Raw genomic sequence first — 244,297 nt, 5'->3', positions numbered from 1 at the left:
TTTTGGTTTTGTTCTTCCAAACCATGGAAAGCAGTGTGCAGAAACAGTGAGTTAGCCAGTGTGACACCTAGGCACAAGGACTGCAAGGAGGATCCAGGGAGCTTACAGGCCTATTGGTCTGACCTTGGTGCCCAGGATGGTTATGGAGCAGCTGTCTTGAGTGCCATCACACATACAGGACAACTGAGGGATCAGGCCCTGCCAGTGTGGGTTTAGGAAAGGCAAGTCCTGCCTGACTAACCTGATCTCATCCCATGACCCAGTGACCCACTGAGTGGGAGAGGGCAAGGCTGTTTATCTTGTCTACCTGGACTGCAGCAAGGCCATTTATAGATACTGTCTCCCATGGCATTCTCCTGGAAAAGCTGGTAGTCCCATGGTTTGGACTGGTGCACTCTTCACTGAATAAAAAGCCAGTCTGGATATCTGGCCCCAGAGGGTGGAGGGGAATAGTGCCACATCCAGCTGTTGGCCAGTCTCAGGAGGTGAATGAGGGGATTGATTGAGTGCACCCTCAGCAAGCTCACAGATTATGGCAAGATGGGTGGGAGCACTGATCTGCAGGAGGGTAGGAAGGTTCTGCAGGGGGATCTGGACAGGCTGATGTTCAATGAGGTAAAGTGCCAAGTCCTGCACTTGGGTCACAGCAGCCCCAGACAGTGCTGCAGGCTGGGGGCAGAGTGGCTGGAAAGCTGCCGGGCAGAAAAGGATCTGGACATGCTGGTCCACAAGCTGGTTGAGAGTGAGCCAGGAGTGAGCCCAGGTGGCCAAGAGGGCCAGCAGCAGCCTGGCTTGGATCAAGGACAGTGTGGCCAGTAAGATTTACCAGTGATTGTTCTGCTCTACTCAGCCATGGCGAGCCACACCTCGAATCTTGTGTCCAGTTTTGGGCTTGTGAGTTCAAGAAAGACATTGAGGTGCTGGAGTGTGTTCAGAGAAGGGCAATGGAGCTGGGGACAGGTCTGGAGAACAAATCTTGTGTGGAGTGTCAGAGGGAGCTGAGGGGGTTTAGCCTGGACAAAAGGAGGCTCGGGGGTGACTGCATCACTCTACAAGTGCCTGAATGCGGCTGTAGAGAGCTGGGGGTTGGTCTGTTCTAGGCTGTAAGTGATACATCAAGAGGACCATGGCCCCAAACTGTGCCTCTGGAGATTCAGGTCAGGCATTCTGATCTCTTGACAGAAAGGGTTAAACGTTGGAATGGATTCCCTGCCAGGGAGGTGGTGGAGTCACCATCCCTGATTGGTCAAAGGTTGCACTTGATCTCAGAGGTCTTTTCCAGCCTGGATCATTCTGTGTGGATTATGGAAAGCAGTGTGCAGAAGCAGTGAGGCAGCCAGATGCAAAAGCATGGGGAGTGGCTGCAGTGTGGGTTGAGGGAAGCATTCGGGCTCAGGGAATCAGGATAACAGGAAGTGAGAGGTGGCTACTTTCTGCAGTGTATGGCATTTGTGGCCTGTAGTTGTCCAGGCTTGGGAAGTGTTGCCAGCTAGGGAGCAGCTCAGCACATATGCTGCCTGGAAGCTGAAGGAGGGTTGCAATACTGAGCTTGGAGATTGTTGCTTCCAACAGATAGATCTGTCAACTTAACATCCTACTTAGCACAAGTCCATATAAAGTTATCTGTGGGAGCAGCATTGTATTACAAGGTTCATTTTGTGCTTCATGTTCAGTGATGTAAGGCAGTCCACTTGAAGAACAGGTGAAAGTGGTAATTCCTGCTGTCCTGGACATACTTGTAGATGCCTGAAATGTATGAATAATTGCTGGACTTAATTGGCCATCTCTAAAACTGGCAGTCCTGAAAAGGAAAGGGTCATTTGCAGCTGTTTCCTCATTTGTGGGTGGGGCTTTTTTGGTTGGTTGGTTTGTTGGTTGGTTGGGGTTTTTTAACTGAGATCACTTGGGCAGAGATCTCTGGGTTAGCAGGGTTTCTTTTAACTTTCATGGCTTGCACTCTCCCCAGGAATGGTAGTCTCATCTCTGCTTTGTTATGAATGGATTTAAGAACACTGTTTCTTTAAACTCCATGTTCTGTGTATGAAATTAATTAGTCAAAGTAATTTTAACTGTTTCTGCAAACACAGCTACTGAAACATACACTGTTTTCTCTAGACATTTTTGTACTTCTAGTCCTAGGTGAATTGTTAGTGTAGTCGGAACTCTGAACAAATACTACGCTTTACAACAGAGTGACAAGTCAACCTAAGTAAAAAAAAACTTGATGTTGCTCTGTGCTAGGACATAAGAAGCTGAAGTTCAGAATGAGCTGCAGGGAATATTTAAATACTTACTTTAGACAAACCTGACGTTTATCTAGGTTTATGTATAGCCTCAATTCTAGGCGTAGCCTAGAGATTGCAAGATAACACTTGCTCTTAAATATGTCCTGTTCCCAAATGCTTCCAAGAAGTGGCCACAAGAAGTTCACAACAGCTGCTCCCCAGGCTAGTCCGAGGCTGTGCATGTAATGGAAAATTTGCACCCGATGGCAACAGTTAGGAGACATGCTGGTTTACATGTGGAGACAGAATACCTTCCAAGAGGGGGTGTGTGTACAGAGACAATGCACACGAGAGGAAGTTTATTAAGACAGTTGTTTAGCCATTTGTCCTGTGTAACTATACTTCAAATCTGCAATGACATTAAGACTTGATATTGCAGTACTCAGCAAAGCATTTGACTGTGGTGCTGCATGATGTGGAAATGGTGAGGCCCAGGCAGCTCAAGCATGCTTTTTGGGAAAGCACCTTCTGCTGCATGGCTTCACAAAGTAACAACTGGTCAGGCAGACTGTGCACCACTGCCACCCTTTACTATCAGTCCACTTAGCTGCTGCAGTCCTCTGGAGCTAATGTGAAAAACCAGAGAAGAAAAACAATCTGGGATAAACATTTTCTATTGCTTTATACCAAAAGCAATTTGGTTTTTTGGCTGGGCAAATGATGCAAATGAATTTCCCTCATTCTCACAGTCGCTGCCCTTGCCTTTAAACAGCAGCATAAAGGAGAACACAAATTCACCTAAGCCACCTCACCTTCAGTGTCTGTAGACAATTTCTTATTTGCTGATGTTTTGCTTCTGCATCAAATCTTTCAGGTAGCACTGCATCTGTACATAGACAGGTAGGGACTGTTAAGTTCAGCAGAGGAATGTTTTTGTGTCTTTCATACACTTGTATTTGTAAAGACAACACTTTGATCAAGTAAGGGTCAGTATGTCCAGAGAGCATAAAAAATGCCACCATCACACTTTCTCAGTTTGAAGTATTAAACTGGAACAAATAAACCCTAATACTTTCCCTTCTCTTGCTTTAGATACAGAAGTTAAAACATTCATTAAAACTGGCAGATAGACTAATGGCCTTGGAAAGGCTACAAGCCACTTCAGTGATTCTGTTGTTGAATTTCCTGGGGAAGTGAGAGACCACCTTATACAGAATGATTTCTTAACCTTTCTGGTAGCAACTGAGGCTACATTTTTGATATCTAATGGTAGATCTCTTTCACATTCAAATAGCAACTAAATTGTTTTGGCAAAACATGAAAGAAGATCTTTGTCAACAAAGGTCTGCAAACCTTTCTTTAAGTCTATGTGCAAATACTATGATGCAAATTGTCCCACTGTGCAAAAGGCCAATGGCGCTTCCTGTGTAAGATTATTTTTTAAGCTTAAAATGTAGTTGTTTCTCTGTACCCCCCTTTTTCTCTTTTTTTCCTTTGTTTTTGGTGGAGCATTCCAACTGTGAAGGTATCTGATATGTTAGGGATCAAGAATGGAGAGCTGTGGTTACCACGAGCCAATATTGGTGTAATAGTTCCACCAGTTCTGATCTGTGATTCCAGCCTTGTTCTTCTTCCAGTACTGCATTAGGACAAGGATGCACTCTCTGCACAGCATCTCAAGTTCAGTAATTTAGAATCTGCCAAAACTTCCAGGCTCAATTTTCTCATGCTGGACCAGTCCCATAATACTTGGATTACAGCAGCAGTGGTAAGCAGCACAGGCACAAGGTAATCTTCTACCATGCTTCTTTGTCTTTCAGGATTTACCCCAAAGGAAAGTACAGAGAACTCCTCAAGTAGCTTTCAGGTGTATCACAGGGGCTTGTATAGACCTTTATATTTGCTTTAAAATAAATAAATAAAATCTATAAACTAACTGGGGTAGAACAGTGGATCAGTTCTGTGTGGAGTGAAGTGTTGCAGCTCTCTAGATAGAGGAACCAGGGGCTGCCTAGACCCCTTTTTCTCACTGTTCCATTTTTGCTCCTGTTCTCAGCATGTTAAGTAGCCAGCCTTTTGCCAGTTTGGTTTGTGGATCCAAGGGTGTGAGGGAGATGTGTATTTGCAGTAATACCTCAACAATTTTAAGATGGCCCTCTTTGTCTCATGGTAGAAATCTCGTAAAAGTCATGGAGATAAAGAGAACCTGATGGATGGCTAAAGGTAGCTGATGGGTAGGGTACCAATATGACATTGGGATTTAATAATTTGCAGTGGCTCTCCTGTTTTTAACAGGTTCTGTGGAAGCAGATGCCTAACTCCCACAGCAGTCCAGGAGAGAGGAACCATGGAGCATTGATTACTAAATCACTGTTGATGACACATGATTCCACTACACTAACAGCACACATCATTACAAATACTGTCTAGCATCTATTCTCTCAATAAACACACGGACTGCCTTCACCAGGGGACATTCGACTGGTTGATGACTCTCACATGCACTGCTGGGATATTTTGGTGTGATCTGAACTGTGGTAGAATGGCAACAGAATGGAGGACTTTGCCAGCCAGCAGCTGTCTCCTGCTTCTCACCTTTCACAGTCTAACATGCTTTCCTAGTGCTCTTATTTCCTGTCTCCTCCTTGATCTAGATGTCAGCTTTCCCCTTTCCCCAGACCACTGGATTCAGTGCAGGATTGGGCAGAGAGGAGTATCATCTAGGGAACAAAAAGGTGATCTCTTTCACACTGAAAAATCCCAGATGTCAAATCCCACAGTTATTTTACAGCTGAATTCTCTCTGGTTGATGATCCTCACTTCCAGGCAGAGCTGCTAATTTGGATTTCTGTGTTGTATCTTTGCCAGTTTTGTGTGGTAAATGCTTAGGAGCTGGTTTCTTTAAAAAACCCAAGCAAACAAACAAACAAACAAACAAACAAAAAAAAAAACAACCAAAAAAACCCCAAACACAGAAAACCCTCACAAACACAAACAAACAACAAAACTCCAAACTCAAAAATCCCCCAAAACAATTATCCTCACCCCTACAACAAAAAACCACCTCAAGCCCCAAAGATTTTAACAGTGCATCAAATACAACTTCAGTCTGACAATTTATAGTTCTAGGAGACATGAATATTTTTCTGCCTTCAGAGCAATGAATTAACTTTAGAGGAGGGTTAATTACAAGGAGTCAAGTTTCCCATTAGCTAAGCCCTGACTTCCCCACTGCTGCCCCCCGCCAGGTGTGGGGCCGCTGCTCAGCACCTCTTGCTTCGCTGGCTCTCCTCTCCCCCCACTGCAAGGTGTGGAGCATAGGAAAGTGTGCTGAATGCTCTGTTTTCCTTGGCAGAGAGGGGAAAAAAGCAGAGATAACAGGTCCTAACCTGCATTTCACATTCCAATGCCTTTCTTCTTTGTGTATCAGCGGACACCTGAACAGGGAAGATGCCAGGCTCATCCCACTGGGCCATGTCCAAAGGAACATCTCGCAGACCTGCTGCCTCTTTAGAGCAGGTATAGCAGGGTTATTTGTCAAGCTGAAGACCAGATTCTTGCTTGTGTCCAAGTGTCTTTTATGTGTTTACAACAAATATAAGTCATATTTAAAGTGGTTGATGACAAATCTTCTGCTTGAGCAGTGACAGTAGCACAAACAATCACGGCTGTTGCTGTGCAGCCTGGGTATCCCTCCAGTGCAGCTGGCTCTGCCAAGGTGTGTGTGATACCACCACATCCACTGCTGGCACTCAAGAGAAAAGGTAGCAAGGGCAAAACTTCACAAAAACCCCAAAAATCCCCAGTGCTGGGCTCACACCCAGAGTAAACATGAAGAGCAGGGTTTTTAATGTTTTAAAGATAAACATTCTATTGAAGTCTAGATTTCCAGACTGTTTTATATACAGTGTGTTTAATTTCTATCTACTGGAGGCTAGAAGGGAGCCCATGCAGCAACTCACTCTGTTGAATTTCATAGAAAGGAGTTAGGAACAACAAATCTTCAAAATATAAAAAGACAAAACCTTATGGAAGTTAACAGCTGGACTAAATATTGACGTAGCTGAAAATATTCCCTGGAAAGGAAAATTCATACTGGGATTGAGTCATGTGATGTGGTGGGAATGTAGGAGAACTGGATGGGTACACGGGTAACCTTGGAGAGAAGATTTGCTCTCAGTTCTCCATATATGAAGTTAATAAATGCTCTTCTTCCAATGTTTTTTTGTCTGTTCCAGCTTTGGAAGATGGTGGGCGTTTTGCAAGAGGATCTGTGAAAGATGATTAAACAACATGATATAATTGAAAAATAAGTTTATAAAGTCTAAGCTGACAGATGCAGAACATGTAAGAGTGGCCTCAGGCACAGGGACAGCCTTAATGAGTAGCCTCATGCACAGGACTGGGCTGTCTGATCCCAAGTAGATGTCACAGGAGATGAGTTTTCAGAGGATCCAGTTCTGGAACTAAAAAATACAAGAGGTTTCTTTCTCATGTGGATTTAGATGCTGAAGAAACAGAGAGCTTTCTTCAGTTTGAGGAAGGGGTTGAGCCCCTTGTCTCAGTCCATGCTTATCCCACCCACCCCTGGTGTCCCCAGCCCAGTGCTGGTGGGGAGGCCCCTCCTTGCTGAGCACCCATGCAGTGCCTGCAAGCTGCACATTGCAGACCAGTTGGAAACACAGCCTCAAACACCAAGACATTTAAAAAATATTACAGAATCCACATTTTAATATTCCCCTAAACTTCTGCAGTTTAGCAGATCTTTAGTTGCACCACTGAGCTAATTTAGGTCATCAAAGCCAGAGAAGCCTGAGATTTACCCACAGAAATCAGAGTCACTCAGGACAGTGGTTATCCCTGGTTTAACCAAAAAGCATGTGTACAGCCCAGTCCAGAGGCTGACCATTCAGCCTAAACCTCCCACCAGCAGCACCCAAGTGGATTTTGGCTCACTCTCCCCTACCAACAACCCCCCACTGTCAAACAGGGGTCCTGGGGCTGCAGCTGTTCCCCACCCTGAAATCAGGGAGACTGCTGTGGGCAAAACCTGGGGCTCCTCTACCCACTCCTAGCCCTAGGAAAGACAAAACATTCTCTCAGTTCTCTCCTCCAAAATATTCTCCCATTTCTCTGCTACCAAACCTGGGGGTTGAGAATTTCTAACCTTGAAGACCTCCTGCAACTGAGCACTGACTGATGCCAGCCAGGAGCACCTTGGGGAGTCCCTATCCTTTGCTCTGCCAGTCCCAGGTGAAGAGGGAGAGAAATGTGCTTGGTCAGAGACTCAGCAGCTCCATCACCTGCTCTGGGGCACCTTCCAAATCCATCAGCCACACTGTGCTGCAAGCCAGCTGCTCCAGTGGCTGTCTGAGCAGGTAGGATTGGAAATAACTGGTATCGTATTTGGGCTGTGGAAGCAGAAGTATTTAGAAAGTTTGAATTGTGGCCCTCCTGTTGTTTGAATCCTTTGGGAAGAAGGTGCTACTTGTGCTCCAGATTTTAATTTCTTTTTAAATGGCCAGAGGAGTCCAGAAATGAATGAATAAAAAAGTTCATCTTTTCCTCATGAGGGTCCCTGGTGCCCATCTCTGACAGGGGAGTACAGAGAAAGAGAATCTATGTCTGCTTCTGCCCTCTTCCATCTGTGCTTAACCCCTGCCTTGCCTTTTCAGTTTGAGAAAGATATTTCTGTGTTGCACCAGTGAGGAAGACTCAGTGGAGCCTTCATCCAAGTCCCAGCCATGCACAGCAGTGGCTCCAGGCAAGCCTGCACAGTGCTCAGCCAGAATGGGGGCTTGGACCTCCCAGCTGGGCACCTCCCCTCTGGGCTGTGTCCAGGTGAAACACCGGGTGAGAGTTTGGCACCCAGGTGTAGCTCAAGGTGAGCAAGGTGCTGCTGGCTCTGTGTGCCTGTGTGCCCAAAAGCACAAAAGCAGAGGTGTCCACTCCAACCCTGTGTGCCAACCCAGCCAGGTTAAACACTGCTCAAACCCTGTGTGCCAACCCAGCCGGGTTAAACACTGCTCAAACCCTGTGTGCCAACCCAGCCGGGTTAAACACTGCTCAAACCCTGTGTGCCAACCCAGCTGGGTTAAACACTGCTCAGACAGCACTCATGAATTCCTGAGGGGAGAGGCAAGAAGAGCCAATAGTCTGATACCTGGCTGGAATCTATGCTAGAATCTAGCAAAGCCTTAAACTGGAAAAACTTTGTATGAAATTGTTTTACCCAAGTTCCCAAACTGCAAAAAGAAACAATTCTGTGGGGAATAGTGGAATTCCAGCTACTCACTGAGAGGAAATCTTCATTGTCTGTTGGAAGTGCACAACCAGTGATGCAAAAGCAGCGTCTGCTTGCTTCTATGTCTCTTTTTTTGTGACTGTTGCAATTCTTATTTGACTAAAAATACCATTCATCAGTTTAATTAACTAATAGGAGCAGATAGCTGGGAAATTGCTAGACCTGTAAAGGGTATGCCTGTTTTTTAAATTAACTCCCCACAGTGGGCAGATCACTTGCTTATTTCTTCCTTTTGCATCTTCAAAATATTTTTTCACAAGTGAACATTTTACAGTTCTCAGTTTTTCCCATTCTTGTTGTAGCCACTAGTGTCTGACTTTCTGGGGTATTGCAAGCTGCATTGGAAAGGAGAAAGTGGGCAAGAGATCTCTAATGCATAAGAGGGGCAAGTAAGCAAATATAATGAGAATTAAGTAGATAATAGGGCTGGAGTATCCACAGTGGGGGCAGTGTGGAGGAGCCAGTCAAATGAAAACTTTGTTAAAATTTGAAGCAAAATGAGCAAGCCAAAACTTATCGAAAAGCAAGACCTTTGTTTTCTAAGCATGGACCTATCCCTCTGCAAGGGCTCTTGAGCTCAAACTCCGTGGAGAAAAAAGTAGAAGAGCTGATGGTTTTGCACTAACCTGACTCAGAACATTGGGGTTCCCATGCAGAAATGTATCTCTGAGGAGGTGGAGAGATTTAACATCTAAGCTTTGGAGCTTGGCAGGGGAAGAAAGCCACTGTCAGAGGAAGGTGTTGTTTAATGAGAGAGGCACCACAGAGACCTGAAGGAGGCAGATCTACAGGCAATGCCATGAAAACTCCTGCAGTAAGGCTGGAGATGAGGGCTGGGTTATTGACAGAAATACCTGAACTCTCATGTCCTACCTTTGGGGATATAAGTCACTCAAAAATTTTTCTTATTGCTCCACTTTGGCACAAGGAGAAAAGCAGTTACTCCTTTCCCCTCTCCTGTGGTCAGAAACCCACTCACAATCTGTAGCAATCAGGGCTCCTCCTTCCTGGCAGGAGACAGCAAAAGAGAGTGGGGAGCAACTCCTTGTGTCACCAGGGGCAAGACCTCGGTTTTTGCTTCTCTGAATAGGACCAAAATCTGCTCCAGCCCGGATCCAACCTCTCTGATCTTTTAAAACACATCCTCATGTCTTTTTCTTGACCAGAACTTCTGGTAATAGCTGGTTTTTAAGGACATTTTAATGGCAAGTCCCTTTGTCCTGGAATAGGTACAGATTCTTCAATTCCTGTGGCAACTGTTAGTCTGCTGAAACAGAGGAGATATAACGAGAAAGCAGGAGGAAGAGCAGGATGGGGAAGAGGAGAATGGGAGCAGGAATGTATCCACTCCACCACTTGTTTCCTGGAGAGAACTGCAGCTTCTTCTGACTCGCTAGAGAAATATACTGGGAACAACGGCAAAACAGAGTGTAATGTTTATTTATGTTCTTATTTTTAAACAGAAATAGTGAAGTTTAGTCATCCTCAACAGACAGTTTTTATTTATATAGAGTATAGTAACCTTCCAAATGACAGTACTTGGTTCCATGTCCACACTACCCAGACTAATCGCTGTAGAGACTCATCTGCTTTTCCCTCCTCTGCCCTGAAAAAGCACTGAATAACATTCTTAAACTGCAAGCTTGCAAGGTGTCACAGGTGTCACCCTCTAAAGTAAGCAACCCAAATGACCAAATATCCCATTTGAGACAGTGTCACTCTGTCTCTCCATGCAGATGGTCTGTGCTGCCCTGAGGATGAGCTGGGCTGCATTAGCAGAGAAAAAGCAGAGCAGGTCTGGTGGCTTCCCACCTCTGCACTGTCTCCTGAGTTGGGACAGTTTTGCCTCAGCTTCTGCACCTGGTTCAGCCGCTGGATATGTGAAGTTAAGCAAAACCTCCAACACTCCAAGCATTTAAGGTAACTTTTTTGGGTAGCCATGTATTTTTCATTAGTAAAACCATTCCCTGTGTTAATCTTTAGGCAGAAGGCTGAAGAAGTAGAAAAGTGCCTCAGGAGTGCTCTAGATGTTGAGTGCTCTGAGGGTACCCTTGCAACCTTCACAAGTTTGGAAACACTTGTTGCTTGAAGGTGATTTGAGTACAGGATGCACCTTTTAGCCCATGCACTCTGACAGGAACAGTGGTTCCAGAGGTGTAACTGGGGTGTCTCACAAGCATCAGGTTATTAATGTGTTTGATGGGCAGCAAAGCTGTGTTTATCACAGGGACACTATAAAAACCTCTTGAGCTTCTATAAGAGCTTGCTCTCTTTTGGGGATTGCTTTTCTGCATCACCTGATTTCTTACCCCTTCCCTACTTGTCCTGTGAAGCACACGGAGGAGAGAGCATAGGGAAAACCTCCCTGGAAGCTCAGCAGAAAGCTCATGGTTCCTGATGGGCTTCCTGTCAGCCTGGGACAGACCTGCAGCCACAACACCCCAGCACCTGTGGTGTGTGTCACAGTGATCCCTGTCTCACCCAGGAGGAGCATTGGGCTTCCCCCCTGCCCTCCCAGCTTGCCCAGCCTCACAGTGCCAAGGGAGGAGCTGTGTCCCCCACCAGCACGAGCCTGTGAGCCAGCCCAGTGCATGGTCCTGAGGCTGCAGGTGATAAATTATGGCTGTCTCTGGCAAAGTCCGTGTCCCAAAGATGAAATTCATTCCTTCTACAACTTCTCAAGGAAAAAGTAAATTGCAGCTGCTGCCTCTGTTGCAGCACACCCATAGGGAAGCTTAGCAAATCCAAGGAAGGGAGTTGCTATGGTCTCTGGTTGAACCACGAGCAGCTGTCGATGTATCCAGTTCTGGGCTTCAGCACCCATTTGCCCCATTGGGACTGGTGAAATGGATATGGGGAGGTAACCAGGCTCTAAGAGCAGCATCTCTGCTCATCTCTTGCTGAGCCTGGCTAGCAGCAGAGAGGATTTCCACTTGAATACCTACCCAGATAGCTAAAACCATCCTTGGCGGCATGTGGAAATATAAACCTTCCTTTTCCCGCCTGCCAAAGCCACCTGCTCTTGTCCCCTCCTGCTTTCTACTTTTAGCTCATTAGTTCCACTGTGACTACACTCTGCTGTCTCACTGCCTTTTACTGAAGGCACGTCACAGGCAACTGAATGTATCTGAGCAGCTGCTTGACCCTCTTGCTGCTGAAAATCAGCACAGACCAGTGGTGAGTCCCTAATTAATAACAACCCCAGGAAAGAAGCAGCCCCAAAAACTCTGACAGCTCCAAACACTGACAAGGTCTTTTTGTCACACTCTCCTTTCTAAAAGTTGGATTTGTTGATCCTTGTGGGTCCCTTCCAACTCAGGATATTTAATGATTCTCTGATTCTATGATTTCTAACTTGTTTGGAGTAAGAAAGATGAGCCTCCATGGCAATAGTGATAATTTTATGAGTTAGCTTCTTAAATATCAGCATGACAACGGCTCATTGAAACGTGCTGCCAGCTTACTTCCTTGATGGTGATATCCATGCAAAAACTTCCCATAATCTTCTACTAATCAGGAGGAATGTGAGTAGAACTCTGAGGAGGTACCCAAGAATTTTCAAATTCCACCAGGTGCATTGAATCAGGCTTAATCAGGAAAGGCTCAGCTTTGATTCTCTTCCTGTGTTGGGAAGGTGGTCTTCCCCTCTAACAAGACAAAGTGTTACCTAAATCAGCATCACCTTTATAATCAAAGTACAGTTCCTCCTTGGCAAAGATGGAAGAAGAAAACTGTCATGTGTAAGAGAGAGATAGGAAGGATTTGCCACTCATTTGGGTGTGTGGCAAAAGCTAAATGGCATTTGTGATCTTCAGCAACAGGAATAATGAATGCACCAGAAGTGAAGAGAGAAAGGAGGCATAAGGAAGGAATTTCCTGTTGCTTTGCTAAACCACACTGGAATGTGGGCAAGGAGAGGGAGACACAAGGTACAAGGCAGAGGACAGGAGTGCAAACTGGAAAATTCAGAAATTGCTCAGGAAGTTACAGAGGGAAGGGAAGGGAAGGGAAGGGAAGGGAAGGGAAGGGAAGGGAAGGGAAGGGAAGGGAAGGGAAGGGAAGGGAAGGGAAGGGAAGGGAAGGGAAGGGAAGGGAAGGGAAGGGAAGGGAAGGGAATCAAGAATTTGGAGAGAAACAATTTGTGGAAAGAGGACATTCTGGGACACACCATGGGACAAACACACTTTGGAGCAGATGGCTGTGGAAATTTTGTGATTTCTGCCTGTGGAGAAGAGTGGGACTGAGCAAGATGAAGATGAAAATGAAGAAGAAATTATGCTTGTCCAAGAAGTCACTTCTGGCAGTAGATGACACTACCTGGAGCTTAGTGTTTTATCCACTTTCTGCAACCAGTGCTAAGGGTTTCCCTCCTGCCTATCCCTCTCTGTTACCTCATCTCTCTGCAACACTGTCGCCTCCTCACTTCCAGCTGCAGTGAAGGTTCTTGTTACAGAAAGTTGATTTGTGATGAATCCATTTGTATGGTATATTGCTGAGTACAAACTATTAACATTTAAATCAATAACCATGGAACTTGTAAAATTACATAAATAGCAGAGAGATTTGCAGGAAGGAGAAGGTGATGTTTACAGTCTTAAAAGTCATTAATAAAGAAGAAAAACAGTTTCAGAGTGAGCTACAAAAAGAGTTTTATTTCTCTTCTTGCAGATAATACACTGTTTTTCTTCTAGAGTCAGACAAGTCTTTAGTCACTGAGTGAACAATATGGATTTTTGACTACCACTCTGCTCCCTTTTTTGCTTTCCTTTATGCTGGCATGAGTTTGCTCTTCCTGTCAGACATCGGTTACTGCAAACCCACAAAGATCTCATCTGCTTTTAACTTCCTCCTCTCAGCTCAGGGTCTCCACTGCTTCTTCTCCAGCACAGTGCCAATTTCTTGGCAGAAACTGCCTCTGCTGTAGCCAGTGTCTGCCTGAGCTGCAGAGCATGCTGACCCCAGCATTTCCACCAGCAGCAGCTTCCCGAGCCCACAGCTGCCCCACCCGTACGTCTGGTGAGATGTTTCCACCACCAAAGTCCTACTCGTGGGAGATCACTCACCAAAATAGTTGTCAGATATCTGAGTACTGTTTTTCAAGAACAGTCCCCTGAAGGAACTGCTCAAGCATATTATATATTAGTCTTTCACTGCCCCTTGGGGCTGCTTCTTCTCTGCCCCCTCCAAAACCCAGTTGGAACTCACCGGGGTTCCCTAAAGCAGCAGTAAAGCTCCAGCAAAGCCTGACACTCACCAAATCTGTTCTCAGAGGCAATGGGAACTCTGCAAATGGGGAAACCTACACGAGGAGTACATCATCCCATAGCTCCTTGCCTAAACGGGCTTCCAGAGGGATAGAGGCACCAAATACTGCTCAATAAGGAGAAGAGGGGAGGATGGCAGGTACAGAGACAGGGAGACAGAGAATAACAGCTGGGGAAAGAAAACTGGGTGGAATATTAAGGTCAAGAGTTGTAAAGAAAAGGAAGGGGTAGAAAAGAAACAGACAAATCAGAAAGGCATGGCTACAAGTCCGGCAAAGAAGAGTAGAGACTGAGTAGGAAAATAAGCAGCACCAGAGGTTTGTCACGCTTTTCCTGTGTAAATACACATCCAACTTCACAACTAGCTGCCTCTGTTGAACAGCAAGGATCCTGTTGCCCTGAAAATGAGAATGTGAAGGCACTGGAAAGGATAGAACTGTATTTCATGAAAATAAGAGGTTCTGAACAGGTCTGCAAGGAGAGTGCCTGTACCGTGGTAGGGCTGAATCCTGTCTGTTTGTGGGATACAGCTCTCACAGGGTGACCTGCTCTCTGGCTTAGAGCCTGCTACCCTTTTCCCTTTGGCTTTTGCTGGCAGAAAAGGAAACATTCTCAAAATCACTGCCTAGGATATCAGTCTTTCTGAGATCAGAATGATGTGTTTTATCTATGCAGGGACGTGAAATCCACTTTCTTGGGAACCATGCATGTACACACTCTTCTTCCTCTGTCTCCACTATCTTCAACACCACAAAGAAAATGTGAGGAGCCAGCATCCCTGCTAGGGGCATATGTCTGAATAGGCACAAGCTTAATAATGTCCCAATTTAAATATGTATAGAGCCAAGTGTGAATTGTTAATGTAAAAGCCCGCACATGCTCAAACATTTTGGGGTGGTTTGGCTTTTCCTTGGCAGTGAGGTTGGGGCTCTTTCTCGAGGTCAGCGCAAAGGAAAATATCGATGTCTTCCCTTTTCCCACTGCTTGGAAACCGGGATCTCTGTTGTCTTTATCCCTGGTCTTTTGTGGCTACTGCAAAGGAGCATCTTCCAGAAGGCACCGCGTGCTTGTCCTGCAGCGGCTGCTGCCCTCCCGGCCCTTTTCCAGCCGGGGCCCCCGCCGCAATCCGCCGGCACTCCGCGACCCCGGCAGGGGCTGGGGGCGGGGGCGGCGGGGCTGGGCAGGGATTGCTGCGGGTGCGAAGGAGCGCGGACCGGGCGCGGGGGGCTGGGAGAGCGGCGGCGGCCGCGGGCACGGGGAGGCGGCGGGGGCCGCGCCGGCGCCTCCCGGGGCGCTCCCGGCGCCGCCCGCTGCCCTCGGGGGAGGCAGCCCCGGCCCCCGCGGCCCGCGTTCGGAGCGGGGCTCCCGGCTCGGTGGCCGGGCGGGGCCGGGCTGCGGGCGGCGGGGGCGGCCGGGGCTGCCCCAGCGCATCCATCCCGCGGGCCGAGCCCCCCGCGTCCCCGCCGTGCGCGAACCCCGCCCAGAGCGAGCATCCGACGGAAGCGGCTGTCGAGGGAAGGGAGCCGGGAGGTGAGCCCGACGGCCCGGAGCCATCGCCCGCTCTCCGCCGGTGCCCACCCACCGCTCCCGCATTCCCGAGGAGCGCAGAGCGGCTGCTTGAGCCCTGCCTCCGGCGCGCCCCAGCCCCTGCCCGGGCAGATGTCCTCCCTCCCTCGCTCCCTGCCCCGCTCCCAGATAGCCTGTCCTCCGCGCCTTGACAGGCTCCGCACTTCATCGTTAGGCAGCAACTCTTGCAAAGACAAAATACAGAGGCGAGGGCATCTTCTTTAATTTTTTGAGCCTCCCCGTTCGTGTTTTGGGTACATCACGGTGTCCTTGCTGTCTGTGCTCCACTGGACGTAGGTGAACACGATGCACCCCGGAGTTTTCTATTGAGGCGCTCAGCTGTGAGGGGACAGTGTCCATGTAACCCCAACTTCTGCCGCTGTCCTCACATTATCTCTTTGTTTGGCCATGTGTTTGCAGAACCTATTTTCTGATCCTGTAAATGGCAATAAATCTGTTGGGTTTCAGCAAGTAGTGCATGTTTCTACCTAGCATCCAATCAGGGAATTCCTAAGTAAACCAGGAACAGAAAAAAATTTACATTTGAAATGAAAATGGCGTATCTGGAGGCACCTAGTACCCACAGCACAAGCGTGGATTTGACTGCTTTGTGAGACATGGGTGTCCTGTTTGAAGAAATACTAGATGATGAGTGGAAAAATGGTAATTTCCCCCATTCCCAAAGGACAGCTCTCTGTGCCCACATGCAAGTGTGTTAGGATGTGTCAAAGAAAAGGCAGCATTTCTGTGATGCTAATGAGCTCCACTGGCCACTATCGCTCTGCTTTTCCTTTAGGACTTGATGGCTGCAGTCAAGGCAGCCCCACCACTTCCCTCCAGGATATTTCTCACCACACCACCCTGTTGAGTTTTTTTCCTTGAGAATTGTTGAACTTCTTCAGAGAATTTTGCTAAAAAGGAACCCATTCTTATTTTAGGACAACTGCTTACTGTTAGGAGACAACATTGGCCAGAGCTGAAATGAGTTTTAAAAATTGTGTTAAAATATTCTCTCTCAGTGTTATTTTCTGTTTAGTTCAGTTTCACCTAGATAAGAGTTTAAAATGGCAACTAACCATAGTGCAGGTCCTCATTCCAAGACAAGGAAAGGTTTTCATCTGTTACTTGGTTAGTCATTGATAGGCATTCCTAATGCAGTCAGGGGTATAGTGTTTTCACATATCTAAAGCTTATTCCAAATTTATTTCAGGGATCATGCACAAAAAGAGTTATGGAAAAGAACAGATACCCTGGAAAGACTAAGTAATGTGTTCAGTATTTAACTGCTAGGAAGACTTCACCTCTCACACCCAAACAACAAAACACCGTTTTTATTTTAGTATGTTGTTGGTATTTCTTGATTTTTTAAAAGGTTATTTGCTAATCTAGGATATACTTCTTCAGGACTTTAAATTGTTTGTATCCCTAAAGTGTATAAAGAGCAAATAATTAAAAATAATAAAGATATAATCAATTAAGTTGGTTTGGGCATTACAAAATCTTAAAAACCCCCAACTAATTAGAAAATGCATTTGTTAAAAAAATTAGAAAATTAACATTTTAGCAAGAACATTAGTACAGAAGAAAAATTATACACTTCTGAAGCATAATGCAATGCAAAACAAAATTATAGGATTATTAGCTTAGAAATTCAGCAGCTTTGAAAAAAAGTTTCTCGATTGTGTGTATGTTTTTAAAATTTGAATATGAGTTTTTCAAGCATGATGTTTACAACCAGAAATAGTCATTTGATAACCAGAACTCAGAGGTGTTCAGAGCTTTCTGCTGCTTGACCTACAACTTCAGAACTGCAAAGCATGTCCTGGCTTGTTTTCGCCAGGCTCCACAGAAGCTTTAGGATGAGACTATGCCTGCACAGATGTGTCTCGTGCTATAGGTTTGCAACAAGATGTCCAACGTGAAAGAAAAAAACCCAAACCAACAAAAAAACACCCAACATTTTGTACAAGACTAAAACTAAATCAATTGCAACTTTATCTGCAGCAGATGGAACCAGTGGCTGTCTGTACAATGGGATTCTTGCAGGGGTTTCAGGTATAAAAATCTCATATCTTTTTCACTCATTTTTTTCAGCCATAATTTATAGATAAAACAAAATATTCCCTCAGGCTACAGTTTGTCAAGGTTTGGGGGAATTTTTTTCTTCTTTTTGCTCAAATGAGTTTCTAGGCTGCCTGGAAATATGTATGGGGTAAACTTTAGTTTTCTATGGGAAAAGAAAGTGTTGCTCCCTCTTTTCTAATTATTAAGACAACTGAACTTTGAAACTTGACATTTTGCTGCTTCTCATTGGAATACACCCATGAACTACTTTGAAGTTTGTTTTGAACCTCTGAAAGTTATTTACAGGACACGGGGAAAACCATAAATTAGGTTGACAGCTTTTGCATCCAGAAAGCTGATCTGGTTTGTTCTCTTTCTTCAAAAGGCAGCAACTGAAAACCCCCTCTGCAGCTCAGGAGTGTAACCTTCAGCCAGGCCAGGGGGGGGTTTCCCAAGGAGCTGAGGGGGCACCTGTTGGCCTCTGACTTGGTGGAGCCAGGAAACGCTCTGGTCTCGCTACTCCCACTGCTCAACTCCCCCTGCCCACACTTCTCCTCTGAGTAAATAACCACAACTTGCCAAAAACCTGAGCTTCCAAAACTAGCAGTTCCTGGGTGAGCTTTAGGCTCCTAAAGCTTAAGGCAGTATTAAAGGGGTGCAACTAAAATCAAAAAGTTATATTTAATCGAATAATTAGATTATATGACTGATATGAAACATCCCCATGTATTATTATCTTTTTACAAACAGTGATTTAATTATTTTGATTATTTTTATTCCAACTCCAGGAGAGAAAGCTCTATTTTTACGAATTTGTCAAAGTTGCAGGAAATTTAAATAAAACTGTGTAAATTTCAGGGTTTACTTAAGCAATTTGAACACTGAATTCAATTAATTTACTTTGTATCTGTGTTTCATTGATAATAAAACAGATATTTGGATTTTTTTGTTTTGAAAGAAATTAAGATCAGATTTTGACTAGAACCATATTTCAGCTCAAAATTAGCATTTCAGCATTGAATATTAACATTAGAAATCCACACATGACTAAAACAAAGGGGCACAAACACTTGAATTTTCCTGCAGCCATCATTCAATGTAAGAAAGTAGATTGAAGCATGCAATTGACATTTTTTTTTCCACCCAAAGAACAAAAAGAAACACATTTTGTCATTTCTTTGGTAATGCAGCTTTGACTATATTTTTTACATTATTAACTTAAGGCAAATAAGGCAGGTATTAGCCTTGCCTCTAGCTGTTGCCTGTGAGAATGTTTCAGTGTTTACATACAGGCTGGGGCTTTATCACAGGTCTGATGCAAGAAAGCTGAATTTTTTCTCTGGCCTCTGTGACCCCATTACGGTACTTTGTTAGTGTGCATTCTGTGAGCTCAGCCCCACTCCTACAGCATGACTATACGTTCAAACAATGGACTCAAAACAGGCTTGCAAAAAACAGCCTCAAACCCGCCTTGCAGGCTTGGGTTTACCTAAATAAATCACTTTTTTCATGTTTTCCTGCTTGATTTTTTAGCTTTGGTTTGAGTAGTATTTTAAGAGCATTTAATAGCTCAGATAAACTGTTTACTGGTGCAAAACTTTAAAGAAACCAAAAACATTTCTAGAAGAAAAACTTGAATCTGAAATTTGTAGAAACAACTACTTAGTCTAAGATATGTTTGTGTGCCTCCAGTTGTATCAAGGACTGCTCAATTGAGATGTAAATTGAGCTTTAAAACAGGAATTAATTAGCATGAAACCAATGCTATATGTATGCACTTTAATTTTATCAGACTAAGGCTTCTATTTATTTTCACAGCTTTTGCCTTATGGGGTTGCAGGGCATTTTTGTTTTACAGGTCCCTCTTCCACTACCTAAATACTTTTCTTGGTACAACTTTTAGTTACTTCACCTTACTCTGGGAAATAACTAGACTCTACACAAAGTGTTTTAGAAATAATACAGCCAAGCTTCATTGACCATTTAGCTGTAGAAAACCATAACTTGGGGGAAAAATATGGAGATTTCCTTACATAAAAAGATTGTGCCAGCCATTTTATTATAGTGACAATACCTACCCAAACAGATCTCTTACAATCCAAGTTCCCCAGCATTTAATACCAAAACCATGTACAATATATTAAGGTAATCCATTGCAAAGGAAATAATTCTATGGTGTAGTTTTCATGAGAAACACAAAAGGCTGAACCTAATTTATCTTAGACCAGATAAACAATTACTGAAATGACCTAACGAAATAATTCATATCTAAGCACCAATGTCTGCAGGAGGGGCCAACAATGCCACAAGCTCAGCCTTCAGTTTCACAGGTACTTTTAAATTGCCATATAATCCATAATTCACAGAACCAAGTATTCATATACTTAATAAGTATTCTTATTAAGAAACAGACCGGAAACAAAAACATGACTATAATTAACATTAGGATGGTTTCTGATCTTGAGAAAAATAATACATAGCAAACGACAGAGCAGATATTGTAGTGGGAAAACACACTTTAAATACAAACATTCACGACCACATTCTTCAAAGGATATACATATTAATGGCCAATTTAAACAGCTCTTTTCATGAATGTTACATTGAAATTGGAATGCTTATTCCTGACAAAATTTGTAAAAGACCAAACGATTGCCTGAACTGGATCCAGCAACAGAACAAAGGTATTTTAAGTTATTAAAACAAATTAAAACAAAACCAAAAAAAGTAAAGTATGAAACTTCAGCAGCTACCATATTAAATTTTTGCCTAAATACAACAAAATAACTAATTTGTATCAAAATTAAGATATTTTAAAATATTAAAAGCAAATTGTTGCAGAGTGTCTTCAAAGGCCAACACTACACTAGCGTTTTTTAGAGAAAGGGAGGGGATATATCCTTATTAAAAAATAATGGCTACTTGGAAGGAAATCTGGCCATCAAAATCTAACCAATACCAGGTATTAAAAAGCAAATTTAACATTCCTTCTCTATAATTTTGAGATATGGAAGGTCCTGGGGCTGAATTCACAACAGATCTACGAAATGTTAGCTGAAAACACCGTTATCATACCAGTAAGGCAAGACAGATTCTGGAGAGGAGGGTCTCATTGTTCTCGCCAAAGGGATTTCATGCTTGGGTTGCTGCCCCATTTTACTCCCTTACTTGATATTTTTTTCCTCTTGGCAAAAGATCTCCTCGATGAAAGGAGGAGCAAACAAGAAATATATTCTGATTTCTCTAAATTGTAAGAAAACAAAACCAGAACAAAACCCCATCTGAAACAAGTTAAAACACACTTCACTGGTGAGAAACACTTTTACTTCTTAAATAGCGTCTTCATTTTCAGTTCTTCACTCCTTGTAAAAGCCACACAAAATATTCTTTACCTAGAGGAAGCCATATTGGCAATTATTCCTGTCATTTGATCAAATAAAGTTCTGATTTTGTCTGGCTGCAATATATATGATATATTTATATTTTTTCTATGTGCTCCTTCTAACACAATTGCAAAGATCTCAGATTTCAGATACCGACCTGAAACATGGTTAAGCTCTCCTTTGAAAATCCCATTTTAAATCCAGCTGTGCCAAGTGAAGTGAACACTGATGAAAAGTTTATGTATTATATATAATATATATATAAAGACTGTTAATTATTTTCATGTAATCAAAATGTAGGTGATCAGATTTTTATTTTACAAGATCTGTTCGCAAAGATCTGTTTGAAAGATGAAAACAAGATACATCGAGCATTCAGTACTTTGAATAAAGAGATCCCTGGACGAAATGGGAAAAAAAATTACTTACTTTCAAATCAGCATGTAGAGATTCGTTCTAAGCCACAGTCACCACCTTTCACATACCGGACTACTTATTTAGAAATTGTTTGTATTATTTTACTGCAGTAACACTGTGATCACATTGCATTACAAAATCAAGAACTCCTGCAACTTTCCGGTCAGCAAAAGAGCACAGACAGCTAACCTCTTTGTAATTCTTTTTTATTGGAAAAAAACTCGAACAGAGCTGGCTACATTGTTTTATCTCAAGCTCTAAAACTTCCGATGCATCGTGCAGGTTTATTTGTTTCATTCCACGCCGGCACCGCCGCGCTCTCCGTCGCCGATTCATCGAGTTTTGTAGCATTTTACGATCACAGTTTCCAAGCCGGAGCGGAGCGGGACGGACCCCGGTGCTCCCGCAGGCGCTGCGCCGAGCCCCGGCCCGCCCCGCTGTCGGGGGAGCCGAGCCGAGCCGAGCCGAGCCGAGCCGCTCGCAGCCCCGGCAGCGGAACCGGCCGCCGGCACCGAGCCGTGGCCGCCTCCAGGAGCCGCCCGGGCGGGCTGGCGGCGCGAGCGTGGGGAAGCTCCCCGGGAGCGGAGCTGCACGCCCGGGAGCGCGGATCGCTGCGGGGACGAGGGGCCGCTCCCGCCCCGGGCCGGGCACTCCGCGTCGCTCCCGGAGCCAGCATCCCGCGGCTCCCGGAGCGAGCATCCCGCGGCGCCGGCAGCGCTGCCCGTGCCCGTGCGAAGCCGCGCGCCGCCGCTCCTTTGTTCGCCGGCCCTCCCGGCGCGGCGGCGGCGGGGCGGCCCTCGGAACCAGCACCTCTGCGGCGTGGCACCCACTTACCGCCTTACAAAGCCGCGGCCGCCGCCGGGAGGGAAGGAGGGCGGGAGCGGGCCGGCTCTCCCGTCCCCTCCCGGCCCTGCCCTGCCCCGGCCGGTGGCGCCGCGCCCCCCGCCCGTCTCGTCTGCTCCGCTCCGCGCTCCCCTCCCCGCCCCCGCCGCCGCTTTCGCGCCACGCGCCCCGGGGGCCGGCGCGGGAGCCAATGGGCGGCCGCGCCGCGGCGGCGGGCGGCGCTGGTAGGCGCAGGGAGCAGCCAATGGGAGGCGGCGCCGCCGCGCCGCTTTACTACGAGCGGCTATGGCCGCCCGCGGGGGCTGCGCGCCCCGGGGATGGCGGCGAGGCGAGGGCGGGCAGGGGGCTGGACGGGCGGGCGGGCGGACAGACGGACGGATGGAGGAGGCAGAGGGTGCGGCCGGGCCAGGCCGGGGGCCGGGCGGGTCAGCGCGGTTGTCCGGTCCCGTCCCGTCGGCGCGGGTGTCCTCCCCGCGAGGACCGGCGGCTCCGCGCCCGCGCCGCCGTGGCGGAGGCAGGGGCGCGGCGTCCCCGCCGTCGTGGCGGTGGCCGCCCGGAGCCCGCGGGGATCCCCGCCGCCGCCTCGCCCCGCGCCGCCCGCCCGGCCCCGCTGCCCATCGCGCCCCGGCCCACGCGGGAGCGTTCCGCGGGCGGCCGCAGTCCAAAAAATCCCCACGAAACCAAAACCCAGCCCAGCCCAAAAAAAGAAATTTGATGGGAAATATTTGGGCTGCGGGCGGTCCGACGTGCTACCCACCCACCGTGCGCCGAGCCCCGCGGAGAGGGGGGGCTCGGGCCTCGGGAGGGGCAGAGGGAGCGCCCTGCCCGCCCCCGGCCGTGCGAGAGGGGGGACGGACACGGCGGCGGCCCGCAGATTCTCACCCGGAGGTGGGGAGAAGCACATGATTGAGTTTTAATTCTAAACGGCAGAATGTCGTAAAAGCCCTTGCTAATTAAAGATTGGCTGTGCTTCCTTGTGTGCAATATTTATGTAAGTATTTCAACTTCTTGGCTTCTGTGGTCAATAAACACAAACAAATGAAATACAGAAAAAAATTTAATTTTTTTAATAATGCCTTTTCTTACAGAAGTAAATAATAAAATACATTAAGATGCGGGAATGCTCTGTTGTGTGCTCACGCATTTGATTTGTGACTGCCAAAATAAAATACATCTCAAATTTTAAAGCTATGTTCTCAATAACGTTAACATTTGGGGGTGCCCAACTGGTCTGAACTATATTCATCTGTGCAGGGAAGTGGAGATTTGTCAGGCAACGTGAACCAATTTTTGTTGTTGAATTGCCTTTTTTGGCATTCAAGATTTGGAATTACTCTTGAAACCACTAACCAGCCCACACTTCTTAACAAACAAAGCTATACATTATTTAGATTTGCAGAAAATATTTCAGCTTATTAGCAAGAGGTTTTCAGAATATAAAAAAAAAGAGGGGGGATTGCTAATAAGTAAGGGGATTTTTTACCCCCCACCATCTGATTACAAAGCGGTTTATGGTGTTGTTGGGCAACTGATGCATAGTGTTATCATGAACATTCAATCTTCATTTCTTAAAGAAATCTCATAACTAAACAGATTTTCAGATCAGAATATTAGAAGAAATATATGCACCCTGTTTAGCAATTTAAGAGGAAATACCAGATAATGCTATACACCAACCATGTAGAAATGAGCACATGCAGCCTACCTTCTAGATGCAGTAAAAATCAAATTTATAAAGAATGTAATTAATCTGCAGGAACAGTGACTAATTCCTTTCACAAGTTTAACTAAGAATTCAGCTGTTTGGAGGGGGCTGTTTTTAACTTAGATAAGCAATTATTTATTTTAAGCAGACTATAGAGAGTGGGGTTATGAAATACAAATTCATTTAGGAAAAAATTCTACATGCAACATCAAAAAGTCATAAACAGGTTAAATCCCTAGGAAAAAAAATTCTCTCTATCCCCAAGATAATTATTTGCTAATTTCCTACAAAATGGAAGTTGTGATTAAATTCTGATTAGTGAAACACAAAACACTCGATTTCCTCAATCACAACCTGACAATTAAAAGTTCATTAAAATAACCCTGAGATTAAACAATGGGTCGAAATTACAAATATTAGGGTTTTGGTCAACCAACCGCTTGGATGCGCACAACAAAAGGGCCGTGTTTCCAACTTACTGCAGCATTCCCCCAGCCCCTGACGGTTTCACAATGGTCTGGGGCTCCAGCCTCATGGTGAGCCATGGCTCCTTGCATCATCATACCACCACAAGAGAAACCTTCAGCGGCTGACTCACCCCCGAGCGCTGGGTACCACCGCCACCATCGCCGAGCTGCGGCGGCCGCAGCGTGCGTAACAAAAGCCTGACCCCTGCGCGGCTTCCAAGGAGATTTAAACCACCCCTCTTTAATTGTGTACTTATTAAAAGTTAGGCACAAAGCTAGGGAGCGTTCCCCTTTACCAGAGATTTCCAGACATGCTACAGGACATGTGGAAATCCAGTCACTGCTCACTAATAAAAGTATTTAACCATTTTCCATGGATATACCTATTAAAACGTACCACAAGAAGCCTACCACGGAATAAATGAAACCTTCGGCTAAAGTGCGTTGAATTATTAAACAAAACCTACTAGATCGCTATATTAAACACAGTGCTGGCTTTCATTTCCGTATCCTTTCTTCATCTTCAGGCAACGTTTTGTTTGCACTGGAAAGGCTCCACACCCCCAAACCCCTCCCCCACAAGCCCACCATTGTATCTGTACGAATGTGGAGAATTATGAATGGTTCCTTAGACCGGGCAGGGGGAGGAGGGGAGGAAAAGAGGGGGGGTCGCCAAATCCCTTTGTGTGCCGTTACCAGCCGAGGGCAACGGTGCCTTCGCGTTTCCCCCCACGCCGTCCACCATCGCCCAGATGGGAAGGGAGCGCGGCCCCCCCGCCCTTCCCCGGGCCGGGCAGCTCCCTCGCCCCAGGACTCTCTTCTTCATCATCCCTCAACTCTCCTCCACCCCTTTGTCTTTTTTTTTTTTTCTTTTCCCTCTCCCCCTCTTTCTCCTTTCCGTAAGGCTCAGCAGCGCAAGGGGCACCGCGAGTAATGCGGGATCATTACCATATGGGGCTCCTCCGGGGCTGGAGGGACCCCCGCCCCCGCCCGCAGCCCCCCAGCACGCAGCCGCGCTGCGCGGGAGCGGATCCCGCTCTCTCGCCGGCCGCCTCCCCCCCGCCACCGCACCCCCTCTTTTTCCTCTCCCTTTTCCTCCTCCTCCCCCCAGCCCATACTGCCGGGGAGCGGGATCGCCCAGGCACGACCCCGATGAATAATCCCCACCGCCTGGCACGGCGGGGGAGGAGCGGGCCGGGGGGGCGGGCATTGCGGTGCCTTTTCCCCTCCCTCGCCGGGATCACACCCCGCTCACACGGGGGGAGGTGCGGCCGCCCAGCCGTTTTTGGGCGGAGGGGGCGCACAGAGCGCACTCCCCCGCGGAAGGGCAGAGGCGGCGCAGACCGGAGCCCACCCAACTCCGGTTTCCATTTCCCCCGCCCTCCGGCCCTCTCTAAACTTGTCCTGTCCTGTCCAGCCTCCCCCCACCCCTCTCCCCGTCCTTCACCCCAGCCATCCTCCTCCTCCTCCTCCTCCGTGAGTGTGTGTGCGCCCCATCCACTCGCTAATTGAAGAGCTGGGATTCCTCACGTGAGAAGTTGATTTGTAGTTTGAACACGTGGCTCATTCAAAAAGCCGGAATATTCAAGTAATTTTTTTTCTCTCTCTCCGTCCTTCCCTCCCCCCTCCCCTTCTCTCTCTCTCTCTTTTTTTTTTTTTTTTTTTTTTTTTTTTTAATACGGAGAGGCGGCGCCTGCATGCACGTAGTGTGACATTTTCATAGTCCGCCTGCTGCTGCCAAAGGGGCTTGGGGGCAAGACAAAAAAAGTAGTTTTTTTTTTCCCCTTCCCTCCTCCTTTTCCTCTTCTCAGCCCGCCATCCGCGGTCCCGGCGCTGGGTGTTTCCCCCGTGCCCCCCATGCGGCCCGGGTAGCACGGCAGGCACTTAGGGCTCCCGTTTGGCCACGCTTTTTTTTTTTTTTTTCTTTTTTCCTTTTTTTTTTTTTTTTTTTTTTTTTTTTTTTTTTTACCCCTCGAGAGAGAGAGGGAGGGACACAAGCTGCAGATCTGATTTTTTTTTTTCCCTCTCCCTGTCTCTCTCTCTCGCTCTCTCCTTCCTCCATCGCATTTTGTTTTATTTCCCCCTTCCTCCCCACCTCCTCTCGCAAGACGAGGGTTGCAGCCCGCGGTGCGCGCCTCCCCGAGCCGCCAGGAAGATGAACAAGCTCTACATCGGCAACCTCGGCGAGAACGTCAGCCCTCTCGACCTGGAAAGTCTCTTTAAGGACTCCAAGATACCCTTCTCGGGCCAGTTCCTGGTGAAGACGGGGTACGCCTTCGTGGACTGCCCTGACGAGAGCTGGGCCATGAAGGCCATCGAGGCACTTTCAGGTGAGCGGCCCCTTCCACCGCCCCCGCCCTCTCCCCGCAGCCCCGACGGCTCCCGCCTCTCGAGCTCTTCCGCGGCCGCGGAGCGGCTGCAGCGGCGGCCTGGGCCGCGCCGCTGCTCCAGGGGGTGCTGAGGGGGGCCGGGGGGGTTCCCGTTCCCTCCGCCCTCAGGTGAGGTGGGAACTGTTTTTCCCGAGCGCGGCCGGAGCCGCCCGGCCTTCCCGTGGAGCCTTTGCGCGGGGCTTACGCGGCGGCGGCCCCCCGGGAGTGGCCGGGGAGGGGCGGGAGCCTGGGCCCAGGGACCCGCGGCGCGGCGGTTCCCATGTTTTTCCAAGCCCCACGGCCAGCCCTGCCCGCCCGGGGGCCCTCGCTGCATTGGGGGGGGCGGTGAGTGCAGTGAGGCGGAGGCGGGCTGCGGGCGCGGAGCCCTGAGCGGGGCAGCGCCGCACACACCCCCCGGGCACAGCTGGACTCCCCCGCAGCTCCGCGCAGGGGCCGCCTCCCCCCGGAGCGGGCTGAGGCTCCTTTCGGCTCGGCTTAGGCCGCGGGGCTGGGGGCGAGCCGCTGAATTGCTCCAAACTTGGGAGGGGGCAGCCCCGCCGCCCCCCCGCCCCGCGCTGCTCTGCTATTTATTTCGGTTTCTCTTCGCTGCTCTCACGCACCCATCACCGCCTCCAGCAGCGCCGGTTCCCGGCCCGACATCCTGTTTTTGTATGCTTAAAAAAAAAAAAAAATTATTTTCGCGTGAAGCGGCTTTGCGGAGGTCTGCCGAGAGAGGCTGCCTCGGAGGAGATGGGCTCAGGTCCGCTGGGAGAGGCTGCTTCGGCGGCGACGGGCTCGGGCTGCGCTCCGCGCCTCCCTCCCCGCCCGCTTCCGCGCACAAAATCGCCCGAAGTTGGCGGCGCGGGGGGTGGCGGAGCCCCCGCTCCCCTCCCCAGACGGGGCCGAGCCCGGCTCCCGCACACGACGCTTCGCTTCGCGGGCTGTTCGCAGCGCGGGGCGGGGAAGGGGCCCCGGCGAGGGCAGCGCGGCTCCCCCGCGGCAGCGGCCCCGGGCGCCGGCAGTGCCGCCTTGCCGCGCTCCGCTGCCCGGGCTGCCGATGAATGGGCTAACGTGTTGCGCTCCCGTTTCCTGCTTCGCACCCCTGCGAGCCCGCTCCTGGAGACGGGGACGCACGGCCGCGCTCGAATATTTTCCCCTTTCTGTTTATCTCGGCAGGTAAAGTGGAGCTGCATGGGAAACTCATAGAAGTTGAACATTCGGTCCCGAAAAGACAAAGGTAATTTATTTTTATCCACACCCCCCAGCCCCCCCCTCCCCTCCCCGCACCGCCCCTTGCCCTTAGTTATCCACTGAGAAGCAATTTGAAAAATGCTTAGGTTTGTGTTTCTCTTCCCTGTAGATAAATGGACCGCTTTCTTAAACCCACAGGCGTGCACTCAGTGCAGTCCGAGAGGTTTTCTAGAATCACCCCATGTATTTATATTGTAGTGTCTTGGCCAGGCAGCAGTGTTACTATATAATTTATTTTTTTAAAAAAACACCTTTCTATGGGAGAAGCAAATTATTGTGGTCTGATGGCAAATGATCGTGTAGATTTTTAAAATTTAAAGTTCCGCGAGAGGAGTTAAAATCTGTGTGCTAGCAGGAAATGAAATGTGGTGTTGTGCACTGTATAACGGGCAAGCACGTGAGCTCTGCTTCAGCAACAAAAAGCACCTTGTAAATATACTGGTGGTTATATTTTTTTGATCCTGCCATGTTGGAATCTGCAGCATTTTACAGGCACATAGTAGAAGTCTCATCTGTATTTGAGAGGATTTTATCATCGCTATTTTGAGCTAGTCTATAGAAGCAGGAGGAGAAGGACTCCTTCCCAGTAAGGACAGGATTTATGCATCCTTAATTTCTAAATATACGTTTAATTTTTGCAAAGCAGTAACTTTGTTGGGCCTCGTGTAAAGAAGCAATATTTGGAATAAAGCAGTAGTATTTTTATGCTGCCTATAGCAATTCAGCCTGCTTCTTTCACAAATATTTATATGATAGAAAACCTGGCATGCACTAGAGAGTAAAAAAAAAAAATAGATCAAACTTTCCACGTGCTTGTTCCTGCACTCCATTATTCAATCTGGGAAGTATGTCTATCTGTGAAACTTTATTACAAGGCACTTCTACTATTTCAGGATTATTTTTAAAATTGCAGTCTTTTTAAGGTAGTTGATTGGAGAAGATGGTTTATCTGTCTCGATAGGCACTTTATCATGGTATTTTGAGAATTAGAAGTTTGATCATCTGTTTAGTGTTAGAAGAAATCTTCACTTTGAGAAAGTATGGAGGTTTTTTGCTCTAGTTAAGGGAAGGGGGAACCCCTCTCTGGACAAATTCATTGCATGTGACTCTTTATGGTTGTATTTATTTGATACTTTTCACTGAAAATAATTATGGTATATGTGCTTTTTCTCCTTTAATGTGCAATGCATATAGTATTGAATTACAGTAGCCTGCATTTAATAGATTTTGGATAGAAAAATATTGCTGTAGATGGAATATACTTTTAGATTTAAGAAGAAAATTCCATGGGACATCTAAAAATTGATGATTTCCTATTAGTCTAATAAATTTACTGTTATGCTTGTTAATCTTAAGCTTGCACAAAGAGCATTCTATTTATGCTTTTGAAAATAAATTCATTACACTCATATAACGGTAAATATAAAATCACTGGTGCTTCCCCAACTTTTTTTTTTTTTGTTTTTAAATCATTGTTTAATGTGTTTAAAAGTATTTCTCAGTTCTTTCAGCTGCCAGCTGAAATGGTGTAAAAGTCCATTCTTTGTCTTGGGTACCATGTCCTATTTGTGAATTAGCAATTATCAGAAACATTTATCTGTCTGTAACTTGTTGAAAAGAATTCTGCACTGAGCTTCAAGCACTTTTCTAGGCATGTGTTGCCTGCATATAGGCATATTGAAAAAATTGCACAGGTAATTGTACCAGCATACCCACGTTGCTTCAGCCAAAGCCCTTATTTGTTAAAACACTGTTTCACCGTGCATTATCTTGTTGGAATGCATTAGATATAGTTCAGATTTATACTACTGTTTAACAGAAAATTAAATTGTATTTCTCATGACTGTACTTCCTTCCCCTTTGTTTCTGCTCCCCCTCTCCCCACATCTAATATAGAGAGCCACTTAAAATTCATTCAGTGGCCTCCATATGTAATAGTGACTCTCTTGTTCCTTTTATAAATGTCTAATAATTTTTTTTGGGGGGGGGGGGAAGGAGGGTGTCAAAAAGTTTGAGGTTTTTTTTTCCCTTGTTTTTCTAAACATTGCTTACTGGGCGCATATTTCGAGTTGTTAGTTACATGCAAAAGTGCAGTTTCCAAATGTTGAGTATTGTTGGTGAAAGTGGTTAAGGTGGTTTCAAAGTAGCTTATTTGAAGTCCTTGTATCTTTTTGCAGCAGGGAAAGGTGCGGGAGCAGCTGGGGTGTGGTGGGGGTGTCGCTGGCCAGGCCCACCCAGTGTGTTTGTGGGAAGGGAAGCGCTTTCCAAAGGGCCCTGTGCTCTCCAGCGGGCTGCAGAGACATGGCTGGAGAAGTGACGCCATTTAAAAAAAAAAACCAAACGTGCAGGCGTCAAGTCTGTCTTTCAGCATGAGAGTACAATTCATAGTTTGGTCAAATGACTGCTTCGTAAGAGCAAAAGTTGTTTTGTAGTGCAACAAAATTATTCAATACATTGTATTGACCTCTGCTGCTTTGAGGCAGCCTCATGGAGACTCCTAGCTCCCCTCCTCACAGCCTCCTTAAACACGATTTTTATGGAGGTTTCTGTTGTTTTATTTTAAATTTTTTTTTTTTTACCAGGGTATGTAGATTATCACTCACAAAAGTAGTTTGTGGGTATCTTTCTCCAGGGACAGCTGAGGTGCACAGGAGGAAAGGGTAAGGGTTTGGTAATCCATATCCTTGTCACATAAAGGAAGGTCAAGAGGTGGTGTCAGCTAGGGCTGCCATAAAGTTGAGCTGAATCTGGAAGACATGGAGTGTGCCTGGCTTGCTATTCAGGGCAAAATTCTTGGGCCCAGTAGTCACTGCATTCCAGCCTTTGCTGGATCTTCTGATTTGAAATGGGCACACCCAGGTTTGCAAAATTGCCTTCCTACCTGCTGTGGAAGGAAGCAAGGAGAGAGCCTGTGTGTGGCTTTCCTCCCCCCACCACTTCCCTGGAAGTATTTAAAAAACAGACCAGGAGATATGCTGTGGTTGAAAAAAAGAGCCCTGGTCAAGGTTTTCTTGGTGGAAGGGTGGGGAATTACTTTGGGGGAGGTGCAAAGCATTTAATAAGCTCAGGAGTAGATTCCTGACTTACTATTGAAATCTCGAGGGAATGCCAAAGGAATGCAGCATTTCTGCATTCAGACCCCTCGGTGTGGAAGAAGGCTATTGCAATATTTAAGGGTTTAGGTCACTTTATGCAGGAGTTAGAGGAGGCATTGTAATGGTTTTGACTGCGAGGGAAGGCAGGGCACCGTTAGTCACATCCACGCTCAGCTGAGCTTTCTCCCGAGGAAGCGGCGGGAGGGTGGTGGCTGCCCGTGGCCTACGTGGAACTTGTGGAGCGAGGCTTTGGGCACGGCCTCGGCGCGGCCCAGGAGCAGCTGGCATCTCACAAGGCGATGTAGGCTGCAATCTGATTATTCAAATGGCCCTGATGTCACTTGTGCGTAATGAGGGGGGAGGGCAGCCCTGGCTCTGGGCACCTGGGGTTGTGCTTGGCGCAGCCTCCCGGCCTGCCTTCCATGCCCAGGTGGGCTTCCCACCCAGACCTGACTGCTCTGCCTGCTCCTGGGGCCCTCAGGTACCTCAAATGCTCACAAACGCCTCACTTGTGCTAATCATGATGTGCTTTTCCAGTTGGAAGGCTGATTTTTTTTTTTTTTTTTTCCCCCCCACCTCGAGGTGGGCTCTTTGTTGAGAAAATAAATTCCCTGTGTCTCTTCTGGGGGATTTGTTTGGGAAGGGAGCAGGAGAAGTGGGTAACAGAGCTGCACCCTAGAGGTTATGCTGCTTCTTGGGGGGAGCAATGGCCTGCCAGCTGGGCTTCACCTCTGATGCTGAGGTGTCCAAAGGCTGATTTGAGGAAAACAGGCCCCAAGTCCCCCTTGCAGCCACCTGTGTTCCAAGAGTGACCATTAGATGGGAACTGGATTGTGTTGCTGATTTTCAGTATAATGAGGGCTTGTGTCCCATGTGCACAAGAAGGTGGGAAATGGTTTTGTGAAGCTAAAGTATTCATGGAGTCTGCAATGGTCATAGTTATTAAAAAAAATAAATTAGTGGCATTGATTTTTAGTTTTGCTTCTGTAAATATCAAGAAGGTAGAGATATGCTCAAAGAAGACATGTTAGAATATACACCTTTGCTGTATCTGCTCTCTTTTCTGTGTGCAAACTTACTAGTTTTGAGAGTGCAGGGCCAAAACTTTATGTAGTGACTTAAAGTTTTTATTCTGTTTCCACATTTGTTTTTGCAGATGTGAACAGATTTTTTTTTTTGTTTTAATCTTTGAAATTTTACAACTAGAGTGGAAACATCAGTTGTGACTATTCCTATACAGACAATGAGCTGTTATGAAAAAACTAGATAATCTTCACCAACCGTGTTAACTGTTACATTGTGGGAAATTTAATTTTTATAGTTCCTCGTGCTGTTTGATCATTAATTAAGAAAAAATCCCTTCTTGCTGCAGTTTTTAAAAATCAGCTGGAACACATGAAACACAGCTGTAAATGTGTGTCCTGAAAGGTTGGTTCTGTTCTCCTTTTGCTAACTTCCCTTTACAGAAGGTAGCCTGAGAAATATACGTGTAGTGGACTTTAAATTGTGCATAGATATGGTAAATTTTAAAGGAGTGGAATAAAAAATAATATTTTGGAAGTGTAATTCAAGGGTAGTAAAAATATGACCAGGAAATGTTTAAGATTTTTTTTATCATTTCTCCCTTTTTTTCCCTTCAAGCATGGGGTAATAACATTTTCCACATTTTTGAGACCTTGAAGGTGGCATTTTTATAAAATGGGGCTGTGTGCATTTCAGTCACTCTTTTAAGTGCAGAGCATAGGACTCTACAGTGCTGGAGTCCTTTCATGGCTTCTGGCTAGCTACTGGGTGGACTTCAAATGCTTAGTTTTGACCTGAAAATTTTTGAATGGTCTAAGATTTACCTACCTAACAGAAACTGTGATGCTTCCCATAATGCCTGTGAGAGAGGGGCCCAGGCAGAATTAAAATACACCTGATACTTAGCCATGGACAGGGCTAGTCCTTCAGGGAACCTCACACAAAAGATTCTTCACTCCTTAAACCTGTTCCTCTCCTTAGGGTCATTTTATCTTTTAGTGTTTTATTGTCCTGTGATTTTGGTGAAAAATACGTAGTGGCATGGACCACAGCTAAAGACAGTTTGTTCTGGTGAGTTCATCCTTAATGAGCTCAGTGAGACAGGGACAAGACAACATTGATGTAGGACCTTTTTTTTTGTCATTAAGTAAATGGATAGAGAACACCTGCAAAAATGGAATGCTCTAAAATCTAAGTATGGGTGAAAACTTCTTGCTTTGTATATAGAGGGGGATGGATTAGAAAATTTGAATAGGTTTGATCCGTTTAGCAATATCAAGGTGCTTTACATGGTTCTAGAGTGTTTCAAGACCAGTTTATTTTAATGCACTTTTATTTTCATATGCAAAATGTCTATCTCCACATGAGTCCATTCTTCATCTCTAATGATGGAGAATATAGAACTATGTAAAGTTATTTGCTAATTACTGTTGAAAGCTAAGATAAACCCATAATTTTCCCTTATTTTGTCTGGAATCATGATGGAATCAAATACTTGAGCATTATTTTATAGTTTTAGTCTCAGGCTTCCATACTTTTTCCTTTATTTTTTTTTTCCTGGGCATGTCAAATGTAGGCACTTGAATTCCTTTTCACCCTGTATCTTTGCTGGATGAGTGTTACCTCTGCTGTCCAAATGAGGAAAATATCTTGGATGTGCCATCCAAAAATCTCCCTGTGTGTCTGTGTTGGGGGTGTGCTGGGGAGACCAGATAGCCCAGTGCTTTCTGGTGCTACCCAGGCTCTCTGGGCATGTCTGTCCATCTGGATACTTCAGTGATGGTTGTTCCTTGTCATCAACGGGAATGTGTGATTTGGCTTTGAAAAATTTGTGTGCGGGAGCAAGAGCTCCCGTGTTTTTGTGGTAAGTATCAAAAAATTGTAATTTTGTACTATCTCCTGGTTTTGCTTCTTTCCAGATCTGCAATATTGGTTTGTGAGTGTGTCTTCAAAGACAGATATATTTAACACAGAAAGAAATCTTGATATATGTAGTGGAATACTTAGCAAATGAAGTCCACATTAATCAATATTAATTGACGCTAGTAAACCTTAAAATACTGTATATGTAAAGGCAGTAAAAGAGTGGTGCCAAAAAAGGTGGTTTTCCAATTTTTTTTTCTGCCAGTGCATTGAAATTTCAAAATGAAAAATTGCAATATTAATTGTTATTTTGCTGACTCGTATCACTGTGACAGCTGGCACAAGAGGAACCTATAGTATAAAATGTCTCCTGTTCAGCACAGCCCCAGCAGCCATGTGCTTCCCCCATAGCCTGCCTCTTCATGGTGCAGGGGAATCAGCATCTGCTCAAACTGTCCTTCTGCAGGCCTGAATGAATGGAAAACTGCCACTCACATGCAAAATGAGGTGCTCTGTGCTTTTAATTAAGTCAAAATTTGGATACGATCACAAATAATGAGTCAAAGGAGGGATCTGAGTCTTCTTGGGTATGGGACTAAGTACAGAAATGAAACTGCCTTGAAATAGAGAATCTTCAGCTGGGAAGGGCTTTACTCCATTTTAAATTTTTTGGTGTCTTGATTATCTTGTGGCTGTAGCCTCTGCATTATTTCTCACCAATCAGTGGTTTCTAAGAGAATGTGTATGTATATGTGTGTCTCTCATGTGTGTGTGTATATATATAGCCACATATGCATTTTAAAAGATTCTATTACCATAAAATAATTTGCAGTTTAAGAAGGGACCAGCTAAAAATATCTAGAGAATTTATAAAAATAGTAAGGTTGGGAGTTTTTTTGGTTTTCTTTTTTTTTTTTTCCTAGTACCAATACCCTTGAACGCAACTGGAGCTGAATGTTCACTTTTGAAAGATTAACTTTCATGCTCAGCTGAACTTTAGGAATGTTATTTTAAAATATGTAGTCTACACCATGTGTCTAATGCATTTTTCCTCTTTGAAAGTAAAAGTGTTTTATTGTTTTGGTAAATTGTTTTCTAATTTTTAAATGTTAAATATACACGTTCTGTGTGTTTTCCCTCAAAAATGGAGCTCACTTCACCTTAATGGAGCATTAAAAATTGTAGAGCAGAAATCAGAATTCCCAGTAAAGGGAATTCTAGTGTGTGTGTGAACAGAAATTTCTGTTGGAAAAAATAATAAGCTTAAGTTATTAGTTGGATTTGCAGTTACTTATTTTCCTGAAATTTCATATTAAAGCGCGGTCAGAGATGGAGTAAAAACCTTGTTGGGCTTGGATTTGGAATTATTCATGAAATATCTAGCATGGATTGATGGAGGTCGGGTGCTAATTTTCCAGGAACAATCAGGGCAGGAGGGCAGGGCTGGGGCAGTCCCTGCCCCGGGTGAGTTGTGCTGTGCAGGTGCTCCACACAACTTTCATCCCAGATCCTGCTCCTGCACTCTCTGCCCCCCTCCCCTGCCCTCAGAGGGAATCCTGAGCCCCCAGTGTGCAGCAGGGAGACTCCTGGAAAACAGAGGTGACAAAATGTCTCTGGCTTTGGTAGGGAAAATGCAAGTATCTAGCAAAGGCAAAAGACACAGTCATTTGTTTGTGTTTTCTTAAAAAAAAATAAAAAACAATCAAAACAGTAGTTTTAAAGCACTTACAGAACAGATAATCCAGAAATTTAATTTTGGTGATAGAGTGGATTATTTGGTTTATAAGCATTGGGGAAATTCTGTGCTGTGGTGGCTTCCTGGTTATCATGGAAGAATAGTTCAATTTTTCCTCCTACATCTAAAATAAAAATTTCAAAGAAGAGTCTCTTTAGGACAAAACATACTTTATGGGATGCTTGAGGAATTTAGGTAGTACTTTAATCTACGACAATAGATTATATTTATAATGTAAATATTATCCTTTTTTAATATTCTGATATACCTGCTTTAAATGATTTTCTGGTGAAAGTTTGGTGGCAAACTTATGCAGGTAATGGCTAGGGAAAAAAAATTGTCTATCTTGGACTATTGCAGCTAACTTAGAAGTAATTTTTCAAATGACATTGCTAACTGTGCACCAGCTTGCACAGGCTCCCCTCACCATTGAGCTGCTAGTTTGTTAGAGTTATGTACTTCTGTGCTGTGGAGAGCACAGGAGTCTTTCCTACCAGGGCAAGAGGATTCCTGAGTGAAGCACATCTTTCTTCATGGCAAACCATTGCTCTGGGGCACAGAGGGAGCTGTTCACCAGGGCCAGGCCAGAGGGGTTGGATGCTGAGAGTCTCTCGATCTCAGCGGGTGCTGGGGCTGATCAGCAGCAGGAGCTCTCACACGGTGAGGTTTGTGTTAACAGGAGCTTGATTACTGAAACGAGTTCTAGGTGGTGGTGGGCAGCAGCCTAACTTGGTGCGGTGCTAACCAAAAGTGTTAAAAACTGCCATTGCTGGTCAGGAGGCACTACTGCTGACCTGAGAGAAGTGCTGGGTATCTCAGTACTTGTTTGATACTTGACTGTATGAATTTTCTACATGCACAGAAGCTTTTAACATAGGACAAGAAATAATTGAGAAATGGACAGCTCTTACTGTTGTTTTTTTTTTTTTTTTTTTTTTTAAATACTGTGTAGTCATTACTAAATTTCTTTTCAGAGTTTAATTCTGGAACTCAGTAGGAGTGGTGTAAAATTTTTCTTGTCCTGCTAATACTAGTTCATTTGAAGATCCATCAGAATGCTTATTCCGCTAAAATACTTAAAAAAAAAAATCCACCCCCAAAAGCAACCAAACACACCACATTGTTGTAATTGTCAGAAAGTAGAGAATATTTTTTTATTAAATACTAAGATATTTTTTTCCTCAGTGATGATTTGAGTCTTAATAGCAAATGGTGAGTTTCTGTTCTATTTGATGCCTTGCTCAGGGCTGCTGCTTTTTGTATTTATTTAGAGTGTATTATACACCTCTATTCAGAAATGTTCTTTTTTTTTTCCTGTCATGCACTTGAGAGAGGATTTTTATAAATCATGTGATTTCTTCCCATTCTTTTGCACTGGCTAGTCTTAAACAAGAAGTGATTGTTGACATGTAAATATGTCCCAAATTCTGCATTTAACATAGTATGATAAGCTTTAGATAAAAGTGGTGGACACGCCCTTTGTGCAACTGGGTTTTGTGACAGTTGTTCAGTTGAACTCAAAGCACGAGCAGAATTGTGTTTAACCTGTTTATAGTTGAAGCTACCAATTTTTTCTTGGAAGTAGTCTTGGGAAAACAGTTTGAAGACTTGTCATTAACTGAAGTCTTGAAATTATAAGGATTGCTCTACCTTTGTGTTTGACTAGCTTTGTTAAAATCACAGCATTTCATTCAGTGGCCGCGGTTGGGTTTTGCCTGCCTCTGTGGCAAATAATGAGCTTATGCATATTGCTTTTCTTCCTGGCCCTTGGGCTCACGTCGCCTGATCCACAGAGTTCACCCAGAATGACTGTTGCTGGTTTTGCACACGCTAAGCTCAGCATCTTAACGTGAAACTGAGACTTCTGCTCGGATCCAGCGCCGCACGCGTGGTTATTTCAGCCTCCCGCTGCATGGCAGGGCTGTGTTCTGTGTTTTGTGCTGGAACACTTCAAAAAATGGTTTTTCAAATCAAAGTTGAAGTTGAGGTTAACTTTTTAAGCTAGATTTCCACCGCTGGTGGAAATCACATGTGATTTTTGTATTCCAGAAAGCCTCTCTTTGACATAGTTCTCCCTTGTGTCACCAGATGTGTCATTTTGGGTGGTACCTTTGGACAAAAAGGGCAGTAAAAGGAAAAAAAAGGGCAAAGCATGGAAAAGTCTGTCCAAAACTTAACCATGTTTTACCATGATGAAAGGCTACAAATTCCAAATGGCATTAGAGCAGTGATAGTTTTCTGGAGGTGGCTGCGGTGTGTCACTTATCTGTTGAGACTGGGGTGAGATAAGGAGAGGATGATCTGGTTTGAGGGGGGCTGAGGAGGTGCCCTGATCTCTTTTCCCTCTAACATCCATCCCTGTGAACTTCCCTTGCTCTCTGTGTGTAATGTGTATGTGGCTGTGAAGTATTAAAGCATGTCTTTGAGGTTTGGGGGAGGCAGTGATTGCTTTGTTTTGGGGTTTTTGGTATTCTGGTTCTGGTTGTTACTGCTAGTTTTGTCTCATTGCATAGTCCAGCTCTAGGCATGAAGCTGGTGCCAGCATCATTTGAAATAAGTTGAATTTTTTGGGGGATAATGGTGGGAAGTAAAGATGCACAAGCAGTAGTGTTAGCAAAAGGTGATCAGTAACCCCCAAAGAAGGGTGACTTACATCTGTGGTTAAATATCTTACAACACCACAATCTTCCTTAAGCTTCTTTTTTTTTTTTTTTTTTTGCTATTTTAACTTTCTCCAGGTCTTTAAAAAAATGTTCTTAAATCCTGAGTTGCTGGGTATATCTATATCCAGGTGGAAAGGCTGAATTTAGAAGCTCTGAGAGACATATTTAAACTATGCTAAACTGTGCTCTCAGGTAAAAGCAACTCAATCTGTTTGTGGGGGCAAGTACCACCTAATTTGGGTATCTCTGTTTATGAATCAGTGCCATGTGATTGTAAAAATAAGATAATTACTATCTTGTGTGATAATAAGCTTGAACATCTGTATACAAACTAAAGTCAAACTAATTATCTGCTAAATAATTTATTAAATGTGGTCAAAATTATCATCTTAGTTCGTATGAACTTTGCTCATAATCTTAATTTAAATACCCAGCAAAATGCCATGTCTTTGAAAACTGCAACTTACTAAATGCAAATAATCTTAACGCTAATAATGATTAACTTATAAATTATACTTATGATTTAACTGGTTAGCTGTAGCATGATATAAGCATTTTCTCTTCTTTAAGAGTAACTAATCAAAAATTACCATTTTGCTTAGTTTAATGTGAAGTGAGTTAAAACAATGTCAATGTTAAATGCTCTGTAAAGAGTGTACTTTCCAGTGCAGAAATGTAAACTCTATTTTTTGTTCTCTGGTCATGGCAGTGTATTCAAATCTACAATGACTGTGAAAAAGTCAGTGCTGTCTGTGAAATTCATCCTCAAAATCTGATGCTATATCCTGTTTTCTGTGAAAAAGAAATTAAAAAAAAAAGAAATTATTTACAAGGTGATAGTATTATCCTATAATTGCTCTATATACCACTAGCTAAAGTCAGGGTAAATTTTTTAATAGCATTACTAATGTGGAGGAAATGATTATATATTAATTGTAAATGTTGCTAAAGAAAATACACTCACACTTCTTATATACAAACAATTTTTCAGAATAACTTCCCTTTGAAAGAAACTGTAGAATTGAAATGTTGCATAATTTAAAGTCAGTGAACAATTGAATTTTAGTTGTTGACTTTTCCAGTTGAACAGAATGAAATGATACTCTAAGGCTTTAATCAAGCCCTGGTATGAAAGCTCAGGGATTGCTTTCATATATTATACTATGTAAGCCTGTGTGCACTAATCAAAGCTGCTATGACAAAAGCACAGAAGATTGTTTTGGTAATTCTTAAAAATGAAGTTCAATGCAAGATATAATTAACAGCATTTCTATTAAGTCAATATAAAAATATAAAATATTGCAAAGGACTGTTTACACACAATCTGTGGTGCTTTAACTATGGCAGTACAAATTATTTACTGTGCATGAGGATTTACTGGTATAGATATACTTACCCTGAGCAAACCTATTGCTCATAAAAAAAAAAAAATTACATGGTTATTACTGCATAGATTCACTTCTTAAAATATGTCAGCTAGAGAGCTAATTTTTTTTCAGTAACCAGTCTTTAGATCACACCTTAATATATAAAATATTGCTTATGTGTGCAAGGTGTGTCTCTTTAGTTCTATGTACCAGCTGAAGGATGGCACATTCTATTCTTCAAGGGTGTAAAAAGGGTATAAAATTTTTTGATGGGAGACTGTGCAGGTCTTCTAAATAACATGTTACATTTTTCTGAAAGTACAGCTATGAAATAATTTCATTTGGTGCTCTTCTCTGCACAAAATTTTTGTGCAAGTGAATAACATTGAATTTGTGGAGGACAATTCCTCAGAGAAAATTACTGAAAAAGTGAAAATAATGTTTGAAAACCATACACCAAATTTGTTTCTCTTTGCAAGTAACAAATAATAGAAGTAAGAAGTAACAGAAATATAGAGAAAACAATAGCATTTAGGAAAGAAATTAGGAAATGCATCTATTGATATTCAGCATAAAAATGTCAAGTTCAAACAGCAGAGTGGTCACTTCTGATGACTTTTGGGTTTTGCCAGGGCAGGTGCAAGGAAAGGAAGCTGTTTGGTGGTGAGAGTGCAAACCCTAAGGGTTCCAGCACTCCTCTGGTGAAGGTGTTATATCCCATCTGATTTAGGTCACTTAATCAGTTTAAGGCCACGTGGAATTGCCATTAGTAAGGGACAGCCCTTGAGAGCTCTTCTTGCTGGTGTTCTGTAAGTTCAACAAAGTGTGCTGGGGAAATGATGGCTAGAGCATCAAAGTGAGAGTTGGCATCAGTGCAGTCTTGGCTACAGCATGCATCAATTTATACTTGAAAAGTTTGTCTTAAACTTGTGTTAATAAGGCTTATTGTACTGAAGCTGTTTAGATAGAAGAACTTACTTATTTTAAAGATGATGGGAAAACAGTAAGCTAGACATTTCTGATGTAAAACTGGTGGAGTATTCTACTTTTTCTCCTGTTAGTGTCGTCTAGAAGATTTAAAAGAAACAGTTTGTCTTTCCAGCAATTTAAAATTTTTTCTTGATTTGCCTTGAGATTGAAAGGTAGAAATTATTTTTAATTTAACAAAAAAAAAAGTTTTGTCATGTGAGCAAATTACCTGCAGGTCATGTTCCGGATTTTGCTGGAACATCAGATGACGAGCATAGTATCTTTCAAATGCTCAATTATCATGTCAGTCTAAGCTGTCCTCTTGCAAGTAATAAAAATGGAAGTTTCAGTCAGTGTGGATGCAGAAGGAAAGCCATGCATGCATGTGCACACACACACACTCTAAATACTTTGAGTGGCTCTAAACACTGGAAAGAGCCTGATACCTGCAGCTCCATTTGTAAGTGTTGATTTGCTCTGTGCATTTGTTAATTTTACTTTTGGTGTATTTTGTTCTTTTAAGCACTAGGACTATTAATATTTTTAGATATTATCATATATACAGTTGCCTAAATGAAGTAGTTTGCCCTTGTTTCTATCCTTTTTTATCGTGGAAGAGAGTTGAAAATGTCAGGGAGCCAGTATGGTAGCTGAAGTTCACATCTACACTTAAAACCAGACTAAGAAAATATTTCACTTATTCTAGATATAGCTGGTAAGCTTTTTGAAATTAGATGGTGTTTTCAGCAGCATGAGTGTTTGTGTTTCCATTTTCTAGACCCCACAGGAATCTTTGTTTACGGAGATCCTTTTTTAGGAATTGGACATTAATTTGTGTCAGTTTTTGTGGAGTAGCCTGAGAGAGGCAGTGAGCAGGCTTTTCTTTAAAAACTGCATGAGTAGGGTGAAACAGCGAGGTGGTGGTGAAGTGGGGTGAGTCCCTCAACTACCCTAATGCCACACTCAGTTTAAGTTCTGAAATAGCTTGTTCTCATCCTGAATGTTTTAAATCTGATATTTGATAGTGCAAAAAGAAAAAGTAGCAAATGCTGAGACTGTGTAAAAGAGGTCTTGCAATTAAATGTTGTAAGTGCATAGGAGAGCAACTCTTGCTATTTTGTTTCCCCTCCACTCCCTCCCCTCCCACAACTGAATTTGTTTAATCTGGAGGGTACAGTGAACTCAAATTGAGTATGAACAACTGTAGTTTCCCTTAAGTGTGACCTGAAGGAGACCAAAATAGGTTGTGCTCCCTGTCTATCGCTGTGGTGTCAGGAATCTGGGAAGCATTTCCCATGTTCTCTGCACACACGGGCTCGTGGTTGAGCAGTTGGTCTCAGCAGCATGGTGGCTACTGAATTCGTCTACGAGTGCTGCTAATTTTATTTGGATATTTCAGTCTGAGAAGGGTGAATCACTGAGTTATTGTTAGATGAGATCTAATCTGGTGCCATACCTCCCGTACCAAAAAAAAGTTGCCAAAATTTTACATAGTATGTGCTACGTGTTCCTTATTTCCATTGGATTTCTACTGGTTTGCAAACTGTTGCCGAGTAAGAGATGGTAGTAGGGAAGAGGTGCAAAACAAAAACAGTGCAAGGCTTTATCCAGCAGCTACTTAGAACAAAGTATCTTGTTGGCTTTTTGATTATTGCAGTCTGGTACCTTTTTTTTGCTTCAGAAATGACTCTGAAGTATCCTTCATCTTTCCTTTTTGCTGCTTGGGTTCTTTAAAGGGAGCTGAATTCACTGGAAATTACAAAAAAAAAAAAAGATAAAAGAATTTTTTTTTTTTTTGTAACCTGCTGCTCCCTAGCCCCTTGTGTGGCCACGTACTGCAGGGGAACCTGATACAAATTTCGGTCTGGGGCTGCTTCTTACAGCTGATGTAGATTTTCTTAGCTGGTTCATAATGGAACTAGTGACTGCTCCAAGTGGCAGGGCCCTGTGGGCACTAGGAAAACAAGTGATGGGAGAGAAGAGGCCTTTGGCTATTTTGGTGGCTGAAGAAAATGAGGGGTGTGGAGAAGAAAGGAAAAAGCTGAGCACAGTGTTCCATTAAGAATATTAAGTAAACAAAATATTTGTGCATGCTTAGAAGTCCTTTTGCTTTTAAAGGTGATTATTTTCAATCCTTTGTGCACCTCATGTGTATTTTCACTTTTGTCTATATCCCAGTTAGTAGCGAGTTAGTTGTGTGGTGAGAGAATAGATGATAAGTGACCATAGCTTGAAAAAGTTTGGTCATCAAAATCAGCTTCATAGTAGAGTTGTTTAAGGAATAGAGACCCCTGCTCAGAGGAGGAGGGAAAGAGAGTATGTGACATTTGGAAAAAAAAAACTTACACCCCTACCTCACCCCAAAAAGAGGGGGTGGAACCAAAGAAAACCAACCCAACCATAAATGTCACAAGCCACAAAGATGAAAAAAGCCATTTTTCTGAAGGGCACTAAAACTTGCCATTAGATTTAAAGCAGTGTTTAATTCTTTACTAAAAAAAAATTAAAACTTGACAACCTTTTCTGTTAACAACACCTGAAAAATGGAAGTTTTTTTCCTTTTTAATGAAAAATTCAATGTTAATATGGCAATGGCAGAATCTTCAGAATTTTCTTTTTAAAGTGCCTTTATGGTCCACTCAAGGGAACTCACAAATAATAAATATAAGCTTTTAGTTTAATTAGTGATGTGAAGAATTGTTGGGCTAAAACCCAAAAGCAGATGATAACAGGTGAGAGCCTACTATCCAGGTAATCCACTCAAACACAAGAACCGCAGCTGGGCTTACGCTGCTCGGTGTGCCTGCTTTGCGCGATGGGGCTTGGACGTGCCCATACAAACCTTCTGGCTGCCCTTGTGGAGCTGGCAGTCCATTCACAAAGCTGCAGGTTCCATCAGAGTGCCCGAGTTACTCGTGCAAGGAGAGGGCGGCTGGGTGGGCTGGTGGCTTTGGGCGCGGAGCTGGCACTGCTGGCCCCGTACATGGCAGTGCTGGCCCCGTGCGCGGCTTTCCGATGGCTGGCCCCGGGCAGAGGTAGTAAACAAACCCCGTGTTTTGCAGGCAGTGGTAGGAAATTTGATCATCAGCACAGAGGGATCTGTGAGGTAATCCAAGAGTCATATTTTCATTCTGAATGCTGAGATAATGCACCTCTGCGAAGCGGCCGCTTTGCTGGGCTGTATGTGCGAGATGAAAGGGGAAAAGTGTAGTTAGGAGCCAACTATTGTGTCTTGCGTGGGCTTTGGGAAAAAGTTTTCTTTGTCTAAATTTTATGGAAAATCCTTATTCTGAGCCATAGTATAGATTGCTTTTAAATCTGGGTCTGGGATTAAATCAGTCAACACAAAGAGAAGTATTGCTGCAGTTTGCCTGTGGCTTAGCCAAGTTTTGTCTGCTTGAATTGCTGAATTGGGTCTGAAATTGGAGCAATAACATTTCCTCTTCAAGTATTGTGCTGACCAGATCAGTGTGTAGAAATAAAAAGTGGTGATGTTTCTTAACAATTCAGTATTTGAAACCCTTCTCCTTTATTCTAGGGTAGGTAAGTTGAAGATGAACTGGCTGTTTCATGAGCTAACAGCTTGATTAGACAAAATATAGTAATGGTGCCATCAGGGTGCCTTGTAATATAGACTAGAAATTAAATACCTTTTAATATAAGTGATATAAACACCTCTGTTTATCACTTAACTGAACCTGAGTTTGTTTTTGAAAGAAATTCAGAGTACCTTCATTTAAGGTAGGAAGTGTGATCATTTGGTTTTGTATTAGTCAGAGCTAATTTTTAGGAAAAAAACACGTTGAGATATCTAACTGCATGAGTATATGCATACAAAATTTCATAGATAAAGATGGCTTAGAATATCCATTCAATAAGCTTTATTTTAATGGACTTCTTGCTGTTTATGAGGTACTTTCAGGAGTGAAATGTGAAAAATTTAGAGTGAAAAGATTGCTTAAGTCCAAGAAATTTCAGTGTGAAGCGTGGGGCAGGCAGAGACTGCAGCACCTCTTGCAGGACAAACCACTCCAGTGGCTCAGTCTGTCATTACTTCCACTTACCATAAAGAAAATAATGACAATTCCCCCTCCCACACCCTGTAACTAGAAAACTACTGCTTTTTCCCCCAAGTGCACTGATCTGAATTGAGAGTTAAGGATTATTTATTTTGTCCTGTACACGTGGCTGCTTTTTTTTCCCCTTTCTTCCCACTAGAAGTGTGTTAAAAACACTGATTCACTCTGTTGTGCCCAAGCATCAGCTACTTGAAGCAACCTGAGGGGGAGAAACTAATGTACTCTGTGTGGGGGTAGCTTTTGTGTGGGATTTTCCCTGCCTGTTTTTATTTTGCTGGCTGCAGAGTAAATAATAAGACACCTCTTTCCCTTCCCCTATAAATTCAGTTGATTACCAGCAGTTTTCCATTTGGCTAGGAGAGTTGCTAACTTTGTTTCCATGGCTGTTCCTGTCAGGACTTTTCATACAGAACTCATTTCTTACCGTATGGCGTTACCCACACTCCATAGAAGGTTTTTTGCTGTGTGGTGTTTTTTTAACGTTTCATCTCCAGCTGTCTATGTTCAGTTTGGGTTGTCAGTGAAGGAAGGCTGAGAACTGACAATTTTTGTCTTCCTGCCATTCTTTGGAGCTCGGGGAGAAGAGGGGTTGTTTTGGTGAGTGGGTTTGCAGTGGCATCACATGTAGCTGTCAGAGCTGGGGCACCACAGGCTGGGAGGCAGCACTGGGGGTACCAGCCTTGGTTCTGTGGGTATTGGCACACTCTGCACCTGTGCCAAGACTGTTCCAGGTAACCAGCATGGTTACAGACCTAGAACACAGGAAATGAATAAGCTTTTGCTCTTTGCTTGCTCTTAAGAGTGGCAAAGGTAGACCATTTGCTTTCTACCCCATAGGTATTGAGTTCAAACAGTTCAATGGACTAAGATTGTGGATGTTCACTTGATCTGCTTTCAAACATGTTTAAGTCTTTTTCCATAGGCTCTTGTTGAAAAGGAGTATGTTTGTGCTCTGTGGGTTTAAGGCATTAATGTTGTGTGTAGTTCATATGGCTGCTGAAATAAGAGACTATTAATGGTGTTATTGTTGAGAAATGGGAATTAAGGAGTAGGAGACAGCATGTCTCTGGGGGGGAGGGAGGATGGCAAGAAGGGCTCTGGTGAGAGTGTAGGTACAACCGTGTGGAAGTGCAGTCACTTTGATACTTGCATTTGTTTCCCTCTGTAAAATGTTCACACATCTATGAGATAAAAAAAAAAAATAGCGGGGACTGTGAGCAAAAGCATGATACTTTATTCTTTGCTTTATAATTGTCTATCTTCTCTTCTTTAAGATTGTTTTCCCCTATGGGGAGGTGCAATCTGATGTGATTTGCCTTTGCTAAGTGTCATATAAAATACAGAGTGAGATTGTATTAGTGAAAGTGTACAGTGAGGCTTAATACAGGGAGGCAAAAATAGACAATTTTGACACCCTTTTAACTTACTGGGAACTTGATCTATTGAAGGAAGAGATCCTGGTGTATATATTGAAGGCAGAGAGAGAATGAAAGGGTATACATAAAAGTGACGAAGAAAAGCCACAATTTCAGCATTTTCTTTCTCCCACTACCCTCTTCGTAAGACATATTTAGTATTGTTTCATATGTGTAGAGGGTTCCTGTGGGCTGGAAGCCCTGGGTGTCCCTGCACATGTTTGTTCTGCGTATTGATGTATGAGAGGTGGCCCCTTCAGAGATCACTAAAATGGCTTTTAGTAAATTATCCATCTTTGTGGCACTTTGCCCTTTCCGTCTCTGTGCACACATGTAGCACAAATATGTTGATTTTGCCTGGTGAAGGGGCACAGTGGTGGCTGCTTGTTTTACTTGTTTTCAGTGTTGCAGATATATTTGTGTGCCCCAAATACGAAGCTCCAGAAGAAATATGTTGGCAAATGGTTGTCAGCAGTGGCTTAAAGCAACTGAATTCTCTTACCAGGATAGTACTTGAAAAGAAGAATCAGAATGTGTGCAATTCCTCTTAAGGAAAGTAAATTATTGCCAAACAATTGCTTATGGAGTACAGAAACCAGAGAAGTCTCTTTTCTTACCCAAAACACTTTTTATTAGGTATCTTTGAAAAAGAGAAATGAGTGGGAATACCTGTTCACATTCTGTGGACATAAGTAGCTTTCCAAAACCTTAGTATTATACAGAGCACAAACCTAATTTGCCCAGACTTTTTTTTTTTTTTTTTTCAGTTGACATCTATTTGCAATATCTATTTAAAATGGGAGAAATGAATTAAGAAATCTGCTTAAACTGGAAAAAGTGCATACACAAGTCTTATGTGAGTCACATTGATGAGAGGTGCTGGCACAGTTTTACTAAGAATTTCAGACTAGATGGGCTAAATATTAAATGAAACTGAAGTGTAATAAAATACCTTCATGGGATGAGAAAGGACTGGTTTTTGTTTTACCCACTTGGTGTGAGTGTAAGTAGTCATAAAGTAACAAAACTTGAGATTATTTCAAAGCAGAACATAACAAAACCTATGTAGGGTTCTGCTGCCTGGCATAAAAAAGCTTTAGGATCTTTGCATATTTCTACTTCGCTGAGGAAAACAGGGTGATGAGGAAGATGGAAAGCATCCTGAAAGCGCTAACTGCCTGAGATGGGAGTGTTTTTCCAGGAAGATACTCTATACTTTTTCCTTTCCCCCGCCTATTGAGTGGAGTTCTGACCCTGTGCAAGGAGTGCTTGCAGAAATCAGATCGCATCCTCACGGAAGCAGCTGCAGCTCCGTTAAACTCAGTCAGGATTTGTCAGCTTCACCCCTTTCCCTCTGCTACACTTTTGCACTGGGTTTGGGGTTTTCCCGAGGAGCTGCAGAGCCGGTTTCCCGCGGGCGAGCAGCGGAGCGGGTGCCGCTCGCATCCCTGTGTGCCGAGCGAGCGGGAGGAGCGATCGCGGGCGGGCGGGAGCCGCATCCGCGCCTCCGGCCCCACGTGCGGGACGGGAGAGCTCTGCTCGCTGCTCCTCAGCCCCTGCGAGCACCGAACAGCCGCGTCCTGTCCAGCCCTCCTTCCTGTGTGCACAGCTACAAGCTTTGTGGGCTTGTAGGCGTCCTTAAGGAATGTATTAGGACTTCTCTAATAGCAAACGAAATGGCAAAATCTCAATGTGTCCGTGATCTTATGCAGGTTCTGTGTGATTCCTCTCTCGGCCATGCAAAGCTTTATTCAATTATATTTTTCCCCCATGGCTAATTGCGATACAGAAATAGTGAAATAAAAAATTTCACATGCAGCGGTAAACAGCAGATTTCAAACTTGTGCACTAGGTGGCAAGTTAAAATTACTTGCAGCCAAGAAACTGATGAAGGTACAAATAGCTCCAAATTAAGTGGTGTGTCTATAGCTACTCTTGTACTTTTGAAGTGACCTTTCAGTTTTGTACAATAGGTGTCTCACTATTGCCATAAATTGAGGTGCACAACAGGACTGTACCTGTTTTGTACTTAGCTTGCCGTTTTCTTTTGCTGTTTGTGAATGTGGCAGGGGAACCAGTAATTTTAAGGTGACATTTCTTCCTTGCTTGTGTCCTTTCCTTCTCCTTTTCAGAATGTTCAAGTTATTTCTGGGCTACAAATGTTGGCTGGCTAAAGTTTTAAATTGTATCAAACTTTTTCAGTCCCTTGAAGCCACAAGGGGAAGGAAAAAGCCCAGTGCCAAACCTTGTGCTAGTCCTTAGCATTAGATGATTAAAAGCACAGATTGCATTTTTTGGTCCATCATTTGGGAGTCGAGCAGTAGAGAAGATTTTCAGAAGGATTTCCTTCTGAAATGAGATGTGACATGGTAGCTTTGTTAAACTTGTATAAGTGTTTCTGGAAAGGACTTCCTCCCCTCCAGCCCCTTCTCACCAGTGGATGTCCCCTGTTCAGTGGGAGCATTGGTGGCCAAACTTGGGTGTGGGGCTGGGGTGAGACCTGCTGTGGGTATGGGGGTGTTGGGCTTGGGTCCTTCTGTGAATGGTGCTCCCTGCTAGGAAACTCATGAATTTTAATTTGAATCTACAAGTCTGAGAGTAATGGCACAACATGCTTGAAGCACATTGAATAGTGTATTGGCTGCCAACTTTGTGGTTTGGGGTTTTACTGTATTAAAATTGCCCAGTATTTTTAATGTTGTATGCACATCCCCTTTTATGTTCTACCTCAGGATGCAAGTTCCAGGTTGCTGTGTGAGATTATTTTGATGTTTCAGAGCAGTATGTCACTGCTTTAGGGTGACTGTTCTGCAGCAGTATCACTAGCTGAGATGGTGGTCTGAGAGAAACTTTGCAGGTTTCAAGGAAATGTTCTGCTCTCTCTATTACAGTGAGGCAGCTCCTGACTTTCCCTGCTTTACTGAAAATGAAACCTTAACAGGGTTGTGTGTGGTTTGTGTTTTCGTTCTCCCTTCCTTGCCTATTTATATGACCAAATTCTGAAGTCTGCTCCTACTTGCTTGAGAGGGAGTGAAAACAGCTGAGAAATGCTACAAAACTAAGGCCTGATTCTGTTTTCTGGCCAAATCATGTTTGTTGCTTGATCCATGGTAGCTGTAGTGTTGGGGATGGCACCTCCACATGAGGAGCAGTTCGGGCAAGTGGCTTTGTGCTATAACCTCTGCTTGTGCCTTGAACAAAGCCTGTGGGGAAGAGCGTTTTAAGATGTAAAACACTCACTGCAGGCCTGGGTAGGTGGTGGTGTTAGGGAAAGGAGTGTATTTTAAAAGGATTTGGGGGCGAAAAGGAAAGCTTTTGATTTTATTGCTAGACAGGAACATCTCAAACTTGTTTTACTTGAAGACTTCACTGGCTTGTATAAATGTAACTGTTATTAAAAAATCCTTAAAGTGTTAAGCATTTTTTTCTGAGAGAGGCCATTATTGAATAATTAAAATGTGAGGTAGAACTAAGTGTTTGAACACAAGACACTTATTTTAGCTGCTTTGGTGTACCAAAATGCAGTTGAGACTTTTGAAGTCTCTGCTCTCTCTTGTCCCCTCTCCCTTCCCCAGAGCTCCCCAGGATGGTCAGGCTGACCCTACTGGCTCAACATACCTGAGCCTAGCCGAAACTGTGTTAATCTACACATTCTTGTAAATCCCAAGGGGTTTGTGGCATCTCTGGCATTTATTTGTTCTCTCACTTTGGGGGAAGGGAGAAGACAAAGGACTTGGCTGTGAAGGCAGCCAGCACACTGCCAGGCTTTGCAGCAGCACTTCAAAGTGAATGTTTTGTTTAGTAGATAAGTGAAAACTGATGTAAATTTGGGGTGAAGATACAATAAATTTACTGATTCTTACCCTTTCCTCCCAATAAGGAATGAAGAATGTTAATCATGTAAATATTAGAAAATAGTCCATCATTAGATTAATGAAAAGCTTAATATTAAACCAAATGTATTTAAATTTGTATTCCTTACCTTGAAGGATTGTGACGTTGTGATGTATTGTCTTGTTGAATTATAAAAAACAAAATAACAAAAACCTCTTCAAGTGTGTAAAGGAGAACCCAGTACTAATACATGGGATCATCACACCCATTTATAACAGAGAATTAGATACTGAAGGCCTTAAAGCTAAAATAGAAATACTCTTCAGGAAAAGTGGAGGCTTCATGAAATGTAACAGCTGTCAAATGTGTAACAAGTATTTCTGTAACAGTTCTTTGGACTTGAAATGGTTTTGACCTGACATTCCCCTCTCGGCGATCTGTTGGTTTTTTTGAATTCTGTATTTGGTTTTGCCCCTTTTAGTATGACAGATGCTAAAATGTATGACACTGCTATGTATAGTCTATCTTGCAATAATGTTTTCTCTGGGTTTTTTTTAAAACTATTTTCTTTAATTTATCTGCAGGAGTCGGAAGCTTCAGATCAGGAATATCCCGCCTCACTTGCAGTGGGAGGTAGGAAGTTACTTTAAAAAAAAAATTATTTTTGCTTAAAAACTATGCTTCTGTTTCTCTCTTTATCCACAGGACTTTTCCCCTTCCCCCACCTTCCACTTGCGTTGCACACACCACCCATTCTGTTCCGGGGAGAAATCCTTTGGAAGAGGGAACAATAGAGCCTTCTAAGCAATTCAGATAACTGCCTTCATTTCTGTTTTCCAAGTTAACCATAAAAAATGTTGAAATGGATTCCTTGGTGAATGCTGACTTCCTGATGCAGTCACTCTCTTAGACTGAAAGCTCATCCATTTTGGACCTTGCTGGTGTTTGGTGTATGAGTTCAGCAAACTTAATAAAAGTTCTTATTTAAATAATTGGTCAAAAACTTTTACAGAAGCAGAAATTTAGTTCTGGTCCCTCTTTGGGTGTTGGTGTTTTGGGGGACTTTTATTTTCCTTGCTCCTCTTTATTGGTGGCATTGTGGCAAATTGTTTGTTCACAGTATTCTGATTATTGGCTCTCACCAGTATAATATGTACTTGCTATTTACACTCCACTAATAGTGTTCTAATTTTTGCAGTAGATTGCCAGCTGTGAGAACAGATAAATAAGTTTTCTTTACTCTTTTTTTCTGCCTTGTATATGTCTAAAATGTTTTTTCAAGTTTTATTAGTGTCAAGCCATCCTCCTGCCTGAGGGGATTTGGAGGGTGGTGGTTTTGGGGATAAAGCTCCTGTAGCATTGTTCTCCACCTTGGTCTGTTGCCTTCATCTGACTTTCCATCTGCAGCTACTTCTTTGTTTGCACTGCCTGATTGCCTCCTAGCTTTGAAGGAAAATGGAGGCACTGGTCTGTTGAACCAAGGCTGTCACCACAGGGTCTCTGTCAGGTATCACAGCACCTCTCACTGCTCCAGCCTGCCTTTCTGCTGCCAGCTGTCCTTTGAGCTTTTCCTCTGCACCTCCCAAGCCTTGCACACTCCTCAGCTTACCAGTATCCACTTGGTATCTCTTATTTCAATTTCATAACTGCTTTTTTATGTCAAACTTCTGGGAAGCATAGTAATAGAGATGGTTGAGGCTGACTAATTTGAAAATGAAGTTATTTTTTGGTACAAAATTCCTCTGAGGATTTTGTGTAGGAATAGTAAGTATCAGAGCAGAGGCATACAACTCAGATGTGAATAAACAGATGTTTAACAGAAGTGCTGAGTAGTTAAAAGAAGAGCAGAGTACTTAAAAATGCTTCTACCTGCTCATGACTCCTTACACATGTAGCTGATACTGCTAGTATAATACAGGTATCTAACCTGTTTCCCATTTGATTTCTGACTGAAATGATCCCTCTTCTCTGTGGTTGCAGTTTCTGTAGTGACATCTGGTCTCAGAGAGATATTTTCTCTGCCCATCTTTTTAAAAACACTTTGTCTTCCTAAAGTTCCCAAGGAAGAGCCTAAATTGTCCCTGTTAAAATCATCTCAGCATTGCCTACATGCTCTAAAGTTACTTTTACAGACCTGACCCTTTGAGCACAGAATTTATAGACCCAAAAGTTTCTACAATACTTTTTTTGCATTCTCCTGCAACACCAGAGTTGCCTGGCAAGTCCAGTTTGTACACTAACTTCCTAAAACTTTTCTTTGTAAATGCTGGTGGTCTGGCACCTCTGCACTCAAGCAGGTAAGCTTTGTCTGTCCTTAAAATAGTAGTGCTGATAAAGTACAGTGACTGGTGATTGAATTCATCAGAGAATTGTCCTATGTCAGTTTACCTTGGGTTCTGGTATCTTGTTTTTGGTGTTAAAATCCTTGAAAAAACTTCCTTTGAACCCTGTAAGAAGGTTTTTGATGATTCCCCCTTAAAACAAGTCTTTCTTAATGGAGAGAGTAGAAATGTATGTGTTCAAAAAAGGTATTTATATTGAAGCAATGTTCTTGCAGAATATGTTCTGAGTGGATGGTATGTGAGTGTGCATGTGTAGCAGCTGGAGTGATTTTACTTAGATTGTGCTTTATAGTCCCTCTGTGCCAATTCACTTGCCTCATCACCCCTTTGTTAATTGCTTGAATCAAGACTGATTTCTAATAGGTGTGAAATCCTTAGAACCAGAGCAAAACAACTGATGAAAGAGGTCTTTAGGTTAGTTAGTCCAGCCCTCATGTATGTTCCAGATTGAAATACAAAACACACTTTGTCCTCTGCAGCACCTTTCCTTTTACTGTGACACAGGATATGTGAAAAGAACAGCAGATTAATGTTCCTGTGAACTGTTTTACCCCAGTAAAGCCACAATTCAAAAGGTTTTGGTGCCATCCTTTGCAAAAGCTGTAGTAACTATCTTGTTTTAATTTTTTTTTCTTTATAAGAACAAGCTCTTTATAAAAAGCCCATGGGAGTGCCCCTAGAAGTCAGCGTGCTTGCCTCTGGTTCTGTGAGTCACAGCTGTCCTTGTGGCCAGGGTGTCACACAGTGGTTCCCACATGCCTTGGGCCATGTGGGACTGGGACCAGTGAGGACCTCTGTGCACAGAGATGGCCCTTGGCCCATAACAAAACACCCACAGGGCCCTCTTTAAAGGGATGCATCTATAACATTTTTAAATACAGCTCATCTGGAACAGAGCTTGGTAGCAGCTCCCACTTCTGAGCACCACAGATGAGTTTTGCATCCTGGTTTCCAAAACCAGAAAAATTTTCAGGGAATACTGAAGGTTAATTTGAACTGAGAATGTTTTGAGTTCCATCACCTGAGGAAGGTGCCCCACTGTTGATATAGGTCCTTTGTTCTCCATGTAGGTAGAAGCTGGCTTTTGAGATTTGTGGAATGCTGGAGTAAATCTGTTTCTGGTGAAAACCTAGAAACCATTCCACTGGTGTACCCTCTTATCTTTCTAAGAGACGTGCATGTCTATTTAGTAAAATTTAGTGCCATTAGTAGAAAAGAAGAGAGAAATCATTTAGTGATAAGGAGATTTTGACTTCCCCCTAGATGTAACTGTGTGTCCTGAAAACTCATGGTAAGGCACTTGTCCCACAGTTATTCTATATAGATTGGGAAACAGTGGGTATAAATGGCCAGAGAGTAACAAGACTTGTCAGGAATGAAGTTATTGAAATTCAGAGTAGCTATTTGCTTTTCTGAGTGTCCCTTTTGACAAAAATATTCCAACTAGTGTTCTCCTTCATGTAGGTTGACATTACTGATTAAAATATGACTCTCAAAAGCAGTCATAGCAATTGGGCTTGTTTCCTCTGTGTTATGTAAGCCCTCACTATGCACTTATCAGACCATCATGGTATAGGCAAAAAAGGTAAGATAACCCTTTTAGACTGTATTCAGAGCTAAGTGGTGGAGAAAAGGGCAAATAATGAACTGCTGTAATCTGCTGAGTTACTACTTTGAAGCAAAACCGTAAGGTTGCTATCCTGAAGAGCTCACTTGAAAAGTGCAGCTGTAAAAGATAAAATTCTAATTTATTCCAAGTCATTCAAGGTTAAGTTTGTACAGAACTTGTCTGGTAATTAATTTGAACTTCACAAGATTTTTGGCAAGATTCTGTAGGTTTCTGTATGTGTGGGTTGGGTACTCTTGTGCTCCTTGCCCAGATAGGAGAAGCTGGAGGTGGAGGGAATACAGCATCTCTGTATGAGCTAAGAAAATATAGAAGTTGCCTTAGACTGTGGTTGGGGTCTGGACTGATAAAGGGTCAAGTTTCTACTCATCCATGAATTCACTTGCATCTTGCCCCTACCCTCACTGGGCTGTCTCTGAGGATTCTGGATCAGTGACTGGTTCCATAGAAGCATAATGACTTCTGCATGTATAATCTTCCTTTTAGGCTGCTTACACATAATTTGCCTATAGAGGTTATTGTATCCATAATTTGTAATTTGGAGCACTCGAGCATGATCAGATCTTATTGTTTAAATAAATCCTTTTATCTTGTTGCAAAGTCTCTTTTGTGAAGCAAATTGTCAAACAGTTAGTGCATCACTTTTAGTGCTAATATGTGGGTAGTAACAGTGTAATATGTAGTGGTAGTACTCTTCCCCTTTGCTGTCCTCATTTTTGAAATACAGAGCCCAGACTGATGCTAAGAATCATGACCAGTGAAGGATTTGGAAAACCCTTGTTTCCTATGCTCTAGATATACCAGACTTATCTCTTAATCATTGGAAACAAGTACCCTGGCTCTGTTGTTGCTGCAGAAAAGTAAATAGATGTCTTTTTACTCTTTCCTGAACTGCAGTCTGTAGCTGATTTGACTCCTAGTTTGTAATGGCAAGTACTCTCTCTCTTAGCTTGTATATATTCAGCACTGGAGGGGTATTTGCAAGACAAAATTATAGGCCCTCTGGAAGGAGATATAGGTATGGTGATTTAAAACTGAAGTACCTATGCTTCTGGTGTACCACAACGGGAATTCAAACAGAGTTCTGAGAAGGAGCTGTGCAATGCCATCCCCTTTTACCTCTCTTTCTTTTAAAACATTTTAAAACTGACATCTATGGGTGTAGAAGATGTTTCGAGAGATTTTCTCTCCAAATATTTTTTCCATGTTTAGTGAATAAAACACTAGAGAACAGACTTTCAGGACACAGATGGTGCCAGAAATGGCACTTGCTGGCTCAGCAGGAAAGTAGCTGTTGAAGAGTTCCCACTTATCTTCTGTGGGCTTATTTCCTTATTGGTTTGGATGGAGCAGATAAACAGATAGTGTTGATGAACTTGGTAACAAAAAAGGTAGACTAAAAGCCAAGCCTGTGAAGTGTGAACCTGTTGAGTGAGCAAAGAAAGCAGGAAAAATGCTGTGAATGTGTATTCCTAGCTTTGCTGTGAGACTTGCAGGTTGCTTTCGGGGACAGAAATGTGTGGGAAGGAAGGTCTGATTTAGCTCTTCTGAAAGCAAAAAAATATTACTAAAGAGGGTTTGCTTTTCCTCACTTTTTCATGCAAACGAAAAATGAAGTCTCATAGTTATGTTGAGACCTCCAATGTTTCAGATTCCCCAAGCAGAAGTAGTAATGGAGAAGGATTTCTAGAGCTGCAAAGTGAGTGCGGTTTCTGCATTGAGATTTCCGACCGTGTGAGGAAGGTGGAGAGGTCTCAAACCTATCTGCATATTTTGTAAGACAACTTTGAGTATCACTAAAAGAATAGATACTGATTCTCACTGGGCAAATGTTTGTAAGCCTTACAGTGCATGAGTAACTGTCTTGAGGATCTGTAGTAGCTTGTATTGCTGCTTTGAATAAAACAGCTAAGCTCTGTGGGATCACTGCATCTCTGAAGAGATGCAGTGTAAAAACTAATCTTTGTGAGCTTAAGATGCAGCGTATGAAGAGGACAGGTGGGGATCTTGTGGATTTTAATGAAACTGTAGCAATTAAGAATAAGTTATGATTATGTAAAGCAGATATTTCTCATAAAACCAAGATGTAAATGGGAGCTGCAGGAATGAGCTGTAAGTAAAATGAAAAGAACTCTACAAGCAGGGTGACTCAACAGTAAAGATGTATACAATATATCAAAATAGGGTCTCTCACCTCAAGCTTCCTCTAAGAATCCTAACTTGATGTAGTGCTATAAAAATAATGTTTAGCTATAAAAACGCTAGCAGAAAGCTAAGCATGCACAAATCTGCTGCTGCCTGCTAGGTCTGGGAATCTCTGGTAGGGATCTTTGAGAAAACAGTGTGCTACATCAGGCACTAAGCTGTATTTCTTGTCAATTGCTACTTGTCCTACTCAGCAGGTGAATGGAGAACATGTTATTCTGCTCCCTGCAACAGTCTTTTACATACTGGAAGACCTATGATGCTTTGGGAGGTTTAAGGAGGGAGTTTAAGTTCTTTCAACTTCTTCTCAAGACTCATTTCTAGACTATTGATTGTTGTGAAGTCTCTTACCTGGGAATGTCCCATGAGGCTTCTCCAGAGTAATTTCTATAGTTTAGGATTGCTTTGAGCTCTTGGCACCAGGTATATTGTCATTCCATTTCAGCTTTGTGCCATCTTCAAATTTAGTGAGCAGAAACCTGACATAATACTAGATGGTGTATTCCCTGCAAACCCTGTGAAACTGAACCTTTTGGTTTGACAGTGGGCTGGTGATGACTGTGACCTACAGGGATCCCAGGGTCAGCCTCTCACCTGCTGTTGTACTGTTGGCAGTGTCTGCCTTGTGAGCTTGTTGTACGGGAGAGTGTCAAAAGCCTTTGGAAGGGAGATCCCCTTCCTTTCCCTGATGAATTCTCTTAGGATGAGAAACTGGAGATATTTACCAAGAATTATGTACATCAAATAAAATTTGAATCTTGATCACATCCTTCATTTGATTCCTAACTACAGGATAGAGGGCAGGGTACCTTCTGGGGCAGTGCAGATCTTCAGAAAGGCACTGCTTCCTCCTGGGCTTGGCTCTATACCCAGAGGAGCATGGGGGGCTGCCTTTGCTTCTCCTCTGACAAGAAGAAAAGAGAGGGTGATCATCTTTCCTTTCTTATCTGACCTGGGACACCCACTCTGAATTAACTGCTTTTCCTCATCCATGTATATTTCCCATTATCTGGCTGGGCTTAGCTGCAGGTGAGGCAATCTGATACATGAAAGTGACCGTGGCAGACCACCCAGTTTTCACTTCAGATGACATACTGGCTTATGTTGGGATTTTAATTGCCTGGCTTAATTATAGAGGGTGATATTTACAGGTATATGTGAGGTAATCAACACCACTTGCAGGTGTTTAAAATACAGTGACGGAGTGGAGGTCCTGGGATAAATATGCAATTAGCATACTTCTCACTTAGGTTGATTTATTCTTACAGATGTGTTTGTTACAGCACTGCTGATAATTGTCATACAGTTGTTATTAACAAGGGGAAAAATCCAGTGAGGAAAGCTAATTTTGAGATTTGGGCTGCAGCATTTTTTTATTTAAATCAGAGTCCTACTAAAAACAGTTGATAGTGATACTTTCATCAAACGTATGCCCCTCTGTAAGACTTAATGTCCTAGAAGTCCCTAATGAAGGTATTTTGTTCTTCTTCTATTATAGTTGTAGGCTTAGAAAAGTCATATTGCATTAGTTAATACAAAGGTTTCTCTAGGAAACTTGTGTTGTAGTAGTTAAGTAGTGAGTAAGGAAGTTAGAGGTGAGGTGAGGGCTCTGTTGCACTAAGCACCCAGAAGATATAGAAGGTGATCTTCCAACCAGAGGAACTAGATTTAGGGTTAAAACCTTGCTTCAGAGAAATGAGGAGACTCGTGGTATCACAGCTGGTTGACTGACCTAATTCCTAGGTGTGCACGTTGCTCTTCTTACTCCAGGTGGCCCAGGAAATTAAGTCAAAAGAAGAGGAAGTAGAAGATTTTGGGCTGTGCTGCAGGAAATGTGGTGATGGGTGGATGTTCAGGAAGCCACAGGACTCATATGGCAGAGGCAAGAAATTTGTCTGAGCAAGTTTCAAACTGTGCCTTGAGGTGTCTCAGCTTTTTGACCATGACCTTGAGCCAGCTGAGTAGTAAGTTGCAGTGACTTTGGAGCAAGGTTTGTGAGATGCTGTGGAGGGGACAAGGAGTGGAGAAAAGCTTCCACTTGGACCTGAGACTTTTAAGCTGGGCCACACAACTTTGTGGTTCAGTGAGTTATCTACGTATCTGCTTTAGGAGTGTAAACTGCTTTTGGTTGTGATGGGCTCTAATTGTCAAAACACAGCAAACTGGTGACTTTTAAGTGTTAAATTCCAGCTAATATGTGCATAATATTTGTCTTTTGAGACTGCTTTTGTAGCCTGGTCTTACTAGTCTTACTTCCCTTTCAGAATTCAATGCTAGAAATAGCCAAGTGAAGGGTATAGAAAAAGGAAGAAATGTTTCAGTGCAACTGTTTGACCAAAAACTTTCTCCCATCCGAATTTGCTCCATTGTCCTGTGACTCAGATGAGAAAGTCTGTTCTCATTACTGGTTTTTAGTCTTCTGTGATAAAGGAAATTACAACTTGTAATCTCTTAACTTTTCAGAAATGTTCTAATACCTAAAACAGCTGTTAGTGTGCAAGAATTTTGGCATTGTCACCATAGGGTTGCTTGGCACTGTTAAAACAATGTGTTGCTTGCAAGCCTAGAATAATAGTTACTTGTTTACCCTGTCACTAACAGTGACCCCAAACTTGAGAAATCTTAACATAGAAAATTTTCTTGGTTCAAAACTTTTTGGGAAACCAGCCACCAATCCTTCCTTTTTGTTTGCAGTTCTAGAAACATGTTGGTGAAGATCTTTGTTCAAGGACTCAGTTGTAAAGGTGTTGCACTCCTTAGCTATAATTTCTACTTAAGGAGTCACTTTAATCAGGATGCAACCATTTATCCGGCATTGTGACATGTTTGTTCTGAGAATTACAAAACCATTCAGGTTGAAAGGGGTCTCAGGAGGTCTACAGACCAACTTTCTGCTCAAATCAGAACTCTGTATTGAATTCAAGCCACTTTACTTAAGGATTTGTCCCCTCTGGGAGATCTCTAGAACTGCAGTTCTGCAACCTCCCTGGGTGACCAGTTCAAAGGATTGATTATCCTGCTGGTGAGAATTATTTTCCGTGTGCCTGATGAGGACATCTGTTGTGCCAGCTTGAACCTGGTGTCTCCTGCTCTCCCACGCTCCCCCTCTGTGGAGAGCTTGGGTCTGTCTTCTCAGTGGCCTCTGCGGCAGGCTGCTGCTATGCTCTCCCCAAAGCCGTCAATTTTTGGGCTCAACACGCCCATTTTCCTCAGCTTTTCCTTGACTGGAGAGGTGTTCCAGTCTCCAGTCACCTTGGTGGCCCTTCACTGAGTTTATTCCAGGTTCTCAATGGCTGTCTTGTACTGGAGGTCCCAAAACTGGCTGAAGTTTTTTCCTGTGAGTGGTTATCCCCTTTTACTCAGTATTCATTAAGTTTACTCCATCCACTGCCTGTGTTCTTGTCAATGCAGGATGTTTTTGACCTCCTCTGCTGCCAGATCAGACATTTGTTTCTTCCCTCCAGGTAGGACGTGGCCAGGTAGGGTGCCATCCTCTGAGCCCTAATGTTACTCAGTAGAGCATCATTACTGGAATTTGGGCTGAATGTAGAACCTCTGCAAGTCTCTAACCTATATATATAGCAGGCAAACCTGTCTGGGAATGGTGTTGCAGCTCTGCAGATAGATCTTGGATGTTGTATGCCATTGCTGGATGAATTTCCTTAAACACAGTGATAAATTAAGCCATTGTTCAAATCACCCTTAAGTGAGGCAGCCTGGAAATCAAGTGAGTAGCACCACCACAGTGCTGGGAAGAGCTGCATTTCACAGGTTCATTGCCACTGGTACTCCAACAGCATGAACCCCAAACTGCCAAGGAACTGCTTGCTGAAAATGGTAGGTCCTGAAGCTTTACAACCTCATAGCAAGTCCCAAAGTGTGTTTTTGGCCCACAAAGTAATATACTTTTCTTATAAGAAATATATACTTATCCCTGTCAAAGCTATTGACATAGTTTTTCTTTGTCAGTCTCTTAGTTAATTATTCATGCTGCCTGATATCAAAATCTTACTCAGTTTTCTCTCTGTCAAATAAGGAGCCAGTAGTTCCTACTGGTGTTAAGTCTTCTGCTGAGGTGCTGATTTTAGATGCTGAGAGTGCAGCCCAAAAACTCCTGAAGAAATTAGACATCCATACCTTTTCTGTGAAGTTGCTGGTAAAGCTACATGCTTTTATAAGGAAAAAGACCCTTCAAATGTAAAATTGGTGTGATTAAGAAAATAGTTACTCCTGCCCCGCTCTTAGGTAAGTTCTGAACTAATTTCAGTTACCAGCCTTGAAAGAAGAGGCCACTAGCAGGGATTGTTGCTTCAGACTGACTTTTACCTATTGTATAATTTGAAAAAGAATTGGAGGAAATGTATAGAAGAGTTGTTCCTCAGGCAATAGAACAAGAAATTTTGAGTTCTTGTTCACAGTAGCCAAAGGAATAGAAAAATGTTGATTTCAAGTGGCCTCAATGATTCTTTATACATAAACTGAGAAGAATGGATTAAGAACAGGAAATCAGCAACACTGGGTCAGAAGGGAGGTTAATGTACAGTAACCCACCTTTGCTGTGCCTTGGGAGGGGTACAGCAATAAGGGCAAGGATATAGAGATAGTTCACCAGAGCAGTCTACTGGCTTTTGGCATTTTGCAGCCCTGAAACCTACTGACCTAAAACCAGTGAGTTTGTATTTGAGAAATTAATCTAGAGTTTCTGGCAAGCATGTTGTTGAACCATGCAAATTCCTGACATCCACAATACACTGCAGTGAATGGATTCTTAGGGCATGTTGAAGGAAGAACCATCCCATTTCACATGCTTTGAACATCCACCCATCTTCCAGCTCCTGTATTGGAAGGAAGAGCGAATAGAAATATCTTTAACTTTTTCTCCTTCTCTATTTTCCTTACTGTTTCAACGGCCTTTATTCCTCAGCCCTTTCTTTTTCATGCTGGAGAGGTAGAGCCTGTTTAGCTGTTTTTTGGAAACTGTTTTCCATTCTTTGATAATCTTTGTCCATTCTTGGAATTGGGAAATGAAATCTGCACATTCTTAATTTTAGGTTGTTTCACTTTATGAAGGCAGTTGCTGTCAGACTTCTCTGTGTATGTGTTAGGCTTTGCTCCTTTAAACAACAACAAACCCCTTCCCCCCCAAACCAACCAACCAACGAGTAAGAACTTGCAGTAAAACCTGTGGAAAGCTAATAAGTGGAATGGGGCTTGCTTCTTATGTCTCAAGAGATTAGCAGACTTTTATTTTTTATGATGGCCATGGCAAAAATCGACAGTATCAGTCAGTGGTGCAGATACTCCTCTGGGCACGCTGCTGGTTGCCAGGAAATGTTATATTTGAATCATATGTGTAACACATGTTGACCCAACTTTACGCAACTGACTCTTTAGTGGAGGGAGGGAAACAAAATGTGATTATTTCCAAGGGTCTGGCTAGTTCCAGTCCTATTGATGCTATAATGCAATGGCAGTCGGAACATTTCTGCTCATAGCTGTGCTTAGGCATGTGGGATTTTTGTCTCCTTTGCTAGCCAAGTAGAAACTGGTTTTTGGGCTATCTCTCAATGACCAGCTCTGTTGTGGGGCTGCTCCTGACACAAATATTTCATTGCTACTTGTACAAGTACACTGCTGGATTTTCTCTGTGCTCCCTTCCACAGTCAGTTTTGGTTGTAGCCTTGAACTTGACCATTCAAGACTGAGGCCCCATCTTTGTCCCTTCTTGCAGCTCCTATTTGCTTTCATCCAGTGCTACAGGAAAATCTTGAGTTATTTCTTGGATGAGGGGAATAGGGGAAGAAAGTGAGTTCAGCTGCATAATCTCCTGCAGAAAAATATGAGACCTACAACTGAGGCAAGCAGTGAAGCTGTTGTATCAAGCACAGGAAAATGTCACTTTTACAGGAGGGCCAGAGATACCAACCCAACCTGCAGCTGCATGATGCCATTCCATCCAGCAGCTAGTGCTCACTCCAGGAGCTGGGTGATTTGGGTACTGCCTGCTGGGCTCAGGCCTTCAAAACTTGCAGTTGAGGACATGAAGAATAGGTAGGAGGTCTCTAAGATGTAGGTGAACACCAACAGAGCCAAATCTGCTGAGCAGGGGGAAGAGAGGTAAAGGTCTGTTAATTTTGTGTTATTCTAAAGCCCAAAGCTCCCTCTGATCCCATGTCCCAAATTGGTAGCCAAGTACATGTGGGCAGGGAGGGATGGGAATGTAACTTGAAATAGCTCCCTTATTTTCAGACATTGAGTGTTGTGGCAATCAAAAAGGGGGGGATGTGACTAAAAGCCATCAAAACCACTTCCAAGCACATGCCTTTTAGTGAAGCAAATGAGCAGGGTTTTTAGAATATAATGCAAACAGGAAATCACTCTGAAAACTGTAGCCCACCATTAACTTGCTGGGGGAAGGGAAGACAGATTTAAACTATCCTTGCAAACAGCTGCTTTGTTATAAAACCTAATAGGGGATTGAATGCATGTGTAAGAAATGAATCCAAATCAACACCTTTTATTGGCTGCTGGGGTTTTTTTTGTTGCTCTTAGTAATAAAATCATGCTGCTGTTATGTGAGTAGTAGATAGCTGTTCATGCAACAATTTCACTTATTTGCTCACGTAGCTCCTTCACTGAACTTATAGTTACCAGTGTGAGCAGCAGCTAGGAGGCCAACCTCAGCGATGTACTTTGAAGTGGAGGGGTTATAATGATGTGCCAGTGGCTTCTAGGAAGGTGTTGCTCAGCCCTTTGCATTGGATTTATAATGAAACCTGTAGCCTTCACGATTGCATATAGCAGCTGTTGCCCTTTTGGATGTGGTAGTTGCCCATGAGTGTGTGCTAGTGTCATTGTGGAGATTCAGCAGAGTTTTAGCCTGGGCAAGACTTACATCCTACCTTCTCAGCACTTTGTTTCCTTTTCTTGGCTTGTTGTTTTCTGGTATCTCTGCTTTTCTGTCCAAATCTATAGAAATTTACAGGAACCACCATGGAAGTTTAAGGTGATGTGTATTACATCCCAACTACAGGAATAGTTTTCTTCTTTTGGGGTACAGGACTCATGTGGACCTGCAGCATTCTCACAGGCAGTGTGGGATCAGCTCATAATTCCTAACTTTATGATTTGTAGGTATTGGTTATTACAACCCTAATGGTCACAAGCAACCTAAACCAGGGATGGCTTAAGTACTTTAGTGACTGCAACCTTATAGACTTGCCTGTTGCCATTTAATTTTGGCCTCTTGCTAATGTTCAGTAATTAGCACGTGTGTAATCGATCAGCAGTTTGGGTTTCATACCCAGGAGGTAATCTGTTCCTGGTGGCATGCCTTTTTTTTCAAAGGTGTAGTAGAAGAATCAGCACAGTGGTGGGAATACTTGAAAACTTGGCTTTGTGTCTGGGACTGCAGTGGGAGTGTGCAGAGGGGATTCATGATACATCAGTCATTGGGACTGTCCCAGCTGTGCAATCTTCTGTGAATTGTGATGGACTCTGAACACCTTTAGCAGATGCAGGTGGCTGTACAAAAGGCACGAACATTTTAGATATGTAGTGTACATTCCAAAGCCAGCCTTCTGGTATCTGAGCTCACTGGCTGTAGAATTCATTCTGGGATCTAGGAGGAGGGTGGAAGGACTATGAAATATATGTAAAGAGATCATAAGCTTTTGCCAGCTCAGCAGCTGTGAGGAAAAAAAATAAATCAGGTGTTGCTTACTGATGCTAGAGACAAATGCCCATGACTTTCACCACTTTGCTACATGCCAGCTTCCAGTCTAAGCCAATGTCTCGTGGTGCCTCTGGACCCTATGGAAATGCACACCATGGTGACTCTTTTGGGTGGCCATATGTTCCAAAAGTAACTTCTGCCTTTGCAAAACAAATAGGAGAACAGGAGAACTCTCAAAGTGGTGTCCTCACCTAACTAATGAAATATCTTAACTTGCTTCAACATGGAAGTGTGGGTTTGTTTCCAAAATAGATATAAGCTATGCAATGCTTTGTTTCAGCTTGTCAAAGTGATCTTGCAGCTTCCCTAGGATGCATGAGGCATTGATGTGCTTGCAAGTGCCCTGTGTGCCTTCCTGTTTAAAGTCTGCAATCACCTCCTCCATCCTTTTGGAATGTTACTGTCTGCAGAGCAAAGACAGGAACAACGAATTTTGTTCTTGCAGTAGGAATACTTGATTTTCTGAGACTTTGCATGTCAACAGTTCCATCTAATTTGTCATAACCAACCTGTTTTGTGGCCACCCTTGTGTTCCATTGTTCATGTTTCCATGGAGTGGCTGTTAATTGTCCGTGGTTTAGACAGTGAAGAAATGCACCTCACAGAGGTGAGCAAGGCATGGGTCACTGAGACTGCAATGTGTAAGGGATGTTAGGGTTGCAGCCTCCAGCATCCTGGGATTACACTGACTACCCTGCATTGTTCCCAGTTCTGCTGGTATAATCTCCTGAGCTTTGTGGGATTAGAAGCATTGCCTCCTACATGTAACTTGTAAGATGTCTTTCTGCTTGGCAAGGAAGGTACAATGCTGTCTTTTGCTTGCATTTTTGATGCAATGAGACCAGCTGTTTTAGTAGCTGATGGGAGCTTCCCAAATGCAGGGGAGACCTGCTAATGTTGAGATTAAAGAGCAAACTCATCAGGTCTGTTTGTTATATGGCCTTTGCTGTGCTGGGGGTGATGGCAAACTTGAAAATCTGTTCCTGGCAATGCCAGGCTGCTGATGCAAAGGTGCTTGGAGCTGGCCCCAGGATTCTGCAGGGCAGGAGGTGTTTGTGCTGGGCTGGGGGGGCTGCAGGTTTGTGGTGGTGGAGCACAGGAGTGTCTGCTGGAGATCCCTGCTGCTGCTCCTGGAGCCCGTCCCTTGCAGTGCTTGGCACCAGGAAGGGTCTCCACAGGCACTGCCCTGCTCATGCAATCACAGACATGGAACTCTGCAGGGTTTAAGGCCTCTAAAAATATTTTTAATAAACATGCACACCACTGGATCTAATACACAAATGAAAAGACTACAGAGCTTCTGAGTTGCAGCAGTTTGCCCCTCTCAGAGAAGCAGGTGGTACAGGTGTGTGAAAAGGTGGAGTGGAAGTCAAGTAATATGCTGTTTTCTGTATTGACTCTAAAAAAAGGTCATATTTGAGAAGTAAGCAGGTTGTAAACTGCCCTGTAACTAGTGGAATGAAAAATCATCATGGTACAGTGGTGTTTGACAGTTTTTCTCTTTAAATTTCCAGTTTTAGTGGAAGTAAGTACAACTAGAAATGATCAACAGCTGTTCCAGCAGAACTTAGACAATTTTCTACTCTGTATGTGGTAGAAAATATGATCTCTCCTGCCTTCTTATATCTAACCAAGTTCATGTGATTGAGTTTGGGACAGAAGAAATTTCCATTTTGCAAGTAAGAGAAAAAGTTGCCTTCAGTCTGAATTTTCAATGAATAATGATAAAGCTAATGTCTAAAGTATAAGAGTGGGTACTGCTGACCTTTTCTGCTAGAGAGATCTCTGTGTGGGGCAAAGCCCCTAAAAACCCCACTGACTTCTGCAGCATGTTGACTTTGTTCACTGTCACTTCTTTGGGTCATGGCAAAAGCTTCTTAGCTGTAAAAGTTAAGAGTTGAAAGACTTCTTTGTTTTGAAAATGTGGAAAAAGAAATACTTCTAAAGAGTGTTTATCTTTTGTCATCTAATTAGGGTAGATAAAGGTATAAACTTCCTTTCACAAGAGTTTTCTCTCATTCAGGCAATGGTAAATTTATAATCAAGTGAGGGATCATTTGAATACTAGGTTTCAGGACATTGATATCATCACATTCAATTTGTGTCTAGGAAGTTAATTATAGATATTGAATATTAGTTCTGCTTTTCTTTTTGACATCTTAAACTTGGCAAAAGAAAAATGTAGATTATAAAAAGGTTGAAAATTAAAGTCTCTAGCTGAGTTCTAACATCTCATGCACAGTTACTTAAACTTTAAAAAATGCTTTTAAATAGATCTTCCCAGACTGTTAGGCTGATGCCAGATGAACAGTTATGGGGTATTTCTATAAATCAGCAAAGGAAAATTTTACCATGAGCTGAATCCCAATTTTTGTCTGCAAAGAGGACAAGTTAAAAAACAAAACCCAAATAATCCAACAACAACCCAAAACCCAACCCTTTCTTGGTTTGTACTTAAAACATGATAATAAGCATTTTCATAACTTTACCTGAAAAAAACCCCACTGTGATTGTCCATGAATTATTCTCTCATTTGAAGTCCCCCCATCTTCCTCCTTGCCAAGTATTTGCTTTTCACCTGTTTGGTTTCTTTCTCTGGATTGAGCAAAAAGTGAGCTAAAAAATAAGTTTCTGTTATCTTACCTGCTTGGTAACCTTTCTGAAGCTGGTGTTAGCAGGGAAGTGTAGGTGCTGTGAGCCATCCTGGTGCACACTGGGGTGTGTTTTTTCAGCAGGCTGTTTACCCAGTGGCTTTCTAGCCTTGCAAACTATTGGGTGAGGCTTTATACCTGGAGACTCCTAGCCTGTGAGCCAAGGGTCCTGTCCTGTTTGCCAAGTAAGAGAGCTCTGCAATTCCCTTTTTCTTTCATTTCAACAAACTCTTGGAGGAAGTTGTTTTTATTTTCTTGTCTCCCACCTCCTGGTCCTCCATGCTCTCTAAGCGCAGCAGCTGCATGGTAACATCCTTGTGCTGTATTCCATGGGTGCTAGAGGGCCTCCTGGATTTGTAGGGCACACAGCTTTCCTGGGCCTTTTGCTTCCCTCAAAGATCAGGACAGGGTGGGGACAGAGGGCATCTTATCATCCTTGCCAGGGACCAGTGCCAGGTTACATTGTTATGGAGAAGGTTTTTTATGAGCTTGAACTCTTGAGTGTGTGGATTTTTTCCCAGTTTTTGTGTTGTCCTGGTGCTGAAGATGTCATTCTTTCCAAATAATTTGATAGCCAAAAGTTGGAGGATACAGAGATGGTAAGCATTCCAGCAGTGCTTGAAGATGCTCAGAGTGAAGGGGTGGGAAAACTTAAACCTATTCTTTCTGGGGAGTGTGAGGAATAAGTAGTTGGAATTATAGAATTGTGAGTATTTCTTTCACCAAAATAAGTAGGTTTTCAGATTTCTTTGTTTTTTCTTGTTCTAGAGAGAAAATTAAAATTGTAGGAACATTATGATTGTTTGTAGGCATAAGAAATACCTGGTGGGTGATGTGGTAAACATTACTTTAGAACTAACAGATTGCTTCACCACTTGCAACTTCATGGATGCTTTCTATGAATTCTGTCTAAAATGTCTGCTTCTATTTAATTTTAAAGAAAACTGGCATTATTTTTCTAAATTAAAAAAAAATCTGACATAACAAGATATCAAAAAATCTGATATAACAAGAACTGCAAGGAAGTTTTATATTGTGCTAGCTCAAGGTGGTATTCTTAATAAAAAGCCTTCATATTTTGTGGTAGCCCTTAACAGGAGTCTTTGCACCTTTGATCATGTGTATCAGATGCACACAAGAGCCTAAAGTAGAGATTTTATGTTGTGCCTATCTTGTGTATAAAGCTATAACCCATAGAATACACAGCCTCCATCAGTTGTTCATGGTCTTTATGAATGCAAAAATCTGCTAAATGAGATATACAGGACAGAAATGACCATAAGTAAGCTTAGACCTCCTAATTCCCGATCCATTGCTGTCAAGTCATAGTCTGCTAGGGGTTTAGAAGAATATTCATTGTATTTGGGAAAGAAAAATATTACCAGCACAGCAAATGTTTTGTACAGAACTGATTGTGCATTATGCTGTTCTGCAAACCACTTCTAGAACCAAGCTCTAAAGGTATTAGTTAGCAGTTCTGCACACTCATTCTCTTGTCAAAAATGTCTGAATAACACTTGGCTTGTTCACACTTTTTGAGATCTCCCTTACCTTGTTGAGTTCATGAAACTGCTTTTTTCACCTCACTGCTTGTGTTGCTTAAATACCTATCATCTGATAGTATCTAATTTCTAGTGATCATTCTTAGGTGATATTTGTGTTTTTCCTTGCCAAGGTATGATGGTCACCTGAAACAGAGGTAACTATTGTGCCAGGGTGCATTAACTTCTCCTTTATTTTTGCTATCATTTCAATTCATATCATCATTGCCTCTTGCATGCTTTTGTAGCTTTGGCATATCTGGCAGAATATCTTGTAGAAGCGTTGCTTTTCATTTCCCTTGGAGAGCGATCCAGATGTAGCAATGCTGTCTAAGGAAATCCTGCTCCTTGACTCCAGCTGCAGTCGTGAGGGGGTCATTAACATGGTCTTTGCTCTTTCCTGCAGTCCCATGCTATTGTAGCTGTTGTCTCCTCTGTGTATCTATCAAATTTATCAATCAGCCTAGCCTTTCACAATCGATCAGTGAGAGGATCTTTACTCCAGGAAGCAAGAAAACGGAAGATTAGAGGGAAACGTGGGAAACTAAAAGACATAGATTCTTCCTTTCTGTTTTCTTGTGATGTAAGATATACAGAATAACTTTGGAATATATCTGAATGTAAAATTTTTTTTCCTATTTCTAAGAGCTGCTTCATCAAACTCTTCACTGAGTAATGTGAGAACACTGAACATGTGCTATCACCCAAAATACACAACCCACGGGGTGATACTGACTCTGGATGCAGGTACCACGATGCCTACCACTTGCATTGGAAGTGGTGTGCTCCACTTAAAGTCTGTTTTGGGATCATCAGAGGCATTTGAATGAGCAGGGCACTTGCTCTTCAATGTGTGTCCTGCGTATGTCACTGATTTAGTGAAATTGGGGCTTGTGTGGATGGAAGTCCACCATAAGTAAAGGTATTTGTCATTTTGATTTTCTAGTTTGGTTTAGGAGATGAACATAGTTTTTTTAAAATATTCCTGAAGTGTGTTGTGTGCTGTTCCCTCTTGTTCATGATGAGTCCACTTCACAGGTGCTTCTTACAGTACTTGGGGGACATCTGTGCTCCTCACTTGGTGACCTGTGACAGAGTTTGTCCCCACCAGCCCTCCTGCTTTCTCTGGGCCGTGCTGCAGCCGGTGGGGCTTGCCAGGGCGTGGAGCGGCAGTTTGCATGTCGCAGGAGTCCCTGGGTGGGCGCTGTGGAGCGCAGCCCCTCCCGGCACAGGCAGGCTCCTGGGCTGGGCCGGGCTGGGCCGTTCCTCGAGTGCGAGCGCCGGGCTCGGCGCGGTCTGGCTTGGGACAGCGCCCGCTTGGCTGCGCCCCTCCCTCAGCGACGGCCCAAAATAAACATTGCGCAAATTGCCGGGCCCTCAGACAAGCAACCAGAGAAAACTGCTGAGCTTCCACTGAGATTAAGACTAATCAAAGTGGGCAGTGATTGCAGGAGTCAGTCTTTGCTTGGAGTGTGTTCTAACGAAGCCTTCGCTGCCCCATGAAGGCACGGAAAGAATATGAAATGACACAACCTACAAAGACTTTACCACTAATTGCATTTTATGTTGTTCAGCTACACCGCAATCTTTCTTGGTCTCATTTTTGGTGGAAAACCCTTCTGGTAAAGAGGAAAATTTTGTGTAGGCTAAGTAAGTAGGAGACATTGAGCTTTTGCCTTGAGGTGAAACATAACTTCTGTGGTAAATACACTTCAAAATGTTAATGTAAAAAAAAAAATCAACACCCCCTCCTGCAAATCAGTGAATTCCTGTGTCTCTAATTAGTTTAATGGAGAAAAAAAGATGGTATATGAAATGTATACAGTTTCATTTTATGAATTCTAGTTTACTGTGTGAATAATTCTTTATAAACATAGCTAGTGATTTAAGTGATGACTCATTAATGGTTTAAAAGAAGTATAGTAAAAATGAAACGTGGTTGTTTGTGTGAGAGCTATTTTTTTGTGTGTGTGTGGTTTGTTTTTTTTTTTAAAGTTATTTTGGGAGTTACTTTCAGTGGAATCCTAAGAGTTCTCTACAGTGCAACCGTGACTGCCCACCTCACTGGTTTTGGTTTTTCCTTTAATACAGTGGCAACAAACTGGGAAATGTTGCTGCCAGGAAAGCTAACTAAAGGTACAGCTTTAAAGAAGGGCTATAATGAAGGTGATGTTAAAATGATGGTAAATTTTGATACTTGTTACAGTACCAGATCATATCCTCCTACTGAACTGAAATTGATTAAAACCCAGTGTAGTTCTAACTTTTTTTGAAGTGTGCCACCTCAGTGATTCTGGCTGGCCAATTCCATTATATGCAAGAAAATTCCTCTTCTTGAACACTGGTAGTAATCTTAAGAAAAAAAAATTCACAGTCATTAAGTTTTAGAAGACTTAAAGCTCTGTGTCTTTTCTTATATGCTAGTTCTTCAGAGCAAGGCTTATTTTTATGATTCATTATATAAATCATTCTGTTTTATTTAGCACTTTACTGAGAGTTTTGGACTTAAGAACAGTATGCATGCCTCCTAAAATGTGCATAAATATAAGAACTAAGATACACTGATAAAAAAGCCATGCATTTAAATTTCAAAGAAGTGTCATTTCCTGTCTGTTTTACTACAAAAACTTGCCTATGCATGGAGTTGCAGCAAAAACAACTCATCGAGGTGTGTTCTGCACTTGAGTAATTTGTCTCTTAGTAATATTGTTCCTTTTACATCTTCCAATTAGCAGAACTTAATTCTAAAGATAGTCTGGGCTTAAAGTAATGGGAACTCCAAATTCAGTGACTCGTGGGAGGTTCTAAACCAGTCTGCTTTTCTCAGCCTTGCCTCTTCATGTGTGTATAATCAGGTCTTGAAATCCATAGTTCTTTTCCATTATCTAAAAGATGTACATGATTTTGGTTGAACCTTCTGTCAGACCCTCTGCTCATCTGAAAGAAAAAAAAGGCAACCATGCTTTCAGAACACTTCCAATGAAGAGTTAGAATTATTAACTGAAGGTTTACGATAGAACAGTTGCCTTGAATAACACTGTAGTATGTTACTGCTGTTAGATTAGGAACACTGACCTATGATTTTTAAGCAAGCGATTGACTTGGTGGACACTTGGTGTGATAGTTTTAACAGATGTCAGTGAAAGGTTGTTGCATTTTGTAATAAGACAGTGTTTTTAAAACAGTATTTGCTTTCATTTAAGGCAGATTATTTCAGAATGGAGAATTTTACTTGATAGTTTGAGAAAAAATGGTAAAAAACAACCCTGAGCATAACCTTGATGCCTTCAGATTTATGTGGTTATATACCTATTTCCCCTTTCTTTCCTTTTTTTTTTTTTTTTTTACTTTCCTGATGCTTTTCCACTTTGCTGCTGCTTCTCTTTCCTGAGTCTCCCCTGTTCTCCCTGGTCCCTTTCCCAACAGAGTGCTGCACTGTCTGACCAGTTTGGATCCCAAACGCTGTCTGGATGAGGCAGTCCCAGAGGGTCAAAGCTCTGGAGGGCTGGTGGTGTAGGCAGACTTTGGCTGGAACTGAGGGTTAAAGGTGGCCTGGAGTGCCACAATTTGTGCTTTGCATGACAGGGAGAGTGGGGAAAGGACAAAGGTAGCCACATGCTGCACCTGAGATCAAGGTTTTGAGGTCAATATGCAGCAACCCAGTTAGTAATTGCTTGGGCTTGGAGGGCAGATTAGCTGCATCCTTCACCCCTGGGTTTAGCTGGGTAATTTTTCAGCAGTAGAACATCCACAAATCTTTGGAGCTGAGCTCTCTAAACTTCAGCAGTGTGGATGCTCACAAAGCAGTTGTGCTGGGCTAGTTTGTGAAAATGTCACCTGTGGTTTACACAGATCACCTGAGTAGTAGCACAGGAGTATGATCATATTTAGGAGAGAAGCTGCAATATGGGGATTAGGTCCAAGTCCTACTTTGCTTATCCCAACACAGTAACTTGGAACTGTCTTTTGTTTCATTCGGTTTTCTCTTGTTTTCTAGCAGTGTGTTTTGTGTGATGTATTCTCTATGAGCAAGTGTTGAAAGTGAGGTAGTGTTAAGCAAACATCTGTTCCTATGGAAGATTAGTGGGATCTCTGTTTCTCAACACCTTATTTCCTAATGCAGCCAAAAAGAGATGCAAATATCTCTCCACTTTGTTCCTCCCCCTCAACCCCCCAGTCCCAAGTTGTATTTGTTTTCTTGCTTTGCTGGCAACAGGAACTTTACAGTGGTCCCGTGCTGTCCTTATTTACTGTCCTAAGAACAGCACAGTTTGCACATCAGTCACAGCAGCCAAGGCCAAAGCAACACTGCCATTCTGTTAACCCTTCAGAGCAATGTCTGGCTACCTCTTGTGCCATCTGCTCCTGCCTTTGACCTGTTTGCTAGTTGACCTTGTCTTCTGTCCTGAACTCTGTATGGATAGCCCTGGGTGTAGCTGTCACGTGTACTTGCTGTTGGAGTACCTGCAGTCTGTGGACCATGCTGGTCAACACACAGCACTTGTGTTTCATTGTTGATGAGAGTTTGAAAAGAAGACACTTTTGAAAGTTCTGCTAACTTTGCTTAAACAGAACTTAAGGTAGTTTCTCAAGCTAGTGAAAATGGGTGTTGAAGTCAGCATAGCTGTGGAGATTTTTCTATGCAATTACAAAACTCAAGTAAACTGACCTAGGTTGTTTTTCTTCCAATTTCTGACTTCAGTCCTATAACAGCTGAATGGCTTTTGCCACTAGAACTCTGGAGAGCGTGTGGCAGCTAATTTTCATATTTTTGTTCAGAATGAGCAGAGCCTACCACAGGCTGTTAATTAGTACCTGCTCTAGTATTTCTGTTTTTTGCAAACCTGTTGAGGATGCTGCAGACCACATACCAAGTTGTAAGGATTTTTGGTGGGATGGGAATGCACATAGCTTTGAAGAATAAAACTCTTGGGTACAGAAACCCTTCTGTAACCTTAAGTAGAATGCTGCTTGTCTTGCACATACATTTGTCCTATTAATATCTTATTTTATTTGGTTATTGCCATGTTTTCAGGCAATGCAGTGCTTCACAGTTTTCTGTTCATTCACACATGGCTATGCTAGCATTCTGAGGCAGGTGGTGAAGGTTTGGAAATCTGACCTTGCTTTGACAAAAAAGATTTGTTTAATTGCTTTTAGATGGCCTAAGCACAGCTCTTGTGGTGCCCTCATGCCACTACAGAGGAGAAAGAAGGGAATTTATATTCCATTTTCTGAAATTGTGCAAATTTTAGTCCTTGCTGTCTTCCTCACTGCAAAGCTTATTAGCTAAATGTCAAGGTGCTCAGTGAGTCTGCCAGTGCTTCACAGTAAAGAATTTTCTTGAAATGACCCAGCTGAGATTTCAGATAAAGGACACTTGATAGTGGAAAATGCAGCAGACTTGTCTGTGACAGTGGCGGGAGACAGTAGTGGGTATATAAGTATTAATTGAAAGCAGAGGGTCAATACATGTTATATGTATTGGCAAAACCTTTGTTGTTTGATAATTTTTCCTATTTAAAAATGAGAGCTACCTGGTAAAACGTGACTTTATGGTGTTACACAGAGTGTTAGAGTTTTGGAAGTATTGAATAACAGTAGAAATGATGGTCAGGGTTAGGGCTTCTTGCTTCCTTTAGATGGCTGTACAGGCTTTCATCCAGTGGTGAAACATTTCTCTGGGGTTTTTTTGAACAGCTGATGCTAGAGGTACTGAGAAGTTTGAAAATTAGTCATATGTAGAACCTAAAATAGAAAACCAGTGGGGAATGTAAGGTCTTTGACAACAGTTCACTTTTTTTTTTTTTTGGCAGACCCTTTATCATTCTTGCCTATCTGAAAGACTTTCTTTTCACTTGAAAGACATTAATGTAGTCCATTAGCTTTCAGTTTACTGCCCAGCCCCTCAGCTGCTTCAGGATTTTTGAGTGCTATGCAGCCATTTCCTTCCGCTAGTGCTGAGCTCCGGGGCTGCGTCGGAGCCCTGATGCTGCCCTGGTGAGTCACCCTGTAAAACTGAAGCAGTCCCATGTGATTATTCACACACAAGATTTGGGCTCATCTGTCTGTAAATAAGCATGTGCTTGTCTACCTTGTTTTTCCTGTAAACTGCTGAAGCAGTGAAAGTGCTTTCTAGGCATGTGCCCTTGACACACAATGCTAAAAATAGGGCAGTTTGACATTGCTACAAACTCGCAGGCTTCCTAGCTGTCTGAAGAGTCACTCCCTTATTTAAGCAGTCGTTTGAATAGGCACATTTTCACTCAAGAGGTGTTCTGGAGTGGGTTTTTTGTGTCCTAATCTAATACATGGAACTTCCAATTTTATTTCTTCTGTGTATGAAGCAAGGTTGGGCAGCATATCTGTAATGCTTTCAGTAACTTTTTATAATGTCACTGAAAGAGAGAAGAGGTGGGTTTTGGCCTGTTTAAGGTATCTGTGCCCTTTATGATATTTGTGCTTTATTGAGTATTTTAAGCACTTGTTTAACTTCTGAAATCATATTGCTGTTTTTTGTCCTGGTTGTTGTCACCATTACTGAAACCATTTCAGATGTGGTTGAGACCTTGTTAAAAGAACAATCAGTTATGCTAGCCAAAGCTGGTCTATTTTTGACTGTGCTTTTGTTATACTTTTCTTCCAAAAAAGCTGAACTAGTTAAGCCCCTGAAAGTGTTTCATGCTGTTTTACTGGCGTGACACTGGCTGCACCATGCGAAGGTTGCTGTACTTCCCTCAGATGTGTTCCACAAAACTTGTGCTTTGGACCTGTGTGCTGTGACACCATGTGGTGTTTCCCTCTGGTCATTCAGGAAGCAATTCCTCAGAGCACAGCCTGGTTGAAGCACAAAGCCTGCATTTGGAGCCTGATCCTGAGAGACAGCTCTCTGTGCTGGGTGTAAGGGGGATGTTTAGAGCTGGCTATGTGAGGCCAGGGGGAAGGGGAGGGGAAGAGAGATTTATTTTAACTAACTGAAAGCTTAATGTAGCTTCCTTCCTTCCCTGCTTCCTTTGCCCCCTGCTTTACCTTTACAGTAAGAGCATACAATAGTCTGTGTGTCTTTATATGTGCTGCCCAAAAGAAATGGGTGGGTTTGCCCCAGACTGTCCTCCCAGCGTACCTGTGCTGTCTGTGGCAGTGGTGTGAGGATGGCTCAGGCAAAGCAGGCTCTGAGCAGGGGACAGGGCTGGTTGCTGTGTGAGCAAGGACTCTGTTCATCCCCCAGCCCTTCAGTGGAAATGTTGGTCTGGCAGCCCTGAAAATTCTGCAGCGGTGGAAATGTGGGGAGCGGGGCTGCCTGAGCAAGCGGCATCCGTGGGCCAGGGACAGGCTGTGAAAGTGTAAGAGACGTGAGCAAGCACTGATTTTGGTAGGGCAAGGCTTTGCTTTGCTAGGTTGGTGCTGATGAGACAGCAGAGGTCTGTCTCATGGCCTCCTCACATGGCCTTGCTAATCAGCCTCCTGTTCTCTTGGTGTGGTTGTAGCCAGCTTACAACTCAGCAGATCTGCTCTAGGCGCAGAAATTCCCTGTGCCCCCTCTCTCTCTCCACTTCCTCATATGCATCCACAGGCTCAAGACTTCCCTCAGGCCTTTCTCTTGTAGCTGGTACGACTGCAAGCCTTTCAGCTGCTCCTTGAGGTCATGTTTTTTGGGCTTTGGAGGGCTCTGTGCTGCAGATGCCTTCAGAGCAGTTTGCATGTTTTTTCAAGAGGTGGCACATGGAGGGTGACCAGTGCTGTGGGGAAAAACCTGATAGGACTAGCCAGGTAGAGGGAAGACTCAGAGGTTCAGTGTTGGAAGCAGCATTTGCAGGGAGCCGTGGCTCTGCAAACATAATTTGGCTTATGCCAAAATGATTGCCCTTTCAAACAGAATAGCTCTTAGGGCTTGCACCATATCCTGCCTTATAGCAACACTTAGTGTTGCATGGAATTCCTTGGCACTTATACCCATGAAACTCTTGAGTGACTTTCACTTTAAAATAATCTGAGATCCTTGAGAAAATGAATGTTTAGTCTCTGTACTTCATCATTCTCTATTGCTTTAGAAGCAGAACTGAGGAGTTTGCAAGCTGCGCTTAGTTTCTTTCCCAGCTTGAGCCACCATAAAGAACAAGTTACATGGCATTAAAAGACAGAGACCAGGCTGTAAAGCAGTACAAATTAAGCTGTGCATTTCTAAATCATGAATAATTCTGAAAACCCTGTTGTATGAGAGAAATGCATGTCCCTGCATTTTTGAATCAGTTGCAGAAACAGCGTATGGTTGGGACAAAGACAAGGGGTGGAACGTGACTCATGATGCATGAAAATATATAATTCACTGAAGTCTTTCACTGCTCATAAGCAACAATCTAAAACGAGAAGAAACGTGGCTTAAAAAAAATTTCTAAGCATGAAAGGACTTCCTCTGTTGGCACCCAACAGGTTGACACCCTTGGTGGAGTGGCTGCATGGCTTTGCAAGCAGTGCCCGGTCTCACTTTGTGAGATTTTGGCCAGCCACCCTCTCCAGCCTCTCACCCCACTATCACCATCTGCAATGGCTCTTGGTGGTGCAGGAGAACATGGGCTGCTGCTGGTGAAGCTGCAGGTGCACATCTGGCTCCCACCTAAGGCTTTGTCCCTCCTCTCTCGGTTACAAGGCAGGCTCTCCGTTCTTGCTGCTCAGGTGCTCAGAGGTGCAGTGCAAAGGGCAGCTCTGCCTGCTGCAGCCAGTCCCGGGTGTTCCTGCATGGAATCCCTGGGCTCTGGATGTGCTCACACGTGCTGGGAGCGCAGCCTCCTCGGCAGGGATGGGCACTGCAGGCCATGAGCTCATTTCCACGGCACCTCACGCAGCTGTGTGGGGCTGAACTGCATGGTCCTGTCTCCAGCTCTGCAGGCTTTGGAGCTTCTCTTGGGAAGTTATTGTTGTGAGCAGGCATGTGCTTGACATGCATGGTTTTGTGCTGGTGCCTGTGACGAGGGAGGAACAGGACACGCCTCGGCAGTGCCGTGCCTCGCAGCCCTTACACAGATGGCCCATCCTCGTGGGGTCTGCTTCCTACCAGATTTACAACTGCCTGCTCATTATTACATTTGGAGCTGTGTGTGAGTGCTGTTTGTGGAGTTCCCTGCATATTTAAAGTTTGCACAGATACAATTCTTCTTGGTGATGCCTGGTAGAGACCTGGGCTGCTTTCTTTACTTAGCAGCTGACACCAGAAACAAAATAAACCCCAATATACTTGCTGTGAGGGTTTGATTTTTCTAAAGCCGAATAAGTAAGATTGGACACACTTTTGAGGGTCTAGAATATTTGCTGTCTCTGCTGGGAAGGGCAAGGGTGCTGAGCTCTGCTGCTAGTTGTCTTGTTCTGGGTTATGGAATTTAAGTTTTGACATCCAAGTTAGAAAACTGAGTGGTTTTTTGGAGCTGATAGGTGGTTTGGAACCACTGCAACAGCACAACATATACTTGCATGGGGTAGTTTAGAGGTATATACAATGGAGCATTTATTCAGTTTTTATTATTATTGGCCAGTGCAAAGAGGTGATTGTATTTTACACAAAAACCCAGAATATTTCAGCCTCTCCATACATAATTTACCACTTGGAATTTTGTAATTGTGGTTCTATTTGAGCTTGGAGTTGGTAACTCCAGAACTTGAACTGTTTGCCTTCTCTCTAATGGTTAGAAAATGAGCTTTTATTGAAAGGTTTAGGATGACCCATGGCTGCTCTTTGTTCGTGGTGTAACAAATGAAGGACAGGCATACAGATGGTTTCCTGCCTGCTATGCTCACAGCCCTTCTTGGGGCTCATGTGCTGCTGATGTGTACTTACATATTGCACTTAAACAGTTTCAGAGCTTTGAAACTGGAATTGCAAGTGTTTCCTCAAACTTTTTAAAGGAAATTTATTAAGATTTTTATTTTCCAAAGCTGATGATGGCTAAGAATGAAGTGATTTTGTAGTTTGTGCATCTTGATGCTCCTCTGTTACAAACTCAGTTTGTTGCCTGTTATGTTCATGGCACTGCTGTGATTGGTAAGGAGTTTTTGTGTTGTCACTTGTTCTGCGCTACTCTGCTTTTCATGCTTGGCTTCCACTGCCATATTTAGAGAATTTTTTTAAGGCAGAAATCATATGTTAATTATATCAGCCTTCAAACCCCCAAATGAAAGCTTTGCTACTTTTTCTATTTTACAGCTGCAATTAGCTCCATGTACTCTTAGCATCCACCAGCTCTAGAGCTTTGTTTTCCCTTTTTCTTCAAATCACTGCACACCTATTTGATACTTCTACAATGCTTTTAATTTCCATTTAAGAACACAATAGAAAGTAGATTTGGAAAAACTAAAGGGAAGAAAAAACAAATCCTTGTAATACTGCTTTTTTCCTTACATATTTTGTATTTAAAGGGCAAATGTGTTTACACAGCTGTACTTATTTGCTCCCCCAGTATGTGAACTGTATGAAAGATGGATGATAATGTTTTTTGCCTATACACTCATGTACAGATTTATATTAGCAAATGATGTTTTGCTTTATGACCCCATTTCTGTCTTTTAATGCTGCATAACTTGCACTTCATAGTTGGCTCAAACTGAGAACAAAACTACGGAGCTTGCAAACACCTTGGTACTGTTTCTGAAGCAATAGAGAATGATGAAGTGCAGAATCTAAGCATTCATTTTCTGGAGTATCTTGGATGATTTAAAAATGAAATTTATTCAAGGATTTGATGAATACAGGCTTACTCTATGCCAGTTACTGATATATCAAATTATATTTGTAGAGACAAGAGTTTTAATATTTTCCCACTGTGAGTGAAATGACTGTGGATAATTCCCTTCACTTCACACTGCCACCTCCTTTGAGATGAACATCCTCCTCTCTGCTACTTCTGTATTGTTAGTGTCTTTACCCAAGTGTCTCACTGGAGTTTGCTCTTTGTGTGCCATTGTAAGATGTATGTGGACAACTGAGGGTATCTCCAGCAGGAGTAAAACCTGACCAAAAAAGACCTAAGGGCATTAAGTCTTTCTACTGCCTTTCATGAAGATAAAAGTGTTCAAGTGCATAAAATATTTCAGTACCTGTTGAGTAATGGTAGAAGTCTTAATAAATCTTGATATGGGAAGGATATACGGAGTGGTGAGTGTCTAAAATTCATCCATACTCTGACCATACAGATTCAAAGGTTCACTCGAAATCACTGAGGTGTAGATGATTGTGCCTTATGCTGGGTGAAATGACCTGGTGTTTAGATCTTGAATAGCTCTAGTGATGGTGTTTCATATAGCTGTTCACAGAATTGGGAAGCCCCACCAAAAGCCAAAACCAACTTCAGCCTAATGCATCAGGCTGGTCTTTGTTCTGATACCAGGTAGCTGCAGTTGTCGTGGGGCAAGGTCTAGATTTGATCCTCAGCTGCAGTCCTACTGTGACACGAGTGGCGGTGCTTGGGTTGACTGGACTTCAGCAGACACTGAAGGCCAGTGAAAGGATTTGAACTTCAAGCCAATGTTCTGTGCATGCAGCTTTGTGCGTGTCCATGTTGGCATTGTCCTCTTCTAAATGGTGTGTGTGGGGAAAAGACCACAGGTGCCTCAATACTGAGATACAGGATCACAAATAGAGGGTGTGTACATGTCCAGTGTACAGTATTCAGGTCTCAGAGTACAGGGTTTCTGTCTTACAAAAGGATGTGTACAAAGCCTACTGTGTACTGTGTGGTTGCTGTACGTATTTTCCTAAAGTAGTAATTTTTGGTGTTGTAAAACTGTCCCTGGTAGACCTGCTCTCAGCTGCTGATGTGAGTTCTAGTCATGTTTTTTTATGTTTGGCCCGAGGAATATTTAGCTATGAATACCTTTAGGAGGCCACTTGAACTGTGTTTATTATTATAAACACAAAGCTATGACAAGATGCTGAATTCAGTAAACAATATTCCATATGTCCTACCAGACTCTGAGATGTCACTTTTTTAAATGAACCAGTTGTGAGTTAAGTGACCAATATTCATGCTATCCTAATGCTAATGCTGTGCAGAGTTCTTTGAGGTGTGTGTGCTGTGAGCACATCCCACAACCTGTGTTTTTATGCCCAAAGTCAGCTTGCTCTTCCATGCTGAGTCCTGCTACCCTGCAAGTGGGAGGGGTATGAATGAATATGTGCAGTATGTTGTGTGTGTGGATATGCATTTGTACACAGTAGAAGGACGCTATTTTAACTTCTAGAAAATATATAGTCAGCTGCATGCATTGAAGCACAAGCAGCTGCCATCCACATCGGCAGCAGTGGCAGTGAAGACCTGAGCAGGAGTGTGGAGAGAAATGGGGGGCTGGACCACTTCTGTGAACAAATTTAACTTATCCCAAGGATGGATTTGCTTAGACTTACATCTGCCAACTGCCAAAACTAATTTGAATGTTTTTCTAAGAGGTTTCTAGGAAAATAATGTTCCATATTACAATATTACTTAGGAGAATGTACTAAGGTGGTTAATATGACAAGTATCTTCACTAGCTTCATGTTTTTCTTGTTAATGCTTGCTTTTAGCATTTCTCCTGCGATGAAAAGTCAGCTGAAGGTGTTACCTGTACCATAACAAGAAACAGATGAGAGGAAGTGGGTAATGGTTATTTGTTAGCTTTTTAAAAAATTATACCAAGTATTTATGTAACACGTAGTCACAGATGTAGTCAAGAGTGCAGATAAATCAGGCTTCCTTTTCCCAGAATTTGGACAGAGATCTCTTGAGTTATTTCCTCATTTCTTGTCTGCAGATATAAAAATATCACAAGCATTGAAGATTTTAACAGGAGTTTTAATGCAGCCAAAACAGTAAGAAACATCTTCTCATACAGGCATTGTTGTTCAGAGACTTAGGTTCTGTATCATTGTCACATCAGAATTTCATTGTTAGCTAGATATTGTGAAGAAAAATGACTAGAGGTAACTTTTCTACTTAAAAGAACCCAAAGTGGATAGGGCTGAGGTGGAAGACAGGAGGAAAAAGTGGAAAGCCCACTGCTTGGTAGTCTCGTGTTAGATACCTTCACATACAATGCCCTGTTCTTAAAAATGTACTGTTCTAAAAATGTACTGTAATTTTGTCCTCTGATTTTAGTCAAGACTCATGGAAGGGGAAAAAAAAACATTTAAAAAAAGCACTATTAGTTAGCATTGAGATAGATGACTTCAAGGGGAAGATTGAGAGTGGAGCAGTTGGTCCATCAGTCCAGAAGGCCTGGTCATTTTCTCATCTAGAAGTAGGTTGCTGACATTTTTGTGCATATCCATTCTGGTGAGGATTCTTCTGAAAGGGTCAAGGAAAAAAATACCAAGCAAACTGAAAGTGAAACTGTCTTGTTTGTCTCTGAGCATGCAGAAATGAACATTAAATGAATCAAAATTTAACCTCAGAAGACACCAGTTGACTGAAATTGGACATCTAAGACTGAGTATTGAAATGGCTGCCAGAAAAAGGAGGGTCCAAGATGATTTCTCAGAGTTAAGTCTGTCTGTGATAACACCTGGTGTGTACTTTAAGAGCTGCTCTGTGATGGCCACCGCTGATAAGAGGTTAAGGAGTGCCCTGCATTGTCCTGGTGGGAGACAATGCAAGGAATAAAGCTTGTATGGCTCCTTGTCACCATCTATTCATATTTCCAGAGTGTTAACCCTGAGGTGATTCCTTTATCATATTGGAAAGCATGAGAGCCTTCATTAACCACAAAGAGGGCACACCCTGTGCATGTTGTAGTGTGCAGAGGCAAAGGGTGTCTGCCTTAATTATGCTTTTTGTTCCTGAACACCCCAGAACTGGGCTGGAGGGTGACAAGGGAAAAGTCTGGGTTGGGTTTTCCCTTGCTTCTTCAAGGAAAAACTAATATGGTCATTCCACGTGTACTGAACTATCTGCCTTTTTCTTGTGAAAGTTCACTATTGCAGATCAGGTTTGAAGAAATTTTCCTGCATGCTACTTGGGAATAGCAGCAGATAAGTTGGAGCCTGCAGCAAAGATGAGCATGTTGGAGTGTCTGTTTACAAATCAAATATCTGCCTGGCATGGCCTGTCCTGGCAGCAGAGCTGTGTGTGCGCTAAAATTAAAGAGGAGGCTGGAAAGGGAGACATTCCTTGTGTTCTGGGCTGGTCTCATTGGTTCAGCAGCATGTACCACTTCTGTGCTGCTGGCATGGCAGCCAGCACAACTACAGTAGCACATTGTGCACTGGTGGGTAAGAGCTCAACAATAAGGGACTTGAAAAGACCACTTTCCATAGGGAGGTTTTTAGAAGGCTGAATATTACCAAAATAATTTCACAAAGCTATATAATCTGAAAAGCAACTGAAGTGACTGCTCTTGATCTGCTGCCAGACCTCATGGGGTATTGCTTTCCACAGGCTGCTGCAGCACATTCGGCCATGTTACCCCATCCCATAATTTTTTTCTGCCATAACTGAGCTTACTATTTGTGCTGATTTGCAAGTTAACCATGCTCTCAAGTAAGCAGAGGGAAAAGTGATTTTACTGTTGCTATGTGGCAGAATGGCCAAATGCTTGCATGTATTTTTGGGGTGGTACAGAGTGTTTAGACTTTAAATTCTAGCCAAGGGTGTTCAGGTTTCTAAGCTTGCCTCTGTGCCTGGCAGCAGCTCCTCTGGTGTTGTCAGCCCTGCTGCCAGGGATGTTGTGATGTCCTGGAGGGGACAATATGGCAGCCTGTTAGTCTGAAACTCCCACATTCATTTAAAGTCAAAGATACTACATGTTGGTAAAAGGCCCCAGTGCACGGAGCATTTTCTCTTTTTAAAGTAAAGAAACCCTGTGATGTCCTCAGCTTATCCTGCCTTGCAGTTTGGAGCAGTAAGTCAGCAGAAAGGCACTGTTTGTAGTGCTTCCAGGAGCTGTGCTGGTGCAGAAGCCTGTTCTCCACATTCAGTGTCCACGTTTTTTTTTAGAGTTTGACACATTCTCGTTGCTTATTGGGAAGTTTGCTTCTAGTTTCACAGGGGAAGAGGAGGGTTTGGGTTTTTGCATTTATTTTCTTGGCATTTAAGTATTTCTCATCTCCTCTGGGATGCTGTGCTCTGTGTCTTGTGGTCTCTGTTTGTAATTTAAGAACATTTCTTTATAGTAGAATATGTGCAACCAGGCCCACCTTTATTCAGTTGACTCTTGTATGAAGACTATCTCAGAGTACCTTGGTGCTGAGCACAGCTCTGCTGTGTTTATTAGAGGATTTTGTCTGTCATGCTTCTGATTCTCCATCCTGCTCCCCTGCTTTCAAGTATCTGGGTGATGAAAATCATGTTGTCAGTGTTGTCTTGTGTTTTATGGCTTCTGGTATATGACTGCTTAAGCATGCTGAGCTATTTCTATCTCCCTGAAACAAGCACCAGGGGATGTGTTATGTGTAAGGGTATGTGGTTGTAAGGGAGTGTGGATTAGGTGACTTCTACGGCTTCTGCTACGGTGTTTCTCCATCCTTCTCATTTTTGTTCATCCTATGTTCCCTTGCACTGGTGAGCTGCTCTTGTGTGGCCTCTGACCTGGGATCCTGATCTTCTTATTTGCTCCCTTCTCTGACTTGGTTATGATACAGCTTGTCCCTAAATGCTGTTGTTGAGGTTTTCTTGGATGGCTTTCATGATGCCTCATTTTGCAAGCACCTCTAGAACTTACTGCTTCCACAATAGCTCAGACTTCATCCATGTCCCTTCCTACACGGCTCAGATCATGTTCCCTCAGAAATCCCTCCTGACCGCTCCTGCCCCGCTGTTCACCTCCATCTCAGGAGACCTGGCAAAGGCTGGCCACTGCTCCTGGTGTCCATCCAGCCTCCCAGCTAGGCTACACCTCCTTCAGCTGCCTGTTGTGCATTTTGCTGTCCAGGCAGCCCTTGGCTACACCTGCAGGCTCTCTGGGCTACCCTGGTTTGGTGCTGCTGCTCATGCCCAGCTGCTGAGCTCATGCATGCCTCTAGTGCTTCAAAATAAAGCTTTGCCCTGTTCCAGCAGTCTTCTACTACTGCTCTCTGCATCTTCTTGCCATCCTTAGCTCTGAATAGAATGTTCATTCTTATCCAGATGCCATGAGCAAGGATTTCAAGATCTGTGACTCCCTAAATATTCAACAGGCGAATAACCAAGATTTCTTAGTTCCTCTTACACCGCCTCCTCTTTCTTTCCATGTCAAGAGCAAAGCACTGAAGTACTCTTTCCCTCAGTGCCTAAAAATCTAATTGCCCTTCTGTTGAGCTGAGTATTTAGCTATGAATCAGTGAAAAAATCAGAATGAAGTGTGCATTCATACAGGCGTATACTGGGATTTACACTCCTACTTCCCTTATTTTAAACAGTGCTGGCTTTTTAAATGTCAAAAAATTTAAATTTAAAGTTTTTTTAAGGAGAAGGAGTTGTTTTGACAAGGGAACATAGTTTGTTGTACAGTAAATGTGAAAGTGATAAATGGCATACAACTTCTCCATGCTGTGCAGTATTCTTCACCTTTACTCTTAAATTTTAGTGCTGCAGATTGTTTTTATTAATGTTCAGGGAAACATTGCTGTAGAGAGTTATAGTACTTTCAGCAGAGGATGGCTTGTGCAGCTACTTATGGAGCAGCAATGAAACACAACTTGAGCCACTTATTCAAATATTTGCAGTGCCTGTTCAGAGCATAAGAAGGAGGTTGCATCAAAACTGAGTCCAGGCTTCTGGAAAACAGCAGGTTTGTGTTGATGGGTTTTTCTTAAGACCATGTGTATCAGCCTAGTCTGGTGTAACCAAACTGCTCAGATCCTTGCTCAAGGATGACTTTTGCAAAGGACAACTCTACTGAATAAAAGGACACCAAACACCTCAAGACCTTATATCATCCACATTATTTAATATTCCTCTTTTCCTCTATGAATCCCAATGCTTGTAAGAAATGAGGGTAGGTTTTTTCAGATCTGTATAACTACTGAGTGATAATTACTGCAGAGTGAATGCAACAGTGTAAACTTGCCTCCTTTGTGATTGCATTTCTTTTGTTTCCCCTTTAAAATGAGGGAAAACATTCTAATTTTATTAATAATGTGGTTGAACAAAAAGCTTCAACATTTGAGAGCTTGCTGGGGACTGAATACATTCTGCAAATAGAATGCTCACTACTTTGTAGAAGGCCCTGAATGCAAGTAGATGGAAATGAAGATCGCTCTTACACCCTAGGTATAATTAACTCATTTAATTGTGGCCCTTTCCATTGAATTGTTCCAGTGATCTTACTCTTCATTTGACTGCTCCTTCAAAACTGACTCTTAAAAGTAATTCACAGTTCATAAGCTGTCAGCTAATACTCAGCATTCACACTCTGAATTGTTTTGTTTTGCTACATATAGGTCAAATGCTATTAACATAGTGCATCTCTTGAAATCTTAACTTCTAGTTTAGATAATTGCATTCAAAAATTTGTGGCTATTTGTAAACATCTTAAACCTTACCTGTCAGATTAGTGCATGAGTTGGCCTTAATACCGGGATTCTTTAAGGTAGACTGGGAAATCCCACGCATCTTGGTAAATTTGTGTTTAACAGAATTTCATTATAATATTTCTTTAACTTTAGGGTGGATTTTAGTAGCTTGGTTTTGAGTGTTTAAAATATGTACACCTTGATTTTGATGACTGAGTGATTAGGTAGCCACTAGATTGCGTGTTTTACTTCAGAAATTTTCTGCACTCAAAAACCCATGTTTCCCCTTTGCTCCAAGGTTCATGTTTTTGGAGTCTGAAGGCTTTGGCAGCATGTAATTGTTGTTGTTTGCAAAGCTTTCATCTCTGTGTTAGCACTGTGGAAACCTTTACTGTGGATTTTATTTCAATTCAGTTTTGCAGCTCAGGTAACTCAAGCACTTGAAGATGGTGTACTTGTTCCACCAGGATCACTCCATGTTATAAAGTGTGTATAATTTTTGCTTCTGTTTGATCCCAGGCTTCAGTTCTTGAGTCTTGCCTGCAACTCCTCTCCACTTACTTTTTTTTCAGTGCCCAGCCCTAACAGTAGGGACTAGGTAAGGTTGCCCTCTTTCCTCCCCTTTCCCTGGAAACAGCCACACAAACTAGGAGAGGTGGGTTAAAAAAAAAGGGAAAAAGTCTTCTCTAGCTGTGGGGATTGACTTGTGTAATTTCAGGTATAGGTGTTACAACTGCTTGGGTAACTGGGCTGCCCTGTGAGTTACAGGACAGCTACTGATGGTCTGCCCTCAGGGGCAGGAGTTTGGTCATGCCAGCCTATCTAGGGAAGTGAAGTGCATGGTGTGCACCTACGGCTTCAGGGAAAGTTTTGGATGAGGATATCCAGCACCCATGTGCCTGGAAGCCTCTGTAAATGCAAATAACAGCTCCCTTCCTTCAGCAGTCTCCTGTCTGTCAGAGCCTCATTGCTTGGAGGCCAAACCTACACCTCTGCTCCACAGCAGTGCTGTCCTCAGATCTGCTGAGAAGCCGAAGGCAGGCCATGCATCCTGTGGGTGACCATTTCATAAAGGGAGAAGGGGAATCTTACAGCTCTAGAAAAATGCTTCAATCTTTTTATAGTTTTTCCTGGTTATAAAGAGACTCGAGATAGTCATGAAGTGGTTGTTAAGGACTTATCTTTTTCCTGGAAGCTTGTCATTTTGCATCTTGTGCACAATAGAGGGAAGGTCTCAGACGTGATCTCCATCTGAGTTATAATATACTACTTTTTTATCTGCATTAATCTGTGAACTAAATCCATTTTACAGGATTTTCCTCTGTGATTCCTTCTATCATTTTTGGATCGTTGCAAGCAGATCTTAGCAGAAATTCTTAATATTAAAATATGGGACAACCTTCCCAGGAAAGATTTCCCTGGTATCACACTCTGGCTTGGCTCTGTTTCTACAAAGCACAGTCATATCTGTACCAGAGGGAGCACTTCATACATGTGGCCCCTTCTTGAAATTATGCCTGTGCCCTTGTGGAGAGATTTCTTGGAATTTGTAATTGTTGATAGGTTCCAAAAGATGATTTGAAAATTGATTTTTTTTTTAAGTCTGACAGATATTTGTTATAATTGCAGGATTCCAGCTTTACAGAAGGCATTTTTTTGAATGCACAAACTATTATTGTGCTGAAACTAAAAATATCAGGCTAGCACCAGCCTTGTAGAGCAGTAATGAAGTGGCATCAAGACTTTTAAATAGCTACAGAAAATAGCTTTTAAAAGTGCTATTTTTGCACACACAGACAAAAGAGAGTAAAGTGTATAGGAGAAATACAATTTTCCCTGATAAAGCTCACAATTAAAAAGAACAAATTTTCTGTAATGACATGGAGGTAACAAAATTGAGAGGACTGAAAGGATGAAGGGGACAGGAAAAAACATAGATGTTTCTGTTCTAGTTTTCATGGCCTAGAACAGGACATGGCAGCTTGCACTGCCAGGCTGAGCCACAGCCTTCCTGATGGAGACCAGTGCTTGGTGCCTCCACAGGAAAGGGCCAAAACTGCCAATAAGGCACCAACTGCATCTTAGTATAGCCCTGTGAGTAAAGCAGAAAAATCATCCTTTATCTCAGTGTCTTTTCCAAACATTCCTTTAAGATTTGCCGGTTCCCTTGCTTTTGTGTAGTCTATCATTTAATCAGAGTTGAGTAATGAGTGTTCAGTGGATAGTAATGCTTTTAAAACTTTTTTTTTTCTTTCCCTTTGGCAAACTACAAATGACATGGTAGAAGTAGTGAGGAGTGTTTCCACTTAAGCTGGCCTCCCCAGCTGGAGAGGAGGCAGCTGAACACGAGCTGGTGCTGCTGCTGCATCCTGCTGTTTCACAACCCCCATGTGCCAGCCCGGCGTGTGATCCCTGCCTCCCTCACACTGAGCCCAGAAATGTCCTGGTAGCCCGTCTGCCCCAGGAGGAGGGACCCCAACAGTGCCCACAAGGAGCTACTGGGAATGGGGATCAGCTCCATAAAACAGCAGCTCCCGCCTTTAAGGACCAATCAGTGTGACAGTGCTTTTTCATTTCTGGAAATAAGGATGAGTACTGAATCAGGAGGGTTAACATTAGTGTTAACCTGGTTCATAAACTCCAGTGTTATTTGCAACTGCACTTGAAGTTACACCCTTAGTGTGAAGAGAGGGGAGATTAATGAAGTATTGTAGCAGATATTGTGAGGTGCTTAATTGTGTTCAGATAATGTTGCATAAATACTTTTTCTCTGTGTTTTCAAACTTGTTTTCATTTAATTTAGATGAAGGGTGAATAGAAGCTGCCAATTTGGCCATCTCTACATGATTCGTTATTTCATAATACCTGTATCATATTCCCTCTCACTCCTTTCCAAACTGAATTATCCTGCTCCCTTTAATCTCTTTGTGAAGGAGGCCACCCATGCATCTAATAAGTGAGGTTTTTTTGCTTTTCTCTTAAACATGTCTCAAGTACTTCTTTTAGCCTTGCAGACCATTTAATGCCATTTGTCAGCCTTGATACTATGATTTTTCTTTCTCCATCTCATGCATCTTTAGCATAATGTACACTAATCTTTCGTCCTTATCAGACATTAAAGAGACTATTTCCAGCTTAGGGTGTAATGCGGGAACATGAAAGCACATGAGAACTTTTTGTGTTCTGTGTTCAGCACCTGGGCTAATCTTGTAGCCCAAAAATTTTCTTTTGAAATTTCTTCTATTTTCAGAGCTTTGTTAGAATATTCTCTCAGTGAATTTTTCTATTGTACGAGTTAGTTTTTTTAGAAAAAAGGAGAGGGAGGGAGTTTTGATACTGACGTTATCTGTTATGATTTATCATGTTGCTTATACTTGTTGGATCCCCTTTTTTTATTTAGAAACCAACCTTCTATTGGTAAATCATAGTAATTATACTTTAAGCAATTTCTGACTTAGCAGATTCAAGGCAGGTACTTTTAAATGCTATTTCATATTAGTGTGGTTTTAAAGCATTTAGCCCTCTCTTTCCTTTACCTTTTTAAATATACAGGGATTGTGTGTATATATATATATTTATATATAACAACTGAAATGGTCCAGCAGTATTATCTGGAAATACTTAAACACATGTGGTATGTGGAGTTAGTTATAATAGTTGTACTCACAGTTGCACATGACGTTCTACCTGATACCTATTTTCAGTTGCTTCCTATGTTTTGCTTAATTCAAAACACTGAAATTGAAATAGTTTACCACATCCCTTACCTCCTTATTTCTTTTAATTGAGCATTTCAGAAGTTCCACAGTTACACCAAGGTAAATGGGGACCTGCTGTTTGCTCTTAGCCCTGTAGGGAGGGGTGTTGGCTGGGGCCAGAGGGTGGCTCTGCTGCCACCAACAAGTCCAGCCTGTGCAGTGGAGATGAGCAGTCCATAAGAGCTGTGACCCAGTTATTCACCACACACTTTCTTAATTTGGTAGCAAGTTGAGGGCTTTGAGGAAGACAAACCCTTTTGGTTAAGGGGAATTGAATTTGTTGCCATGGCAAACTGAATCCTGCACGTTCTGGTCTCTGGTGCTGTGCTCCCCTCCCTAAGCAGAAGTTGCTATTAGTTGCTAACAGTGCCTTCAGCTTGTCTTGTGATGGGCCTGAGGTCTTTCCTGCAGAAGTGCTGTGTTCCCCTTACTACCAGAAGTGGCACTGAAGCTGCCCTTTGAACACACAGACGTGCTGAGCACTATGGAAAATCAAGCCTTTGGTGTCCAAATTGGTCACTCAATTAGTAGTTCCTTTGACAATTTTGTCTTTGTTCTCTGTGGTTCAGCATTACATTCTTAAAACCCTGGTAATGCCACCTAAACAGAATTGTATTATAGGGTAAACTTATTATTAGTTTTGAACATTTGGATATAACTGTAAGTTCCCAGGAGAAGAATTCACTCCAGGGTTTGTATGGGATGTGGTAAATAAGCCAGAGTTATTGTTTTCAGGCGCTGCCTTTCTGGTGTGTGCAAACAATGACTTCAGCAGCTTCCAGGCTTATTTTTCTGATTCTTCCAGACTATGGTCATGGTTTCATGAGACAGTAAACTGGGTTTTGGAGGGCCTACAAGATGAAAAACACCATCACCACATGCTGCAGCGCATTGGGCCATTGCAGACTGGCTTTGCCTATTCAAATGCCTTCACGAGGTTTTGGGAAAATAACTGTGTCCTGGCAGACTGAATTGGGTATTCCATGTCCATGCTGCTTTGCCTTTACAAGGAACCAGCATGGTCTGACCTGTTTGGTGAAAATGGGCAAATTTGGTGAAAATTGCTGTGTTTGGGCTGGGGGGGGGGGGGGGTGGCAGTGATGCAGAGAGGCTGAGCAATGCACTGGGTGACCTGGAGCTGAGTTCACCTGTCCACCACAGTCTGCATTCAGGCAATGCAGTGTTATCCAAGTTACACCTTTCAAACATAACCCTCAGGAATTTATTAGGGTCTTCTTCAGTTTAATTTTCCTTCTAAAGCCATGCTAGCTGGGATCCTTGTTGGGAATATTGATTTTTTTCTACCAACCAAAAATAATGCCAAACTGAAGGTGCTTTGAGGAGCCTTTTTGCCATGGTCAGTTGTTGGCAGCTGATGTGGCTGTGAGAGGAGCAGCACCTCTGCCAAGGTAATATCACACCTCCAAGTCACAAAATGCCAGGTCTGCCCCTGCTGCACTGCAAATTCTAGTACACCAGGGCCTGGTGGGGGCCACATCAGACTAGTTAGGCTCAATTAATATAATTAATGGAAAAGGACATTATGGTGAATTTTTTTTTTGTGGACTTAGGTATATCAAGAAAGTACTTGAAATATGGAGATGGCATTCATGGTTCAGCCAGGCTCAGTATCTGTGATATCAGCACTGCTTTTTACCCCACCCACATCCTCCTTTCATTACCTGGCTCTTTTGTTTTCCTTCACCCCCCCAATTAAATCAAAAATTTTTGTTTGTTAGATCACATTGTAGACTCAAAGACTTTGCTAGCCAAACATTTCTATGTGGTTTCTCAACTGAATTACCCTAATACTTCTGTCTTTTTTAGCCTCTGCTATTTATGATTTCAGTTGTGTTGTCTAATTTTAATTCCTTGTCAACATGACACAGGAGTCATGGAAACAAGGGGGTGGTGGTGGTCTAATGGATTTGGTCTACATGAGAGGAGAAAATAATTTCAGGTTCTCCAGCAGCAGTGTGACGTTCCTGTCGCTAGGTGCACGTGTGAGAGAGAAACAGAATGGATAACTGTGCTTACAGACCAGATGTCCTGAGACTAATTTCCTTACAGTGTACAGCAGAAGTCCTACAGCACTATGAGATGATGTGTATAAAATAGTCTGTTCTGAAAGTGTAGAAAACTGCTCTGATTTGTTCAAAAGTGCTGCTTCTAAACCTGTGAAATCTGTATGAGAGCTGCGGTATTTTAACGTGTGCATCGAGCTCTCGGTTTCACTGAAGAGTAATGTTTCCTTCCTTTTTTTTCCATGTAAAGCAGCCTTGATTTGTGGGGCTTGGTGTAGGGTAATGCTGTTTATAATGAAGTCAGAATTGGCTTTTAGAGCCTGATGAATGAAAGTCCACAGTATAAGACTGCAGCTTTTTGTGAGAGAGACATCTGTGCTATAACAAGAGCAGGAGACCCAATTTAGACAACTGCTAGAAGGAGGGCTCAAGAAAAGGAAAGACCTTTTTTTTCTAGCTTAGATTAAATATTTGTACAAATAAACTTTTCAGCTGCTCATCAGAATTGCTGCTGCACCACCAACTTGGCTTTGAATTTTGTTCTGATTGCCCAACAAGGCTGTACACGAAGAGTGTTACGGAAGAGCAGCTCAAACAAAACATGTTTGTTTTGCAGCAGAACTATGGGCTTTGGACTAGAGAGAAAAATTTGGGGAGAGTGAAAAGATAGCGAGAGACATATGAAGAAATGAAAGATGTGAACAGAAACTGACTGTTGCAGTAAATACATGTAAAGCAAGGAACTTGTGCAGGAATTGAGTTGTATGTTTTGAAAGTGATTTACAATAGAGGATCTGGCTTTGAATATGACTGCAATGACTTTTCCCCACTGGATCAGCTGGTTCAGTTAAAAGTTTTCTCACCCATGAAGCTTGCTCCTCACACTCACTCACACATACCCCAGCTGCTGCTGGAACTGTTGTACTAGTGCATTTTTATTTAAAAGGCTACCTCTGGAGTGTTGATCACACTTAAAGTCCTGCTGCATGAGGCTGATGGGAGATGAAAATTCAAGTTTCTCCTGAAGACTGTGCTGTAGAGAGCAAGTGTCTTTGACCAAAGAGGATTGTTTCTCATTTTGGTTAAAGCAAGCTCCAATCCTTTGAGGAAACTTCTCATAAATCTGTTCAGTAAAGCAACTCTTTTAAAAAGATGGGAACCCAAATCACTTGGATTAAAGCCCAGATGGACACTGTCTCTGACTGAAATGGATCAGAAGAGGATTAAGGAGCAGTATAAGTGGAGAACTCCTGCTGGAGAGGGGTGTGATTCTGTGCATGCCATTCTGGGCTGCTCCTCAGTATTAACAGCAAAGCAGTCTTGGGGTTCTTAGGCTCCTGGGAGCAGATGCAAGGGATAGTGGTGAGAAGTTTCTGATGGCTGATCACAAACATGCTGAAAGTGCTTTCTAGAGAAAATGTGTCTTTTAACAGTTGTGTGGATTCAGCTTTAAAGTATTTATTTTATTAGTGAAGATGGTGACTTTAATATGTGGGTTGCAATATAAAGGTATGCTTAGCCCAGAATATAAGTTGAATATAGAAATACCTTATAAAATATTGATTAATTATTACCAAGCAAACTGTTGTGGTACCTTTGGTATTCTAGCACTCTTTGCCTGTATGAATAAGGAGGAAAATGAAATTCTGTTTTGAAATGATGGAGCTTTGGGGGCAGAGTGGCCATGAGTGGTGGTCTGCACAGTTCAAACATAATCACAGCTAAGCACACTTGCCCATGTTGTGGCACGGTCTGTGGTGTAGGGCAGCACAGGTGTTGGCATACTGTAGGGACAAAGGAATTGCTTAATCAGACTAATGAACTATTTGGTATCTAATTTCAGCTAAACATCCCAGAAAGGATCTCTAAGCCAGGAAAAGCTTTGCTTTTCTTGTTTTAAATCCCTGACCCCACCTGGGGTTCTGTTCACCCACTGGTTTCAGTGGATCCCTTAAGCAGTCTGTGGAAGGAGGTTTTTCTCTAATCTCATGCTATGGCTCTCTTGGCTTGTGTGAGGTACAGCTGCAGACCTGCAAGACCTCACAACTCTCCCACTCATCTGTGCCAGTGTTTTAATTGTCTTAAAAGGATCTTCCAGAGACTTTTCATTTGTTTTAATCCCCTGGAGCATCTCTGCTTCAGTAATATTTAGCAAATTTCAGTGCAGACATTCACTTAGATTCCAATTGTCAGATCCGAGGAGCAGCAGAAAAATTATTTTTTAGGGGATTGAAAAGGGAAATTCTCAGACTAAGCTAATCTCTATTTGTAGAATGAGAGGACAATTAACAACTTGTCTATGAAAACAAAATTCTTGCCAAGAAAACTTACTAGAGTCTCTACAAGAAGGATGGGGAAATTCTGCAGTTAGAAGCAGTAATGCATTCTCAAACTTGGTGAGCACTGAATTGCCTTTTAAATACCTGGTTTGAAATGTTACCTTTGAAACATCTCTGTGCAGTTTAAACTTTAGTAGGTGGTAAAGAGTGGAAATTGCACTGATATAATTTGTCTTTGGGTTTGGCATATAAAATACAGTTGTAGTAAAAGTATGTGGTAGATGGATAGATTATAATTTAGGAATTGTAATCTCATGGAGACGTAGTCTGAATTTTACATCTTTACATTTTTAGGGACTGGGGTTTGTGCACACTTGATTGCTGGTTCTAGCAAAGGGAAGTGGCACAGATGCTTTTTTATGCCTACTGCTTTCCTTTATCTTTGCTTCTTTGTTTTCTTCCTTTCCCTAAGGGGTTTCCTCTCTTTCTTACTTACATTTCTCCTTAAGAGATTACCTGAAGAAATGTCATTTTGGTTACAGAAGGGTGTGCAAGCTTACTTTTTCACTTCTTAATGTAAATTGTGAACCTTTCCAGCATCAGTTAAATTTGAGACAAAATATTAGGATGCAATACACCACAATGCTGCTGCACTTCTGTCTGTGCTAGTTACTGCCAGAGTCACCATTTTCTGCAACATTATTTCTCACCAGGAAGAAAATAAAACTCTATACCATGTGAATTTTAGATGTGGTACAACTGTGGGTGTGTTAATGCTTTTACAGGAATACTCTGACACCTTGATTTTTCTCCAGAAGCTTGTGTATTTCCCCCTTCTTCATCCTCCATTTGACAAGAATAAAACTATGCAAAATACAACTACTTAATTTAGGTTTCTTTTGCCACTTGTCACATACATTTACCTGTTTCTTCCTAGCTTTCTACTGAAGGAAAAATGAATTGTGATTTTCAAATAATGGTGAAGATACTGTTGTGAATGGTTCCACTGGCATGGTGATCTTTGAGAAATCTGTCAAAATAATTCTGAAACAACTCTTCATGTGCTGGTTTTTCCTGTTACCTTCTCCACACAGACAATTCTCCACTAAGGAAGAGAATGACACTTTTATGTACAACCTAAGTGTGTTGGGAGGGAAAACCCCAATAACTCTAAACAGGGACAAAGATAGATATATGTTCTTGGGATACATGGAGAAAGTTTTATTTTGGATTTGCTGTCCTCTAACTTTTTCTGCCTCTCCTTTAGCCCACTCTGAGAAAAGTGAGGTTTTTTTGAAGGTTTATTTTTATTGAAGGTTTATTTTCAAAGTTTGGAGTATACAGTGCAGTGTGCCTTCCTGAAGTTTTACTTTGTGTTTTCACATTAATGAAATTTTAAATGCAGATTTTCTGACAGGAGAGAGAAAAAAAGCAATGTATGCTTGTTCTTCCTGGAATAATAATTTCTTCTTTATTGGAATGGCTGTCTTAAATGATCTATATTCTCCTACAATAGTTTAAAAGATTCTGGTGGGTTTTAGAGCCTTTTTTTGTTTTGTTAACCTGCTTTGAAATTTAAATCTGTAATTTTTTTTACCTCTTATAGGTGCTGGATAGTTTGTTAGCTCAGTATGGAACTGTGGAGAACTGTGAGCAAGGTACTGTTACTACTCTCAATTTGCTTTTAAATTTGAAGTGGGAAGTGAATGCACACTGAACTTACCCTCCTCCTGTTGCATTTTCCTTTCTAGTGAACACTGACACCGAGACTGCAGTTGTAAATGTAACATATGGCAATAAGGACCAGGCTAGACAGTAAGTATCTGTTTTAGTTGTTTTTGTCACCTAACTTGCATTTTGGAGTTCATGTTGTTGTGACTTTATGTGTGACTTTGCTTCTGATCACATCACCATTTTAACAGTAAATTAAGGCTTGACTTTTAAGAAAGTTTGGTGTAATTCACCTTAATTAACAATTTTTAAAATCAGCTTTGCTTTCATTTTGATGAAAAGTAAATTAATAATTTCAAAAAATGGAAAAATTGAAGAAACTTTTTTATTGGGGAGAGCAGAAAATTAATTTGCCAGTTGGGGAGGATAGGAGTTATTGTTTAATGATTTTTTAGCCACATTTCAGTAATGCCTTCTTGCAGTGTTCATTGTTTTGTGACTGTTTCTTAAACAAACAATCATAGCAAAAATAACAGGGGAAAAATATGTAGCTGCTAACCAGAATACAGGACTTTTTTGTTAGAAAATTTAATGCTGCTTCCCAACACACAAAAGGCATAATATGCATACCTAAAATAATTTATTTGGTATTTTTGAAATTTAGGCTGCCTACTTTATGCTTGCCTATATCTTCAGTGATTGCGAACTTTTAATCTAGTTATTAACATTTTTAAAATGTTTTACTTAATCATTGTTAGTGCATACTTTTCCTTTAAAAATCTGTATTATGTACCATGCTAAAGGTTTAATTTTGCTTCTCTACCACAAAAAAAGGACTTGTGTGGTTCTTAAGTTTTAACCTGGTGACATAAACTTACTTCCTCTCGTTCTAGTCCTGGCAGGTCAAACAAAACCAAACTCATGGAATAGCCTACCACAATCTATTTTAACTTTGAAATTTCTGCCACCTTGTGGCAAACTAAAACCAGCAGTTGAGATGCAGGGCGTGCTTATGGTGTGCATTAATTCAAAATTACAAATGAAATAATATTTGTACATATAATTAAGTAATTATCATCTGTGCGTAACTTGAATGCAACACATGTATTTAATCTTTCAAAGCATTAGGTTACTTGTAAATGTATTATAAACAAATGTGATGGGAAACTTGTGTCAGTGGTATCTCCTGTGTATGCTGCAGCCAAAGGAAATGATGTTTTCTTGAATTCACTGTTTAACTTTTCTCAAAACCTGAATTGTTCTAACAAGTCCTTCAGGTTCTTCTGTTGCTTTTGATTCTGCTGCATAGCAATTAAGAAAGGCTGTATTTCTAGTTCTGAAGAAATCATGGCGCAGTGTTACAGATTAGTACTACGTGTGCTGGTTTCTCCTTTGAAAATACAAGGAAGTACTAAAAATATCATGGAAAGAAGTAGAATATATTTTTTTGAGCCGTCGTCTGTGATGTGGGTTCCTGGACTTGTCCACTCCCTTCTGAAGATGAAAACAACAGTTTCTTCCCCAATTTTAGGTGCTAAATTTTAGGGTCAATCCCAAGGAAATGCTGGGATAAGCAAAGACTCTGAAGAAGTGTCTAAGATGATAATTTTTTCTTTTCCATAAGAAACCATGTGACACTAACTGAGAACCTGTTGAGTTTGAAGCAGGCAAATTGGCATGCAGCATGGGTGTTGTAGGGCAGCTGAAGCAATGCAGGTTGAATGATGGCAGTTTGGTTCCTTGGAACAGGTAGAGAAAGTGGAGGAACATTGATTAGCATTTGTGAATGGTTTCACATGACACAGGTTTTCTAAGCAGATGAGTCCATATTATGTACAAAAAATAGCTCAGAGTTTGGGAGGTGACCTTGCAACTGTTTAGAAACCCCTAGGACAAGTCTCTAGATCAAGGTAATTTTAGGGAAAAAACTGTGAGGGATTGGAATGAAGGCTCACTACAGGACCTGCATGTGTGTGGGTTTTCCACAGTGACTGTTTCAGTGAAATGGTTTTCCCAGACCTGACCTAGCTCTGCTGCTTGGAACTGGCTGTGGGGGATGGCAGTGGAGAGGGAGCAGAGTGCAAGTGTTGATAGCTGATAAGGGCAGTGCTGGTCATCCCATGAAGGACATGCAGTAACAAGAACTGACTTTATCAAAAGCTGTTTAGGGCTGCAAAGAGTCAGCAGCTGGTAACAAGCTTTGTAGTTTGGAATTCAGCTCTTTAGGGTATATGGTGCTTTGCCATGGCTTTTGGATCAAACACCATGACATGAAGATTTCAATGCTGCCACATACAGTGGGTCCCTAGTTCTAATTGCACCTCAGCTGTACTTTTTGCAATGCACACACTAACCTCTCAGTAGTGTTGGCTGAGAGAACATGCAAAGTTGGCTACTTCCCTGCTGGATATCTGTATGACATTGCCATGACTCTTGGAGTGTGTACTGGCAGTGTGAGATGAGGGTGCTGCAACACAATCTGGAGATACTTTTGATAAGCAGTTCTAAGCAAGTGTGGTATGCATTGCTTGGAGGACAGTACTTTTGAATAAAACTTGTGGTTCCACCCAGCTGGGAAACTAAGCTGCCTTCTGTCTTGCAAATCTAAGTAGTTATGGCAGAGGTTTTTTCCTCTAGGCTGGTACTACAGTTGTGGCATGTTCAATTCAGGTCTGCATCCAAAATTAACTTGGAAAATGAAAACACTGAAGATTGCTGCAGTCTTTTTGAGAAAGAAGTCTTAGAACAGACAGCACCCAAAATCTGAGATGTGCACAGTTCCTGACTTCTAGCTGGGACAGAGGTCTTTGACATGTTGTGGTGGTGCCTCTTTCCTACTGGAGAGGCACAGTGTGTCTTGTCAGAAAAAGCAGGATGCTGCTTCTGTGACCCCAGAGCAAGGGAGCCAGCATGGCAGATCAGGTACTGTTTGGCAGCCCAGGAGCATTGTGGAGGGATGTGCAGAGCAATGTGTGGGTCTTGGAAAGCCACTTTTGCTCTCTAGCACTGTGAGTAGCAAAGAGAAGGCTGGCACTACCAGGTCTTACACCACATCCCTCCTCTCCTGCAAGCACTTGAGAGGAGAAGAGATTTGTTTGAGCTCTCAAACTGCCCCTGCTGCTCTCCCTCCCAGAAACTGGAGAGGGCTTTACAAAGTGTGTGTACTGCTTGGTTAGTGGCATAGGCAATGATTGGATGTTGTAGTGGGTTGTGGAATATTTGAAAGAGAGGAGAGGGTGAGGGACAGAGGCTGGAGCCTGTGGTTCACCCTGCACAACCCAAGCAGCTGCATGCAGGTGCTGAGGCAGCCTGGCACATGCTTGCCAAAAGACAATCCCCCTTCTCCCAATATCAATCCCTGGCTGCAACCAGCAGGACATGCTGACTGTGTCCTTGTGACATGCTGCCACCTAAATTATGGCTGCTGGCTTCAAAAGTTATACCACCCTCCCTTTTCCTGCCCCAAAGATTCCAGTGTGTAGGAGTCTAGTACATGCTACAGGATTTAGCTCTACCCAGGATTTTGAAAGTCCACTAGTGATTACCTCTTAATCAGAATAATTGCAAAAAGTTTTTATTAGCCTTTCAATGAAAAACACATCTGTGTGTGTGTGCACAACATGTATCCTTGAATGAATGAGGGTTCACATAACTAATACTTTTACATGCCATTGTGGGTCAGGGCTAATGTTACCATTGGAATCATAATACTGAAAACTCAGTGGTGTATTAAAAGCTTAGGTTTCATTTCGGCTTTGTTTTCAGAAGTACTGGTGAAACCCAGATTTTTATTTCATGTTAAAAAAAATTATGCTAAAGAAAATTTGCCATATATGTCTTCTCATATGCAATTGTATCTGGTCAGGGATGAAAAAAGAAAAGTGGTGTATGTAAAAGCCTCATGAGAGAGTGAAATATATTCTCCTTCTATTGCTTAGTGTCATCGTGCTATCAGTGGAAGAATGATTTCCAGTACAAGACTTGATGCTTTTGCTGTAATAATTTATCTAGGGTGTTTAAATTCCACTAACATCAAAAGGGAGAAGGCTGGGCAAGCACCCTCTTGTAGGGAACTCATGAGAGGACAGTGGTGAGATGTCATTTTGATGGGAAAAACTCAGGTGACTAATTTACAGAATAGTTGTTTAAGGTGTCATTTTCATGTAGAAACTCTTGGTTCTCAGCAGGTGTCACATGAACATGAGCCAGGCTGCTATCCATCTTATCAGTGCATAGACAGTAGTTGCTGCAGTCTCTTAATGAATTCATTTTATTAAAAAATTCAGAGCTATGCTAAGAGATTTCTGTGTACCAGCTCTCGCTGGTATGTGAAATGGAAACATTTTCTGTTTCTACTAAATATAAATTTTAAACAATGACTTCAGGGAGGAGAGCACCTCCTAATGGGGCAGGTAACTGAATTTTTTTCTCCGTCTTTGTCCTCATTGGGTGACTCTTTAGGCTTTTAGACTCTGTATAAAAGTGGTCTGTGGCTTGTTTCAGCAGTGCTCCCTGACAGAAGCAGTCTGCATGGCCTTTCTTAACTTGTGCTCATGGAAGGAGAGCCCCCAGCACTTGGGAAGGCAGAGGTCTCTGTGGGAGGACAGAGGTGGTGCTGCTGTGTTCTGGAGCCTCCAGGTGGTCAGTAGTGAGCGCATGTGCTTTACAGAAGGAGCTTGGTGTAACCTGTGGTTGGAGGAGTGCAGCAGTGACAATAGCTTTGCCTGAAAAAGATGCCCCTAGTGCTGTGAGGAACTGGTCACCTGCTTTGAGCTGAGGCTCAGACTTCCCCTGAGAGCAAGGCTGGCTCTCCTGATAGCAAGTGCTGTCCTAGATGCTGTTCTACAGCAGTTTTGCATCCATCTAGAAGACAGTTCTTAACCACTTGTCTCTTCCTAGGTCTTCTTCCACATCTGTCTCTCCAGCCCCCAAAGCAGTGCCTAGATGCCTCTAAAACTGAGCTTGTTATGGTGCCGAAGGGCTGCTGAATCATGACATTGCCTAATTCTAGCCCTACGTTTAGTGCCACAAAAGTGGTAAAAATTAGTCCAGAAGAGCTGAAGAAAAGTGTATGACTGTACTTTAAAAGTCTAGTGAAAATTGTCAAATATTGGAACGTGAAGGCCAGAATCAACAAGCCAAAGGGACCTTTCAAAAGCTGGGGATTTTTCTCTGTAAGAAATGCGCTAGAACAGTGTATGTGCTACATCCACTGCAAATCAGTTATCTTGGCATTCCAGTCTGTGTACCCAAATCTGTGTAGAATATGGAACCACACACATACCCAGGAAATATCAGTTCCACAAAAGGCTTGAGAGATCAGTATTTAATTACTGATTCTTCTTCTGACTTCCCATCATTTGAACAAGTCAAATTATAAAACAAGTCAGACTGTAAAATATGGAGAACTCAGTGACTCACAGGGTGAATTATTAGTGTGTTGTTTTTCCATGTCATCATATGGCTTTGGTGGCCAGAGATTGTTCACTGCTGACATAATTAATTTTCCACAATGGCAAATGAACTTTTTTCAGTTTGCTTTGAATTTAAGGTACTTATAGACAGATGGAACCATTTAGCAATTTATAAATTGTTATTAAGAAGAAAAATTCCAACCTTCTTTCTAGGAAAAGTGTGGTGCACATGTATGTGTATATGCAAGTGTGTGTGTATATATACATAGCTGTTGCTGTAAAGTGTTTTTTGTGAAAGCATGATAGGTATGAAGCCTGGTTGCAAACAATAAGCCTACTCTTTCCTTTCCCAAGCACTTCTAAGGAAGAGTGAGAAGCATGTTGCACTGATTTACTGTCAAGTTTTATGTTAATGCTGGGATTCTGGTCAAAGATGTTTTAAAGCCAGAGGAGGCTGATGCATTTTGGGAAAGAAGCAATGCCTGAACTTGTCAAATAAAGGCTTGGAGGGAAATGAGCTGGGATGGACATTAATCTGGAGCCTATCAGCACATTTGCAAAATTGTTGGTGTTCATTTCTCCAACATCTCGATGTTTGATTCCAAAAGAAACCAGGCTTGTGCAACTGGATGGTCTGGCAGTGCTGTTTCCCTTCATGGTAGAAATTCAGCCTTCTGGTTGATTTCAGTGAAACTCAGCCTAGAAACAGAGGTCATGGATATTTGCAACCAACAAGAAATTAGCCTGTTCAGGGTGTATGGAAAGGAAAGGTCTCAGACCCCTTTTCCAAGTAGGATGTCCAGAAAGAGAGAGAGACTTCAGTGGAATGTCTTTCAGACATTGGAAATCTATGCAAAAATTAAAAATTGAGACAAATCCATAGAAACGTAAGTCTCACTAGTCTGCTCACTCCTCTTCCTGTTTTGTAAACATGTTTTATTGTGTAATAAAATGCTCTTCCAAGTCCATGGAGTAAAAGATTAAAAATGTCAGCTCTGAAATAACCTCACCAAATTTTAATCCAGCTCGTTTGCCACTTGCTGTAAAGGATTCCTCTATTATGGGAGTAATTACACTCCTGGCAATTCCCAAAGGACCTGTGTCTCATTTGGTTAACAGAAGTATTTAATGAACAGTGATCAGTTATTCAATATTTTGCTTTCTTTGTTCATTGGCATTGCCTTGGGCCTTATTTATTATCAGCCCTTATTAAACATTGTTCCAAAGACACAAATTACTTATTTTCTCATAAGCTCTTTACTGTCAGACTGGAGTATTTTGAGGATGCTGGCTCAACCCCTGAGAGAAGAGGGACCTGTTATCCTTGGTACCCAAATACCACTTCTTAACTGGGCTTCAACAGCTCTTGTGACCCAGACTGTGAAATGGGACACCCAGGAGACAAATAGTATTTTTCACTTGCTGGCCTTAAAAATGTAGGCAACTGGCTATCATAATCTTTTATCTCTGTAGTAGAGGCAGGCATAAAAGTGTTGCTGAGGCTAATGTTTGGTAAACTGGCAGTAGCGTCCTGCAAATATTCATGAATGGAGGGGCTGGGTTAAGTTTCTGAATTCAGAGACCTACCTCCAGAGCATATAGTTGTTGGAGCTTTTTAATGAAAGTATTGGTGAGCTCTTTAGTAAAAGATGCAGACTCCCTCCCTCCCACGAAGGCCTTCAATTTAAATTTTGGTTTTAAAGAAAATCTGTCTTTGGTTCAATATTAAGTCTGGCATATTTCAGTGCATATTTCAGTGACCAGTATATTAATGATAATCTGAACAGTAATACTTTAAATTCCTGTTTGGGGCAAATGTGTTTATTTTATTCCACTGGTTTACCAATGTGTTGCATGTAGCTTAGTTATCCCTACTGTTTGCTAGATATTTAGTCTTATTGACTCTACTCTGTTTGGGAGTGGAAGGTATTCTTCTACCTTCTGGAAATGTCATTTTTGAGTTGAGTTGTGTTCCTCCTGGGAAGAGGAGACCTGAGAGTGCCTGCAGAGTTGTCCTTGGTTAGGAAGAGGGACAGAGCGATGGAATGCTGAGTGACCAGGAGCTTTTCAGCATGAGAGACCACAGCGAGAGAGGGCTGGGTACATTTGGGCAGTATCCCTCTTCAATGCTTTACTGTAAGAACAAGAGAAATTGAAACAACATTTTAAATGCCTTCTAACAACTTTGCTTTCATGGGGAGTTTAACATAGACATGGGGCTTTAATTTCCTTGTTAACTTTTAAACTTACCTTCAACGTGACTAATTAATAAGTTGCAAGGTGCTGTTGCAGTCTAAGGGGCATTTCAGATGCCATTGACTTGGTTTGAGTGCTTCTTTTCCTGCTGAGGTGAAGGTGCTCTCTTCTTTCATAAAAATGTGTTTTTTCATTCCTGTCACAGCTATATCAGTTATTGCGAAAGCTCCAGCCAAATAGCTGTGCTGGCAAAAACCCTAATGAAGGTGCTCTGATAGCAGCTAAAAAGTTTTCCCTCTGGAGCAGCTTTGATTCTGTTTGGGAAATTGATTTAAATTAAATCAGGCAAAAGAATGCTTTTGAGTGTATAAGCTCTGTCTCCTGTGAGGTTTGGCTGGTAGGGTTGGACCAGCAAAATCTTTAAAGTGTCAAGAAGCCCAGGACAAGCAAGAGCTAACTTGTAGTGCTTAATACAGTGGCTTTGTGTAATCGAAATCTTGGCTGAAGAGTTTCAAATGTAACTTTTCATCTTGGAATGTGTTTTTAGTTTCACCACACAAGTCAGAGAGGACAGAAGTCTATGTCTGAATAACTTGTCATTTCATAAGGCCCTGTGTGTGCTCGTGGGGCTTTTTTAATCTCCTCTCTCCTCCCCTTTCCAAATAAACAGAGCAATAGAAAAACTGAACGGGTTTCAGCTTGAAAACTATTCCTTGAAAGTTGCATACATCCCTGATGAGATGGCAGCCCAGCAACCTCCACAACAACATCCCCAGGGAAGACGTGGATTTGGCCAGCGGGGCCCTCCCAGGCAAGGGTCACCCGGCGCAACCACTCGGCAGAAACCGCAGTCGGACGTTCCGCTACGGATGCTGGTTCCCACTCAGTTTGTGGGAGCCATTATTGGAAAAGAAGGAGCAACAATCAGAAATATTACCAAGCAGACACAGTCCAAGTAAGTCATTTTACAAAACTGATTAATAGCTTTAATGTTGTGTTATCATTGCTTGTGTAAAGAGGAGTTTGCAAAACTTCATTATACTAACCTGCATGGTCAGAGAGCAAATGAAGATGACAGAGAACAGGAAATATTTTGCAATATTTATTTAAGGACTGGATTCTGTCCCTGATACATGTTCAAGTGCTATCTGACTTTTTTATACCTCTTTAAAAGAGAAGTGCTAGCAGGATGGTACTCTGTTGGAGAGTTTTGCTTTCAGATGTACTAATATGGTTCTGGCACAAAAAGTGAAACTGAAAGAGCTGTAATATGTTCTGGGGGATGTACAGTCAGTGTGGTGATGTACCCAAGTGTCCCAAGTGTACTTCAAGTGTTTATCTAGTTTTAGTTAGAGAAGGGCATTTTTAGGATTTGTAAATGTTGTCCTTTCAAGATGTGGGGGAAAAAGCCCTAAACAAAGAACTTTTTTTATCTCCCTTCCCCCTCTGTTTCTGGAAAATACATTTGTTGCTATCAAGTTGCAGACCACACCAAAACACAGATTAAGGAAATGCACAGGAGGCAAAAAGCAAGCTGCTGAGTGACCTAAGAAGCTTAGAGCACTGGGGTCTAGAGACACTGGAAGAAGAGATTGTTTCCAGTGTGTGTTAAATCCTGCCCACAAGGAAGAGCTCAGCACAGATGTAGAGGGAGGGAGGTGGGGTTCTTATTGCAAGAGTTTTTCTAGGATGCCCCTAAAAGCAGAGAATTGAAAGGCTGCCTTCAGAAGCCCCCACTGTAGGAGCCCCTAGTTGTGTAGTTGCAGCAAGCAGGACTTGGGAATGAGCTGTGTGTGAGGGGAATGAGGGTGGGCAGGAGCCTCAGTTTTGAGAGTAGTTAATGAGGATAAGGGACTCCTCTCTAATTACACCCCAACCCCCTACAAACAGGCTTACCCCCCTCCCCAAACCCAGGATTATCATGACGCTCCCTCCAACCTCTCATTAGCACAATGTAGCCCAGGAGACTATTCAGCATGTTTAACAACACAGGTTTAAGAGATTTGTGGTGTCCTGACAAGACTTGGTTGTAATTTTTCTATGGGTAACCAACTTTTCAGGTGATACATAAAACATCTAATTCTTGGACTATAAAAATCCTGGAAGATTGACATAGGAAAAGTTTTATGTCTAGAAGAAGGGTGGGTGGACGAGAAATAATTGCAGGTTGCTAACTTTACAGATATGTGACTTTGAGAATGATGTTTTCACTGGTTTGGGGATTAAAAAAAGGAAATTTCATCTACTTTCATTTCCACCAAGGATTGCCAAGATGGGTTTCTTGGAAAATGCTGCATTGTAAAACAAAAAGAGTTTTCAACACTTGAAAGAATTGCAAAAATAACGGGGCTACTTGAAAAGCAGCATGGTTGTTTCAGTTAGAAAACAGCTGTTACATGTGAAAGAGGGGCAAAAACAAAAAGCAGAGGTGGAAAGAATATTGGCAAGGAAAAGTAATATCCAAGGCATTGTCTTTATGCAGGTAATAACTAATTTTTGTTAAATTCTTAGAGCTGCATAAACCTGTTGTAGAACAAGGCTAGTAGTTTCAGGGTGGTAGAGCGCAGAGTAAAGGTAATATAAGGACAAAATCAGGCCAGACAAGTATAAGAAACTAATCTTGTGGATGGATGCAAAGTACTACCATGCTACTTGCTAGCAGAGGAGTGCTGGGAAACTCTGCTGCTGAGGTATTTAAAATAAGATGGGACAAAGCCTGACTGTCCTGCAGCTGCACAGTCACTCTAAGTGGAGCTGTGGGGCTGGAGATGGGGCACTGGGAAAGCTTGATGAGATGCTGTTGTCTTCAGGGGTTTGCTACATTGTCTATCAACTCTCCTGAACATCTTGATGGGAGTTTACCAAGAAAAGGAGATCCCAGTGCCCACAAAGGTGGGGTTTAGCTGGTAAAATCAGGACAGGAGAGGCTCTTCATAACACTCAAATTTGTATGTAGGAAATGCTTAAGTAGTCATAACCTTTTCAAAATTAAACTACTAATATATAGTCAATGTTAGCTCAAAATAAGTTAGTTTTACAACAGTCGGAAGTGCACAAGGCTTACCATAGAGTGTGTGGTTACCACAGAGTGTTTTTCTTTCTTTCAAGAATTGATATTCATCGTAAAGAGAATGCAGGTGCTGCTGAGAAACCAATTACCATCCACTCAACTCCTGAAGGCTGTTCAACAGCTTGTAAAATTATTATGGAGATCATGCAAAAGGAAGCTCAAGATACTAAATTGTGAGTAAAAAGCATTTCATTGTGGAAGCATTAAAAGTTTTGAATTCTCACTAGCTCCATTTAAAGTCATAGTCTTTAAAGCTGTTAACAAGTGAATATTTGCTGTTATCCATATCTAAGTAGGTAAAGGTACTGAGATATTTTACCTTACAGGATAGTCTACTTGCTTAATTAGCCCCAGCATGCTTCTGTGATTTCAGTTGTTGTCTGGCTGTGACTTTGAGGTGAACTGGAGCAAATATGAAAGTTTCTCGAGCAACTGACAGCTTTTAGTCTGAGTGAGCACAACAAGTTGTGAGCCCTCACTAAAAGCTTTAAGATCTATTTCTTCCCTCCCAACAGCTCTAGTTACTTCAGTCTGAGCTTTATTTAGTTAAAGGTATGCTGTAATTGAGTTATCGGTGATAGTGCTTGAAAGCCCATTGCACTTGGACTTATTCTGCATGCAGTGAAAGCATGTAATTGTGGATATTTCAATGAAAATTAAATTTATCCATAACATGCATAAAAGCTTGTACTCTGGTCTCCAAAAGTCTCACTAGGTATAACTTCCATTACAGTACAGAAGAAATTCCCTTGAAGATACTGGCACACAACAACTTTGTTGGCCGACTTATTGGCAAAGAAGGAAGAAACCTGAAGAAAATTGAGCAGGACACAGATACTAAAATCACAATATCACCGTAAGTTTTTGGTGGCCTGATTTTCAGTGAGATGTTAAATGGCAGCAGTACTGCCATGGGATGTTCAGGTACAGAGTTCTTAGAAAAATATTCTGTGTGTTGAAGGCTGAGATAACAGCCCTTCAGAGGCCTTTCCATCATATGGATTAAACTGTTGCTTAAGCTCAGTTAAATTTCATGTAAACAGTGAGTCTTCATTGTAAACTCAGTCAAGAGCAAGCCTAAAAATAACATAGGCTATGTGGAGCCTGTGTTAGACTATATTTTAAGTGTCAGTTGTTTCTAATATATTATACCATATGTAATGATGATTGTTTGAAACTATAAGTCTGGATCAGTTCTGAGCTATGTGTGAAAATGAGTGAAATTAGTGATGTTTTAGTTTCCCGTATATATTAAATTCTTGGACTGGAAAGAAAGAAATAGAGCAAATGAATACTGAAAAGGGTATCTTTAGTAGCAGTTCTGTCCCTCTTGACCACTGACAGCCAAATTACAACACATTGGCTAGTCTGGTGCAAAGTAATAGCTTTTTTGGTCTGACTTTGTGAGGGTATCTGAAACCTTTTCAAATTTAGCTGAGATTAAACAGGAGTTTTCACCTTTACTGGAAATCTGTAAATCACTGATTAGATTAACATCTCTGTAGAAGCTTGGCAGTCAACAGTAGTTTTACCCTGGAGTAATATCTTCAGAGAACCTCCTGTTCTGAATAATGAATGCTCTGGCATGAACTTCCAAGCATTTGAAGGCATCCTGGATTTGGCTTTAGCCAGGAAGGGTGAGAATTAGGCTTACAGGCTGTAGGAAAGGGAAAAGGTTTGGAAGACACATGAAGATGTGTGAAGAGGTGTGAATACATGCAGGAGACAAAAAAAGTAGTGCAGGAAATAATTCAAACGAGGACAAGGAAGCTGCGAGTAAATGTGGCTCTTCAAAAAGAGGAAAACAAATTTAGATGAAAGCACCTGAGGCCTTCCTTAAAGGTGTGTGTGTGTTTATGAATTAATCAGAGGAAAATAAATAGAGAAAAAGCACCTAAATAGGTGTGCTTCAAGAATATATTTTATAGGGCTAGCATGCTCTCCTGAATATGTTTGCATAAACATTTTATCTGCAAACAGTACACAGACTATTAATGCTAAAAGGAGAAAAATGTGTACGGAGTACATGAAAAAATGGTCTTCATTCCATGAAATCCGCTTGTCTTTATTGATGATGACACAAATAACACATTGTCTGTAAATAGCTACAGAGTAGTTTTTAATTTACTGAGTTAAAGGCTTCTTTGCATTAAAATCTTGGCCTCAAGATTATATTTGTCATACTATGCCTAAAATAGCCCCCTGAAGTCATCTGGTGTAATCAATACAAAAATGAGAGCATATATGCCCATTGATTTTGCTATTTCTAATTAGTCTTTCTCATGATCTCTTCATTCAGGCCTTTGGGTAAGCTTGTCCATAAATTTAAAGGCAGATGGCTTGGGAAAGCGTTTCCTCTCTTCTCTGGGATGTTTCCCAACATTTTCCTTCCATAGGCAGTACTTCAGTGCTCATGCACTAGAGAGTCAAGTGGATGTGTACTGTGCCTGCCCCTGCTTGGCTGAGCTGTGCAGGCTGCCATGCTGCCTGCTGTGCAGGAAGGCAAGGCCTCGCGTGCTGCTTCCTGTCCTTCCTGCCACGGGCTTCCTCACTCTGCATCCTGCTCTGCACTTTGTCTGCACCCCTCTACCTTTCCTCAGTGCATGGCTATGCCATGGCTTCCCAGTGTGTTTAATCCACGTTACCACAGTAGGTTTGCATCTGTTGTCAAATAGAACACTGGTTTAAAGCAGTCACCCTTTCATTTTCCCTGAGGAGTTACTAGTGTTGAGCAGCAAATGCTGACTTGCACACAGCTTTTCTTTTCCCCACTTTGAGGGTTTGGAGGCTCTCCTGCAGTTTCACTGAGGCTGGGCTTTTCTCCAGTTTCCTTAAGGAATATACCATAGTTCTCAAGGAAAGAATGTTTTTATGGTGTGCTTCTGAGGTGTCTAAAATGTGTGTGAAGCCCTGTCCCAGCTGGCAGTGCTGTGTGAGGTGGGACACGGCTGCACTGCCCTGCAGCAGCTCTGTGTGCTCATGCACAGTGTGTGGCTCTGTTTTGTGCAGCAACCAAGTGTGTCCCAGCCACACCCCGCCCCAAACCTCGCTGTGAGGGTTTTGTTGGGTTTCCCAGGATGACAGAGTTTCCCCACATTATCTGAGGATGTGTTTGAACTGTGTTATGAACTGATACTACAGCCTTTGGAGGGCAAACTCGACATGCTTGGATGTTGTTACACTCAAATGATAAATCTGGATGATCTTCTTTGTTTGCTAATTAACTGTGCTTCTGTGTCATTGCAGATTGCAGGATTTGACACTCTATAATCCAGAAAGGACCATTACAGTTAAAGGCAGTATTGAAACTTGTGCCAAGGCTGAGGAAGAAATCATGAAGAAAATCAGGGAGTCCTATGAAAATGATATTGCTGCTATGAATGTGAGTTTCCTCAGGGTGTGGGCTCTTTCTGGGACTAAAACCACAGAAGGATTTTGGGTGTGAGGGACCCCTGGAGGTTGCCTGGCCTAGCAGTAGGCCACACTTCAAATTTAAACCAGGTTGTGTAGGGACTTGAGTTCTCCTTAACATTTCCATGGATAGAAACCCATAGTGTCTCTGGGCAGCCTGTGCCCTGTCTCACTGCTCTCATGATGATTTTTTTTCCTAATACCACATCAGAATTTTCTGTTGCAGCCTCTCTGTTGCCTCATTTATTTGTGGGAGTGTAGGCAAGCATTTTTGTTATTTATGTTTGCTATTTTAATGGAGACTTTTTCTGGTTTATTTTTGAGTGGGAAAACTGAGAACTTTATTTAGACTGAGGAAATGAATGAGCATTTAATTTTTTTCTTGTTGCAAGGACCTGAAGCAGGGTATGTTTGTGCTGTTGTGGCTTATGTGCTCTGGCTTGCATGTTTTTTAAAGAAGTGATTTAGTCTCATCACATAAATAGCATAATAATGTGTGGAAGAAAGATCCCTCCTGTTTTTAATTATTTCATTTAAGAAGGTCTTATTAAGGTTTTTTGCTTGATGTAGATGATAAAGGCATTTACCTATTTGAAGATGATTGGTGATTATATGATGAAAACAACATACCTCATTAGTTTGCCAAAGTATTACTAATGCATATTGAGAAATGATTGAGATTTTTGATAGTTAGGAAAAACATTGTATGTGCATGTGTATCCAAATCTTATGGTCTAGAGTTGGAATGGAAATGTTTTTTCAGTTTACAGTAGTCCTGACTTTCTAGAAATGTCTGTTTTCATGCTTATCTTACCAAGTGAATATTCTCCCCACTTTTTCCCCTGTGTCCCCCACACAAAGCAAATTGCAATACATGAGGTACTCACGAGGAGCAAAGTATTCAGTAATGGTGCATTTTTGTTTCATACAACAAGCAGGAACATGGGGTGAGTTAGAGACTGTATTGCTATTTGGCAAAGGTACGGAAAGTCAAAAAACTACCTCTGTTACTGTATAGGTTTTGAGTTTAGTTTGTAGTGATTATTCAGGTAGCTTCTGAGGTGGTGAAGTTTTGAGGTTTTTTGGTGTCCTGTGATTGACTTATCTTAATGGCCTGAGACAGCACTTGTCTCTCTAGCTGAAATATTTCTAAAGCATGTTCATGTTTTTGAGTAATAATCTGGAAAAGGGAAAGGGGTGCTGACTAGTTTTGTATCGGACAACAAATGCTTCCTACCACGTGACGATGTCACTTTTCTCAGGTGTGGTCAAGCAAGGGACATGCAGCTTTATAGCTGATCCTTTCCCAGCAATTGCTGAAGATATCTCACTTCATCTTTTGCAAGGGAGGGAGGATGGGGTAATAGTGTCACATACATGTTCCCCCAGTGTAAGAAAAGCAGGGCTTTGTACATGATCTTTCTCTGTTTCTACAGGGCTGTCTTTTTAGTATAAGGACAAAACTACTGTTTTTCTGATAAATTTGTTCACTCTGAAAGTAAATAGTACTATTATCTGAACATCTTGCTGTAAAATTTGAAATGTGTTTTGATGACTAAGTTGTAGCAAGTGATCCCCATCTGCCTTTCCTACTATGTGTTTTTGATGTTATTGGTCTGTACATGCGTCTGGGAAACAGGTTTGAATGAGAGTCCTTTGGGTAATGGAAATGACTTTCTTTTAAAATAACATCCCAAAAGGTTAATAGCATATGCCAACTGGGATTTTATTAGAGTTAATAACCAGGACTCTAAATCTTAACTCCTTTGCCATTGCAGCTTCAAGCACATTTAATTCCTGGATTAAATCTGAATGCCTTGGGTCTGTTCCCACCTTCTTCTTCAGGAATACCACCTCCCGCAGTGAGTGTTGCCTCCGCTGCTGCTGCTGCTTCATATCCACCTTTTGGGGTAAGGGAAGCTCTGATTGTGGCTGGTCAGTGCATGGTGATACTAATGGCTGCAATGCTGCATTTTTTGCCCTTTTCCCCCAGAAAATCTGGAAGGCTGTTTTGCTAGCTGTGTTCTGTCATTTTTCTAAATGCTGTCTGTCTTCCTGCTTGCACACTGAAAAGTATTTCATGTGGCTGCAGTTGGGAGCAGGCATTAGTTGTTTTTCTAGTGAAATGCTCAGTGAAACTGGAAAATAGTGCTGCTTAGAAAAGTGTTAGATTTTATTTTATATAGAATTTGAATTATTGCACAAAGAACTTCCACATAAAATAGCATTTCAAAATTGCTGGAATTGGCAATTAACAATGTTAGTCTGCAGTTTTATTCCTTGTAGTATGGAAGGAAAAGAAATTATCTCTTGTCATGAAGTGGGAATCTATGTGTAGCTAAAGTGTTTGTTTGAATGTAGCAGTTTTATAAATGCCCTGTTGAAATGCAATACTGCTAAATATATAGTATGTAAATTGCATGGATCAGTCTCCAGAAAGCTGTGATTTACTTGCCATTTTGCTCTCTAAAAAATACATGAAAAAGTTTAACAGAATCTTACTCAAATTCTTTGCTGATTAGTAAACATAAATGAGGAATTTTACTATGGAGCAGAAGGTGATTTGTTGTACCAGAAACCTCCAGAGTCAGTCTGGAGCTGAGATGGTGCTTTGCTTTCAAGAAAAGACAACCTCATTACAAGGAAAAGGTGGTGTTTTTTCATCTCTTTTCTGTTTCTCTGCTGCTGGTTGTTAGCAACTCAATGCAAGGTGAATTTTCGAAACAATTCTAACAAGTCTCTTAAGAAGTAGATGGCAGAACTTTACAAACTCTGCTGTGTTTGACTTGGTCCCCTTCTTTGCCCAACAGTGACATCTAGAGAGCTGAGACTCTTCATGAACTAGAAACGTGAAAACACTAAACTCCATCAAATAACTCAAGTTATGTTGTACTAAAGGGTAGTTGTGGTATAAATATTTTTCCCAGAGGAAGAAGCCAAGAGAGAGTCAGTGCAAGGACCAGGAAAAATTCTTCTCTTGTAGCATTGTTTGTAAAAATGAACAACTTTGGTGTTATGAATGTATTATGAACTATTTTGAGTATAATAGTGGCTTTATCAGAAAAATGTGCTTCAATGAAAGCTACAATAGAAATATGTTTATACTCAGTTATTTTACTGTCAATAGCAGAGCCTCCATTTATGACAAACAAGTTCTCTCCCTCACAGTCCTTCTGCACTTCAATTAGATTGGCAGACTAAACTAAACAATACAGGTTTCTGCTTCACTGCATTATAGAAAATGCCATCTCTGGTAATGAATTGCCTCAGGTTTTTTCTTAAATACTAGATGTGGTTTGTTAAAAGTATATAACTTTCTATATTGGTAATTAAAAGTGTGGCTTTTCCTGTCTTTTTACTCCAGATTTGCAGACTACTTTGCTATTCTTGAGATTCATATTGTAAGCCCACAGTTCTGTTCATCACTCAGTTTATTTTCATTTCTTTTCCACTTTCCCCCCCTGTTGTGGTTCCTTTTGCTTTAAATATGCACCTAAACAGTGCTGAATTTGGTGGTTACTCCTGTCTGTCCCTCTGTTGCTAGTGCACCTTTACCCCCCAAATGCACCTCTTTTGGCCTGCAAAGATCTCTGGCAGTATCCAGGTTTCTGGAAAGAGGATAATGGCAACATCTGGAAAAAAGCATCAAGAAACAAATGTCATTGTGCAGAAACTGTGCAGCTGGAAGTTCAGATCACTGTCTGAACTCTCTTGCTTCTGTTTGTGCTCATTCCTCTGAAATGGCTCTCATTCCATGCAGTCTAGATGTGTGGCCAGCTAACATGCAGAAAGAAGGGATGAGCTTACAGACTGGGAGGTGAACTCAGATTTTGTGGAGGTTGGGGGTGGTACTGATACAGCCCCTGAGTCAGACACTAAGGGCTTCTAAAGCAAATGTATGAACAAAGGGAATTATCTCACCTGTTTGTAACTAAATGTGTTGGTATTTGGAAAAGAGCAGGTGGCTCTGTGGGCTTCAGGTGAGTCAGCCCCTCAAATTACTTGGAGTGCTTGTTGCTCTCTGAGGAGAGAAAACAAGAAAAAGTATGAGTCTATTCCTTTAATGGATGCATTAGTTTCCATTTGGAAGACTTTTAAGTCTTGTGTATGAATTAATTTTCTGTAACTTTTGAGCTTTACTCTCCTCTAACTTTTTCCCCTAGTAGAACAGTTTTTCAGACACTGATTAAATTGGTTATTGAGGCATTCACAAGTAGAAAGAGAAAAAAAAAGTCTGGCTATATTTTGAAGGAGAAATTGATACATTTTGAAAGGCTAAAGGTAACCACAGGGGGAGATCTAGGAGAACTCATAAGGGATTTAAAAACTAAAATAAAATCTGTGTGTCTAAAAGAGGCTTTGGGGAAACAAGGTCTTAGAAGAAAAATTAATGGAAAACTCCCAGGGAGACTTTATGTCCATTTACCTATGAGCTATTTGTTACCAAGTTCATTATTTTGACAAAAGCATTTGGACAACCCAAGTCCCTTTACTATGTTTTCAGTGCATGTCCTTTTATGCTTGGGAGCAGGGATTAGTGGATATTGAAGATATCCCTTTCAGGAAAGTGGAAATCCTTTCTGAAAACACTGCTGGCATCAGGGTCTAAAGAAGTGTATCCTGCTGCTGCCCTGCTTATTTGTGTGTAGTGCAAGTTTTGCCTTCTGCTCAGGGCTGCCTCTTCCCTGTCTCCTGTAAGGTGTGCTCCCCAGCAGTCTCAGCTACAGCATCACTTGGCATCCAGGTGTCTGAAGTCTGTGCTTAAAGCTGTACAGAGAGCCTTGGGACACCCCTGTGCTGTGTCTGAGGGTGGGTTTGAAGCTTTTATTGCAAAATCTGTGTATGGACCTTTTCTTCACCTCATTGTGGGGATGGACTTGCCTGGGGCTCTCCCTTGGGTCAGAAGAATCAGGTGGATGAGTTTGGGAGTTTGCAGCAGGGTTTCCATATGGAGCTGATGGTTCATATGAACTACTTTCAAGTGACAAGGTGTGGTTGTGACCTTGTATAGGACTTGTTCCCAAAGAAACTGAAGTGTCATCTTAATTATTGAAACAATGATCTGTCACATTCCTGCTGCTGCGTTTTTAACATGGGTATAAAGAGGAAAAACCTGCATAGACAGATCTAGGATTTTGTAACAGTGCCAGGGCTTAGCAACAGTTCTGAATGCTCATACACACAGCTGGAGCCAAGTGTTCCTGAAACATTCTGTACTCAGGAGCTTGAGGCTGAGTAGTTAAATAGGTTTGGCTGTGCTAACATGTGTGATGCTTCATCCTATCCCTCTTCATGCAAACCTTTAAGACATTTGACAAGAGCATAAACACTGTTCTCCAGCTGCTTCAGCTACACTCTGGTATCACAAGCTTAGGAAATGGTGATGTTATCAGTTATCAAACACTAGTTTGCATTTAGTTCCTTGGACTGGGTCACATTCAGGAGAATGATTTCCATGTGACTCAGAGACCTTGCTCCATGATGGTTAACTGTGATGTACAGCACCAAAACCTCAGCTAAATTAATCTAAAAAGATGCAGATTGTGTCTCAGTAATAATCTGGGTGCTGCTTTTACTCTTTGTTGTGGCAGTGGAGCCCCCACAGGAAGGCACAAGTTGTCCTTGGTACTTGTCTGGTGGCAGATACAAACACACACATGGGCACGTGGCCTTTGCACGTGGCTAACAGTGTCTGATTACCACAGCAGCATCCATTTTCTTGTATTTTTACCTATTGCTAGCAACAATCCTTGATATTGAAATTGTGTAGTTTATTTGCAGAGTCCAGGTTCTGTTTGCCTGTTCAAAGCACTCATTTTGTGCAGTTGCTGAAAAGGGATGCAATGGAATTGCATATTGTGCTTCAGTTCTTGAACGTTCCTCTCTCTTCTTGCAAAAGTCCAAGATCTGTTTGATTTTTTCCTGGATTCCTAAAATACAAACAAATCAGAATGTGAGAATCTTTGCAATGCTATATGGTTTGAGGGAAAAGTAGGACTTAACTGAGACATTTAAAAGTATTAAGAGCTAAAAATTCTTTTTACTGTCAAATGGCTGTGATTTTGCTCTTATGATCCTGGTGATAGGCTCAAGCTAATGGTCTTTTTTTTGACTGACCAATGCCCTTGTGTGACCATATTAAGGACCAGTAGCCTTTCTGTGCTTATTTGTACCCAATGTCTTGTCCAGCTGCCTTTGGACCTGGAAAACCACCACTTTCTGTTTATCCTCAAATCTTTCTCCTTAGCTGTGCACTTAAATGCTTGTGTGTGTTGCAGCTCTGACATGATTGCCAAGAGCTTTGTTGGTCTGCCCACTGTCACTTGTAACAAATATCATGACCTGAGCACCTGCACAAAGTGCTGGGATTTCTGTGAGGAGGAGAGTAAGGTTCTGCAAAAGGGAATATCACCCATGCTTATGTTTTCCAGAAGATATGTTGCCACCAAAAAAAAAAAAGAAAGTACTTTTAGCAAGTATCCCAGCCAAACTGCTTCAGATGTAGTGTTGTACTGCTCAAAGCTGTTTTGATGGAGTTGTTGCTTCTGTCTTCTGAACTGTGGGGAGAATATGCACATACTTGTCTCTCAAGAATAGAATTTTGTTCTCGTGCAACACTGAAGGTTTTAAAGCTTCAAGCAAACAAGAAATCCTTATCTTAAAATCCAACTGTGTACAGTCATGCAATTAATACACCTGGCCCACCTACTGGGGTTAAGTGGGTTGTGCCCTTCCTTTTATAATTGGAACTTTGCATGTTTAATTTTACATCCAACTGCATTTCTTTTGCAGCCTCTGGATCTGAAATTTGGCATCCCAAGGGCATGGGGGAAGAAGGGATAACCTGTGGAGACCTCATCCTGCCCTTAAATGCCCTGAAACAGGGTAGTAGAATTAATTCTGTCTCTTGGCAGGTAAACTCAAAGTAAGGTGAGAAGTAGAGAGCTTTTCTCCATAAGAGAAGTTCACACCAGCTGCTCTTCTTCTTCTGTAAGGTCATGGAAGAGATACATGAACTTCTGCCCTGTGAAAGTTGGCTAGAGTGAAGACATGCTCCTCTGCTTGCAGTGGGACTGCTTTCTCTGCTGGCCTTTTTGGACACCTGTTGTGGCTTCTTGAAGCTCTGCCTTCAAAAAAAGGAGCACTCTTTCTAACCTTTTCTCTAGCCTCACAGTGAACTTTTATGTGATATGCATATGGGCTTCTAGGAAGAGACAGAGAGGAACAGGAAAATTAAAGAAAAAAAACCCCAACAAAACAACAAAAACAAAGAAGATGTCATTTCATACAGTAAACAAATCCAAGAAATCAAACCACCTTTTTCTGATTACAAAAAAACTCTTGTACAGTTAGGCTGATAGGTTACTCTCCTTTATTCTTTTTTGCCATCTCTTGAAGCTTTTTGTTGCAGGTGAGGAACATGCCAATGGAAAACTTTCTCCTTAGAAGATGTTGTGGTCAAGAGAAAGATTCCTTCTTTATTCTCCAGTCATTTTCTTAAATAATAATAGTAAAGAAGACAACCTCTATATTGAATAGAAGTAAGAGAAGAAATAACTGCGTTGTGCTTTTGGCAGGAAAGAAAAGTAATTTAAAATGAAAAATTGCTTCATTGAGGGCCTTCATTTGATGCCCTGAGCATAGATGAGAAACACAAGGAAGAGGAAAAACTGTCCTATGTTTCCAGGTACTTTGACTCTTACTTGGTGAAGTTGGGCTCCTTTGGATGTCTGGGTTTGATAGGATTAATTTGTGCAACTGTTATGCTTGATCTATCCAGAGGAAGTAATGTCTGTTCATCTATGATGTGTGTAGTTGCAAGTGGCTTTGCCCTAATTTGCCCAGCTTGTTAAGCAGTAGATGATTTTTGAGAAGCTGTCCTGCAGCCAAAAGAGGATGTGGTTTTGAGGGATGAAGAAGGATTTGCCAGTGCTTTTACAAAATTATTTTACATTGGTGAAATTAGAACCATACATGTGCAGCACATGCAATCTTGAGGAGGGCACTGTAGGACAACAGCACTGTCTGAAAAAATCTACCTGCTAATTAGACTCCTTTTGAAGATTGCAGCCTCAGTGCCTTGAAATACACCTTTACTGATGGTTAATTTCTTACATTCATAATGAGGCTTTTTTTTTTTTTGACAACTAAAAAAATTTAGTTCTTGGTGTGTAACATTGTGGGATTGTTTTGCCCTATGGAGAAAATGGTTGGTCTTCCCACTGTGTTGAAAGTCTCCTGCTTCTGCCATGCTGTGCTGGCAGGGACATGTGTCCAGAGCAGTCAGACTATTCTGCCTCTGGAGATGGACCAACCCCTCAGTGAGGGAAGGAAAAATGCAACTGGCACCCGATGATGTTCCAAGATCTGGCAGGTCAGTGGTATAGGTTGTCAAGGTGTTGAAGCCTCCAGTTATTCTTAATAGCTTCTTTTAGAGTTCTCAGGTTGTCATAATGCAAATAGCATCACTAGTCATCCATGCTTTCTAAAATAAAAATGGTTTCTTCTTCGCTGCAAGTTTGAATACTTGTAGAGATTTGTAGTCTCTTGGAACAAGAGAATTAGAATTTGTGTTGGTTCCCTGCTTTTAGATTCTTGTGGGAAGATTTAATTGGAGTTCCCCTTGACCATCTCAGAGTCTCAAGCCCTAAGTACCAGGCTCCAAACCTTCTGGATGTTAAACTGAATGGCAAATTTAATTCCTTAAGGTGCCAAATATTTTGTTACTAGGGTGTACTGAGCTCCTTCAGGCCAGAAACAAAAGTAGGTCAAGTCCTCATTCTGTTGTATCTGGCTCCATCTCTGGTTTGTTTGTTAAACATGATGGAAAAATAAGTGATCTTTGTGTTTACACAACCTGCTTTTCTGGCAGCTGTCAAGGAATCTGAGAGCAGTCCCTTTATAAACCAGAGCTGATGAGTACCTGCATCTTCCAAAGCCATTGATTTCATGGGCAACTTCTATGGATTTTGAGTGTCTGTATGACTGCTGATTCACAGCTATTATTTTTGAAGTGGAAGTGTTTATATGCGTACAATTTTTGATGGTCATACAGTGTTGCAACACTGAATACCTATGCTTGCTGCTTGTGAATGACCAGCAAAATTCCTGCTTACATAGTTTCACAATCTGTTCCTTATGTTGATTTCTGATTTTGGCTGTCTGTTCTGAATAAAAGGTGGCAGATTGCTTTTTTTGGCATTGTGGCCAGTCAGATTTTGCAAAAACAAAAAGTTCATGCCATGTTCAGAAATATGTCAAACCTGTTCCTGCTTGTAAATTGCCTTATAATCAGCCTGCCAGAAAATGTTCCTTCTCTGCTTCCGTGATTTGTACTCCCTTGTTGCTAGCTAGGCTGTCATGTTGGAAAAACTTCTATGTGTGGTTCTTTTAGTGACTTCTAGTAGTCCAAGAAGATCCTCAGTTCAGAGACAATCATGATGAAAAGTAGTAAATTTGAGAGCCAAGAAGTGGAATGAGTAGTACTAAGTGAAATTATTCCAGTGGCATCTCACTTAAGGTACTGACCACTGTGTAAGAACAGCTATCTTTGAGTTTCAGGTGTTGAAATGTGGTAGTCTCCAAAATGGAAATGTAGACAGGGTGGGTCATTCTTAGATTTTCAACCCAGAGGAGAGGACCAGCTCAGCTAGATGGACAGAGGACACTCACACATAATTTCTGAGGCTGATTGTAGGGGGGAAAGAGGTAGGGCTGCATGACCTTTCCATGGGCTGTGTGTCCCAGAAAGGGTCATGCCCTTGGTTCATCTAGTGACATGAGTGTTTCTCACATAATGCAGCATTTGCACTAAAGGGGAGCATCTTGGATTCACCTGGGGCTCATGGGAAGGTGGAACCCTGGCTGGAGGGTGGCTGGGCAGTTCATGCATGGCAATATGAGCAGTGCTTTAATGTGCAAATCAAAGTGAAAAATAGGCATTGCTTCCTTTAAATTGTTTTGCTACTGCTTGACTGACTGAATTCAGCAATGCAGAATCCTTCTGAGTGTGATCCTGGATTTTCAGGCAGTGAGTGTGGCAGAAAGCTTTAGACTCTCAGCATGGACCTAAATCTGTTTGAAGTAGACCTAAAAAGCTTGGAGGGTGCAGAGAGTTCAGGCTGCAGTTTGTTGATTTGTGCTGGCAGCAGCGCTTCAGCTCAGTGATTGTACATGATGGTGCCACAAGGTATCTGCAAGGATGTTATGAAACTGTGGATCATGTTAGACCTATCTGCTAAAACTTTGTTTTCCTTAATGAGCCCCTTGTTTCCAATGAAGGCTTAAAGTTTTAGCACTAGTATTGCAAAATGAATACTCTAGGATTTCTTCACCATCATCTCAAGCTTATTTCTTATCATTGTATTGAATCCAACTAGAATGTCTTCAAGGATACTTGGCTAAATGTTCATTTCCCCTTGCTGCAAGTTTTCATTACTGAATAAATAAGAGCATGTAATGTAGCTGTGGGCCAGGATAATTCTTCACAGTACATTGCAAAAACATGGTTTAAATTTTGGCTTTGGATCTGGTACAGGGTTTGAATAATATGATACCTCACTTCCTGACAAACTCAGGGTATTCTGAAGACTGAATGAGCTGTCTGCAAATCTGCCTTGTCTTGGTAATCATGGTTTTTGGGAAGAGGATAGAAAAGCAAAAAAAGGAACTTTTTAATGTAGTCACTTACTGTCTGTATTAATTGACTTCTGCCAAGTGGATTTGTTTACTATGTAAAAAAAAAAAAAAAAAAAAAAAAAACAAAAAACAACACCAGTATCTCACTAGGCTAAATGGTAGCTCCATGCAGTCTTACAACAGTTCTTAATTATTGCCTTCATAACTAAAAATCCTGATGCTGACTTAAAATGGATAACATGACTTTGTGACTTAAAATAAATGTCTCGTGCTAAGGTAATTTATTTGCAACATGAAACATAACAAGCTTAGGAACCAGAAAGATCTGATTCTTCTCCCATTCATGTCTGGCTTAAAAGTCTATTCACTTCAGTGGGTACAATATTTTAAAAGATTTACAGCCTCATCCCAAATGTTGCCAAGGATTTACCAACCACATGCATTTGATGGAGCAAGGGGTCTATGGAGACACTTACGCACATGACTGGAAAAAATTTTGTACTGTTGGCAGGCTTGCAGAAAAAGACTGAGATTAATGCTCAAATTAACTTGAGGGACATAAATAACAAACATACCCCCTTATGAGCCCTGACTCATGCTGACTGAGGGAGCTGTGGACTGACCTAGCAGCATCATCAGCCAAAATCAAGCGAGGAGGGGTCGTCTTGGGGAAGAACTGAGGAGGCAAATCTCTGTTGGCTTTTCTGTGTATTATTTGTTGTTATCTGTTGTTCTTTGTTTTTCAAATGCCATTTTTCAAATAGGATGTCCATTCCCTCAGCTGTAGTGACTTGGGACCTGCTTTTTTACCTATCACCCCTCTATTCTGGAGGGTCATAGCTTACTTTTCCTGAGTTTTCATTCTTGCCTGACTGTGCTATGGCTCTGTTACACAAGTGTGAGATGAGGAGCAATTCTTTTCCTTCTGACAATCTAACAGGTAAGGGAAAATCTCTCCTCCTGTGTGACTTTCTGCAGTTTGTAGGATTGATGCACCAGGAGTTGGCAGAGAAAAGTTATAACAACCTTAGCCTAAGGGCAGATGGTCTCTACAAATCTTTCTAACCCTGCAGGCAAGAATTGCAGAAAGAGGAGTGAATCTGCGAATTTTCTTGGCTGGGACTCCTCAGCTTCTAGCTCTGGTGTGCAGCAGTAGCCCTCATGCTGAAGGACTGGTGGCAATATCCCAAGGAGAGGAAGAACCTCACTCCTGCTGAAACTCTGGAAACCAGGAAATGATGGCTGTGCTAAGCCAGTTTCCTAAGAGTTAATGTGCTAGGGTTGGCAGCAGAAGGAACAATCTCCTGTAGGGCTGCAGGGTCTGGCTGGAGTGAAGGGGATAATCCTGATGCTACATGCAGTGCAGGGACTCCAGGTGAGCCCAGAGTAATGGGGAACCAGCCAGGAGTTACATGATTTACCAACAGATCAGTTTGTCTTGGATGGTGATGGTGGGAATTTAAAAGGGAAATATCAAAAAAAGAAGATAAATAGTTGGTATGGACTGTTGGGCTAGGGACAGATGGCTGGAGCTCAGGGACTTGCAGGAGGTGTGGAGGGAGGTGTATCCAAGCTGCTCCAGGAAAGAGTTGTGTTAGTGTAAAAAGTCAGAGCTAATAGTCTGCTGCAGCAGTTGCTCAGTGTCATCCAGTGGGGTAGATTAATTTCCATCTCTGTGTTAGATCACCATTTTCAATCATGATTTAAATGAGCAAGCAGGAAATCTGATTTAAGTTGACTTATTGAATTTTATATGTGTACTTTAGTTATCTTTCTGAAAGCCTTAGAGTAGTCTGTACCTTTGCTTACACTGAATATGTCTATTTATACAAGTATGCAATTTCACATTTGCTTTGGGTAATGTATATTTTCCTTTTTCTGTTAACAATGATGAATGATGCTTTTCTTATTTTCTTGATTAATTTTAACTTCTGATTTTCATCAGGCAACATTTGGATGGAAATTGGAATCCAATTAATGAACAAAACAGCATTTAAAATTGTTTTCATTAGTTCAATGTGCTGGATATAGACAAAAATTCCTTATCAACCCTGTTTTGCGACTAAAGCACACTGATTTTTGCAGAAACAAAGCAAGTACTTTCTGCTATTTATGAATTGAACTAATTGTTTCTGTTCACCATGCTTTTGAAGAATCTGTTTTGTATATCTAAGAATCTTGGTTTCTGGAGCTCTTCTCTTAAAACACAAAGCCACAGAACCCCAAAACAACCTAGATTCTCCATAGAAGTGAATATCTCAGTGGTCTGTGTGCCACAGCTACACAAGACAAACTTCTCTTATTTGGGTGGACTAGCCATGAGCCCATACTGCAAATATTGCTGAGGCAGAAGAGGTGGTCTGTGCATCACAGATACTGCAGAGGGCTCCTTGCAAATTAGGGTGGATGGATAGACTACAAATCTTGGTGAACCTAGGCTGCTACTCTAAAAGATTTACTTTCTGCATTCCTGTCTGTTCCCAGGGCTGGGCTGACTTTGAATAAAATATTTCCTTATGTAGGGGGAAAAAATAAACTGAATGGGGAAGAAGAGAAAATTGTCCAGGAGACCTTACTCTTGTCAAAAAATATATATACATACATATTTTGGCTTTTAAATTGTAAGTATATATTTAAGCAGACTTGGCTATAAGGGAGTGAACGTTGAAGCTCAGATTTCACAGAGTGGGAAATCAGTTCCCTAAATTTAGTGCTTCTAACATATGTTTAAGGTCTAGGAATCTATTTCTGCTATAACTCATGTTAGGAGTTCCTGGAAAGCTCTATGACTTATGTGGCATGGCATGGGTAAGATTAAATTATAGCTGATTTTGTTCCATCCTGAGATCCCCAGAAGCATCTGTAAGATTGATGGGTGGTGTAGTCATTGCATTAGGTTTTGATGTGTTTCTTTTGCAGGCTAGGTTTCCAGTAAATACAAAAGGATTTAAAAATTATTGTGGGTAAGGAGATGGACAGATAGTAATTTGAACTTGGTGTTGTGATACTCTCAAAAGTGTTAACGTTAGACTTGATTTCTGCCAGAAGAAAAAAAGAAAGAGGAATATGGTTTTTGAGTGGTTAAAAATCAGTGTGTATAACATAATTTCTCTAAATCTTGCGTGATGCTATACTGGAGATGAATTTGGTTACATATATATGCCAATGTGGTGCTCCAAACAAGAATTTAAAAAATTCCAATGTTTGAACTGCTGAATATTGACAGATTCTCCACTATTCCTTAAACATGTATCATTATTACAGCAAAATGCAAGTTTTCTATTAAAGAACATCAGTAACTCACAGAAAAGGACTTTTGAAAAAATGTCCTTTACGATAAAATAAGTTGAAATGTATCAAAACGTCAAAACTATGAGGAAGGATGGGAGGAAGGTGCTACAGTGAGGTGATTGCACAGTTAGAAAGGCACAGGTACATCTTTTGTCTTCTGTTGCCTTTGCTGCCCACGTTTTGTGTTTGAGGGTGAGGCAACAAAAAGGAATTTCAGTGGTGGATTGAATCCAGCCAAGAAAGTGGCTTGAAACCAAGCTTTGGGAAGGAGAGGGGAGAACTGCTCAGCAGGCAGATGGGCAACAGAGGGAAGGCAGGAAATATATGCAAACAAAAATAATGAAGTTTGATTTGTTTCTATGGTACAGAAATGTGTCTGGAGGTGGGTTTAGGTAGAAGCTGTGTAAATTCTTGAAAACCAAGTCAAGTTACACGTTTGCTTTGCTGCAGTGTTGTAGTAATTAGCTGGAAGAGGCTGGCTGGAGAAGCATGTGGCAGGAAAATTTCAGCAGTGGATTTCTGCAGGAGCTGAAGTATGTGTGGACAATTGAATGTAGGGGTCAAGAAGAAGAAGAGCGAGCAAGGGGGTGGATAAGCTGTCAGGACTGGAAGGAGGGGTTGCCTCTACACTCAGTGCAATGGGTCCTTGCAACAAAACTGGAAAAACCTAAATGCTTCATGAACTTGCAACCATTTAGAAAGAGTTTTTTGAAGCGCTAAGATCAAGTGAGTACCTACAGTAGCATTTCCAAATTGCTGGAAATCTTGCTGGATTCACAGTGAACATGTAAAAGGACTTACTATGACAACACTCAGGATGTTTGTAATAATAGGAGAAGAATGAGTAATCTTCTGGAAACTATATATATAAGTATATACTGAAGTGGCTGTATCTTTCATTACAAATATGTAGTTTTAGGGTGTAGTTTTGAGATCATTTTAAATTGATCTGGAGGCAGATTAAAAGAGGTGCTCCCACTTTTTCCCATTCTCTAATTGTTGTTTCTTCCTCCCTTGGTCACAGACTGCCACTTGTGTGTTGCTCTGGTTATTTGGGTCAGGGACTTACTGCCTGCCTTAAAAACCAGCTGGATTTGCAAAGCTGCTGGCCTCAAAGCATGCAAGGCAGTGGGGAGGCTGGGAGTGGAGGGCTGCATCCATGTGGATTCAAACCAGCATGAAATGCCTCTGAATCCTAATGCCTTGTATGTGTGAAAACACAGGGTAAACTGTGCAACTGCTGCAATTGCCTCAAGTGTTTCTGTTCCCAATATCCTATTTTGGGGTTTCTTCACCTGGTATGTGGAGCTGTGCCTGGAATTTGTATCCCCTGAGGTTACAGTTGACTTGTGTTTACTGAAAATGAAGCAGTAAAACTTGGAAACGAGCATTTTGTTCAGATTTGTTTATGGTTAGTGCAGTGGGACTTTGCCTTGAAAGACTTAACCTTGAAAGGAGTTACTGAAATTTAAAAATAAGCTGGGGGTGTTGCTTTTAGGATTGCATCTGCTTTTTGCTTTGTGTTGCATATAGCAGTGTGGGGCTTTTTCTGAAAATATCATGGAAAAAGCTGCTTAGGTGAGCTTCTCTATGTGCCTGTACCCCTATCAAAATACAGAGCTGAGCAAAGCTCAACGAGCTTGGTTGGTCCCATGTGCTCTGCTTGCTGGGGCTCAGTGCATGGTGGGCACTGAAAAAGCAAGGACAAGGATTGTCTGCATTGTCTCAAAATACCTCTGCACAAAAAGGGCTTGTTGGCTTGTCTTAGTGAGGATGAGCAAAACAAATTTCAAAAATACGAGAGGGATACACAGAGGAAGAAAAACTTTAGAAGGAGAGCTGTGTATTGTCTTAAATACCTCCTAGTTCAAAGAGAGGCTTGTGTGAAATGCTTTTTAGGGGTAGCCCTGATGCAAGTGGATGGATCAATGGTCCAGTAGCATGGTGTGTGCTTGATGGTGCTCCCTTCCTGAGACAGGCTCTTCTGGGGCTGCTAACAGAGCTGTGAGTTACTGTGGCAGATGCACCCCTGTAGCTTGATCATTGCTCTGCAGCACGTAGAGAGGATCTCGAGCATTGTGTCATGCTCTCCAGCTGGGGTGTCTGCTTGGAAGCAACAGGAAGATGCAGTGATGCCTGATATCCAGTGGGTGCAATGCTGGGGTCCTCTCACTTTTCAGAAACATGGTGTTTAATTTACTAGCCTGTGTGAGGAATGCTGCCAGGGCTCCAACTGTTGCATAATGTTACACAGGAGGAATCACTGGCAGATTTCAAGCTGGCTATCATTCCAGATCACTCCCACACAAAGGAAATTGTAGCATATATGTAACTCTGAGGCTTTTTGTACTGCTCTCAGCACAATCTAAAATTAAAAATTTAACTGGGAAACTAGAAAGAGTTTGCTGCTCAGGCTGTAGTAGCCTCTTTCTGCTTGTAGTAGCCTCATCTGCAGGGTCTGGCACGTGGAAGAGAATCCAGACAGCTACAGGTAAGAGCGAAAGCCTCACAAAGAAACAGCTCCTCAATTGTTTTTTTAAAGTTCTATGCATTAAAATTGTGAGTATTTTATACAAGACGAAAGAATCCTCTTTTGGCTCAAACTGGTTTTCTTGTTCTGTGGATTTTGTGATTTCCCAAAAAAGCCAGACCCTTAATACTCAGACATCACAGGGGGAAATCTTATTTCCCCCTCATTTCCATGCATGCCTGTTCTGTACCCATTTTCCTGTCAATCTGATTCATAATGTTCAAAAACATTCACTGCATTTTTGCTTCTTCCCCACAGCAACAGCCCGAGTCTGAAACTGTTCATCTGTTCATCCCAGCCTTGGCAGTTGGAGCTATTATTGGCAAGCAGGGACAGCACATCAAACAACTTTCTCGTTTCGCAGGCGCATCTATTAAGGTATTATTACACCAGCTATAACTTTCTGCCTATTCTACGTGACACTTTCAGCAAGTTTGCACAAGCAGTGCTTTCCTGAACATCCTCCCCCACTCCATGCTTAGAATATGATGTGATAAATAGTACATTTGTTTATAAATCATCTTTTAATCTTCCCTGAGACAAGATAATTAGAAGCATGTTTTCAGACGTCTCCTGAGGTGTGAAATATAAGCTGCAAAGAAAACTACTTTGGTGGTCTTAGAAACAGACTTGTGCCTTAATGATGCGGTGGTTAAAGGCTTTCTCCTTGCTTTAGGTAAAGTGAAAATTGGTGGGATAAATTCCCCTCCTAAACACAGCAGCCCAGTAGAAGTCCCTACCCTCGTGGCAGCCCCTGGTCTGTGCCAAATGGATTGGCCTGGGCTGTCAAGCTCAAATGGCTCCATGCTGAATTGTTGGTGGTGGAACTTCACCCATGTGCTGCTCCAACCTCCTGGGGCCAGTCAGTCCTCAAACAGCACATTTACCTTCTTGTTATTAGGTTTAACATCCAGCTGTTTGTGTATCGACCACCTCAGTGTAGCCAAGAACAGGATTGTCTGCAGAGGCTGACCTCTAATAGAAACTTGAGTTTTAGTCATTTTGGTCAAATCTTTCTTGGCTGTCTACAGAGGTTAGTTAGTACCAGCTGCAGTTGTAGGAAAGCCCTGGCTTTTGGCCACTAATGCCCTTGTAACCACAAAGATCTACTCTAAATGCTTGAGCACTTTTTTCTTACAAATAATATTTTCTGCTGTTTTATGCTGTAATGATAATGTTTTGGCCTAAATTAAAAAAAAAAGAAAAGTTTAGAGAACAGAAGCATGTAGCTTTAGTATGCTGTTAGATGGGCATTTTACTGCACAGATAAAACAAATGCTTTTCTCTCAGCCCTCTTTATTTTTGTTTCAGAGGAGTGATGTGTTTAGTGAGTGCTATGGCAGGGATCTGCCAAAAGTCTGGGGCACAGGGCAGGAGCTGGCTATGCTGAGTTGAACTTGGTGAAGCTGAGCTTGGCTTGGAAGGTGCTCATCTAAGTATACAGAGCAAAATAATTGGGGAACCCTGATGAATGAGTCTTGTGTGGTTTGCTTAGTGCTGATCTATTTACTGGCCAGTCAACCAATGACACACTGCCCAAGTCCATCCTTTTTTGAGCAGAATGTTAAATAGTTATACTACCCAGTTGGTTTACATTAATTGAGCACTAATAACCATATTTTTAGGGGGAAAATGAAACAAGAGAAAGTGGTAGGTGTCAATATTTCTTTATCAAATCTGTCTTGCGTGGGGCTGTGATGCATCATATGTATTTCCTCTTCTCCTCTCCATTCCTGCAGCTTGTATCTAAAGTTTATGGAAGGTGCAGCTAGGTGGAGAGAGAAATGTGAAACAACCTGGACCTCCAAGAACCCGTCCAAACTAGTTCTTCAGTTGGTCCTTGGAAGAGAGTTTAGTGGAAAGGGAATTTCCAGTATTTCTCATGCATCTGGCTAACAGTGGCCTCAGGCTTCCTCTACTGGCTGGCACCCCTCTACCCCATGCATTTAACATTTCTGTCTTAATTTAAATTCAGATAAAAGTTTTCTCAAGCTCTGGTCTTTTTTTCCTTCAGTAGGAATAAAGTAAAGATATTTTTTTTTGTGAAAACATGATTAAATCTTAACCAAAGTACACAGATTCAGGGTATGCTTGCAAAATTGGGATGCTGCATGTGTACTTATCTACTAAAATAATGCAACTTAACCTGTAAGCTGGCAGAACAATGTGGAGCATCAGGCTTGCTTCTATGTGAAAGTATCAAATATGGCAACTGGTAAATTATTCAAAACTTCTAAACTTCCCTCATGTTGAAATGGGACCACTTCAACTTGCCCTCTGTCATAACTTTGGAAGGAAATGATAAATTGTGAATCAAGGAATCTGTGCTTTTAGCTAAGAGTTGGAGGGAGTGCTGCCTGAGTAACTTCTAACTTGCCCAACTGCAGTAACCATACTTTGTGGAGGAAGTCAGTCTGTGCATAATGCTTGTTTTGAGTTGTGCTGTAGCTTGGTACAGCTGAAAGCCTTTCACATCCTCCTGCATCTCCTCTGTGCTCATGCTGAGCTTTGTAGATCTGGTGAAACTCCCAACCCACGATGCAGAGTAAACCCCAGATGCACTGGGGTTCTGTATGACGCTGCAGTGTCCAGGCTGTCACCTCAGAGGTGAACATGGCTCTTGCTGAGCTCAGGTTGTGTCCCAGTGCTGCTTGGCAGTGCAGGCTCACTGTGGGACTCCAGACTCAATTATTCAGCAGAAGAGCCAGCAAAAGAGATTTGAGTTGTCTGTTGCCCACCCTGTGCTGCTGGGACCTGTTGATGACAATTGTCATCTCCTTGGTTAAAAATTGCTTGCAGGGCAGCCCTTCCTGATGAAAGCTGGGTTTGGGTGTATCGAGTTGTCAGTTTGTGGCTTTTGGCATATAAAAGATTGTTTTCTGGTTAGGAATGAAAAGTTGTTTAATCTCAGAAGTTAAATTCACCACTTGTATAGTATTTGTATGTATATAAATACTTTTTCCAAAGGCAGACAGAAAAATTAATACAGAATTGTCTTAGATTACCTCTTCAGACATTGAAATGTTAGTTGGTATATGTTTCTTTTGCAGCCCTCAGCCATGTTTTACCCCAGCTTCTGAGAACAGAATATTCTAGGATAAAATCAAAGCAAGATATGTTCCTGAACATTTAGACACACATAGGATGTAATGAAGGTTTGATGGAAAATGTTTTTCCTAAAATTTTAATGAAGGTGCTGGTGTTTAAGAAAACTAGAGGTGGCTGAGACAAACCTGTCCACTTTACACAAATGACACTTGTCAGGCTGAGCTCTGTTCAGTCAGCTGTCTCTAAATGTGCCCTGAAATTTTGCTCCTCTAAAATACTTTTTCCAAAGAATGAATGGATTTAGTCTGTGCTTGTTCTTACAACATCATGACATATAAATGTACTGCTTTAAAATTAATGTGTATTTTTAGATCTATCCAATTGGAATTCATAAATAATGAAAAATAGATATGCAAACTAGATAACTGGTATGTAATGCCTTCTCCATCTTAGGGTATAATATGAATAATGTTACAAACTTTCCTTAGCAAAATTCTTTAGTGAAAATGATGCCTGGTGACTGGTAATTTGTCTGAAATAAACTACAGCTGTTAAATATGAATAACATCCCTATGCCAACAGCTGAGATGAAATTCTGTAGTGTTTAATATATTGCTCATTCAACAGCAGCTATGTAATACTAGATGCAACAATGGAAATGTCAGTTGTGATAAACAAAAGATTCATTTGGAATGTCAGAGGCTAGCTTGAATTATTCAATGCCACTGGAGTCTGAGAAAAACACCCACAGAAATCTTACTGTTGTGGTGACATCAACTGCTAAAGACCCTACAGGCATCTCTGTCTCAGCTCTGGTGGAGCTTAATTTTTATTTGGGTCACACATTGTCCAGTATGGAGGAATGTTTTGGATCTGATTAGTTACAACAGTAAAGTGATCCTCTGTTCTCAGGGGAATGGATGAGAGCTTTTGCTAATGAGCAAAACTTGTTAGAAAGACTATTCAAGCTAGTGTGTAGGGATGAGAATCTCAGTTTATTAACCAGATTTGTCTTTTTGAAGGCTACATGTCTTACATCACTCATAGCCACATGAAAACGCCGTGTGGGATTCTGCCATGTGTGGACGAGTAGCTGTGTCTTTAATTTTCAGGAGTAAATTTGCTCATGGTGGTTTAGCCAGTTTCTCCATATTTCATTACAGCTAATTAATGCACTTTAAAGAGAGCAAACCCATCATGACTGAAGTGTGATGCTGCTGCTGTAACAAATAATTTTTCACTCCTGAACAGAATGTGAGACTGAAATGGGGAGGGGGTGGCTTTAAACTATTCCTTCAAAAGACAGCTACCAATAGCTATGTTTATCCATTCCAGATTGCCCCTGCTGAAGGACCAGATGCTAAGCTGAGAATGGTTATCATCACTGGACCTCCAGAAGCTCAGTTCAAGGTACAACATACAAAAACTTGTCAGTATGTAGTGGCCTTTGGATCCTAAGGGACAATATTGAAAAACGAAACTCTTGGTTCCAAGCGCGCTTTATACAAAATTTCAGAAAATACTTGAGTTTTGCTTTCCTTCTGCTGGAAGGTCTCATGGGAATATGAGTAATACAGTACTATTAGAGGCCACATTCTGGTCATCTGAAAAAACATGTGTGTTCCATGTAAGTGAGAATCAAGTCTAGCATAAAAATATGGCCATATTACATTCCTAAATGTCTCTTCTATCTACAAGCACCTTTGAGTTGAGTCTTTTAATCTGTCTTGGTATGTGCAACAGTTTTGTGTGCTTAATTGAAATAACAAAGCTGACAAGATGAAATTGAGTCTTCCCAGGTTGCTGTTTTGTGCCAAATGGAAAATGCTTTTTGGGTAACTCTACAGATAAATGTAAGATTTCTAATTGTATTTCCACTGCAACTACAAGGAGATATTCAACCTGATTATCCCATCTGTGCTCAAATTAAGTTCCAGAGTGGCCTTCTGCCTTAAATGTCAAGGGATAAATCTAGTTACCCCAAAAGGAGTTGACTGTGCTAGGAGTGATGCAGGCAGCTCAGTGCAGCAGCCTGGCATCATCACAGGTGTGGCCTGGAGCATGTAGAAAGTCACTTGAGAGTTTCTTGTATCCTGGCATCATTTTCTTGCCTATTCTCATTTTTGACTGTATTTTTGCTTCAGGGCATCTTGCAAGAAGGAGGTGCACAAATTTCAGGGATAGCAGTTTCATTAATGCCTTTAGGATTTTTGGAAAATTATCAGGGCAGGTATTTTGCAGTGGTAATTACAAACTTAGATGCATTTGTGATTGTTGCTCAGTTACCATATGCATTTGAGATGCCATTGAAGGCAAAGCATGACTAGGAAGCTCTGTGTCCTTGATATTTTCTGTGTGCTTGTGGGCTTGGCCACATGTACTCTTATGGTCTGGGATCAGCAAAAGGTCAGATACTGATCAGATATCAGTGGACTTACCTTCAAGGAGTAGCATGCCAAAGGAAATTTGGGCATCCCTTATCCTGACTTTTCATGTAGGCAAAGGCTTGTCCTCAGGTTTCCTCCCCAAGATAAACTGGGAGTCCCACAGGGCTCTTCTGGAAGCTCTTCTCTCCAACCTGACTCCTGCAAGGAGGAAAGTGTCCCTTTTCTGCACCTCATATGTAGTTTAACACCAATCAATCACTACTTTGCACTTGAGCTCTGCTTGCAAAGGTGCATCAGTGTAGTAGCACAGTCCATGCTCCTGGGCTATGCTGGTCTTATGAAGGAAAGGGATTGTCCCTTGGGCTTTATTCAGCTCCAGACCTTGCAGTGTTTTAGCTTCTCTTTGAGCAATGCCCTCTTGACTGGGATGGGCAGAGGCAGAGCTCAATCCTTCCTTTGATCACTACTGTTAGCCTGAAGCTGGCTTTAGGGCCAGGTCCACACTTCATTAGTGCTCTCCCTAAGCTCTGATTAAGAAGGGTCTCCTCTCCTGGGACAGTGGTTTTTGGGGCACCAAGAGTGTAAACTGGTGCTCAACAACCTGGAGAGGGAATAGCTGCTGCTCAGATGAGTAATGAGCTCTGGGAGAGGCAGTGTTATCTCAGAGCCTGTGACTTGGGCATCCTTTCCTTGCTCCATTGTGCTCTGCTCTCTGTGATTCCTATCCCTGGTGGCTGCAGTGGCTGCATCCCTTTCCTCCTGTGCTGCTGCAGCCTGGGGATGTTGCAGTGTGCAGGGCAGTTGTTGGCAAGGCAGTGGGAAGGGAGCATGGCACTGTTCAGAGCCTTGCTGCAGTGCTCCTGAGGGCTCTGGCATCCCTGTGACACCACTGTTCATGCATGGCTGTGCTGCCTTGGATCTGGGATAGATGAAAGTGAAGGGGAATCTAGGGGAGACAACACATTTCAGCCACCATTTTACTGTGCAGAGGCTTGCAGCCCAGTTAGGTGTTTCCTTTCCTAAAGACCTTCTCAAGAACTGAAAGACTGGAGGTGTTGGAAGACCATCTACATTCCTTTTTTAAAAGTCATCCACATCCTTTCTTTATAATTCAGTAGTAACGTATGTTCTTTTGAAGCATCTAGGAGCCAAAGAGTTGAAGACTTGGTTACCATTTCTCACAAATTCACTGAAAATGTCTGTGAATAAGGAAATAAATGTGTTTAGAAATCAGCAAATCTACAACCTTACTCTCAGTGGACATTCTTCTTGCTATCTGGTACTTGTGTGCTTCCCAGAAAAAGGAACTGTGTGCTGGTTGGAATAGTACTGTTCCCATGGAACTATTTAGATCTGGGCAGTTTGTTTCTTTACTTTGGAAATTTGAGCAAGTGCAAACTTATTTATTTTAAAACAATATGTAGTAATGGATTGTAAAAGCAAGCTCTTTGCTTCAATTGGAGTCTTTAGACCATGACTTGTTGGGGGTGTTGTGGCTTTTTTAGTTTAGCATCTTAAAAGAATGGTTTTCTGAATCAATTAGTTGCATTTTGTGCTTCTGGGTGTAATAAAAAAATTGGGATTGTTGTTCTGCCTGACAGTTCTTCTCTCCACCACTCTTTACCTCTACAGAAATGTGGTAGTTTCTTTTAAAAGCAATATTCATACTGAAAAGCATAATAATAATAATGATCTCTGTTAAATTGCTGTGTGGTTCTCTGGTTTGTCAAGCAGTCCTTGGAGTTGGACACTGGTACTTACTAGTTTGGTACAAAGACTTCTTTTAGAAAAGTAGTATATTTATTAGGGAGAACACTTTGTCAGGATTGTGTACTAAGAATTCACCTTTCTGTGGAATTTCTTGATGTTAACTACATTCCAAGAAGAACATTCTCTGACTGAAAGCAATTTTGCAGGCTCAAGGGAGAATCTATGGAAAACTTAAAGAAGAAAATTTCTTTGGACCTAAAGAAGAAGTGAAACTTGAGGCTCATATAAAAGTGCCATCCTATGCTGCTGGTAGAGTTATTGGTAAAGGAGGCAAAACTGTAAGTAGCTGAAATAAAACCCTTAGTGTTGCTTAATTTTGTTTCATATTCAGTGTGTATATACACATAAAGCTTAAACTTTTAGCTAAACTAATTCTTTGATGTTACATTAAAGCAGGAGCTGTTTTCTTAACTGTACTTGTTACATTTTCCTTCCTTCTGCTGTGGAGTTGAAGCCAATCTTAGAATGATTTATTTCATTTCTAAATAAGTGGTAGGAATTTAAGACATGTTCAGACCTCAGTATTACCGAAAAAATCATACCTATCTTTGTTGCAATTAACTTGATGGCATTTCTTAGGCTCAGTTTGTTGTATAAAATAACATCACTGAGATTTTTCAATCCTAAAAAGGTGCTGGTGCTCTGCTGGTGCTCAGGTATTTTCATTTGATGTTAAGTCAGGAGCTAGATGATATTTGCAAAGACTTGGTTCAGTCTTGGGGGTCCATCCTGAGTGCAACAGGGTCTTTAGGTCAAGTGTCAAGAGGCAGTGTGGCCTCTTCATTTACTTGCAATGGCAAGAGGTTTAAGGACAAACATGTCTGAGAAGCTGCTCATCTAAAACTTTATTTACACAAAGATAAGCATTTCTAAAATAAAATTAGTTTAATGAGACAAAGACTCTTACCTCTACTTAACATGATGGAAGCCTGACAAGCTGCTGAAAATAATTTGAACAAATAGAATTTCCCACCTGCTCAGTCTGAAGCTCTTTATATTGTATAGGTTTTTGAAGGAAAAATATATAAACACTCTGGCATTTTTCTTCCCTATATTGTATGATTTTTCTGACCTTACACTTTTAAACTCAACTGTAAATACTGTGGCAACTATTTGCTTTTTTAAAGTCATGTATTTAACACCTTCTGTGTGTTGTATTTAGTCTTTAAAACACTTTTACAAACCCAGAGGACTTGGTGCTAATTTATGTTAAGAGACACGAGAGGCCCAGCTTGCAGAGTGCACACTGCTGCATAAAGATGCTTTCTGTTAGTGAGGGGTTTAAAAAAATGTAGCTTGGAGGATGATGTTTCAATGGTCTGTGTCTTTGAGGCTTGGTGGTTGTATAACATTTGTTAGTTTAAAGTTTTCTGACTTCTACTATCTGTTTATAGGTAAATGAGCTTCAAAACTTGACAAGTGCAGAAGTTGTAGTCCCTCGTGACCAGACACCTGATGAAAATGATCAGGTGGTTGTGAAAATAACTGGTCACTTCTATGCATGCCAGGTAGGAGGATTGCAATGATTTTCTGTATTTGCCTTGATGTTTCCATGGTCTTTCTTTTATAGCCATGTGCAGGAGCCAAGGGATGGAAGACTTTTGCTCAGGATACAGAAAGCAGTGCTTGCCAGGCTCCTCTGGTTGTCTTGCTGCAATAAGCTTTCCTCATGCCTGTGAGAGAGATTTATAACAATACTGCACGTTCACATATGCAAAAGTCTCTTAAATTCTTCTGTCAATTTATGCAGGCTCTGGCACTGCTAAAACTTTGCTAAAGCCCAAAGAAAACCCAAGTTGTGATTGGGCTGAAATTCAGAAGGAATAGAGACACAAGCCATACCATAGTATCTGGAAAGAATACACCCAGATATGTTATTCATCCACGTTGCCCAATCTCTTGATATAATATGATAAAGAAAAGGGTCACAAGATTCCTTCCTTCACTTAACTCAGACTTATTCCTTTTGATACTTTGCTGCAGGTGACTTGTAGTTTAGAAAGGAGATGAGGGGGCTGGGAAGTCCTGTAAGTCTGACCTTCTGGTTACCCTAGTGTATAAAAAAATTGTACCCTCTTTATTACAACAGTGGTTCTTATAAAGCATTTGTATTTCCAGAGAAGTAAAATTAAGGTTGTAGCTTCAATAATCTCAACATTGGTAGTCATCTACCTATTCTCCTGCTTTCTATGCTACAGATGAGAAAACTGACCATGCAAGTAGTTGAGGTAGGTTGAAAAGAGAAGAAAAATTAAAATTTAGGCTGTATATCATGATTAATCTCAAGTGTATTTTAATTGACAAGTAATCTAGTCAGTACTAGAAATTCAGTCATTCCAGATTTTTCTAATCCCAGTAGCATCTCTTGTTGGTTGTAAACAGCTGTCACTGCAGCATGGCATCATGATGGGCTGTTTCTTCTTCTTTGTGTCCTTCAGCTTGCTCAGAGAAAAATTCAGGAAATACTGGCTCAGGTAAGAAGGCAGCAGCAACAGCAAAAAACATTGCAAAGCGGACAGCCTCAGCCAAGACGGAAATAAAGGTTTAGGAAATGGCCCATCAGAGACAGATGCCAGACCAAAGACAGACTGTGTGACAGAGAGACAGGTGGTGAGCACCTGTTGAAGTTTTATGCAGAAGATCCACCAAGCCAATCACCTGTTCGAGGACCAGGCAACCGTTGAACGCTGTCTCTGAGAATGTATTCTTTAGGCTCTCTCAAACTTTTGAAACCCAGCTTTAAAATAAGGACCCCTTCACTTCCCTTTTGTTCTATTCTCACAATTTAACATAAACTCGTTAGTCTTTTTTATTGTTCTTGTTATTCCCCAACAACTTTAGAACTTGGTTTAATGAAGCTTTCTCTTCTGAGTTCACTGGTTAAAAAAAAAAGAAAAGAAAAAACCAACAAAAAAAAAGAAAAGGCATTGCTCTTATAGGTCCAGTTGTAAAAGAATAAACACATTTGGAGGGTGGGATTGCGGGTGGGCTAGGGTTAGAGCAAGGGTATTGACAAGAGTTTAAGTGTTAGTCCCAATGTTGAAACAAGTGGCATTTTTTAAAAAGAATTTGGTTGCATTTTTACATAACACTGCCATGAATAACCTAAGGGAAGTGTTGAATGGTGTTGGCCAGGGCATAAAAAGATAAATATGCATTTTACTAAACTACCTCAGGCATTTAGTACCTCAATGAGAAATTGTTCCTTTTTTGCTTTTTTTTTTTGGTATTTTGTATACTTTATAAAGCTAATAGTTCTTGAGCATTTTATTTTTTTAAAAAAAATTAAAATTTGATCAGCCACCAGCCAGGAGTACTACAGACTTATCGGGGAAAAATATAGTAGAGCACTTCTAGCTGCTGGCTGATGGGAGTAAGGTGGGTAAAAAAAACACAGCCTCAGATTTCCTGAGGGCTTCAACACCATCATTTGTTTAAAAAAAATTCAATGAATGTTCAAAAGATAGTGAATGATGCCAACATTCTGATAGCAGCAATGCCGTTTAGTTTTCTTTTAAGATGGGATGAAAAAGTTTGTGACGGTACTTTTTTGGGAACAGGACAAGGAAGTGATGGCAAGAGGCTGGGGTTGGGGGAAAAATTTAGAAGGCTGCAAGAGGCTGAATTTTTTTTTTGTGCTACTTGATTGAATGCATGAACCCTTTGTGCCTTTGACCATCACTACCTAATAATGCTACATTTAACCATTTGCAGCCCATTTGGACTTTGCCATTTTGTTCAAAGAGCAAGCTTCATCTTCAGTTTGATAGAACACTTGATCTGCTGGAGCATTTTTTTGAGGCCAGAAGGGTCTCTGCTGTCTGCAGATCACATCATACTGCTTTCAGTTACCACGATGGGGGAAGGTCAAACAGTGTTTGATCACATTGAAAGATAATGAAAGGCTAAGTTTACATATCCAGCCGCTGTTATGGGCCACACTAAGCCACTTTGAAGGTTTTGAAAATGATTACAAGAAAAAAAAAACAAAACAACAACCTCTCTAGCCTGGCTTATAATAGATGCAGCAGGATTTATGCACGTTCTGCAACCAACCATTAGAGGAGAACAAAAAAAAAATGTCAAAAGGCAGGGATAACAGGAAAGTTACCAAATTTTTAAATTTCCAAATGTAATTTGAATGATGATTGTGGTAATAGTGACACATTCAAGTTTCTACAATAAACTTCAGTCTACCTCAGTTTAAGAAAAAAAAAATGTGGCAACACATGGTGCATAAAGACTGCTGTGTGTGTGTGTGCGCGTGCGCGCCTGTGTGTGTGTGGTCGACAGAGCCATGCTATTACCTCTGAACCTTTTTTTGTGATGTTTTTTGTGCATGAGATGATCAGAATCACCATGCTGCACTGATTTGAGGGGCACAGCGAGCAAAAACATTTGTTTCATCATTTTGTTATCTACCTCTTAGGTTCATGTTGAAATAGAGGCATTACTACATAGACTAGATAATTTTCCCAAAGATCATTGTTGTACAGATTAGATAATTTTGAAAATGGTCTGAAGTGTTTTTCCTGCATCTCTTCTTTACTAATTGGTTTAAAAACCACAAACTTATGTTGTAGTTTTAGCAAAGAAAATGAGTTTCTTTTCCTTTTTTGACAGTGACCTTCATCTAGCCTTTAGGATAATTTTTTTTTTCTTACAATGAATTTAAAATTACTGAAGTATGGAAAGTACATAGCATTTTAATTTTTGTTGAGGCTTAAGTCAGTTGGACGTTCCTTTCCTAACATTTGAGAAGGATTTGACTTATTTTCCATTAAAAATTACTTTACAGATAGGCGCTGCATTTACATCTGCTGATTTAAATACTGTCATCTCTCTTAAATTTCTAGACTTAATATGGTATCTCATGTTTTTCTTTTCAATTGAGACTTGGTAATTTGGAGTATTTGGGAATAGCTAGAAAGTAAATACTGTAAATGATTTCAATATCCAGAAAGTATGGATCATTTTTCATCTGTAATGTGCCCCCCAATGCAGCTCTACTTGCCAGATGCCTCTGAATGGAATAAAGAGTTTAACTCCTATCATCAGATACAGTTGTGTGGTGTTTTTTTAAATTATTGAGGCATAGGGACAGACCGTCCCGAGTACTTGCGGTTCTTTGATCAAGTTGCTTTTCTGTCCATAATAACTGGATAAGGATGAGCAGTAACCTAGAGGTATTCATTCCACAGCTGCTAGGACAGCCAGGTTACAATGTTTCCTCTTCCCAATAGAAGCTGTGATTCTGTGGCTTGTAATGAATCTTGTCCCTCCCATCTAACAATGCCATATTGTCTGTAGGACAGCCCATGCTTTATGGTTTGCCTTGCATCATTCACTTGAGCTCATTTGCTGTGGAAGGAACGTGGACTTGACAGTCCTGACTGTCAGGACAAACATGAGATTAGAAATGCAGTAAATTTTTTTTGGGGGGGTGGGGGGGTGGTTAGGGGGAGAGGGGAGGCAGTTTTTACCCAGTCTTTACTGTGGTGGTCTTGGAATGATGAAGCTTTGTCATTAATGTGGCTCTAGAAGCTTGGACAGGCAGAACCAGTCACATAGGCAAACAAATTTGCTGGCGATCTCTCACCCCTACCATGACCACCCAAACACACCACTTGCCAGTGAGGTGGTATCACCTCTCCATTTAGATCCTTGTTAACATTATTTCGTGTAAAACGAGACCAGATGTTTAACTGAATGCTTACATGAGAGGGATGAGTTGGGGAATGAAGGAGCATCATGAATTGCACAATTCCCTATCTTTTCAAAGAGAACTGGGAAGCCCAACTTGTTTTCCAAACTCCTTCACCTTCCTACTTCACAGCTCATTTCCTGGGATCAACCAGCAGAAAGAGGGAACTGAAGAAATTATGTCTGTAGAAGGCACTGCATAGAGTATTGCATTTCACAGGGCACCCTAAGCTCATTTCTCCATGTGAATATCAAGCTTTCCTCTCAGAAAACAGCACCCTGTCACTTGAGCAGCATAAAAAGTCAAGCCTTGCTTTGTACTGCTGGTGCATTGTGACAGCTCAACCCCTGACTGTTTTAAGCATTTGCTTTATCATAACATTCTTATTTGCTTCTAACCTTCCAGAGCTTTTATTCTTAAGCTGCAATTTCCAAGGCATGCGCTCTTTTCCATTAAACGGAGCATGTGTGCTGTGCAAGACAGCCTGGGCTTGATATGGGTGAGGTGGAGGATTCTTAAACAAACATGAGAAACTGTTGAGAAAGAGCCCAGTTTGAGTGCTAACAGAGATGTTAGCTCAAGTGACTGACACAAACACTGCTTGAAAATGAAGTTACTCAGATGCAGTGCAAGAAATCAGAGAAATGATGACAAACGTTTCACTTAATGGTTTCTCCTGTTCATCTCATCAAGGGATCCTTCACAGAGCCAAACCTACATGTACCTGTCCAGAAGGACTGAATGCTGAATCCACACACTCCTTGCACAAACTGTTTGGTATTTTTATTTTACCCAGAAACCACCTGATTTATCCAAATGAAATAATTCCCAAATATCTTCTTTCCAAAAGGGCTTTAGTGTTGCACAGTACTGATCATCCAGGCTGGGTTAATTCCTACCTCCCAGCTTCTGGGACTATCAGGCCATAGTCTCACCAAGGCAGGCAGGTAACATGGTTGGAGCACTGCAGCAGCTCACCAGAGATTAGAAATGCTTCTTTTAAATGGATGAGAACCAAGTTCTTTTCCCTAGGCCAGCAGTTCTGATTGTTTAATAGCAACCAGTAGATGTTCATAGAACTCCTTTTCACATTATTCTTTGCCAGTTAAGACAGCTATATTTAATTTACTGGGTTTTTTTCTCTTCTGTTTTTTTTGTCTTTTAGACTAGTAACCCTTGTCACCTCTAAGAGTTCTAGCCTGTTCACACAGTTGTTGTTTTCTGGGTACTCCTTTTGTTACTGCTCTTTCAGACAGGATACTGTACGTGGTTCTGGTTACTAAAAGTGGGTTCATATGATGGTGTAATGTTTGCTGCACCTACCTCTATTCAGCACATATAACTTATCCACAATAGCAGTAAAAGGGAAATGTTTCAGGGAATGAGTTGAAGTTACTCCTACGCATCCCTCCTAGGAGGAAATGCCTGATTTAGAACCCATCAGGCTGTAAGACAGCCAAGGCTATCTTTCTCCCTGTGATTACTTTCAAAAAGTGTCACAAAGCATTTTGAAAACCTTTCTCTGCAGTTATATTTCCCAACAACATATTTTTTTTGTGGGCAAAGATGTTTTACCTGCATGGTTTAACTACACTTAACAAATACCCTTCATTGCAGAACTATCTGCTGCCTTGTATCAAAGAGCAGGTCAACTTGGAGGCAATCATTCATTAAAAACAGAGGTTAGACACAGCAAGAAAACATGACCTGAAATAGAGGGAGAAGTGGGTTTTGGTTTGTTTGGATTCTTTTAAAAAAACACACTTCCTCCTGAACAACACAGCTACACAAAGTGAGCACAAAGACCAGGCTCACTTTAGCCTTACAAACAGAAGACGGTGTGCTGGGCAGAGATGCAGACAGGGCTTGCAGAAATTTGTGGGCTATGAGGAGAAAAAGGTCATTATCCTCAAGATCTCCCATTTCTGCTTTCTGATACATGGCAGAGCAAACTTCCCCAAGAGGAAGAGATCCTACTCCAGTGGTAACATTCCTGTCCTGTAGTACAGAAAAGCATGTTGTTTTATACAGACAAATTGGTTACCACCTTGAAGTTCTTTAACTGGTTATCAGACCATGCATCAGTCATGCTAAGAACACTGAACAGTGACTTCTGAAAGTGCTGAACAGTCCATTCCCACTTCAAAGAGTTGAAAGTTTTCACTGCCATAGTGTATTGTCTCAGTGCCCCTTTTCAGAAAGCAGGTGAGAGGAAAGCTAAGAGAGGAGTCAACTGCACACGAAGGATGAGCTGAATCCTCTCACATGAAAACAAGTAATTGAAGCACTTCAGTTTGGGGCTTTTTTATTATTATTAAAACCAGGTTTGCCTTGGCTGGAAAACTGATTTACTGTTCTGATAACTCAAAGCACATTTATTTGTCACTGTTGCTCTTGGCTTTTATGTTCTCAGTAACACCAGTTTGTTTTCTGTCCCCCCTTCAGACCATGTCTTGCTTTATTGTGACCAGAAGCAAATGGCTCAACACAAGAAGTGTCATCTCAACTGTAGTATTTCACAGTTTTTCCTTGCAGCACTCCATTCTGTTTTGCACTGCCACTACAGGGTGTCTTCCAAAGATATTAGAAAAACAATTACTCTAGGGGCTGAGCAAGAGTTCCAGCTTAAGCAGCTGTCTTCGCCCCGCTCCTCTCACTGCAAACTCCACTAAGCCAATGGCTCCCCTGGGAAGCTCTGATAGGATTCCTTTGACATTTCATGGTTGGACTCTAATCTTGAGGGTTTTTTGCAATCTCAATGATTCTATGATGCTGCTCACTTTAGCTTGCTCAGAACTCTACCTGGGCACACCCAATAAAACCACAGTTTTGTACTGATCAACTGTACTGACTACTCAGCTCTCAAGACTCTAAGACTCAGGCACTCTCATCCTCTTTCCATGCAGTAGCTGCTTTAAGTTCTTGTCTCAAGACGATCACTGCTGTTGGGAGTCAGTCCAAAGATAAAGTCCTTTGGCAGGGACTGTGGAATCATCTGTGCTAACTGGTCATCATAGGGACCAAGAGTCCACAGCTTCTCCAGTTCATAAACCTCTCGTGTCTCTGGCAGCATGAAATGAACCACTATGTTACCTGCACAGAACAGAAATTCACAATGAATTAATGACAACAGTAAAGCACTACTACACCTTCAGCTGAGCAGAGTTCAAGCCCTCCACCCCCTTTCTGGCTAGATACAACACGACAGCTGATAAAAGTCCTTTCCTAAGCTGCTGCTTCCACTTTCTCAGTGTTAGGAATTTGTCAGTCTTTCAAAAAACTCCAAGACTACAGTAACAATATATGAGACACAATTCTTTAAAATAAGACACTATCACAAGACTCCAAACCAAAGAAATTATGGCTTCTATGGGACAGATGAAATACAAAAGGAATTTCAGTGAAAGAGTCCCCTAAGGTGATAGATGGATTTTAAGCTTTCTTGTATTGTCAGCATTCTGCTAAAGCCAAAGTAATTCTTCCTAGGAGTGTTGCTCACACTTTTCAGGTGGTTTTTACAATGAAATAGGTTCAGACTTTGATGTACTAAGTTTTTCTGGTTTCATTAATTCTGTGCCAACAGCAGAGAATGTTAATTCCAGTGTTTGTCTAATGCACTTTTCTGTAGTTATTCCCTTGAATTCCAATTAATTTTCAGTTATTACCCTCAATAATTATTATCATAAGGTAGCCAAGGCTTAACATCAGTGGCTGCAGTGCTCCTCACTCATCTGTAGGTGAAGCTTTCATCTTTTAGGTCAAAACACCAAGCCAGGGGGTGAGATTCTAAAAGTAGCAGTGAAGGAGAACTGCTTTTTGAATGTAGTCTTTTGTATTTGTGTAGAGTTCCACACTTGTAGAATAAAGAATTAAACTCAGTGTCTTAGGACTGAGGTTTTACCCCATGTGATGGTATGATCTGGACAGTGAAAAAGTGTGTTCAATAGTTCACTAGTAAGGCAGTGTACCGTGAGCTCCCATTTACCCAAACATGGATTACAGAAACCTCAGGAAACTGACTGAAGTAGCTTTTTTCCCCACTATTGTTACCTTCAATTTATTAGGACCTGTTTTAGCCACTGAAGAGTAGTTACTGGTTTTTTTCCTAAATGGCAAAGATATTTAATGGAAAATCATTTATTATCTCAGTGAGTTCAAGCAACAATTGGAATTCCCAAACAGCAGAGAACTGTGAACTTTCCACAGCAACCAGGGTCCATGGTGAGATGCTTCTGTCAACAAAGAGCTCATGCAGAACTTTTGTTTTTCTCAGATTCACAAATATTTACCAAAATCAATGCACAGCCAGTCATCTGTCTCTTTTCCTTCAATCTGAATATGAGGACCACCTTCTTCTTTGAGATGCTTGTACTGAGAAAAAAAAAAAAAGAATGGCAGAAAATTAAGTATTTTACATTTATTTAAAAAGCACTCAAACTTAACAGAGAAGCTTGACTTTGCTGAGTTGTTTCAAAGCTTAAATGGGTTAGATTGCTTCATGCTGGTCCTGGGGTCTGCACAAAAGAAAAAGGCTAATATACATTTGTACTAATGGAAAATATATACAGATTTCTCAAATCTGAAATCCTAATGCTCTGGATTCCCATGCCATTGTCCAAGAATTTTGCAGGTATCTTTTATCAAGATGAATACTAAATACAACTGTCTTTCCATTACTGGGTCAGGGGAGGGGGCAGCTCAAAGCAGGGCTGCCCAAGGTCAGCCAGGGAAAGTGGGCAGCTCCCTGTGGTGCCTTTTGTAGTGTCAGCTTGAGAGGCTCAGCTCTCCCCAGGCAGTACATGAAGAACCCAAACACCCACCAGGGCTGGAGGAATTTGACAGCTCAAGGCTGAAGTATGGCCACTTTCAGACCTGGCCATAACCTACTTGTTCCTCTACTAGGAGTATTGACAGAAATGGCTCCAGAAATCCAATCTGCCATGGAAGACAGAACACAAACCAACTGTACCAGCATGGCAAATGAGTCTCACTTCACTGGGAATGCAATTACCACAAAATGCAGCTGTTAGCTGCTGGGTAATGATGCTAGTTTGCAAACCAGCATAGAAAACTTTCAAAACGTTAACTCAGAACCATTTCTACCTTCCTGTCTTTAAGATGGCTTGTGAGGTATCTTCAAAAGACTCCAACAGTCTGCTCAAAACGCTAAAAAGCCCAGTGTGAATTGCCATCAGGTATCATCAGGCTGCAAAAGCTGATCCCTGCTACAAGTTTGCAAGCCTTATCTTTAGAGCTGGGTAAGGTGGAGTTACAATACAGCCAAGTGTTAGCTTCCTCCTCTGACAGCAAACCAGATGGGGATGTGGGCCTCTGCCACTCACAAGCTTCTGGAAGCAGAACAGGAAGATCTCATGCTACACCTGAGCACCTCTTAGCTTTACTGTGAGTAAATCACAAGGGTGTAGGAATGGCAGTAAAGCTTGCCAAGTGCCTGGCAGCACTCTGGAGCACTTGCTGTGCTTTACCTCTTAAGCTTCAGCTACTTTTTACCTAGAAAATTTCCAGTGTGAGACAAACTCAGCCAGCCCCAAGTACTTGACCAGGCTCCCCAGTTTCTCAGGATGCCCAGGAGGACACCATGCAGCCTCCCAAGAGGCTCTGCCCTTGCAAAATTGCTGCTTTTACAGCCACCAGAGGGTGCAGCCAAGTTTCTGCAGGGCAGGTGGTACTCACTGATCTCTCCTGGTCTGGGGGAATGAAAAACTGTTAAGACTACAAGTTATACAAGCAATAGAGTACATACTAAACACTCTGATTTCGCATACTCAAATCACATTAATGCAACTTCCAGCCTAAGGCAACATTTTGGTTTGCACAGATGAGCCAGTTCCTGCAGAGAACACAAGAAACTTCCCATACCTGCTCTGAAAGGCCCTGAAAAGCTAAACCATCACTCCCACTCTCCTTTCCCCCCTGAGTCTCACAGCTGAAACCAGCGGGATGGGAAGGAAGAGAGCAAAACCAAGAGTGAAAGGAAAACCAGGGTCAGGAAGGGAAATAAAGTGGGTGGTGAGAAGGCAAACTCCAGGCTGAGTACAGACAGCTGATTGACGGGGCCGGTCATATTCCTCATGCTGTGCTTTCTAACAGCTGCATGGCTCTTCTCAGGAAAGAAAGTTTCCCCCTCCTGAGTTTCACCCTCATCTCTAAGCTCAACCGGTAATTTTATTCTGACCTCCATTCTTGTACTGAAAAGTTCTCCTTCTTCCAAAGGCAAGCAGCAGAGGATTTCTGAGCAAGGATGGCTGCTGCTGCCTCTCCTCTCCTGCAGTACATGCACAGCAGGGGGACCATTAACCACCAGTTTGCTTAAAGCTTGTGAGCGGACCCTGAGCCTCTTAAGAGGCCAACTTTTTTTCCAGCCTTACAATGTATCTGAGAAAGTGGAAATTTTAAGGATTGAGGCTTGAGAACAGCTCTTTTGAATGACTGGGAATAGGACTGGTGCTTGCTGGACAAAAATAAAGGCAGACACAGGCCATCGTCACCATCTCACATCATTCATGTTCTAGTCACCCAACTGTGTCCTCAGCGTTCCACATACAGAGAGGTCTGTTCCTAAAACCTAATACCTGCATTTTGTGCAGTACTCCTAAAGGAAAAAACCCAGTTACTTCCTAGATGTATCCAGGACTAAATTACATAATGCCATCAGTTTTATCTTACCTGGTACACCTCTACACATACAATCCTGGGGTAATTCCCATCACAACACTTAAACCATTCCCAAAACTCAGAGAGAGCAGCAAGAACTATGGTCTTACCATTTTCAGCATGTAATTCGCCATTGCATGAAGATGCCGTGGTGAAAATCCGCTCACAATTATAAAATAATCACAGTATTTTAGTTCTGGAGATAGCTGGATGACACAGATGTCTTTAGCATTTTCCTGCCTCAGCAGTGCTACAGCCAAGTCAATGTTGAACTTGGGAAGAACAGTATCTGGAGCACACAGAAAAATAGTACAGTGGGAAATTTTCTTTTTAATTGCAAAAATAAATCACTTAGAGCCATAAAATAACAATACCTGAATTACAGCCTAAGCCTGTCACTCACTGAGTTTGGTTTGATACTGACAATGCAACATGAACTGCAGATTTTTTAAAATCACTTTTACAGCCACCAAAGTGGAGAAGTAAGCACTCTTCCAGTAAACAACACCATCACTAATTGTAACAGTTACCCAAATGAAACTGTGCTTTTTGCTAACTTACTTATTTCTTGTTGTTGCTATTTAAAAGCCAATAATATCATTCACTTGTCAATGTAGATTAATTAAACCTAAGGACTCCAAGAGACATTATTAAAACAACAGACAAAATGGAAAATATTTCAGAACGATGCTTTTCAACAACCTGTGATAATACATTGTGATTAAACTGTTCTAGAATCTCAAGTAGAAGAAACCAATATTTTAAAAACTGAGCTGACATGATGCAGAGTGAAGACATGTTTTTATCTGCAGGCAGAGTAAGGCCACTTTTTTTTCTTTTTCCCTAGCCTGACCTGGTGCAGAGCATTATGATATTGTAGAGGAAGCTTTAGTCCTTCAACAGTTTAAGGAAGCCAGCTTACAGAACAGTAAATCAGTGAAACTATGTTCTGTTCACACCATGAAAAAAGTTTATTTCTAATTTGTCCCAATTAGGTAGATGCAACTTGTATGCACACTTTAGGCATAATTTGAATCTGTCAGCAGTGCTAGTCTGCCACTATAAAACGAACATTAGTGCAGACTGAGCATCAGCACAAAGCCAAGCTTTATATTTCCCAATATAACAAAAAAGCCAAACAAAGGAACAATAGCTACAATTATATGCATGAATGGGGATAAGAAATTGGATCAGATCTCTGTAAATTTAAGGCTTTCAGCTCAGGGCACTCTTTCAACTTTCAGCTGTGGTCACACATCTTGAAAAGCAGCAGTGGCCACAGATCCTCCGGACACAGTGGTGTTACAGAAAGCAAATATTTGCCTGGTAGCCACCTGAGAAGCCTCCAGAGCCTGTCTGGAGAACGGCTGGGTGAACATCACCAGGCACTGCCCGTCTCGGTCAGATCCAGGCTGTGGGGAACAGCCGCAGCCCAGCCCCGGGCACACCCGGCCTGTCCCTGTCCCTGTGCCGAGGCTGTTACCGAAGGGCACGGCACGGCACAGCAGGGCATGTCACGGCACGGCACGGCAGGGCACCGCACAGCAGGGCATGGCACGGCACGGCACGGCAGGGCACCGCACAGCAGGGCATGGCATGGCACGGCACCGCACAGCAGGGCATGGCACGGCGTGCGGCCGGCAGGGATCCCTCACACACACCCGGACCGGCACCGGGCCCCCTGCACACGGCCGGCTCCTCGCTTCCCAGCAGCGCTGCGGAGGCCGTGCCGGCCCGGTGCCGTGACCCCGAGCCCGCGGTCCCGGCCGGTCCCTCACGGCACTGGGCACGGCGAGGATCACCCGCAGCTGCAGGCGCGATTCCACGTGTGCCCTTTCCTCAAGAGGCGGCACACTCCGCTCAAGGTCCCGCTAGGCACCTCCGCAGCGCGGCCCCGGGCTGGGCCCTACCTGCCGGCTGGCGCTGCTCCGCCGCCCCCAGCGCCCCGGGCCCGGCTCCGCCTCCCGCCGCCGCCGCGCAGCCCCGACCCGGCGGGGCCCGGGATGGCGGCGGCTCCGCCCGCGGGGCGCCCCCGGCCGCGGCCCCGAGCGGCCGCAGGAGCCGCCGCGCTCCCGCCAGCGCCCGCCACATGCCGCCCGCGCCCCGCCCTTCCCCTCCCGGCATAGCGCCTCGCCATTGGCCGGCGGCGGGGCCGCCCTCTCTCCTGATTGGTGCAGCCGGCTGCCGGTCGGGCCGCGGCGCGCGCGCGGCGCTGGCCCCTGGGCGGCCCCGCTGGGCCCGCGGTTCCTCCGCCCGGAGCGGCCGCTGGCTCCGGGGGCGGGCGGTGGGGTGGGCCCACACAGGGTCACAGAGCCATAGACAGGCTTGGGTCGGAAAGGAGGTTAAAGATCGTCCCGTTCCGACCTGCCTGCCGTGGGCAAGGACACCTTGGTGGCTCAGAGTCCTGGCCTTGAGCACTTCCCAGGGATGAGGCATCCACAACTTCTCTGAGCAACCTATTTCAGTGCCTCACCACCCTCACAGTAAAGAAATTTTTCCTAATACCTAAACGTACTATCGTTCAATTTGAAGCCGCTTCCCCTTGTTCTGTTGCTCCTCAGCCTTGTGGTGTCCCTTGTCCTCCCGCATGGAGCCAGAGCGCAGATGCAGGTTAACCTGGGGATACGTCCTGAGGGGGCTGATTGGTACCGTGCCTTGGGAACATGGGCCAGAGGGCAGCAGAAGGGTCAGTTTTAAAGATGGTTTGACATGTCTGGATTTGAGAGGAAAGATCGTTCTTGCTCTGTAAACACCACTGTGTTATGCTGGGTTGTTGGGCAGCTGGAAAGGGCAGGTACAGTACATGGGCGCTTCCGTACACACCTAAACCACATATCCCAGCTCAAGCCTTTTGCCCCCTTTTATAGGCTACAGTTTTGCCTAAAAAACTGCACCTTGTTTGAAACTAACATGGTTTTCCTGTGGAATGTGTTTTCTGTTTGTGTAATTCCTGCATGGTGTTAATGGGCACAGGCTGGTAGGCTTGCTATGGAGAAAGTTGTCAAGGGCTGAGAAATTATGGCCTTTAAGCATTTGTATTTAATGTGGGTGAAACATATCCCTCCACCTCCCTCCCCTAGAAATCCAGGAGTTTAAAGGGACACTAAAATAAGAGAATTACCATTCAGAATGTTTTTCCCACTCTCACGAAGTATGATGGTCAAATATTAAGGTTTAAAAGACATAGTCATGGATGGTGCCAGACTCCTTCTGGTGGGGCCCAGCAACAGGGCAAGGAGCAGTGGCCATAAACTAAAACCAAGAAGTTTCACCTAAACATGAGGAAGAACTTCTTTACATTGAGGATGGCAGAGCTTTGGAACACGATGTGCAAGGAGGTCATGGAATCTCCCTCTCTGGAGACATTCCAAACCCTCCTGGACACGCTCCTGCGTCATTTGCTGTAGGTCTCCCTGCCTTGGCTCGGGGTCTGGACTAGATGATCTCCAGATCCTTCCAACCCTACAAATCTGGGATTATGGAATTCTGTGTGAATTGTAAGGACCTGTAGTGATAAAAGCTTTATCATTAAAGAAAATTTGACTATGCTGCACGAAGCCGGAAGTGATTGCTTGTACTAATAAGCCACAGTGTCTGGATGACTCTTGCAAAGTTTTGTTTCATTCCTCTACAATTCCTTCAGAGACTGGTGTTTTAAAGCCTTGATTTCAGCTTAATAATACTTTTGGTAAGAAAAAAGTGCCACATCTGATGAGCCTTAATTGTGTGCTATAAAAAATATTCAAGAAAAAAAAGAGGGGAGGAGCAAAATAAGTGGTTTGAAATTGCAACTCAATTTTTAAAGTCATTCTTAACAAACTTGCTACCCAATTGATGTTTCTGTTTCTTTTGAAGACACGTTTGAAAGGATGTTCTTTCTATGAAGACAATGTACATTTATCTTTGATGTCATTCTTGATGTTATTTCTCCAAAGGGAATGCCTGAAACCTGTCTTGTAACATTTGCTGACATTCACAAATCTGTTGTTTGTCAGCTGTTCTTGCCTTTGAAGGACATGAAGCTCATTTGTATCCTGATCTGTTCTGAAATTGTGTCATCTGGGTGTTAAGACTTAAGTCTCCTTGCTTCTCAGGTTTGTGGGGCCATTTCTCTGAGTACACTTGAAGGGAGACTGCAAAATCAGCTTGATAACCCTGGTAGAGCCAGGTGTGGGCTGAGGGTAAGGCACATCCCATGTTTTATGGAGTTAGACACTCTATTGATCAATAATTGAGCAACTCATCAAGTTGCTTATCTTGCAGTTTCTTGTTCTGAGACAAAGCAGCGAACTCTTTAAAATCATTACATGGTTTATTTGTCAGTGCAGCAGTTAAATTCCATTGTATAAAAGTAAAGATGTATGAAATAGAAGTTACAGCTGAAAAGGCAAAATGGTAATATAAAAATGTAGTATTCTGACATGGCACTTAAAGGGACACAGTGCAAGATATTACTAATACTTTAAGTATAAAACAGTTCTTAACAAATGCCTGAGTTTTCTATGCAAAAGCTTAAGATGTCTTAAGATGTCATCTAAGATGCAGCATTTTGCAGAAACAAGATGTTTTCTGCATGTAGCCCAGGTGGTAGCCTGCATCTTCACTGATCCTGAGCTGTGACAGATTTTATGTTTACATGCTTCATTACAAGTCATCTTAAACTTTCCACTAAACCCCTGTCCTGCCTGAAGCTAGAGCAACAAATACAAATTACAGTCCTGCCTGACTGATAACAGAGCACACACTTAAAGAGTAATTTTTGTAGAAAATGTGTTTCCTGTTTAAGTCAGAAAATAACTTGAGATGGTAGTTCTTAGACAATAGGATGTTACATATGAGGAAGATGGAACAATAGCAAATACACTGCTTTTAATAATACAGCTGAAATAGCCACAAAATAATTTAAATAATGAGAGAACCTAGAAACAAAAGAAGAAAAGGGACTGTTGAATTTTAGAGCTAAAGAATTAATCTCACAGGTATGTTGGAGTCTGCATTTTTAAAAAATATCCTTAAGTCATTGAAAGGTGTCTGTGCACACTGGGAAGGGGGAGTGAAGACTAGATTCAGATTACAAATGACAAGCATTTTGAAGATCTGCTAAAACACTAGGGAAATTTATAATTATGTTTTGTTTATAATCATAATCATGTATTGCCACAGGAACAGAAAACAGTATATATCAGAGATATTTCAAGACATATTAAATAAGCTAATTATATTGAAATACAGATCTTCAAAGAATTCAGTGTTTAGAAATGGATTATGTAAGGTCATTTGCCCAGCCTCCATTTTGGCCATAACCTTTGCTAACAACAAAGGAGTTTTTTGAAACATGAGCTATAAAGAATTTTTGGTCTGTTTGCTCATCTCCATGAACCTTTTTAGCAACCTCTTCCCTTCTGCAAATAAGATGCCCTCCTTTTCTCATCATGCAAGGAGCCAGCCTTCAGCAGTTTGTGAAATGCCATGATGCTGAGTGATGAGCACGTGTGGCTGTGAGGCCAGATCACTTGTGGAAGGCCTCAGAATGAGTTCTTTTAACAGAATTGCAGCTAGAGTGAACAAGTGAAGGCACACTGATTTTGCATAAATTTAGCTTTTCTAAGGTGCATCACGTCAAAGCAGAAACTGGAGCAGAGTGTTTTAGTTATCTTGGGGTTTTCGTTTATTTGATTGAGTGGTCAGAGGGATGGAGGAGCAAGCAGAAATTAATGTCTCTTTACAGCAGGAAAGACAGAAAGGAAAAGAGAAGAGGAAAAGGCAGTTGAATGCTGCCCCTTCCTGCTAGATCCCTTCTTCTGCTGACCCTTCATTGGACATAGATTGTTGTGTTGCAATGTTATGTCACGTGGATTATTATTTTACAATAGATCATATCTGCCCCCTTGGGAGCAGTGGTGCCAGTCCAGTGTCTCAAGACCAGTGGAAGCAAAGGAGGCAAAGGCAGCATCAGCAGCTGCAACTCAGAATTTTACATGGAACTCAAAGTTTGAACAGGGAGAGCCAAGCCAATGGGTCTCATCTTGTTGCCTGGGTGTCCGTGGTCTCGTTTATAATGAGGCTCATGCACTGCTGGCCATGTCCAGTGGGAAGCTAAGTGTGTCCAGCCCTGCTTTCTGGCCCTGAGGCCAGCTGGCATTGAATGAGCTGCACCCGTGGTATTGAACCCTGAGACACAGGGTGGCTGCTGCCAAGCTCACAGTGGGGCAGTGCCTCTGGTGGTTCCCAGAATGTGGGGTTTGCTCGGTGGGGAGCTGGCTGGCCTGGGGCCAGTCTGTGCCAGGACCTCCTGAGCAGTGCAACAGTGGCAGCAGCTCAGTGCCAGTGCCTGGGAATGCCTGGGAATAGGCCATGGACATAACACGTGCCTGCCCCCCATGTCTCTCTTTACAGCAAAGACATGAATCCTGCTAAGGCTCTAAGCAGCAATAAAAGCTAAGTGTTTGCAAATTCGTTGGTTTGTGGGGGGTTTTGTCTTTTTTTTTTAATTAACTTCTTCTCTACCTTCCCCCCCCCCCTCCCCCCCTTCCAGATTTTGGATGTGATTAATTTTTCACGTTGTTAACCTAGAAATAAGAAAAGCCAGATAAGGGGGTGGGGGGTATTAGTAATTCAGAAGATTGTATCCTACATCACAAGCAAGAACAGCAGAACAGCAAGTGCTTAAAACTACCTCGTTTTTCTACAAAAGACTACTTTAATGTTGCTAATTGCACCAAGCCCCAAAAGTTAGCATCCTGTCTACATGTGCTTTCACCTTACTCCCTCGGGTTTTTTTATAACAAGAAGAAAGCCTCATTAAAGTATAGTTCAGATACAAGTGCTGTACTTAATCTAATAGTCAGTGTTACACTAAAGGTTTAAACAATGCCAGGTTTACTCTTCAGCAGAGGATTTCTCTCAGTGCTATTAGGGAAGAAAACGGCTTTGAAAGTGCTGAAGTAAGCAGTAAATCCCTCCTGCTTCTGTGTTTGCTCTGCACTCCTCTCAATAGGCTTGTACTGCTTGTATCTCCTGCAAGGAATGTGAACAGTCAGTTGCTGAAAGACTTCTAAAGGAAGGTGCACATTTAGCATGTGACCAGCGCATAGAAGCACTGATCATGTGCTCATCATGTATTCCCTCTCCTCCTCCCCTGTTCAAACACATCCAATGTCTGGCAGCCATGGGTCAGTAGTGGTGACAGGGGCCTGGATAGGCAGTAGGAGTGCTGGAGAACTGCTGCTCCATGGGAGTGTGTGTTTCTCACCACTCACTGGGAAGGGTGAGCCCACACTTGACTCAGGAGTCTTCGGGCAGTCTCAAAAGAGAAACTTCCAAAGTCTCATGAGAATAATAATAATGCAGCAATGTGTGCTTCTGTCAACTACTGGCCTGCATGCTCAGCACCTTTTGCCCAAAGAATTTATTAATCAGTTATTTAATGAAGAATTTGTTTGGTTTCACTGCATATATAAACCACATCATGCATTTTGAGTTTGCTTTCTGCTTAGATGAAGTTCCCAGGCCTGCTAGTATTACTGTTTGTGCTAATGGGCACAGAATGTGCCCATTTTTTTTCTGAAAGTCCTTAACATCTGCATAATTTCCAATACTAAACCAGTAATCTCATTTTCTTAAATATTTGCCAGAATATTTGTAAACTCCAATAGTAACTAAACAAAAATGTAGCTAAAGCAAATTTAAATTGTTCAGTTTGTTAATTTAAATAATATTTTGACAGTTCTTGGAACTGTTTTTAATCATAGAAACTAGCAACTTACTTGTAAAGGACAAAAGCCCCAATGGTAGCAAACACTGCCAACAAGCCAAGGAAGATAAAGACACCTGCTGTTGTTCCAGATGATGCTCCTACAGTTCAGAAAGTAGATTGATTACAAGTTAGCCTCTATTTTACAGTGAGATAGACTTTCCAAAGAAAATGCCATTTTTACTTATTGCTGTATGAATTGAAGCACAGTTAGTAATTCTAAAATGCTAAACACTGGAGGTCAGTGGCTGGCAGGAGGTGGTGCTTTCACATCCTAATCCATGTAATTCTTGATTCCACCAGAGTGTGAGTTGTGCTTTGCCAGTTTTCTCATATGAGCTCTTCTCCTCAGACACGTGGCTACCCTTCCAGCATGGACAGGAATGAAAGGCCCTGTTGGCACCGCACAAGGTGAAGCTAATTTGATCCTTGCCATTTGTTATGCTGGAGAAATGTTTACACTGACTATAGGATAACTGACAAAATTAGATAGGCTCATCCAGAAGGCAACTTAAAGCAGCAATCTCTCTTAGATCCTAGTTCTGCTTTGAATATAGCAGAAGCCCAAAAGTTCAAGTCAGCTTTGCCCAGACAGACCAGGCTTACTGGGCTATAGTCTCTGTGAATACAGTTGAGAAAAACCTTTCTGCATGCTTAGTTTCACCTTTAGGAACGAGAATGCATTTAGAGGTCAGGCATTGTGCCTTATTCATAATGAACTGATTTCAGTTCAGATAAACTTACACCTAGATTAAATCAAACCATCAAAAATGCTATGGAAAAAGACTGCAAAGGCTCAGTTGTTTGGGTGATAGTAATTAGAGAGTTCAGAAGAGTCACTGGGACACTGTAATAGGAAGTCAGGAGGGCAATGAAGTGGGAGCAGAGAGGCAGCACTGTCTTTTAGACTTCTGACTGAGGCTGAGTTTAATAGCTGGTTCTGTCAAGACTGCTTTGATAGCTATGAGATAGACACAGTGATATTTATCCAACCAAAGGTAAAGCTCCTTTTTGGAAATAGTTTGGAAACGGTTTGGAAAACTGGGCAGACTCTGTAGTCACTGGATGTAACACAGATCATTCCAGAACATAATTCATCTTATCCTCATGTAGAAATAGAAACCATGTCGAGGCCCATGGGCAGTAGAGAAGTCCCAGGGCAGCCAACTCTGCTGCAGACTTTGATTTCTTGAGCTGAATTCCCCTCTATTTCTGCTATCTCTCCATGTGTGGAATGGATTGGCTGGCATGTTCCCCACCTGCTTTTCTGCCCAACATTTTTCTGTGGAAAATTACATTATGGCTTAAGAACTGTTCATATTCTGTGATACTGAATAGCTTGTGTAATTACTGTACTCATTGGATTGTAAACAGAAGTCAAACCAAGGTCTAACAGCTAAAATTCCCCCAGGGAAATAATCATCATTTTATCTTTGCATGGACTCTTAGACAAGCTGGTGGACTCCTGTGTTCTCTCCCCTGCAGGGAAATGACCACAGGAAGAAGCTTTTCACCAACAACCCACATCTGCTCTTTGTGGACTCACCTCCATTTACAGAGATCAGGGCACTGGCAAGGGCTTGGCTTGTGTCATCACCCAGGGTGATGTTTATGCAGTAGGTCCCAGGTTCCTCAAAAGCTCTCCTGATGGTGAGTAAACACTCATCTGTGACGTCGATGGGGTCACACACCATGCTCTTGGACACCTGGCACGTGGGGTCAGAAACCACCGTGCAGACATCTGTGGGGAGACTGGCATGGGGAGAGAGAGCTCATTGCATTGTGGAGTCCTGCCAGCCCACTTAGCCCAGTTCACAGACACATTGCCCTGCTGCACCAGTTTTATGCTGGTGCCTGTTGAAATCAGTGGCACTGTAGTGATTTAAGTATATTTTATTAATACTATATGTACTTTTTGCATACCTATACATTTATATATGTACATGTGGATTTTATATAGAATGCTTGTATACAATCTGTATAATTATCTGCTTGTTTTGCTTATCATTTAACATTTTATGGTTTTGATGCAGGATTACCTGCATCAAATCAACTTTTAAAGTCCCTGACCTTTCATACACTTAATACACATCTTTAAGAAAGGAATGCAAATTCTTTTAAGTAGTATTTATCATGTGCTGGAAAAGAAAACACTTCCTTAAGAGAGGTCAATTGTATTCCAGTTGTATTACCATGGTGTTTCTTGTACTTCGTGGTCCTCTCAACTCTAACCTTCTAAGACCTAGGAATATTAGTCCAATGTTTGTGCATCGAAGAAGTTTCTTGGACTCACCCATTTACTCCAAGTGTCAAAAACTCATGGCCAAAAAGAAAGGATTTCCTTACAATTTCAGTAAACTGCTTCCTGCTTTACTGTAAGTGCTGAAATCTTGTCTTGGCCAGGAGACTGTAAATTGTATTTTCCCCCACAATCAGTTCCTTATTTTTACTGAGTCTGAATGTTTGCTCTGAATCCTAAGTCCCTGGCAGTAGCCTCTGTTGGCATAGTTTAAAAATGAGACTTGCATTATCTTTAGTTCCCATCAAGAAATAGAAACACTGCAGTTCCCAAATTTTGTTCATATGCATCTAAGTGCATATAGCATTCCAGCACCTAATTAGTTTTAAACTGGGAAGACTGACAGCTTCATTCACACACTTACCTCCCTTGGCAGGTAACAACAAAGTCAACCAGTGAGTTTTCAGCTTGACTTTCTGTCATCTGGATGCTTGTCATCTGAATAATATTTACCTCGAGGATTCCCTCTGGGAGAGGAAACACATATCAACTGTAGGACACATGACAAGCCTTGAAGTCCGTGTGTACTGAACCTCGAGTGTTTGGCTGATGCTCAGTTCAGGTCTTGTTTTTCATAACCTCCTCCCTCCCTTAGTACTCCTCTTGAAGGCTTTGAAAGCTGAGAAATTTTCCAGTGCTTTCCCTGAGAGATTGCTCCTTTCTGGTCTGCCTTTTTCCCCCCTCATTATTGTTGTTTACTTCCTTATTTTGCTAAATCACTTCCCACTACATGAGATTTCTCTGCATTCAAAGGCCAGTTCAACCTTAGGTATACCTCCTCCCCAGCCCATGGGCTCCTGCTGTGGCATGTTCAGAAGCTGGTGACAGAGAAAGGAGTGACACAATGCACGTCCCCACCAGCACATGGGGTCAGCCATCAGCAGGGATCCAGACCAAGGTCCAGCCTCACATGTCTGAAAGCAAGGGGTCACAACCTCTGCAACTAGCCCCTGGCAGAGTACAGGCAGAAACCAAAGTCAGCCAGTCAGATGTCTGCACATTAATCCCTAAAACTCTCAGCTATGTCCATGAGAAGGATCTTTTTGTGGATCTTATGTAATTGATAAAGACGTGTCTAAATAAACATTATTTCTACCATGTATTGTTGCTCATTGTTAACATCATTCCTCTGTGGAGGTGTTGACACACATCCTTACCTACAACAGCAATACTGCTTCCATAGTATCCATTTCTGTAAATGTGGCAGCCTCCATCAGGATTGTCCTGCACTGACTCCACAGTGGGAGAAGAGTCAGAATCAGAAGATGCTCCTGTTGGAGCTGTTCGAGGCAGAAGAGATAGAGATGCAACAACTTTAGAACAAGCCCTGTTTTGGGGTATTCTGAGCACAGCCACATGTTCCAGCTGTTCCTGCATTCCACAGGCTGTCAGTGGCCTTGGTTTGCAGCTGTGCAGTCATGTGTGTATCTGTGTAATAGCTCATGGCTGTAACCCCTAAAGAAAGCACATATGCCCAGCTTTAGAACCCCAGAGTGGCCTGGGGAGCCTCACTCACTCCAAAAGCCACCTGGCTAGTCACCCATCTCTGTGAAATAAAAGGGAGACTACAAGGTGTAATACAATTAAATACTTCTTTAAAATCCCCAAATCAATTATATAAGAAATCCAAAGGCCAATAAAACATTTAAAATGCTTTTTTAAAAGCTGGTATTTTCCCACTGCTCTACATTACAGCTAGTGGAAAAATGAAGAGGGGAAATGGTGAAAATTATATCTTTCCTTTCATTTTTCATTCTCACTCCATATTTTGGTAAGAGCACATATTAAAAATATGAAATTTGAAAAATATAGCCACATTTACAGTTTCACAGTAGTAGTATTATGGCTGAAACTGCAGGCCTTCTTAAAACCCTCTGAGAGGATAAACCAATGCTGAACATAATAAAAGTTATTCTGAAATATGTTAGTCAATAAATTTAAAGTGGAAAAGCTGTTCTGGGTTAATACCATGTGGAAATCCCATATTTTTGAATATGACTAGGTTTTTCTAGTTCAATCCAATCTTATTTAGTTTTGGACGGAAGTTAATGCAATCCAGAAAGGAGCTTGCTATAAGAGTGTTCTTAAATTCCCTTTTCTCACTTGAAATTTACATCTTACCTCAGAAGATGACCCTGAGTAGACAAGGCTAGAATCTCCTGACCAAGTGCAGCAGAGATAATACAAACTTACATTTATGTTCACCTGAAGACCTTTGTATGCTGTAAGTGTGGTGGTGGAACTGGATGCATAAGGAGCTAAATGTGTAAGTGATGCCTACCACAGAATCCTAGAGGAGTTAATGCTTATTGATTCTGTCTCTAAGCCAATTTTATAGAGGGCTTCCAGAGGCTTGCAGCTCTTTCACGATGACAGTAAAACTACTAAAGATATTAACTTAAAACATCAGAATATAGAGTTTTAGCATAGCTCCTAGTGCCAGTGCTGTTTGATAAGTGCTTACCTGCTGAGGTGGGTGGTGGTGCAGTGGGTGTTACTGGCCTGCAAGGTACAGGTATAATGGCTTGGACAGTTAAATTCAGAGTGAAGTTTCCTTGCAGAGTGTAGGTGTGAGATGTACTAGAACCACTGGCTACAAACAAGCCACTTCCATCTCCAAAGTTCCACTTGTAGGAGATGGCAGAATTATTCAGATAGTAGCTGGGATCGTGGATCTTCACATCAAATGTAATTGGTGAGTCTTTGATGAAAATGGAGTCTGAGATGTTGCGGTCGTGTTTTTGGAACATACTCACAATTACTGGAATTTTGTCTGGAGGGGGGAAAAAAGAGGTAAATAAATACAGCAGAGATACCTGGCTGCAAACAATAAACAGTTCCAAAGCCCCTGAACAGCAGCAGCCAGAGTGTGAGATGCAAACATGGTATCTTTAATACAGGTGTGTACTTTAATTTGATTTATGACCTGAGGAGTGAATGTCAGTAGGAAACAGCCAGAAAAATATGGGAACAAATGAGGAATCACAGACATCTGTGGAAGAATGCATTATCTCTCGTAAATCGTTTTCCAATACAAAGCGGAGGAGTCACTGCTGAATTGGACAAAAAGGTTACTTAAGCTACTCAAGGCAATTTACCAGAGATTCCACTTTCATGCTAAAAACCTTTCTCAGGCCAATGTTCTTCTTTTCATGCCAGACAATGCTTGTGCTGAATTATTTTAACAGCTAAGCAACAAACACCCCCAGCATGTCAGCACAGCCAGTTCCAGCACGCTCACCTGTCACAGAGTAGGTGGTTTTTGCTCTTGCAACCGGAACAAATCCTGAGTGGCCTCTCCTGTAAATGGACACTGCCATCCCGTGTTCACCAAGGGTGATATTTGCTGTGTTCACTGAAAACTTTGCTGAAGATCGTCCCGTTGTTTGGTAATACTGACCTGAAACAGAACATGAACTCAGAACGTGAAAATGAACATAAAAATGGAGTCTGAACATCTCAGACTTCATTTTCCCCCTCAGCCTCACCACAAGTTGGTTTATGAGAAGCAAAGTATCTGAGAATCTTAGATTGTCAAAATCAAAATTAATAGTTTAGAAATGTCTTCCAATAATCTGACAGGTGATTTTGAAGGATTGGATACTTTTACAGTGTGTTTACTCACATAAATTCCGGTTTTTTAAAGTTGTCAAAAAGATGTCCCCAGTTTCACTAATCCAAGAAAAAATTGCCAAGACATCTACTTCTTTCCAAAGCAGTTACAATACATTAAGTCATTAAGATTATGTAGTGGATGGTGTGAGGCATTTTCAGTGATCTTGTGTTTGCTTTCAGCATAGCCAGAAGATAAAATACCTCTTGCTTCATATTCTAGAACCATTTTTATATATTTGATTTTTTGTCTTTTTAACAGCTGACTGAGGTAGGCAAATAATAATCACCTCTGCATAAAATTTGGATTATTATTATTATTATTATTACTACTACTACTATTACTACTACTACTACTACTACTACTACTGATACTGACAATAATAGTGATTTAGCCAGGAGAACTGAAGGCACTAAGATTTAGTATGTAGCCAATGGCAGGAACAGCCCAACCATTACATACTCAGGATCAGGAAACGTTGAAAATCAGCATCTGTGACCAGAGCAGCAGAAAAGTCAGTGGCAGTTCTTGCCTCCCTAGAGACAAGAAGTGCTGCACTGTTAAACTGGTGATACACAGCACTGTGTTCTCTCTTAAATCTGAAAGTCTTAAATGGCAGTGAGCTGTCAATAAATTGTCTGACTGACCTGCTCAGATTCTCTATTTTCCTAGAAAAATATCTTGAGTAATCCTGAAAGGAAATTAATTTTCTTCAGTGGTAGTATTGTGAATGCAGGTTTAAAGAGAATCTTCTGGTAATCCATGATTCCTAAACCAAACAAGTGATGGCCTCTCTGGAAAAGTGGGGAATTAATTCAGTATTTCCACTCAAGAGTGTGGAATCATTTTAAAAGCGCTTTTAGTAAAACATGCTTGACAAATGAGTTGTGTACAAAGGGAATAAAAGGTTTGCAACATCAGCCCAGCCAAGGCATGTGTTGCAGTACTAACCAAAAGTGTGAAACACATAGACAAAGTTCCTTCTTCTCCAGCCCGGGTGATGAGGGAAAGGACGCCCATCTGGGAATACATGGTGGCTGTGGTTGCTTGTGCAGTTTTCCCAGCCACAGCTGTCAGTCCATTCAGTCCAGTTGTAGACATAGACTTGCTGATCCATGGAAGCTGGAGGATCTAAGGATAGAAGGAGGACATGTTCTGGTCAACTGGGAGGTGTGCAGAGAGTCAGAAAACAGGAGGCAAGCACTGCAGGTTATAGCAATGGCTGCATTTAAACAGCAGGGGAAGTGGGGTATTTTTAGACTGACGGTAATTCATTTTCCTGAAGTTGTGCTTTGTTTGGTTTTTAATGTAAACACAGAATGGTTCTGTCTTGGTGCTATTTTGTTAAGAAGCTTTTTTTTAAACTTTACTGTCTCAGGGGCCAGACACAATTTAGAAGTGCTTGCCCAAAAATTTGCTGTTGACTACACAGGATGCTACTGTTCCACTGAGGATAACAGAGCTACCTAAATACTTGGCAGGCAGAATCTAAAATTGTAAGTACAAAGAGTGGCTGTGAAAGCACTCTAAGGTTTTATTTATTTATTGTTTGTTTTGTCAGAAAAGTTTTCTATGGCACCTTTAAATAACTTAGAAATGAATTTCTGTCATTTTCTGAATAGTAAATGGGAAGTTTCCTCCCCCAAACAGCACAGCAGATATTAAGTAGAATATGGATATAAGCTGCTAACAAAATAATAGATAGTTAACTGCAACCTCGGCTGACAAAAACTTGCTGGTATGAAATGAAAATTACTTTGATCAGTAAAAAAATTTGTTGAACATTTATGCATTCAGAGGATGAAAGGTACAACAGCATGTGTTGTTCTAGATCCAGCAGCTTAAAACACTGGAATTATGATAGGCTTTTTTCTCCATGTAGTAGTAAATAAGATGAAAAAGGGTGATTTTCTGAGGAAAATATTGCTTGATTTTTAGATATTTATATGTTCATTTTTTAATTCCTAAAATGTGGAAGTGTGAGATTTGCTTTTTTGTTCAGATATGGTAAGTGAATTCTACAATTCATAATTGAAAAAACAAACCCTCCAATTTTATAATTTGACAGCTTTATAAACTTGAAAGAAAACAGTGTGACTGTGCAACGATGAAAACAGTGCAACATAGTGCCTGAGCTGAAAAGCAGTAACAGTTTTGTTGGGAAGTCAGATTATGTGACTGCTTTGGGAAGGCAAGTTTATAGCTATGGTCAGTCTCAAATTACCTGGTCCGTGTATCTGGAGTGGGGCAGAGCACTAAAAATACCACAGTGATCTTCTTAGGAAAAAAACGGTGTGGCACAGGCTGGGCGTGCACAGCTAAGTGTTATCAGTTATCAGTTATATGAGCACAGCTGCTGTTCCCTGGGTGTGCCTGCGGCGCTGTCAGAGCTCAGTGACACACAGCAGCACAGGCAGGTGTGAGCCTGGTGCAGGGACATTGCCATTACCTACCCCGGGTACAGTTTCTCCTGTATACAATGTTGCCATCATTATCTTCTGTCTGGCACTTGGGAAACTGGAGAGTCACCGTGAAGCTCACGTTGGATCCTACCAGTGCTGGGCTGTCACTGTCCAGTTTGGCTGTCACCCTTCCGCCTGAAAAAAGAAAATGGGTCTTTGCTGCAGTGAAAGATGCATTGCAGCAGAAGCTGCCATCAACTTGCACCATTTACAGTGGAAAGGCTTTCTTGGTTACTCTGTTTCTAAGGGCTTTCGTGCTCCTAAGTCACTTGTGCTCTTACCAAAACCCCAACTTCAAACAATCAGAGGGACTCAGCATATCCCCCCAGATCCCTCACTGCTCTGCCATTAATGTTCTTCCTAAAATTAAGAAGATAATTTTCTACCTGTGGGTGGGGTCAGTGTATCTCAAAGGAGAAAATTTGCGTTTCTCCCCAGGGACAGTCATTGACCCTCAGCTGAGACCAGGTGACAACAGACATGGTGTTTGCTGAAGCTGTCAGTCTGAAGCCCACGTGCCCTACTGAGGTAGCGGTTGAAGCTGCCTGTCCTCCAGAGCATGCTTCTTGCAACAGATTGTGCTGGAGCCCTGACCATCAGTACTTCTTGGTAAGTATTAATGTCTGTCTGAGATTAGTCATAATGGGAAAGCATTTTATGAAATAACTCACTGTTCTGCTTCCTCAGACAGCCCACTGGGGATGGTATCAAACCCAATCCTCTCTAACTCACCATTCTGTGCAGCAGTGGATATTGCCCCTATGAAAATGCTCTATAGCACCTGCACTCTGCACTGTGGTGGACTTTGTGGCCGCTGCAGTTTTTCAAGTGTCTTTGAAATCTGTATGTGCTATCACCTTTCCAGCAGTCCTTCCATCTGGGATCTCCTTCTTCCCAGAAAGGATAAAGTTTTTCATTCCATTTATTTTGATCACTAGACCAGCCTTGTAGCTTCTTGTAGGATGTCACAGGAGAAGTGCTTCCATGGCTCAACACATCTTGAAACCCTAGAGAGAAAATCAAACATCAGTGTTAATGTAATGCAATTTTCCCTACTACTCTATAAAAACATTACTCTTGTGCTGAACTTTAATCATGCACTGGTATAAAACTTTCCACCAGTAGAAAATGATGGAATTTTATCATTGCAGCTATAAACACTTATCAACTATAATCAACACAAAGACAATTCCACCATTGTCAGACTGACATATTTTTCTACTTGCAGACTTGCAAACTTCCCAGACAAAGAATAAATATGTTTACAATGTTTTGACCGTATCAGAGCAATGGTTTGCAAGAGTTTACATAACCCTGCAACAGTCAGGCTCCCTGCACAGAGGTTGCTTGATTTCTGACTGCTTTGCCTGGTAATAAGTCTACAAGTAAAAGGTTAATGGGATAAATTCATTCTGAGTTCTGCTCTAGTGGAAGTTGTGCCAGGAATTAGTTTTGACCCAGTGCAGCTCCTTTGGTGAGTTGGCTGGTGGTTTGGGTGGGAGGGGTGGAACCAATTATAACAGAAGCTGGTATTTCCAGAAAAGGAAATTTAGAGCTGAATAGTAAATTCAATGTGTTTATAATAGAACAACAATAACATATTAGCTTCATGCCTTTTATTTAGAAATGGCTCCGATATTAAATAACTTCAATAACCTCTTTCTTCTCATATTACTACAAATGATGGGCTCAAACTTTTCCCAGGCTTCTAGGATCCCTCTTTCTGTCACAAAGGATACATAGTGAAAAGCAACATAAATATCCAAGTAACCAGTAGGAACACGTTCGCCGCTGTAGGATGTCATAAAAATATGTTTATAAGAGGGCTCATGGGCATAGTTCCATGGAAGCCTGGAGGCTTTAAAGGGCTCTGCCATGTTAATCAGGTAAGGTAACTGCTGGGTGTGCCATTCTGTCACAATATTAAGGGAGTTAGGATTTCTGCTTTCCATGGTTTATTGTAAAGGTACAGCTGATGCAGATTTATACTTAGATTTATACCCAAGTGCAACAAAGTTCTGGATGACTTCAAGGAAAATGCAGAAGCCTGTAAGAAGGGCAAGAATTGCCCTGTATGCCATAAGCAAACTAGTTGTATTGGAATTTTTCCAAGCTTTGGAAAAGACACAGAGCAGGTGTAGCCAGTTCAAGCATGGTCTTTACAGGTGGGTGGCTCCTAATTTTACTGCAAGAGAGAATCAGAGAAACAGCTCAGAAGAAGAGTGGAGCTGCTTTCTCTTGGTGTTTTATTGCCCAGTGAGATTTCTGCTGGGCAGGAAGAACATCCCTTGGCCAGCCCCATCCCCACTCTGAGCTGATGCCAGTAGCTCTCTCCCCACTCTTGAGGACTGAAGGGTTTGAGAAAAATAACAGATTTTGCACTCAGAGACACAATCTCCCACAGTCTTTTGCCCTCCAGGAACTCCCTGCAGTCTCACTTAAATCACTTGAATCAAGTCTTTCCTGCAGATTTAATATTTTTTGATGTGACCAAGCATAACGTTATGACTGGTATTGACTTAATGACCTGTATCACATGCTGTATTGTTTTGAGTCTTGGACAGAAGGAGAGTTTGGTAATGTTGTTGTTCAGAAACTTTGCTCAGGAAAAAAACAAATTAGCAACTATAAAAGTACTTCACAAAGGCTTAGTAAGTTCAATTACACTTTGGGTATCATTAAATTAATGTATCATTCAAAAGCAAATGGCTACATAATTTTTGTAATTTATTTTTCCTATTCTCCTTGATTTTCTGTAAAAATTATTTTATGAATAAAAATGTTTTGATTTTGTCAGATCAAAACTTTTCAATCATTTTTTTTCCCAAATGTTCAATTTATCAAAAACAGCTGGAGCATTTTTAATTTTATAAGTGCTTTTAATTTTGTGTTTTCATTAACAATCCTTGAATTCAGAATTCATTTTCTAGTCCAGTAATAGCTGTTGTTACTGCTTCTAAATCACAAGCTGCTTAGGTATTTCTTTGCCTCTCTGATGTGTTTTGTTTATTTCAGTCAAATATAAAACATTTCACAAGCTTCAGGACAAGACAAAGACGGTTTTTCAGATGAGGAAAGACTTCTGCACTGGTTTCTCTGACACATGGAACTGAAGATTTTCAGTTGGTGAATTTAAAGGAACAAAAAGCTTTACTGTATTTCTTTTTTAACAATGAAAACCACTCAAGGACAGATGTTGGTTGTAACCAAAATTAGAGCAATTCAGTTCGAAATAGACAGAGTAATGTTATGCTCCAAGGAACAGATTCCTGTAATAGTTTTGGTGAGGTGATCATAGGGGAAGAGATCTTATACTTTGATTGACTTTCTTCTTTCTCATTCTGGCTTTCATTTTGATGAAAAACATAGCAGAGACAAGTTCAGTATTTCCTGTGAAAGTGTATTAGCCATGAAAGAGAGAATGAGAGCCAATGTTAGGACAGCAGAAATAGAAAGATGACCCAGCTAAAGAGGATAAAAGTGTATTAGAAGTAAAAAGGTTGATGAAATGGCACCAGACTGTAACATAAACTTAATAAAGTTATGTATAAAAACATAATAAAGCAGGACAAAAAAGAATTTGAGGAGCAACTTGAAAAAAAACAAAAACTACAAATTAACATTTTTTCACCAAACAGATAATAAGTTGGAAAGCTTGCCAGATGTATGGGGCCAAAAGATGATGTAGATGCAAAAAAAGCATTCAGGGAAGGTAAAGGAGTAGCACAAAAGTCAAATAGGTCAGCTGGTTTATATTTTCATTCACAAAGGAAGAACATAGGGAGTTTCTGTGATAGAATTTTTTTTTTACAATGACAGAGAATATCTCTCAAAATGAAGTGTTGGCACATAAAACCCAATTATAGAACAAATCAACAAAATGACAAAGTTGTCTAGATAGTATGGCCCAAGTATGGAAGTTATTCAAGAGTGAAATAAATGAGCTATTAACCATAGCATGTAACATCTTGCTTAACACTGCTTCAGTGACTGAGAAACAAAAATTGGCAAATGTGATGACAGTTTTTAAAAACACTTCCAGGGAAGATTTAGAGGATTAAAAAAACCCTTTGGGGCTCAAGTTGGAGAAGCTGGTAGGAACAGCAGTGAAGAACAGAGCAAGTAGGTACAGTGCATTAATATGATTTGCCATAAAAGGAGTGCATTGCTCACAAACATATTCTGAGTTTTGCAAGGGAGACAGAGAGCATGGGAACAAGGCTGACCTGCTTGTTATAGTCTGCCTGAGTTCCAGACAGCACTTGATGAGGTCCCTTGCTAAAGGAACATAAAGCAATTAAGTTACCGTGGGATAAGAAGGAAGGATTGATTTCACATGAGTAAATGATTGGTTAGGATATTAAAAAAAAGTTATGAATAAGTGCCCAGTTTTCTCCATTGAAAAAATAATTTACATGTTCATAATCTGGAAAACAGGTAACAGCAAAGTTCTTTAATCTGCTGAGGACTGTGCATTAAAGTAATAGAGGGGAGGACTGTATGAAATTAGATGACTCAAGAATGAAACTGTATGAAATTCAACAGCGTTAAATGTAACCTTACATTGAGAATAAGGGGCTCTAAACTAGCTCTAAACTCAGAAATGGAATCTTTCAGCTTTGCAGTTTTGAATGCAGTACTCATTGGTAGTTGAAAACCTGGGAAAAGGCTAGATAGAGAACAAAGATGGGAACATCATTACAGCATTTTATAATGCCATGTCTTGAGTACTGTATGCTCTGTTCTCTGCAGCTCAATCACTATAAAAGAACTGAAAAAATACAGGGAGAGGTGGTGGGGACGCTACAAAGGGATAGAATTGTTTCCATATGAGGAACAGCTGTGTAGACTGTGTCTTGAAGCCTGGGGAAGAGGTGACAGGGGAGAATATAAAAACAGAACCATGAACAGCATGGAGGAAAAAGCTGAAGGAACAAAAGTTAAGGGGAATCAAATGAAACCAGCAGGTTACAGGTTCTAAGCACATCAAAGGTACTTCTTCACATAAGGTACAATTAAGGTGTGAATTTTTTTGCTGGCAGGACGTAGCGTGTCCCAAAATTTTACACGTGTTGCAGCGAAAACCCAAAATGCATGAACAGATGGAAAAAGTCTAGTAAAAACTGTTAAATACAATGACTCTGCATTTGACAGAGGCAATTCTATAAATGCTGTAAATCATCAAAAGCTGGGAAAGTGCCCTGACCTGCACAGTTATACATCCAGTACTATTCTCCATTGGAGGCAGGTACAAGGCTAGGTGAATGCTCAGATGGATTCAGCTTTTAAGGTTTTCAATTTCCATACTGTACATTCTGGAATTTGAGCTTAAAATCCCATTTCTACATTCCCAGCCCTGAACTCAGTCATCCTAAGACTGGAGTCAAGCTGGGAGCCCGGAAAGAAGCAGCTCAGCCCACTCCCTGCCCACTGTGGCTTGCAGATCTAATTCCTTGGCTGTGCTCCCTGAGGTTTGGGACCCCCAGGTCCAAGTGTCCCAGTGGGGAGCACAGTTTCTGACCTGGCCCCTCGCAGGCACAGCTGAGCCAAGCCAACTGTGCAAAGTCCATTCTGCATCTGCCGTTTTAGCCATGCTTGAACTGGGGAAGCATCGCTAAGAACTCGCTGCCAAGAGCCAAGCTTTAGCTGCAGCCGGCTCCGTGTACCTGTGGAGCACAGGGAGCGGATCAGCGAGCAGTTCTCAGCGCACTCCTCCAGCTCAGGCAGCTCTGGTAGCCCGGGCCAGGCCGCCCTGCGGTGGGGCCGGCTGTCGCTCCCGGGCGGGCAGGGCTCCAGGCGCTGGGAGCAGCCGCTCCTGCCGGGCTGCCTGGGCACACGGAGCTCTCCGGGCAGGGATGAGGGCACGGGGAGCACTCACGTGTGGCGGCAGCGCAGAGCAGCCCCTGGGCCGGCAGCAGCAGCAGCAGCAGCAGGGCGAGGGGCCGAGCGGCGCCCATGGTTCCAGAGCCGGGCCGGGTCCTGCCGGAGCTGCGCACCGAGACCGCTCCGGTGCCGGCGGGAGTGAGAGTGAAGCTGCCCCGCCGCTCCGCTCTCCCATTAAATGAAGGGCCCCGGGACTCATCATGTGATGGAATTAAGCAGAGATGCATGATTTTGTCTTCGGCTTCTTTCGGCTCATGTGCTTATGACTCACTCCCTTTGCTTTCAGCGTTCCCTGGGATTACTGAGAGACCTGTTTGGAGCCACACCATTCACCTCACAGGCATTTTTATACTAGTTTTGCGCTGTGATCAATTTTTGTACTTAATTTGTTTTTAAATTAGGAATCCAAATTAACTCTTGCCCCAGCCTGATTTGCAAGTGTTGCTGCCACAGCTCACTGCATTTGATGAACCCATCGCTCCTTAACCACATGGCTCATCTCGTATGCTGGGCAACAACTCTAAACTGAGTGGAACATGGCCAATTCCAACACATCTCTTGACTGGGCTCCTGATCAGAGGTGATTGTTAGGGAAAATATTATTTAAACATTTAGTGGGTAGATGTCCATCCAATCTAACCATGGCTAGAGGTGCCATCACAGCCCCTGTGTGCTGATGGCCACTCAATATCCATGACCCTCACACAGACAACTGATTGTATAAACTTCTGGATTCTAGCAATAAACAAAAAATAGACTTTGCTGCCAGCCTAACAATGAGGTATAACCAGTGGCTCAAGAGGAGCAGAGTAGATTGGCAAACGCTGCACCTGGTGGTTCAAATTCAGGTTCTATGGGCTTGCCAACCCCAGGTGTTCTTCTGCAGGCAGTGCAGCAGCTGCTTTTCACTGAAGCCCTGGCAGCCTTGTGAAGTTTTTGGCTGTTGTTTGCAGCAAAGGACAGGCTTTGGTGAGATGGCAAGGCATAGAGCCAAGTACAGTCCTCAAGAGAGAATTGAGTAGTAGTTTCAGTGGTCCCAGAGAACAGCACTCGTAAGTGTGACACCAGCTAGCCAGAAAACAGCGAGCTGGGCAGCAGTAAACCATTTTTATTTTGGGCAGGGCAGGTGGAAGTCCATCACTCCAAGGCACTGTCAACAGAATGAAGACATTGCCCAATGGAAAGAGATTTTAGAACTCTGACTACTTTTTTTTTTTTTTTTTTGTAGTTTCTTCTACTTTTCTAGTGTTTTCTATTAACTGTGTAAGTTATTACCACTACCCGGAGCACCCTAGCCAGCATTTCTCTCAGTAGTGCAGGCTCTGATGTCCAGTCCTGTGGATGTTGCATATTTAGAATCTGTGCTTCAGCATCCTCCTGGCTGGAGCTAACCCTGCTGCTGCCAGCCAAGGAGCTGGGTGACAGCAACAGCCTTAGGGCTACAGGCCTGTTTAAACTGAGCCTTCATTATCTGACAGAAACAAGGGGGAGCATAAATCCAAGTCAAAGCTCTAACTGACTGTGCAAAAAAAATCATATGACTGCAGCGTCCTCATGTGATTGTTGCTTTTTTTGTTGTTGTTCAATCAGCTCCATTCCTAGTTGAAATGTCAGGTTTCGAAGGCATTCACAATTATTTTTTAAACCATGTGGGACATTAACTTTAATTGCACTCCTTTGTTTCCAGGTTGTTGATCCTAGAAGTGAAAAGTGACCTTCAAACACTGTGGTTCAGCACTGGGAGCCTGATCCAAAGTCTGCTGGGGAGAAAGGAAGTTTGAATGCTCATTCCCAAGAGGGTTTTGAGAACCTCCAGAGAAATAATGCTGACAACAAATGCCTGTTAATTAAAACCAAAAATTTATCAGCCTAAAAACAATAAAGTTGGTTACGATGGAGTTTTTTGCCATGTTATTTGATACATGAAATTGTTACATAAATTTTGAGTGACAGTCTGAATAAGAACCAGCTGGTAGAAATTATTAAACATGTTGTAAATAGACTTCAGAGGCACTGAGGATCAGGCCTGTGGTTAGAGGAATCCAAACCCACCAGGGCTGGGGTAATAACTAAAAGGTGGCTTTACTGTGACACTTCAGTCCTTCACATTCTTCCTCCTCTGCTCTTGGGCCTTAGATTACACATTCCTGCAGGGCTGACACAGAAAATATTTGGGTCCATCTGTGGTGTGGTTGCAGCCAACATTCACAAGAGGAGAGGAGAAGGGAAGAAAGAGCCAGGCAGAACAGAATTGTAAAGGAAGTGAAAAGAATAAAAAGCTAAGAAAAATGTGATAAGTCAAGACTGAAGGGACATTCTAAAAACTGAGCTGACTTCTCTAAGTGTTCTAGCCATAGCTGACTTGTCTGAAAATGAGTGTCTGGAACACTGAAGGATTGCTTGAAACCCGTGGATCATCATCAGATCTTAAATTACCTTTATAATTTCTACATTATTATTCTTGGTCTCTGAGAAACACCTTTGCAATTTAAACAAGTGAGTTGAATCAGGCAGCTATAAAGGAGAAAAGGTTTGAAATATATCCTAAACATCCTCCCAGCAAAGAAACACACATTCAGGGAGATTTAGGGCTTCATCTGACAAAGAAGTGCGTGGGCAGGAAGTGCTTGGTACTTCACAGCTTTAGCAGCTCAGTTGTTAAATCTCATTGAGGAGATACACATCTCTGCTACCTGAAGGCTGTCAGATGACAGGGTGTGAACACATCATGTGTACCTGCATGTCTAGACTGACAGAGCTGGCATGCTCACCCTGCTATCACACCGCCATCAACGCAACACCAACACAGGAACTGTTTATTGCTGCTCACAGGAACTTTAACAAAAAAAAAAAAAAAAAAAAAAGTAAGTGCAAAGGGAAAAAAAAAAAAAAGGGATTTGAAATATGAACTTGGCTTCTGGCCAAGAAAGTAAAGCAAAACAAGACAATCTTGGTTTGGCAGCCAGGTACATTTAGGTAAATGTTGTCTGCCATTACCAGTGATCTCTCAAGGGAACTCTGCTTAGGGCTTGACAAATTATTTTCCTGGGAAGAAATCATCTGTGCCTTGCTTCACACGGGACAGTGGGCATCAGCTGATTGAACCAAACATGTAAACAAAGCTGCCTTAGCAGGCTGCAGTTCTTCTTGTACTGGAAAGGAAAAATAAAAAAAGCTCCTGATCAGTATCTATTATCAACTATCTCAGTTTATCACTGAAAAATTATTTAACCCTTGCAACTGATCAAACAGGCTTTTAGTAATTCCAGCACCTTTGGTTTTTGCCTTTGTAGTAGCTAAGTTGTGCATTTTGCCGTTCTTTTATGGGAAGGTGTTTCCTGCAGTCTTACGTTTCCCAAATTCCTGTGTTGGGGTTGGTCATGGAATCACAGAGTGGTTTAGGTTGGAGAAGACCTTTAAGATCATTGAGTCCAACTGTTAACCCTTCACTAAACCACTCCCTAAGAGACACATCTGCACGTTTATTAAACTCCTCCAGGGGTGGGACTCCACCCCTTCCTGGGCAGCCTGTTCCAATGCTTGACAACCCATTCTGTGGAGAATTTTTTCCTAATATCCAATCTAAAATTGTTTCCATTTTAAAGACTTTTTTAAAGACGGTTTTCCAAACTTGGCATTTGACCACAGCATAAGGCCCAGGAGTGACCTTGTCTCTCTCTACAAGTGCTTGAGAGGAGGTTGTAGCAGGGGCTGATCAGTCTCTTCCTCCAGGTGACAGCCAACAGGATAATGAGAAATGGCCTCAAGTTGCACCATGAAAGATGTAGCTTTTTTATTTTTTTTTTGTGATACAAATAATTTTTGGGCAGATTTGCTCTTGAGGGAAGGCTTGAATGAGCCTGCCACTCTGCTTGTTTTGGTCCCTCCCTACAAATTCTAAACTCCCTGCTCAGTCATTGCCATGTGTGTGAGAGTGGCCCAAAATGCCTCAGGAAAGCAGCTTCTGGGGAAGGTAGGGGAGCCCAAAAAATCGTCTGCAGCACTTTGCAAATCCTCACAAGAGCTCAGCCTAGAGACACAGACCCACAGAGTGCCCTGGCCCACTCATCCTCACAGGTGGACTTGTCTTCCCTGCCCATGGCTGACCAGGAGTTGAAGTCAAAGCACAATAACAGATTCTGACCATTCAGATTGCAACACACACCTTTGCTAAAGGTATGTAAAGGAAGTAAGGTTATTTATTACCTCTGGATGGATTTGTTGGGGTGTTTTTCACTGTGATGACAGTGCAAGGAGGAGGTGCAGCTATCCTGGCAGTGCCCATGGTCTTCCAAAGTCCCTGTAAGCTCCTGGCCTGTTGTATGGGCATCTCAGCTGACCCACTTCCAGTTTTGCAGCAGCCAGAGTTAATTTACAGTTTGGACATTGGTTTTACTTTGCTGCTTTTCTCATATTGATTTAATGAATTGTTAACGATGCATTTTATAGTCACCATGATTCATGGAGGCACAGAGCTCTCCCAGTCAGGAGAGTGGATAATTGCAGTGAAAGCACATGATCATGGCTGCATGAGACTCTTATTTTTTCATCATATTTTAATGAAATTAATTCAGGCTTCCCTGTTGCTCAGAGGGGTGTTAAAAGATTGATTTTGTATCATTCAGCTCAAGAGAGCAAATTTTTGCTGAAAAGTTCTGTTTTCTCTAAAAACATTAATTGATATTTTGGCTAGGAAGAAGAGAAAAATTTAAAAAAAAAAAATTATCCAGAAACAATCAAACCAGCAAACCCCAGCCAAAAAAGTGACCTATCAAAGAGAATATACTTAATCACTGCAAATGGTTCAGTTCTGCTGCTCATGGACAGAAGGTGAAAAAAGTGATCAAAAAAAACTCAGATCCAAGAACATCTGCTCTGTAGACTCCTTGGTGGGAGGACACTGAAGGAGAAGTAGTCTCACAGCCAAAGCTCCTTTAAAGCTTTTTTAAGAAATAAGGTAAACTGAACATACTCAGTTGCACCTTGCTCCCTGTATATGCTGTTTCATTTATTATGGGTGAGGGATAAGAGTTCACCATAGAGGCTCAGTTGTTTTATGGTCCAGTGAAATTGCCTTGACTGCTTAAGAAATAACCTCAGCACTTCCCTGAAATAGAAGTCAGAAGTAATGAAAATGCTGGCAGCTGAACTTTAGTGGAACATACTCTTTAATCTGTTAACATCAGAAAAAATTGGCAAAATGCTGCATTTTTGGACTGTATTCCCACTGACTCATGGCAGTAATTCAGAGAGTAACCTCTTCCTTAGAGGCTAGAGCAAGCAGTGAATATACAGGCAATGGAGGGAGGAGAAAAAAAGATAAATATATTGCAAAGCAACCAGCCTTCTATCTAAATGCCCCACTTAGGCACTAATATTTATGGCACGAAAGGGAGGCAAACTGAGCAAGTGGAGCTGTTGTACTCCTGGGGAGGTGTTGCCATCACCTTAGGACTGAAATCCACCTGGATCCACCTTCTGTAGCTGACAGCATTGAGGGGGACTCACTGGGGCCTGGGGGGGGATAGAAGGGAAGAGCTCATGCAGGCTTTGGGTTGGGTTGGGTTGGGTTTCCCAAGTTTGCCTGCTGCCATTTGCTCAGCGTGGCCACAGCTTGCCAGGCCATGGGTTGACCGGGGAGGCACAGGAGGAGCAGCCTGGCTCTGCCATTATCTGCCCCTTCCCACTCATCCATCACCACCTTGCCTCATCTCCAGCTGCTGCAGACTCTCAGGCGGCAGCATCGGGCCCTGGTGTTCTGCTGGCAGGGCAGGGAGGACACTCAGGCTCCTGCAGCCCCAAATCAGGGGTTACCACCCTGCCCCACAGCTGGAGGGGATCCTGCTTGCAGAAACTCCAGCAGGAACTTCTGCTTGACTGGGACAAACGTGTATTTTTAATGCCCTGCTCCCAAATGCACTACATAACAATCTTTAAAAGTTCTGATCACATGCGGGCAGAGAAATATATTAAATGTATAGGAGTTAATCTTCTGAGTTCATCTTAAATGAACACCGATATCCTTTATTCATATTCTCTGCGATAGGAGCAGTAAATTTGCACTGGTTCTGTTTGAAATCTGCATTGGAATATGGTTATTTTATTTCAGCTTTCTTTGCCAATACTGGAAAATCTAACATGGCTTTACTGTGTTCCCCTGTGAAAACCAAAAAATTGATTTAATACAGCAGCCTACTTGCAATCCCTGGCTTAAGTGAAATACTAAGAGTAAAATCTGTCTAGGATGGAGACTGCACTGGTCACCAGAGCTATAGGCCCAGCATGGGAAGCACTGTATAACATGATTAAAATCATTACAGAAAATGTGTGTGCATCCTGTAATAGAAAAATCTGCTTCTTAGGTCTATAATTTAAGCTGTCTCCCCAAAAAGAACAAAATAGCTTCAGAAATCTTTCCTCAGCCACGCTGCTTAATTGCAGCTGGTTGCTCAGAGCATTGCTGCATGCAGGGCTCTGGGAGGAAGGGAGAGCTCTTGGTGCCCAGCACAGGAGGCTCCACTGCAAATGTGAGCTCTGCTGCTCATGGACAGAAAGTTATTAAAATAATTTAAAAAGGTGAAAAAAGTTATTAAAAAATTCAGATCCAATGTGTGGTTGTTGCCATTCCTCTCAGTAAAGGTTATTGTATCCAATATGAATAGTCTGAATTTAGTCCTGTGCTGTGTCTGGCATCAAAGTGTAAAAAACGGAATAGACCCAAAGAAAAGAAAGCAAAGAAAAGAGAAGCATAAGTGGAGGAAAATGGGTTGTACATGCAAACCCCTATATATTAACTATATATATTCTATATATATAGACTATTCAGTATGTGTTTATTGACTTTCGTGCTGCTGTTATAGTGAGTGGTATTTGGATGAAGGCAAAACATAAGTTTTTATGAATTAATAACAAAATTATGAAATGGAAACAGATATTATTTGATCTCTTAGTTACAAATTGTTTGTTCTGCTGCTACATTTCAGAGTACCTACTTCTTCTATTATTACATAATGCAAAAGAACTTTTGGCAAGAAAAACTAGTAATCAAATGTTGTGTTGTAGAATGAGAAATAAAAAAAAGAAAAATCAAGTTTTGCTAAGACATAGAGGCCAAGGAAAATCAAGTTATAAATAATTCTTCACTGAGCAATTCTTTTATCAGTTCAACTTTTGTGGATGTTCTGGTAACAAATAAAAACTACATCAGATGTGTGCTGAGAGAAAACTAATTAATTACTAATACCTTTCCTTGTGTTTGAATTTTATTCAAATCAAGAAGAAATCAAGACATTTAGAAATCAAGACATCAAGACACAAAAGTAAAGAAATGGCTGTGTTTGTTTTATTTAGACTATAATGGGAAGTTAGAGCTTCTTTACCTTTTCAGGCTGTTTATTTGTCTAGGATGAAATTCAAAAGTCTGAAAGCCAGAGCAAATGATGAAGCTGTTTACCTGTTTTGGCAGCCACATTGCTGGATTTCACCCAGATACACGTTTAGATTCCCTTCCTCTTCTGTGACCCTACTTTTACTTTGAGAATACAAATGTTTATGTTTTTAGGCATAATCTTCCAGGTAGAAAAGCTCAGCTGAAGGTCACTGATGAGTGAAAATGAGGAAATGCACCCCACAGTGACAATGCCATTGGATGTCATTGCTGTGGTGGCGTTGTCACTTGGCAGTGGGGTGAGAAGTGGCCTTGGCAGTGCTGGGTTAACACTGGGTTAACATTGGGATCTTAAAGGTATTTTCTAACTGAATGTGTGGTTCTGTGCAAAGAACATTTCTGAAATGAACAGAACCACACATTCAGTTGGAAAATGTGCACTGGCAGCAACAGCTACACTGGCTCAGTGTTTTGCATGCGTGTGGTTTTCACCATTACCTCAGGAGAAATCCAGCTCTGGGTTCTGGTAGATGTCTTTACCTGACAAGGCATCTCAAAATTTTCCTGTTAAACTGCAGATGAACTATCACAACAATGAGATCAATTTGTTTGCTTTATTTTTTTGCTTGTGTCTTAACACTTAGCACAGAAGTGAGTTACAATGAAAATCTCCCTGTCTAACTGGAGCGTGGTGGAAAGCTTCAGAATAAATTCTCAGGGCCTTGTGACTGAGGACAGAAGGGAGCGAGAACTTTCAGAAAAAATGTTGAAAACAACAATTCTGTGTGAGGCTGCTTTGCAATATCTGCAAGACGAGGGTTCTTCATCATCTTCTTCATCTCAGCTGTGCAAACTGAGAGGGAAAGCACAGTGAAATGGAGTGTTCCAAACATCTTCTGCAGCTGTGAAAAGATGCATGAATATGACGAAGGAGACTCCTTTACCACTCTAGTCTTTGAGTAAAAAATTTATTAATAATTCTACAAGTGAGGGAGGAAAATCAGTTGAAGGGAGGGTTAGTAGTGCTTTAAACAAAATGAGCTCTGCAAGTGTAACAATATGTAAAGTACCATGCAGCTGTATCTGTAATTAGCAATAACCACCCTCAAGGCTCTGCCCACTCTGCTGAGGACTGGCAATTTGTATTTCTGACCCCCTTCATTCCCCCAGCACCCCTAATGCTCTGTTAAGGACATGTGCTTGCAGTGATTGAACACATTTGGATTTATTTCTTCAGTTCATGTGAAATGGGAAGATTCTGAAAGAAAGTGACTGAAAGTGACATTATGTTTAGCAGCCCACCCAAGCATCATGAACCAGCTCCCCTTCCCTCTGGATAAGCCAGCATGGTCTTCCCAAGAGCTAATACAATCTCTGCCTGGGATTGATCTCACACTGACACCTCCTCCTTTGTTTAAGCAGCTAAAATGTTTCTGGCTAGCTAAATTGTGTAGAAAACTGTGTGAAAATCACAAAGCATTTAATTAAGGACTTTGTGCCAGGTCTTCAAGACTTTTAGAGCTACAGCAACTTTAAATAAAAGTTAAGGAGCATTATGAAATTTTTGAAGTCAAACATAGTAGGGCTTAAGGACATTATTTGATTGTGCTGGAAGGCACAGGGAGGACATTTAAGCTGTTCCATTGTGACATGCTTTGGACTTCAGGTGACATTTGTGGGAAAACTTCAACATAGTCTGTTCATACAGATAGAAATCCAAAGCTCCAGAAAAGGCAACCTCCTTGAAATTTTTGCTCACATTACAGAGCTAACTCTTCATCACAACTCTGCACTGAAAGCAGAGGGATGTGCAAACTCTATCTTGTATTGATCTACAACATGTTTTATAGTTTTCATTCTTGTGGTATTTGAATGCTTTGCATGTGTTTTCAATTGTGCAGAACTCTCTCACAAAATGTATTTGTAATGGATACTATTTTTAAATTGAAAAGTTTCAGGTTATTTACAAAAGAGGAAAGGTGATTTCTTGTTGGGTGGGGACCACCAAGTCACCCAGAGGTTTGAGATTACTTTAGTTAAAACAAGTACCCATGATAAGAAAGGCTTTGGCTCTTAGGAGCTAATTCTGGTTAGAACATAAATGAGAACTATTCATTATTTAAATAAGAGCAAATATGGACTAAAACAAAGCAGAGAGCTTAAAAGACACTCCATCTTTACTCATTGCATTCTTGTTGGATGGGTTCTCTTGCTAGGCCTCAGTTTAGAGCCTTTCAGTCCCCTTGGTTAAGTTCCTTTTTGAATCCCAGCTCCTTTGGTGTTTAAGTCAGTCCTTTAATGCTTTTGCAGAAGTTTGTGTAGAGAAAGTTGGTGGACACAGGTTTTTTGCTAATAATAATTTGTAGAGATAGGGCTGAGAGCAGGCAGATACATCTTCAAGATACATCACAATCTTTAGTGAGAGCTTTAAAATTCAGTTAAAAAATTACTGGCCAGGGGGATTATAATGGACAATTTGGGCAACCAGAAGGCTATTTAATTCTATTTCTTATGTACCTGCAAACCATTAAAAAGAAGCAATTTTGTCCAGTATATGTAACCTTTTATTTACTTTTAAAGTCTCCAAATAAGCATATATTAATTTAAATTCTAACAGCATACAGCAGGTTTTCAAATTGAATAGGGTGAGAAATTTTAAAAGGTCATGGGAATAAAGACAAGACCTATCTGGTTAGCTAAAAGGATTCCTTTGATGTTTTTATCTTCCCAAGTTTCACTGCAATTAGGAACTGGCAAAACGAACTTGCTAATAGAGCCACTTAGTGCTGGAACCAGAGCAGTATTTAGCAGGCATAATCAGGTATCACTGCTTTGTACTAAGCATTTCATGACCATGTAATGACCATCCAGGCAGCCAAGCACAAAACTGCAGGAGCGTTTCATGTGCTCTTGTGGTTCTGCAGTACAGCCTTGGCTCAGCCAGCCTTCCACCACCCAGCTGTGGTGTCCTGCACAAATGCAACCCGACCTAGCACTTTCCTATTACCTGTATGATTCATTAACTGTGAGCAAAGGGTGCTCCTGTATTAACCCAAGCTCTTGTAGTAGCCACAGGATCAGCAGGGACTCTTGGTGAGTTCCAGTTTCACCAATATCAGCCCCTGGCGCAGGGAGAGGGTGGCAGCAGAGAATGAGAACGGGCAGTGTAGTTACACCTTTTTTGTATGGGTAGGGCAACGCTTTGGGGAGCCAGGACACAGAGAAAAAGGTGCACAGAGATGCAATCCACTCCCTGCTGGGGACCCAAGCAAACTTCCAGTGTCATCCTTTTCTCATTATCATTGTAAGGGACTTCTCAACACCTGCTTCCTCTCTTTTACCCTCTCAGGCTATAATGGGCCACAGCTGAAGCAGGCAGGAAGGAGGTTCTGTCCCTGGCAGTGAAGGTATTCCAGGAGTGATGCAAGAGGGATGAAGCCTTGATCTGCCTTCGTGCAGATTTGTGCTCTTTGCTTTCTCTTACACTTGAATGGGTGAAGTCTTGCCTGACAACTAAATCCCTATCAGGAGATGATGGAATATAAACAGGCAGAAGCTGCATCATGCTAGAGGACTTGTGATTACTGTTCAGTGGTGTTTCCTGTGAAAAGCCCATCTGAGCCATGCTCTGGAGTCTGCCCAAGCTTCAGTTTACTGGTGAGTTTAGATATTCTTACTCACACTTGGGTTGCCTTGAATGTTTTGGATGTTTTCAGGGGGCCATGGTTGCCCTCTGGAGTAAAGGAGGCTCCATATACTGATGCATGAACAACTCCAGTTTGAACAGAGACTCTTGGGGCTTCTTCAGCTTGCTGTGTGTGAGGGAAAAACACCTCTTATTGTCTGGATTTGTTCAGTCACAATCCCACTCTCCTGTACCTTAAGTCTTATAGAGTAAGTTACATTTAAGATTAGAAGATTAATGAATGTGCAAATTTCCTCAGCTGAACTGAGACAGCAGTTTCTTCAAAATAATCAGGATATGTGAAATGTCTTGAAAAACTTCTTGTGCTTTGGCAGAAATGCCATTCTCTGCCAAATGAAAGAGCAAGAAAATTAATATATTGTGTCATATGACAGGATAAAAGGTTAGTGATACACTAATGGGTTAGTGCACTACTATTTCTAGAAACTGATCAGAAGGGGAAAAAATTAATAACAATTGTTTTATTTTAATCAGATTGTTATTCCAGTTTCATTTAAGTGAAAGATCATTCATGGTTTCTGTTCCATCAGAGAAGCTCTTCTGCAATGATCCTGTTTTTCTCCTAAGCTCTGGGAGGCTGGAAACTTCTACAATGGCAGGATCCTAGGAATCCTGGGAGAGGGCACTTGAGGTCCATCTGCAAAACTCTTGGATCATGGATAATTTCATTGATTTCCATTAAGTATGAAACTGGCAGCAAGTTGGCAGTTCCCATGGTGAAGTCATGAGCTTTGGTTCTTTTGCATCTGAACTTACACAGCGCCTTGTTCCTTGGTTAACTTCATGTTTGAACATGGAAGAATCTTGCTTTGATACTTGAAACAAGATGGTTTTGAGCCACAGAATGTGTGTATGAAACCTAGTTTCCTACAGTTTGGTGCCCTTTGTCCTCTTTAGTACACCATTGAGGCAAAAGTCTGGTAAACTGCTCTAGATTCCAGATTTCTGTGTGTGCTGATCAGCCAGCCAGTTGCTAACAGCATTCATAGCAGCTGAGCTCAGCCTGCTTTTCCTTCCTTGCCAATTCTTACTATAGCTATGAGAATATGGTCATCTTTGAAAATTAATTTCCTGAAAATTTGTTGTGGGGTTAAAAAAAAGACTGGGACAGACAGAGGATCAGATGGAATGATCAAAACCATGTAATTTTTTTAGGAAACCTGCTAAAATTGAGTAATTTGGATATAAATCAGAAAGCATAATGCATTGGAGCTCAGCACTTTCCTGGCTCCCATGCTCTATGTCAGAGACTAAAACTGGTATTTGGGAGTCCTGTGATCATGGGGAATTTTTCAGATGGATAACAGCCAGCACCACAAGCCTGGGGCATCTTCTCTAAGGACGAGTCCACACTGAGGGCCTGTGAGAGCTGAGCAGAGCACAGGAGGTGCACAGTGTGCACTGGGCTTTGTGGCTTCTGAGTCCCCTGGCTGACCTCCAGGGCTGGGTGAATCATCACAGGCCCAGCATCAGAGGTGGGAATGCTGGAAAATGCTATTTATTTCCTCTTCCTCTACACCAAGTACTGCAATAGATACAGACTTCTAAGTAAATTATTTTGTATGCACAGCTATAAATTTCAATCACACACGCTCCAACAGATTTTTTAAAACAACAACAACAAAAAAAAAATCACATATTGTTCTCATGTACTCTTTAGTTACTTTATAGGACTCCCTCTGTTCGTGACTGTTTCTGTAATTGTTGGATGAATAAACCTTCTCAAAATAGATCATCGTAAGGATGGAATCTGTCTGGTGACCACTTGAGCAGAAGTTTGCTGCCAGAACCAGTTTCTTTCAGCTGTGATCACGAGTTTTTTTGTGCATTTATTTGTTTGTTCTTCCATGCTGTCTGTAGTATTGAGACACTCTGCTAGTATCTTTAATGTTATCCAATATTTTTCCAAAACAAGGTAGAAAAATACATAAGAAAAGGTCAGAGAGAGATCCTTGGTTTTTTTCAACAGAGAGGACAGCCTTATATGTCATCAGGTGTCCAACATGCCTTGGTTACTTCAGTATGGACCTATTACTGGCAACCAAATGTATTTCCTTCTGCAAGAACTGACTTAGATTGCTTTTGTTACTTGTATTGTGTGCTCTTAGATAGGTGCTGCTCTGAAGCTTTGCTGTGAAAAGGAGGATGGGCTTGTGTTTCAGCCATATAACTCAAAGTTAGAGTGTCTGGGTTTTTTTCCCTGACAGTATAATGAATTTCAGCAAACTTGCCTGCGTATTTTATGCCTTTTTTCTCCTGTCTTTTCCTCATCTTCTGTACAGTGATGCACAGAAGGGAAAAATAGGAGAAAGTTAATTTGATTGTTATCAGACACAAACAATTAAGCAGCTGTTTGCAGACAGACTACAGTCATTCCTGTGTGGAGCCCAGAGGTGTCTCCTCCTTTCCCAGGCTGTGCACCTGATGGATGAAAAAACGTGGTGCCCCCTCTGTCCCCAGGGCACTGAAGGCGTGGGGGACTAGAGCACAAGCCAGAAGGAAGGTACATCACTGCATCAGTGTTCTTTGGGAGGAAAGAAACCTTTAGATGTGTTTCAGACAAGTGCCTGGAGAAGCAGAAGCATTGTCCTGCCAGGATCAGGGCGGAGCTTTAGCACCCCTGAATTTCTAGATGTAGTAAGTGCAGGCAGAGACAGCTGTGTGGGAAGAACAGGCAGGAGGAGTTCACCAGTGGTTATAGAGCATGATCAGAGGTTAAGTGGGACTCATTTTGCTAGAAATGCCATGTGATAGGGAGTTTGAATATGTGAGCAAAGGGCACTGATGGGACAGAACCTTGAAACAGCGCCAGCAGGAAAGGCAGGTCATGCTGGAGCTGTATCAGCACCCAGGGCGATGCCCAGCCCTGCCTGGGTGCCCGGGCTGGCTTGGAGATGTCTCAGCTCATGAGCACCCTGCCCCAATATCATGGGAGTTCCCATGCAGGCTCAGGTAGAGGCAGAGAGGTGTGGAGAGGAGGGTTCCTGGTGGCCATTTCCCTCTGCAAAACCTGCACGGGGAGGCTGAGGAAGTCACTACTCCATGTGTGCAGATGCAGGGGACTTTGGGCAAGAGCTTGGAAGATTGGGAGGCACATGGGGCAGGGAGTATGTAGCCATGATATTTTCTGAAAAATCCTTTCCTTGTGATTTTTTCTCCTGGGAAGCTGAGAGACCTCAAATGTAAACATTGATTATCTGCTGCTGTGGAATGCAACAGGTGGATCTGTGATTGGCTTCATGTGGTTGTTTATAATTAATGGCCAATCACAGTCCAGCTGTCCGGACTGTCTCGGTCAGTCACAAGCCTTTGTGATCATTCCTTTTCTGTTCTTAGCTAGCCTTCTGATGAAATCCTTTTTTCTATTCTTTTAGTATAGTTTTAATATCATCTATATAATAAAATAATAAATCAAGCCTTCTGAAACATGGAGTCAGATCCTCGTCTCTTCCCTCATCCTAAGACCCCTGTGAACACCATCACAGGAGTAAAGAAATCAGTCTCCAACAAGTCAGGTAGGTTAGATAGAGTCAGAGATGTCTGAAGCAGACTCCAGGCAGAAGGATCTGCAGTAAAATTTGAAAAGGCTTTATCTCAAGTCAGGCAGGTCTGCCTGCAGGCTGGGGCTCTCTTTTAGGCTCTGCCAAGATCCTGGGGTGAAGTTCAAGCAGTGCTTCACTTTGCAAGGGCCTGTTGGCCCCCAGCCCATGGGAGCTCCTGAACAAGGCTATGGGAGAATGCTGAAGGCTCTCTTCTGCCCCAAAGAGTTCATGTATCCTGTACAGAGGGTTCTTCTTCACCTCATCTATTGTCTATTTATCATACAGGAACAGTAAGTGATAACAGCCTATTATTTTTGGTTGGTTTTTTTTTTTTAATGCAACCCATGGTTATACACTTTTATTTCAGTTTTATATTCTTTTAGTTCTATTTAATCATTGCAGATACTTCAAGAGAAGCCACACTTGCACAAGTAAACTGTAATAACAAAGTTTCATGTGCCTATAAAGAGTACTTTAATACTGAAGTGCATCACAAGCCAGAGATGCAGAGATGCTGGTCAGAAAACCACCACAGCATTGGGCAGCCTTTTCTCTGATGGAAAAGCTCTCAGAGATCAAAACTGTATCTCAGTCTCCTCTTAAATGTGAAGTGACATGGTTTTACATGCACACATGCAAATGTTGCTTGTTTGATTCACACAGGAGGGTTGGTTTATTTGGTATAATTAGAACTAGTTAGTTTGTAGGGCATATGCAATGGGAATATTTCATGTGACTTGCAAAGATAAGGCTCCATTGAAGAACAGAATGTTCTTCATTGATGTTACCCAGAATGCATTTAATTTGCTAAGAACTTACTGCCATAACAAAATAGAAATTCAGGTGGAACAGGATATAATTGATGCAGGTACTTTAAAACCACCAGATTGCATTTCTGATGACTGCCATGCAATTAGCAATGGACCAGAGCTGCTTGCTGGAAGGGGGAAGGCATAGAACTTGTTTCTTATGTCCCTCATGTACATGGTAAGAACAAATCCTACTGGCTCTGGAGGAAAGACAAAGCAATCCATGTACCTGAACAAAAATGTGCATCAGCCTACTGACATTTAAGTCTTGTTCTGCTTGCTCTTCTTCCCTCCATTTTAAGATCTGGACTTGTTTTTTTCGCAAGGGAAGTCAGTCCCACCAAGGAACCTGTTGTGCGATACTGGAAATTTGCAAGGGTGTTGGAGATTAAATAAGCATATTCCCTAAGGCTGAGCTGCTAAGAACAACTGTGGCTTTTTACTCAGCTGTTCTTAACAGGGGAACCAGGAAATTGCAAGTGAGAGTTTCAAGACCAAGAGGCATATTCACTCCCAGGGTTAGAGAGTTAACCTGCCTCTTTAAACTCAGCGAAGTTGTCTCTTTATGGCCAGCACCCTGAATCATTCCCAGGAGAGGTGACAGGCACATAGAGCTCCCTGCCCCAAATGCTCAGTGTTGCAACTCTGTCACTCTCTGTGAAAGTATTGCTGTATTTTGGTTCAAAGGAACTGATCAAATCTACTTGTGCTGACTGCTGCATCCCTGAGGACATGTGCTGTTAGTCCTGACAAGCAGGGACTTGGTTCTCATGTTTTGGTTGGCTTGGCCAACCAAAAACTTAACAGAGGTGTAGAACAGGACTTTTCCAGGTGGGAAACTTCCTGTCTAAGACAAGTCTGTGAAAGTAGCACAATATTCTGGTTACTAGGGAAGTCCTGTTTCCTCCTTCCTGAGAGGGCACCCTTTCAAAAAGACGTCATTGCATGTTGCAGCCTCTGCTTTCACCAAGCAGTAAATATTCAGCTCTCAAGTTCCCTCCTAAATTCTCATTTCCAATGGCTTTACTTGCACTCTGAATCTCCTTCTACTCATCTTGCAGCTCTCTGGCAGCTGCAGGCTCAGAGCTAAGCACAGCATTACTGTAGCTATAGGAGATTCCTACAGCTCAAACTGCATTTCCTGATCTGAACCAGCATGGCTTCAGATCCCGCTCACTGTCAGCACCTTCCTACTCCACAGGTTGCTCCCACTCTCTGAACACTAGTAGTCCAGTCTTTTCCTTCAGCTTCCATTAGGCTTATATTGGGTCAAATATAATTAGATAGCTACTTAAATTGATATCAATTTAGACAAGTTGTCTAAATAGAATTTGTGGTTTTTTCCTCCACTGTTGCTCAGGTAAATCTCTCTCTATCTTCTACATTAGGACATGGGAACTGGAGTAGAAACAAAAGCATTCACTCATAGATGTTTCTGATTAATCACTAACCCTAATCATGGTCACATAAACCTCTGAAACCTCCTAAATGCTTGTATCAAATGCCTTACTAAAAGCCAGTTGATCTGTCTTTGCAATCTCCTCAAATTATTTGTAACTGTCAACAAATGAAGTACCTTTGCTCACTGAGTTTTATTTTTTCCTCAGTCTGCTAGCAAATCCCTGGTGCTCTGCCACTAATCTGAGTGATATCACTTACCAAAACTGGAGCAAGTCCATTATCTGATTCCCTTGCTGACCTGTACAGCAAATTATCTGTACTTCCACTATGCTGCAGTAAGCTCACATTTCACAAATATTTTCTTACTTGTTTTCATCAGCTACTGCATGAGATCCTTATTGATTTTCAACCATCCCTCATTTCGAGTACTTTTTAAATAGATTTCCACCATTTCAGTCTTATCAATCTCAATTCAGTGTTCCTGTATTAATAGGATTTTCATATTCCTTTCCCTCCCCAGGCACATTTATGAAAGCTCTTCTTTCCTCAGCCCTCTGGTTGTTAATTTATTGTTGTGGGTGCCCTTAGCTTGTTCTCTGAGGCTCAAATCCACTCAGCTGATTATTTGCAGTCCATCTTCCCTCATTCAGTGTAAGGCTACTCTGCCACTTGTTGCTGCACATTGTGAAACTACAGCGCATGGGGCTACTGTGATCTTTCATTTTTAAGACCTAATTGTTTATAATGCTTTCTGAGGTTCCCAGGTTTCTTTTCTTTTCCTTCTTAGATGCTACATCACATGTTGAGACCTGCCAATGCTGCTAGTATGTGAGGGAAAAGGGCAGAGAAAATTCCATTTGTTAGATGCTGGGTTGCTTCCTCAGCTGGGGCAGCAGAGAGTTTTTCTCCTGCATACAGCCAGCCTCAAGTGCTGCTGTCTGGGGATTAATCCAGGATATCTTGAAAACCAAAACTTCATTCTTCAAATTAGTTGTTTGCACCACACTGCAGGAATTTCAGTGACTCATAAATCCTGTTATTTCAAAGTAAGGGAAGTACTTGAAAATATCACATGGAGCTTGAATGTTCCAGCCTATTTCACAAACCAAGATTTTCAGCTAATCAGGGGACGTTACACATCTTTGCTTGGACACCCACCTCATGTTTCCTGTTCTAAATCAAAATACAGTAAGTGACATCTGTGAGTTTGCTGCCACCCTATATATGTTTTCATATGCCAGACCATGATATTATCACTTTCTGGGGAGCAGCCATATACCAAACAAACAAACAAACAAACAAACAAACACAGTTGCAAAAAGGAGAAGTTTAAAAATGAAAGAATTGTAGCTAATAGAAGGTATTATTTAGCCTCCTCTGTGCTAACTTTGATAAAAAGTATACCAAAAGCAGAAAAGGAAGAACAGAAAAAAAAAAGAAAAAAGAAACACAGAGAAAATATTGGGATAGATTTCTTTGGTCTAATAAATTGTTGCCTAATTTCTGCAGTTTAGTGAGCCCCCTAGAGTAATATTATTCCCTTCTCTTCTGTTCTATCCTTATCCCTACTTCTGCAGCCAAACATGCAGCTTGCCTTTTGCCAGGTAAGTCACATCACACTGCTCCCTGCCATCTTTTCAGAAGCCCATTTGTGAAAACACCGAATCCTAGTACCTCTGTAACAGTAATTTTTTAAAAAAATTAAAGGTGAGGAGATGATTTTAAAAACAATGTTTGATCAAACTTTTTTATTTTTTGTCATCAGAATTAGGAGTACCTCACCTAATCTTTGTTTATTAATGACAATATGACCTAACACTTAAAAATTCCTTTCTTCCTCCAGGTCTCCATGTGTTAGAAGGATGCTTGAACATCTAGCCAATACTGTTTGGGTGTGTGCAGGAGAATATCCAGATTTTTATGGCCTTACAATTTTATTGTTTTTTAAAGCAAAATACTTCCATTTAAAACAGCACACGCTTGCTTTTAAGCCTGAAAAGCTCCTAGAGCAGTTTAACAGCAATAGGCTGCTGAGATATGCAACTCCTGCAATATCTGCTACACCTGCACTGAGCACACACTGAGGAACCTGGATCTCCATGGAGGCTGCAGTGTCTGCCCCCAGCCTGCCATTCTAGATGCTGTTCCAGTCATTCCCACTCTTTTAGCAAGCCAGTCTGATGGACCTGTGGCAGGACACACAACACAGGTGAAGTTTTATGTAGAAATGTTATCTACAAGTGTTAAAGAAACCACTGATTTAGTTATGTGTATCCTGAAGTAAACTTTTGCTTTCCTCTTAAAGATGAGGTCTGGTAATTATAGACTACTAAGGGGAGGGCCTGGTCAAGAGCAAATGTTCTCCTTCCCTGAGTCCAGGATATCCTCTGGAAGACTCCTGACTCCTGCTTTAGAGTATCTTGGCAACAAAACTGATCCCTTAACATCATGACTTCAGCAGAAGTAACATTAGTATATGCACCCATCAAGTGACAACAAAATGCCATCATTCACCATTGTTCCTTTCATCAGAAAGGCAGTTTTGCTTCTACTTGCAAAGTTTCATCTAAGAGGCACCAAAATAACAACCCATAAGCTCCTTCTGCAGGATGAATGCTTTCAGGGCTGCATATGACAATCCTGCAGCCTTGGTGACATCAAGGAATACTACTAGCAACAGCTGAGTTGTGTCAACTGGCACAGGAACTGGCTCCCAGGGGACAGAAAAGTGTAGTGTGGCACAGACCACACAGAGCCATCCCTCTCTCTCGACACACAGCCCTCCAACACTGCACAAACAATTCAAAGAGGTGTAAGAAAAGGGTGTCCAATAACAAGCGCTGTAACTGCATGTGTCTTCCTAGGGTTCCATTCACAGTAGGCTGTGAATACTTGAATGAAGTACTGTTTCTTTTGACAGAACCTTTTTCTAAACAGTGTTTCCCCAGAATTTCACAGGACAACAAATAGAAAGAAATACTCCATTTTATTTTCAACCGTTCATTTCTCAGGTGTAAAAAGCCTGTCCCAAAATAACCAATAAACTATAAAATACAAAGTCCACATGTTTATACTTGTAATTTTATTCCTGCAGGAGACTTGAGAAATGAAACAAACGTTAAAAGTGACATTTTATTTCATTTCAAAACATATTACTTCTGAATAAACTTAAAAGGTCAAAAGCATTTAAAAGTTCTACTGGTGGTGGCTTCAGAGGAATCTTTCCAATTGTGAACTCCTTTGCTTCAAACTGTTGCCACTCTTCCGCTGACAGTTCGCTCTTGGGAGTGAACAACTTGTCTGAGGCAGGGCTGGCGTTGGTGGCTGCAGCAGACGCTGAGGTGACAGGATGGGCAGTGGCACTGCCGCCCTGCCCAAATAAAGCTCCGCTCGAGGGCGAGCCAGAAGGGGCTACGGTGGCACCAAAGGCTCCAAAGGCTGCTGCAGGGCTGCTTGCAGAGCTCCCAGCAGAAGCACTGCCAAAGCCTGAGAAGCCAGAAGTCCCAAAGGCACCGGCTGTGGCAGCTGCTTTGAAGGAGAAGGAGGCTGCGGAGGGAGCGGCCGGGCTGCCAAAGCCGACGGACTGGGCTGTGCTGGGAGAGGATGCTGTCCCAAATGCAGGAGGATTTGCAGCAGCAGAAGAGCTCCCAGCAGCAGGGCTGCTCCCAGAAGATGCTGGACTGATGAGGCTGGAACTGGCTTTAAAGGAGAAATTGCTGGCACTGGTGCTGCTGCTGCTCACAGGAAAGCCTGCAAGCAGAGAATTGACAAAAAATATTAGAATTGGTACCCCAGGGATACTAAACAACCACTAAATTTCAAAGATGCAGCAGCAGCAGCAAACTACAGAAAATGTGTAAATGTTTTGGCTCTTAGCATGGGAACTTACTTGACAGCCCAAAGCCTGAGGTTTGCTGTCCTCCCATTCCAAAGGCAGGTGCTGCTTGAGTGCCTGTGGCCTTGAAAGCAGAGACCTGAAAAAATTCCAGAGACATACATGAAAACTAGATTCCAAAATAGGGAATTCTCTCTCAGTAGCTAGTTGAAACAGACCGAGTGCTGCCCAGTCCTACTGAACCCAGCTCCAACCATGCTCAACAGTGATCACTCCTCACAACTGCCTGTTCTTGCAGTGCTCTAAGGCCATACCTGCTCTTCTCTGTAAAACCCTCCAGAAATGCAAACCTGTAACAACTGATCGATTTTTGCCTGTCAGTCCATGACTTGATCCCTTCTGGGAGCTCTCATTCTCACCTCTTACCATTCCAGGTTGTGCTCTGTGACTGTATTTAGGGCACAGCTTTGACTCACTCTCTTCTCTGTCCTCAGCACATCTGTGTCTGTCACTGTCTCCTGTGGTAAAGCCCAAATCCTGCTTGTCCACCCTCAGCACTGAAGAGATCAAGGGCTGGGATCACATCACCCAACCTTCCCTGCACTTCATGCAGCCTGCACTCAAAGAGAGCCACTTCCTCTGCCTCCCTGATTATTTCATGTGGGCTTGAACTCAGGCATTTGCTTCTGCAAACCCATCTCCATTCACAAGTGTTTGTCACCTTCCCAGCACCAATGACTCTTTCTGTCTTCAAATGGTATCCAAAGGCTTCTCTCCCACCTATCCCTCAATTCTGACATTGGCCAAATGCTCCATTTATCCTAAGGTGTCTGGAGGGGAATTCTGGTCCAGTCTGCTGATCCTCTCTTGGAAAAGTCAACATCAGCACATGGGAAAAAAAGGCGTGGTGGGGATTGGCCTCTTCCTGGTCATGTACACAGCCAGATGCCAAACTGAAGCTCTGGTTGTTTGCATGGGGCTTGCAATGAGAGTATTCCAAAGCTGGGATCCAGCTGCTGCCTTGCTACCATGGAACAATCCCTATGCATGATTTTCCCCAGTTAACTGAAGGGTTTTATAATAGCACCTGGGATTCACTGATTTCTGGAGTCCTGAGAATATGCCCAGGTTGCACATCACAATTGCCACATCTCAGAAATCTCTTTTTAGCCACAATAAACATCTGTGTAAGTTACTTTATTAAAAATGACATTGGGCACAGAGACATGATGCCTTTTGTGAATACTTACCAAAGATGCTTTTGTGGATGCATTTAAACCTTTCAACTGAAGTAGCCGATTTTTCCATTGTAGTGCTAACGTTTGAACAGCATCTATCTGAAAAGGGGGAAATAAAAGCATGGTTTTATTATTTAAGACTTAAAAACAAAAGTGTCATCTGGCAACTGAAGGGAGAAAAGATATCTAGAATTAGAAAAGAAATTTAAGTAACCCAATAAGATATTTTCTTTCCTGAAACTTCAACGTGAGGAGCTGATGTCTTTGTTTTTAACAGAGAATTCCTTTAAACTCTCTTACTATTGTCCTTAAACCAACCCTTTTACTTTACATAGGAGTAACATTCAGACAAGTTCTAGGACTTTTCAAATCCAAGTTCTATTTTTTTCTGAATTAGATGCTGGGGGGGGGGGGAAATGAAACAAAACAAGATATGTAAGTTTTATATATATGAGAACAGACTCTACAATTTGGCCTTTCCACTTATGCACTCACTCACTAGGCTGAAGTCCTAAGATTTACCTTAGCTTCTTCCACATTTTTGGAAAAAAACCCACCTAATTTCAAACCACTGTAACTCAGAACAGTTCCATTGTATCATCCTAAAATAGTCACTTTTGATGAAATTACCTTCCCTAATTTAAATCAACCCCCTGAGTGTGATCCATCAGACAACTGCACAGAACAGTGCAGTAATAAATGGTATCTGTGTCTTGATAACTGTGATTTACTACTAAGCAAAAACCTAAAAAGTCTTCAAACAACCTTTCAGGAATTCCAAATGTGTACTTCCTACATTTATACTTAAGTTTAGCAACACACCTAATTTGATGCCTGGCCTAATTGAATTTTCTCTAAAACCTAGACAAGTAAAACACCTAGTGTCACAAATGCCTGCAAAAATTGAGTGAGTAATCTTTTCTGTAGACAAATTCCTTCATTTTTCAAAAGAGTCTTGTACCACAAACATCAATAATTCTTTTGTGTCTAGTCACATGTTGGAAGATCATGTTGCTTGGTATCTGCTCCTGTACAACAAACTGGAAAATTCAGATTTTGACCCAGTTTAAGAACAGAAACATGGAAAAGACATGCTGTACTTAAACATCTTGTAAGACAACTGTTTCATACAGTTATCATCTATACACTGAGAGTTAGAAAAACTTGCATTTACGGCTTTGATGAGATCACTATGTATTTATTTATTTAAATAGCCACAGAGAGCAGATTGTTTATTATTTGTTGTTTATTATTATTTTAATTGAAAATTTTAAAAAATATGGGTCTCTTGTCTCTAAAAATGTGATTCTGGTAAATCTAAACCTATGAAGCAAGAATGGTGACAAGAGCAATTCCTTCTGTAACACAGAACCCAGAATAGGAAAGAGTGCAATGTAGTTTGAATTAATTTGAATTACTTGCATCTGTCCAACAGCCTAATTTCTTTCCTGGCACAACAATAAACTGTTAGCTTCCTTGGTATTGACAGGACTACAAGGGAGGAATGATATATACACACTGCGAGATGTTTTATATAAAAACATATGCCTTACTTCCAAATGAGTATATACATATCTGTTTCTAGAAAATAAGTAGCTGCTATTTTCATCATTAATTCCCTGCAACAAAGGTATGTAAAAGAACAAGGCCAAGTTCTATTTAAAGCACCAAATAACCACCTATAACAATCAAACTGCCTAATAGTGTATAAGGCATTAAACTTTTGAGACAGGATTCAAGTAACTTCTACAAATAACACACAGGAGCAGGGACAAGATTCAGTCAAGGAGTGTCTATTATTGCATTCACTTTGATGCACAGGAATTGAAAAATATTTTGACATTCTGATAATTTCCTAGAGTTGGAGATAAATGAATCAGGAGTTGCCACCTGAAGAACAGCAACAAGTCCTGTCCAAAGAGAGTCCACACCAGCCAACATTTGATAAATACTTACATAATTCCCAACTATATTGTTTGCTCTGCTGTCATAATACTCCACACGCAGCTCTTCTGGTGAGACATCTGAAAAGCCTGCAAGGACAGGAAGAGTCAAAAACCTACAAGAAAAGAGACTGATACTTCCAACTGCCCTCTACAGTTATGAGGACATGGACCTTGATACATTGTCTCTCTTAAGAGAGTTAGAGACAAAAAAAACATCCATTAAAGAGTGTCAGAGGTGTGAACGTCCAAACTGAATCTTCCCTCCACTAATATTACTTTCTGTTGTATGACAAGGCAAATCATCACCTTGCAAATGGTTGCTCAGAGGTACAACAATGTTGCAAGTCACAGAAACATCCTCAACAGCAGCAACACACAACACTGAAAACGTACCTACCTGAGACATTCGGCTTTTCTTTCATTGGTGAGTAACATGAAAATATCCATTGTCCAGAAGATTGCCAAATTTCCATGTCTTTCACTACACACTCACTAACAAAAAAACCAAAATCACAGATGAAGGTGAAATTGCATGGTCAAACCAAAAATGCCAGTAACAACCAATTCAAACAATTGGTCAGAGCTGAAAACCTGCTACCATGAAAATCAAGTGTTTTCTTAATGTAATCTTAAAAAAAAAGTAGTGGAAAGTGTTTCCAAAGCCTTGCTTCTTTGGGAAATCACACTGCTGCTTCTCAGTACCTGCCTGCAGCTGCTGGTCACTTGTAGCTGACTGTAACATTCACCGCTATGAAACCAATAGTTCTGCTGTTGGCAGAAAGATTTGTTGTCTTAAGTGACAAAAAACAAAGTAAAATAATTCATTTGTATAAGGGGCTTTGATTTCTTATTTTCAAGCACTGAAATCTGTTTCCTTGCTTATCTTCCTGATCACAACTTAAATACCACACCATATTACTAATATCACAGTTGACTGTCTGCCCAGCCCAGGTGCCAAACAAGGATCACTTCCTCCCCATGCCAGCATCATTCCAGAGACCCAAATGAAGTGATGCTCTCTCTGGTTCTTCCCACATCCCAGCTTTCTCCCCACGATCCTGTCCTCTGCATTATCTGTAGGAATTCAGTGAGCTTTCAACCTGCTCATTCTAAATGCTTCCAGTAAGACAGGACTGTAACTTACAGAAGTCTCTCCTCTTCATCTTTAGAGCCATCAGCAACACTCTGACTGCTGGCTAAGGCAGAGAACCTGTTCTGTGAAAAGTCTGCATTTCTGCTGCTACCTCCTGACGATCCAAAGTCAGAGGAGCCAAAGAATCCTCTTCCGTGATCTCTGCTGCCACCCCACGTATCAGACTTGAAGGAAGATGGCTGGATAACGTTGCTGTATCTCTGGTTAGAGGCACCCCATCCTCCTCCTCTTCCGCTAGTACCTGCCAATTAAAACAAACAAATCAAACAAAAAAGCAAACAAATTTTTAATCATTAAGATATGAATCAATATCAAAGAAAAAAGTAAGTATTTAACTGTAACTAGTCTTAGAGTGGCAATAAAATGTTTGAAATTAAAACATAGTTTTTTCCTAGTAACTTAACCTCATATTAAGTCAGCTTAACTAGTGAGTTACCCAGGATAGTTCTCAAGTCCTGCTTCTCAAACAGAACAGTTTGGGTTGGAAGGTGCCTTTAAAAGTCATCTAGTTCCATCGCCCCCGTGCCTTAATGAGAGAGACACCTTCAACTACATCACTGTGCCAACAACTCGTGGCACTAAAGACACTGGCTCAGTTTTGCTTAGGTTGTTTCATGAAGTAACTACCCCAGGAGAAAAAGACTGAATTGAATGCACTGTAAGTTTATGTTAGGGGCTCCTGCCTCTGTAGCTCCAGCAGGGGCTCTGCTCCAGCACAGGGAGCTCCTGAGTTTCATTTTGATACCTCGGACACACCTGTGTGTGTCGTTACAGGCAAACCCCGACCGTCCTTCCAGCAGGAATAAGGACAACTGCCTGCAGAGAGTTCCTGCCATGCCATCACTGCAGCCCCCAGCTCTCTGTCATGCCCCTTTCCTTCCCAAAGCTCCCACACACCCAGAGCAGATGGGAATGGAAACAGCCTTCACTGGGTACAGCTGCTGGAAACTTGCTCGCTGCTCATGAGAACAGTTTTCCAAGCTGTTTTCCTACTGCCTTGCGGCACATCCCGCAGCCACAGAATCACAAGATCAATTAAATCAGAAAAGAACTCTGAGACCATCGAGTTCAACCAAACATCACCTTGACCAAACAGACCTCTGACCAAACAGCACCGTGTCAACAAGACCATGGCACAAGTGCCACATCCAGTCCTTCCTTAAGCACCTCCAGGGACAGTGACTGCACCACCTCCCTGGGCAGTCCATTCCAATGTTCGGTCACCCTTTCTGTGACTGCCCAACCAACCCTCCCGTGGTGCAGCTCACGGCTGTGTCTCCTGGTGTGCTGGGAGAAGGGACCGACCTCCCCCTGCCCACAGCCTCCTGTCAGGCGCTTGTAGAAAGCGATAAGTCGCCCCCAAGTCTCCTTTTCTCCAGGCTAAACACCCCCAGCACCCTCGGCCGCTCCTGACAGGACCTGTGCTCCAGACCCTCCGTCAGAGCTCAGCTCGGCGAGTGCGGAGCCAAAGGCTGCTGCCGACACCCGCCAGGCCCGCTCTGCTCGGAGCAGCGCCCGGGGCGGGCAGCGCCGCGTCCCCCCGCCCACCCGTCCCGTCCCGTCCCGGCGCGGAGCAGAGCGGGTACCGTGGGCCGGGGGCGGCCCGGGGCGGCCGGCGGCGCCGCGGGGGTGCTCGTTCCAGCAGCGCTCCCCGAAGCGGCAGTAGCCGCGCAGGAAGAACTGGCAGACGCCCATGGCCGCCCCGCCGTCGCGCGGCTCTGACGCGCCGGGCGGGCGCCGGGCGGGCCCGCGGGTGGGGCCGGGCCGGGCTCGGCCCCGAGCAGGGCCGGCGGGAGGCGGGAATAGGCCGGCGCATACATCCCGTCAGAGCTGGGGATAGCGCTGTAACCAGCTGCTGGTAAAACCAAATGCGGATTTGATTTGTGCTGCGCAAACCTGCAGGCGCGGACACGGTAAAATAGCCGCCCCTCGGCTGTGACGGGTCCTGTCTCACATAAGCTCCACACAGCCTGCGCGGTAAAGCGCTTCTGTGCTGTATCGCTGTATCTTTACGGGTAGACCAAGGGGTGTATAGCCCACGGCTACAGAATCAGCAGGGTCGGAAGAGACCTTTAGGATCACCCAGTCCAACCACCAACCTATCCCTACCACTGCAATCCACTAAACCACATCACCCGGCAGATCCAGGCACCGCTTAAACACCCCCAGGGATGGTGATGTTGTCTGCAAAAATTGGATTAATTACCCAGTGAGAAGCCAATAATTACACATTTGAAAGACTTTATTTCACAGTTGCACAAGCCCGGGTGCTAGATGGTACTCCACAAATCAAGCACACCAACTATCAAAACTTTTTCTATTTATACATTTTAGCAAACAAAGGAATTAGCCTTCATTAGCTACAAGTTACACAGCTCTCTTACTAATTCGTATTCTATCTTCTATTGGTTAATTGTTCTCTCACTTCTCATGTCAATTAGTCCTCATGGTCAGTCTTTTTCTTCTTGTGGGCCCATGGGTTTCTTGGGTTGGTGGTCCATGAGCTGCTGGTTACAGATCCCCCTGCTGGAATTACCTTTTACCCAGCCAGAGCTGGTTTCAGCACAGTTGCTGAGTTGTTTTTATTCTTTTCTTCCTTATCTTGAGGGTTCGGACAAATATTCTTGTGGCATGTAAATTCTGCATTCTTTGTGTCCATTATCACTGGTAACTCCTTCTTCCCAAGCTTTGTCAACCTCACCCAGGGCTGAAATCACTGAAGCATGTCCAGCCCTGAACCCTAACAAGGCAATTCTACCTACAAATAATTTGTTTTTCTAACACATGAGCACATTTAGAGCTTGCCAGCTGCTATCTCTTTCAGGGATTAAAACTATCTTCTTGTTGATTAGGTTTGAAAGTATATAAAGATCAGGCATTAAACAACATCCTTTCTTAGGAAAATCGTACTACATATTGCAACAGTGACTCCACCACCTCCCTGGGCAACCTATTCCAATGTCTGACCACCCTAACAGTGAAAAACTTTTTTCTAATATCTAACCTGAATCTTCCTGTCTTAGGTTAAGGCCATATTCTGTAGTCCTCTCACTGTAGGTACAGCATAGCTCGGAGATGTTGAGCTGTTGCTGTCTGAAGTGTATAAAAGTGGCTGGCTGGCACACAGAGGCTGTGCTACATTTAGGGATTCACTGCCCATGTGCACAGCCATGTAACAAAGATCTCTGTACATCAGGCATGGCATCACCAGCCAGGCAAGGGAGGGATTGTCCCGCTTCGCTCTGTGCTGGGGTGGCTTCATCTCAAATCCTGGGGCAGTTTTGAGCACCTCAGGAGAAGAATGATATAAAGCTGATAGAGAGCATCCAAAGGAGGGCAGTGAAGATCAAGAAGGGCTGAGGGGAAACTGTATGAGGACCAGCTGAGGGCACTTGGTTTGTTCAGCCTGGAGAAGATGAGTTGCAGTCTACAACTTCTCAGGCAGTAGTGGGGCAGGCACTGACCTCTTCTCACCACTGACCAGTGACAGGACCTGAGGGAATGGCCTGAAGTTGCGTCAGGGAAGGTTTAGGTGGGGTATTAGAAAAAGGTTCTTCACCTGGAGGCTGGTTGGGTGCTAAGAAAGCTCCCCAGGGAAATCATCACAGCACCAACCTGGGTGTGACTCTTGGGGATGGTCCTATGCAAGGCCAGGAGTTTGACTCGATGATCCTTGTGGGTCACTTCCAAGTCAGGATATTCTATGAACTCTACTCTGCATGCAAATCTGCTTCTTGCACCCAGTGGAATCCATACTTGGGAGTTCTGGGTGTCCAGGTGGGATGGCCAAAAGCCTTGACTAGACCATCTTGCTTCCTCTGGCAATGGAGAATTGGATGAGACAGAACTGCAGCATGTACTGACCAGCTGATCATGGACTCCATCAAATCCTCTCCAGTCTCAAGGTGCAATGCTGCAGAGAGACTCAAGTAAGTGCAAAAAGGGGAATAGAATTCTTGGATCAGTAGGTACACCAGTGTTCCTCTTTCAAATGGTGTATATTTATCAGTGTAACTAGTCAGGGGGACTGGGGTTGTGTAACTACTGAAGGTCTGGACCTAAGGGTAAAGGAATTGCATAACCTGAATGTTATTAAATTAAATGATGGGAACATGCCAATGCCAAATTCTTCCCCATAGGATCTAGGATGCATCCCCAAAAGCTGGAATGTGTTTAGAGGAGATCCAGTGACTAAAGATAAATGAAGAGATATTGTCATCATGAGTGGCCACTTTATAAATTGCAGTATTGGGAAAATGTGTCACTGCACATTAATATTATTTTACAGTGGATGTTGGAAAAGGGGATGAGGTTTTATGTGCAAATGTTACTTCCCTTCATTCCACACCCCTAAAACAGCAGGGTGGAGATGGATAAAGAGGATACAGCTCAAAATATAGAGCACAGACAAGCAGTGGGGTCAGAGCATCAGCCATTTTTTTTCTGGACATGTTCCTTGTACTACTTTTGATTTTTTGAATTGGAAATGATCTGTTGGTTCATAATGAGAGAATCCTGAAGGAATGTATCAGCTTTTGGAAACTATCATGCTGACTCATAGCCCTAATTGGTGAGATATGTAGGTTATATTGAACCCCTTTTTAATGTGGATGAGAAGAGAATGGTATGAGAGAAGTCAAAAGGATAGGCAGGGGTTTTGGGCTCTGAAATGGCCCCTCCTTCTGACCTGAATCCATGCGCCATTTGTGGACAGGAAGGGTCAACTTAAAGATGTAAACATTAGGATGCTGGAAGATTTTGATAATTAGTGAAGGGGACTGGAGGAAATTATACAGGCATCCCTCACAGATCATCTAGTTTCAGTAAAGTTGGGGAACAAAACAACAGATTATTGACCGACAGCAAAGGCACACATTCAATAATAACTATCAGTAAGGGCTCACCACAAAATTTACAATATCAATTGTTAGGGCAATGGGGAAAAAAGCTTTTGTGGCCAGTCCTACATCCCACTGACTGTACATTTGGAGATAACACATTGATACAAGAGTAGGTTTTAAATATCTGACTGAAACATTCTTTCTTTTGACACCATATTTTTCATATAGTCTTTGTACAGAATTTCACAGGACAGCATATAGAAGGAAATGTTCTATTTTAGTTTCAACAGTTCATCTTTCAGATGTAAGAAGTCCATCCCAATACAAGGTTCAAAAGTTTATACTTGTGCATTTGTTTCTGCAGAAGAGAACTGAGAAAGGAAATAAAAATTAACAACATTTCAGAATAAACTGAAAAGGTCAAAAGCATTTAAAAGTTCTACTGGTGGTGGCTTCAGAGGAATCTTTCCAATTGTGAACTCCTTTGCTTCAAACTGTTGCCACTCTTCCGCTGACAGTTCGCTCTTGGGAGTGAACAACTTGTCTGAGGCAGGGCTGGCGTTGGTGGCTGCAGCAGACGCTGAGGTGACAGGATGGGCAGTGGCACTGCCGCCCTGCCCAAATAAAGCTCCGCTCGAGGGCGAGCCAGAAGGGGCTACGGTGGCACCAAAGGCTCCAAAGGCTGCTGCAGGGCTGCTTGCAGAGCTCCCAGCAGAAGCACTGCCAAAGCCTGAGAAGCCAGAAGTCCCAAAGGCACCGGCTGTGGCAGCTGCTTTGAAGGAGAAGGAGGCTGCGGAGGGAGCGGCCGGGCTGCCAAAGCCGACGGACTGGGCTGTGCTGGGAGAGGATGCTGTCCCAAATGCAGGAGGATTTGCAGCAGCAGAAGAGCTCCCAGCAGCAGGGCTGCTCCCAGAAGATGCTGGACTGATGAGGCTGGAACTGGCTTTAAAGGAGAAATTGCTGGCACTGGTGCTGCTGCTGCTGCTGCTCACAGGAAAGCCTGCAAGCAGAGAATTGACAAAAAATATTAGAATTGGTACCCCAGGGATACTAAACAACCACTAAATTTCAAAGATGCAGCAGCAGCAGCAAACTACAGAAAATGTGTAAATGTTTTGGCTCTTAGCATGGGAACTTACTTGACAGCCCAAAGCCTGAGGTTTGCTGTCCTCCCATTCCAAAGGCAGGTGCTGCTTGAGTGCCTGTGGCCTTGAAAGCAGAGACCTGAAAAAATTCCAGAGACATACATGAAAACTAGATTCCTGTTCTTGCAGTGCTCTAAGTGCTCTAAGACCATACCTGCTCTTCTCTGTAAAACCCTCCAGAAATGCAAACCTGTAACAACTGATCGATTTTTGCCTGTCAGTCCATGACTTGATCCCTTCTGGGAGCTCTCATTCTCACCTCTTACCATTCCAGGTTGTGCTCTGTGACTGTATTTAGGGCACAGCTTTGACTCACTCTCTTCTCTGTCCTCAGCACATCTGTGTCTGTCACTGTCTCCTGTGGTAAAGCCCAAATCCTGCTTGTCCACCCTCAGCACTGAAGAGATCAAGGGCTGGGATCACATCACCCAACCTTCCCTGCACTTCATGCAGCCTGCACTCAAAGAGAGCCACTTCCTCTGCCTCCCTGATTATTTCATGTGGGCTTGAACTCAGGCATTTGCTTCTGCAAACCCATCTCCATTCACAAGTGTTTGTCACCTTCCCAGCACCAATGACTCTTTCTGTCTTCAAATGGTATCCAAAGGCTTCTCTCCCACCTATCCCTCAATTCTGACATTGGCCAAATGCTCCATTTATCCTAAGGTGTCTGGAGGGGAATTCTGGTCCAGTCTGCTGATCCTCTCTTGGAAAAGTCAACATCAGCACATGGGAAAAAAAGGCGTGGTGGGGATTGGCCTCTTCCTGGTCATGTACACAGCCAGATGTCATGGGGCTTGCCATGAGAGTATTCCAAAGCTGGGATCCAGCTGCTGCCTTGCTACCATGGAACAATCCCTATGCATGATTTTCCCCAGTTAACTGAAGGGTTTTATAATAGCACCTGGGATTCACTGATTTCTGGAGTCCTGAGAATACGCCCAGGTTGCACATCACAATTGCCACACCTCAGAAATCTCTTTTTAGCCATAATAAACATCTGTGTAAATTATTTCATTAAAAATGACATCAAGCACAGATACGTTGCCATTTGTGAACACCTACCAATGCTGCTTTGGCTACTGCATTTAAAGCTTTCCACTGTATCAGCCAATTTTCCCACTGTTCTGCTAACAGTTCAACAGCATCTATCTGAAAAGAGAGAGAAATAAAGTGCATATTTTTATTACTGGGGAAGGCTTTAAAAAATAAAAAAAAAGAAAAGTGGTGTGTCAACAAAAATATTTGGAATCAGAAAAGAAACTTCACTAATCCAACAGAGGAATTTTGCTTTCCTTCCATTTCTAGGGGAAAAGATGAACTTTTTGTTATTAATACAGGATTCATTTAAATACTCTTACTGTTGCCCTTATATCAAATTTTTATGTCTTTACATAAAGAGCAATATTACATTGGACATTCTGAGCCAGAGATCTCAGGCAAAAAGATGATGGTATGGTAGACCATATGGACCAGCTGCTTTTTTGGCATTCTCATTGGTGCACAGGAATTGAAGGATATTTTGGCATTCTGATCATCTCCTAGAGTTGGGAGATAAGTCAAGAGTTGCCACCTGAAGATTGGTAACAAGTCTTATCCCAAAGACTGTCCCCATAAGTTATCATTTTTAAACTGCTTACACATTTCTCAATTATAGTTTGCTGTCATAGTACTCCAGGTGCAGTTCTTCTGAAAGAAGACATCTGAAAAGCCTGCAAGGACAGGAAAAATCAAAAACTTCCAAGAAAACAGATTAATACTTCTAACCACCCTCCATAGTTACAAAGACTTGGTACATTGTCTTGTCCTGAAATAGTTACAGTGGGAGACACGAAGGATTCATTACAGAACTCCAGAGGCGTAAAACGCCCCAGATGAATTGGCAAACGCCGGCTCTTCGAGCACGAATAAAGATAGGCAAGCGCTGCCTTCGGCTCTCCGTTTAGTGCCTCGCCTTCCGAAGCTGCCCCACACCGAGGGCGGCGAGAATGGGAACAGCACGCAGCTGCTGCCGCCGCTCCCGGCAGCAGAGATGCCCGGGCCGCTTTCCCACGGCCCCGTGGCCCATCCCGCGGTCCTTCAGCCAGCGCACAATCCTGGGAGTGCCGAACCAGAGGCTGCCCCGACAGCCCCAGCCGAGACCCGCCCGGCCCGGCCCGCTCTGCTCCGGGGCTCCCGCCGGCAGCGGCCGCACGGAGCGGGCACCGGGGCAGGAGCGGGAGCCGCCCAACGTCCCGCCGCGCTCGGGCTCGGAGCGCCGGGGGTGCGGTGCCCGCAGAGCGAAGATGCCCCTCCCGGGGCCGGGCCCGAGCCCCGCAGAGCCGAAGGACGATCGCGCCCGCCCCGCGCTGCCGGGGACTATTCACCCCTGGCGACAACGGGGGCCGCGACTTTAAAAGCGGATGCAAAACAGATAAAAGAGCCTGTCCAGTCCAAAAAGCACACAGTTCCCTTCAGAATTCCAGTAGTGCGGAATCAAAGAGTGGAGACACCAGGGACATGTTTCGTGGCCAGGAGAAGTGAAAAGGCAAGGGTAAACAAAGAAAGTCGCACACCCTTCACTTACTGCTGAATAAAGAAGGGAGCTGCAGGAACCACAAAGGAGGCCGTGAGTGCATCTAGTCCTGTCTGTACAGGCAGAGTTGTCAGGATGAGGAAGGAAATGAGGATCAAGTCTACAAAGAAGTACTGACTTTGAAAAACCAGGATTTACTTAGGAGAAGCTGGAGGAACTTCAGAACTAAAACAGAATAAAAATCCGCAGCACAAGCGAGGTAGAGGCAGGCAAGCACCAAATTTTGAAGTTAACTCACTAGTCTCATAGAACCAGACCTGAAAAAATCAGCAAGTTAGAAGACAGGCGACAAAACTACAATGCAGCTATGAATAAACTAGCACAGGAGCAGGACAGATGTCATTTGTATAGTTTTCCAGAACTGGCAAGAAGCACACAATGTCGATGACACCCAAAGCTTGAGAGGCTGGACTTTGAGGCTGTGTGAAGAAATTTACCATCATGTGGGCTGGAAGCATTTACAGAGCTCTGTGCTTCTAAACGAGAGTTGAATAACCATGCGCAACTTCTGAAGACTTCTGTAAAGTATCTTTAATTACTTGGTTCATGCCATTTTAAAAACAGTCATTTTCAAGAAGAAAATCAATATATGTGTCGTATTGACTTTGCTTTTCTCATTCCTGTTCCCATGTTTGCTAATGGTTTGGCATCTACAATATGTACAGTCTGATGCCTGGGAAGATAGATTAAAAATTCTTTCCAAGTTTCCAACTTGCTAATTATAGTGCACAATTGTTGTCAACTTGCCCCACTATTCCCTACCTCAGTGTAATTAAAAAAAATAAAATCAAAAAAGTCTTTCTGTGAAGGCTCCACAAAATGCCAGACACCATCAGTGTTCCTCTAATTTTTATGTGTGGCCTCTCTAACCTTAAAAAATTGATAAGCAGTCATGCAAATGATGGAAGAAACTCACTGGAAGAGGGCAGCTATCATGATCTAGAGAGCTGTTGAAACATTGGGAATCTTTATTAGACAGCAGTCCCTGGTCTTTCCTGAGAAAATGTCTTCTTTTCATCCCAGTAAGATTTCTGCAGGTAGGTATGAAGGAGAAAAAATTGTTGTTCCTCTTCCTCATGAGTCAAGCTGTATTTACTCGCCTTCATTAAAGGAAGTGTCTCTGCAACTGGTCCTGGTAAAATTTAACCAGAATTTTTTTCTTTATCAAATGCTTTAGAGGCATTCTAGATATTTGGATTGGGTCTCTGTTTGACAAGGCCACACCTACAGTTCTTTTAAAGGAAGATGCCATGTGATATCACCTAGGTAAGTGGATTCTCAAAACACATCCCCATCTCTTTACAACAGACAAGAAAATGGGCATGACAAAAATCCACATTATACAATATGCTGTATATACAAATTAAAAGACTGCATCTCAATTTCTTCCTGTTACTAAATTTAACACGATTCAGTAAAACATGGAAGCAAAGCACCAAAACCATCTTTTCCCAAGTCCTTGAAGAATGCTTCGGCATCTCCTAGAGTCTTCAGATCTCCAGAGTTTCTTCATTTGCTCCACAAGTGTCTACCACACAGATTAAACAACTTGTCACTGGGAAAGCACGGACTTTGGAGTTGGCTGTCCACTTGTCTGTTTCAGTGTTATATTCAAGAATGTGCCCTAAGCGACCAACACCCTGAAAACCAGCCAGGACATAGACTATAGGTCCCACAGCAGCACACTTCACTGTTACACCTTTCCATGGCATTGGAGACACCATCTTCCATTCATTCATCTTGATATCATAATATTCTACATTATCAAGGCCACCTACAAAGCAAAGAGATAGACAACTGCTTATTATGTTGCACTGTATGGACTGCATGCAAACTTGTCTTTATTTTCAAGGTTTCAAAAATCCTACACTTAAAAAGGCAAACCTGATAAAACACCCCAGCTTCTAAACTAGCAGCTTATCCTTGTATAAATACAAAACCAGGGAAAAGTGAAAAGGAGATAGAAAGTAAGATGTATTCTCACAAATTCACACTAGATGGTTTCTATAGATTCAAACATGTTACTTCATGAACAGAAGAAGCTTCAGTGCTGAATTTCTGACGAATTTGGGGCTAGTGACTAAAACTCAGGAATTACCTGAAACTTCCCTACAGCAGTGGCATTTCATTCTAGAGGGCTCATGGGTACTTTTACCAAAACTGGCAATTTACTGATACAGGAGGTCTCTTGTCATGATGATACTAAAATCATTGAAGTGAAAAAGCCTAAGTTCCTTTGAAAAGGGCCAAAGGAACAAAAAGTTATTAGAGTATATTTTGTGACTAAGATTTGCTTATTCAGGAAATATGCTAGTAATTACACTTAACAATAGCTACAAACATGCTGCTGTCCCTATTTAACTCAGGTTTTACTTCCAGTACTCAATTATTAGATCTGAGAGATTAAAAAATCTATCACATTAACATATATGAGTTTTTAAACTCAGACATAACTCTTCCTCATTTTACTACAGTAAGAACAATTTTTAACACTTCTAAGAGGAGCATTCAGTGAATACACTTATATTTTGCAAGATGGCAGATTATGGATTGATAAAATGTTTGGGAATCAATCATGATGGAATAGTTCCAGTAGCCAATTAAAAATCAAGCTGTACTCTAAAACAGCATTTATCTGAAATCAAGAATTCCACTTACTGTAAATAGTGAGTTCAAAAACATCATAAACGAGAATTTTTCCATTTTGAAAATCATTTCAGAAACTCTGTGCAATTAAAATTCAATTCTTCTTGTAAAGTATTATTCTTCTAGTTTTAAAAGACAAGGAGACAGGCAGATCATAATTGACCTGGCCATGACAGCAAATGATATTTCAAAGCTAGAGCTGTCAAAAGAGGTCTCACATTTTCACCATTCTACAATATCACAGAATCACAGAATCACAGAATTTTCAAGACTGGAAGAGACCTATAAGATCATCTAGTCCAGCCGATGTTCTAACTGTTCAGCTAGATCATGGCAGCAAGTGCCACATCCAGTCTTTTTTTAAATTCTTCAAGGGATGATGCCTCTACCACCTCACTGGGTAAATGATTCCAGTTTCTGACCACTCTTTCTGTGAAGTATTTCCTTCTTACTTCTAACTTACATCTAGCTTGACGCAACTTGAGACTGTGTCCTCTTGTTCTATCCGCTGTCTATCAGAATAGATTTAAGTCTTTAGAGTAAAGTTCTAAAATAGTGGCTACACCTTTACCTGTCTCTCAAAAGAATGCTAAAATCATGAATAACTAAAAACCCCCCAAAATAAAAAAACAAACAAAATCTTCTCAGATGCCTGGCTTAGCCATATTAACTGCTTCAGAACTGGGCTACAGTAGGGGTGCATATCTGAACTTGACTATCACGAGTGCAAGAATTTGAAAAATAAGGTAACAATGAAGTGGGGAGGTGAAAGGAAGAAGTAACACTGATGTGACAAGAAGACATGTTTGATGGTGCTGTTCGAAGCTCTACAGCTGAACAGAGTGGAATGAATCCATTCCAAAACAGAAAAACAACCCCATGAAACTTTGTGTGACCAGATATAGAATTAATAGAATGAAAGTACCTAAACTGTTTTGTCCACCCACGGCAAATATTTTGTCCTTTACAAACACCAGCCCATGATTCTTTCTGGCTTCAATCATTGGACACAGTTCAGTCCACCTGGGAAAATAAATCAAACAAAAAAAGACAAATCTGATTCAGAGAAACTAAGTATAACCTATCATTAGGAAAATAAAATATGGAAGAAAGGTGCTTAAGAAAAAACATCTTTCAAGCAGAACTACAAAGAACTGATTTCTTAATGCTGACTCAGGGAAAATTCCTTACCAGAGTTTTTCCTGTAGTCATCTACACTTCAGTCATTTCCACAAGAGACTAAAGCCAACCTGACTTAAAACAACACTTACGTTTCTGTGGCTGGGTCATAAACTTCACAGGAACTCAGGACTCTTCCGGAAACATTGTTCCCCAGGCTGCCTCCACACACATAAATGAGCCCATTGGCCTCCACCATTCCATGGCTGCAACGCTGAGTCAGCATGCTGGGCTTCGTGTGCCAGCTCTCTGTTCTCGTGTCATAGCATTCAAATAAATACAGTGCAGAATTGCCTTAAAAAAATAGAAACCCACCAAAGTGGCATTAATCTTTATGGTTGTCTTTCAAGAGAAGAGTCTAACAGCAATCATCAAATTGATGCTTTGTTTGCTAGTGGAAAAGGGAAAGCTGCTTTCCTGCCTCCAAAAGTAGAACTAACCAGCTTTAAACTTGGGATTATTCAGAAAGCATATACTTGTAATTATTTTGATTCTTTTGTTCCAAAATATGCAAGTAAGTTTATAAAATTGCTATTTGTGTTTAAAAACAACATGAAAAAAGGTAAGTTTTTTTTTCTTGGAGGGAAATAAATCCTAAATAGAGATGTATATAAATTACCCATCCCATTGTCATCAGCTCATGCTACTCTTTCTACTTGGAAATATATTGAACTTTCAGATGTGAAGATGAAACCAGCTTTGTAAACTCACTATAGGTCCATGAGTCTTTTTCCTCTAAGCAATGTGACTTGTCCAATACCCAGAACACTTGCTGCCTTTGGACCTTGATATCTTATGTCATAACATACTCCTGGAATTATTAGCAACCAGAAAACAGCTACCTCTGCCCAATTTACTTTCTTCCTGAGGACTGGTAGATACTTATTGCCTGGAAGTGCAGGGTCTGTGTACTCTTCCCTCAAAAGCCAAGGAAACTCTTACTGAAATAAAAAGCAATTTTTCTGCTGAAGAGAGATGGGGGCTCAAAACTTGTGCTTAGGTAAGTGACCAAATCATAACCAAGGCAGGGAAGGCTGAATACAACTTTCTCAGAACAGAACCACATCCTTCTTCCCTTTGTTTGAAAAGGTATATTCACCTAAAATAGTTAAAAGTGCCTTTTATTGTGCCTGTTTTACCTTGGCTTTCTACTTCTAAAATTAAGCATGTCACACTAGCAGCACTTACTACCAGCTGAAGATTTGAACCTTCAACAGGATGCTATGTTTCCAGACCCAAAATGACTTCTATAAACACAATCCTATAAAGTGTGCATTTGTTCACTCCCACCCTGTCACTCTCAGTATCACCACAAACTGAATAGAGTGGGACATTTTTTTCTTTGATGTAAACAAACATTCTTATTGTTTTGAAGTTGCAGAAATTCCCATCCATGGAAAAATCCATCGGACCCGGTTTTTCTTTTTTTAACAGGCAGAAGCTTTCATTTTCAGTATAATGTTAAGTATTTCTCCTGCACTGAAACAAGAGTGAAAGCATCTGATATTTCAGCTTCCAAACTCTGCTAGTTGTTGCAAATAGAACAGGACTCCCATCAATTCAAGATGGGGAAAAGAGCCATGTTGTCTGTAATGGACTGATACAGTAATCCAACCTCTTCAATTGATGGAAAAAAAATGAAAATTTTAGATTTCTTTACAGCTGAACACACTGTAGCATTTGATCAGATTAATGCTTTCAACATAATTGCCTGCTTCAAATTCAAAAATACTAGATTCAGGAGACAGACCTTTCCAATTTCAGTATTCACAAAATTCTGAAGAAAAAGTACAGGCAAATTAAACTCCATTATTTATGTTTAGCTTTTACTACCCTGTCTTGATTAACATGGTTAATGGAAAGCAAAGTGGAATTGTGCAGTAATGTGAGGGTGTATTTGTAAGAAAACCGCTACATTAAACTTTAACTATAGTTGTATTAACTATTTATCATGCATTAGAAAATATACTGTACAATCAAAATTTTTTCCTGTTATTCCCCACAAATTGAAACATGGGAAACTGTAAAGATTCATGAGATGTAGTGTTCCAAGGTGCCCAATGAGGCCTTAGTTAAGCCTATTTCAAGTAATAGGAAAGGTGCTATTTCACATTCACCACACGAGGTGGCAGCTGGGCACTGCTTATTCTGCTGCTACATTAGACTTATTAACATATTTTAGAGGTCAGAAAACATGGCCTAAATGTTACAACCTCCATTAAGTGACTTATCAGTGTTAAGCACTGATCATGACAGTTTTTTCCCATGTTCACCTCCCTCTGCAGCAAGGCAGACCTCAAAAGGATCTTCCTTCTACGATTTTTCCCATTTGTTTTTATTCCCAAGAACACAGCTTTATTACTGTAACTATTTTTATGGCTATACCATGCCTGCATTTCAACCTTTGGGTTGTTGATGATGTGCCATGTTTAGACAAAATAAAATGTTCCTGCAACATCACAGCATAAGTCACCTTCTAGGCTTTTTGGAGAGAGAAAAAAATCCCAATGGTCTTCTTTTTTTTTACTTTACTATGCTGAAATGATCTAAAGGTATCATTTCTCCATTTGTGGAAGTAAGCCAACAGACAAACAAAACAACAGAAGATAACTTCTGTCATTTGACAAAAAAATTGGACAAATTCCTTGACCAGGACCAAGTACAATTTCACCACCAAAAGCAGTAATTATAAGAGATTTCTTTTCCACTTCCCCCCACGCCTGCCCCCTTCTTAAAAGAACCTCCTTAGGCCCAACATATGCTGCATAAAAGGAAGGCACATATGCTGCATAAAAGGAAGGCCATTGCCAAAATACAGCTATTCCGGTCACACATCCCAGAAAATTTTAAACTACAGTGAATCCTGTGGATTTATAGAAGAAAGATAAGAGTGGGACTCCCAAAATATATTTCATTGAATCACATCATCATAGAATGGTGTGGGTTGGAAGGAACCTTAAAAATCATCTATTTCCAATCCCCGTGCCATGGACAGGGACACTTCCACTAGATCAGGTTGCTCACAGCTCCATCAAATCTTGTCCCTAACTAACTCTTTAAGAGGTGCAGTGTACTCTTTACTAATGTAAATACTATTCATTTCAGTGAAACCATTTTCAAAACACAACACAAATGGTTGTTGGACGGGCAAAGGGGGATAAAATCCTAAATATGGGAAAATAAACTCATTAGGCTAACATGGCAACGTGCAGTTTCTTGTCAACAAAATCATGCAAAAAACCAGAAAATTTTCCAGCTATCTTTCTTTGTGCTTTTTTGTTTGTTTTAAAGATTTTTAGTGTCTTACCCACTTCTGAACCACCAGATGTATAAATTTTGCCCTCAGCAGCACAGGCTGCAAGGCTATCTCGAGGTGTTGGAGGTCCTAGCTTGGAATACCAGCTATCCTTCACCACATTGTAGCAGTCCATTCGCTTTATAGGGAAGAGCTGGGAACCACCCAAAATATAAACTACGTTGTCCCAGAAGACACAAGCTGCATCCCTGCGCTTTTCAAAGGGACATCGGATGTCTGTCCAGCTGTAATCCTGCATTACAAAGAACAAGTAATGTCTAATAGATTATAACACTTACCTGTACAGTGAGTGTTTTCAAACAGAGCTTTTCATAGAGATTTAGATATGGTCAGTTTTAAGTTCCTTTTCAAAACAAACATGAACACTGTTTATTGAAGAATACTCCTCAGGCGTACTCTTGAAAAATTCTCTTAGACAACAGACATAGTTAGATGCAATGAACCATGACATTAAGAAATTCTATTTCCACATTCCCTGTGTGCACCCAGTACAGCTTCCCTGAAAAACAGTTTTGGTGTTTTTTTCCAACACAATTGACCTCCAGTTGCTATAATGTTAGAAACAATGCATGTAACCAATAAAGTAGGATTGCATTTTCTTTTATAGCAATGGAAAAAGACATCTTACATATAGTAACATATTATGTCTAAAAAATAATAAAATACAGAGTGCACCAAACAAAGACAATGGAAAAAGGAGAAGATAATATCCAAATTGACAAGCAACTCAGTAAAAAAGCTCTGATACATACTTTATTACCATGACAACTAGAAGCTTATTTACAGAATTTACAAAACACAAATGTTCTATAGCTATCCACAGTTGATAGCATGAGAAATAGGGTAATGCTCCATCACAAATACTGGCAGTCATGATGCCTAGAAACTGATTTTGCATAGATTGGCAAAATCAGCAAGTATCAAATATGAGCAGTAATGCCCAAAGCCTTAAAAACACCAAACTCAACAACTGATGGCAGACCAGGATAGCATACAGCACAAGAAACACTTCTTGAGTAATAGCATCTCACATATTCCATGAGCATAGCTTGAATCCTATACTGAACAGGAAAGTATGGGACCTCAACTGTTATCTGTGCCACCTCAAGAAGGTCTTCCTCAACCTGCTGAATGACCTTCACTGTAATGGTTCACACAAGACGTTACATCATTACATTTTCTTAGCAAGGACATACTTCAAACACCTTGGTCAATGAGGAAGAACAGCGACTCCTACATGGGGGTTCAAAGAAAGAGAGGCAGAGCATGTTATAGTCCAGAACATCTTACAATCTTTTCTTGTAGCATCCCCCATATCAAGAAGAGCTGTCAGCTGCATGTGGCCTTTTATGGTGACAAACAGGTCCTGGGGCATCCTAGAAAGGAAAGCCATACTACAGCATGGCAAAATAAATAGCTGCATAAATCTTAAGAAAATGTCTCAGTGCATTGTGCAAGATCAAAATACTTTCTAGCTCAAACTTCTGGCAATTTTACAAAATATCCTGTTGTTTTCCTTTCCTGTTATAAAGGGCAGTGACCTGACCCACTTTTATGGCTTCTGTTCATGTATCCATTTCATCCATACCTTTATCAAATGAAAAGCCATAACTTGAGTATACTCAGCAGTATCCTCCTCTTTCAGCAGGAGGCAATTTAGGTCATCCTCTTGCAATGCTCTTCGAAGTTAGTCTGTACCACATAGAATTATTTCACTTTTTTAATTGAACACATTAAAGAATTATGCAGAAGTGTTGCTTTACGGCACAGTCAAGATCCACACAGCCCTGGGTAGTGCAAGTCTCCGTTCTCAGGGACTGAGTAGGGAAAGATGGACCAAGGTAAGTACATGGTGACTCTTTCCCTGCTGATCTGTTTTCATCAAGTTGCAATGCAGGACACCAGAGCCAAAAGCTATACCTTTTTCTCTGTCATCAATTTATTGAATCACTTATTAAAACTACCTGAACTCCTGAGAGCCTCAAGACCCTGTGACAAGAATGGCACACAAAATTACGGGCCCTGCAAAAAAGTACTTTTTTTGTGTAAGACTGTTCCTCATTTTCAATTGATTCCTCTTCCAAGTTTGTCATAAAAACCAACAGACAGGTCCACTATGGACAACCTCCCCATTAACAGCTTACTGACTACAGCTCTATGTCCTCCTAAAAGATATACTGGTTCCCTTGATCATCAAGAAATAGCATTGCCAGGCATCTGTTACTCTTTATTTGCCATTGTTGAATTTTGCACTGCTGAGAATTTAAAACTTCCAACCATTTCTGGCCACTAGAGATAGTAATTTCAAAAGAAGAAGCATATTGCTGACACAAAATCTCAATCATATATAAATTCTGTACTGAAAATTCATAAAACAAAACAACAAGTATTTTATTCCCAACCCAGGGATTTTTTTTTTAATTCTGTGAAAAATTCAACAAGAAAATGCTTCCCACAACTGTTAATAGAACATCTAGGATTTCTAGTAGTAATCTGAAATCATGTATGCCTACTGAAATTAGTGCCAGACTGCTCCACAAGTGTTATGCCCGTCTGCATCTATCCCGTTGCATCATTTTGCTTTCTTGATGAAGAACATGCATCAATAGAAATACCAGTCACAGTGCAACAAAGAGAGCAAATATTGTCTTAAAATAATACTGCTAACATTCTCAACAAATAAAACACAGTATCCAATCCAGTCTTATTTAAAGAACCCTTCCAATAACAAGGAAATGACTATCAGCATTAGAGACTAATTTTGTGTGCAAAGGAATCAGTGAAAATTTAAATTTTTGCACTAGTTTTATCATATAACAGCTATGGAAACTCATATTGCAACCAAGAAAATATTTTCAGGAAAAACATAACTTCTGTTTTGAATTGTTTATGTGACATGTAATAATTTAATTAAATTTCTGGTTTTGATTAATATCAGAAGTGAGGGACTAGGTCACTATTCAATCAGTTCAACAGACAAGCAAAATTTCAAATTTTCCCAAGGACCTAACCTTGCAAAAGTACATATACAAGCTTAATTCTCTGTTCTGTGACCCTCTCATCATCTTTAAATGAGACCAATTAAAGTGAGTTAAATGGTAATTCAGCAGCGGTTCTGGATCATTGGTTTGTTGCTTTTAATGAGCTATTGTCAGAGTTTAAAGATTAAAATCAAATACTCAAGCAAAACATCCAGAAAAGGACCTTTAAATAGCTTAAGAGTTGGAAATTAGGTAAAAGCTGTTCAACTAGACATAACAGGCTAGCTAAGAGTACCCAAGGAAACATATAAGCACTAGGAAAACATTGAAGGAACACATGCTTGTTAGAATAAAGATCTCCAATTACCCATTTTTAGTTTTCTTTCCCTGCCCCATTCTTCCCCCACTCCTTAGCCCACATGCAAGGCTGTAAGTTTTGATTAAGAGGCAATTCTTCAACATTTCTTCCAAACTCAGTTATTTTTTGGTGTTATTCCTGGACAAGCAGTCTATGAAAGGTAAAGCTCTTTTATCATATGCTTTATGTAGACCTTCACAGACACTACTCTTTACCTACAAAACAGATTTCTTTGCGAAAACCATGCAACTGCAAACCATGCAACTTGAAAAGTTACAAATGCCCTGATGAAAGGCTTCCCAAACTTAGATTTTGGAAAGGAGAGAATTATCTGCTCTGTACCCCTTACCTCCTTACCCCTAGCTGAAATGCTGCTTATCTTGAGTGTATGTATAAAGGAAAAAGGCAGTCATTAGTTAAGAATTTTGAATTCCCAATAGGAATACATATTAAGTGTCTCTCAAGCTAAGCCAGCAAATCTGGTGGGCTTGGGGATTTTACCCCCAGATTTGAGTGGTACTCAGAGATGGCTTGAATTTTATCTTACAAAAGGAATGTGAAAGAAAAGTTCAAAACACATCCCAAAGGCTCATTCATTCAAAATTAGATTTGATAGGGCACACTTTGAAGTTCACACAGCCCACAAAACTGCTTGAAATTTTAACAAGCATTTGATAAGCTGAATTAGAACCAAAATTTCTTCAACAAAATATTACTACATGCATGGGATCTCATAACTTAAGAGAGCCCTGATGCTTATGTGGCAAATTTGTTCTCTATTACTGTATGTGCTTGCCTGGTAAAATAGGGTATGGGTAATCCTTCTGTATACAGTTGATGTTTTTAGACCCTTTAATCTGCATAGCTGAGATCTACACCATTCCTGAGACTTGATTTTATTCAAGAAATATGGAAACAAATTTCAGGCAGAACTTGGTCTAAATTGATCATCCCTAAGTTTTTTTGTTGTAAAACCTCACTTTCTTCCACTTATGTAATATTTGGCTCCCCATTCTTCTCCTTATATATTTTTAAGAACAAACAAAATTGTGAACCATTAGAATTTAGAAGTGGTTGCACATTTATAATAAATGCACTAAAAAATCCCAATAAAAACTGGGTTCTACACTAACATACAAGCCAGTAAATTATTATATGCTAAAAAAACCTGCTTTGAGTAATCTCTAAACACCTATGTGCATGCACATGCATACAGACTTTCATATATTCCTAACCAACTGCATGATGCTTTAGTGACCTTTGTTTATTTGCAGCTGAGAAATACACATACCAGTCAATGCTCAACTCAGACAGATTGATCAGCTCTCCATATCTAATATTGCTAAGAAGCAAACACAATCATTCTATTCAAAACAAAGTATTACATCTAGGTACACAGACTTAAAAATACTTAATTAACTATATTCTTCCAACTGTATACCCAGTAGGGATGGAATACTTCCTTCCTAAGACCATTTCGTAGATCATTATGTCTTAGTTAATATCACCAGCAAAGAAAACAGGTACGATTACAAGCAGTGAATCTTAATGCATTCTGAAGTAACGATTACCTTGGGGTTAAAATATCTGCAGGACTGGGGCTGAGAGCCTCCAAACAAAGCAATGCGATAATCGTGCTTTTTTCTTCTCGGCCGCGTGCCTTCCACCAACTCTTCTCTGTCTTCCGGGGAAAGGAGGTGGTACCGCATCCCACCTGCAGGAAAACAGCAACAGCTGCAGAGCCACTGCAGCTCACACATGGATTGGGAGCTTTCAGAGGCAGGCATGGGGGAGAGAGGGAAGAGAAGGAAAAGAGGAACACCAAGTTTCTACATGACATCTATACAGCTTTGATTCAAAATGGAAGAATGCACGGCAGCATGAAAGGGTGGGAGCATACATCCAGATTTACACCCTATTCCAAACCGGCTGCTCCATGTGAAAACAGGACAGATACAGATTCATGTTATGTACCAACTGATTGATCAGCTCTTTTATCCAATATTAACAAGCAATTAAGATTATTGCATTGAAACAGACAAAAGAAAGCATTCCTAAGAGCGCAAAAATACTGGTGACATTACAAGGCACTAAAACCAGAAGACAAAAATCCTTATTTCCTATACAATGTACCCAACTTGGTGTCACACAACAAGTATGACTCTGATGTCAAATGTCAGCAGATACTTACCAACATATGGGTTAATTTGAATCCTGTTCATTGAGTGAAGGAAAACATTTGCGTACTGATTTTTAGATCTACACTAAATTGAAGCCAACTGGTTAACTGCTATTGAAATTGCTTTTCTTTCTTACATGATAAAATTTTACAAATGGTGTCTAAAAACAAAAGGGAAGCTTGTTTCCTATTTTGTCTGCACCCTAAGAATGCAAATGTAGGACCAATCATTGTAGGATCAATGGTCAGTATATAACAGATAGAAACAGTAAAACATACACCTAAAATTCTAACTTGTTTAGGAAAGCTTTAAAATATTCAAAATATCGACATATTTATTTTATTAATGCACACACAAACATGAACAATATTGAAGTTACAAGCCTGTCACAAAGGCAGGCTAACTTTCAGTTACCCTAAGGAGTCATTGACAAAATCTCCATTCCATTACTTCTCATGGAGTTCATGCCATTTGCTAGGAGAAAACAAATGAAAGTCACACTGTTACATAAGATGAGTTTTATTTACATAATAATCTGCTAATCCAACTTCAACTAAAACACAGCTTGGACAATCCTAGATGGATTTAATGTGAAAATGTTAGAACATTTTAAAGCAAACAATTTTCAAAATTTTTCAAAGCATTTTTAAAATTATATAGAGCATCATAAAGATTTCAGCTAGAGGTCAACTTACTGATCACCATTTTAAGGCATTCTGGGTTATCCTGAATAAGTGGTTCAGCCTGAACAGTTTTACTTAAGAAGTTCTTTGATATTAGAGGAAATCGGACTTTAGCAAGAATATCAACCATGAAGGGCTGGCGATTTGGCTCGTCGTACTTCAGCCATCTGACTGCTGCATCATAAACCTTCAACAAGAGACAAGGAGAGAAAGGGATAAGGTACATCAGCACACAGCATGGCAAGTAACAGAACCATAGTGCTATAATTGATTCTAATGCCTGCTGGAGGTTAACCTATACTAACATTTCATTATGTGGGGATCCAATTGCTGTCTTTCGAAAAAACCCTACCACAAAAGTCAACCAAGCCCAAAAAAGACAATGCTCAGACAAGTAAAACAAATGCACGATTACTGAATAAATATTATCTACAAACTTCAAAAGCCTACTACTTCTGCTGTTTAACTTTTTTCCCTCCAAACGGAAAACATGAATCTGCAATTCACATTTATGTGGGTAACTCCTGTACCAGGTTAAATCTAATACTACTCAAGTTCTGTGCCACAACATCAGTGATGCTTTCACAGAAATGAAATAACTTCTACTTAATATAGTCTCCTGAGGTGATAAACTGGTTCTCTGAATAAATCATCCTGTTGGCTATCCAAATACATTGCTATTGTTGTATCTTAGGGGACCACTTAAATCAAAGTTTTTATCTGCAAACTACTGTAAATTCACCAGAGCATCTCCTCTTTTCCTCCTCCTCACAGGAAAAGATAATGGGTATTCTTAGGGGTCAGAGAAGGTAGAACAGGGAAGATAATCAAGAAATCTGCTCTATTTATAATTGGACACTGGGTGAGGAAGAAATGAAAAAAAAAAAAAATCCAGGATTACATGTGTATTCTGATACTTCCATGCTGCTCTCAGACACAGCAAGCTTACTCAGCAGCACTGACTCTGAAGTGGCAGGACAACCTCACTGTAAGCAATAGCACAGGCAGTGCCTACACCTGTAGCTGAAACTGGTCACAGCAATTAGTGCTGAGTGACTGAGATATGATATGGAAAGACACTGCATGGAAGAATAATTCAGGACTACCAGACCAGCCCAGCTGTAACTCTGCAAAATTATCAGGGAATGTGGGAGAGCAAAGAAAACAATCAAAGGCTCAATTCCATCAGCTAAGGAAATTCAACAGAATGACTTGAGCAGGAACATAGTGTAGGACAGACAGTCCTTAATGCTACCTTCTCTTTTTGCTAAATGCAAGTATGCTCCACACCAAAACAGAAGTTAGAGAATAATGTCAACTTCCTAGCAGTACTTCTGAGAAATATGATTCCTGTAGTGCAATTGTTAAACTTTTGTAGTTTCCTACTGCACACTACCAGTCTCCTAAAGGAATTTTAATGATGCCATGCTGAATATGTAACAATATATACTTGTGACAAATAAAACTTCAAGAATGTAAATCATAAGTGCCATTTTGGCTGCAAGCCAAACAAAATTCCAGCTCTGAGAATGTTACCCCATGACCTGAACTTTTCCCAGCACTCAGTAAGAATGTTGATCTGTGACACTACTCATTTTTATACCTGCAACAAACCAACTACCACATTAAATCACCTGATATTATCCCCCACTCTTACTAATTCTTATTTTCATAAGTTACATCACATACAGTAAGATAAATAATTAAACCTTAATGCTTCAAATCAATTCTCTGCCTGTTGGAGGTCAATGTCAATGGAAACTCCAGCAGAAGTCAGAAGAACATCCATTTCCAAAAGGATATACACACCATCTCAGCTATAACATCCCTCTGCTGCACTACAAAGGTGAAGTTTGGGTGGGTATGGCATCATGAGTTGACTCAAAGGTATGAGTCAACTCATGATGCCATACCCACACAAACTTAAATTACCTAATTCAAGCACCTGAAGAGCAGAGCTACAGAGAGAAGACTTCAATTTGTTTTCAACAGCTTTGACTAAGAAGCTACAAGTACCACTCAACTGCTACAACAGCCTACAACCACCTGTCTGGGCTGCAGTGCAGACAGCTATTGCTTCCTCTTTTCCTGCAGTAGGAAGAACAAGCTGGAAAACAATCATTCAGGGCTGTGCTCTAAGGTGAAACAAGCATTCCAAATGGGACAACTGCGGATGTGACTTCTACTACAAGTTACAAATTTGAATTGAGTTTGAATTCCAGGCTCCTTTCAGCCACCTAAACTTTATGTCCAGTCCCTAAATAAGGGTCTTCCAGCAATCCACCACTGTCAATGCAAGTAGCTTTCAGTGTGTTACTCATCTTACTTGCAAGTCCCTCAGTTCCCCAGGCTTGTGTATATATAAATATTCATCACAAAACTCCTCTCTGGAACAGGCTAGGCCATACTCAGGTAGAAATGTGCATCCATTAAGGTGCAGTTTGCTCACCACTTTGAAGCGGTCCACTTTGGTTCACCAAAAGCACATAATTCCCAATCTAGAAGCAACCACTATAAACCACATAATTTAGCTTATGTACTATTCAATCAGAAGCCCTACAGCTATCATGACAAAGGAAACTGTTTATTCCCTCTCTGACTTCTTTCTTCCAACTTTGCTGAAACAACACATCTTCAAACTACACCTGAAATGTGAATATTTATTAATACTTGGTTTTGACCAAGTTAGGATGAACCTTTTACTCCACAATTTAGCAAGCACTATGTGCATCATATCCTCTAGGAACATCAGTAAGTGAGACACTTGAATATCTGAAGCCAGTTCTTGATTAAAAAAAAGTTCAGTTAAGTTCAATGCTTTTAGCTGCTATGAAACAGGGATCTCACCTGGTCTTCTGCCCTCACTGTGAGTGTGTCTTGGTTCAAGAGATGTGTCACACGTTTAACATCGAGCTGCAGAAACTCATCTGTCTTGTAAACCTCAGTGAAATGCTGATGGATGAAGTCATCTGCAGTGGCTTTCAGCTCTGGGCAGTCTAGGCATTCTGCTAGCACACTTATGCCTATGAAGGAAAATTAAGAAAAAGCCCCTTTTAAACTTGAACTGCAATTACCTTTAATATATGAAAATAGAATACAATTACTGTAATTTCAGTGATACTTACAATTTCAGTTTAATATTTATTACCATGCCTTTTTTATCCCCATTAAAACACACGCTATCACAACTCATCTGCAATTCAAGGCAAACTAAGACAGGGGCAAGCTGCTGATCCCTACCCCTACTGAACTGACTGGACAGTCAGACCTGTAACACTTGCTGTATTAACTGTCTCTCCAGCACTATTTCCTCACTGCTTCTTTCCCAATTATAAAGCAGACAACAGCACCTTAACCAAGTCTGAGCCAAACCACCCTAACTACGTCTAACCAGAACAGCTTGAGAAACTGGATCCATGTTTTACAACCTCTCCTGACCTGCTCATGCACCATCAGTCACCAGCCAAGCCCAGTTTCCTTCAAGAGCCATGGTGAACTGGGATTTTTCTGTACATGTAACACAGTCAGCTGCAGACCAACACAAAGTCAAATTGATGTTGCTGGAAGGACAGAAGGTTGGCATAAAGGTATAAACAGCAGTAGCAGCTGAGAAGCATCACTGCCAACTTTGCCATTAAAAACCAGGTAAGCACAGAGTTTTTCAGCAGCAACTTCTCATCATGCCACAGGTCTTCCTTCTCACAGAGGAAATGGCAAGTGGGGTAGGAGCGACTCACTAACATACAGGTTGCAATTAGTCTGAGTTGCTCAGAGTAGTAAAATGCAAACTATACGACAAAATTTCAAGATTCAAATTGAGCCAAGTATTCTTTCAAATACTTTTTTTAAAAAATGAACTGTGTACTTGCTTATGAGTCTGCACAAAACATGTTCCAATTTAAAAACAATGCCATAAGGAAAAACTGATTCAATCTTTTTGCAATAAATTAGCAACAAAGTATGCAAGTGCTAGAGACCATAATTTTTTTTTTTCACCTAACAGAAGCCACAGGGCAGAAATATGCCTCAAAGCAAGCCTAAGTGGTATTTTCCTTAGGTAAAATGCCTTTCTTCTAGTAGTTGTTTCAGAGCCACAGCTGTGCTGCACTGAAGTGTCAGCTGAGTCACTGTAATTCAGATATACTCTGCAAAACATTTCTATTGCTGCTATAAACATCTGTAACATGACTGAGATGTTACTTGGAGAGTACCTAACAATGACAATAAAAAACACAAAAAAAATTCTCTTAAATTTCTGATTATATAAAGTGCACCAAATCTTAAGCATGAAAAAGTACTTAGTTCTACTTGTTGTTTACCTTTTCTGTAACACCGAGTCCACATCAGAGCTACAGAACATATCAAACCTGTCCAGATAACATTCATTGTTTTCAGTCAAAATAAGAAGTGAATAAAACCAAAAGTAGCCTAAACTTACTCTGTTTATACTTGTAAAAGATATGCTAGTTTTGGAGAAGTTACAAATACGTAAAATTCTGTTTGCAAGTACAGTAACAACTGAAAGCTCCACCTCACTAAACACATGCAGTTCTCTAACAAACAACAAGCCCCAGCATCCTGCCAAGCTGGATGAGACCTTGCACAGTCAGCAGACCCTGTGGCAAGGGGCAACAGTTCAGATTCAGAGAAAAATTATTTTTACATGCCTGGATTTAGCTACATGTTATTGCTATCCACACACAGACAATACAGCAAAGTTAAAAAATAAACAGCAAATTTAAGTCTATCTCTCTTACCAAGACAATTGGAAGCATCAACTTGTTCTTTTAAAAAGTCCACACACATTTTTTTCACAGGTTCAATCTGATACTGGTTTGCTGCATCTAGTAAAGACTGGACATTATTGCTGTTAACTGAGATTCTGCAAAACAGAATGTGTAAAATTAGCATCACTGAAATGACCTAAATTGTGGCAATAAAAAAAAAAAAGAAACTTAATAAATGGCAAAATGACTTCCCTCCTATTTACCCAAGAATCTTTCACATACAGTCTAAGGACACATCCTTCATGATCTTTCCAAACTGCTTTTGTTTGCTCTACTTCACCTAGGCAGGGCAAAGAGTAACCAGTCCTCAGATCTGAAGAGTAAGCCTTTAACACAGGTCCTCTGCAGTCCTATACTATTGCTATGAGTTGTGTGAGTAACCACTTTCACAAAAGGTAAAAGAAACTCAAATCAAGAACCTTATGAATGATGATTTTCGACTTCCAAACAGGTATCAGCAAAATCTGTTTAAACTCTGTCAGGACTGGTGTGTCTGATTTGCCCAAAGTGCATAAGCAGAACATTTGGCAGTGCTTCATGAGAACTTATGGAAGTCACAGCCCATCTAGGGCTTGGCTATCAGGGCAGGCAAACATGTGGCTGGTGTGGGCTGTTGACACAGACTGTCTCTTACCACCGATGGCTACACAAGAAGATTGCTCTCAAAAGAAAGGAGAAAGCCTCCCTAATGAGAGTTAACCCCATTAGATGAAAGGCCTGCCATGCATAGGTTGGATTAAAGCTGATTAAGTACTGTTTACAATCCCAGCCATCTGCAAGAGCTCTGCTTGGGTGGGGGGAGGGGCTGGAAGAGAAAAAAGACCCACAAAAACCCCCAAATACATGGAACAAGCTGAGACAAGGGGGAAACACTTTCACAGAGGAGTTATCCACCCTGCCTGTTTTGAGATGAAGGTATAACTTCCTGGAAATGGTTCTGTGCCACAGCTACTAGGGCCACAAAGAGAGACCCTGCTGACATCAATAAGGACCTGAATTACAGAACCGTGGGAAACATCATTTGACTCCAACACTGAAGTCAAAAGCTTGAAGTGCTTTGAATTGCTTTCTGGAGACAAATACCGTTTCCTTTAGTCTGTAGGGCTTCCTACTGGTTAAAGAAAAAGGAAGAAGGAAGAAGGATAGAAGGTCTAGTCACATCAGGCTTTAAACAAAGGAAAGAATTTCAATGGTAACAAAACTGATGAATCACAAAAACATTATATTAAGTTTTTATCATTTAAAATTGGCAGGCTTCCTAGAAAAGTATGAGCTTGAAATAACAAAACTACCTTGCAGTATAAGCAAACTCCACGAGCTGTTCAATAATGTCAGGCTCTGCATCTTTTAGCTCCACTTCAAAGGACTTTGATTCAATCATATTTGCTGCAAACAGATTAAAAGACAAACTTTTAATCAAGAACTCACTCTAGTTATTGTATGTTTTGCAAACAGTAGAAAATAAAGCAATTATTCAAAGTGGTAACCTCCCAAAAACTGCTCAGAGTTGATTGCTGTTTTCCCAGGATTGCTAATGCAAGTCAGGAAAGGAGGCAGTGGAACAAACAAGATAACTGGTGTGAGTACATCCTTGTATTATCTAAATTATGATAAAATATGTTAAGTAGAAAAAGTCCTAGACGTTGTTGACTGCAGCCAGACTGCCATGTTAGCATTACCACTGTCAAAAGCCATTCCCACATTCAAGCTGATAACAATGGAGACAGCTCCAAGCTCCCCACATCCAGACATAGCACTAGGTTTGCCCACAGATGGGCAATTCCATTCAAGGAGCACTAGAATGAATGGTTATTTATTTTACTTCCACTCAACTTTGATTTTAGAGTAATTTTACAATTCATGGGTAAAGCATAGAAAAGATAAAGGGTGACAGATAGCTTCCTTTGTAGTTTTAAACCATGACTGAAGTTTTAAAGAGAGCATAAATTAAGTAATTACAGAATCACTGAGTTAAAGTAATCACATTAAGGTTCAAAAAGATCTCTAAGATCATCCACTCCAGCCACTAAATTATGTCTCTAACCTCTGATAACCCAATTTATATGCAGAAATGCCTGATGGCAGACAAATTCTGTAATGGGACAAAAGAAATTCCCAAATTTCAGGTTAAGGAAGGGAGATGATAAACTAATACAGTGTATAGGCCCCAGATATTAATTAAGAGAGCTTATATATAGAGTAACACTTGACTTGATCACAAGAATTAAAGGAAAAATGAGGAGAGGGGTGAACAGAGATGAATGGAAGGAGACAAAATGAGATATCTTCACTTACACTTATCCCTCAAATTAATCACTTTCATAAGATTGACAGGTTGACAGACACATATATAACAGCATATCATAATGAAAGTTTAAAATGAATCAATTTTCAAAAGACTTACTAGTAAACATCAAGTTAAAAAAATGACTGGCTGAAGCAAGCACAACACGGTGAGCTGGGATCTTTCTTTCTTGAACCATAAGAATGACATCACAAAGAGTTTTCTGGATCAGAGGGAAAAAAAGACAAAAATCAGCATTTTTGAAAATATTTCAACAACATTTCTTTAAAAACAGCTTATGGAAATTCATTACTTTTTGTAACACACAAAACTCAAGAGCATTATGTGACAAAAAGATTTTCTGGAAGTCAAAGTTCAGTAGCCTGGAGAACTAGCAAACATCAGTTTACCCATAAATTTGTACAGGATGGTCACAAATAACATCAACTCTGATCAAAGTATTTCCTGTAGCTTTTACATCAGCCTACAATAATGTAGCTCTGCAGCATCTAGTAGGGGCTGCATTTATATTGCACTGCTTTCATCTACCAGTGGCTCTCCTCTACTCTGCCACTGATTTTCAAAACAATTCACAAGAACCTCATATCTGAAGACTGCCATCCTATTTCCCAACTACAGTCAAAGTGATGAATGAGTTTAAAGCACTCAATGGAGCATTTTAAAGAAAATGCATGAAAAAATACCACTTCTGTGGAAGGGTTTGACTGGTCATACCCGATGAGCAACTAGCTTCCAAACAAACCATAATTTATTTCTCATTTGTTTGCTGTTTATATGCAGGCAGCTAGTTTCTCCCCTGCATGTGAACTGTCATTCTCCAGAAGGAGAAGGGAAACATAACTTATAAAAGCTGGCAGGGGCCACTGGGGTAAAACCACATAATTTTAACACACTCAGAAATGATCTCTCTTCTAAGAACATACTGAGTGAAATAAATGCATATCATACTACAGCTAATTATAACTATCTACTAAAAAAGAAAAACTGAGCAGCACTGCTTCCTCAAATCATAGGAAATAATTTTGGACTATTACCTTAAAGTTCATGGAACTGCTCTCAAAAACATCCATCCAAGGCCAGCCCCAGAAAAAAATGTTTCTAGTGTGGGAAATACATACTTGCTTAGAACTGCGAGTTTTCCACATGAAGACAATATTATCTAGGGCTGATAACCCACATTTACAATTCCTTTAAACATGCCTACTTTTATTTTTTTTTACAGGACACTCAAAAGCACATACTGGACAAAATAAAACTAATACTTTCAAAAATATTATCAAAATGGAAGTTAGATGGGGGTGACAGATAGCTTCCTTTGTAGTTTTAAGCCATTTATGATTGAAACAACAGCACAAAAGGAGATCATTCTGGAAAAGCTTCAGAGGAAATCCTTTAAAAGCTGAAATTTTTAACACTTCTGGTTCAAAACAAGCATTGGAAACTAGCAGTACAAGATACCATAAAATCCTATGGCCAAGCTTTGCCAAGACTTGCAGCTGTTGCTTGAGCTCCACACTGCATTTCTAAGACACTTTAAATGCCTCAGCTCAGCATTTGTGACACCTCAGATGCTCTGAGGCTGCTCTGGTGCATTTGCCAACACAAACAGACCATCATTTCAACTTCTTTCCCTGGGAGGTTTCTGGGTGTGATGGTTCCATTCAACTACTGCTCTTCTGAGGATTGCTGCACTTCTTCCCAGAAGGCCCCACTGTTGTCAGGGGGTCACCTCCATGATGCAGCAGGTGATTGGTGTTAACCAAAGGACACTTCACCTTCCAAACAACAGGTTCAGCAACACCTTGCAGCTCTATCCCAGCCTCATTCCCAATGACTTCATTCTTGGCTGACCTCCACTGAGCTCCAATGTTGCAACAAATGATTTATGCACACGCTGTCCAATAGCTCTGGAAAACCCACAAAGATGTGGGTCATCAATGCTGGAGACAAGCATCAAGTCCTCAAAGCACTAAACACACCTGGCCCAACATCTCACCTGTACTGAGTGCAGGTTTGTCCACAGTTTAAACTCCCAAACTAATGGAGGATCCCAGCTCACACAAAAAGCAGCCTCCTTAAAATGAGCTGTAAGTTCCCATTGGTCCAGATTCCTACAGGATTAACTAATGAGCTGAATATCTAGAGCTGCAGGTGCACTTTGACACTTCCATCACAGGACATCTTAACTCATATTCAGGTTTTGTAACTACAGCACAGCTCTTGACTTGCCAAAATACAAGAGAAAAGAGCTGACTACAAATCCTCTTACAACTTTAGCACAACTAATGAGCTGAAACTAGTGTGTTTTCCTCTGGCTCCTGCTGACTTCCCAAATTTATCCTGTATAACCACACCTCCCTCACTCCCTCAGTAATACTTGAGCTCCTCTTCCAAACAACTCATAAAAGAAGCATGAGTTCCATGAAATCTGCAAAAATGTCTGGACCAGTCAGCACTGTGTGGGATACGTAAAGCTCATCTGAGGTCAGATGAGAAGTCTGCAGGCAAAACTCAGAGCAGCTACTGCCTGGGCATAACAGATTCTGGAATCTGAATCAGAAGTACACACAGACTTCATAGCACTTAATCCTGACCCTCTCACTCCTTGTCTGGAGTGGCTCATGGCTACATGAGAGCTGGCACCCCACTGCACTGCAAGATGAGGCACCACAGAACAATGCGGCACAGAACCACTTACACAGAACAATGTGGCACCACACACTGGAACAGGGACGTGGTAAAGCACTGTGAAATTCTGTGCTGGGGACTGCACATATATCCACAGGAGGGCAATATTTCCTTTATCTACTCACAAATCACAAGAGCATCTGGCATGTCCTGTTAAACAATGGCAGAGGTATGAACTAAACACTGAGGAACCAAGTTATTAATTCAGCCACACCTTGGAATATGTTCACACTTTCAGATCAGAAACAAAGCCTACATAAAAAACATAGATCACAGGCCTTAAGTCTTTACTACCTGAAGTGATCGAAAAAAAAATTAGTTTTTCATACTTAAGAGCTTAGTTGCATGAAATGGTTTATGCAGACAGCATAACTGACTGTCTATTACTGAGAGAAGAACAGGGCTAAGTGCCAGAGAAAAGCAGAACCAACACCAATACTTGTGAGGTCAGGACCCAGACTGCTGGTGCAGACAGCATTAAAAGATGGGCTGAGCCTCTGGCAAGACTAACACTGGAGGACAAGCAACTAAACCCTAGAAGATACAACACAGGACAGTGCCAAGTGTGAAGCCCCTATATGGCCTGGGTTTAGACTCAGCTTTAACTGCCTGCACATCACTGTTTTTAAACAAAGTTCTACAACCAATCTAGATCCTTCTCTGAGAAGAAAGATTTCTTCATATGCAAGGAGTTACATCTATCATCCTTCTGCTCTTGTACCATTAGTTCAATGTTTTTATAAAAAAATAATTAAAAATGAATGTTCAATTCAGTTTGGACAGCTCAACTGAAATGCACTTGCATGACTGTGATTTTGGTTACCGCTCTTGCTCTATTGGTGAACAGAGGAGTCACTTTTAATACTATTAAAATATTGACCATGGAAGCTGATCAGGCAAGAGTTTCACAACTTGAGGCTGGATGAAGCCACCACACTCCTACACTGCCACTGGCTTCCTAGTGCGATGACCAGAGGTATTCAAGACAAAAGAGGTATCCACAATCTGTGAAACCAAACCACGGTTCTACTCTTCCCTCTCCTCCCGCGGCAGGTTCACTGTTCAGAGAGCACACAGTCAATTTATTCAGAGAAGAGTTTCTGGTCAACAATCCAGCAGCAGCGCCTGCCCTCGGGGTTCGGTCCGAAACGGGCTCCGTGAATGCTCCAGCTGGGGACACCGGGCCATCCATCACCCACAGCCTCATCCTGCCCGACCGCCCGCAAGGAAAAACAGATCCACGGCGTCTTCTGCCGGCAGCACCACACGGGGCCGGCACACACCAACCGGAGCTCGGCCCTCTCGCCGTGCGGCTCCGGAGGCCGGGGCACGGCGGTGCCGGCTCCGCTGGCTCCCCCGCGGTCGGGCCCGAGGGACGGGAAACCCTCGGTACTGGCCCTGAGGGCAGCACGGAGCCCGCGGGCTGCCGGTCCTGGCCGGCGCCTCTCGTACCTGCTTGCGCATGGCGTTCATGACGCCCATGAAGGAGGCGAGCAGCTTCGCCTCCTCGCGGGCGGCGAGCTTCTTCTCCGTCTTCTTCTTGCTGCTCTTCTCCGACCCGGGCGTGGCCATGCTCGCCCGCGCTCACCGCCGGCGCGCCGACCCCGGCCGGGAACATGCGCCCGCCGGCAGCCGGGCGGCGAGCAGCGTGCGCGGGGCTGGGCACCGGGCACCGGGCACACCGAGGGGCGCGGGCGGCTCCCGCAGCGGACGCGGCCTGGGGGCGGGGCCTGGCGCGCTGACGCCATCGGCCGGCGCGCGGCCCCACGCGGGGTAAACAAAGAGCGGGGAGGGGCTCGGCAGCGACACATGGAGGGCGCGTGCGCGGCGGCCCCAGGGGCGCGGCCCTAAGGGGCGTGGCTTTTCCGGGAGGACACGCCTCCCTCTGAGGGCGAGGCCAGTGGGCGGGGATGGGGGCGTGGCCGTGCGGCCCGAGGGGCAGGGCCGCGGCTCCTTCCCGGGAGCTGCAATCCCGGTCCGGGAAGGGCGCGCCCGGAGCCCCGGGACAACCTGCCGTGCCCCTCGTCACCCTGCCGTGCCCTGGTCACCCTGCCGTGTCCCTGATACCCTGCCGTGCCCTGGTCACCCTGGCGTGTCCCTGACACCCTGCCGTGCCCCTGACACCCTGCTGTGTCCCTGACACCCTGCCGTGCCCCTCGTCACCCTGCCGTGCCCCTGACACCCTGCCGTGCCCTGGTCACCCTGCCGTGCCTGTGACACCCTGCCGTGCCCTTGACACCCTGCCGTGCCCCTGGTCACCCTGCCGTGCCTGTGACACCCTGCCGTGCCCTTGACACCCTGCCGTGCCCCTGGTCACCCTGCCGTGCCTGTGACACCCTGCCGTGCCCTTGACACCCTGCCGTGCCCCTGGTCACCCTGCCGTGCCTGTGACACCCTGCCGTGCCCTGGTCACCCTGCCGTGCCCTTGACACCCTGCCGTGCCCCTGGTCACCCTGCCGTGCCTGTGACACCCTGCCGTGTCCCTGGTCACCATGCCGTGCCCCTGGTCACCCTGCCGTGCCCTGGTCACCCTGCCGTGCCCTTGACACCCTGCCGTGCCCCTGGTCACCATGCCGTGCCCCTGACACCCTGCCGTGCCCCTGACACCCTGCCGTGCCCTTGACACCCTGCCGTGCCCTGGTCACCCTGCCGTGCCCCTGACACCCTGCCGTGCCCTGAACACCCTGCCGTGCCCCGGGAGCACCGGGCTGCCTCTGCCTCTGTCCCGAGCAATGGTTCCCGCAGCTCCCGCTGGAGGGATCTCGTCCCGCCTTGGCGATCTGTGTCCCGATCTCACGTGGGCTGGCTAAGGAAACAAACGTGATCCAGAAGAAAACCTCTTTGTCCCGACAGCCGCAGCCATCCGTCTCCCGGAAATAATGCCAAAATGTTTGGTGCTTTGTCGTTTTTTGAATAGGATAGTGACAGCCAAAGCAGGGTTTTAGCGTGAGCTTGCTGTTTGTGCATTCGTGTGATTTTCCGAATTTTAATTCCACTGATAACAAGGCGTTGAACAGCTTAATGTCATGACTTGAAGGGAGAGAGATTCCTGGAAAAATAAGACGAGGCTATTTTATTAATAAAAAGAATGAGCCACTTTGTTCCTGATATCATGTCCCATATGGTAAGATTTAAAAAAATAGACTTTGATATTCTGTGGTTCTGCCATCTAACAATTACTACTACATTGAAGCTGTAAGAATTTTAATGCATTTGACCTTTGCTTTGTTGAAATAAACAAAACTGACACAGCTATCACTTGACTACTTTCCAGATTTTATCATGTAACAGTAAAAAAAAAAAAAAAAAAAAAAGAGAAAACTAAGAATGTACTTCTGGCCATTTTCAGATTTCACAGTTTACATACAGTTTACATATACATATGTGAACTCTTTAAAAAGAGTTTACATATAGAGTTTTAATTTCATCTTGAAGGCAATCATAAGATGCCTGCTTTATCCATGGGATGCACAGAAATAGCTGTGCTGGGAGGATAAATATCTGTGCACTGCCATGTTCAGGAAGGTCAGCTGGCCAGGTTAAGGAGTTCAGCTTGTTGCTCCCAAGGTCGGACCCTTTGCTGACACGAGCTGTGGTGAGGAAAGATAAAATCAGAGGTCTGCCCCTCCTTTCCCTGGGGAAAAAGCAGAGAATTTGCTGCTGGTTCCTTTTCCACTGAGAAACAGCACTTGAGCCCTTCCAGGCCCTGCCAGCACTCGGTGTGGCAGCTCCCTTTGTACTGCTCTGTGCATCTTTGGGGGATGGCAGAAAATACAGGGACAGTAATCTCAGGGACAGAAATCTCTTACTCAAAATTTTGAGTTAAGGACTGGAAAGAAGAGCTAGCTTCTTGTGAATGCTGAGAAATTAAATTGAAATAATCCAAATTATTAGAAAGTTTGTAACAGATTTAATACAAATGTAAATGTTGTAATGTACTGTGTCTCTTCTAAGCACATTGGTATTCTCAATGTACTTTACAAACACTAATAGTTTAATGGTATTTTATCCCTCAATTCACAAACTGAAGTTAAAATCAAAACCAGAAAAGGATTATCCTCTAATGCTCATGATAGGAAAACCATTGGCCTGACACAAACAATAACATATCCATTGTGGTTTCAAAAACATATCAAATTACATTTTAAGCCATCAGCTAATGCTGCTAAACAGACTGGTGCAAGATAGATATCCTGAAATGTTTAGTAAACATTGCTTGTTTAATCTAATAGTCTCTAATACATGCTTGTGGTAGAGATCTTTCCATCCAGAAGCTGAAGTAATAAACATATTGTACTGAAAGGAGAAGATTAGCAAGTCCTGACTTTGCAGTACAGGCCCAGAATGACACAGGGTAGCCTGGGAGTGAAAGTTAGGATATTTACAGCATCCTTTTCTCTCAGGGGTGCATGTGCTTCTTTGGGCAGGAGGAAGGCTACTCAGTTACTTTGGCATTAATAATCTGTTATATACTTTTTATAAATAGTAACAGTTCACCTGTGCCTTGGTTTTTTCAGATTCACAAAGGCAAGATGTAGAAGTTCTGAATGTGAGTATATGAGATATCTTATAATGTCACCAAAATAAGTTCTTTCACTCATTGTGCAAGAGGCCAGTCCATACAGAGAGACAATTTATTGACAGTTCTGTGTAGAAAGGGATGCTGGGTGGGAAATCCCCAAAGCCAGCACTAGGACTAGGAAAACTTTTCACTATTTATACATTTTAGCAAATGAAGGAATTAGCATTCATTGGCTACAAGTTATCTCATTCTTTTATTAATTTGTATTCCTTCTTTTATGATTAAGAATTCTCTCACTTCTCATGCTAATTAGTCTGCATGCCCAGTTTCCCTTTTCTTTTGGTTTGTGGGTATCTTGGGTCAGTGGTGGCAGATCTCCTCCTGCTGAAATGACCTTTTACCCAGTCAGAGCTGATTTCAGCACAGTTGCTGAGTTGGTTTTGTTAGTTTCTCCCTTATCTTGGGGGTTCTGACAAATGTCCTAGTGGCCTGTAAATTCTGCATTCTTTGTGCCCATTATCAGTGGTACATTCTTCTCCCTTAGGCTTTTTTAACCTCCCCCTAGGTCTGAGATCATTAAAGCATCTCAAGCTCTAAATTTTAATAAGGTAATTCTACCCACAAGTAATTTATCTTTCTGACACCTGGACATCAATTATGTCACAATGATACGGACTTTGTATGGAATCTGCAGGCACACTAAGAATTCATCTGTCATTGTTGCAGTTTTGTGTCTTCTCCCTTGGGCCTGCGGCAAGTAATCCATATCCACATGCCTTTTCTTCATTGAGATGAAGCAGCACTGCTTGCAAGGCCTCTCCTTTCCTTTCCCATTGTCTTGCCTGTAGTGCCTGTGCCTTTCGTGGGCAAAGTGTATGTGTTTGAGAAGATGGGGAAGATGAAGAAATTTGTGGGTCCTAGTAGGAATGTGAGTGAGGATGGGAGGGTTGTGCTGCATAGAGAGAACATCTCATACCAACCTGCAGTGCCACTTTTGCCCTGGAAGGAAAGCTGCCAAGAGAACCCTGCACTCTTCTCATGGAGATCAGGAGGACTACCTCTTCCCATACCAAGTCACCTTGCTTAAGAAGCACAGTGATGCTCTATGAAATATTTCATTCTAGTGTGACACTTAGCAGTGCTGTGATCTTATTTGTGGCAGCAGTGACAGACTCAGATGCCTTTGGCCAGCTCTGGTGGCAGGTCGGGTGCCCTCTGCTCCCCTGGCATGGCTTGGTACTGACTGGTACAGGCAGTGCTGCTGTCACGGGCACAGCCAGCAGCCCCGGTGAAATCAAACTGAAACCTGGGACTTGGGATGGGAAACAGGCTTCATTCAGTGCATGAAGAGCAGCTGGCATATGTGGCATGAAAGAAGGATTGCCCAGATGAGGCCTGAATTATGCATTTAGCAGACACTGCTTTTAAAACCAGTTCTTTTCAGTTTGGCATCGATTTGTATTCAGTGGATTAGAGAAATACAAACTAACTTGTCACAGCAGAGAGCAAAATTATCAACGACAAATGCTCAGATGAGACTTTACTGGATTAGTAGAAATAGGACATCAAAGAAGAAAATAGACACTTGATAGAGACAGTATTAAATTAGGGATTGTCAGAAGGTTTAACTTTTTGAAGTGAGCTGCATTAGGGTCTCAGGTATATTTCTAACACAGTGGCAAGGTACTTCCCAAATTGCAATGTTTCTTATTTTTTTAATCTTAGCCCATCCCAGATACTTAATTTTTTTTTACAAAAGCAACCTCAGGGCTGTTCTTTTTATTCCAGAGCAGGTTTGTTTTTTTTTTTTTTTTTCATCCAGCTACATAAAGGAATTTAAACTGTGTTATGCCAGAAGGAGTGCCAGGACAAGTCTTAGCATTGATGCTTACAAGAGACATAAACTTCAAGGAGAAAATGAGCTTATCACCACATTAGCCAGGGTGCCTCACTGTGTACATTAAGAAGATCAAAGGTTTATTTCCTTGTACTCCCATGAGCAATGGGAGACTTTAGACTGCCTGAAATCAATATTCCAGTTCTGACCAGCTCATTCTTAACTGCTAGCCTTTCCATGAGCTTGGTCTTACTGGGTGCCAGTGGCCTCTATTGAGCAAGGATGTCTTGTCCCACCAAGCTGTGCCAGAGCACGAGGGGAATTTGGTTTGAACAGTTTCTTCATGTTTGAAGTATTTCCAGGATACTCTTTCATCTACAGTTTACAAGAGGTCATGATTTCTTTCCTTGGAGAGTTGTTTTAATGTTTTGAATGAAGGCTTTCTCACTGCTTGTTTCTAGAACCCAAGTACCCTTTTCACATGGCTTTATTTCTCTTTTTTTTAAATAAAATTCTTCCCCTTTTTCTTTCTCTCAAGTTTTAAACTTGTGCCTTCAGTGCTAATGAATGGAAAACTCTTGTTTTCTTACCATGATATGATGTGAACTGTGGCTTACGACAATGCCTGGCATCCCAAATTTTCTGTTCTGACAGATGCATCAGTTGCATTAAACTTTACAGGCAAAGACAAGCAAGACTAAAATGGATTTATAGTTTATTTGTTCATTCATGATGTAAGGTAGGTGTGAGGTTTTTTTTTTTTTTCCTTTTTGCATTAAAGATTAAGGTCTTAAAATTAATTTGAAAACTTGGACCATGAAATAATTTACAATTGAAGCCACAACTGGCACTTTTCACTCTGTGTAGCTGCTGTGTGTTCTGTGTAATTTTTGCTGCTTGTTCACCCAAGCAAGTAATGCTTATCTGAAAGCAGCACATTTGTGCCAGGGAGCAGGAAAAGCAGGGCTGCCCCAGGAGGGAGGCAGCAGTGGAGGAGACCCCATCCTGACATCCCTCCCTGGGCAGGGTGCCTTCCCCCACATCCAACAGAGCCAGGGCTGTGACAGGAGCAGCCGATGATGCTGAGGCCAGCAGAGGAGCTGTGGGTGCCAGTCTGCTCAGGGAGAGAGAAATGGCAATTGTTTCTCACTGTGGCTTGTGAGAATTTTAGGGAGTTGAGGAATGTGATAACTTTTTAGTACAAACAATCTGCAGGTGGCTTTTTCCCACCTTGTTTTCCTGTTCTTCTCAAGGACGTGTGTGAGAAAAATGTTTTTTATTAACTAGCTAATCAAGTGATCAAGTGGAATGTGTTAATATAAACTTTTGAATCTTTTGTAACAAAGCCTTCTTTTCTCCTCTTGCATTTGGGTCTCTTGTCTGTTCTGGTGTCATTCTTGGCTCCAGGGTGACAAGGAGCTGAGGTGACAAAGAGCTGCATTGCCTGGGCAGCCAGCAGCAGTCCTGGGCCAGGGTGGTCAGGCCTCTGGAGACTGCCTGGGTCCTCACAGCTCCAACAGCTTGGATGAGGGAAGTTCTTCCAGTGAGACCAGTTTGGTTTTGAAAGTGTGCCTCCTGCATTCTCCCAGCTGAACTGAATGCTGTTTAATTGTACTGTTGTTATAATAGAGCTGCTCTGTACTTCACTGGTCGGGCTGGGGACGTGCTGGGCTGCTTTGGCCTGGCAGCCAGGAGGGGACGTGCCTTCTGTCAGGCAGCTGTCCTTTTCCATGCCAGCATTTCCATTTTAGATCATTGTGGGATGATTTATCGCCAGAGCCAGCCAAAGGCAGTAACTGTGACAAATGAAAACTCTGGAAACAATCTCCTTTTAGGAAGAGATAAAGTAAACAAGGCACAGAAAGCAGAGGATTCCCTGAATTGCTGTTTGTCTGACCCCAGCCAGTGGGTAATTCTGCCACAAGAGGTGTTACACAAAGTCATTAATAAATGTATTTCCTGGGCTTTGGTGTCTTTGGTGCTTTGGTGGAACCAAATTCCAGACCTTTTCCTTCATTTAGATTTTCTGCTCTGAAGAACAATAAATACTTAGGCTGTTTGCAATGCTTCTAAACTAGCCCACTTCTTTGTCCCTTTGTCAAGGGAAAAAACAATATTTGATGTGTCCTAAAGCCAGTTCAGTAACTACTGTAGCACAGGTTCTACCAACGTAGCAGTAGAGCAGCTGAACATAGCAAGCCCTCTTGTGAAGTCTAAGGATCTGGGGCTGGTTTTTCTGTCTCTTTGCAGCACAGACTCCTGCTCTCTGTGATGCATGGGAGCTTGCCAGGGGCTGGGACTGCAGAGCCTGAACCTGCTGACACATTTCTGGATACTGCAAAATGGCCTAGGCTTCCTTGCCCATGAGAGGGAAAAGCAAGCAACCCTAACAAGGGAGATTTTTGTAGCAAGGTCATAAAAAGCATAGGATTGGAAAAAAAAAATAAGTGTACAGGAAAATAAATTGAAAAAAGTAACCTTCTTGATTTTATTGCTTTAAGTTCTTGGGCATCAGTTTGATGAACACTGAAACATGCATTCTTTTTAGTGAGTTTGAAATACCATAACCTTAAAGAAACAACATAAAATAGGCTATTGCCTTGTCTTCTTCCAGCATGTTCTGCCCTTCAGCATGTTCCAACAACCCCAGTCTCTACCAAGAGCTGTGCTCTCCTTTTGAGAGTTAGTCTTTTCTTCAGAGAAACCGAGCAGGAAAGATTATTTACACCTAAATAGCTGCTCTTGGGGATGGCTCTCAGAGTTAATAATTCTCTTGCTAAGTAGGGGAATTCAGGCAGTATGTGCTTAAGTGTCTGAACTTGCCTGAGCTCTCAGTAGGTTAACCTCCATGCTGGAAACTGGATCAGACAGTGGTGGAACTGTTTGTGCAGAAGTCCAAAGCCATGGGTGAAACTGCTGTCTTGTGTCACCGAGAACATCAGTCCTCCACAACAAGGGTTCCATCAGTTCACAGATCTATTTTCAGCCAAATAATAAACATTATCTGACCTTCCAGTAAAAATCTGTAAATGAACTCTTTGAGTGTGTCTATTTGCAACATAAATTTATAACTTAGTATCTTTTTTTTTTTTTTTCTATAGGAACATACAGGGCAATGTAGGAAGAGTGACACCAAGGACTGGTTTTATCTGAGATTGTCTCTGTGAGCGTTACCCACAGCTAAACTGACTTACAGAAAAGGAGTGTAACACTAACAATTGAGCAAAGTTTATGCCATCTCACCTACCAAAGAATGGCTGCAAAACAGAAAAGCTGGTGTTAGCAGTTCCAATTCACAACTTTTTACAGATTTCCCAGGGTGAACAAGGGGTATTCCTCAGGCCCTTCTACTTGAATAACTCAATTAACTACTTCTTGTTCACAGACCAAAAAAAACCGAGAAGAAAAGATTGGTCTCATTAAGGAAAGCTCTTAGCAGGGCACAAATGTAAATTTTTTAATAGCAACAAAAGAGGAAATGACAAAACTGCCTTCATAGTCCTGTTGAATTCTACCATTGTTTAAACGACCTCACAGCCTCTATGCCCCAACAATAGTTGTACATATTATAAACACAAATATAAATAATATAAATATATATGATATAAATGATAGTTGTGTATATATTTTTTTAAACAAATCATATTTTTCCACTCCAAATGCTGTCTGGAAGAGGATGCCTTCAAGGAAACAATGTGTGAGTCGTCCTCAGGAGACCTACAACTGAGGCACCTCCTTTGGAACAAGGCCATGTACATCCATCTAAAATATCCAATTATAAACAGTATTATGTTACTCACATAATTGCCCAATGGCCTTAGAAACAATCTGTTTTTTTTATGACAGTAAGAATTAATGTTGAGTTGTTGATGTTAAAAGCTAGAATAACATCACACGAAGATTAAAATGCCATTTCAGTGATAGTTTATTCTGGATTATGTTAAAAAGTGTTAGCCTGTGATCATTTAAGACTCATAAATTTTTTACTCCTTGTTAAAAACTTATTTGAATGTCTGGATGTAAAAAATACTTTTTGAGGGTTAATGTGGGAACCTTAGGGCAGATGAAGAACTCATCTGTGGATTTGGCAAGGTAAGATAACACTCACAAAGTTGTGCAGATTGTTCTTTTTTTTTCTGTGTACATTTCTGTATTATGAAAATACTATTATAAAATAGATTTTCACAAATTCCCAGTGATACGTGGGCTTAATGCTTGCTGTCTGTCTCAAACCCTTGGCTCTAGTTTTGAGTTCTCCCACTCCGAATGGTATGGGAGAAGTAAAGCAAGGAAAGAAAGCTTTGAGAAGGGGTAAGTATATGCTAGAGCCTGTTAGTTGCAGGTGAGGGATAGAGGGTCTTACAAAATAGAAACAAGGGTACACCTTGCTCACAAGGAGAAAGACCCTTTTGTGTGACCTGATACGTCAGCTGAAGGAGTGTGGAACCCATCCTGCAGTCAGCAGGACCCTGTACAGTGGTAAAGCTTTATTGTTATTCCTGTTGTTCCATCCTACTGCTGGAGTAGGCCTTGTTGGTCTCACCTTCCTGGGCTAACAGGCCTGTGCCATATGGGGCTAGCACAAGAATGAGCTGAACTTCATCCACTCTCCTGGGAATTGGCAGTTCCCAGGGTGCATAAGGGCTCTAGAAGGAAACCCAGAAAACACTGCTAGTTAGCAAAGTGAAGGCACTACACAGGCAATGACAGTTCTGTCATTTCATCATTTACCTGAAGAAAATGAAATACCTAGCCCCTCCAACTCTTCTCTCTCCAGTCACTCATCAGGCTGAGGTTTTTGGAGGTTTTCCATAGGACAGAGGTGAGGGACCTTGAGAGCCTGGGAGTAGCCTGGACGCTGAATGACTGCTGGAGGAGTAGGGATCATTGGTGTTGATAATGCATGTGCTAGTGGGAGAAACTAGCTTTGAGAAATCATAACAACACTGATCTATTTGTCATGCTCATTTGACTGCACATTTGTTTTGTGGGTAGGAAGAAGCTGGTTTTGAAAGAAACAATTAATGGTGATTAAAAGAAGCTGCTCTGCAGTCAGTTGCTTTCTGGAGCAATCACGAGGGTGGCAGGATTGCCACGTCTCTCTGAGCTCTCCAGTGACAGTGGTACCTCTATATTCCCCTGCCTGTAATATTTTATGCCTTTCCTTTTTAGTCTTCTTCCTCTTGGATTTTCTTGGACTTCTTAATTACCCCTATTCAGCACCTCTACCTGTAACTTTCCTTTCCTTTTGCCTGAACTGTCTTACAGCTTTTGTTCACAACTCTCTCACAATTCTCTCAAAAGTACAAGCCAAGATTATGCAGCTAGGACATGCTGGACCTGATCCTTGGCACAGATAGCTGGGGGCTGACACAGGAGGTGACCAAGAGAGGGCTGAAAGACTCACTAGACAGAAGGTTACAGGCTGCAGTAATCTGTCTGTATCCAAGCCCAGATGGTGCTGAGTATGTGCTGCATGGATGATGGGAATGGTATGGCCGCTTTCAGTAGAGTGTTATCCCATTATAAAATAATCTGAAATTCAAGGAAATTAATAAAACTCTTTATAAGTACGTAAAAGTCAGTGCCTGATACACACTGACCTACGATATCTCCCTTATTCAGTTGTGGCAGTGTGTTAGGGTCTCCCCGGTGCTACTGGGATATAATAGAGGCTTTACTGGTTTCCAGCAGGCAGTGAGCAGGGCTGTGACACAATCACTGACCCAGTTTTATCTGAAACAAACAATCCTTCTCTCTCCTCCCTGAAAACAATAAGATTGTTAGATCCAAGGCCAAATTCATGTTGTTGTGAACAGCTGCAAATCCACTGACGTCAGCAGAGCTGTATCCACTTAGCAAAACAGAGTCCAGCTCACGGTGGGTCTTTGGATGAATTTCAATTTAATTTCTATCTATCAAAAATTCTCCTCAGTTTTTCTTTAGATGGATATGTTTTTTTCCTGTTCTGTGTAGTGCAGGATTGTGCTGTCAAGCAGCTGCTCTTGTAAGCGATTCTTGCATTTCTCTACAAAGCAGATTGGAGTCTGGCTGGATGAGCTGGCTACATCATGGACAAGCATGAGATTTTAAGAGAAGAAATAGCACTTCTGATCTCAATAGCCCAATAAACATGATATCCCAATGCAGGATCTATGGAGCATAGCAGACAAGGGCAGGCACTGCATGGCCAGCAAGAAGCATGACTGTAATGTTCAAAGGGCTGCTCAAAATGGTCTTAATTTTACAAGTGGCAGTCACTGTGGCTTGATCTTGCCAAGTTTCTAAAACATTAGCCCCACTGACCCTGAGCTGCACTAATCTAGAGTGAAGCAGGGAACCAGCACTGCAGGAGGTGGAGCTTCAGAGCAGTCACTGCTGATTGCAAGGACTAATTTTTCTGTTTTCTTCAGAAGAAGGGAAACTCCACATGGGGATGGAGAAAGCGCTGGAAGGGCATAATGATCTCCACTGGTTTCTGCACCAACTTCCAGAACAACACTGCTGTGTCTGAATCACAGTGGAGCAAGTGGTTTGACCTTTGGGACAAGAAATTACTTCCAATAGCCGTGTCTACATTAGATTAGATTAGATTGGCTGATCCCATTCCCTAATCAGGGCAACTGCTTGGGAGTTGCACTCCAGTTCTTCCCACTGAACTTTTATCTTTCTCAGGAATTTGTATTCTCAGTGTTGAAATGACAGATAAGTAAACAGGATTTTTCAGGGGAAATGAACATATGGCTGCTTATAATTTCGTCAAAATGAGTTTTTGTATGGACATTTGTACAAGTAAGAAACTCTGGCAGAGCAAGAATGCTCACAGTTCTAACCTTCATTTAAGTGAAGTATTTCTAGATTACTCAGGAGGACTTTCTTCTGCTGACATGTGCATAAGGCAACATCAGCAATGAGGGTCCATTGATGATACTCTTTGTGCAGAGTCACATTTAGGCTGACCTTTGATCCAAGCAGTGTGAATGACAGCAGTTTGGGATGCTTACAATGGGTTACTGAAAAAAAATGAGGGTATGTAATAAAATTATTAGCACTGACATGCAGTGATGTGGTGGAAGATCCAGATCTGAATCACTGAGGGAAAACACTGCATGTACAGGATGGATTCTGAGTGTCCCATCTTCATCTTACTTAGCCTGAGGCTGTGGGAAGAGCAAACAAAGAACATGTAATTGTTCCCACACAAGAACAGACAAGCCTACATTGAAAAGATAATGATAAAACTAGCAGGATTCAGGGACATGGCACGCAATCTCCAAGGAGAAACAAACTTCAGTCTGAGACCTTGAATATCAAAAGGAGTTGAAAGACTTATAAACCCTTTGAGAAGACACAGGAGGGGAAGATAACCTTTCAGAAATTCCCTGTGGAAACAAACTGAAGGAGAGAGATTGCAAAGAGAATTTAAATATACCCAACTGTTGAGAGATGTTAGTTGTTTAGATTAAATAAGTAATTTTTAAATAGAATGAGTCAATTAGAGTTACAATGTTGTATGATTTAGTGTGCCATTTGCTTAGTTTTACTTTCTTAGCATGAGTAACTGGATTTGCTGAAGCCTTAGGCCACAAGCTGTGAACTTTGACTGACATCTATTCTTTAGGAAAACAACAAAAAATATTGTTTTCTTACAAATTTTCGTAGTAGTTTGTACAGTGCTGTGTTTGGGATTCAGTATGAGAATAATATTGACATCACACTGGTGATTTCATTTTTGGTGAGCAGGTGCACAAGAGGCACAAACCAGAAGAGAAAGAGGATACAGTTGGCAGCAGAAGATGCAGCTGGAGGAAGTAAGAAGGGTTAATGGCCTGCCTGTGTGGAGATGAAGAAAGAATCCCATATGGTGTTAGAACACCCCAGCCCACAAATCACCATTGAACTGAAAAGTCCTGTCCAGGGCACATGAGGCATGGGTGCATAAATCATAAGGGTGTGATTGCCCAGGGATGCCTTTGTTTGCAGTCCCTCTCTGGAGACACCCAGATTGAGCTGACTCTGCTGCTGTATCACTCTAATAAATTTTTTATTCTTAAAAAGTCCAAAGCCAAAACTCTGCTGCAGGAAACCTAGGGTTGAGAGTGAAGGAGAAGGAAACACAACCCGAGAATGAGTGTGTGTGTGCACAAGGAGTCAAAAGGGACCATCCATTGGCTCACTGGATCTGCCCTCTGTAAAGGAGCTCCAGTCCTGTCAGTTGAAGTGTTGGGTCCTGTGTGTGCAGCTCCTTGAATGGTGTGAGAATGCTCAGGCATTGTCCCTCAACACAGCCTCCCTGGCCAGGAGAACAGCCAGCCTGCCTGTACTATTTTCAGGGTCCCCCGTGGCAGGAAGGAAATGATGAATCTGACTCCATGTTCTTAGAAGGCTAATTTATTATTTTATGATATTATATTAAATAAAAGAATGCTATACTAAAACTATACTAAAGAATAGAGAAAGGATATTTACAGGAGGCTTAACAAGACACTAACGAAAAACCTGTGACTCTCTCCAGAGTCCTGACACAGCTGGACCATGATTGGTCATTGTGTAAAAACAATTCATATGTTGGATAAACAATCTCCAACCATATTCCAAAGCAGCAAAACACAGGAGATGCAAATGAGATTGTATTATTTTCCTTTTTCTCTGAGGCTTCTCAGCTTCCCAGGAGAGAAATCCTGGCGAAGGGATTTTTCAGAAAATATGATGGTGACACCTGCCAGTTGTACATGTGGACAGTTTCACAGTTTTAGAGATATTTTTATCTTTCATATGTCAGTAATAGACCTGGATTTAAGCTGGGCATTCATTACCTCTGTCATTGGCACTGGAGAAAACAGAAGCACAGTCATGTGTGAAGGACTAAGATAGTTGAAACTGATAGTCTGGAAGTGCAGACAGAACCCCAGCAGGAAGAAGAAGCATCATGATAATGCATCACACACACAAAAAAAGATGATAACTAAAGGCTTGGGATGTGGGAAGAAGCCTGCTCAGACTGGGGTCAGAGGTATTTATAGCAATGATAAGAAGAAAGAAAGGAAGGAAGGAAAGAAAGAAAGGAAGGAAGGAAGGAAAGAAAGAAAGGAAGGAAGGAAGGAAAGAAAGAAAGGAAGGAAGGAAGGAAAGAAAGAAAGAAAGAAAGAAAGAAAGAAAGAAAGAAAGAAAGAAAGAAAGAAAGAAAGAAAGAAAGAAAGAAAGAAAGAAAGAAAGAAAGAAAGAAAGAAAGAAAGAAAGAAAGAAAGAAAGAAAGAAAGAAAGAAAGAAAGAAAGAAAGAAAGAAAGAAAGAAAGAAAGAAAGAAAGAAAGAAAGAAAGAAAGAAAGAAAGAAAGAAAGAGAAAGAAAGAAAGAAAAAGAAAGAGAAAGAAAGAAAAAGAAAGAAAGAAAGATCTACATTCCTCCCTTTATGTCTTTTTCCTACTCCATATTTGTGATTTTACCTTTTGCCGTCTTCTCCTTTTTGATATGTATAATCCTCCTAAGGGTAGCATTTTATGAATGAGCCTGTTAGATAGTTGCATGTACTAGTAGTTCTTGTAACTATTCCTCCAGCTGTGTGGGTGATATCCTTCAAAGAAAATGCACTAGTGTTTCCTAGAAGTGTGATTTAACATTATTGCCTGTTAAGTGGAGTAGTTTGGAAAAGCCTTTTGTAAAATCTTTAGAAGTATCTTATATTTTTGGTAGAGGTATAGTATTTATTGGGGTTTTTTTCAGCTTGTGACAGGTTCCTAAGCTGCCAGGCACTGACAGCACATTCCCAGCCTGCCAACCCTAATACCTTTGGCAGTAGATGGCTGCTTTTAGCAGCAGTCGTCTGCTGCCAAATTACTTTGCCAATGTGTTTCTGATTTCCAGACAAGTTGAAGTGCAGGACAGGCGTGCTCAGGAAGTTTGATAGAGGGCACATCAGGATTCCTTCCCATTTGTAGACCAAGCAACTGCTCAGCACATATCATACATGGTGCTGTCCCTTGCCAGCCTGCTGGTCACAGACACTGCTTCATCCCAGTTTATCCTGCATTATCTCACACTGCTGTCACTACCAAGATCTAATTTTGCCATTTGAAGCTTTCAGTGTCTCTTTAAGTATTGCCAAGTTTAAGAATCAGGGCCTTACTCTCAAAGACTCTTGTGATACTCTCGTCTCATTTTTTCTCTTCTTGCTTCCAGAAAAACAATTCCTTTGTGTAATTCTTCTGTCCTCACCTCTGATTGCTTAATGTTATTCTTCTGTCCTCACCTCTCACCATTATTTCAGTGATTTTTCTTCATGTGGAAAAAATGTTCTCATTTTGTATATAGCGATTTTTCTAAAGAAAAATCATTAATTTCAGACTACCCCCTCATCTGCAGGCACCCATTACCGTTTCTCTTCCTGCACAAGAAAAGCAATGGGAGCTCCAGGAGGCAAACTCTTTTGTTAATTAAAGATGTCTTTTACAGTGAATCTGTGTTTGTGCAGACTGATTTGCAAGTTTATTTAATCAGGAAGACTTGGGTTATTTATTTGCAAATTTATTTGATCAGGAATAGTTTTGTTTGCTTTGGTTTCACGGCAAAATCTGGCCTGTTGTGTGCACTCCTTTCCTGGGAAATTCCTCCATAAACCTACTCAGAAGCAAGAGCCAGAATCCACACACAGCCTCTCCATTCCAGACAGGCTGAGCCTGCAGACACCACCTGCTCTCACACAGCATTTGCCCCACATCATTGTTCTCTGCTCCTGTCCATGGAAAAGGAACAGAACAGAGTGAACAAAAGGACAACAGAATGACTTGGCACAGGCCACCCCTCTTGCAGGTGGTGGACCTCTGGAGGCTGGAAGGAGGCAGCCAAGGTGCAGCCATAGTCTGGCAGTGGAATGGGCTTAAAGGAAAATAAGTGTGCTTCCCTGCAAAATTTTATTTTGAGAAAACGTCTACAATGAGTAGTGACTTCAGTTTCATTCAAACAAATTGCAGAAACTCATTTCCAACAAAAGAACTTAGACATGATGCTTCAGAAAACATATTCATTCTCCGTTTCAGTTATTCTCCTGAGTAACTCCTTTTCAGTTATTGTGAAGATCTATTTGCATTTGCAAATATGAAGTGAAAATGTAGCAAGAATATACACTATTTCTTCTAGCCAACATCTGGTATTTTTATTGTGGAGAAAACAAAAAACCTCATATGCAAAGCATTGCATGTATTTTCTTTTTAATTTATACTGTTTTGCATAACTGCTTTTTAATATCTCTTTTGTTTTAACAAACCTGTGCTTTAGGTTAGCATATCTTTGGAGTGCACAATAATACATATTATTTTACAGTTAATGCATATTTTAATATTTCAAGAGATATTTAAGGAGTTTCTTTTCATATAATAATTTAAAATTATCTGGATGAGCCAGTTTTATTTACTCGTATTAGATGAGGTTTGAATTGTTTCTTCTAATCCTTTTTCCTCATGTGTCCCTGGAGGGAGTTGCAATTTAAAATACCTGGAACACAAACATTGTCATGTTGCTCTTCACACGTTTCATTACTGCAGCAGTTCCCAGTGAGTGAAATTACACCAACCCTTCTGATGTTAGAAGCCTTCACACGGGGACAGCAAAATCCTTGTTCAGCCCTATCGCCTCCAGTAGATGTCATCGTGGCAATGGAGAAAAATGCCGGGGATACTGGGAACGAGATCTGCTTTGCCAAGGCAGCAAGAAAGCTTTGCAGTAATAGACTTTGTTTCTGTCAAAACAAGGTAATTCTCTCAAAGCTTTGCATTTATGGAGAGCTTTTCTTTTCTATAAAGAAAAACACGTTCAGTAGTAAAACACCAGGCTGTGGTCCATGGCAGTGGTGTCTATATGCTCTGAAGATGGTTGTAGGTACAGATGTATTTGGAAAGAAATGCACGTGCAATACTCAGTTTGTAGATTCCTTGATTTTTGGTTTTTTTTCCCCCACAACTATACAGTTTTCTTGTGTGCATACACACAAGCTCAAAGCCATCATATCCTTTCTGTTCTACTTCCCCCCTCCCTGCCCTAATCCTCTGGAAATAATTTCTCCAAAGGAAAGCCCAGACCCTCCTATTTCATTTTTACCCCGGTTGAATCTCTCCCCACCCGTCACCACCTGAGCTGCTGGTGTCCAGCCAGCTGTAAGGTTTGTAGCTGCCTCAGTGGGTCGTTGAGCAGGGAGTAAATCCACAACCCTGTATTACTACCAGGTATAATTTTAATCTCTCCAACAGAGAACAAATCCCCAGAAAAGCCAAGAGACAAGTCAGTCACTGGTGGGTTTACCTGCACAAGGGCTGCAAGGCTCCAATGTACACATCTATATAATTTGAAAAACATATTGAACACATATGGAATTACTGAAAATATGTTAACTATTGTTCAATAGCTGATCTGATTTTCTCACAAAGGTCATGAAGTTCAGGATTAGACCCCTTTCTCCACCTTGGAAGTCCCAACAGTTTTGTTTGAACGTGTGACATGTATTTAGTGATGTTGTCCCTTTCTAATTTTAGTCACTGCTATGTCTGTGTTCTTCATGACAGACTGACAATATGTAAGATGTCATCAGATAAAATAGAGCACAAGCTGAGCTGAGTGAAACAAGCTGCTGAGCTGAAATGTGACTTTCTAAAAATCAACAGGGTGCAGCTATATCAAATAATAAGTACATAATTTGAATGGTCTCTTTTGTCTAGATAATAGCCCTCTGAATAATGAGGTTTTAGTTTGTAAAATGGCAGGCTTTGGGGAAGCAGAAAGCAAGAAAGCAGAGCACTAAAGGCCTGAATAACTTAAGAGTCTGCTTCTCCTCCTTACTCCAGTCTTTGAGACTGAAGCAAGTCTCTGTGACTAACATAAATTCTAGGGGAAATGGCCAGATAACTAAAACAAATTTGTGACCTCTCAACACTAAGAGGAAAGCAATTCTTATTGGCAAGATTTTTGTCATTGTTCACATTCTTAAAAAAAATGTTGGCTGGAATTTTGTCCTTGACCAAGTGGAAAGGCTCTCTGCTGGCAGGAGAACAATGTATTTAATAAAAACAAAGCAACTGATGCTTTTGACAGAACAAGAACAGACATCTGTCTGGCTGTTCTGAGTAAGCAAAAATAGCAGAAAAGCCTCATAAGGGTCTATTAAAATAAATGGGGTAATGAAAGGGTAGCAAAGAATGCACTTGTTTATAAGTTATCACCTCATCTGGGCACTGTCAAAGAACATGGGAAAAAAAAGTATCTCTTTTATCCTCAGGAAATGTAGGATGTTATATTATCAAAGTTAACAGTGAAAGCAAACTGTAAAAAACCCCTACAGTAACATTTTAAGAACTGTGAAGATATAGCTATTAACTATAAAAACAGGAGACAAATTTAGCTATAATCTGTCAGAAAAGGCAACAAAAATAATGACCTAGCTCATGTTCACTTTGGATTTTGCTTAAAATATTTGAGATATTTTTTAGATATATTGTCCTATTTAAGAATATTTATGTTCCCATTAGCAGTGTTCTCATACTTTTTCTAAAAGCATTTTATAGCACTGTAATTTAATTTCACTTAAATCTTAAAATATTCAATTTCTAACTCACTGCTTTGAGAGGAGAGAATAAGCATCACAGATAAAAGCCCGGAAGCTCTGGAAGGTAATAATAAAGAGACATCACTCAATTCTCTGTATCTCTCTCTGAGCAGGGTCAAATATGCCCAAACTCTTCTTAAAAACCTGAGCTGATGGTAATTCCACGTTTTTCTCCCGGGATGAGTAGCTGCAGTGCTATCAGTACAGTTAGACCAGGAGTATAGGAAATATGGAGACAAACTTTTTACTAAGGCCTGTAGCAATACGGCAAAGCATTAGGGTTTACAGTAAAAGAGTGTGATTGAGACTAGATGTAAG

At 42.0% G+C, this 244,297-nt stretch overlaps 6 protein-coding genes across 10 annotated transcripts; 1 reads left to right on the top strand and 5 right to left on the bottom strand.

Moving 5' to 3' along the window:
• The first annotated feature begins 25,608 nt into the window (after positions 1-25,608).
• Positions 25,609-137,986, top strand: IGF2BP3 (insulin like growth factor 2 mRNA binding protein 3). Its single transcript, XM_059487476.1, has 16 exons — positions 25,609-25,826; positions 26,347-26,568; positions 27,784-27,844; positions 50,486-50,534; positions 95,122-95,173; positions 95,267-95,330; positions 103,467-103,751; positions 105,905-106,039; positions 106,600-106,722; positions 109,113-109,248; positions 111,056-111,187; positions 125,995-126,114; positions 130,120-130,194; positions 133,088-133,219; positions 134,336-134,449; positions 135,380-137,986. Exons 2-16 carry the CDS (start codon positions 26,394-26,396, stop codon positions 135,479-135,481), a joined length of 1,755 nt encoding a protein of 584 aa, XP_059343459.1. The 5' UTR covers positions 25,609-25,826; positions 26,347-26,393; the 3' UTR covers positions 135,482-137,986.
• Positions 137,987-140,933: 2,947 nt separating this feature from the next.
• On the bottom strand, positions 140,934-147,411 carry MALSU1 (mitochondrial assembly of ribosomal large subunit 1). The gene is made up of 4 exons (XM_059487450.1): positions 147,231-147,411; positions 145,431-145,609; positions 142,935-143,016; positions 140,934-141,738 (listed from the first exon to the last, which is right to left on the bottom strand). The coding sequence occupies exons 1-4, from the start codon at positions 147,409-147,411 to the stop codon at positions 141,560-141,562; spliced, it is 621 nt and encodes a 206-aa protein (XP_059343433.1). The 3' UTR covers positions 140,934-141,559.
• A 2,202-nt stretch (positions 147,412-149,613) lies between these two features.
• GPNMB (glycoprotein nmb) lies at positions 149,614-167,557 on the bottom strand. The gene is made up of 11 exons (XM_059484753.1): positions 167,326-167,557; positions 162,305-162,454; positions 161,439-161,582; positions 159,937-160,116; positions 158,614-158,772; positions 157,837-158,145; positions 156,530-156,652; positions 155,737-155,839; positions 154,620-154,825; positions 153,087-153,174; positions 149,614-152,337 (listed from the first exon to the last, which is right to left on the bottom strand). The coding sequence occupies exons 1-11, from the start codon at positions 167,555-167,557 to the stop codon at positions 152,184-152,186; spliced, it is 1,848 nt and encodes a 615-aa protein (XP_059340736.1). The 3' UTR covers positions 149,614-152,183.
• Positions 167,558-187,142: 19,585 nt separating this feature from the next.
• On the bottom strand, positions 187,143-194,049 carry LOC132076726 (nucleoporin NUP42-like). The gene is made up of 7 exons (XM_059478010.1): positions 193,934-194,049; positions 192,339-192,588; positions 191,592-191,686; positions 191,205-191,281; positions 189,261-189,347; positions 188,065-188,149; positions 187,143-187,925 (listed from the first exon to the last, which is right to left on the bottom strand). Exons 1-7 carry the CDS (start codon positions 194,040-194,042, stop codon positions 187,318-187,320), a joined length of 1,311 nt encoding a protein of 436 aa, XP_059333993.1. The 5' UTR covers positions 194,043-194,049; the 3' UTR covers positions 187,143-187,317.
• A 3,379-nt stretch (positions 194,050-197,428) lies between these two features.
• LOC132084667 (nucleoporin NUP42-like) lies at positions 197,429-201,199 on the bottom strand. Of its 4 annotated transcripts, XM_059489923.1 has the most exons (5): positions 200,900-201,199; positions 199,974-200,045; positions 199,399-199,485; positions 198,328-198,412; positions 197,429-198,188 (listed from the first exon to the last, which is right to left on the bottom strand). In XM_059489923.1, exons 4-5 carry the CDS (start codon positions 198,362-198,364, stop codon positions 197,590-197,592), a joined length of 636 nt encoding a protein of 211 aa, XP_059345906.1. In that variant the 5' UTR covers positions 198,365-198,412; positions 199,399-199,485; positions 199,974-200,045; positions 200,900-201,199; the 3' UTR covers positions 197,429-197,589. The 4 variants fall into 4 exon arrangements, with proteins under 4 accessions (XP_059345906.1, XP_059345880.1, XP_059345897.1 ...); XM_059489897.1 differs by having other exon boundaries at positions 199,399-200,045; XM_059489914.1 differs by lacking the exon at positions 200,900-201,199 and having other exon boundaries at positions 199,399-199,481; positions 199,974-200,150.
• A 225-nt stretch (positions 201,200-201,424) lies between these two features.
• Positions 201,425-225,737, bottom strand: KLHL7 (kelch like family member 7). Of its 2 annotated transcripts, none has more exons than XM_059489875.1 (11): positions 225,484-225,737; positions 221,443-221,545; positions 220,331-220,424; positions 219,009-219,133; positions 217,099-217,274; positions 214,264-214,438; positions 212,960-213,102; positions 208,041-208,281; positions 204,826-205,027; positions 204,480-204,577; positions 201,425-202,682 (listed from the first exon to the last, which is right to left on the bottom strand). In XM_059489875.1, exons 1-11 carry the CDS (start codon positions 225,601-225,603, stop codon positions 202,399-202,401), a joined length of 1,761 nt encoding a protein of 586 aa, XP_059345858.1. In that variant the 5' UTR covers positions 225,604-225,737; the 3' UTR covers positions 201,425-202,398. The 2 variants fall into 2 exon arrangements, with proteins under 2 accessions (XP_059345858.1, XP_059345869.1); XM_059489886.1 differs by lacking the exon at positions 225,484-225,737 and adding an exon at positions 222,378-222,778.
• Positions 225,738-244,297: the final 18,560 nt, after the last annotated feature.

This window comes from Ammospiza nelsoni, chromosome 1, assembly GCF_027579445.1.
Source record: "Ammospiza nelsoni isolate bAmmNel1 chromosome 1, bAmmNel1.pri, whole genome shotgun sequence".
Classification (NCBI taxonomy): domain Eukaryota; kingdom Metazoa; phylum Chordata; class Aves; order Passeriformes; family Passerellidae; genus Ammospiza; species Ammospiza nelsoni.
This window is presented reverse-complemented; position numbering and strand designations above follow the sequence as displayed.

Bases quoted from the DNA above. Each gene is read 5' to 3' on its own strand.
- KLHL7 (XM_059489875.1), bottom strand. From the start codon at position 225,603: ATGGCCACGCCCGGGTCGGAGAAGAGCAGCAAGAAGAAGACGGAGAAG. The intron at 214,439-217,098 runs GTGAGATCCCTG...CTCTTGTTGAAG, and splicing joins CAGTGAGGGCAGAAGACCAG to GTTTATGATGCAGCAGTCAG. The intron at 205,028-208,040 runs GTAAGACACTAA...TATTTTTTTAAG, and splicing joins ATCTGGTGGTTCAGAAGTGG to GCAATTCTGCACTGTATTTA.
- LOC132076726 (XM_059478010.1), bottom strand. From the start codon at position 194,042: ATGGGCGTCTGCCAGTTCTTCCTGCGCGGCTACTGCCGCTTCGGGGAG. The intron at 192,589-193,933 runs GTACCCGCTCTG...TTTAATTGGCAG, and splicing joins CGGGCCGCCCCCGGCCCACG to GTACTAGCGGAAGAGGAGGA. The intron at 191,687-192,338 runs GTAAGTTACAGT...TTTTTTTGTTAG, and splicing joins GATGAAGAGGAGAGACTTCT to TGAGTGTGTAGTGAAAGACA.
- LOC132084667 (XM_059489897.1), bottom strand. From the start codon at position 199,512: ATGCACTTTATTTCTCTCTCTTTTCAGATAGATGCTGTTGAACTGTTA. The intron at 198,413-199,398 runs GTAGGTGTTCAC...GAATTTTTTCAG, and splicing joins CAGTAGCCAAAGCAGCATTG to GTCTCTGCTTTCAAGGCCAC. The intron at 198,189-198,327 runs GTAAGTTCCCAT...CTCTGCTTGCAG, and splicing joins CTCAGGCTTTGGGCTGTCAA to GCTTTCCTGTGAGCAGCAGC.
- MALSU1 (XM_059487450.1), bottom strand. From the start codon at position 147,411: ATGTGGCGGGCGCTGGCGGGAGCGCGGCGGCTCCTGCGGCCGCTCGGG. The intron at 143,017-145,430 runs GTAAGACCATAG...TTTTTTTCTCAG, and splicing joins CGAATTACATGCTGAAAATG to TACAAGCATCTCAAAGAAGA. The intron at 141,739-142,934 runs GTAAATATTTGT...TGTTCTGTGCAG, and splicing joins CTGGCTGTGCATTGATTTTG to GTAACATAGTGGTTCATTTC.
- IGF2BP3 (XM_059487476.1), top strand. From the start codon at position 26,394: ATGAACAAGCTCTACATCGGCAACCTCGGCGAGAACGTCAGCCCTCTC. The intron at 50,535-95,121 runs GTAGGAAGTTAC...TACCTCTTATAG, and splicing joins CGCCTCACTTGCAGTGGGAG to GTGCTGGATAGTTTGTTAGC. The intron at 111,188-125,994 runs GTAAGGGAAGCT...TCTTCCCCACAG, and splicing joins CTTCATATCCACCTTTTGGG to CAACAGCCCGAGTCTGAAAC.
- GPNMB (XM_059484753.1), bottom strand. From the start codon at position 167,557: ATGCATCTCTGCTTAATTCCATCACATGATGAGTCCCGGGGCCCTTCA. The intron at 160,117-161,438 runs GTAGGTAATGGC...TTCTATCCTTAG, and splicing joins CAGGAGAAACTGTACCCGGG to ATCCTCCAGCTTCCATGGAT. The intron at 158,773-159,936 runs GTTAGTACTGCA...GTTCTGTTTCAG, and splicing joins CTATGTGTTTCACACTTTTG to GTCAGTATTACCAAACAACG.